The following is a 284537-nucleotide window of genomic DNA, read 5'->3' as shown; positions in this document are numbered from 1 at the left end:
ATTCTGAAATAATTATTTCCTCAAAGAATTAGAAGTGTATTTCAAAGAAATTCACAGAATCACAGAATCACAGAATTTCTAGGTTGGAAGAGACCTCAAGATCATCGAGTCCAACCTCTAACCTAACACTAACAGTCCCCACTAAACCATATCCCTAAGCTCTACATCTAAACGTCTTAATTGCAACATTTAAGAGTTAATTGTCATCACAGACTGGGAGCACTCTTTACCGGCTGGGATGAAATACATAGGTATCAACACCAATACTGTCCAAATTGGTTTCAGACTTTTGTTTCACAGTACTTCAGCTCAGAAAATGGTGGTGCCTTGAAGCCGGGAATTTGCAAGCTCATGCATCTTTCTGAGTAGCCTTAAAAAGCCATGTTGCACATGGTGACATTAGGCAAAATGAGCAAATACTCACAGGGCTGGTTCCACCAGTTGCTGCACCTCCACACTTTTCATTTTTCTCACCAATAATGCCACTTTTACATCTTTGTCATGACAGTCCCATACAGCCTCGTTCAGAACCATACTCTTGGCAGATGCCTGTTAGTCATGGAAGTCCTGCCTTGTTCTTTGAGAACTTCACATATAAGATAAAAAAGCCAAAACTTAACTCATGATGAAAGTTAAAACTTTGTTTCCATTAGTAAAAGAGCTAGCAGGAGGAGGAGGAGGAAGGACTCCTTGCCAACATATGTCTCCAGCCTGTATTACTCTTTTCCCTCTGTTCTCTTATATTCAGGACACGCAACATATAAGAGAATATATAGAATGCTGTGAGATTACAGAAGTGAAGATGTTACCTCACCAAAGTCATCCTCCAAAGCTATTTTTATATTAAATTAAGCCTTTAAGATGGATGCAGACTTGAAAACAGCTGGTCATCAATGCAGTGATACTCCATTTAACCACAACCAAAATGTCAAGTACAAACGTGCTAAAGCATTTTCACAGGTTGCCTGGCTCACTGCCAGCTCAGCTCTCATGGCCATTGCTGTGGGCAGCCTGTCCACATAGACTGCAGCAGAGCAAAAGACCGTGCTGCCTTTTTCAGACTCTCAATCTCCATGACAACCCTCTGAACAAAACCATACAGAGAACCAAGAGCCCTTGCACTATCCATACTTTGCCAGGAGTCAGATACGTGGCTACAAGTGGTACCCAAGGTCCTGGAACTGCTGCTTCAGAACAAGCCACAAGATGTGAGTGACTAACTAACTAAAGGCACCATAATTCTGTCAACTTTACTCTTACACAGCAAAATTAACAGCAGCAATTTTACTGGCTGAAAGAAAAAAAAAAAAAAAAAAAAAGGAAAATAAATAAAGTATCAATCAAAAATACTGCTGAGAATATACTAATATTTTGCAATCTAAAACCGAATGAAAAGCTAGAAAAATGCACAGAAATTATCATGAAACATAAATGTGATTTCTGAATAATTCTATTTATGATAATAAGACCTTAATTTTTTGTGGAGGCTTTATTTTTACATCTCCACAATGTAGGGTTGCACTTTTCCCAGCATTCCTTCTCCAGAGCTATCCCTTTAAACCTGGCAGAAGCTTTGCTTTTATAGAAGTTGGTTTTACAGTTCTCTGTTTTTTCTCATCTTGCTGGTAAGTACTCAAATTTTATTGTGTTTATTCTTTTGGATTTCCAGGGAAACAGCATATTTTCATCAGGTTTCATAACATAAGAGAGTTCTTATGTTTTCTGAAGCATCACTGGATGTTCTAATTAAAACTAGGTCCAAGATTAGCCATTAGTCTTCATTGCAGTGCAATAGGCAGTTCCCTCCAACGTAAGCCTTTGTATTTATCATAACTATTTATATAAATGCTGCAGTCAGCTCTGAATCCATGTAAACCTAACACTATTTAAATTAATTTCAGAACACTTTTGTGAGACACTGCTGAATAATTTAGTCAAATCCAAGTTGATTATAACCAGTTCTTCTTTACAATAACAAAGTTAGAAATCTCATACAAAAGGGTTTTTGTTGTTGTTTTCAGGAGGCAATTCAGTTTATCTTGTAAAAGATTGTGGGAAATATTTTATGCTGATACCTATAAAGCAGTTATATTTTAACCAGGGTAGGGATGTATTCCTTCCGAGTTTGACCCCCCCTATTATTGGGACTAATGGATTGAGTTAAAGGTAGCAAACTTAAATCCCTCTCCTCTCTCTTTAACTGTTTCTGCACTAAGCAGGCTTCTGGTACCACCTTGGCTTCTGTTGGGTTTCAGAAATAATTGTTGATGATACAGTAAATTTGTTTTCCCTCCCTTGTGTTTAAATCCCAGCCTTACAAACACTCATGCATTTTCTCAGTTTTATGCACGACTAAATCTCTAGCGTTAATGAGACTGCTCATGTGCATAAAGTTAAGCATATGTGCAAGTGTTGCATGATCAGGGTCTTAGGATGCCAATTTGCAGTAATAACAAATTTGCATAAACTCATGATCCCAGGCACTGGGCTCCCTGCTCATTATCAATAGTGATATTCGTTTATCTGTTTCTCATTCACAGATGTTATGAGCTTTTTTTGTGTTTTTTTTTGTGTGTGTGTGTGTGTGTTTGTTTTTTTTTTTTTAAGATGGTTAAACCAACTTAAAGTTAGATTTACTGCTACTGAGCCACTACTTATTTCATTCTTATTTTTCTTAATACATGTGGGAGGAGCTCTCCGTCATCACATTTATAAGCTCTTCCTGTGGGCTTGTAAATGCCCACCTTCCCCATGTTGTTATCAGCTCACTTATGCTAGTGATGAAATACCAGGTCATACTTCTTAAGCTGAAAATATGTTCTTTGTTGTATATGAGTGCTGCAGAAATACCATGTGCAAATACCCAGCTAGGACTCATCAGACTCCTGTGCACAAGTCATGGCTTCTGTCATTGAGGGGCTAGGCCCTAAATGAAATTAGTAGCAGCTGTAACCTATTGTGCCAGCTAAGGAAGGCAGCTTGTATAGCTTTTAAGCAAGTGTCTTACATGGAATCAGAGAAAAGCAAAGTATATCCTTAGTGAAATTATAGTGCATGTCCTACTGGATAGATAACCTTCCTTCTTATGTTCAGTTCTGGTTCATCTTTGTTATGATCAGCACTCAATTCTTATACTGTAACTCCAGAACATCTCAGTGTGCAACTCCTTTTTCTCAGAAGTAGTGGTGCCTACAGACTCTCTCTAAATGGTTGGGTCAGGTACCACAGAGAATCTACATACTTGTCCACAGCCCCTCAACTCCGCAGGGAGTCCAGGATGCACAATTCATGTGCAGTTGGTTTCCAGCCCCCAGCTGAACCTGAGCAGACTGGAGTACAACATTTGACTTTGCAGTGAGGAAGTAATCTCAGTGATGCTTAATAGAAAATAAACATTCCTTTGTTTTGTCACCTAACTCAAGTATGTAAATTTTCCAAGGTGTGGGGAAGAGTAATTCTGGAACAAAATAACTACCAGAGAGTAATCATCTAGAGGACTATACAATTCCCTGTCTGAACAACCAAACTTGATAAAAGGCAAATAGTAAGGGGGAAGAGAAGGCAGTGTCAATTTAAAGGAGGGAGAAAAATATGTGGATTATTGAGAAAATAAGAGAAGTATCACATGGTAACAGTTTGCAAGGATGTCTCCCCTGAAGCTAAACAAAATTCAAAAGTCATCAACTGAATCTTAGAGAAAACCTCAATGATATTCTATATACTACTTTTCTAATTAATGATTTGTATGCAACACTTCCAGGCTACAAATGTTACAGGCTAGTGAATCAGATGGCATTATCCTGCAGAAACCGCAGGAAAAAGTTCACAATAAGAGAGGAAGAGGAAGAGATCCAGTGGTTCTGCTCAGCTTCCATGAAACCAAGGAAGCCTATGGGATTTACTTATCCTATCACACGGCCTGAATGTGATATTCTTGTGATATCCTTCTCTTTTACAACTATTACTTTCTTCATACAGAAGTTGTGTGTGTGGAATACATATTCTGCAAGCCATAAATTAATAGCTTCCATCTGGATCTGACAACTTAAAGGTGCATCCATCTCAGCACACGCAGAGAATGTATCTATGTGCACTGAGAAGGATGATCAGAAATATACTTTGTGGTAATTCATAAATTCATAGTCTACAATAATAACATAAAACTTTTTTTAAGCCATCCTTTCAAGTGGTCAGTGTCATCCTAACTACTCAAATGACCAAAGAGTTATATCTCTCAGCTATGTACTGCCTGCTTCAAGCCCATTCAGAAATGATTACAAGCTGCATGGTTATTTTAGGCCTCCTTTCTCAGATCAAAGTTCAAGCAATACTAATGGAGGATGTAACAAGTGACAGTTGTACTGCATTTCATTCTGCACACAGGAGGTGCTGGTGAAGGGCTTCATTTCAATCACAGAATTTCTAGGTTGGAAGAGACCTCAAGATCATCGAGTCCAACCTCTAACCTAACACGAACAGTCCCCACTAAACCATATCCCTAAGCTCTACATCTAAACGTCTTTTGAAGACTTCCAGGGATGGTGACTCCACCACCTCCCTGGGCAGCCTGTTCCAATGCCTCACAACCCTTTCAGTAAAGAAGCTCTTCCTAACATCTAACCTAAAACTCCCCTGGCGCAACTTTAGCCCGTTCCCCCTCGTCCTGTCACCAGGCACGTGGGAGAACAGGCCAACCCCCACCTCACTACAGCCTCCTTTAAGGTATCTGTAGAGAGCGATAAGGTCGCCCCTGAGCCTCCTCTTCTCCAGGCTGAACAAGCCCAGCTCCCTCAGCCGCTCCTCGTAGGACTTGTTCTCCAGGCCCCTCACCAGCTTCGTCACCCTTCTTTGGACCCTCTCAAGCACCTCGATGTCCTTCTTGTAGCGAGGGGCCCAAAACTGAACACAGTACTCAAGGTGCGGCCTCACCAGAGCCAAGTACAGGGGGACGATCACCTCCCTAGCCCTGCTGGTCACACTGTTTCTGATACAAGCCAATTTAATGACAGTGAAGCAATAGTATCTTCTCCACAGCTCCTATAAGTGCCAACACAAGATGACCTTAGAGGCTTTACCTGTCTGGTGCTGCAGATGAGTGTTACTGGCTGGTTGCCAAAACAAACATCCTCTCCAGGACAGTGGCCAAATTTCAGAGCTCCTCTTTCTATAGCAGGAAGACTGGGAAGGAATTAGTAACGGAAGCACGCTCAGGCTGTGGTTCCCAAATGTGCTACATGGAGGTAATGAAAAAATCTGCCCACTGTAGTGACAAAAGCAATGGCTGGAGTTATTTCAGGTACTTGTTGAAGTAAACTTACTGAAACTGGCTGATAGCAGTACAGAATTAGTGTTTGGCTCCAGCTGTGCAAGGAAGTGAGCACCTCTGGAGGCAGGAGGCTGGTGCTGTGCTGGTGGAAGGTGTGCAGGGCTCGGCCCTGGCAGAGAACCCTGCAGGCTGGCTACCAGCATGCCCACCACAGCAAGCCAACAGCTGTGAGGACCTGGGGCTGCTGCTGTTGGAGAACAGCAAAAAGCAAAGCAGGAGGCTCTCAGGAAGACTGCACAGGAAGTCCGAGATAAAGTGGAGGGGGGAAAGAAAAGTGATGTTGTTGGTAATAAAGTCTCTTGTTCAGCACTACATGAAAACATGTTTTCTCTGATCTGTACCACTGGCGCATTTAAGAGTGCTTCTGCGGGTTCCTGGGATTTCACAATGCTTTACTTTAGTGAACCTAAATTTCAAATTATAACTCCCACATCTGTCACTAATGAGGGCAGCAAAACTTTAGAGATTTCTGAAAGCCATCTGGAGCCACAGAGAGCAAAATCTCTGGAGGCCAGCCAGAGGAAGGTATTAACCCTCTCAGTGTTGGTGCAAAAGCAGGAATGCCAGCTACTATTACTAGATAAATGAGTCTGTGCATACCTCGAGGTCTTACTGCAATTATTTTTAGTATAACACAGTTTCCTTACCAGCCCAGGGCCCTTCAAAGTATAATCATTAGGGATGCACACAAAGAGGCTGCATTGTCCCTTAGCATGCAGCAGAGACCCATCATGTCCTCCTTTTGAACAGCAGGGTCTCCTGTTTCTCTGACAGCTGTTCCCTGCATCTGGTTGTTGTAGCACCCATGCCCTGGCTTGACTCCTGCAAAGTAGGCGCTTGTGACAGAGGAGCCTGCTCTGTTACCACTTATTTGTTTAAATGGGTTCAAAAGTTCTCAGCTTCCTGACAACATTTTTCCCCCTTTTGCTTTATACCAATCAGTTAATTTGCTAACATCACCCTCCCTGTCTCCTGATCTTAGGCAAGCTGGGTTTACTGATGTCTTTATTGAGCATTCCAGCTATGAGGAATGCAGGTCAGAGGGAAACCAGGAGGGACAGCTTTTCTGAAACGGGGAGGAACAAGGTCAGGGCAGTGGGGCAGACAGAGAGGGTGGAAGTGCAGAGATGGGATGTACTTTAAAAACAAACTCATGCTGCACTAATCCCACTGCTGCTCAGCTTTATCTTGCTCCACTTATACATTATTAGAAATCTCTTTTTGTCTTCCTTTTTTTTTTTTTTTCCCTTTGTCTTGTTCTGCCTGTTATAAACTTCAGGACAGAACCCTATTATTCTTACATGCTTTATAAAGTGCTCTGTGTATTTCACGTGACATGGTTTCATTAACTTCCGATCAAGGAGTCTGTTTCAGAAGAAAATATTAGAACTGCCTGGAATTGGGAACATTTTTCAGAAAAGGTGATAGTTTTTTGGTTTGAGGCTGCTTTACTTTTTAGGCAGAATTTCTGTCCTGTCCTAACCAACTACAGAGCTTTTTGAGCTCTGTTCCAGTAGGTTTATAGTAAATCCAGATTTACAGAATTGTAATGAAAACTGAATGCAACTTCTGTCTTTATTACAAAAAGGACAGAGACTTCAAAGAGACGTCAATATTTATTGAGCAGGTCTATTAGAATTTGATGTTTTGTTTTGTTTTGTTTTTCCACTGCTCTGCATGTCCTAGGTGAGCAGGACAGGCCTGCTTTATCTCTTATAATGTTCTTCCAGATCATGGTTGAGCACAGAGGCATGACCATAAGGAAACTTACCTTTACTTCTGCCAGCCATATACCAGTCGATAAAGAGAAATCCATTTTCTTTCTTTCTATCAAGCACTGAAAAAAAGAAAAAAGGGGCTGTCGCATGTGTGTGTCAAAGCAAACAAAAGTTTAAAGTAAACTCTTTCAACTAACTGTTTTTCCTGGCAGAACTTTCTCTGCCTTCTGTTGGCTGAAGGGCATTGTAACTCACGCAATAAAAGGGGAAAAGATCTGCTGGTAGAGACTGTTTACTTCAAACTTCTGTATGTTTTGCCTCCACTCTAGGAGAGAATGCCGTATTTCTATGAAGCCCTGTAATTTTTTATTTTTTTTCTTTCCCTTTGACTGACTTGAGCACTGGCAAAAGCACCCGATTGACAAACAGGAAGCTGAAGGGCTTCCAGTCCCTGCAGGACAAGCAGCATGAACTGCTGCACTGCAAGCTGCTCTCAGATGATCCTCTCTGAGTGAACGGCTGGTACCTGCTAATAAGCCATGTACTTAGGCCAAAAATTTTCAAACCACAGACACCTAAGCTCAAACACTGGCAATGAAATGAATGCCCTGACATTCACGAGTTACTAAGCCACTTCAGCCACTAATTTTAGAAAAGAGTAAGGTATATAAATGCCAAGGTTTAGTCCACTGGTAACAACTCTTGAAAATACTGGAACTAAGCAGCTCCTACACTGAAGGGCTATGTTTTGGGTCCAGTTCGCATACCACTGGAGCCAAACTGACAGCCCAGGCAAGTGCTGTGACCAGCGCCCAGATCTGCACAAGTCAGGGCCCAGGGAGGCGACAGCCCTGTGGCTGCTGCAGGCCAGGAACATCAGTTTGTGGCACCTTGCTGATTTGCAGGCTGCTGCTCATGAACTGCCCACCCTAAAGCAGCTGGGAACTGAGTTTTCAATTGCTTCTTTGTCACCTGCTGTGGACTCTGTGTGTGTCTGAGTGTGTGTGTGTGTGCTTTTGCCCTTACTGAAGGAGAATGAAAATGAGAACTTGCAAAGGGTCATTTGGATGGAATGCTTGGTGCAGAGCAATGCTTTTCAGGGTGATGTGGTATCTGATGTTTTACACTCATTTCCCATATATAAGAGCAAGGTCAAAAAACAAGGATAGTCTGTCCTTTCAGCACAGAGGTGATTGCGAGGAAGGCAATTGCCATCATAATTCTGGATCCAGTGTTTCTAGGAGATGTGCCTCACGTCCATTTTTTTAATATCAGAGCAAGGGCTGTTTTTCCCTTTTGCTTATTTTTTGTTGTTGATTGGGTTCTGTTGTTGTTGTTTGCATTTATATTGTCCAGCCACTAGGGATGAGTAGGAAGAGTAAGAGAACAGAAATAACACTGAAATGAAAGATAAGAAGTTGGAAATCTTCCCTTCCCCTGTCCCAGCTGTACAGCTCTGCAGCCAGAGTCAAGTGCCTTGGCTTTCTTCTTTGCAACTCTTTTCTTCTCCCCTCTATCCCCCCCTAGCTACTTCAGGAGAGTAAGGTTAACACAATGGCATTTGAGGCAATCTGACCTGATGGCCATAGGTTTTTGCTGGCCTCCCTCTTTGCAGAGGCCTTGAGCATCACTTGGGCTCTGCATCCCTGCAGACCCTGACATAACGGCTGCACTCTGCACAGGGGCACCAGCAGAGCTCTGGGTCAGGCAGGGAGACAGATATCTAGTCTTGTGACAAAGATGTTGAGAAGGTTTTGGAGTCCAGATTTTTGTTGTGGGCATTTAAAGAGCTCTTTGTGCCTCAGGCTCCTGTAAGATCTGACCCTAAATACTGATCTGGAAAATGGTAGATTTACTTCAGCAATATAAGCTCCATTTCCCAGGATGTTCGGGAACATAGATCTTTGGAGCCAGAAGGGATTAAAAACTTTACCTACTGTGTAGTGAAAAACTAAGAACCATGTCCAAAAACATCTGTCTTGAGCTCCTAGCTAGTAATGAGATACAGAAAGTCTCTTAAAATTCCAGGGACAAGAGAACTCTTGTCCATTCAGTCCCTTTCCCTTTCTCATGTCTGCTGTAGCTCTTGAATAAAAACCTCCCAAAAATATATATGTAAATGTGGGGCATTTTACAACATGCTTGCAAGGCAGGCAAATGGGTTAGGCCTTTGAGAAAGCATGAATAGGTTAGGATTATAATTCATTGTAATTTCATGGAAAGCTGCAATTTCAAAGGCATAAGTCCTCCATTTTGTAGCCAATAAAAAATTTAAAGGGACAAAAAAAAAACAATTTGCTTTATAATCAATAAAACGTACAACTTTTTTATCTTATTAGAAGAAGTTGTCGGTTGCAGTCAACCATTGTCAACAGGCCGTTTGATCTATCAGTGAAACAAATCATTACCAAGAACACAGAGCTGCTGCTGTGGCTTTTGTGGTGTTTTTAATGAGGACTGGAAATACTTCTGTTCCATTACAGGACTCGAAAGTGAATTTGTTGGAGTCACACCCAGGCTCAGAGTAGGAGATAGAGATTTAAAATAATTAACTGCATGATTCCAAGGAACTCAATAGATTAAGGACTCATTCAGAATAAAACAGTTCACTGTCTCTGTGAATGGTATTTGAAGATAGGCTGGTGGTGCTGCTTCAGCCTAACCTTGGGAGTGCGCAGGATTAAGGGGCACACATGGCTGCTCTAAGGGTCTAGACAAGGAGAACGGAGAGCCTGAGCACTGGTATGAAAAGAGATAGAAAGGTAAAGAAAATGTGATGCTGTGGGAGGGGGTGAGGGGCTGTTTGGCATGTGTTTCCCACCATCACTGTGGCAGTCCCTGTACTCAGTGGCCGTGAAACTCTTGCTGCTGCATCAGTAGCACTGGTTCTCCACACCTTCTATGCTTTCATGTTCCTTAAGGTATAGCACATATAATAATGTGCTGAAGGTGACATAGGACAGACTGAGGCTAGAGATGTGGTTTCTTTGGGCATGTTTCCCCATTAGGAGCCCCCAGGCCTGAGGGCATCCCCCCTGCAGCACCATGACTGCTTGCCCTGTGGAGCTGCTGGCACCCAGGGGCAGGGCAGGGCTTGCCCTTCTCCCAGCCCCATGGCAATGGGGTGTCCTGAGATTGAATGTGAGCTGAGTGAGATGGGAAACCCAGGACAACAGCTTCTGTGAAAAGCATCATCCTAATTGAAAAGTGATGTTAATGGAAGACATACCTTTAGGTCACATAACTCCTGAAATAAACTACAAAGTAGCCTAGTAAGTCAAGGAGAACAGATTTGCAGCAGCTCCTCCACCTCAGACTTTGTCTTTGGCGCGTAGTTCATAACAAAAAAAAATCCCTTCCACTTGGCAAAATACAGGGGGCTGTGAACAGCAGCACCTCCCTGGAGCCTTCCCCCCCACCACACACACACATGCTGGCAGGGGGCTGCGTGGCAGAACACATAACACTGCCCTAGGAAATCGTTGTGCTGCCCTGGGAGGTGTGTGCAGGCAAGCAGCCCTGCCCCGGCTCCCCACGGTGCTGGCTTTGGGAGCCTGCTCTGTGGCCTTTGGAGCCGCTTCAGAAGCTGCTTGAAGCTGGATGGGACCCAGAATTGTCAACAATCTGAGTAGTCTCTTGCAGTCCTGCTGTGAACTGATTATCACATCTAACAAAATAATTTGCTGGAACAAATAACACTTCAGGCTCTGTTGTTTCAGGTGAAACTTAGTCCTAGTAAGTATAAATTTATAATACCAGCCACAGCATTATGAGTTTCCCAACAGTCAGGCTTAATTCAAATGTATATTTCAGGCCCTTACGGGGACACTCTTCTCTTTGTACACTGGGATCTGGGGATTTACACACATAATTCCCTTTAACACTAATAGGAGTTACAGTATGCACATATATTCCCCTCTTGTTGTAGAGATTCCCCCGTGAGGATAATAAAGACGTTTTAAATTCTGGTTCCATGACGGTTTGCTGTTATATTACATATGCTCAGCCATTGGCCCCGGTTCTTTCCGGGGGGGTGGGGATACGGACGGGCTGCACCTCGCAGCCCCCGCCGTCCCTGCTGCGCACCCGGCAGGAGTGATTTCGGGACAGTACGGCTGCGCTGACACCGGCTGTTGCCTGTGATTTAAGCACGAAAAGCCCCGTCCGCCTCTATCCCAGGGAAGGAATCTGTGCTTGCAAGCAAACGCCCGTCCTTTGCTTGCCAGCCCGGTGCCCCTCAGCCTGCGGGGGCCGGCGGCAGAGCCTGAGTGCCACCTGCCGGGGACGCGACTCCAGCCGTGGGCTCGCTGCCGAAGCGGCACTGTGGAGGGGGAACAGCTGGGCACAGCTGGACGCGGCAGCGGCTGGCTGGAGACCCGAGCCCGAGGTGCACGGGGAGGTGGGGTGGGCAGCGTGAGGCTGGAGCATGGTGCCGCCGTATAAATAAACGGTGGTGGTGGTGTGACACTGGGGGCTGCGCTGCTTGGTGGGGGAAGGAAATAAATATTTCCTTCTGAGTCCACATAGAATTCATCTAAGCATCTGAGAGGGAAAAAAAAAAAAAAAAAAAAAATGTGAGAGCAGTGTTTCTTAGGATGGTTAGCTGAAAAAGAGAAAGAAAATGAGAACTGACTTCGTTCTGTTTCCTGACATTTTTTTTGCAGCCATTAAGAGCACTGCTGAAAAACTTCTATAAGGCACTTCACTTAAACAGGATTTAACCTGATGTTTAAATGAGCTGCCCAATCAAGACCTGGAGGGTACTAGAATATCCTCACTGGAAGTGTACTCATTATACTCTGTTGCATTTGCAATGTTTTGCAAATGCCTGCTTGTCTAACAAGATATACTCACATAAAATGCATTTGTAGCATAACTGTAGTGGGAAAAAATGCCATCAGTTTTGTACCATGCCTAACCAAAACCTACTCATTGTGTCCAGTTCCTTTTTTTTGTGAGAGTGAAGTTGACCCTGTTGAAATTAATGGCTTGATACATAACAAAACATGTGACAGATGAAGAGATTATGTAGACTGAAAAAGCAGTTGCTTTTGAGATGGATTTGGGGGGTTGCTTGGTTGTTGTTTATTTTGTGGTTTTGTTTTTGTTTTTCATACAGGTATCTTTGATGATATGTGATGTACTGGTAGATGTGGTACTCTTCTGACAGACCCACTGTGTTAGACAGATTTGGAGCTGGCTTGTCCCCAGCTTGCATGGTATAGAAAAGCCAAGGCCAGAGTCTCTCTGACCAGGACAGCCCTGTGCTACATGTAAAGCTGAGCTGCTAAGGTACCCCCCAAACATCTCTGGCTGCTAAACTAGTCCTAGCCACACTTCTTCCACAACCTCAGAACTGCAATTTGGTCATGTGGATGGATTGCTAGTAAGAATTTGCCATCACACTCTATGTAAAAGGCAGGACCTAAACTTACTTACAGGCACCAGACTATGGAATGACCAATTCACTTTTTCTCGGAGTTGTGTTTCAGTCTAATCTGGACTGTAAAGCAACAACCACTTTGTCAGGCTTTTCAGCACCTCCCAAGATTTATCTTGAAAGAATGAAAGTGGTAATGGAAGCAGTGTCCTCATGCATGCTCACACACCAGAGGTTCATCTCCTCTCCGTACATTGGGCTTCAATGCTTCATGCAAGCTAAGAATTTGGCCTTCTGTGTATTTCTCTATCTGCAAACAGAAAATCTGTGTTAATAAATCTCTTCTATGTGCTGTGAGTTGTTGGAGGATCTGCCAGCTTATTGCAATTATGTGTATTTTAGATCAGAGAGGTGATGGCTTATACTTGGAGGCTCTGCACAGAGTGTTGCATGTTATGCTAGTGACACAGCTTTGGCTTCAAGCCCTGATCCAAAGCCAGTTGCAATCAAACAGTCAAAGGGCATGTCAGCACAGCATAAAGAAAGCGTAATTGTAGCTTGTCCTAGAATTACCCTTGTTAGTTTAATCCAGCTAGCATGAGAAATAATAACACAAGCAAATGTATAGTCAAGTGCTACCAGAACACAGGGTTCTCTAAAGTGGGTTGGTGATGCCTCCTGGAACCCCTCTCCATGCACAGGCAGAAACAGACCTTGTCCATGTCACTTCTGTGGCCAGCATTGGGCCACAAGTATGCCCTGACACCTCAGTTCATTCTTGGCAGTCCTAGCTGGGGGAGCAGCAGGACCTCTGGCCACCACCCCACCCCACAGAACACTGTGGCCACGGCTCCCACAGCAGTCCCCCATGAATGACACAAGACTGTGAGTGCCAGAACAAGCATCCCAGCTGCCCCTTGTCCCCAGAGCAGGATAAGGCAGATCACATACCAGCTAAAAAAGGCTGGCTGCTGGAAAGCAGGGATTTTAGCATGATGCCAGGTGCCATGAGAGGGGAGAAAAGCCTAATCTTCATAGCTGGGGGAGGAGGGAAAAGATTAAGAACATGAATGGAGTTTCAGAAAAAGAGGTCTGAGGTACTTGAGAAGAATAAGAATATATATATTATTCATTATATATATATAAACCTCTTTTATATAAATTAGTATGTATACATATCTGTATACGTGTGTGGTTAAAAACACATGTATAAATTAATATTTTTATACATATCTGTATACAGATATGCATAAAGATGTACATGCAATATATTTAGTAGTATATAAAAATATTTTGCAATATTTTCATGATTTTTTTTAAGCTACCCTCCCTGTTGTAGGGCTCTGGATTATTTCAAAGCATGGGTCTTGTTTCAAAAGCTGTGGAGCTCTCCATGAAATAATGAAATAATAAGAAGCATAAATTAATAGCTGGTGAACTGGGCTTCTCCCACTCAAGTGTCCAAACTTTCTGTCTTGGAGAAAGGTACTTAGTGCCATCGCTCTAAGTTACTGTTAAGAGCATATTTATGGTCTTATATATGTAATACATAACGACAATGGCCTTTTATATCATTATGCAATATCAGGAGGATCTTATGTTTAAAAAAAATACTGCAAAGATAATACATTTCTGCAATACCTGTCTTAGAAAGGAAATGGCTTTGCTATGAACAAATCCACTGATTATTTAGCTTAATATCTGCAAAAGCTGTTGGGTCACCCTGAAATCTGGGGGGAAACTAAAGGAAAGAAAACAAAGAGGAATAAAAGAAAAGAGAAAAAAGCTTTACATTGCTGACCTTTCTTGAAGGCAGACTTTGAGCAGATCACTTTGACCTGTCTCCTGTCTAACTGTCAAAATGATTATTTGTTCTTTCACAGTGCCTAGAACAATTGCAGGGCAAGGGTTTGTTTATTCTTTTTGCATCATATTGAAATCATTTACTTTTATAATTGTGGAAAGCTTGAAAAGGAGAGTTAATGAAAAAGGTAGAAGCAACAATGAAGAAAACAGTAAAGATGAAGGACTTTAAGACAGGGTGCCAACCAGTTTTAAGGCTTCAGATCACATAACAAGTACTTATTGAACACCAAAGTCTACCACATAATTCTGTTGCTGGAAAGTAAATTACTGTTTTAATTAAATGTCTGTTCCTCCCTAAAACAGTAATAACCATGAGCAGATATGTTAATCTTTTACCCACACTTGTGTCAAAATCAAAAGCTGGGAGGATGGAAATGGTTAATAACAACTGTTAGACAGGTTTATGTTTAGTAAACATCTGAATATGTCATTTAAAATGCTCTAGTCTCTGCTTCTAGTTGTTTCATCTGTTTGGTCCTATGTACACCATGGCAAAGCAAAACATAATGCTGATATTTAAAGTGAACAAGAGCTCTTTTGCAAAATCTCCTCTCCCTTTCCCAGGTTTTTCTTCAAGCCACTGTTTTGTCTTCTAAGTACACCACTGTTGTTTTTGATCTTGTTGCATTGTTTTTTTAGCAGAAGAATGTTTCAATAACACTAACAAAATCTTTAAGAATAATAACTCCTCTGCCTAATGTAGGCACTATGATTATTACTCACAAAGCCACATGTCCTTTCTGTGAATATAAATAATAGAGAATACCTAAGAATGAGCTTAAGAAAATAAGCAGCTTATATGATATTTTCTCATTGCTGCCACCAGAGGCATTGGGTCTTATGTGATTCAGGTGTGGTAGCTCTGTATTAGCCTTAATGGACATTTGTTTCAGAAACTTTCCAATTGCTTTTTGTTGTGATGTAAATTTTCAATAGCCACCCACACCCTGTGAAAAGGATCCCCAGAGCTTAATGACATGTTCAGTAAAGTGTCCTTTTCTTTTGAAACTGCTACTTACACCTTCATTTGATTTCCCCATTTTCTTATTAGAAGAGACAGCAAACAATTGTTTCTATAAATTGTTTCTATTTTTGATCTAATCTTTCCATAATTAAAAAGCAATCAGTTTGGTTTGTCATTGTTCTGTTTATAGGAAAAATAGAATTCCCCCATAATATAATTACAAGTATTTTGTTCAAAGATTTTTTTTTCACAAACTCCTATGCAAATATGGGTATAGCTGGGATACGCTTATGCTTGAACACCTGTCTTTAATGCTCTTTTAATTTAATCAGAAATGCATGTTCACTAGGAGTCCAGCATCAAAGCACAATATTAACATATGCCAAATGAATCTCTAAAGATTATTTTTTTTTAGCATTCATTTACTTTTTGATTGATTTTCAGATTGCTCTAACAATACACAGAAGGGAGGATTTTGCAGTTCATGCACATGCAATGCTGCTCGTCAGTAGCCCCCTCCTTCAAGCTCCTGACATTCCAATTTCTGGTCAGGCCCTTCAAAACGAATCACAAAAGTCTGCGCAAATATTTCATTTACCTTATTCACAGAGCAGGTATATGAGAACACTAAAGCTCTGTGCCCTTATTGATTGGGTTTTAGTGAAATCAGAGTAAAAATTCATGTACCAGATGATTTTTAGGCAGCTGCTACTACAGAACATTTCACTGATGGATGTCAAAAAGCAGGAGGTCACACCACAGCATATGCACTCGCTTGTGCTGTGGAGTGACTTCATTTGTATGCAGCAAGGATGGTGAAGCATGGGGCTGCCTCTGGAGGGAACAGTCAATCCTGCAAACATTTATGACACCGCAGACTAGTCTGGGGAAGTTTACCTTGCCCTTGTCCATGTAAAATGTTTTGTCAATCAAGGTTATCTGGTCAGAGCTTTCCTGGAGTCTCAGCACTACCAGTTTATGGAATAAAGGGGAAGAAGGACAGGGGAGAGAGTTTCATAGTGTCTTGTGGAATATTTGTCAGAAAAGCAACTGAACCTGGACTTGGGATTTCTGACCTCAGTTTCCAGGGATTGCTTTGGACAAATGAGAAACCTTTAGCCTTTCTATATCTTTGCTACAGCTTATAAACAGAATGCAGATCTCTCTCCTTCATGTGGAGCAAGGTCATCTCTTTAATGCTGTCTAGCATACATAAGACCCTGATCTCAGCTGGGATCTATAGACATTATTTTGTAACATGTTAAATAATGAACATGTAATCAAAATCTTGTTTAGTGTTTGTCTGAATAAATGACATAAGAATAAGAAAGGAGAGCTAAATTAATATCTGTGCTACAGCCTCAGTAGAGGTGAAATTGGTTTTCCAAATGTCAGGCTTTGGTCCTGCTCCATTTTGTGAAAGGCACCATAATTACTTGTTCTTCTTGTTCTTCAATTTTGTAAGTGACTTCCTAAGTCACTGTGAATAAGCCTTGTGTTTTCAAGTTCTTATTTTATTTTTCAAAGTCTCAGAGAATGCCTCAAATCAAAGTAAAAAACAGCTCATATAAAAATGAAATGTTTTTATTTAACCCTAAGCAATTTTTGTTTCAGTTTGGATAATTCTGAGAAAAAAAAAATAAAATAATAATAATAAATAAATAAAAGATCGGATTCAGGTGAATGTCAAATTACTTGGGGATTTTTAAGAAATGTCAGTGGTAAATCAGAAAAAAAATAAATCAATTATTTCCATGGGTCTTTTCTTAGCTCTTTATTCATATAAACTGCACGTCCGTCAGTCCTTTCTCTCCCGCTTTCATTTTTGTTCTTCACTTGTACCTTCTACTCTTCTCCCAAGATCATTTGTAAGAAGAGTCATCTCAGGTTTATATTTTCAGCTGTACTGCTTGTTATCTTACAGTCTGCAAACAAATAAGCATCTTTTATATCATCTCCTTTATCCCAAGGAGGTCAAATGCTTCAGAACTGAAGCCACAGCAGCTTCTCTTAAATATAGTTTCAATGGTTAGGGGGGAGGGAGAGGGGAAGAGATATTTGTTTGCTTCTTCATTTGCCGTTTTCATGAGAAAATAAAGTAACAGTTCATTGAGTTGTATTGGATATCAGACGCACAAAAAATTTTATTTCTAATGAAAGTCATTACGGTTTTTTTGGTTGTTGTTGTAAACCAGTGGGTTTTGGGAGGGGAAGGAGTGTTCTTGTTGCTGTACAGTGATATAATCAGCCATATCAAGTGGCATGATGAAACTGAACTAGAAAAATTGTGCAAAGAGTTAGCAGCGTATACAGGGAAATAGAACAGTCTGAACAAGTATAGGTAGTGTGCACGTTTGTGTTTCTCTTTTTTAAGACCTGCAGTAAATCACAGTTCTAGTACAAATCTGATACAAATGAGTGGAAAATCAGCCCCAAATCTTAGGAGTGACCTCTTGTGTGGTAACACTAGTAATGTTTTTCTGGGGTTACTGCTACATGATGCCTGCTCTAGCACAGCCTGGGGTGTGCAAACCAGCCAAGTTCCAGGGCAGAATCAGGACATGGGTGTGTGGGTATGGACTGAAACATACAGAGACTACAAACTTGGATGAAGAGAAGAAAAAGGCACATGTCCAGACATGTTTGTGTGGAGACTGAGCCAGAAAAGTTGGTAAAAGAGGAAAATGTGCCTGAGGACAGGTCACCTCAAAAAAGGAGGTGGCAGCAATGAGGAGAGGGACATGCTAAACATGAGATTTACCACCATTTTGATTAGTTTATCTCCACAACAGCTCTTACTTCACAAGGTGTGCTGGTTTGCAGGTGCAATCTTAATGTATTCTTAAACTGCTGGCTTTTTTTGCCTTTTCCAGTTCAGTTTTATAGTGTTCAGTGTTTTCTTGGTGTTGTGGTGTTGTTGTTTTGTTTTGTTTTAAGCAGTCCAAAATGTCCTTTAACTAAGATCTCCTTCATGCAGAATCTTTTCGAGCTTAACTGGACTCAACCAACATTTAACAATGGCAGGGAGAAAGGAAATGCAGAGATCAAAGGTGCAGAATGATCATTTGACCATTGGCATTTAGTTCTGAACCACAGAGTAAATATCTATATTCTTTGTTCTTTCTAGTAATGTAACTTTCCAATCATGTAAATCAACAATCATGTGTAAAGCACAGCATGCCAGGAGGAAAAAAAAAAAAAAAAAAAAAAAAAAACTTTATAACAGTTAATTCATTTTTGTGCAGTTCCCAACTGCCAGAAGTCAAGGGAGCAAACGAGAACATAGTGTAAGCCACAGTTCATATGGCTACTCTGCAGACCACAAAGACTGCTGATTGATGCAGTGTGAGTTTACCCTCCAAGACACAGCTGAGGTTATTGGTGGGACAAGGAACTGAAGACTGTGTTGCAGATATTGGCTTCATTCATGAATTGTTAATGTAGAAGAATAAAAGAATTCACTCAAGGCAATCAATTCCTCTTTAAAAATACAACAATTTACCCCCAAAAAAGTGAAAGAAGGCTTAAGTGATAAATTGCAGGAATATTGCTTTCACATTTGACACCCATTAGCCCTGTTTTATATTGGGAAAATAGTATCATTAAGCAAAGTAGACAGTGCTTTGCAACTATTAGCTTATGAAAAGATTCAGCTACTACATAAAGATAACTGTTATTAAATAAGAATGCTTTGCAAAGCATTTAAAGGATAAGAAGCAAGAAAAGTTGTCTTTGGTGGTACAGGTCTTTTTCTACATGCTTTCACAAAAAAAAAAAAAAAAAAAAAAAAAGTATCACAGATACTTAAGACAGAACAATCAGAGCTATTTGAGTTGAGAGGCACTTAATGGGAAGCTAGAGTCCCCTAGCAATAAATGCATATGTCTGTATCAACTGAAGGAAGTTGCTGTCCTCCTCCAAAAGCAGGGGGGTGCAGTGATTACTGTGTGCTGAATTCCCATGTTGAGATGGTAGCACCTATTGTTCTGTCCTGCACGGAGCCACCGAAGCAGGGTGGTCAGCATGCTCCAAGGTTAAGGGCAAGGCTAAATAGTGACTCCTTCATCCTTGCCAGCCTTTTCAGCCATAATCTGAAACTGCTTTCGCCAGCAACCTTCATCCCATAGTTTTTTTTCAGTACAGATCATAAACACTTACTCAGTCTTAAAATACACTATCTTGTAAGCTGTTAAACAAAAAGTATGTGACCAAGTTTCGAAACCTCTGCCAAACAAACCTTCCTAATGCCCAGAAACTGCTCTCTCTATCTCCATGTCTAATTACAGGCAGATAAAAACAACTTCTCACCATACTTTATCCATCTGTTACGTGTTCCCACCACATTACGCCCCAAAGTCACTTAGAGAAGGGAGAGAACAAGGCTGCTAGAGAGGGGTCAGTTCGTTCTGTAACCTATGCCCTCTCCATTCTGAACAAAAAGCATCTACATCTGTTGAAACCATTAGCCCCCATCCTGTGTGATAGATGACGCTGTAAAGAACAGCAGTGTTGCAGATGCAGGGATTTGTGAAAGGAAACGATGAGAAAGGTAGGACGGCGAGGGCTGCATGAAGCATCAAATACAGGCCACAAGAAGAGAACTCAGAGCAGGGATTAGTTTTAGCATGGAGTACTGGCTAGGAAAAAAAAAAAAAAAAATCTCATCTTTGCTGATTCTTATGCTTTGTACCCTGTTTATGAATTGTGGATATTTGTCTCCATAATATTTTTTCCCCTTAACCATTACACCCCATATTTGGTATATTTTTGAGGTGAAAACAACATGTTTCACCTGACAAAATTCTATTCTAGGTAGTGCTAGACTATGAGGTGGAAGTTGTTTGGGATAAGCACTGATTCTTACTGACAATAAGCAAAAAAGACCTGAAAAGTCTTTGTTCCTGGCTTGCAAATGCAGACAAGGAAATGCCTTTCAGACAGCACATGTGAATCACATGAGCCCCTGCCTCTATTATGCCAGCACTTTGTCTTCTGCTTCAGTAGAACTTTTCCAACTGTCACTTGCCCAAATATCTTCCCTTGTCTCACTGGAGATCTTCAGGAGCAACTGCTCTTCATCAGCAGAGCAGTAGAATATCTTCGCCAGCTCATTTGCTTCCATCAGTTTCTCCTTTTTCTTGTGTTTTCTTACCTCTCTGCTTCATTTTATTATTTTTTTTCCAGACTTTCTCTTCTTCAGCAAGCAAGAGTTGTCTGCCCCGAATCTCACAAAAAAAAAGTTATGTGCAGATCTGTGTTCCCAATTACATCTGAGTTAAGAACCAGCAACCAGGGGAGGTTGGGAAGTATTTGTTTTTGTTGTTGATCAATATTTCTAATATAGGAATACCTCAGCCTCTCAGTCAAAATAGATATTTCTTTGAAGTAGATTCTGAGTCTTCACCTAGTGAGAGATTTTCCCTGCCTTAAAACTTTTATAGTCCAATAGGCATGACATACTATCTACATTTTGTATTGAGTGATTTGCTCCAAGAACAACATGGAACCATAAACTGAAACCAGTTCTTCTCAGGGTATATCCATTGCCTCAACCACAGAACCAAGTTTTCTGACTCCTTCAAGCTATTTAGCAATTGGAACTCTGAAATATTTCAGTTTCTTCTTCTTAGTACCTATAAATCAGGTCTTACTGAAGCTGAAAGGTTTGTTCCATTCTTACATATTTGTAACTTTGTTGTGTTTTGTCATGTTTGAATTCAAGCTTACACACTTCTAAGCAGCTTTTCTGTTAAATAAGAATGCACTTTTTCCTCTATATCATCCCATTTAAAATGTTCAGAAATTCAAATCCAGAAGTCAGTTCACTCCTCCTTAAACTGTACTATACCAGGTAACTCCAAAACACATTGCTTGTCTCCTTTTCATATCTACATCAGAAAATTATGTTTCATATATTATGACTGCTAACAGACATTGTTCAAGCATGTCACTGTTTTGTATGAAGCTTTGTATTAGACCTTCTTAGTAATCAGGAAAGGTGCTACTTGGACTTTCAGATGCCTATCATATGCATATCTTAGTGAGTCAAATTGTATCTCTGTATGTTACAATTATGCTCCATATCACCATTCCACCCTAAATACTTCAGTCTGGACACTTATCAAGTGAATGAGCAGCACATTTTCCCCAGCCAAGCCTTCATACAGCTATACTGTAAAATCAACCTTTACCCATCTCATTTTCTCCTATAACTTTCCCAAGTGTTACTCATGTTATCCATAGATCTGTTCTTCCCAGATCAAGGGCATATATTATATTTGCTGTTTCCATTTGATTGGCAGCAGGGATACTATTAGGTGCTAAACAATCTGAAAAGTAGGTCACATACATTTGCAGAGTTTAGTTTGCTGAATAACTGCACAGATTTACATATAGCACGACGTATGAATCTCTTTGGAGCATCCTTTCACCACGTTGTGCTTTAGAACGATGCAGTGGATGGGAATGTTCTTCTAGCAAAACACCTTTCATACTTTCAAGAGGACTATCTTGATGCCCGATCTAAACCACCTTGAAATTTGAACATGAGCTCGGAAGTGAGCATAAATGGGAGAAAATTACTTCAATGCCATGAATATATATATATATATATATATGTGTGTATATGTATATATACACACACACACATATATATATATATATATATAAATCATGGAAATAAATATGTATCAGAGGTGTAGAGAGAAAGAAGTGATTTCAGATCTGGTGTTAAGGACTTCCATAGTCCTCACAGTGCATCAGTGTGAGCAACACACAAGACCAAATTAAGGTCTAGCCTTACACTGCTGATATAACTCCAATATCAGGTTTGATTGAAGCAACATTTTGCAATGATCTATAGCCTGTGTTACTGAGGCCCCTGGTTCAGAAACCATAATGGTCTCTTTTGGCCTGTGAACCTTTGAAACGATCATTCCGCTTTTTAAAGAAGACTCTTAAGCATCTTGAGGTCTTTGCATTGGGTTACAATTGCAGCTAAAAAATGACCAATAACAAACCAAACACATTTCTTTTCTCTTTTCTGAAACTTGCTTCTTATGTTGCAGACACTGCTTCTCTCACTCATTATAGTGAGATCCCTTATTGCCCAGTATTGTACTAACTCTGTCTGGTCTATTGTATTGTGATAACACTCCTTTGCCCATTGTATTAGGTTAGCACCTCCTTGGCTATAATAAGTATGAAAAAAAATTCAAGGTTTAACTTGTCAAATGGAACTTTTCAGTGACTTATTAAAAGAACCCCTGCGGTATTACAAAATGCAGGTTTTCTGTCATCTAACTAAAAGACCCCTTTAGAAACCTTCATTTTTTTATGTGTGTAAAGACAATTTCTTCTACTGAAACTCTTTGATTCTTCCCTGAATGAAATCAAGTGTTTTAAAACTTTTTGAGGTGCCCCAAAGGCTCACTTCTACACTATGGAATGTGAAAGACTATGAACCTCTCACATAATCGTCACATAGACACTTTGCAGTGTGCTCCTGGCAGCAATCATTCATTACATACTGCAGGCTTTCATAAGGGGAAAAAAAAAAAAAAATCAAGGAAGAGAAAACTGTGAACTGTGTCTTTCTTGATCATGAACATTTGGGGGAAGTGAAGCTGGAGAGAAAGCAGTTGTCAGAGACTGTTAATGAGGTTAAGGTAAACTGTTGCTGGAGAGTTCTTACCTAATGAAATAGAGAATGAAACAGAAATGTGGAGAGAGATAGCTTCCCTGTTAACCTCCTTCAAGCAGATAGACCTTAAGTGTTGCTGTCTCTTGTACTTCACAAACAAACGGAAACATTTATTTGTAAGACTGAAGCACTTGGAGCACAGAAGTCAGCATTCTTTCCTCTTCCTTTGCATCCCTGTTTGGAGCTCCTTCCTCCCAACACAGCACATGAATTACTGCCAGCAACATTGCTGCAAGGGAATCAGGTGCTTGGACTGCTGTCTCATGTGTTTGCGGTTTCTCCCTCTCTCTCAATCCCTTGTTTTGTAGTGATGAGGTGAAGCTAGGCTTTTTCCCTTTCAGAGTCCCTGTGGGACAATACAGCATATTTCTAGTGACGAACATTTACATTTTGCAATGGAGCCACTAACATACATGGTAATCAGCATACCATACACGCAAAGAAGGAATAGAATATTTTATACAAATGACTGAAATTTTTGTTGTGCTTTTTTTTCTTATTTGTTTGTTAGCAATGCCCACCATAAACACAATAACAGTTTTGGGAGAGGTTTGGGAGGATGGTGCCTCCCACACCTTTATGTATGTAAAGCAGGGGTGGGAAAGGACAAGGTTGCAGTCTGATTTTGTGACAGTGGTATAGTCAGGGCACCACAGGAGGATGCATCACACCTAAAGGATGTCTTAAACGCAGCTCCCTTTCCACTCTCTGGACTGCTAAGAGGAGTACTCAGTTTTATTCAGTCTTCTTCATTGTTAGTAGAGTCTAAGTCCCCATGAAGCAATGTAAATTACTGAGAGGTTTAGAGAACTACAGCATGGGCTGTTTGAGAGATCAAGGAACCATCTGAGGGGTATTGTTGTAGTGGGCTTCTCATTCAGCTTTGAGTTTGGGATACAGAGTAACTGTGTCTGTAAAGCAAGAGAGAGGCTGAAAACGGTAAGAGACATTAGAATAACTTTTCCAGATAAGAGAGAAAACCCAACTGGGAAAAGCAGAATATACGAAATTCAGGCGTCTTCCAGAAGTGCAAGATTAAGAAGAAGAAAATACCTGAAGCTCTCTTATATTGTTCTGAAGGACCCAGGGAAGGATCAAAGGGAGAAAAGTTTATTCTTGGTTTCTTTTTTTCTGCATTGTACACTTGCTCCTGGCTTCAGATAAGAGACTAGAGTAGACACCTTTTCCAGCCTGCTCATCTGAAGAATTTTAAATGGGTTTTTTAAATGGGTTTCAAAAGGGAAAAATAGCATTTTCTCTATATATCTATCTTTTCTTTTTATTGTGTAGCTTCAAATTATTCTCATTTGTTTCCAGAGTAGTGTATTTATTAAAATTGTCTAAAATATCTCCCTATTCTTTTGTTTACAAAGGTAAATTCAAAACATTTTTCCCCTAAGACAGAGAGCCAAAAATAAACTACTTAATATTGAAGTAATAAAACAGACAAAATAACACCTGTGTGTTTCATTTGAAATCCCCTTTTTCCTCATATTTTTTCCATCTGCCTATTCAGAACACCAAAGAGTCTCTCTAAAAACAATAGGTTTCCAATTAAGCATAATTAGTGGGACAGAAACACTTGTCTTGGGTCAAAGATCTTATAAAGCTCCAGGGCAAAATGAGTGTCAGTGTGTGCAAAGTGCTATGATGAGAAATCAAATGTATCCCTCCCTGGGAAGGCTGGCATCTATTCCCTCCCTCTGTCCAGATCAATCTGAAACTGTTGTCAGCTTCCTGTGTCTCCTGCTCTTCAGTGATGTGTGCTCCCATTATCTCCCAGGGTAGGGTAGGGGAGTACTCTTGGAAGAAAATGGCTGCTTCACAGAACTTGTCCTTTCATACCATTGCTGAATGTCTTCTCCTTGCCCCTTGTGCAACCATGCCATTGTAGGCAGCTCAGGCCAACTTCAGTGACTGTCCTTCCTACGCTGCCCTGATTTGCCTTTGGTGGTTGTCTTTGGCACCTTATTTCTCACAGCTAGATGTCCATGGGCTTAATCCAGGTGCATTTTGAAAATCTGTCCACAGGGTTCACCCTTCCTGCAAGGAAGAGGCAATTTCCTCATTAATTGACAAAAAAACTCCCATTTGCTGCAACTTCAGGATGAAAAGGCAGATTCTTTCAAACCCATCACTAAACTGCTCCTTGCAGTTGGAAAAATATCTCTAGAAAGACATTTAATATTCTTTTTATATACTTTGAGTCTGATGTTTCAGTAATTATCTTCTTTGATGTTAAGGTTGGCTTATGTACCTGTGGTAGTATGCCTACATTTAGCATAGACAGTTCTATAATTTTGGAGACTATTAGCCACTAACTTGCAAGTATGTGGTAGATTTATTTCGTGAATGTTTTGTGAGGCTTGAGACTACTTGCTTGTTTTCCCTTTTTTCTTGTTTCCCAGGTGACTGGTCTGGCTTTTCAACTGTACTCCAAGATCAGTTTCTATTCCATGCTTCATTAAGACAGAGCATTTGTTACTTTCTCTTCAGACATTGCCTAAGTCTTGGTACATGCACTGCTGTCACTCTCTTTTATCTTTTTCTATACATTTCCCAACATGTTGGGTGAGTGGAAATTTAAGGATGGAGCTGCTGATGTGCTTTCATGTAGAGCATATTTTCTTTTACAGATGTATATCTCATATTTTAATTTCCCTTTGTTGTTACTAGCAGTTACTTTTATGCCTGGAAGATGAGCTGTTCCCACACTCCTCCGTAGCTTCTCCTGGCAACATTTCTTTGTAGATTGCTTGGTGAGGAGAGCTGAAAGGTTAGGGCTGCTACCTTCCAGAAAGACACTGAATTATTTAGTATCAACACTTCTACCTAAAATGATAGCATCTTTTGACTCCAGGTTCAACAACGGCACCACTATCATAGTAGAACAATGGCTTGAGCACACTACTACTACAGAAAGCCCAGGAGCTGTCTGTAGAACTTAAACATGGCCAGATTTTTGTTTATTTATTTATTTATTGTTACTTATGAGTAATAGTTTCACTGAGAAAAAGATTTGAGCTTTTTAACATATGGAAAAGTCTGTGTTAATAGTCAGTTCTGCTTTACCTGAATGTGAGATGGGAGCCAGAGGCATTTGCACTGGTTGCCAGTGGTGGTCTGACAAAGACTGTAAGTGGTACAGGACATTTGTACAACTTGTTAGGAATTAAAATATGTATGTATTTTTAATGCATATATTTATTAGAAGTTTATACTCTATATGTATTTTTAGGTGCGCTAGTGGTAAATTAGTCCTTTACAAATGGTAAAGGACTAATTCACTTCAGAAAACCTGCAGAACTCTGAAACCAAATAGTTTTATTATCTCTAGAAAAGGTCTTAAATCAGTCTTTAAACAAAGAGGACACTTAGTTTCTGTTTGCTTTTAGTTCTTTCACTCCTTGTTATTAGTGTCAGTGTCCAAAAATTCTGGGGGAAAAAAAGCACAAATGTTATGAATGTTGGAAGCATGTATGAGGTAGCAACTACATTGCTCTATGTTTTTTAGCATGAGTACTCTGGAACAATTATGGGATACTACTAACTAATTTAAAGAAATTTAGTTGTTGTTCGAAACCTTCTAGAAAAATAAGAAGGTAGCATCAACCAACACATTTCTGCATTAAATAATTACAAATATTGAGTTGGATACTCAGCTGGGGTAAACTGATCCAATTCCATGTAATTTGACTGAGCTACATCAGTTTATCACAGAAGAAACTCAACCTGTGAATGAATGAATCACAAAATAAATTGTCAGAAGAGAAAGAAACACCGACAAGAAAAAAATTGTAGGAAACACCTATGGAATCTAGCTGTTTGTCTTAATTCTATTGCCTTCCCTGAAGAATTAAAGAATTGGATAATTATGTCCCATTTCAGTTTTCAGAGCAACATTGTTTGGTGATCCATACAGGAATTTCTTGAAAATTAAATTATAGAGAATATATAAATATATAGATAATTAAATTATAGAGAATATATATAAAATATATAGAGAATAATTATCTTCTCAGTGTTTTCTTTAAATGGTGACAGGATCAAAGGAAATGATTTTTGGTCTTACAGTAAATATACAAATAAATAAATACTTAATAAATTGATCGGTTTCTGTTATAAAGCCTTAAAGAACTATTCAAAAATGGTCTGAGAGGTGCATATGATAGAGCAGATTTTTCAAATCCTACTTGCGTTAAGAACTATTTAATTCCTTGAATGTTTGCACTAAAGTTGCAGAGATTGCTCAAAGAGCAAATTAGTGTCAGTATATAGTAGATATAGCTCCAGTTAAACTCAGTGAAAAACTTCATTGTGGGGTAGGGAGTGTAGTCAGCCAGAGTCTGCCTTTAACTTTTGCCTGTATTCAGACTAAAAAGCCTTGAAAATAGAATTTGAGCAGTTACTCATTAAGGCTGCACACACAGTGCTGGAGAACAGCATTCATGGCATTCTGACTGTGTTAAATGCTTCCTGCAGCAAAAGGCAGTCTTTATCATAAGAAGTTAAAATTGTGCTCAGCCAAATGGGTAAGAAATTTTCTGCAAGAAGGGTGAAAATGCAATTGTTTAAGAGCATAAGGCACCAGACAGCTATAAATTGCAGACCTGGATCTATATCCAGATCACATCTCTCCTGGATGTAGGAATTTGTCAACCTTCATTATTTATATTGGGGGTAAAGAAACTAATTCTTCATAGTCTTAGCCAAAGGTGTGTTCAAGTGTTAGTTTATCCTCTGATGTTCACAGGCAATGTGGAAACATTGCACTGTTGAGGGTCTACACTTGCTTAATAAGCAGATACAAACATCAGTGTTCCATTTAGTATTTTAAACTGTAACTGTCTTATACAGAAAATGGGATTATGATTAATACGTACTATACAGTGAACAATAATTTAGCAACTTTCCTTCAAAGTAATGAAACATACGGTGCTCAATTTATTCCTGAACTAACTTTCACATTAACTTAAAAACCAAACTCTGTTATTATTTTTATATGGTTAGACCCTTTAATCTTTGGAAGTCAAAGTAATTGATTAAATACTGGTACATGATTTTTTATTTTTTTTTGTGAGGGTAAAGTCAATGTCTGTTGTTTGAACTGGCAGACCATTATCTGCTTCTTCTTCGGGAATAATACACTGCTTATCTTATCTGACCCATGTGACCTAATGTCACAGTGACCCAGTGCTGTGAAGCTAGAGGTATCACACTCCTCGTATATTCTGTACTGAGAATAAGTTCATACTAAGCTTCCTCCTGATATCATAAACTTACTAGACAATCTAACACTAGAAAGTGATGATCTATATCTATCTATATCTATACTCTTGCCGTGGCTTTGTGGTATAAGGGAATATAATGCTAAGGTAAAGGTCTAAAAAACATTAAAAAATAATCATTATACCTGAGAATATTGGCTTCTGGGGAAAACAAATCCTTTATTTTTCATAAAGAATGATATGCATTTTGGATGGAACCACAAAATAAGTCCCATTTTTGAGGACTCATATATATTTGTACAACTCCACACTTTAAATATATATATATAATAAAAGCCCAGTTCTTTTCTTAGGAGAGTCTGAAGTTCTCTACCTCTAATATACTTGTCTTGGTCTAAAGAAACAGAATGTCTTGAGAATCGTGTTCTTCCTAAGGCTCTCCCACAAATGACTAAGGTCTTTTTCATCAGAGAACAGAAAAGGATCCTCACAAAGGATTACAGAGGATAGCAGGCTTTTTTCTGAGGTGGCAACAAGTTTGTAATTCATATACTCCCAGCACCTCCTGCAAAAGGGTTGCTGCTGAGTCCTTGCTGAACCAGGTTAAACTTCTTCCTGCAGTCCATCCTACAGCACACAGGATGGCCTGAGTCCTCCTCACCTCTCTGTGATGTTTTATACAGTCAAAGTACATTGGAATAAACTTTCTACAAGTTGTTTTTTTTTTCTGAATTAGCCATGGTAGCTCCAACCAAGTATGCAATAATAAGCAGTACCTCAGCCTATAAGCAAACAACGTATAACACAGAACACAGAGTTCTCCAGTGTCCAATTTATGCAGTCACCATTTCATCCCCAAATTGACTGAGGTGGAGACATGATAGGGCTAAATTTCAGGGCTACCTGATTTCCCGTCATGACCAATGCCACTGAATCTAATCACTGTGTGACCATGAAGTCTAAGTTAGGGTTAAGATAAACTTGGAAAAATTATCTTCTAGTGTAATAGAATTACATAGCAAACACCAGTCCTCAGATATGACGTGACTCAAATCTCAGATGATAAGTGGTCTGACATTTAACCTTACTAAATGACTTGGGAAATAGTATATACGGAAAGGGGGAGAAAAATCCTGAGGCTGCTTAATCAGTATGCCAGCTGATGAGCCAATGATGATAGCAATGAGAGTGGACCACTAGACTTCAAAATGTGTTTTTTGTATTTAAATGAAATTAAAACCCTTTGAACAACTTCGTAGATCTAAGTTATATAAAAACAATTGGTTTTCAGATTGAGACAGCCAGAGATTGATTCCACACTTCCTCTCTTTTTCTCACATTCATTCTTTCCTCTGGAAATGACAGGCTAGACATCAGGAACAATCGCACTGACAAGTTCATTGAAATGCACAAAAACATGTCTTTGGTCTAACAGCATGTATTAAAGTAAAACAAACTTATTTAAAAAAATAATTTACAACAATACTAGATCAGCAACATCTTTCAAACCATCCATACCCCAACAGCTATACAAAATATAAATAGCATTTCTACCTCTTTCATTTTGCAAACATCATATCTGATTCCCATAGCTATCACTCCATTGGTGATGTGCCAGCATCAAACTAGGGTAACATCAGGGAATTAGGCCTGTTGGTTTCTTTCCAGTTAAAGGAATGGAAGTGGGAGTGAAAAGAGAAAATAATAATAAAAAAGCACCTTTTAAAGCAAGCTAGTGTAACAGAATCCCTTTGTGAATGTACTAGAATCAGCATATGGCAATTTAGCCCAACCCAGAACACATTCTTATTCATTAGGCACTGTCCAGAGTCTCTGGAGAGAATATCAAACATTGTATTGGAGGCTGTGCTACAACAGCAAATGCTGAATATTTTTGAAAAAAAAAAAAAATCAATGAGTTAATGTTAAATATGAAACAAGTGGGATTTATATATATATATATATATATATATATATATATATATATATATATTTTAAGTAAGGCTTCTTCATCTTTAGAAAGGAGGAAAACTGAAAACTAAAAATCACTCAGCTTAGCCAACTGATTATGTCTATTTTAACCTGCTATGGTTGCTTGGGAGCTGTTTTGTTAATCCCTGCTTTGTTGGTAGGCTATATATTAGCAGGATGGAAATGGCATCACTGCACCATAATTCAGCAACATGAATACAGAACAAGGAGAGTGCAGAGCTATCGGCAGCAGTACAACAGCAGATAATAAGACTCTGTTACTGAAGCAGAATGTGTTATGTAAAGACAATTGCAGTGTAGCAGCAATAGCTCTAATCAGGTTAATTAGCCTGTATTCATGTTTCATTTATGGTGCAAGTGCCCTGTAAATTCAAAGCAGCCTACCTCATCTTACTGCAGCCCTTATACAGCCATCATGCATTCTCTAACACTCAATGCCATATGCTCTCTTCCCTCTAAAATTAAAAAATTACAAGATATTTCCCATCACTTTTTAAAAAATCCTTTTCTTCACTGCTTATATCTTTAAAAGAAAAAAGACATAGGTTGTATGTAAAGATCATGCCCATAATAAGGTTCCTTCCTCAGCAACTAAACACTTAGCATTTGCTTATGGAGGGCCTGATTAATTGTATTTTATTTATTTTCCTTCATTTTCTTGCTCACTATCATAATGTTTTGAATGTTTAAGAAAAAGCATACTGGCTTTAAAAAGTGTAGCTCTCACCTTTCCTCCTTTTATCCATTTTCTTAAAGTGACAGATAGCCTGTTTCTGCGGAGCTAGGTGGAAAGATGTGTCTCCTTTGGAGAAAGGATTAGAGGCCAGTGCTGTGACCCTCAGATACTAGCTATGTCCTCTCCACTTACTGAATTTATTAGGTTGCCCCTTTTAAGTAATAATGGATGCAACAATTTTGAAATCACTTTCTCCTAACCCCCAAGCAGAAAAAAGCTAGGTAGAGAGAGGTTATTCAAAATAGAGAAGACATGTTGCAGATGAAAACACAGCAGCCTGCACAATATTAATTATTTTATCTAACTATCTAGTAATCAGGTATCTACATGCTGATTACAAGCGTAGACTCCTACAGTCATTCCCATTAGGAAAGAAAAATGCAATATTTTCAGTATTTAGTTAGAATAAAACTATTCACATTGTATCTCAATTATGAAGCCTTTTATTAAAATTGAAAAATGTTATAACTCCATATTAAAATGTGTGTCCCTTAATCATTATTTCAACATGTTGCTAATAATATAGTTTAAATTACTGGTCTCACTTACGTAGTTTCTGTGCTCCATAACATGGAAACATGGCCAGCTGAGCATGCTAACCCAGTGCTGTGCAGAGGCCAGGTTGCAGCACGACGAGCAGTGCTGACAAGCAGGGTGACTGAAGCAAGGAGGTGAGCACACATTGAGCTGCTGTGGTGCATTTATTTCCATTCTGGCTGCAAGCAGCCCAGCTTTTTTATAAGGCATTTCTAACTATATTTGACAGTGCATATATGCCAGCCAAGGTGTGCTGCTGGATTTCACAGGGCCTGCAAGCACAGTGTGTCTCATCGTCTCTCACACACTGAGAAGCCAGGGCTGTTAGTTAGCACCCTGAAGGAAAACATGAGGGAAAAGCCATGTGCACTTAATTTTTCACCATCTAAACCCATGACGAAGGAACACACCAATTATTAATCTCTTGTAACAGTTCATACGTCTATCGTATATTTTTCAATATTTTATTAGACACACATTTCCTTTCATGGAAGATCTGATTACTCATCCAGATACGCATTTTCCCTTTGTGGAAGAAAGTTGCTATATAAAAACTCAGGATTTCTGGTGCTGTCAGCAGAGAAGGTCCCCAGGCAAGGCAGACCTCACTCCTCTTAGCTGCATGCTGCTAGTGGGGCTGCAGCAAGCAAGGGGCCTAGCATATGGCCATGTTACTTCCCACCACAGCCACAGCTCAGGTGCACTGGCACCACAATATTCACTTCTTTATTCCTCAGTCAGGTGGCATCACTCCAAGTAAATGAAGTAATCCAGTAAAGAGACTGTTAGATGGGAACTGCATTAAGCATTTTCTCAGGCTCTGGTGGTAAAGGCCTCAGGACCTGAACTCAGGTTTCACCCTTCTCCTCCCAGATGAATAGCAACAGCTGAGAAAACCTTGTTCTCCTTTTGGAGGATAGAGTTCCTGATGATGTGCATTACTTGCATGGATGTTATACCTTTCACAGCCTCGAGGAAATAGCAGATATACATTCCTGAGCTCTCCTGTCCCCTCAATAACCCTCGTACCCACGTGGGTTTTACATGATATTTAATTTACCATTTGATCAGAAGACAAGCTTAAATTCAAAGTAAATGTTAAACACTTTAATAAATGTGTATAACTTAGGTTAGGGAGGGAACTCACTCCTGAATTAGCTTTGCTAAGGATTGGTCTAAATGCTACGGCTACAAGTGGGAAATTTTGGATGCATTTTCCCTAGAGACTCAGCAGCCAAAGGCCACAGAGAAATCATGAGAACCTGAGGCTTCCACTTCTCTGAGCTGCTTCCAGAAATGTACCTCCTGTCTTATTGCATTCTTCTTATAAACAAAGAAATTGTCTTCCCTCTTGTTGTTATTTATAGTACAAATTTTGACCATTAGCTAGAACGTGAAGTTACACTGAAGATCTGTTTTCCCAGGTGTAAGCAGGAAGCAACACTTGCAAAAAGAGCTGTGGTAGATACTGCGGAAAGACTGTTTCTCATTTCATGACTATGAGCCTAGAGCTATCTCAATCCTAAATCTATAAAATCAATTACAAACTCTCCTCTAAAAGTAGATGTTCAATGTGACAGAGCAAGGTGTGTCTCCAAAAATGTGATCTTTAGCAAGTAAAAAATATCAGGACATCAAAGTTAAGACTGGAGAAAGTTATTATTAAGGAACTATTTTGATTTAATATTGTATTTTATTCATTCTTTTATTAACTATTAACTACATGACAAAAAAAAAAAAAAAAAAAAAAAAAAAAAGTAAGATATTCCAAAAACAAAATTGCTGTTTCACATAGAAAGTTAGTTGAAATAATGAGGTGATTTGAAGTTGTCAGCATTCTTGCCCTCAGAGATGTTTATTTTTTGATTGATCAATACACCTTCTAAAATACAGTTATTTGTCAAATCAACTTGCCAAAAGAGGCATGTGATAGCACATGCCTTTATAAAAGGGAACCCAGCATGTTCACCTTTACTTTATCCCCATCATGAGGGGCTTGATATTAACCCTGCTTTTAACCCTGGTGGGTAAGTAACTTACCTGCTTTGATGAACTTAATAATAGATTCAGGAAGAGGTTTCAGAATCTAAGTACAGTTCACTTACAAAAACGAGCTTTAAAAATTTTATTTGGAAAATGATTTTATGACAATTTTTTTGTTGTTTGATAAAAAGAAACTTTTGTGTATATGTTGAGTTAAAAGTAAAATTAATTGGAAAGTGTTATACCATATGAACAAGGTGAAGTATAGTCTTTCATGCTAAAATACATTAACATTTTGGGTTATTTTTGCTTTGTCATTTCATTACTCTTTTTCTTTTCCTTCTCTTTCAGGGAGCCAGCATCTTAATTACCGTAAGTAATTTTTCTATCAGCTACTATAATTATAATGAGTGAATTCAAAATAGAATCTGAAAAGTATATCAATGTTTAATACAATTTTACAACAGCTAATTTTCTTTAGGTGCAGTAAAAAAATGAACAAATTCATCTTTTTTGTTCCATACATTTTAATACAGTTACCTTCATATGTTCTATACAATCTCTATAACATTTTATGGGAAACATTTCTTTGCAGAACCCGATTTCAATGAAAACAAGGTTTATACATATAACCATGAAAGTATACTTCTCAGTGGACTTCCAGAGAAAGGACTCGCAAGAGCTGGAATAAGAATAAAAAGTAAAGTGGAAATTAGTGGTATTGGGCCAAAACTTTGTCTTATTAGGGTAAGAAAATGTATTCAATTTGAAAGGTAAAATTCTCTTCATACTTTTTTTTTTTTTTAAACTTTTGGGAAGCAATTAAGTTTCATCATATATTGTGCTTACTCAGGCAGAATGTAACTAACACTATTATTTTTTTATGCAATGCCTTAAATTCTATTTGCACTTTGCCAGGTAATTCTCAGCTCAAGCCAACCTTGGGTTTGAAGGATTTCTTCTGCTTTGTGGTCAGGGAGACAATGGAATGTAATTTGAAATGCACAATAATTTATTACTGGATCAATCCAATTGTTCCAAACTGTACAACCTAGGATTATTTAATCAACTGATTTCGTAACCAGCAAACGAAAGGCAATAAAACATGCCACAGTAGCTGGATGTGATTCAATATTTAGCATAATTAATGTCATCTGGTAGCTTCTTTTTCTGCAGGGTCCCAAATGACATCCTTTGTCATCCTCAATTGTATATTTTTACTGCATGCTGAGTAATTACTGAGTTCTGATTATGTGAGAAACACTTTTGCCTTTAACAGAAGCCTATACGAGTTTCTAATGAATGTATTGAAACACCCTCCTCAATTGCTTTACACAAATTCTACTTAGTCTTCAGTGTATGTGGAAGAAAAATGATCTTTTTAAAAGCTTTTATTGGGCAAATTGAAAAACTGCAGATTAAAAAGACTGGTGACTGTCTGATAAATGTTTGCAAATGTTGTAGCCTTTCAGACTGAATTACCCTTCTGGTACTAGGTATTTTTATAAGTTCAAATTATAGTAGAGCTAGACAGGAAACATTGTTTTTCCATGACCTTTGCAAATAGCTGGATTTTTTTTTTGTTTTGTTGTTGTTTTTTATTTTTTTTTAAAAAAAAAAAAAGGAAATAAGAGTCACATATCTGTACTGGTGAGTAGGAGACTTCCCTGGCACAGAGCAAGCAGAATTCTTATCCTTGCCCCATGGCCAGGACAAGAACACGTGTTGAAATGGCTCTTGGTATGATGGGGTGAGTCTTCACCAGAAATTGACTCCTGTTCCCTAATACCTTCCAACACTGTTTCACCTGCCCTAGAGCATTTGTGAAAAAGTTTCAGTTTCAAATATAAATACTTTCTAGTAAGAAAGGGAGAAAGAAAGAAAAAAAAGATTTTGGGGCAAGTCCTAAGTGAAAGGTAACAATACATTTATTCCCTTCTGTTCCTGGAGAAGTTTATTTTGCTGCTGTTATATTTAAATCAGACAGTTTGGAGGGATGGTTCAGGGAATTAATCTTTCATCTGTAGCCTACTAGTTCATATTCAGCCTAAGTAAAAAGCTGTGGTCCCTGGGCAGTTTCCAGCTGACAATTTTTTTCATCACAAACCCACAAGTAGGAATTGCCAGCTGTATTCAAAACTGAGCAGACAGCGTAAGTCCTGCCTGGACCCTGAGGGCTCAGGAAAACTACTGCCTGCTGACCCTGCAGAGCAGTCTCAAACCTGCCCAAATGCAATATGCCAGAAGCATGTCCAAGAGGCAGCATGAGGGATTTGCTCTGTAACAGCCTCCTCTGTAAACTTCAGTTACTGGGGTTGGCAGTGATCCCCACCAACAATAACAAAAATAAATATGAAAGTGCGGTCTCTGACGATTTGCTGTATGAGGATTTACTTTGTGTGGCTTTTTGAGAAATTAAATCGCATCTTGCATCATATTGCCAGCCTAAAGTGTCAGAGATGAGTCTCTTTAAATTGTCAAAATATATAGGAGGAAAGAGTCCTCTGAGAAACTAAGCTAAACATGCCTCATTCCCATGGGGTAGAAATCATTCAAGTTATGCACAGTTTAGCACAACTTTCCACTTGCTTGGATGTGCCCCATGTTGAAGCTAGAGCATGATGTGTGGAGCAGGGTTTGGGCCAGTGCCTGAGCCTTCGGCTCTTGTGCACCACTGCAAAACATGTAGAGAAAGACAATTTTTGTAATCTGCTATCCACTGCTCAAACTAATTATGACTATCTGGCTGGCCCAACAGCCATGTTGTTATTAGTTTCTGACTGCTGTCTGTGCTCTGTGACCCCAGCAAGAGAGACGACAGAGTTCACAACAGGAGTTAATGATGCTTTATGCAACATTAACTTTCTCCTGCAATTTCCTGCAGATCTTCCATACTACTTTTGGGTAGCAACCTGATTCATGCAGTTCTTTTCCGGCTCATTTCTTCATACAAGTCAACCTTTGGCAATATGGATTATCTCTGAAACAGAACAGAGTGCAGTGACTGTGGAAATGTCACAGTCATTTGCATTACTCTCTTTCCTTTTATATATAAAAAATATGTATATTTGTATGAACTGTGTTAAATGACAACTGCAAGTTTTCCCTTTGAAGAGAATTTATGTTATTTAAATGTGTATTTTTGAAGTGAGTAAAACTCTAGTTGCTTACATGTGTTGAAAAAAAATGAAAACGTTAAAGAGGAATTATATTGCCCCTTTTGTTCTAGATTCACTCGATCGAAGCAGCAGAGTACAATGGCATCTGGCCTACAAGTTCATTCTCTCGATCATTGAAACTGACTCAGGCACTAACTGGACAACTTAGTAATCCCATCAAGTTTGAGTATAGCAATGGCCACGTTGGAAACCTCATGGCTCCTGATTCTGTCTCAGATGACAGTCTGAATATCTACAGAGGGATTCTGAACATGCTGGAACTCAGTATGAAGAAGATGCAGCATTCATACAGTTTACAGGAGGTGAGCATTTTATCTTGGCCATTGTGGTTGCTATACAAATAAATAAGCCTTCTTTTCAGATTTTTCTACTATATTTTCTGAATTCATCCCTGATAAAAACTTCAATACCAAGAAACACCTAAGCTAGGGTAATAACCATTTGGTTATTCTTATGGAACAATATTTGATGGAGCTGTAGCTAAACAGGATGACAGAACAGTAGATTTTTAATCTGATTGATCAAAGTATTTCAGAAAATGCATTTGCAGTATTAGACCCTTACAAACTCTGGCTTGCAATTCTAAGAAAAGTAAATTCCTGTGAAAGCTGAAGCTTATGTAAAATTTGACTACTGCATTAAAACAGGCTTAAACTTTGCAACACAAGATTAAAGCGAAAATAACAGCAATTTGACTTTTTAACCAATCATATATACTTTAATATCTTCTAGCTCCTCTTTTAAAAGGAAAACAGTACATATGCTATGATATTACTGTAATAGATATGACAGCTGCAGTTGATGCTCTGTTGGAATTTCCACTGTTTTTCAGGTTTTAATATCTTAGTCAAGGTAAATCATATGATATTACTATTCGCCATAGAAATTACAATGTGTTTGGCTTTTCCAAAACCATATTTACATTGATTCGACTACATTTGATTCAGAGATCAGCAAAAACCTTGAAATTATTATACTTTCATGTTATTTTTATTGCAAATGCAGACCAGAATAACTAATTTTTTTTAAATATATTTTTATGTAAGTGAAGCTCTTTCTCAGAAAGGAACTGCATGATTTAATATCATGCTGCTTGTTGCACATAAAAACCCAGGTGGTGGTGTCGCATGTTCTGCAGCTCTATTTTCTCATATCTAGTTTTACATCTTCATTCTTTCTAATTCAGTTAGTAATATGTCCCATTCTCATAGCTGAGCTATATATGTAACTTTGCCTCCTAAAATTGTTTCCAAGTTTTCTTTGCTTTTCTCAGGCAGCAACTGATTAATGAGCATTGGCACACTTGCTTGACAATCTCAACTCTCTCTGTAAAGGAAGATAAGCATTATTTAGTCTCCAAATATGAGCTGCACACAGGTTTAAAGGACTAAGCTGAGCAAGTCTGCTTCACAGCCTACAGGGTGTAGGGCAAAGATATCTGAGCTAGATGTGAATTAAATAACCCTACAAGTCCAGTAATGCATAAGGCTAACTCATCCCACCAAGCCACATTCCCTTTTAAATTTAAATGTCTCTACCTCACCCTGGTCTGCAGAGGAGCCCCATACCTGTATCTGCAGAGTACAAGTCTTTTGGAAAGCCTGCATGTGGGTTCGTATTCCTAGCCCTTACCGGAGCCACTGTGTCTTCAGGAATGCTGTTAAATTAAAGATAGAGTGGATATGACTTGCCTTGCAACCATCACATGACCATTTTGCTGTTCTGACATAGCCCAGAGCTGCTCTCTGGAGTGGCTATGCTATCAATAACAATAAAAAAATCATGAAAATAACCCTTCCTCCTAAAATGCAATCAAATATTTTCCTCTCCAAAATCTCCTCACTGACTGAAGGAGATTTAAGAGCTCTTATAAATATATATGCTTGAAATATTATTGAAGATCTGAGCTAAAACTGCACGCTCAAGAAAACCCACAATCAAAACTCTGCTGTCCTGAAATTCTTTTTAATTCTTGCTGTTTGTATCATGACAGATCATCTGATATTCCAAGGTCTGTTCCATAGGCATTTTTAAGCTATCTATAAAAGCAAATTTTAAGGGCAGAATGTCGTCTCCAACCTTAAAATACTTTGCTGTTGAGATTTCATTCCGACTGATCACATTATTTTGGCACTTTTTATTAATATTCCTCAAATCATATTTCATAATCAACAGCTCTAACTGGAAGTCACTACCCATCTTTTCTCAGGCTTCAGATCTTGTCTCAGGGAAGCTCTCAAATGTTTTAGTTCTCTCAGGGAAAGTCTGGTTTGGCTTACTGGTAACCTGTTACAAGGAAATGAAAGGGAAAAAGGAAATGAAGGTACAGATCATCCCATTTTTCCTTCTAGACAGTACAGTGAATAAAAAAGCATGCACTCCCATCAGGAATTTTGAAAATACAGAATTAAAAAGCAGAGTCAATGTGAGGAATTGATGGAGCTTTGTGGAGGGGTAAACTTCTAAAATCACTATCTCTATTTTGCCAGGCTGGGATCGGAGGTATTTGTAACACAACATATGCAATTCAAGAAAACAAGAGAGCAAACCTAGTCTATGTGACAAAATCCAAGGACCTGAACAGCTGTGAAGAGAAAGTCCAAGTGGTCACAGGTTCAGCATACGCTCATCCATGCCAGACCTGCCAGCAGGTAAATTAGAGCAGTATCATGTTTACATATTTTATATTCATATGCAGAGAGCCATTTAGCATCCATATTATCTGATGTTTTGTAACACCCAAAGTGAGAGAAGAGTCAGTTCTGTTATATCTATTGACTTTTTTTTTCCTGTATGAAAATGAAATCCACAGAGCAGCGGAGGTCTATGGTGCAGACTGTTGTGTAATATGCATATACCTCAGCTGGCTGGCTTGGAAACCATTAATTATCAACATGAGTTGATAAATTAATTATCATGTCAAAAAAAAAAAAAAGCTAAATCCAGTTTCTGCTATTCAGGATAGATACTTCTGTGTCTTATTATAATCCTGTATTTGAAATAATAAATTGTGTGGCTTTTACTGCTGCTCTGCTCAGTAAGCGTCTCTCCTTCCCAAGGCAATAACCAATGACTTACACTTGGGAAAAAGAAAAAACAGTTAACACTTAGCAGTGTTACTAGTAGTAAAAGAAACGGAGCCAGACAGCGTGCCTGACCTCTCCCATGGAAGTGTACAGGCAGAATTCACATCAAGTGCTCATGTGGTCAATGAGTAAAACAGCCCTGGAAAATAAGTGGGTTGAAGTGGGTGATGTAATAGCTTCTAGGCACAGAATTTAGAAGTTAAATGACTTTCTATGTTCTTTGTTACTTTTTTTCATTATAAAGGGAAACAAGAATTCCCAGGCAACTGCTACTTACAATTACAAAATTAAATATGCACGTAATGAAGCTGTAATCACACAAGCTGATGTCGAGGAAATACACCAGTTTGCACCATTCAATGAGATAACAGGAGGAAATGTTATAGTGGAAGCAAGGTACTGTACATATGTCTTCAATTCAGCACCTAACTCAGCATCTCAGTAATCTGGTCAAACTCCATAACTGAAATAAATCCTTTACTTCCACGGTCTATTGTTTGCCAGTATTTAATTACATAAAACCCCAAACAGTTCATAAAAAACAACCTTCACTGTTAGTTGTAAATCTGAAACATGCACATCACTATCCAAATTTTGTTAGCTAAACTTGGCAGGGTTTGACTATGTTATTTCTCAAGGATATTTGATTTATGTCATAAAAGCCAAAACAAATGTAATTCCATCTGAAAAACTGTGAACTAATATATTTGCAATAAAATACTTTGAAAGACAGTTACTCACTGAAAGAGAGTTCCCTCGAAAATAATAATGCAGTAAGAGACCCTGGAGACTAGTTCACAAGAAAGCTAGATAGGACTTTGGATTCCGATATACTTCCTAAGTACTGTGGGCTGCTTGCAAATCTTGCACCAAAACTGTTCCTTGATAGGAAATTGTTTCTTATTGCAAAAAGATTGGGAACAATACATGTAAAAAATGTGTGATTTTTAAACAAGTTTGGGGCAAAATGAGAACATAGTTGTCTAAGAAATTAAGCCTCTGCTCAAGATCCCAGACATCCAGTGTTTTAATTATTTTGATTTGTCTGCATCAAAATAATCCATTGAAAGGTTTTGTTACCTGCTTTAGTAGAGAACTCTGATAGACAGGGTAGCCCAACTGAATATAATTTCATGAATGAATGTCACATAGAAGTTATACCTTAATCCCACTCTTGAACTGCTGTAATCTTGCATTGCTCCATTTTCTGTAAGAATCTACTGGTATAATATACATTTTTGGAAACCGCAACATCAGAAATTTCATGTCAATAAAACAACGATTAACTTAATTAATATGATAAATATTTTCAGTTTGGCTAACCAAAACAAAAAAGTACAGTAAAGATGAAAGCAACTTTATTCTCTCATGCAATCTAGGTAAAGATGTATACAGCTGTGGTACTTTTATGAAATTATAGGCTGCTGTGAGTGATCATTAGTCTGGAGCCAGTGCTGATTTAAGCTCACTCTCTGCAAGCCTACACAATCTGTCATCCTTACTATTCTTCTTCAGGTACAAAGCCCCCAGAAATAGTACCTCTATTCTTCCCCATTTTCTCTTGCATGATCTCTTGAATTGCCCAGAAGAAAGGGCCAGAGGTAGCTGGGAAGATACTGATGTGTCATACTAGTTTTCAGATGTTAATTTTGCAATACACTCTGTGTTAAATAAATAAATAAATAGAAAATCTAGCATCAAGGACTTGAAACATTTGGAGTTGATTTTTCAGACCTGTTCAACATAAGACTCTTACAGCACCTTTTAAAACCAAGAGAGGTTTTACTTTTGTTTCACCATTTAAATCCTATCTTTAGTATTCATTTGTTCTTCCTTCTGGAGTCTAACATTTTCCCATCTATTCCTTCCCAAAACAATGAAGATGATAACATAATAGATCCATCACATTTTCAAAAAGGGAGTTAAATCTGCCAAAGTGTACTTGACGTTATACTTTCTGATCCAAAGGCCTTTTTAACAATATTATATAAACTTTTAAGAGAGAAAAAAATCTCTTCTGATTCTGTAGTTATTTCTATTCAAATTCTAGTGGCTTGTCTGGAAATTAGTTATACGATATTTTCTGCAGCCAATCTGTAATACGTACAGAAGGAGTAGATAAAAAGTGATACAGGAGTTCATCACAGAGATTCCAAAATAAACGAGCCAATTTTCTACAGAGATTTTTGAGATACTGTGTAGTACAACAATATTGCTTTTGGAATGTTTTCAGTTGTTAAATACAAATGCCTAACTTTATTATAATGTCCTAAATGACCTATTATAAATGTAATTGGTGTCACAGGATGCATCTCTTTAGATGAATATTGAGCACAGACAGCAAATGTTTACAAAGACAGTCTCTCATATGAATTATTCCTAATAACAAAGGATAGAGGTTTGGTGTTCTTTGAAAAGTTTCCAAAAACTTTAGTACTTTTCCAAAGAGTAATCCTGAATTTGTGTCCCTCTTTGTTTGGGAAATCCAATTTGAAACTTCATGAGAACCTTTTATATTCTGCAGTCCCCAGGACATTCAGCTTGCTGGGCAAAATGGGGAGGAAATAGAAGTAGTGCAAATAAAAAACTGTAACATTTCTTATTGTATCTAACAATTTTCAGTTCCTTTTGAATCATCCAGGAGGCACAGACATGTGAAAGCTTTTATGAACATCTTAAAAGGTTTAAATTAAGTGATAATTTCTGAAAAAAAAAAAAACCTTTCCCACCAGTTATTTTTCCCTAATCCTTAATTTACTTCTTAAGACACAACACACAATTTCTGTGATTTTCTTCAGGCCACAGCTTCTCACCTCCCACTTCTTCCATGAATTCTCAAGCTGTGTTATTCCAGTTGAAGGAAAGACTGGCTCTGATCTGAGCCCTGTTGGGTAAATGAACACCTTTTCAGAGTACAGTTCTGAGCATCGTGTCCTAATGACATCTGTTTGTGAATATCTTTACCCCTCAATAACCAAAGCCTTTAATAAAATGCAGCTGCATGGCAACGCAGAGAGGTTTGTAGTTTGTACCCTGCATCTTGTGATGTTATCTCTCTGGTTTCCTCTATTCCAGGCAGAAACTTGCCTTGATTGATGTGCAAAAGCACATGGCAGAGGTCCCACCAAAAGAATTCCAAAAACGTGGGTCACTTCAGTACCAGTTTGGCAGTGAATTGCTTCAGCTTCCCATCCACTTATTCAAAATAAAAGATGTGGAAAGCCAGGTAAAATTAGCCTCTGACAGACTTTTGGCTGGAGATTAGAATTAGTGCATGTGGGAAACAGCATGTGAGCTTCATGCATTTTTATCTTCCTGCAGATAGAAGAAAGCCTGCAAGACCTAGTAGAGACCACATATGAACAGCTTTCCAGTGATGCACCAGCGAAAGCCCTCAAGCTTATGCACCTCTTCCGTGCTGCAAATGAGGAGAATTATGAATCAGTGTGGAAACGGTTCTCAAATCGGCCAGCGTACAGGTACAAGCAATACAAGTAGTGAATCTTCTAGTGATAAACTCTGTTGGAGGCCATCTGGAATTATTGTGTTCAAGTACAGATCTGGAAAATGGTCCTTGCCTTTCCCATTCCAGGCGCTACTTTTTGGATATACTTCCTGCAGTGGCCAGTCACCGTGCACTCAGGTTCTTGAGGCATAAAATGGAGAAACAGGAGCTCACCAACTGGGAAGTGGCTCAATCAGTGCTCGTGGCTCTGCACTCAAGCACACCAACTCGGGACGTGATGGAGGAAGCTACAGTAGGATTCTTTAAACACTCAAATCACTCTTTACTGATTTTAGCATCTGCTGTATTTATTACTTTGACAAGATTGCAAAGGCTTTGAAAATATAAAGGTTTATATCCTCTAGTGAAGCTGAAAGGAGTTTATTTCCTGAGTGTCTTGAGGGGAGGAGAATGCAAATCAAAAGGGCAAAAATGAATCCAGAATAAAACTGGAAAGAAAGAGTGAAATACCCCCCAGTGACAGAGGTTATTGTTGCAAACAGTGGTTTCTAGTCTTCCTTTGTCCAAATGTACTTTATAGTTACATCAGATTGGATCTCTAACAGAGTGTCTACAAAGACTGGGAGTAAGAAATACATATTTGTTATATCCATGTATTCGTCCTGATTGGCCTGGCAGGATGGTTATAAATCAGAGCAAATCTATTGAAATCAAGGGAATTATGCCAATGTAGAGCCCATGTAGGAGGTTTAATCATTTTTACAGTTTTTTTCCTATTCTGCACGGTCTAATTCTGCCCTCAAATGCAGATACTGATCTCTGCCTATCCTCAGAAAAGACCATGAATATCAGAATAGACAGTTTTGTCAGCTGTAAAAGACAAGACAGCCTGGCCATTGCTGTGTGGTAATGCTGTGCTTCCCACTCAAAGAAGTGTGTTGTTGCCTCCCATCATCTCCTACATTTATATGAATATTCCTGTCTGCCCAAAGTACTGAACTCCATTCACAACAGATCTCAATTTTTCATTTTGTATCTATAGCTGAAGCAATTATAAACCACCTAAATATGCTTTTTGAATAATGTGTACCCAATTAATAACCTATCCATTTCATAACTGGTTTATTTCCTCCTGTCAGATTATAGTCTATACCAATTTTAAATCCAAAATGCTATAAAAGCAACATATCTGCCTTCCAGATGTTACTTGGAATTACTTTATGATTGCATTGTCAAATACAGTAATATTTGCTGAATAACTATAAATCCATTAATACAAATAAAAATAAAAAATAAAAAAACTGGTATTGCCTTGTATTCAGCAGAAACACTGTTTCTAATACTGCTGTTCTTTTCAATAATGGTAGTAACAAATAACTTCTTTCTCCCCAGCTCATCGTGAAAAAGCATTGTCCACGCTCAAGTACTGTACTTGGAAAGGTTTGCCATCTCAGCTATGCATCACTGTGCTACAAACAGTGCTCCTCATCAGACTCCTGCTCTGAATGTCTTCAGGTAACCAAATTTTTACGTATCATTTAAAAGAAAAATTAAGCCTTGAGTTCTTTCCTCATTATTTGAAATCTCTATTTCACTTAAGTACATTGTTTCCTTTGGGGAAAGGAACCCCAGTTGGTTAAATACAACATTTTTATCTTCAGATTAACAGACAAGAGAGTGAGAAGAAGCCCTTTCTCTCTGAGTATCTCTGAGTGCTTTATTGCCAATTAATAATGAAGTCCCATGACCCTGTTCTGAAGTACTTCTAGATATAAGCACTTAACAGATATATAAACTGAATGACACAAAAAGCCCAGGGTTTTGCTCAAAGTTGTGTAGCTCAGACATTTTCCAGGCAGAAACAGAGCCCAATCATCCACATTGAGTATAAGGCATTGAGTAGCAGCATTAACATCCCTGTTCTGCAATGTTTTTACTCAGCATGCCTGAAAACAACTTAAACAGGCAGTAAATAACATTTTGCCATTCTAGGGGTGCATGTCATAGTTTACAGAGGTTGTCGAACTGGCAGTCATAGAGAGGGAGAAATAAGTTTTTTCAATCTAGAACACTGGTCAGTCCGTCACCCTCAGCAAAAACAGGGCTTTCCCAATACATTGTGTGCCTGCCATGATTTTTTCATGTGGTATGTAGGCATGGTTGATATTCCTACATGCATTTCCTGTGTTACAATTCCAACCAATGCTCTTGAGGTAATAAAATCTAAGAAACCCAGTACCAGGGAATGGAAGTTCTTTCCTAGAGCAAATGTCTATGTAGCCTCATTCAATGCATTTTAAAATACAGGAACTGTATTGAAATTATTCTATAACACCTGTGTTTACTTTGTAGAGCTTTATTTTTTTCTTTGTAAAAGTTTTCTGCTAGGATATTTTCTCATATTCAGAGTCTTCAGACAACTATTTTTAATCTTGCCACATAAATATGTGTGATCCAGTTGCTTACAAGGAAGGCTGTAAAGTGACCTGATGATCTCATTCCTGGCTATTAATCCACACTAAAAAGTTGCTGTCACAGTTATATTGAAGGACACCACCACTAGCCATACCTCTTCAGGAATCTTATTTGAGGGTCTGAAGGATTAAATTATATCTGCATTTTTGCACCTGTCTTCAAACAGTAGGCAAAGATATTCAAAGGACTTTATTTCTGGGTTTTCAACTCACCCTGAAAAACAGTGAGAACTAGAATCTATCCATTAATTTTGTCTTTTAAAATCTTACTAGATAAGTTTAAGACATAATGATGAAGAAGCTGTTCATAGCAGCTTTCTTGGCTATGCTTCCATGAATAAAATGTCCTATTCATGAACATAAAAAAGAATTTAAAAAATAAAATAAAATAAGTGAATTGAACAAACTGAAATTATCAAAGTCAAGCCTCAAACATAGGCTGTGGAATGGAGTATAGATAAGAGCTGGAATTGAACTCAACAGATTTGTTTTCTTTTTTCAGCTACTCCATGGCTTTGCAGGAGAGGCACTGAGCAAGTCTAACACAGAAGAAATTTCTCTGGCCTTGAAAGCCCTTGGAAATGTGGGACATCCAGCCAGCATCAAGCACATCAAGAAATTTTTGCCTGGATATGCAGCTGGTGCCTCAGATCTGCCACTCAAAGTCCATACGACTGCTGTGATGGCCCTGAAAAATATAGGCATGAGAGACCCAAAAATGGTAAGGAAACAAAACAGTCTCTTTTGTACTTACAATAAGTCAACACATTGCTGCTAATCAATGATGGGGGATAAGGGAGATAAGGGAGCAGGATTTTATTTTTTTTCCGAACATAGCTGTAATATCTTTGAGCTTTTTTTTTTTTTTTTTTTAATTCTTTCACCGGTACTAAGTTATCATGTTTTATTCCTTTTGACATTAACCTCTACTATTTCAGAAAGCAGCAAAAATCCCATTAAAAGGGTATATTCATTATCTTGTTGTTGAAGACAAATCAGTATTTCCACTGCAAACATTTATTTTCCAAGGACATTAGACAGAAAGCTAAATTATTGACCAAAATGTGTTTAGTGCTACTTCAACTTTGGTATGTGAGAGAACCACAAAACAAGGTTTTCAGAGAATTGACATTTAATACTGAGTGTCACATCTAATCGTAATTCAAGACCAGATCTTATTGTAAATAGATACTAGAGGTTTGCATCCTAATTACAAATTTACAGACATTGTGTGGGTTTAAGTCATAAACAGAACATTTACTAAATGTGACTTTTGTCCCTGAACGAGATAATGATTCGATATCACATACAATGGCTACACAGGCATAATCTCATCTACCATAGACATCACTTTACAATCATTTTCACCTTAAAGCAATCCACTTCTAAAAGGAAACCTTACATTTTCAAGCTTTTTCTCTTGATACTGAATTTTTCTGTTTGTTTTATATAAGACTATTCTTAACATAAAAAGTAAAATAAAAGGCTTTCATTAACTATTCTCCTACTAATCTGTATCATTTTTTCCATTCTACTATTATTTTTTTGCATATGACTCCCAGTTTGAGTACACATATTGATCCACAGACAATAGTGTGCCAGGGTTTGCTTTTAAGCAAAAGAATAAAGAAACCATTTACTAGATGTAGGAGCAGGAGCTAGACAGGGAAAATGGGGTGGGGGGATGGAGAGACTAGCAAGGGTAGGAATTAGGTTATTTGCAAGGGAAGGAAAAAGCTGATTTGGTGTTTGGAAACAATGCTGTATGTCTGCTTGCCCTTTGGCCCAGTTTTCCACAAGTGACCCAGACTGCTGTTTAGTACTATTTTATATGCATTTACTTTAGAGAAAATTGATCTGTAACAGGTTAATGACTATGACTGGATTTTGCATTGTTCAAAACCAGTTTAATCCCTTGTTTACAACCAGCTACACACCCATATTTGCATTAAACAGACTTAACACATGGCCTGTCATTTTTATTCTTTAATTTGAAAAAGTAGTAATTTGAAAAGTTAGTAACATTTAGAAGGAAGTTATTGCATCCTTTTCACACTTGGTATCTGATAATCAATATAGTCAAGTTAATGACGTCATTCAGGGTGTTTGCAAAGTTTGTTGAAGTTTTCTCAATCAGATATTTCAGAAGAGAGCATGTATATGCACTGTCCCAGTCAGAAAGGACTTCACACAGGGATGGTCAGATGGTGTTACACCATCTCCATCCTGTTTGGTGTTGAGGTCAAACACTTCAGTGCAGCTCGTGCAAGTGTATGGTTCCAGTACAAAATTAGTCTTGATACTAAATATAGTACACAATAAACACATCAGTCACGAGTAGTACTGTGAAAATTACATTTGTTGCATAAGCTTACAATTTTAAATTGCCTAAATGGCATAGAGATTATTGATAGTAAACTGTTTTTTATTCCGGTAGAAAGAGCCCCAGGAGAAATGGTTAGAAATAAAGTATACCTTTATGTGCAGGGATCAGTGATCACTGAAATCACATCTTAGATATGTGGTGGGTTCTTGAAGTCTCTTTTACTTACTTTTCATCTTGGTTATGCTGAAGATATAATTTGCTAGTGCTTAACAAGGGACAATAGATTTGATGTAATGCTTATCCAGTGAAGTTCTATGGCTTTGATTGTGTAGGAATCAGAATACATCACCATAATGCCCCTTCCTGCCCTCAAACTCTGAAACCAGGAATATTGTTACCATAATAATTACAAATTAAACAATACAAATTTTTACTGCACTACTGATGAAGAGTTGATTCATTGATGATGAATGGTTACTAGAAAACTCTTCAAATATAGAGTAAATCTGAAAGTATTAATTATTTTCAGGTCCAGGCTATCACCCTTGAGATTTTCCTGAATCACAGAATTCATCCTCGGGTTCGAATGTTAGCTGCAGTGGTTTTGCTTGAAACCAAGCCAGGTCTTCCAATCCTGATGACATTAGCTGATGCTGTGCTGAAGGAACCTAGCATGCAAGTGGCAAGTTTCATCTACTCTCACCTGAGGGCCCTGGGTAGAAGCACAGCTCCGGATCTTCAAGTGATGTAAGGAAAATCTGCCTCATTTCTCTAGATGAAGAACTTGTTTCAGACAAATTGAGGTGTTAATGTGCTCACTGATTTTTTTCAGGGCTTCTGCCTGCAGAATGGCTGTCAGAGTACTAAGTCCCAAATTTGACAGATCCGGATATCAGTTCAGCAAGGTTTTCCGCTTCAGTATGTTTAAAGGTAAGATATGTTACCCCCCCCCCACCCCCCCCCATCCCTGCCGCATAGTAATCATCCTGAAGATTTTTTAGGGAAATATATGCAGGTTGAAGTATAACAATAAAGTATGAGAGTTTAATTGCACTAGCCAGGTGGCTAGCTGCATATTGTTGCTCCATATTCTCCTACATTCAGTGGAAATAAATAAATAAATAAATCTCAGGCTCTCCATTTTGAGAGTATTTAGGTCCTTCTGTATTTTGCACTGCACACTGCCAGCATTAAATTACCAGAGAGCTTATGGGGCTCTAACCCTCTGTTTTCATTAGCCAGTGAGGCACATGTTTCTGTATCAAATGCCATAGTCTCAGTGGTGCTTAACAATTTCATACCATTGTTCAGCACCAAACAAACAGAAGGGACCTAAATTACTGCTGAAGTGGATTAATTTCTACTGGTGCTGAACATGTACAACTCTTTCTGAATTCAAATATGATGCTAAATTCCCTTCACCCCAATAGTAGTGCCCAGTGAAACAGCAAAAATGGGCAGATGTAACAAGTCATTGCACCTATGAGTAGCTAACTCAAGCATGTTGTCTAAAGATTTTTCTTGCACCCTCTTTCCAAGATTCTTTACTGGAATGAGCATGATCTGGAATCACACCAGTTACATCAATGGAAGTCACCTAGAAAAATCAAGAGCATTGGCAGTTAGGGGGGAGAGGACCAGATCAGAGGACATCTCTTTCTGGGCCAAATTGTACCTATTTCCATTTTCAATTTCTGTTACTCTTCCCAGTAGGGATTTTTTAAGCAACTCTCCTATGTAAATGACCATGACAGCCTCAGTGATTTGGCATATGTAGCTGGCAGACTGGAGAGATGATATCTACAGTCTCCTTACACATGCTGTTTATCTAAAGAAGGACTTAGATGTTTTTAGCACTTTTGTTATTCATTGGTATATATAAAGACTCTTTTCAAAGTCATCAATAGAAAAAGACTCAAACATCTAAAAACTTCAGTGCTAAGTGTGCAAGTACTTTTGCCTTCTTTTTGGGACGGGAGGGGGTTTTGGAAGACTTTTGTAGATCTTATTGTTTCCCTTCCCCTGTTTCATGGTTTTTATATGACCATTTAGTCCAGTCTATAATGAAACTGAGTATAATACATACCACAGCAACCACAATACCACATGCTTGCTTCCTCAGAGATGGAGGCAGAGAGTGCCCAAAGAAATACAGTAATAATATCTACAGTGTGTAGATAATACACGCTGTGTGAACTTTTGTACCATTTAAAATGCATTCATAGAGAGATACATTTTCCAGAAATAAACAGATATGTGTTTCAGTTTTTAGGTACTCATTTTCTCCTTACTTTTGCTTTAAAAATGAAGTTGCCTGTATTTTTGCACAGTGAAAAAGAAGGGTGCAGTACACAGGAGGGCAGTTGGCAGAGGGCTATGTGAAATGATTATTTTGTTCTGGCTGTAGCCTCAAATGCAGCAGATAGTGAATTGAATTGCTGTTAATTCTTGGTGAATGCCAGTGTCACAAATTTGTTTACAATGCAGATGTGAAATTTAAACTTCTTATCCTGAAGACTAAGGAACACGTATTCCTTTTCTCACTTATTTAATTCTTAGACTTGTATAATTCAGTCAGCTAAGTGAAGTCAATCCTCAATTGCACTGGTGTGGGAGGAGGCTCCATCCTCCAGTTTTCTGATTTGATTTGTCACCACTAGCCATGGGTGAAATGTTTCAGTGAGTTCCTTCTAGAAGAGTTACCATAGTGACAGCAGTAATGCAGTACCTATTTTCTTGCTAAAAACAAAAATGTGCCCTCAGCATCACAGTTCTTTGTGGTGCTAGGTGCTGAATTTTTAATGATGGGTACTAATGTCAGTTGAATATACCTCTAATCTGGAATCTGTCACACATGGCCACCACAAATAGTGCTTCATGTTCTGCACGCTGCCACTGAAATCAAATGAATGACCCAGGTACCGCTTAATATGGGAACTAACAGAATCTGACTCTCAGTATGTACAGGTTTTCTACATATTTATATAATGAAATATGCTTACTAATATCCATTAAATATCCAGGGATTAAAGATTGCGTTATTTGATTAGTGATTTTCCTTTCCCTCTTCCTTGAGGTAAAATATTTAGTCAGATATATGCAGGTGTCATCACACTCTCACAGGGAAGTGGCCATGGTGCATCATCTCACTGAGTTAGTAGGATTCTTCATTGGTAAATATTTTCTTAGAGCATTAGAGATACATAATGCCTAAGGTATGGAAAAAAAATACTATCTTTAAGTTGATGAATTTTGTTTAATCTTTTACTCATTTACGAGCAACATTTCTTATGAAGTATCAATAAGACTGCTCTGGCTAAAGTCATTCAGAGAAAATCTAGTCTTCTTATTTACAGATCTAAAGTCAGTTTATAGTAATGTCCCAGTGTGATACCATTTTGTTTTTTATTTTCTATTGGAAAATAAATGTGAGATAAATGTGAGGTGGTGAGGTGTTTTGTTTGTTTGTTTGTTTGTTTGTTTTTTTGGTGTTTTTTTTGGTCTTTCCCTGGCTGCCTGCTGAAGGTTCTCCAATGATTCCTCTGCCATGGGAAAATGCCTCTTATGGGATAGCATAAATGTTTTTATTTTGATCACAGGAGCTGTTACTGAACAGCATATTTTGTAGGCAGATAGTGCGAAGCACATTGGGTAACGCAGGAGCTTCATGCAGAAGGAGAGTGAAGGTGACCTAGTGAAAGGTCAGTTCATACAGATTTTGCAGGCTAAGTGGATTGTCTTTCCAACAGATTGTTTCTCAAGTACCTGGAAAGTTGGAAAATCTGTCCTGAGAAATTAGAAATCAAACTTAGTCTCTGTAATCTGTTACTAAACTTAGCGTAAGATACTAAACGTAGTGAGCTAGGGCCAAGGATCATTCAGGCCTCTGTCAGCATGCACAAATTCAAGAGAATGACAAGGTGTTAGCATACTAGTGAGATTTTGTCTGAAACACAGAGAATGGCACTAGAGAAATCACACAGGCCTGAATATTTGTAAACATCAACATTTGTGAGCCAAGCAGTAATCTAGTCTTGAAATTATGGCTAAATAATTTATGAGAATTTAATCACTCCTTTTCTAGAAAGAGGACAAAGTCTCACTCCTTTTCATTACAAATCCAGGATTTGGACTCAGTGATCCTTGTGGGTTCCTTCCAACTCAGGATACTCTATGATTCTAGAAAACACTTGAAAATATATTTCCTTAATACATCAGTAATTTCTGCACAGGTATTGAAATTATTGGTCTGCATTTTCTAGGGCTCTGCATTTATCCTGGATTTCCAATGCTGATTTCTGGTCTTGTTAGAATTCTAGGGTCTATTTAATCAGTATATGGTGCCTATGTCTAACACAAGGATAGCAGAAATTAAACATAGGGACTCATAAATATTTTCTTGTCCTCTATATAGTATTAGAAAAGGAAGGAGGGTTGGAAAAAAGGAAGCACAACAGGGATGCCTACATATTGTGCTACCCTAGTTCATTTTGAAACTTAAGGAAATTTAGAAAAGCCTTGGGATTAATTTAATTCAGAAAACAGGACTGAATAAAGCTGTGCCAAGATCAGGAAGAACATATAACTGTGTTCTGCACTGATTATCTGTACTTAAGAACATTGTAGATGATAAATCTAAAGATAAATAGACAAAAAATATGTTTGTTTGAAGTTTACCCAATAGTTAACAATTATTTAACAATTAGTTCATTTTATGTAAAGAGCTACAACATTTGGAACGAGGTGTGTTAAATTGCCTCTGAGTCATCTGGGAAACAAATCTACACCTCACCATCTGTCCTTACCGGCCATCTCTATCCCTTTTTCTTAAACTATTAGCAAAGGATGGGAAATCTGTTCTCATTTCTGATCCCCTTTGTCAAGTTGCCCTAAATGATGTCTTGTAAAAGCATTTCATAAGCTGGCATTATAGAATCTGACTGGATGTAAAGGATATAGCAGAAGCAATTGGAAAAATAACATATCCACCATGCAATGAGCAGGGGACTTGTAATTTTGCCCTTTAACAGTTCAAGAATGCAGAATATTCTGTTTGTGACTGTTTTATAACATCAGGTTTATAGCTGAGTTTTCTGGCCTTTCTCATACCATGCTGTATCACTAACTGGGCTGTGTTTTACTACCTATTTCTCTTCAGAGTTCCTTATGAGTGGACTGGCAGCTAAATATTTGGTACTGAATAATGCAGGCAGCTTAATTCCAACAACAGCAATATCCCACCTGCGGACACATTTCCTTGGGAGAGTTGCTGATCCCTTTGAGGTAATTGAGTCTACCAGCAGTTTGCACCTCATACCTTCACAGGACCATCATCCAATTGCCATTTACATTTTGCTTCATCCCACAGGTGGGAATAACAGTTGAAGGACTGCAGGAGGTGTTTGCTAAAGGTTACTCTCCTGACAGGGACTGGGAGACTGACTATGACTTCAGGGAAATCCTGAAAACGGTAAATTATCAGGAAAAAGGAAAATCTGTCAGGGACTGGTTTGCCAAATGTTACAAAGAGTCAGACTTTCTTCCTCTTCTCATGCAGCTCTCAGACTGGAAGGCACTCCCGAGTGACAAACCTTTTGCTTCAGGCTACTTGAAGATATTTGGCCAAGAGTTGTTTTTTGGTGGACTTGATAAAAACACCATCCAAAATGCATTGCAGGTATCATTTCAAAAACACCACCAGATAGATAAGCACCAAAAGCTTTAAAACACTATTTCTTCCACACATTTCCTTCTCCCCCCCCCCCCCCCCCCCCTTTTTTAAATTCTCAGTTCAAGAGATTTTTTTGTCTTTAGTGTTAAGGTAAATAAATTCAAACTTTGATCAGGATTAGCTATAATCGTTGCTGGCAGACCTTCCCCTGAGGCGCAGTTAATGACACAGATCATGATATTCAAGCTCAGCTTATTTAGACAAGTTGAACTCTGTAATTGCAGGCATGGTATGGACCTGATGAAAAAATCCCTTCAATAAAGAGATTAATCAGTAACCTTCAAAGTGGCATAGGGAGGCAGTGGACCAAGGCTTTACTGTCCTCTGAGATCCGTCATATCGTGCCTACCTGTGTTGGGTTCCCAATGGAGACCAGCTTCTATTACTCTTCTGTCACAAAGGTGGCGGGAAATGGTAAAGTATTTCAATACCTGAGCAACACAAACATGGTTATCAGGTTATGGAGGGATTTTAAACACTTTGTTTACTTTCTTTCTAACAGTTCAAGCACAGATTACACCTTCTCCAAGGTCTGATTTCAGATTGACTGAGTTACTGCAAGCCAACATTAGGCTGCGATCCAAAATGAGTCTAAGGTAAATATTTTTCATAAATTGAAAGAATCATATTTCCAAGTGACAGAGGCCACAAAAAAATTCAACAGCTGTTTGCTGTATGTACATAATTTTACCGTCTCGTTCTAACTTTTCAGCATGGCTAAGGATATGACCTTTGTAATTGGGATCAACACAAACATGATCCAGGCAGGGTTGGAAGCACACACCAAAATTAATGCTCATGTACCTGTGAATGTTATTGCCACTGTCCAGATGAAGGAAAAAAGTATCAAAGCTGAAATTCCTCCATGTAAAGAAGAGACTAACCTATTTACTGTAAGGTATGTCATAGCACTTATCTTTCTTTGTAGCCTTGTAGAGTGTTTCCAAATTAAATGGAACATTGGCTTAGGGATCTTGCCTTTGACTAACAGCTTGAATAACTGGAGTGATCAGTGTAGTTTATTGAATTTAAATGAAAGGACATGTAAAAAAGATTTGCTTGAAAATATGTTTTACTTTCTCTGGTCTTGACCTGAAAATTACCATTTCTCAGTTTTTGAGATTCATAAAATATTTGTAACTCAGAAGGCATAAAATTTCTATCCCAATATATATATTTGGGTTGAAGACACTAGGTAAAATATAAGCCACCTGGATTCTATCAGTTGTAACAGATAACCCATACATATTTGCATTTGGTGACTGGAAGTGCAGAGGACTTGGTGTTTCTTGTGTTTTTAACCCTTGTTACCCTGTAGCTGCCATTTGGTTTTCTTGCCTGTTAGGTCTACTTGATTTATTATCAGTGTATGCAATTACAATACACTATGGAAAACTGTTGTAGCCAGATGCCAAACAAATGAAAACAGATGGAAATACAAGTATGAAGAGAGGGATGAAACAGAACGAGTATGTCCAAGGAATCAAAGCAGTAGACCAAAGCTTAAAAAACCTTCATACACACACACAAAAAAAAACAGTGAGAAAGACAAGCTGAAAATTCATAACAAAGAAAAAAGCATCACTGACAACAGAAATCAGCTATTATACAAGCTGCAGAAATGTTAATAAGTTTCTGCTCTAAGAATACAGCCATAACAAAAGAGCTCAGTTGCTTGATCCATCTGCAATTAGCATTCATGGCTGCTGGCCCAGAGAAGCTCTGCAGGTCTCTTCAGTTTAGCCACCACAGAAGCTAATCATTATTCTCCCTTGCTCTTCAATGGTCACAGAACCGCCTATTAGGTATTTGACATCACATCCTCCTCCCTGCTATGATTCCTCAGCTCCGTCAATCATGATTGTAATCAGGTTCTCCACACAGAGGAGGGAGAGTTTCAGCAATTCACAGAGAGTCTGTTAGCTGTGTGTAAACTGCTGTGGCACCATGAGTGAATGTTTTGTTCAGTTTCTTGTGAATATCAGGACAGTATACTTCCAAGGTCACCAGGGACAGCGGGCACTTGATCTCACTAGTTCTCATCAGAAAGGACAAAGCGGATATTAATGAACTTAGTAAGGATGCTGAACTGGAACAAGAATATTGGACACTGTGATGGAGTTTAGAGCCTCAGGCAGAGAGCTACAAATTTAAGCAGAAAGATCCTTATGGCAAACCAAAATAAAAAATATTTTCCTCCTTTGACTTAAGGGGAAATCAAATCATCCACAAAAGGGTTAAATGTATTGCCAGAAAATATAAAACAAGTCACTAACAAACATAGGGGATCATAGACAAGGAGTCCACCAGTTCCAGCCCAAGCCCTCCTCTAGACCCTGCAGTATTCCCATTTATAAAGTGAAGTTGTCAGCTGGAAGTAGCTCCATAATGCCAAGTATATGAGAAAGCTAATACTCACTAGCTAACTTTTAGCACCATCAATTTTTCTCCTAAAAGCATTCCTGTTCACTGTTACAAAACAAATGGTTGGTGGAAATCACACAGAACAATGAAACTGCAATGAGTACAAGTGAAGGGAAAGCAATAACTAGAGAATGTAACGCTGAACCACATCACTGAGGAGGTCAAAGAACAAACAAAGTAAAATCTTAAAGGTATGAAGAGAAACAACCAGGAATGATATATAGAGAAGAAGGATGTATATACATTCTGTCCAAAGTCTTAGTTTAAGATGGACTTTCTCTTCCTTTTGCATAGCTCCACCAAAAAATAAGGAATTTAATTGAATTCAATATAAAATCAAATATTTCAACATAAAATATAAATAAATATAAAATATCGAATTCAATATTTTAGAAATTTTCTGACACTTCCCCATATTAACTTTAAATGCTCCTTTTAAAGAAATGGTTCTAGAAAACTATTGGTCTTTCAGCTGTTTGTAAGCTGTTTGAAATGTTTTAGTATTAGGCACTTGTCTTGATGGTCAGTGAGTTACTATCTATAGTAGTACCTTGAAGCTGGTCAGGATGCAAAATTATTCTAGTTTTCATCTCCCACACCCGAACACAGGATATAAACAGTCTTCAATAGTGTTTAGTTCAGTTACATCCTACATACTGTACAGGTTATAACCAGTCACAGTTGTGGGATCTATATAAATATCCAGGAGTGGAAAAGAAATTCAGGTGAACGATTAAAAAAAAATTAAAGCCCAAAAACTTTGGTGATAGAGAGATTGTATTCCCAAGACAAATAAGTACACTAAGGACTCAACTTTCTTTACAGCAAAAATCAGAGCACAATTAATCATACCATGAAGAGAATATATAGCATATGTTTCAATTCAATTCTGTCAAAGTTAAATTTAATTAAGAATAATAGTTATTTTTAAGGTTCTTTTAGCATAATTATTTGGTATATTACAGATGGCTGTTTAACCATACTTTTAAACAAAATTTACAGGAAGAAGTAAAAATCAAATAAATCTAAGGAAAAATTAGAGCCCTGTGATTAAAGTATAAATATGAAGAGCTGCCAGAGAATACACTTTGCAAATATATCACATATTCATAATGACAGGCTACTGAAGGATATACATAATCTTGAATAGAGCTCTTACCATGGGGCTTTTTTGCTTGTTTTAACTGTAGGATAAGCAGAAATTGCTTCATATTTATAAGATTGAATTACAAAATTACAACACTGTACACAACATGTATACAACATATAATGGAAAATGCAGAAGACCCAGTGTACGCAGTGCATGAGCTCACCATGCTGCATGTTTGGGGATAGAGGAGAGAAATGGCTTGCAGCCCAAGCCTCTGTTTTTGTAACACCTTTGCTCCAAGGTCAGAAGGATGATGTGCAGGAAAGACAAACATTTTCATTTCACCGCAGCAGAAAGAGAGTTAAAGATCTGGTTGGAAAATTGCCTCTTGCTTCTTATTTCTTTGGATATGATGTCATGCTGTGCTTTAAAACCTGGAGAAATAGTTTTTCAGTGATTTTTGTTGTTGTTTTTGTTTTAAACAGACATTGAGATCTTCTGTCCCCATGTTTAAGGCCACACTCCCTGAAATATCAGTGGCCTAACACAGCTGAATTGCTGTCTCTTACCCCTGCAGTGAATTTGGCTTATACTAAAGCACAGCTTCTTCTCTCATCCAAAAAAAAAAATACACTAATACATATTGGAAACTCTCCCTTTTATTTTTTTCTCCCTTGTGTTGGGATCAGAGAGAACAGATTCTTTCATACCATAGCTTTAGGCCTTCTTTGTGACTGTTTTTCTTGTTAAAGCACCAGAGCTGGCTCTTGTAGCCTATTTTTACTGTGCCGTGTGATTCTGCAGACATTGACATGTGTCACCTGTGATGCAGCTACATTTGTTGGCTCTCTGTGCTCAACAGGGAGGAATCGATCCTCTACTTTCATTAGGTGGCAGAAGTAGACTATTGGCATAAAAAATGCCTAAAAAAAAATAAAAATGGTAAAGAAACCCCAGGGCTTTCTGCTTGGAGACCCAGACTGCAGTTCAGTGGTCATTTGAATTATTGAATGGGATTAAAATAAAAGCCATTTCCCTTTTTGTCCCTTTACCCAGATGAGCCATCTGAAATGCAAGTTGATTTGTATTTTCTTTTATCCTCTCAGCTTGTTAGGGAGAATATTTTATTTCAGATTCCATTCTTCAAGGTTCTCCTCTCACCCAGCGTGGAGCGTTGCTGTCATGTCCTTATCTAAAAAAAGAGAGAGATGGAAAAGAAAACAAAGCCCACAGGTGACACACGTTTTATTGAGGTGTTCCACATGAAGTGCAATTGTGTGCTTTACAGTGCACGCAGCACAGTAGGAGCCTTCAAGAGGAAGAGAGCACTATCAAATGAATACAAATTCATCTTTCAAATAGGTTAGATTGGAATTGCTCAGGCTAGTACAGTGTGGACCATATTAAAATAGAGACCATTTTGCAGATCATCTTTCCATTTACTGTCACAAAGGCCACCGCCATTGATGGACCACAAAAGCCCCAGGGCAGGCAGATCAACTTCATATGTGAGAAACAGTATGTGGGGAATTCTGAGCTGGATGTTAGCTATGATAAATGGCTAATAAGGTAGAGCTAGCACAATTTTATTAGCTGAAGGAAATAGATTTTCACCTGTCAAAAATGTTTAGTATTCAAGATGTTTCTGTGACCCAAAACAAATCTCATGGTTGTCACAGCACTGTGAAGAATGTAGGTTATGGAACCAGGGCATCAGGATATCTAGCCATCACTTGTCTTGAATCCTTACTAATACTCTTAGACGCCACAACATTGTAATCAATGTATTGAACACATTTACCTAAGTACACTCTTCACCTTCCAACACATCCTCTCTGTGATGTCTTTCCAAGCCACAGGTCTGTACCAGTGCAGTTATATCAAGCTGGAGACACTTAATTTGACAAGTTGAGGTTAAAAATGTTAAACAGGAAATAATATTCAGTAGCTCCTCAGTCCCTCACGTTATTTTTTGAAGTTATGACAGTATTTTTCCAACTATAATATTAAAGGAAATGAGAAACAAGTTTAGCAGTGAATACACAGAAGTTTAAAATTTTAAAAGAAAAAAAAAACTCAAAATAGGAGTCTCAAAAATTTAATAGCATAGTCCACAGTCCAGCTTCTAAGTGGGTTGTTCTTTAAGCCATTAGGTATAGGGAGATCCCACCAAGTACAGTTTTTTTAAACTCAACACTTGATTGCAAAAGCCTAACTGTGAGATATCTGGCCCAAGATTGGTCCATGTCTTTATTCACTCTTAGCCATTCTAGAAAATACAACTAGCAGGAAAGATGCTCTAAATATCTGTAAAGCAATTTGCCAGGTAAGATACTTGTTGCTGAGTATGTGCTATAAGGCATTTTTCAGTATTTTTCTTCAGCAGTGCTTTATCAATACAGGTTCCCTTTAATGTTTATTCTGCAGGTCTAAGACATTTGCTGTTACACGAAATATTGAAGATTTGGCTGCTAGTAAGATGACTCCAGTTCTTCGACCTGAAGCAGTGCCTGACATAATGAAGATGTCCTTTGATTCAGATTCTGCATCAGGCGAGACTGATAACATCAGGGTAACTGTAGTTATATGTATATATAGCTATATATATGTGTGTAGTGTCTATTCTTCTTTTTTTTCTTTTTTTTTTTTTTTTTTTTGGCTTTTTATCAGTGGGAGACCATTTCTTTTCTCCATAGGAAAATGTATGACTCACCTCTGACCAAAGCTACTTTGCACAGAATAGGTCAGGTTCAATCTAATAACACACATAGCCCTATCATAGCCCTATGGAAGCATTATTTTAAAATCTGGAGTGTGATCACAACATACTTGTGACACAAAAGAACATTTGCTTTGGTAATTAACTTTACACTGCCATCTACAGGATAGGCCCACAATCTTTAAAATGCTTTACAACCATCATGCAATCATTACATTTCCTGGGACAGCCACAAATATTTTGTGAGATGCTCCAGTGATCAATTTGCAGAGCCAAATTTAACACCTATAGGCACCCTGATTCAAGGATGGATGGCAGTTTGTATGTCAAGCCAAAGGACTTCCTGAGCTGCAATTTTCCATAAAAGCCACTACAGGCTTTCTATGATGGGCAGCATCGTGAAGGCATCACCATGACAATTCATTCAACAAAATACTGACAGAGGTGAGGAATACATTGTCCTCTTCAGGTTTCATTGTCATCCTGCAACTCTGAAGGTTTTTCAGATAAGGACAAAAAGAGGGTGAGTACAGCACTTTCATATGGAAAAGTCAATAGGTAAATGTACCATCAGCTGGAGCAGTTTCCAATATCCTGGAACAAGCAAAGATCTTTGTGCCTATGTGCTCTTCCTAAAAATTTATCACTCTGTTGTTATTCTTGAATGAGCAACAACTGAAAAAATGACACTGGTTAGAGCATTCCCCAGTATCATTATCATTCCCTTTGGAAAGAAAGGATCAGTATTAAAATTCCATTTTTTTTTCTGTGTGGTTCATGCAAGTTTGGAATTTTGTGAGACATGATAAACCGAGTAAAAAAATAATTTCAAACTCTGCATTATGTATGAAAAAAAACCTCATGGTTACATGTTTTTTGCTATTTGCTTCACTGCTCCAGGAAATTATAGCTTTCATTTCATGGATTTGGTTCTAATTTTAATTAATTTTCATTCACTCTTCTGCAAACATCATTTATTACATGTAAATTACATATCTTTGAGTGGAAATTTCAAACATTTTATAGGCTTTGGCCATCTAGGAAATCTCTGTGATCTATTTAATATATTAATATATAATTTACATATAATATATGTCTGGTTAATATATTCTCACATTCATGTCAGATCTCAAGTGAGACAGAATTTGTGTGGACATGGATGAAGGTTTTGTAGTTTGACCCAATAATAAAGCAAAAGAAAGAACTCCAGTCAGCATGCTCAGATTGGTCAAGAATCTTTTTACACAGTTTAATACTCTGTGAAAACAAAATGAAGAAATTAGAATTATCTTGTGACATAATTTTCCACTCTTACAGCCTGAATCTCCTTTTACTCTAGATAGTCTAATCAAGGCATTCAGTTGATACCTTTGTCCAACTGAAAACCAAGTTGTTCTATACCACAGCCTACCAATCTCAAATAAATTGGATAATTCTTTCTGCATAATATACGCATCTTTTACTGAAACAGGACTTTTAGCATATAAGTATTTTTCGTAATGTTGTCCAGTTTAACTTGATGTGTGCATTATATAATAGGACAGACAGTCTGTAGAAGATGTTTCATCAGGAAATTCCTTCTCCTTTGGACAATCTTCTTCCCGGAAGGAGCGATTTGTTCAGTCTATATGCTCCAATGCAAGTACATTTGGACTTCAAGTGTGTATTGAGAGGAAGAGCGTACATGCAGCATTTATCAAAAATGTGCCTCTTTACTACTTAGTTGGAGAACATGCCCTTAGAATGAGCTTCAAGCCAGGTAAATACAATTGTGCACAAGAAGACAGTGGTGGGTGGGTGGATGGGTGGGGATGTGTGCATATATATATATATTTATTTATTTATTTTTGTGTATATATATATATATATATATATATATATATATATGTATATATATAGTATCTTATCTATATAGTGGCCTGGACAACCATTTCTCAGCTTTCCCAGCAAGTGGCCATGCGGCGCAATACCTCTCTGTATGGCCAGCATCAAGCAGAGCTGATCTGTACCTGCAGAGCGTGTCTGATGCATCCTGAATCATTAGATTTGGGATGTAAGCAAAGAGCAATTGGACATGGGCAGCAGATCTGATGCAGAGTCCTGTAGCTACATTTTAAAATCCCAGACTCTTAAAGGGAATTATGGATTAACCTTGTCAGGATCTAGTTCTTAATGTCTTAATCCATGATCATAAGAAGCAAAAGCACAGCAGGCCACTGAATCTAGGTCTCCTAAGTATCAGGCCTAACCATTGGGCCTTTCTTTGCAAATCAAAAGTAAACCTCAGTTCCTTTCTAGTGCCTGATTCACTCACCCATAGTGTTATCTGGTTAAGCAATCCAATTCACAATTCACTTGACTTAAATCTTAAAAAGATCATTCTGTTTATGGACGTGAAAAGAACCTATTATTATGCTAACATTGTAAAATTCGCTTGTTGCCAGTTATTTAGCTATTTAGCTATTACTGAAATATTTTTTAAAAGTTACTCAACACACACACACACACACACACACACACATATATATATATATATGGTGAAGAATGTCTGGATAAATCATAGCAAAATTTGGTTTATTTTATTATTCAGTTGCTACTACTAGCAGTGATACTAATTGTTGTGCAATTTCAGTTTACACAGAGGCACCTATTGAAAAAATACAAGTCTCAATTCAAGCTGGGCACCAAGCTCCTGCAAAAATGATACGTTTAGTAACATTTGACGATCCAGAGACACAAGCATCTTCCAGCAAAGAGGCAGTCAAAAGAGTGAAGAAAATCCTTGATGAAACTGTTGATGACCAGGTACTGCTGTAAAATCCACTTCTAGATTTAGGGGAAGCAATACACAAAGCTTGGTTATTTATACTTACTTTGCCTATTTATATTTACTTTAACCACATTAATTTAGATGGTAAACACAAGTTGGAAAATAAAGACAGGCTTTTGGGTACACAATTCTTTCTGCAGATCTTTTGATTAAATTAATATCTTTTGGCATAGATGCGGTGAAGGGTTGGTTTTGTAATTTTCTCTGAAGATCTCTTGCATGGTTATGTAAGACCCCAAATAGACATTGTGTGCCCAGAAGGTAGTCTGTACCACCCAGCTACTGCAACGTAGCGAAGAGGTGTGACACTGACCTATACAACTTGTTCTGAGATAGTAATGATAGTGCTATAGCTATGACTAACATAGAGTTACAAGTAATTATATGACCAAGTTTCTACACGTTTATTATTACACAAGGGTAATGTTCTATCTATGTGTGTTTTTAACACGTCATTATGTATTAGCCTCATTGTGGTGTATTGCAAGAATCCTATCTGAGGTACACATCTTGTCTTCTAAGGCAGCAGAGAGGTTCATAGCCCTCTATATCTGATTTTACTTAAAGCCTTCTGTAGGGACACAGAAACAAAATAAATATATATGTATACTTTTTTTTTTTGTTCTATTGGTGTAATTGACTAGGGAATAAGAAAATCCAGAAGCTCCTCATCCAGTGCCAGCAGCACCAGCGGAAGTGCTGAAAGTACAAAGAGCAGCCCATCCAGCAGCAACTCTGACAACAGAGCATCACAAGGAGGGACCCAGACAAATCTGAAAGCAAGACAATATAAAGCCAAAGAAAAGAAATTCTACCCCTTTGGGGACAGCAGCAGCAGTAGCAGCAGCAGCAGCAGCAGTAGCAGCAGCAGCAGCAGCAGCAGCAGCAGCAGCAGAAGCAGCAGCAGCAGCAGAAGCAGCAGCAGTAGCAAAGGCAGCAGTAGCAAGAGCAGTAGTAGCAACAGCAGCAAGGGGAGCAGCAGCAGTAGTAGCAAAGCATCTGGTATAAGGCATCAGGCTAAGAAGCAGGCCAAGACCACATCGTTTCCACATGCCAGTGCTGCTGAAGGAGAAAGAAGTGTCCGTGAGCAGAAACAGAAAATGCAGAGTAGCAGCAGCAGCAGCAGAAGCTCCAGCACTGGTACCACCAGCAGCAGTGAAAGCACTGGTGTTTCCTATCATCACAGCAAATACGACAGACAAGGTGAAACGAAACATGTCAAGTCCCAATTTAACAGTCACAGTAGTTACGACTTATCTACCGAATGGGTAAAATTTTCTATTACTTTGACTTCTACTAGGAGGTGATCCTCACTGAGCTATAGGTAATAATTTATTTTGGAATTTTCCAGGAAAGTCACCTGCCAAAAGTATACCGGCTCCGCTTCAGGTCTGCTCACACCCATTGGGTAGGTACCTTATTCAATCGCACATTCCCATGGTGGCCATAATTGATACGATCAAGCATCGTACTGAAGCACTTTATTTGGTTCATTTTACTTGTTCATTCCATATTGTCCAATAATATCATTGACAAAATAAGTAGGTTTATTAACCAAATACCAACTATTGCCCTACATCCTTCTATTGCAGCACTAACAGCCCTCAGTTTTTCAGTCAGGATACCTTTGAGCTAGATTCATTACAGTACAGCCAAGACAGCTAACAGAAACCATGGGATAATTATAAAGTGGTAGGACCTTGCAATAGGAATGACTGTTTCCACAGTTTTTAAGCAATCACAGCAGAAAGGCAAAATCATTGTGTATGTGGATGGAATCAGAAAGCAGGTTCAGTATGTATTATGGCACAGAGGTATTTTAAGTCTGTGTTAGAAGGATGATAACGTGGCTTTTGTAAGTGTTACCTGCTTATGAAAAAGAAAATGATTTACTTTTTTTTAATTAAATGGTAATCTCTTTTTATTTCTTTAAAAAAAAAAAAACACACACACACACACACACGTTTGAACACTTGTTAAGTGTCAGTTTTATTTTGCCTGACATTAGATCTAGATGTGATGTTGCAATTTGCAATCAGTGTCTACATGGCCTTCCTATGAGCTGAAAGGTACAGGTACCTCAGATCCACATCCCTACCCAACTAACTTCATGTTTGCTTTATAATAATAAAAGTCACACGCTAGCTATGTCTGAATTGTCTTTACAGGGAGGCTGAGAGCTCTGATTTTGATGTCTGAAATATAAAACTAGAAACCAAACCATACCTTATTAACCTACTTTTGCTTCATAGCATCCAGAACAGAAGAGATCCAGCAGCTCATCATCAGCCTCCTCGGAGTCAGGAAGCAGCCACAGCAACAGCAGCAGCAGCAGTGACAGCAGCAACAGGAGAAGTCACACAGGTGGCACCAGCAGCAGCAGCAGCAGCCACCACCACGGGGTAACAGCTGGGCACAGCTCAAGAAGAAGCCACATGAGCAGAGGAGTCAGCATTCACCACAACCATGATTCCAGCCTGACTCACGAGGTAGTATCTTTACTGTACAGTCAAGCTTTGCTAACTGCTGATCAGAAGCTATAGACGTGGTTGCACTCTAATGAGCTGAAGTAGGCAGGACCAGGAAGTAGTCAAGTTTGTAAATTGAAAGTGCACTGAGATTTCTTTTCCTTTGTAAACATTTTTTCCAAATTCCTTTCGTCTTGGGGTTTTGATTACATTTTCTTTAATTTCTAAAGCCATTAGCTCTATGTGAAAACCTGGATTTGGAAATGATAAAAAAAATAAAGGGAGTGAGATTATAAAGGGGAAATATATTTTTTCTACCTAAACAAAAATGCAAATTAGGAGGAAGTAAATAAGTATAACTTAAAGCTTCTGTTTTAAACCTCCTAATTATTAGCCTCCTAATTATTTTCAGATGTAGACTAGAGGGCATGAGTGCATGCTGAGAATAACTAAAATCAGAATACCCATGATCATTACTGATAGAGAAATATAAAGTCCTATTAAGCACTGTTCATCTTTATTTTTAGTATACAGTCAGTATTCTGTAATTGTATTAAGGAAATGTATCTACTTACCATAACAGCACAAGTAGCCTTGCAAATGCTGGCAATGTATCTGGGAACTCTGCTACTACAAAGGATTTCAGAATAATCAACTTGTTTGAAGGAACTGTTGTATAGTAAAATAGATTGTGAATGTGTATAACACTATGAAGATACCTAGCATACAGTAGGCAGCTATTTAGAGTATTGCAATAATGTGCAAAATCTTAAGTATAAAAAGATAGTTTGGAAGATCTTGGATTCTTTATCAAAGCAAACACTTCTTTGTAAATTCCTGGTGTTAGTGAAATCATTAAGACTGAAACCAAAATTATTCTTAAGTATTGAGGATATTGACAGACGCACCATAAACTAAATGAATGATGAGGAATGCTTTCTGCTACCAGCATACATAAATTGGACTGCAGGCTCTCTAGTGAATACAGTGAAATACTTAAGCACAGATGGTTGGGGGTTGTTTTTCAGCGCAACTTCCTGGGAGACGTAATTCCACCTGGCATTACGATTGTGGCACAGGCAGTAAGGAGTGACAACAGAAATCAAGGTTATCAAGCTACAGCATATGTTCGTTCTGATGCTGCCAAAGTTGATGTGCAACTAGTTGTGGTTCAGCTGGCTGAAACCAATTGGAAAGCATGTGCTGATGCTGTAATACTACCTCTGAAAGCACAGGTAAGTACACAGGCAGCTTTGCCAAATGAAACATTTGAAAAGCCCACACTTTTTTAAATAAGCCCAGAGCACTTGCTGATTAGGAGGTCCAAGGAGGGAAAACATACATATTTTGAAATATATTTCACTTTTGTGAAATTTCAGAGATTATCCATTCCTTTCACCATCCTTTTGAATTAAAAAAAAAAAAAAGTTTCAAAATCTGTCAAAAAATGTTGATTTTCAAGATACATCAAAATATTACCTGTAGTATTTTAGAAAATAGTTTAAAAGTTTGAAAAAATTACTGCTTCATTACTATCTATTTATTTGTTCCAATACAAGTTTGCCTGTCTGGGAATGGCTGGCTCCATAATTCACTTCAGAAGATTCATCACTCAAAGGCATTCTATTTTTTAGGATTTATGTGAAATAATAGGAAAAAATAAGGTTAAATAATGGGTTGATGCCTGAGAGAGTATAGGTTAAACTGGTTAAACTACACGTCTTTCCATTTTTTTCCTTTTTTTTTTTTCCCTACCCCTCCTTGTGCTGTGCTTCCCAAGCCCCTTTCTAGGAAACAGGTCTTTGGATAACAGTTTATAAACCTTTGCTTTTTGCAGCAGCAATTAACTAATTCAACCTGATATTTCAGCATTGAATAAGTAGGGTGACGTTCAAAACAAGAAGTATTGGGGAAGGCTAATAGAAATTTTAGTGCAGACTTCTACCAGAAAAAAAAAAAAAATTGATTATTAAATTACCAAATTTAAGGAAATCTTTTGAAATTATGGCAAATCTGAGCCTATTTAGAGTGAAAACAAGACTTAGGAACATAAAGAATCAATGCAAAATTTCATAAAAGAAGAAAAACTTGTATTTTGAAAAGAGCAAACATGCTTCCATGATTCTTTTCTGAAATTTTGGTGTCTGTTTTCCTGTTTGTAAAGGCTAGACTGAGATGGGGCAAGGAATGCCGGGACTACAGGATAGCAGCCATGGCTACCACAGGCCAACTGGCAAGGAAGCCAGCCATGCAGCTGAAGGTGCAGTGGGGAAATCTTCCATCCTGGATAAAAAAGACATGCACAACGTATGTAATTTGTTCTTTCCTAAGTTGTTGTGTTGCTTTTTCTACACTAGTTCGTTTTATAAAAGCACTGATTGAAACAGTTCAATGGTACAAAAGTATTTTGTGAATGTGTTCTAGTTCCTTCTCATGTTTCATGTTAACAGATATCCCTCAAATACTTTAAAACTTGACATGCTTAATTTCATTTTCCTTATTAAATGATTTGATATTCAATTCAAAATGGCTTATGGCTTTGAAATGTCCAATTCAGTCTCAAAAATTAAAAATAATAATAATTTTAACAAAGGTGTAAATTATCAAAATAAAAACAACGTCTTTCTTCTGGATAGAATCAACCATTTAATTTGATCCAAAGTATGGTTTCTGTGACTTCTCAATTGTCCCATTGTTTCCCTGATTTTACAGAAATGCCAATAATCTTCATCCTTCATTGTCTGTTTTCGCTCTTGGAGCTGAGTTTGTCACATCTTATTTATCTCTAGATTCATGCAATACGTTCCTGGTGCAGCACTCATGTTGGGCTTCTCAGAGGCACATCAGAGAAATCCATCTCATGAATTTATAGCAAGGGCAGCTGCAACTTCTCCACGAACAATTGATACAGTAATTAAAGTTCCTGGGGTATGTGTCAATTTTATTTTTTTTCCTTACCTTGAATGGATTTTCAACTAATAACATTTTGATGCTTATATAAAGGAGGAGAAAAAAAAAAAAAAAAGAGAGAGAGAGAAAAGGTGACCCCTACCCTTTCAGAAAAGCTGCTACATACCTAACTACATTGGTCTTGAAATACACGTTCCTTGATTTTGTACTGCTTTGGTGCAATGTAGCAACAAGCAGAAGTTGAAAATCAAACTCTGTAGTGAAATACTTTATTTCCATGCTGAGAGTAGTGGTTAGACCCAAATTGCCTCAAATATGACTGCTTTGCACTCACAGCTTTATTCATTTTACGCAGCATGACTAGTTCTGTGGGATGTATAGGGGCCTCAGAGCAGATAACGGAGGCCTTGAGAACATCTTGCACTCTGCTGCAACAATGTGCAGCATCTAATTATGTTTGTGCTTGAGTTCCCACAGCTGCAGTGACCACACTTGATGAGACAGGTCTGAGCAAGTTACAGCAGCCACAAATTCAACTCTGCTTAAACTAAACTGAAACATTTAGTTAAACTCTCAGAGCAGCTTGCACAGGCTGGATCTGCAGAATCCCACTGATCAATTGGTCCTTGTTCACAAAATCTCTGTGCACCGCTTTGACAGATTTCCCCTATCTGCAGTAAATTAATAACAGTTAGCTATTCATAAACAGAGAAATTACTATGCCTTTAACCTTCTGTGGTGCTTTAGTATTGCAAGATCTTTATTATGCAATAATGAAGAAGTAGGCACATTAGGCATCAAGTTGATTGTCCTGGTAAATGTATTTTGTATCTACAGTAGGGAATCTTACCACTATGGCACATCGTGCCACTTTTCAACCTATAATGGATGCTGTTTACTTTTCCAGACTAATCCATCAAACTATTACTTAAAATGCTAACTTTTTTAAGAATGTGCTTTATTATCACTTAAACTTCATCTGTATTTCGTACTTTCCAATGTTCTTAACAATTTCTCATAAAAGTGAGGAAGTGAGACAGGAAGAGGAGACAATGGTTCCTCAGAAAAAGCCTGAAGTTTGGATGAATCCTATAGAGACTAACACAACAGCAACTGCATAAGTACATCTTCAAGATATTTTTTTTTCATGAGAAGTTTTTTTTTGTTTATTTGTTTGCAGTGATGTCATGAGTAGTATGGTTCAATTTATCTTAATGTTATTTCGTTTCTACTTTTTCAGGTAACGCTCTACTATCAGGGACTCCGAATGCCATTCACTTTGCCCTTAGGGCCATCTTCATCTTATAACACTCAAGATATCACTGCCTGGAATGTCTTTCCTGAAATAGCTTCACAGATAGCACAAGAAGATCAATGTAAATATTGCAGATATGCTTGTCTTGTGAATAAGCAACGTTTGTAGATCCATCCTCTGCTATGATTTGGACTTGTCTTTCTTTGTAGTGGTCTTCTAGGGAAGCTTAGTGTCTCTAACCCTACTTTCTCAACAGCTCATTCCATCACTTAGAATCACGTTTATTGGCAGGTGAATGAAGAGACTTCACATTGAAGTAAATCTTCAGAGTTCAGGAATCATTCCTGTCTGCAAGCTGTAGAGATTGTCTTTGGCACCTTCTTAGAAGGTGCCATCTCTTCATCAAGAGGCATCAGTTTATGGGTACAAGACAGATCATGAATTTTCTGCCCTGTTTGTTTTCTTCAAAAAGGATTCATATGAGCTTTAAACGATTGGTATCTACTAACACTTCTGCAGGAAACATGAACTATTTTTTGTCATCATTACTATGTCTAATTTCTCAAGAATTTGGTATGTTTTAATCACTGCTAGCCTGAGGATTTTTTTTTAGCATGTCATTAAAATCAATACTAATATAGCCTACATCTGTTAGCTATTTGTTGGTGTTACAGACTCTGGAAACATTGAAAGCTTCTGCCAAGGAGATGTTCAAGTTTCTTTTTTTTTTTGCTAGGTAGTGCCAATCAGAGGCAGCCTTCAGTACTTTTCAGCATTATGCATGCCATTGTCATATCTGTCATTTCTTTACTGGTTTTGTTTTGTAGCTACATGTGAAATCAGCGGGGGAAATTTCAAAACGTTTGATCATATGAGCCATACATATTCTTTCAATAAAAGCTGCAACCTGATAGTGGCCCAAGACTGTACTGAACACCCAAGATTCATCATTACTACAAGAAAGGTTGATCCCCAATCTTTCTCAAGAGAGGTTCACATAAATACAAGCTCAGCGTAAGTGTGATTTATCCTGAAGTTGCAAGAATTAAATACAAAACTTCAGGAAGTTAGTCTGGAGATGGGAAATGTCTCACTCTCAGGTGAAACTAGTTTCCACAAGGATATCTGGGGAAAGATGGGATTTCCAGGAGGAATCCTGATCTGAGACTCTGTTTTAGTTGCCCTTTTCTTTGGTTACACAGTCACCATCTGATAACCTGCTCCATAAAACCCCATGCTGTCTTTTCTTTAAAGGTTGAATCTCAACACCCAAAGTCCCAATCAATTTTGCATTTAGAAATGAAAGCAGCTCAGTCATTCTTTCAAAATCCAGGTGTTCATATGGGTTCTTTGCTAGCTGTGGTTACGGATATCTCTATTTTTCACATTTTAAATTAACCATTAGCTTTTTTTTTTTTTTTTCCCTCAAGCAACATCACAATCTGTCCTGCAGCAAATTCATCTCTCCTTGTGGCATGCAATGAAGAATCAGTACTATTACACAGTGGAGATTCTGAATATGAAAAAGGTAAACTGTGATACTCACCTTTCTTGGTCTGATTTAGAAACTAAATATCTTCAAGACTGTGCTTTTACAGATTTCACAGAAGCAGCACAATCTTTACAAGTGGGATTAATTCAAAGAAAAACTAGAGACTTTATTAATATTTCTATTCATTTATAATCCTGGGTTTTCCATAGAAGATGCAGCCTTACTTTTCCTCAGTATAACTGAAGGGTAAATAACCCCCTTTCTTAAATATATAGTATGTCCAGGCTTGTACTTGTTTTCTCTCTCACAGAATAAAACAAAACAGACATTCCAACTGCAGCAGAACAATGACCTGCTGATGTGTCAATGATTGTGAAGGAAAAGACATTCTAACTTATTTTGTGCTACTCGGTTCCTCCATTAATTTAAAATTCAACACATCACCTTATGATGATTAACTATCTTTTTACAGGTAATATTAAAATTTATAAAAATGGAGCAACAGTTATTGTGGAAGCTCCAACACATGGACTGAAGAATGTAACTTTTGATGGAATGATCCTTAAGGTATGGGGCTTTTTTTCCAAGGTTACTGCTTTCTTTCCATGTAGTGCCTTGGCAATGTAACAGACAAGCACTTCAGTATCCACTACAAAGGTGTGTTATTTTATAGGTTACTGTTGCTGCATGGATGAGAGGAAAGACCTGTGGAGTTTGTGGAAATAATGACAGAGAAAAGCACAATGAACTCCTAATGCCAAATCATAAGCTGGCACACAGCTCTTCTGCTTTTGTTCATTCATGGGTATTACTAGAAGAAACCTGTTCTGGTGGTGAGTAGATCTAAAAATAATTTATACTTGGGGAGAATACAATTTCAGTTTTCTTCTGCCAATAACTGGAAAGGATTAAAAAAAAAAAAAAAAAAAAAAGGCAGTATATATCTTTTACTTTAAAAAAGACAATCGCAATATTATTGTAACTTCATTAACAACTGTTTAAAACAGTACCTATGAGCACAGCAAATATACAATATAGCAAAAGCATTTGTATCATGTGCAGTTCGATGTTAAATAATTGATTCTACTATAGTTTCTTACACTGAGTAGCTTTTTTCTTGGAGAGGCAAAATCAGACCTAATCTTGCCTCAGCTGAAATCAGTGTGATTTTCATCTGAAACAAGGCAGTTTCGTCTGTTATCTGTAAACTTTATTTAATAAAACATGTTACATACTATGAATGCTGTAGGTCAAATTTTAAGATTATGTAAATTTTCAGAGTGCTCAAAATTTCATTTTTGTTCTGCATCATCCAAGGGTGCAATTTCAGGGAAATATTTAGAAATACTCCTAAAGTAAGAATTTCCTCTCACATGGAGCTGGAAGAATAATGATGGTCTCCCATAACATCAATACAGTTTTGTTCCACAGGTCTCCACTTACCTTCGACCTGAAACAACTTTATTGAAGTTAATGGTTGTTTTCTCCTTGACTTCGTTGGCAGTAGAATTGTACTTATCTGTATGTCAGAAAACAGAGTCATAGCTTGGATTCTGTTAAGTTACATTATACCTTTCTAGTGAGATAATTGCAGCATTATAAAAATCATCCAATACAAAAATTATCCTTGATGTTATTATATAAATGCTGCCATTTTTTTTTATCCATTCACAACAGTTGACATTTTTCCTAATGCAATGAAGTAGCCATTGTGCTTGTAGTATCTATTCTTAATAGCTTTCAGACATGAGAGGTTATTTTCTGTGTATTATGTAGTTCTAAAAAACTGGATATACATGATTCCATTTGGGTTATATTGTGCAATTACATTTTAAAAATAGCTCCCCTTTCAGAATCTTTCTTCTATCCCCCAACTTATTATCATCCTATCTTGATAACCTCGCTACTGTGAAAATGGTTTGTCAGGGACCTGTGTTTTAATAAAAGCTGAAGAGAAAATATGGACCTTTATTATTGCAAGGATCGATTGGGATTTATTTCTACAATTTTAACTAACTTTCCTTTTCCTCTTAGGGTGCAAACTGCAGCGCAGTTATGTGAAGCTGAATCGAAATCCTACTATTGACGGAGAGGAGTCTACATGCTATTCTGTTGACCCAGTACTGAAATGTATGAAAGACTGTACTCCAATAGAAAAAACTTCGGTTAAGGTTGGCTTCCACTGTTTCCCAAAAGGTATGATATTTTTCTTTTTCTGTGTCACATACTGTAGGAGCTCTGACAGAGTACTCAAAAGAAAAAAAAAAAAAAAAAAAAAAAAAAACACAACACAGCCACGCACAAACCTGTATTGCTCCAGCTCCCCTCTGAGCTGCTGTTTTTAATCCCATTAGTATTTGCTATAACCACTGACAGCACTGGCTAGCTAAAAGCTAGTTTAGGTGATGGCAGGTAGCATCATCTGAGAAAAACATTTGAGGTGGTAAAAAGGGCAGCAGAGATCAATATTTTTTTTTTTCCACATTTTCAGGATCTCCATAAAGTTGTGATAAGCAACAGTAAGTCTTTTTATGCACATTACAGCCTGCAATTTTGTGTAGACCAGGGCAAGCAAGGCAATTGAAAGTCAGTCAAGTAGTGTGACATGACTGCTGTGATTAGGCTGCCAGGCTATGCCACTGTGCAATACATCAGCAAAAAACACATTGCTGAAATGTTCTCTAGATTGTTCCAAAAAATGGTTTGTTTTTGAAGGTATTTTATACAGACATACTTGTGCCCCAAATTTTTTAAAATATTGAGCCTTTTCCTTCTTTCACTTATACGAATTTGTCATGGATGCAACGCATCATCTAACACAGATTTGCAGTACAGTTATACAAGTTTGAGAGGAGAATCCAGCCTTGAATGTATACATATTTCTGGTGCATTCTTTCCTAAATCTTTTAATTAATTAATAGATCACATAGTGTATAGGTACTGTACGCTAATATTTTCTAATAGCTCCATGAGAAGAGAATAGATGCCAGGTGCATCCTTTTATGAAAAGAAAGACACCTCAAAAAAAAAAAAAAAAAAAAAAAACTTCCAAAATCTTGTCATATCCATGTTTCACAGATTTCTTTTGTGTGTCCAAGTCTTTATCTCTCAAATGTCATCACCCCAGGCCACTCACTGCCTCAGAATATTAGGTTGTAATAAAGCTGTCTCATTCTCTCACAAAAATGTGTTAGAAAAGAGGAAAATCAGAGAAGGAAAAAAAACGTTAGTTGTCTCAGCCACTGCTGTTTTTACAGCAACTGCAGGCTTCTCTGGTTCATTTACTGAACCAGAGGCTGGGAAGTGTGCTAGCAGCACTCCTAATCAAGGACTTTTTTATTTATTTATCTGGAAGAGGAGGAGGAAGGGAAAAGATGCCATTTGAGTTTTTTTTAGCAAGATGATTGCTTTTCCTCAGGCTAGGGCTCAATAGGAATACAAGGCCAGCCCTTAAAACTGGCCTTTTTCTTTCTTTGACATGGAGAAGCAACAGAAAGAAAATCCCCATCTTTCCCAAGATGTGAATATGTATTTGCATACGCAGGACAAAAACCTTTTCTCAGCTCTTTATATGAGAATTCAGACTTGATAGCCTGCTGTCTCAAAAGACAGGGACTCTTTCACTGTCACAATTGACAGAAGGATAAAATGAAGTTCAAGGGTGCAAAATTGCCTGTTGTCCTCGAATCAGTGAGCCTATAGTCTTAGGATCCTGACTGAGGCTGATTTCATTCCATGTCTAAACCTGTATACCAGTTTACATTTCAAACATGCCACACGTCCTACCCATACGGACGATAGTTACTCAGCCATGATCCAGTTAGCCCAGGGAACTGTTTCTTACATAGATATGAACATAGACAGACTCACAGAGTACCCTCAGGCATAACAAGAATCAAAGTATGTAAAAAACAGACCTTAGACTTTCATAGCAGATCTCATTTCATAGCTTGAAAATATTATGCATTTTTTAAAAAGCATCTCAAGCACGTTTCTGGGAAATATTAAATTTCAAAGTAGTTATGGAAAAGAAAAAAAAAAAACTTCCATGCTTCAGGTTGGACAGTAATTCACCCAAGGAAGGTATGAGCATTTCAGGAGATCAGTAAGTGACCAGGAGATCAAAAAGTGACCCAAACCCAGCAGTATCCAATTTCCCTGTGATAAGAGATGGCATGTTAAAAATATATTGATCAACTGAGGGATAAAACAAATAGAAGTAAAATTATGAAAGCTTTACCCATTCTGATTATGCAAACTTAATCTAAATGGATGTTCTAATATTCTTCCAGCTGCAATGATAAACCTCCAACTATCTAAGAATATTTATTGGGAGGATGAATATTATCATTCCATTTAGATTATTTCAGCATTAAAGGATATGGCTTATTCAAGCTGCTGTTGATAAAGCAGTGTGGTAAGGTTAATACTGCAACTGACAATGCTCTGTCAGATTTCACAATATATGGGAAACTTTAATTAGAAGTTTATGAACCTCTGAAAATTCTCCAAAGAGCTTATCCTTCAAGATGAACTTCGACAAATAATCAGCTGAAATATGCAGTGATATGCAGAAATAACATAAAAAGAGATTGCTGATGTATATTGGTATGAGGTGGTCTTACTATGAAAGTGGCTACCTCCTCCAGCACTTTTACTGGCTTCTGCCTGTTGTCATTGTGCTTCTTGAAACGTTATTCATTTTGTTTTTAGGGAAGTATTATAGTAATTATATCATGGATGAAAATCCTGCTCCAAGTCAATGAGTCTGTTAGATGTCAGTTGTGGGGGCAGGCTTTCATTCTTTACTTGATGAGGGAGTTGGCAGCCATCAAAACAGTATTTCCATGAAATGTGTTAATTTGCTTGATGTTCGTTAACAATGGCTTTGCTCTTCTGACAGATACTGCTGTAAACCTGCTGGAATGGCAGAGAAGCAGTGATAAGAAATCTGCATCTGAGGATGTTGTAGAGTCTGTGGATGCTGACATTGATTGTACCTGCACTGGCGACTGTAGTTAAGCTAAATTCCTTAGTGTTGTGCTATAGACATATTACAGAAATAATTGAATACCTGGTCAGGTAAGAAGGAATGTAATAGTTGTAGTAAAATATTAAGAAATGTGCTTGAAGAAAGTAAGCTTACTGCATTGCATCCGAAGTCAAATGCATTATGTACAGTCTGCACTGCTTAATAAATATGTTGTTCATTAAATAAGTATTCATGTGTACTCTGTCTTTATTTTTCCCTATCAACAAAACAATCAGACCAACTATAATATTATCCAGAAATTCTGCTTCTTTTTATATGAAATATAATTACAGCAGTCCTCTCTTAAAATTATGTTCACTAGGTGATGAAATGAAAACATGATTACGGCTACTGCTAACATTCCATTGTGTAGAGAATTTCATATTTAGCATACTAAAGACACAGTAAGCATTTGTTTTCTTTTATGTTTTATGGTAAAAAGCAAAGTCTGTTCTTGGAACCATTCTGCAAAAAATACATTTTACTCCCAGCAAGACCATTAGCCTTAGTACATTCTACAAAGGAATGAATTGGACTGCTAGACTCCCACTGTAGCTTTCCAGAGAGCTATAGTGTGTGACACAGTCCCCATTTTGATTTAAATTTCAATGGATGTGCTGTTACCTCATGAGCTAAAAGTATGAATAGGATTTTTTTTTCTTTTTTTTTGGTTTACCATTTCCTATTGTGTATCTATGAAAATGATGCTTTCAAAAACTTCAGGGAACAATAATACATAAGTTAGTATTCCAAATACCCCCCAAAATAATATATATATTTTAAAAAATGTAAGATCAATAGCATCATAAAGCTAAAATAAAGCAAAGAGGGACAGTCAGACCGTGTTTAACTAGTGGAGTGTCAGTCTGCTAGCTCTCACTAGGCCTATGCAGAAAGGCAATTCCCTCCCACCCAGGGGAGCAAGATTAGGTGGCACCTTCACACCCCCTGTGACGACACAATATCCCCTTGAACACAAATCAGCTGTGCAGTGAGCTGTGGCATGCTCCATAACAGGCAGTAGCTGCTAGCACACTCTTCCAAGAGAAGCCTTAGCATGGGCAAGGTAGCGCTGAACCCAAATGCTGCCAGGAAGCTGTCATTAAAGAAAATACTTTCCCTAACTAAAAACCTGAGCTATCAGAAAGAGGAGGACTGAAGACTAAATAGATGAACAATTACAGAACATTTTTCAGTGCTTTTCGTTCAAGAGCAGAAACATGAGTAAAGTAGTACTCCTCTTGCTATCTCTCACTGCAACTTGAAACTAGCTTGAAATTAAGCAAGATGCAGTTTTTCCTCAGCATACTGAGTACTCTCCCAGCCTCCTGAGGATAAGCAGCAGTTCAGGGATAGAGAGGGCACAAGAGAGCTACCTGGCCCTTCCCCTTCACTCAGGCTTTACTTAAACTACACATTGTGTTTGAGAGCCTTCACACATACTGGGCCTTTATTCAGATAGCTAGTTCTCTCTATTCAACAGATTTTTTTGTTGTCAAGCATGTTCAAACTCACTCATACCAATAGCATGAGCTCTTGCACTGTGCTTTTATTTGTAATGAAGCTGTCACAAATTCCCTGTACAAAAGCTTTGTTTTGCTAACTCATCAGAATTACTATACTGGGAAAAAAAAAAAAAAAAAAAAAGTAGCTGCAAACAAGAAGAGCGATAGAGAATACTACATTCCACTTTTCTTTAAAATCACACTAATATTACACCTTGAGAGGCCTTTTCTTTCTGGTATTGTTTTCACTGTGACTTATGGGAGATTTTGCCATTGACTTTCATAGGATCAGACTGGAGTCTGCCGCCTTTAATCCAACACCTTTCCTTTTAATCCACTTGTTTACAAAAGAGAAACTTTTGCCAGTCAACCACTTCAGATAAGACAAAGGCAGTGAAGAAATGTAGTGAGGGAAGAAAAATTAACTTTCATGCTCAACTACTAGAATAGGAATTTAGCAGCAGCAAAGAGGCCATTAGTAAGTGAAGTAATTCTGCTTGCAATAAAACACAGAAGCATGACACTAATTAACAATGATCAAGCTGGGATATACAGTACCAAAAATACAAGCAACTCATAAAGGCAAATGCCTTCTCCTGGAAACAATTTACAAACTGTTGAACTCACTGGAAAAAAAAAAAATTCAAGGCCTGATCAATGGCCTTAAATTAACCTCTTTTACAATGATGATATATAATACATCCTGTACAGTTTTAAAAACCACTGAGCATGCTAGGTAAGGTCTGTCCCTGGCAAAGCACCACTTTGGCTCCTGCACTGACAAGAAGGCATCTCCAGTGTCTCAGCAGTTAAAGGGAGCCACCAGAGTGGCTTCACATCTCTTCCTGCTGATGGCAGAAAAACATGCTAAAACCACACACATGTGCCTCTCCCCCAGCAGAAGCTGCTCAGTTAGCACTTCCACTGGCTGTGCTATTAATAGACAACAAAGCCCCCACCAGCAGGATGCTGCCTGCTGTGGCTTGAGTCCATCAATCCTAAGGAAACACCTGTTCATACGCTCTCCCAGACACAAAGAAGGAAAGACAAAAATGTCCCCTATGGCAGACCTTGGCCAAGGAATCTGTGCCTCATCACCCTACCAGTAACACAGCCAGGTTTGGGTGCAGGGTCAGACAGAGGGGAAGCATTCACTAGCAAAACCTAGGCACACACCTGGGCTGTCCAGGGCATGGGGTAGATGCAGCTCCTCCTGTTTCCATCTCGAAGGGGCAGCGTTCATCTCTGTCTGGTTCCTGTTCATTGGCGCCCTCTTGCCGAGGCAGCTGAATACCTGTGACTGACTCCATTGATGTTCCAGCTGTAAAATTCCAAATATAATGGAAGTTAGTAAAGCCAGAGGTTGGCACCAGGCACAGCAAAGCAAAACATTGACAATCACCCCATTGTGCCAACAGAATTAAGAACATTAACAGTACAAGTGTGAAAAAGCTATTCTGGAGTTTCTTATGCACCACATAGACATTTCCAACTCATCTGGGAGGATATGCAGAGTCCATATTTAAACCTCACTTAGAAATCATGATTGTCCTATCTTATAATGCAGTTACGTAGCCAACCAAGTATTAAAATGTATATTTCACAGGCTGAGCTTTTATACACTCTACTTTTCATTCCTAGTACTTCTAAATGATACGCATTAATGAACTTTGAACTTTACCATAGTAAACAAGGAAAACAAGCATGGAAATATATATGCACTCTGGTGTTGCTTAAAAAAAAAAAGAGTGCCGTAAAAAAAGATACAGGTCTAAACATAGACAAGGCTTGAGTCCTAATTCTGCCTATACAGCTCTGTAATGTGATTTTGGATGAGGCTGGGGATTTCCGTGCCTCATTTTCTGCATCAGAAGGATATGACTACTTACCTACCTGATGGAGTCAGAAATGCATATGAATTTATAGTCCCATATGCCTTTTGCAAGTTCTTCAGTGATTCTACAGATGAAAAGTAAATTTTTCCACTAGATCTCATAACCACATGAGTATATTTTATTACTAGGTTATTTTATTGCTAGGTTGAAGGTTTTCATTTTCAGATTCATCCAATTGTAAAATACCTATACATTCACACACACACAAAAAAAAAAAAAAAAAAAAAATATGTATATATATATATATATATACACACACACACACATATATATATATATATATACACTTAATTTGTTCATGGTCAGCTTTGGTTAAACCTTAGTGGATTATTCATAAAAGCCTAGAATCGGATCCTACTATTATGGTAAGATAGGCAAAAAACTGTTGGAGACACAGTCTTTTGTATCCTAGACAAAGGCAACAAACCTTTTGTCCATCAGACCAGGCTCTTTTGATTCACTAATTTTAAATGACACAGTGACTCTCAGGAAAGCTGTCGTTGTGCCCTGGAGAAAGGATCTGCAGTATGAGAGGAAAAGATAAAACTGTTAATATCAGACTCCTCCTGGAAATGAAATGCCTGCTCCCCAGTATGACCAACAAAAAAGAAAAAATAACTTGTACAATTCCAACCCCACTGAAGTCAATGGTTAAACTCAACAGATCCAGGCTTTTACTCAGCACGTTTAAATGAGTTATTAAATGAACTTTAGTTGTCCCTAAAAATAAATGTACTGTGTGGATCTAAGTGTAGCTGATGAATAAGAAACCTCGGGAATCCAGCATATAGGATAGTTAGAGCTAAAACCAGAGACAGCACAGAAGGTTGCAGGAGAGTAGCTATTAGCGGTTGGTTTGTATGTTGAATCTCAAGGTCTCTCATGCCATCTACAGGCTTATTTGTTTACTAGCAGCAGTTTAAATCTCTCTTCAGGTTTATTTATAGGTCTGATACATTCCAGGCAGTTTTATATAAATTCTAATCAAGGTTTGAGGTAGTGTTTTTTTTCCCACTAACCTCCACAGTTGATTACTATGTGTTTTTGTTTTTGTTTTTTTTTTTGCTGTGAGTACATTACAATTCTGTACCTTTCTGAGCATCATTTCACATTGTCTCTGGAGGAAAAAGACATTGCCTAAGACATTCTCATTTCTGTTACTGCTGGATAGGCAGTAATTATATTGCAAGCAGGGCTGGAAGAACAGTTTACTAGAAAATCCAAAGATGTTCAAAAAGAGTACTTATGGTCCTTCTTCAACCAGTCTGAAAGGCTGTTATTTTGATACCTCAAAATGTTTTAATGCACAAAAAAAAAAACCCTGTTTTTTCTGCTTTTTCCCTTGTGGTTCACTTAGCTGTAATTCACATTGAGCACTTATACGTCCTAATATTATTAAGTTTATTTTCAGATGAATTTGGGGAAGGAATTATGTACACATATAGATAGATCTGATCACAGCACTTCCCTTCATTATCCGTAGCCTGTTTCTTCCACCACCTGAGTTTTCTTTCCCCATTTATCACTGCACACTGGCCTGTTCAGCTTCTCTAAGGAGGACAAATGTGGGCATCACAGCATCCCTTCATCAAACCTGCAGAAACAACTCCTGAGCCAGGGCGAAGAAGGCAGCTCTGTATATGTGCACCCAGACTGGAAGCTATTCAGGCAGCTTTAAAATTCAGATTGTACCCTATGTTAAAACATCCGCTTGTGGAAGCCTTCAGAGTTCTACAGACTTTCTCTCTCTTTTCTCACTGTTTTCCTTCTCTGTTACCTTTCACTCATCTATGACTTCAAACCAGGCCAGGGACATGTGTGACACAGTCATTGTAAAGTGAGGTTTTAATGTTAGGGAAAGGATGGAGTTCAGAGCCCATAAGGAGCCTGAACATCCAAAATCTCTGTAGATTACCCTGAACTACTCCAATCGCCATCTGCCTAATTGAGGCTAAATGAAACCAAAACTCTTCACAGTAGCAGCTAACTGAGACTCATCAGGATGCACGTAAGTCAGCTTCAGTCCTGTTATTAGACAGCCACGTTCTCTGTTGTAGTTGGCTTTGCCTTAATGCAGATTGTGATATTTTGAAGAAAGAATAATCAGACACCATGAAGACCTGAGTCCTGCATGAACTCTGCAAGGGTTACCATAACAAACAATGCTAAATTAGGGTGCTGAAATAATGACCCATGGTCTTTTGCCACATCCTTGTTTTATCTCACTGGGGAAATGGATCACAGGCTCTTTTAGTTCTGAAGCTTCAGAGCACTTTCATGACTCCTAAAATCTTCTTGGTAATGAAATGAATTTCAAAATACAGTAAGTGGTGAGAAATGCATGAAATGTTGTGACTAGCACCTCTCAAACTGATCTCCATTTTTTTTTGTTTGCACATTATTTTGTCCATATATCATCTTAATCTTTGCAAGTTGAAGTAACCCAGTGTTATTTACAGACATTACATAAAGCAATGTTTAAGTGCCTTGTTTAGCAACAGTCATATCTGTTTCTTGTGTGGTTGAAAATTTACTCTAGCAAGAGATGCTTTGATGCTTTGTTTTCTCATCAGCTGATAAAAAGATAATTACATCAAAAGAAACACAACGAAGAAATTGAGCTGAATAAGCTAACACTAGAATTCAACAGATTCCTGCTTACATGATCCAAACAAAACTATTAATGTTCAAAATATGTTCATGACCATGAGACTTTGCAGATGGTATACATACTAGACTCACTATGAGCATAAGAGATTGATGCAAACTCAGGCTAGGGCTGGAACAAGCAATAAAATGCTTACCTTACCAAGACACTAACCTCTTTATATTACTTCAGAGTCACTGCAGATATCTTGATATCTCTGAATGCTGTTTCACCATTAAACTCTGTAATGCAGCTGTACCACTTCCATTTGATCCCAATCTGGACATCCTTATAGTATGCTTCATAGTGCTCTAATTGTCTCTTATGATTACCTGTATCACATGATCTAACTTTCATTTGTCTGAACCCAGTGTTCAATCTACGTCTCACATCTCAGGTGACTGTTCAACCCATTCAATCCTTGTAAGAAAATAAGTGGAAACCACTGTTGTATCACATACTGAGTGTAATCACAGATACTGTTTTTTGTAGGTCTCACTAACACAGATTAAAGGTGCTGAGGGAAGACATCTAGTGTGAGGCTCCTCATCTGCCCTTCGTGAGACAGGGCTAAGCCCTGTATCTATTCCAACACTTCTGAGCAGATACAAGAATGCTCTTTAGGGTGCTGGAAAGCTGCACAAGTTGTGAAAATTAGACACTTATAGGCCTTGCTACTTACAGGTACAGGAGAAAGCATTTAGGATTTCAGTCTAACCACCCACACTACATCCAGGTGGTTTTTTTTTATTTTCCTTTGTGAAGCTGGGCATCAGTCAATCCTAGTGCTTCACACTGGAAAATTCTGATGTGACCAAACTGAAAGGCTCTGGAGGCATTAATTGGTGACCTTGCCTGACAGACCAAAATAAATCTGGCAGGCAGGTTGCCCCCTTTGCCAAGTCCTTAGATCCCCAGCTGCAACTGTACGGATTACATAGCTCCCAGGGCCAGGTAAGGATGCCAGCTCCCATCCAGCTAAGAGCCAGCTCCTGCACGTTGCCTCCTGCCTTCGGCTTGGCTCTGCAAGCTCCTAAGCATGCCCAGGGCCAGCTGGTTAGCACCAGGCAGACAGGGAACCTGGCACTCTCAACACCTTTTGGCCAGCTGGTGGATTGACAAAATGGATTGCTCCACTCATGAGAAATGCTGGGATGCTGATGTCCCCCTCCTGCGCAGAAGGAGAGGCAGCATGACGAGCCCAAACCCCTGGGACAGAATTCCCTTGTGCAGAGAGCAGGAGTCGCTCTCTGTCTCAGCCTCTTCACTTGTGCTGGGGACCAAGAGTGAAATGTTATGGGGCTGCTTCATCTATATTTGTGAAGGGATCTGAAGCCCAAAGTACTATTTCTTATATAATTCTGCATGACATCACATTATCTCATTACATGTAGGCACTGACTAGATGAGTTTAGCCACCAGTGGAGGCAAAGCTCATTGTTTTGTGGGATATTCAGTCCTCCTAAACCTGCACCTCTACATGAATAAACACCTAGAAAGAAAATCCTGGCCTAGCCAGTACTGATTTATATGGTTTCTCATCTCTTTTAAAAATTCTACCACCAATTCTAAGGCTAAATCTTTTATGGTGCAAAGGTTTAAATGTCACCTTCACTCACCCATGCTGCACATTTTCAGCACTCCAGTGGAGTGGTTGAAATGTGCACATTTTTGTTCCTCTTGAATTCCCTGCCTTACTGTAAGTATCTTTATGGACAACATTCAGAGAAAGTCCTTGCTTAAAAGCCACATTTTAAGATTTTGTTTGTTATTAATATATAAATGCAACTGATCCATTTTGATATCATTTGACCAGGACAGTATGACTGAACTGCCACATCTATATTGGCAATATAAATATTTTTTTTGTAATTGTGTCCACCCCCCTGCCACCATTCCAGTCATCAAGTTCTCCTTTAACTGCAGCTCTGCTTCAAGCACTACTAGCTGCAAACATAGCTGTATTTAGCCAAGGTACCAAAACTCATATTTCAGCCCTGGAAAACCTTCATCCAGTAAGGCTGTCATTCTACAAGCACTTTATCCTAAGGCAATTGAGATGGTTAAAAAAAAAAAAAAAAAAAAAAAAAAAGGAAAGGGAGGAAAGGGAAAAGGGAACAGGGAACACTACTTTTTTAAAAACTAACTGCTACAAGTCATTGGGTGTCTTTGGTGTGTTTGAAATACAGATGAAGTGGGATCACCACCAGTCAGCCCCCTCAGGAAGATACCTGATAATTTCCCCATTACGTCATTCTTGAATTTCATTCTTTTCCTCAATATTTGCATTAACACCACTGAACTCATTGCACTTCACCATTTTCCTCTATATCAGCATGTGCTCTATGGAAAAAAAAAAAATGTAAAAAATAATGTTTCTTCTGCTGCAGAAATGTTGGTAGATCATTTAAAACAGTGTATCCGAAACAAAATATGTGGCATAGTTTGCCATATTAATCCATTGACTCAAGTCTGAAAACTGCAATAATTTCTCTGAATGACAGACTGAGAGGTTGCTTACTTGGTTATCACATAGCAATTTCACAGCTACTGGGTTTCATTACCCCCTTCCCTTCCCAAAAGATTTTCTTCATATGAAAAGACCTTTCAATTTTAGTCCTGCTTTAAGGTCTTCTGTTTGCCTGAATTCTTGAACATTCTATTTGTAGGACTTCTTTTTCTTGTTAACCAGAAAACAGGTTCATAATGAAAGGGCTACATAATCAAGTGTGTTTCAACTAGCTGAATGTATTCCTACAGAAAAACCCCAGGAAACTGAGTTGCAACCCCCCTCCTCCCCCCAACTCTTACCAACTGCCGTTGGCCTTATCTTCCATATAAGAGACTTGGTGGTCTCCTCTCTCCTCTTCCTCGGTGCAGCAAGGAAAATAGGCATATTCACACTTCGCTCTAACCTCTAGGTGAGAAAAAGTCTTCCCTGTACATGGGAAGCTCACAGTAAAGGCTGATAAATAATCTGAACCATGAATTAAACAAGAGTAAAATGAAATCCATTACCTATACTCTCTGCAGAGCGCCCTTCTTGCATGGGCTCCTGGGGGTCCAGAGTTAGCAAACTCTGTACCACTAGAGGGCAAACTTGACCAAGACATTTTAAAAAAGAAATTTCTGTACATTAATTTACAATCGATTTCAATTATGGCTTATTGTATGAGAAGATGTTTTGTCTGCCTGTACCTTTAGAGAAGATATAGTAATGGTCACAAACCTTGTATCTGACACACTGAAAGTATTCACAGTTGCACCTGTGCCAAAACACATTGCCACTTCATTACGTGTGGCCCTAAATATTTTATAAATATGCAAGTTAAACCTTCTTCTCAGATAGTAAAGTAAGATCTGATATACATCTTGATAAGAGTCAAACCACATAAAAACAAACTAGATATGTAATGATTTTGAAATATATATTCATAGTAACCCATCAAAATATTTCCAGAAAATTGTTGGGGATCTCCTATTAAAGAAGTGATAAAATGAAAAATCTACACCGTTTTTATAAGTCACTAGCCTGGTTTTCATCTCATTCTGAGTGAGAATGTTGGCAGGTCGAGCCTGGTTACAATGGTTTCAGAGTCTGTTTCTGGAGCTAGTTGTTATCACATAATATGGGCAGTTAGCTATTCAACATTAGGATACAGGAGGTAGGTTTTAGTGCAGTAGAATGAAAGAAAGGAAGTAAAAAACATAAAAAATGGATAGGGATAACTAAAGATGTAATTCACACTACTAAGAGGATGTGTTTTGTTGTTTTTTTTTTTAATTTCTTGAAAGGTTTGTGCAGGTGATTCTCTTAATGGAAAGAAATTACAGTTTTGGAAAGATCCTGCTGCCTTTTAAACTGCAGAATTGGTATCAAAGCTCAGAAGTGGGCGAGTCTGTTCTCCCATAATGTGTAAGCAAGGCAATATTTTTCATCAAAGGGAGGTCCAGCATCACAACTGTAATGAGATGCAATTCCACGGATGTCTCTGGAGTTTCATCTGCTTGTGGTGGCAGTAAATGTGACCCCCCAGTGTCAGGATTTTATAAAGATTATGCCAGCAAACACATAAAATACCAAGAGCTACAGGAAATTTTCAGCATTTTCCTTCAGCTCCTCAGAAGGGAAGTTGTCAAAGTAGCTGTCTGCTAAGCATATCATCTGCCTTACTAGAGAAAGAAGGATGTCAACACTGCATGTCAAATCCAACCCTGAGATGTATTTTTTAATGGGCAGGATCTGACTTAGACAGATCCCAAATCTCTCTGCAATTACCTGCATCTGTAGGAAAGGCACAAAAGGATTTATCTTAAAGAGCTCTCAAACTATTTTCCAGTCTGCTTTTTGTGACAGAAGCAAAGTAAAAATCTTAGGAAAATATTTTCAGAGACATTGTTTAAGGACATCACAAGTTTTAGTTGCTCCCATACCTTCACACCTGCAATAGTGCCACTCAGGGGCAAGAGGGGTGAAGACTTCAGCCAAAGATAGTTTACCCTCACCCACCACCTCTCCTGGAGGTCTGGCCACCTTTCTCCTGTGAGCTCTAGCCCTCTGTCAGTGCTCACATGCCATGACACAAGATGGTTTTCCAGAAAGAGACTATTCAGTAGAATAACCACCAGAACTATTCCTCTATTACTATAGCCTTTGCAAAAAGTGTTTGGGATGATACAATGTGAACTGAAATGAATGTTTATCCTTAAGCCAGGGCCCCTTCAAACATATGCTGGGAAGGAGGCAGGGGGAGCTGCACAGAAATACAAGTACGTTAATACATAAAGCTGGACATTTTCAAGGAATTTAATTTGCACTAGAGTAACCTGTCAAACATGTAGCACATCCCCCAACATGTACAGCAAGGGATCTGGGAACAGAAGTTATGGAAGCCAATGCTCACATTTACAAAAGTGTCAACTAAATTAATTCATTTCAGCATGGACTATCACCTTTCCCTGTTGGTCTTCCTACTCAAAAAATATTCCAAACACAAGCAATAACGTGACCTAAAACCTAAACTCTGAGATAAGAAGTGCTCTAGCTTCCAGGCATCCTCCCTGCAAGCAAAGGGAAGTCACACCAGCCAGGTGTGATAGTCATCATGTTACATAGCCGATTTCTCAGGTTCATTTTTCACATCCCACTGCAGATGGTCACTTCAGAGCTGTGTGCAGCCCATATAGCTAATTAATTACAGTGTATTAGCCCAAGAGCAGGTCTACACATGAAAATCAATAATGATGGCAGCTTAGAATTATGACATCTGATCCTTCACAGCCTTTCTTTTAGTCTCATTTTTTACACCTGAACAACAAGATACATGCAGAGCCCTGTATGTAATGTGGCTATTTACAAAAACATTGTGAATGCTTATTGGGAAAAAATAAATAAATAAATAAAAGGAGAACCAAGTCTTTATGGCTAAAGGATATTTTAACATTTTTAACTGATCTGTATTCTCTCTTAAATCAGGTTCACTGACTATATAATAAATGGGCTTAGGAGGTCCAGGGAAGTAAAACTCACAATAGGTTTTGCAAGTGTCTATGAATTCTTAGAAGACAACCACTAAGTAACTGTTCACATTAAAACCAGCAGTGTGCAAGTGGGAAGGGATGGGATGGCACATCAGTTGCTTAGCCAGCACACGCTGTTCCTTCCTGTCTTCTCCCCTCCCTTCTTAGACACTGGAATCATTAAGAGATGTATATAATTTCAGCATGTTTTCAAATTTTAGAAGGGGGAAAAAAGACTTTGAATTGTCATGTTAATTACATTTTCAGATTATGCTGAAAGGGGTCACAAGTATGGCAGCAATAGAGTACCACTGCATCCCAGCTGATATGCTCATGTATGTGACCTGAGCACCTTCCTAAAAAGGATTTTTCCTTCATTCTAGAGGAAAGGATACTCTGGTGCCAAACAAATGGGCAGCTTTCTAGGAACAGTTCCCCAGACCACCTCCCTGCAATTGCTTCTGATTGAAGACAGCACAAGAATTCTGTTTTGCACAAAGGCATTAGGCAGAAAAGCTTTAATTATTAAAAGTGTGAATTAAGCAGATACTGCGCTGCACCTACAGAGTCTTGGTGAGAAGGCGATCTGTAAACAGAATTATTATTTCATCAGCACAGTAGACTCCTCACTTAATGGCTCACTAACTGGGCCAGAGATGAGATTCGATGCGAAGAAATCAATGACTCAAAGCAAGAGATTCAGCAAATATGAAACACCTAGTGCTTAGCTCTTAGGATTGCATATTGTCTCCTATGGAAGTGACTCATATCATGCAGGGAGAAAATAACACTCCTGCTGCTGCGTCCAACTGTAGCCATAGGAGATAACACTGAACTGGTGCTTGCTAGCACTAGACTTCCATACTTTAGGGGTATTTTATTTGATTTTTGGTGTTCTCCTTCTGTGCTGTAGCTGCTAAATAAATAAGCATTTCTACTTCATTTTTCTAAAGTGGTCTTAGTGCCTTGGCTTTTTTTTTCTCCTTCCTCTTCCAGGGAAGGGGTGAAGGGGGAGGGAGTAGTAGTAATTCATGACATTAAAGTCAGTATTTCTTACTAGTGGTAGCCTTACTTTGGTGTCCACCGTATGCATGCATACATCAGACAAGATGCTGTTTCTGTACTGCAGAACAGAAGCCCCAAAAAGCATCCTGCAAAATTAAAGGGTGAGGATAATGCAGTCCTTCACAATTCCTCTCTGTTCTAACCATTATAACAACTTGAGAGAGCAGAAAAGACATTCCAACATGTGGCTATAGGTGCATTATTCTTCTTCAGCCAGCTGGCCAGAGGGTAAATGGCAAGAGAAATAGGTGTCTATCTTTCCTCCCCAGGAGTGAGCATGATTCATGGAGAAAGAATATTCTCCTACTCACCAGCATGCTGGGGCTTTACTGTGAAATTACTTTAGTTTTCCTCTTCCCTTCACTGTTAATTCAGGGATATAAAACTCAATGCTCTGGATCACTTTTCACTGAAGCGATTTCAGTGTCTCTTCCAGATTTTCAGGGAAAATCCTCAGCATTACATTCATCAAATCCTCATGCAAAACAGTGAACCTGATTCTTCAGAGAAACATTATTGATGTGGTCAGGAGTATCTGCACAAAGAGGTAGGTGGGTTAAACTGCAGAGGAAATCCTTCATCAATAGCGTCAAAGGACTGTACTAAACAAAATCTCTGAAGGGAGGATGGATTAATAATCCATTTACAGGGAGAAAGTTGAGATAACAGAGCAAACACCCAATAAAATTAGCGATCAGGATCACCACAGCTTCAGTTCTGTATTCATCTCTACTACTGGAGAGCCACATTTGACCAGAATCTCTTCCCTTCCTGTGGTACTTTATATATTTTTAGCTACAAGAAGAACAACCTAACAGAATTTCTATCAGTCAGTCAGGTTGTTCAGAAAACGTTGCTTCTAGTTTGTTTGTTTGTTTTTTTTTCCTATCAACACACATCTTTACCAAATAGGGCAACTAAGAGTTAATGTGATAGAAAACAAATATCAAATGGCACAGAACAGTGTTGAAAACAGACTGTCACCTATCATAAGTTTTTTTAGAATAACCTGTCTTTCTGACACATCTTTATGGCTGCTTTCTGTTTGGGGGGAATAATGCAATGCAGAAATACACTGCTGGAAAATGGCAGATTCCAAAGCCTTTCTCAAAAAGCAACAACATTTTTCCACAAATAATTGCACCAAATTCGACAAGAGCATATGATGGACAGGAATACAAAAAGAACCACAACATTTCTATATGAAACAGATGTTCCATGACCTGGCCATGATGGTTTTTGACTATATGACTGCATCTGTAGTTTGGAAACAATTAGCCAGAAGCAATTATTTATTTTATCAGCTCTTTAGGGGATTCTCATGTAATCATAGAACTTGCAGAGCTGAAAAATCAGGATTTTCCTGCTTCAGCTGGACCAAGAAATAAAATGCAAGTCAATGACAGCGAGTTTAAATAAAATTTGTATGATCTGGTTCCATCCATCATTTTCTTTCTTTCTTGTTAAGATAAAAATATTACATGTTTTCCACCACTCAGGAGATCTCAAAATATATTTAGTAGTCACACCAGTATATTGGAATCAGAAGAACGCAAATAAATCCCATCCTTCATTGCCTCATGCTTTCCACTCCTCTAATTTGCAGTGGTAAATTTGAAATCTGAATAGTCTCATTTTTCAGAAAGCAGTGAGCACTCCCCAGTGTCTTCTGCAGCCACTGGGACATGCAGCTGTGACATTCAACACCTATGTAAATCTGGGTTGAGTTATCTGTAGTGAGACAACTAATGCAGCTGAGAAAAAGAGTCGCTTTGCCCTCTCACAAGGGAATAAAATCTCTGTAGTGGTCTTCTGGTGCTGTTAGAGGTAACTGAACAACATTACAATAATGTAAGCAGCCTTCGGAATAGGCTAAAAGTCATTAGGAGGTTGGTTTTCAGAGTATATCAGTTGATGATATATGGCACCATCATGTATTCAGGAAATCACATTCAGGCTTTATAAACCACAAATGCAAATAAGGCCTGGCAAACTTTATACTGTGAACACATGAACAGATTTAGCATATGTAAGCCATTGTGTAGCTCAACTGGAGAATTAATGTTGTCCAGGAGAAGAGATGCCAACATAGTAAGAAGTTTTGGAGCAAAGCGGTGTGAGTACAGCCTGGGACATTAATGTCAAGCTTTCTAATCTTGGACATCTGAAACAAGAACCAAGAAACATCTTATAGGAATGTCTCACCCATGCTGTTGAAAATAGACATAATTTTGCAGGACATCCATAGCTACACAAAAGAACCTGCTGTTGCTTGTTATTAAGTTTTCTGGCTTCTTAGATATGGGCTACAGTCCCTGGATGGTTGCTTTGAGCACATCCGGTTTGGAAACAATAAGCATCACCTTTCAGGAAACTAGCCAGGTTCAAACATTAACTGCTCAAGTATGCCTTAAAAGAATATTTTTTTTCAGAGTTGAATTCAAACCACCCATTTGTGCTCATGCAACTTTTTTAAATAATCACCTTTTTTCTCCTATTCTTTCATAAGCAGCTTTGGAGCACACAAGCAGACTGGGGATCTGGTCGCACTCTCCCCATCGAAACAGTCACCAGACATCTGTGCTGAATCCCAATTCACCAGGTACTGCATGCTGCCAGACTTGTGCCCTCAAACCACTCCAGCATGGCTTCTGCTTTCACTCCTCTCTCGTTTCCTGGCACAAAACCTTTTACAGGAATGGGGCTCTGGGGCCCAGGTATTACAGGTACACAGGACAGGCAAATAGCTGAAATACACTTCATCCTAAATGCCAGGCACGAATGCGCTGCCTCACAGCTCAGAGGGTAATGAAAACTGAAGACACAAAGGGATTTTGCACTAGATTTCTGAAAAATCCAAGCTGAGCTGACAAGCTAAGCACTTCTCTGTCAACAAAGGCTGTTCGGGATTTACAAACTAGCTGTCCCTCCTGAAGAGTCTGATTTATTTGGTGTGCTTTGAGCAACTTTAATGCAAGCCAAGTTTTTATTCACAGCCATGGGATTTTGCATATTACCCAAGTAGTGAATTTGCTTAGAAAGTTGTAGACCTGGATTCCAGGTTTTTCCCTGATGAGAAGGGCTCAAACCACAGCTCTCACCTCCCATGGGAGAATGCAGGAAGGATAGGGCCAGGCAGAGGCTACAAGAAGCACAACCCTGGATCTAAGTGGAAGAGACATGGGATGCAGTTTCTGCTCCTTGAGGAGTTCAAACACCTAACATTAGATCACATATGTATTTAATATATATGAGAAAGCCAGAAATAATCAGGGACAGAGACTGGGGCCAACTATACATTGCTCTTGGCCAAGCTCCATAACCACTAGCTTAGACAATGATGCCAGCCCTCTTGGCAGACCTTATTTGCGACGTGCTGATACAATTACATTTCAGTGCTCCAGCAGTTTGAATGCCACTAGGTACGTGTGTCTGTACCACCTCTCCACAACACTGCTCAGGCACTTTTCTATTGAAGCCACTCTGTACAAACTACCTTACAGCTCCCTGGGTCAGAGATAATATTACTGGTTGCTACAAATAACTTAAGTAACTATTGCTTCACTATTATTATGCATTTCTAAACTGGAACTATATATATCCTTGATATCCACAGCACTATCCCCACCTGTAGCAGGAATCCTTCCCTTTTAATTTCAAGAATGTTCCATGATTACAGGAAGCATCCATTTAATAGGAAAACCACCCCTTTGTTTCAAGTAATTACACTGTAGAAAAAGAAAAATAAAACTAAAAAACCCCAACGCAGGAATGAATACCCCATTGCCATAGGGATTTCTGAGCAAAGATGATTTCACAAGGAATAGTAAAATGTTATGACTTATCTGCCCATGTCTTTATTAACATACCTCACCCTCCTTATGATGTGGTGAGATTGGCTGGACAGCTGGATTTCCAGGTCAGCACCCTAAGAGCAGGGAGTATGCAAGAGGCAGCAAGTCATTGCCTCATCCCTTTAGGCTGGATGGGAACTTCGGAGCACAAAGCCCTCCAACCACAGCACAGGCCTAAGGACCCACATGGCTTGTTGAAGTGACTCTGAGCATAGTAGCTTTTATGAATCCCATCCTTGAACTTTTGGAAACAATTCAGGAAACATGAGGTATTGATTCTATGGGATATCAGGGCACACAAGAGTTAGATACCTGAACAACAAACTAAACATCTTACATCTCATTAGGGGCTTAGCCCTCAGTTTTTCTTTGCACAGTCTCCTATCTTACTGAATCACTTTGAGCATAGGTGCATTTAAATCATCAAGGCACTTGGATTTTATAGGGATGAAGAAGCACCTAAAACTCAAGTATCAAAGACAACTAGACGATCTCCTAGGAGAACATAAATCTGTTTTACCTAGTTCTCAAGATAAGAAACTTCCACAACAATAGTCACGAGTTGTTATTTCAAGGGTTAACCACCACGCAATTTGTACTAGTGGAAATTTCAGACACTTACAAACAGAAAGGAGATAGAGTAGTGCAACACTAAACGTAGGTAACCACACAGTTTCCACAATAAATACATCCCTTTTTTTTTTTTTTAACATTATTCTGTCTTTGATTCACAGTCCACAAAATTCAGATCATTTCCAAACAAGTCTGCTATATTGAATGTGCAGTTTCTAAAAACTGCTGTTATGGCTACATTACTATTGTGCAGCAAGTGTTGTTTGCACACCAAATTAGAGATCCATTTCCAAAATCAGGGTCAAATTTACAAACTCACATACAAAGCACTGTATCTTATTGTAACAGGATTTTTTTCTTCCCACTCTCCTGTTTAAAGTAAAGTGAAAATCCATTTTATCTTTAGTAAAGCTGAAATACAATTTTAACTAATAAAACCTCCATAAATACAGCCACTTTCATTATGTATGACTGCAACTGTCATACCTAGATAATAACACTTGGCATGACTGGCAGTAGCAAGGTAACCATGGACACTGTTCTAATAAAGAAGAGATAAATTACTTCCCAGTAATTTGGAGATGTTTCCTCTCAAAAAGGAAGGAAAGTTTTATTTATATATATATATATATATATATACATATATATATATATATATTCATATATATATATTCATATATATATATTCATATATTTGTATATATTTACAGATACATTCCCTTGTCCAGTGTTATAGTAGTAATATTGTTGTTATAGTTTAACAGTGGTGCTTGGGAACACCAGTTTGACGTCAGGGCTGCTGAGGTCAGAAAGCTACCTGAACAGAAATGGTGGTTCTTGTCATCATAGCCCAGATTTGCAACAACAACAAGTCAAACAATGGTTTTAACCTATTTTTCAGATAAAGGAAGAAAAGCACAAGATGGCAAATCTTTAACTAGGATAAATCAGTATAGTCTCATGGACTTTCTGTCTCTGGCATGACTCTTTATGTATATCTACTAAGCACAGTAAGGGTCATCAAAAAGCATTGGACAAGTCAGCCCTGCACAAGCTTAAGTACATTCATGTCCTTACTAATCCTTTGCATTAGATATAAGTTTGGAATACATATTACAAATAAGAGTTTCTATAAAGAGTGATCATGGAGCAGAATATTTTACTGACATTTTGATTGTCTATAAAAACCTTATAACCAGTCCTGGAATTCCAGCAAATTGCATCCCTTACAGAATAAATCAGCTTTATCTGTACATTTTCCTAGCCAGATTGCTCTCTGCTCCCTTTGCATGGGTGTCATAAACTGGTATTTGAGTTGACCCAACTCAAACCAGCTGTTCGTTTCCTTGTTTAAATTATTTTTCTTTCATGCCTTGCTTATGCCCTTTGCGTTTCTCCATACTGACAGCTTTGCCAGAATAAATCTTTGCTGTTCAGCCAAATGTGAAAGGAGCCTGGAAAAAAAAAAAAAAAAAAAAAAAAAGAAGGTTAGCGTCATTTTCTGGTTAGGCATGCCTAGCCTAGACTAGCAGAGCTCTGACTAGTGTCAGACTGTTTTCACATCTCTAATTCTTTGTTACCAAAAGGTATCTTGGAATTATTAGGTAATACACTTGAAATAACACTTATACGTGTGTGTATATATACATATACATGTATATATATACAGACATACAGACACTGATGCTACAAAACAAACCCGTATGTGGCACTATATATATGCTTTTCCTTAAATGTGTACAGCATCATCTCATCTCAGGCCCAGAAAATTTAAAGGAATCTTTCCAAGATTTTCTGGCTTACCCACATCTGGACAGATTAAAAATGATACAAAAGTTCCAAAAGTCAATAAATCCGTGGCTCGCTGTGGTCCACAGAGCACTTCCTAGCACTTATTTTGAAGTGGTATCTGTTGTAGTGGTGAGAGGTGAGAGTTACAATTCGTGCTTACGCCTGGAAACAAAGACCTGTGGAAGAGTTATGATCTCTGCTGCCAACAGAATGTTTTAATTTCTGGCATTACAGTCTCTTGAAAGTTCCTAACCTAGCCTGAAGATGGAGAGAGAGGGCTATGGTTAATGCACACTTGCTGGTGTTCCCCAGAGTGCCTGAACTTCATGCAAAATTCAGCACTACGGTTTTCACAGAGAAAGCAGGATGTGGACTGATAGCATTGTCTGGCATATGCATAACTGAACAAATATGCCTAAAGACACATTTGTCTTAGACATACAGCTGTAACTTAGGAAAACGCTTTTGAACCTCTATGTATGTTGACTGGGATGATGCTAGACAAGGAACTTCTTAAAGAATGTGAACTTCTAAGTCTTGATGCCATTGAATGAAGAAATTCAGAAAACAAAGCTATATTCTTCTGCCAAGTGACTGATGTCACCCTTTTATAGCCCTGAAAGTCTGCTCAGTATTTCTGACGCCTCTGTCATTTCTAAAGCCAGAGTCAGGTGGCTGAGACACACATACTAAAATAAGAACCTAAATTTATTTCCCCTTTTCTGATCACTTATAGTTTTGATCACGAATATTGATCCAACAAAACAATCATCAGAAGAAAGGAAGGTTTTTAACAAACCATTGTAAAGGATTTATATACTAAATCTTCAAATGTTGTGCTTTTTGTTTTTTTCAAAAGAACTAAGTGATTAAACACATATTTATGTTGAGAGAGATAAGCTATCAGTATCAGTATAAGTATTTCTATCAAAAAAATAGTATATATATAAAGAATGATTACGCTGTAGGAAAGAGGAAAAAAAAAAATTGAACTCAATGTATTTACAGGAAAAGCCCATAGATAAGTAAAAAGCCCTGTTTGTTGAACTTTTTTTTGTTATACTCAGAGGAAAAAAAAAAAAATACTGGAAAGCACTGCTCTAAACGGAGAACTTAAGGCTTCCCTGAAGTTAACAGAAGTTCTGCTGGTATCAGAAGTTCATCTTGCAAACACCAAGATGACTGCATCTTCAGTCAGTCCAGTATTTTGTTACCATTTCATTATATGTTAGGCTTCACAAACACAAGAGGATGACTATGCTTATGTGCTTCTTCTACTGTCACACTTATTGCATAGCTCTAGCTCGGTAAAGATGAATGTTATTTGTCCAGACATTTCGTAATAAAGCATGTGCCATAATAAAACATCTCAGATTATATAAGAAAACATTAAATTACATCATAAAGAACATCTGATAAGAAGAAACATCTGGTTTCTTCTTACTAATATTTCTCAGTATACACAGAATGCAGATACCTTTATGTTTTAAGTAATACCTCACTACAAGTACCTGTGTAAACATACATATAGGTAAGCATAACACCTCAGAAGTCAAGAGGCCCTCAGGAGGATGGAGAGAGAAACCCCTTCCATTCAGACCCCATCTCCCTTGCCAAATAAGATGGTACCTGGACACTAACTTTTTTGATAAGGGCAAAGCAGCAAATGGATGAATTAAACACCCATGTGACATTGAAGTCTGCTCTGAGTTCTTGATGTTTTGCTACCTTTATGTGCTCATTAGCAAGTGCATCCTTGTCCTTGTCCTCTGCCAGAGCTTTATTCCCATAAAAAAAAAACAACTCCTGCTGTAACAGGGCTCAGGAATCAGAGATCACACTCCTTTGTCTTCGAAAACTAATGTTCAAAGAGAAAAATAACAGGAAAGCCAGAAGCAGCAAAAAGAAAAACAACACTTCATGCAAATGCAGTCTGTGGAATTCACTGCCACAGGACATCAATAACTGAAATATTGCTGATAGTTTCGCTGCTTGCACAATGTGCAAGCAAAAGCTAATCAGAATTCATGCCATGCGATGTAAGATCTCAGAAAATGAACTTTCTGTATTTTCCATATTGTGATGATACGTGCACCACTCTGTGTGAGACAGCTGCTTACCCTGAAGTGCTCTGCAGCAGTTATCTTCTAAAGATGTCACCAGGTTACTGCTTTGAATTAGTAGCAATTGTTCCTGCTGCTCTGATCCACTGTTCTCCAAAGACACACCATCAATATAGGTTGTAAATTTCAAATGTTTGTTCCTAAATTTTTGCTTTAATTTCCACTAATATGTTTATGCTCCATCCCAGAACTCACCAGCACTTTGTACTGCACAACTTTAATGCTTTGAAATGTATTTCCAAAAACCCAATGTATACGAAAGTAACATTGTCAACAATATGTTATGAACCATTAAAGAAATTATCAGTTTAAGAATCAGAAAAAAAAAAAAAAAAATTTGTTTGTTTGTTGTAAGTTTCACTAATCCACTTATATGTACCATTAGAAAGAATAACATCACTTCCAGCATCTTTTAACAAAATGACTTACAAGTTCATTCTTTTAGTTCTCACTAATTAAAAGGGGGGAAGAGGGCTGAAAATGAGGAAAATTATGGTTTACATTTCCTTTATTGTCTTCAAATGACTTTTGTTTAAGTACTTTTATTCTCTTAAACTGAACTTTAAGATGTGATTTTCTCTCTCTGCTCCCATATTTTTTTCACTGGTTCAGATCATATATTTCTTCCTTCTAATTCAAGTGTGCTTTTTCCTAGGTACAGCTTTGTTCAGCAGCAAGTAGGCAGTCATTCTTGTTTCTTTACTCCCCTTACACCACCACCACCCCCCTACTCAATTATATTAGTATTTAGTATAAAGGAAGCACCTTGGGTGAGTTGAGACACTATTCATAAGATCCTTCAGCCCACCCCCACCCCAATAACAATAATCGGAGACAAGGTGTCCTTGTTCTTTCCTTGCTACCAGAACATTCAGGATTGACAACTCGATATGGAATTGCTCAGTTAATCACACATGTTCTGGTGGAAATTATTACCTTTATTACAAAGCCGTGTATAGATAGAACTAAATGCTCATCTTTGCAATAAAGAATGTGCTCTTGTGTAAAATAATTACTCCATTATCAGATGTACTTTAAGTATTGTGAAGTTGCTAGTCATTTTTTCCTATTCAGTGAAGATTATAAAAAAGAACTTGAATTTCCAAAGTACAGGATTTAAGACTATCAATTATTTCCTTCATGGATCCCTCCCCTTCCGAAAGCAAGTAATCTCTTCTGAAGAAGGTGTCATTCTTATGACAACAGAGGGAGTGCAATATCACACGTTCAGTGAGAACATTAGACCTGATTCAAAGTCCAAAAAATTCGAAGTACGTGAAAAATATCCTATTAACATCAGTGAGCTGTTCATCAGATCCTCTGAATAAAAGCTTCCCCTCACTTAATGTCCTGCTGATAGCTGTCAGGCCCTCAAAAGTTTAGACATTCTGCTTCTAGTTACATCAGCTCTCACTTTTCTGCTCATCTTTACTAGTTAAGTCTATTCAAGTCCTTCCTTCCTTCAGAAGCATGGTTAGTAAAGCTTAATTTTTGGCCATTTACTATAGTTTGTTAAAATGATAAGCATCATAGGGACTATGCCTACAGTAATACCAAAACAAAGTCTTATCCCTTTTAAGATTAGATTTTTGAAACCAAAGAGTTTTCCCCCATGCCTTGCAATCCATGTGATACTAAAACTTGAAAGAAATGACTGTTTTGTAATTATCGTTTCCTGCAAAAGACAACCACTAAAATAACTTACAACTCTGAATATTATATGTAGCTGAACTCATTTACGCCTTCAGAAACATCAGGAAGTTCTTTGATTCAATAAACACTTTTGAGAACTGATGGGCTAAACAAGACTTTCCTGCCAGGTGTCCTCTTTTATGAAATGAAGCATTGCAGGAACAAGTCAAGAAAAAAAAAAGACACTTATGAGCACCAGGTGTACACAGAAGAGAAATGAATATCACAGGCAAGTACACAAAACAGGAAATCCAGGCAGGAAAATGATAGTTAATAACAGACTTTTCAAGTACAGCAGATAAAGGAAAGAAAAAAGGGAATAACATATGTGAGATATCAGGCACAATGTCTTACATTCACTCTCCCCAGTCCAACTAGTTACACTTTTTTGCGTCCAGAACCATCAGAGTAAAGGTTATTGATTTAGAAATGGAAGCTATACCAGAATCACAGCTGAAAAAGGAGTGGCACTGGACAATACCTCAGTTCCACTGAGTACTGAATATTTATCCCCTATAATAAAAAAAAAAAAATTAAAAAAAAAATAAAAAAAAAAGGCCCTATTCAAGACTAGCCCCAAACCCACAAACTTTCCATCCTCTTTCCTAAAAGACAACAAACATCAATAATTCAACCTGCACAACCCTAATTTGAACTGCAATAATTCAACCTGCATAACCCAAATTTGAAATATTTTCTCTGCCTTTGCCCTAGACGAATTAGAGTAAGAGATGCACAGTGTTTTCCATTAGGGATTGATTTTTGATTTACTACTATCACACATTTCTCAGTAATACTGCTGCAAGCTTCTCCCACAACCCTCACACTCACAGCAGAACCACAGAAATGCCATCAAAGTTAGGGAAAAGTAGGTAATAGCAGCTAAACCCAGTAAAGCTAAGCTGTAAAAGCAGCAAAAGCTATAGCATTTATTCCCTCATCTCCACTCCTAAAAGAGGTTGTTGACCTTGCCAGTGTGCTGGATTAGTCCATGCTATCAAGGCTGGACTGCCCTGTTCTTGGTTTCCTGGTGCTGCACAGAGGCGCAATGCAATATTTTGGCATGGCGCTGCAGTCAGCAGGAAACACTTCTGTGTTTTGGAGCTGGAGTTCTTTCTTTTCTGGCCACATCGGCTATAGCATTTTCTGGATGGTCACCATTACTTTGAAGGACAGAACAATATTTTCATCCCAGAAGAATGCATTCTGCTCCTCCAGCTCATTAATTAATGCCAATCTCTTCTACAATAAATAAACTCAGTAGCTGGTTTTCACTGGCCTCTCCTGGATGATTTATGTCATCAGCTTGCAATAAGTCATGCTGAAGTTTCCCTGCCCTAGATTCACTCCAACACTGTAACTAGTTTGGTGACTTCTTTCCAGTCTTTCAAATCCATTATTCAGCAACCTGGTGCTGATAGTGCACTTTTAGCCAGGTTGCTTTCATCTTACATTTTATTAAATGCAAATTGGATTTGAAAATGAAGGCGGACACTGCTGTAATCATACTGGCACATAACAGTGTTATTCAGCTGTCAACAGAATTCAGCCTAAATAGATCATGGCACAAGAAAGAAATTGTATCAATGACTACTTTGCTTGTATTTAAATATTACATCAAACCTATACTGTCACAGGGGACAAAACGTGAGCGCAAGTTGCAAACATAGCATTCTTATTTTACATCCTCTCTCTTTTACTTTTCTACTACTCCTTAACAAATCCAAGGGGAGTTCTTAAAGAGATAACATTGTGCATTGATTGCCGAAAAGGTAGCGGGATGATAAAATACCATACAGCACCAGTGCCACAAGGTCCCCCTTTATATTACTGGTTTAGATAAACTAACTAAAATATGAAGAGCATGCTTTACACATAAATAGCCTTAAAAATATATCAATAGAAAATACAACACACAGGTACTTGCCATTGATATTGATTTACCAGTAAATATGTTATTTATATAATAAATAATATGATCTGTTTTTATCAAAGTAACTATTAATTATTAATCCATTATATTAACCATTTCTGAACTGTATGTGATCATATCCTTAACATAAAATACAAGCCAGCTGTAGCATAAATTTCATTCACACTCTGTTGATGGAAGCCTTCTCTGTCAGATATATCACAGGGCATCAGAATGTGCTTGTGTTTGCCCCTGACTTCATTCCTTGAATGAGTCACCTCACTTCTCTGTATGTACTCCTTTCCCACTCTAAGAATACCAAAAAATCATTAAGTTGCAAATGTACCTATTATCAAGTGTTTTTCTAAAATTCAATTCCTAGAATTGTGTGATCATGTGAAAGATATAATTTAACAAGCAGGCACTATGTGTTTTACTCACTTGTTTAACTCTATTTTTGATTTTTAAAAATGCTAGGTTATAATAGAATTCCTTCTAGTTTACAGGAGCATAGGGGGAAATATTTCTTTCTACCCATTGATATTTTAAACTTTAAAATATCAGTGAGTGCTAACCAAATTTTTAAAAATTACTTCAATAAGTCCTGTTTTCTGAATTGGTTGGTGTTATTTTTTCCTATCTTGCTAACATTTTAATATTAAGGAACATGTCAATGGTCACTATTTTTTTTATTAATATGTAAATATGCTAATGTAAATTTACTTACACAGGGCAGTAGATAGGTGGTTAACTGTATTTTATTTTGCAAAGGAGTGATTATTTCCTACAGGGAGCAGGTAGTACAGCTGCAATCCCTCCAAAGAACAAACTCAGCTCTCTGAAATGTCTTGGCACAAGACATAACGTTTAGCACAGTCATAGATGGGGAGGAAAATAAATAAATAAATAAATAAATAAAACTTGTATTTTTCTATAAGTGATCTCATTTTAATAACAAGTGACAATGCAGTAAATAAAACCTCTGCAGACATAAAACTCTGAGGTTACTCTGTCCATCTGTTCCCTTTGCTTTAGCTCCAGAAGCCAAATCTGCTTTTGCTAAACTCAGACATCCTAAGTGGTTCTCTCAGCTGGGTAGTGCTGTCTCCAGCTAAGTCCCCATGTCTGTGTATTTTAGCCATTTTTCTTATTGAGAGTTTAAATGGAAAAGTCAGATTGGGAAAGTGGTAGAACCAGAGCCCTGTACCTAACATCACTGTGTGATGGGAGGGTTGAGCATCTGGCCTGAGGTCTGGCAAGATGCACCCAATGCTTTGGGTAGGGAGTCAGAATCATTCCTGACAAGACTCATTTATTCTGTACTACTGCACAAGCACCAAGTCTGTTGTCAAGCATTTAAATGTCTAATTTCAATTGCAGCAAGCAGCTTTCTCACCCACTGAAGAGCTCTAATTTTGTGCACTCACCACTTACTGCAAATGCTGTCAGAAATGGAAATGAGCAAGTGGGAGAAATACTTAAATCCTGCCACTCTTTTAGTGAATTAAAAAAGCAGAAAGGAGTAAATAATCCTGTTGATGCAATCAACTTTTTTCTTGCGTCTATCCTAGCCAAGACAGAAAACTCAGCTGTGTAGCCCAATGCCAGTCCCTCGTACCCAAAGGGTTTCAGAGGTGGTCACTCCCCTGTGCCAGGCCACTGATTCCTCTGCACTAATTCCCTGAGATAACTGAAATCAGGTTTCCTCCATCTGCAGGAGAAAAGTCCAGTGAGATGATAGAAATATTCAGCATGAAGCCAAGTCCTGCAAATTGCCCTTGGACTCCAGTTACTTTAAACCTCCAGGAGATGAAGAACTTAATCAAAATGCCCACACAAGTTCTCACACCCACCCACACTGACAGTACTGGGGAGTTGAACTCTAGTGTTTAGCAGTTCAAGGATCTTCTGTGTTTCAGGTGGCAAGTGAGGAAGCAGTAGTGCTTTGTATATGTGTATGCATATATTTATATATATTCAAGAGTGCTTTCATTTGAGGGGGGAAAAAAAAAAAGTCTTATTTATTTGAACCAAGTCTAACTTGAAATTCTTCAGGATTTCTGTGTGCTGTATTCACTAATTATATATATATATAGTATGCTTTCTGCCAGACTCTATATTCCACATCACAGAGAGCCTCATAGAGTTTCAGCATCACAAGAAAAACTTATGAATATCTCTAATAAGGATTCTAATACTTGTATACTCTGGCAGATGGAGGTAAGACATCTTTCCCTTTCAAAAGAATTCTTATATACACTTTAATGCCACAATTCACTCAAGTCACAATCCCTTAACTGTGCCAAGGATTTCTTCACTCATACTGCAATGTTTGGAGCTGATCTAATGAGAAATACCTACTTTCCCACCTTATTTACATCAGACAGAGCTCTGCTGTGATTTAAATCATGAGTCCGCAGCAGGGGGCACTATGAAAGCACCATATGCCACAGTCCTGCACAGAAATAGATGGAAAGGGTGAGAAGACATCCCATCCAGTGGACATGGGTTACTTATTTCCCCTCCTGAAATGTGACAGTAGGAAAGGTGGTTCCTCCTCTGAGTAGTCATCCAGGAGGGACACTGCTTTATCACACCACATTCCTAACAACTACTGAGTCTTTACTGCACAGCTGCTGTTGATGAGACCTTGTTCCAAGTGAGATGCCTCATGAGCTGGTTAACAATTAGCAAAGGGAGGCCATCTCTCTGGACATTGCAGCTGGCAGTACTGCTGAGAAGATGAACAGAAAGCAATGAAACTGGGAGCTGGGAACCAAAGCACATGCTACTAGCAAATGACACATGCCTATACCACAAGTGATCAACCCATGGATAGACTTGGTCCATTGGGACTTTGCTGGCTTAACTTTCAAAAAGTCCCAGGGAGAGACAAGACTGTTAAAATATGGGTTTTGTAATCATGATTTTCATTTAGAAGCTGAAGGCATATCTCCCCTACTTTATTTTTCTGCAGTATCAGATATTCCTGAACACCCTACAAAGAGGCCAGGCCTACAGTGCTGAGATATTAACAGCAGTGTTCTTCAGCCAGCCTCTGAATCTATTAATAGCTCCTTGCAGGAGGAACAAACCCTGTCTCTCTCCCTCTGCGTAAGTACTTTACTTTTAAAGAACAATTTTAGAACACAAGTGAACCATTAAAAGAATTAAGTTATCCATAAGTAGCATTAAAATGGCGCAATAAGAAACACTCGTTATTATTAGAAAAGTCAGTTATGTGTGGACAGAGGCTGGCTGACAAATGAGAAAAGCGTTTGTTGGAGTGGATCTACCACTGTTCTACAGTCAATTGTACCAGATGGTGGGGCTGTTTTTTGTTTTGTTTTGTTTTGTTTTTGTAAATACACCTCTTCCAGAATTGAAAAAGCCCAGTTAATTGCCCATGGATCATGGTCCTATCAGCTAAGACAAGCTGTGTCTGGACAGTGTTGTTGGCTGATGGTTTGCAGTAAGGAAGCACTGAAAGAAAGTTCCTGGGTTCTTCAGGAAGCATCTAAAGTCATGGGGAAGCATTACCCCCACAATGGTTTTGCTCTTTCTTCCAGAACAACAGCATAAAGAGATAAATAGCTACATAACACAGAAAACTACCTTGCAGAGAGTAGGTTCGTTGGATAATAACCATGAAAAGGATGTTGATTCTTGGTTTGAAGTACTATTTAACAATAGCTAATAGTGTTCTTAACTCTAGTATCATGATGGTATTTAATCCATGGATTTCAAAGAGCTTTTCTACAATATAGAGGATGAAAGAACTTTCCAAAACAAATAGGCATTAAATATTCATCCAGGGAAAACTCTGACTGAAGTTATTAGTCTGCAAAAACCCTCCCAACCCACAGAACTCATCATGATCCTCATACCACTCTCATGGCATAACAGCTAATCCTGCTGTCTGTCACACAAGGATTAATGACCCAGTTAATGACCAGCAGCAGAGCAGCTCCATTCTGAACAACAGACCAGAACAAACTTCCAACAACAGCAATCTAGGTGACAGTATCTTCAGATACAGAAAAAATTTCTGGGAATATCTTTTTCCTGCACACACACAGAATAAACTTTCTCTGACCACAAGATGGCCCTCATAGTATGTTTTTCTGTGCTACAGCATAACAACGGTGTTGTTATTTTATTATTCATATCTTGTAATGTTCTGGCTTCTTGTGTTTTTGTTTGTTTGTTTTAAGTAACGTTTATTTTAGCATAGGTACCTTTTGTTAGCAGAAGGCAAAATGAGAAGCCTGAGTCTGTCAGATTAATTCACAGCCCCTGGGTGAGTGACATTGCCCCAGGCTGAGTTTGTGCCTATGCTGTCCCAGGACATGGGACCTCATGCTCTGGGCCCAGCACTGCCCCAGGTGCACGTTATCATTACCCACTGCAACCTCCACACAGCCACACATTCTACAGTGTCACCCTTGCACACTTACGGCCAGTGTGAGAGTCAGCTGTGTGTGTTTGGAGAAATGTCTTCCCAGCCCTCCAAGATGTTTTGCTGTTCCTGATTGTTGCTGTGTGCACAAGAATCATTAGTATGCCTTCTGGAGGCACATTCTACCTGCATTCTGGCATTGCTTCAGTTGATTTTTCCTCTCAACAAAAATCACATGTACACACACACACACGCACACACTGCAAATTTCAGTCAAAAACATTTAGAACAGTTGATTGTTTCTAATTTCACACTGTGGGGGTATATTTTAGGATTCCTCAGTTTCCCACTGCCAGAAAACAACCTGAAGGTCATTCCTTCTTTTCTAGATGTCTAATGTTTAACAGGGGTCTGCACACTGGGAGCTGAGGATGCCAAACTTTTTGCACAATAATTCACTGTAAAGTATTTCTAGAGGAATTTATGCTACTGCACTGCCTCTGCTGCTTGGTTGCATGGGCAGGTGTGTCAAAGATAAAGCTTTGGCTTTATCTGCTCTTCATTATTTCCCAGCCATCTGTTAAGAGGCAAAATAAATGGGCTTAGTCTCTGGATGCAAAACTAAGCAATAAGGGTGGGAAGAAAATTTTATGTAAAACTATTAACCAAGATGAATACCAGTGTGAGTCTATTTGATTATCTTTGTGAATTACACTGCCCAAACCAAACAATAAAGTAAAAAAGGAAATAGAAAAGAGTGTTACATTGGGAGGAATTAAAAAAAAAAAAAAAAAAAAAAAAAAGTTGCCAAATAATTTTTAAATAGCTTTAGAAAGAAAAGATGCAACTAAATAATGCAGACTGTCCTGAGACAAGTATCCATAAAAATAGCAGTATCAAGAAACAAATACATGTTCTTTAAAATGTTGGGTTTTTTTTGTTTGTTTTTTTGTTTTTTCCCCTTAGTGGAAAAAAATTCAAACTTAAAAAAAAATTTGAAAAATTTCAAAAAAAAAAAAAATCAAACTTCAGTTTTTATACGATGGAATTCAGTTTTCATTTTAAAATTGGGATGACCTGAAAGAGCAACTTGCTCAGGGAACCTATTACTAGCTCTGCATAAGGCATGATTTTCATCCATTGGTTGAATTCTGATGTTTTTATCACAGGTCTTCTACTGACATGGAAGCTATAACGACAGAGAACCACAGGAGAGAATCAGAGAAGGAGGAGTCTGGTGAATGTATTCAGAGTTGCTGGTCTGGGGTCCTTGGCTATCTCATATCACCAACGAAAAAGCCTGCATGAACTGTGAAGTTATGGCATGTGAAGAGTAAACATTAAAACCTTGAAGATATCTGCATCTCTCTATGAAAAAAAAAATAACTTTTTCAATATTTCAGCAGCATCTACACTAATCAGTTATTTCTCTACTCTATGCCTTAAAACTGCAGCCATATAACTTCACTGTAGCCCTAAAACCATTTTCTATTTCACTGAGTATTGGACTTCGGTTGTTTTGTTGTAACTTCTGTTATTTTATAGTACTGTCAGTCTTCCTGTCTAGTGGCACACACACGTTTTGCTCTTGCTTTGGAGTTACCAGACCATCAGAATGGATTATGCACTTTTCTGGGAGCATAATTTGACCACTTATTACTGGTAATGAAACAGAAATAAAGAGCAATATTTGGCTTCCAGGGAAAAAATAAAAATAAAAATAAAAATAAAAAAACATTGCTAGCAGTTACAGGAAAAACAGCGTTCTTTTTCCATTTATACACTGAAGATGCTTGCCTTTAGTTCCTGGCATACAATTTCAATAGACCCCTGGAACACATTTGAGATGGAAATTAGCCCTTAATGCAGATCAACCATGGGGAGCAGGGAACACTTTGGTTTCAGTATTTCAAAGATATGTTTCCTAAGTTTCAGTAAATGTCCTTGCTCCCTTTCCAGACTAACCCTCAGGGTTCTCACATTAACGTGTTTAGCCTCCCCTCAGACAGCGATTGGATAAAACAAATCTTTTTTCTTTGTTCTTGGTGAATATTTGATTCAACAGGCTTCTTGGACAATTTCCTTTGCCATGCACTTCAGGCAAAACCCTGTGGAGCTCAGGGTGCAAGGATTCGTTCAACTGTCTATTATCTAGAACAAGAAAATCTCGACCTATTTAAACACAAAGGCCTGAAGTCTTTAATCAAAAACATGTGACATACACGTTTACCCAGATCAGCATTAAATACCAGAGCAATCCAGCTGGTATCTTGCTTCCAGTGCCAACATTGTTCTTACCATCTGGCACTGAAATTATGCAAGAGGTAACAACCTGTTTTGCAGAAGACACCTGTTTTCTGGGAGCACTGATAATTCAACAGCTTAATTCATAGCAGTCCATAAAAAAATTAAATGAAACTCAGCAAAAGGCTTTGTCTAAATCTGGATGGATGGTTGTAGTTTTACCACTTCTTGCATTATTTCTACATAAAACACTAAACTGAAACTTGTGGTGGGGGCTGCTTGCTCTTGCCCTAAGCCCTCACATAAGCTGTCTTTTCAAAAAGCATTCAAGTAGAGCAGCAAGTCCCCGCTTTTATGGGGTGTTTTAGGCACTAGTTTCCCTTTGTGCATGCGTTCCTAACCAATAAGCGTGTGTTACAATGTCAGTCCCAGCAGGCTGGTTTTCCTCCACCTGAAGCATTCCTTTCTTTTACCTTTTTGTGGTAAACTCCCTGATGTTGACCAATGTGTCACATGCTGGAAATCAGCCCTCCTCCCTGCTCAGTATACATTAGCACTCTATTCAATTCTACTAGTTTCTTGCTTGGAGATAATACAAAAAAAGAGTCCATTCACCCCTGCTCCCCAAGTTGCAGAGGGGAAGCACTTGATAAGAACATCTCAACCCCAAACATTTCAAGGTGACAGGCGAGTTTATTGCTTCTTTTTTTCTTTTTTCTCTTTTAAACATTTTAAGGAGGGCTATAGGTCAGATTCTTATTAAGGTCTTTTTCTTTAGAAATGTTCTGATTCTTACAGGAAGCACAACGCTCCATACAGCTTAATTTTACCTCAAAAACTAACAAGTAAATGATCACAGAATACCTGAATAGCTTTTCAGTGATCAAACTGAGCCTTTTACAAGACAGGGTCTAACTTACGCAGCTTTCTTTTGTGTATGAAAAACTCCTTTTTCCTTTGTTGATTTAACTAGGAAAGTCACCAGTTCCAGGTTGTTACTGAGGCTGTTATTATGTGCTTTAGATTTAGAGCAGTGCTTTTAATCCCGTGAAGTTAACCTACCTCAAAAAGCTTTCCCATTTTCCTAGGAAGCACCAAACAAAGTATGGGGACAAAGAAAAGCAAATGTACAGCAGGCCAGAGATGGGAATATCATGGATCTTAACTTTTTAACTTTCATTGATGTCAAATCTTTTTTAAGAAAAAAAAATGAGAGGCTTATACAATCCAGGTGGCAATATATTCAGATAGAGTGGAAGAGACCCACAGTTAAAGTCCTGCTCTGCTCACTTTAGTACTGGAATGTCATTCTTTCCTAAGCTGTATAGCTGCTTAGATATATTGGAGGAACTTTGGCCTCTCACTCTGTTCTCTGAAAATTGTGGACTATTCCTAAGATTTTCCATGGAAAATATTCTCAAAATTGATGTGTGTACACATTAAATGAAGCTATATGAGTGCAAAAAGTATTCCAAAAAACTAATAATAAGAAAAAGGGGGCAGATATTTGGCTTGCTGAATGCTTTTAATTGAGAATTTGGCAAAAACAAGAACAACAAAAAAAGTACAGTTCCAGATGATTCTGTTCTTCCTAAATCTTGTCTGGGAGTGAGCCAACATGAAAAGGAAATTAGAAAAGCAATGTGACTACATATTTCCCACAATACAGGTCACAATAAAAATGAATGAATTTCCTGACATTAGATGTTCAGTCCCATTCCTTGCTGCACCCTGATTATGTAAATTCCTCCCAGGATAGAGGAGGGGATAAAGAAGATTCCACAAAGCCTTACCCACTGCCAAAAAAGAGCATATAAAAACAAAGAACTCCAAATCAGATATGAGAAAATAAAATATGTTTGATTTTTAAATGCATCTTGTTGGTGTTTGTTTGTTGTTGTTGTTTTGGTTTTGTTTTTGTTTTGCTCAACTGTATCCCTTTTGAAGAACAGAGATATCAGCAAAAATTATATATTATTAATAAATTTAAGAATTAATTTCTGTATCTCGAGTTGTTCTGCCATCTTTTCCTCTATGGCAATGAAGAAGGGGTAGATCAACATGATCAACATTTCTAAGGTGTAGTCATTTGCTAGTTTTTCTACAAGAGGCATGTGACTATATCTTTCTTAGTTAACATTAGGAGAACTGTATGCATTAAAGTAAATCTACAGTATCTTAATAGAAATAAACATATTTATTGCAAATATACTGCATGCAGCTCCCATACATACTGGTATTTATATACTTACAACGTGTTTTAAAATATTTTTAGCTCTGGATAGACTATTTAGCTGGGCTTTACTCCTTTTTTAGGAAGCTACAAGAATTTAAAAAAAAAAAAAAAAAAAAGGAATATAAAATATCTAGAGCTAAATCCTGCAGTTTCAGACCTTCATTGCTAAACATTTTCAAGAAGTTAAATCTTAGCTCTAGTGTAGACATCATGAAAACAGGTGTTGGACTACAGATTCTTATTTTGCCATCCCCTATATAAGTTTTTATTGATAAGTACTTAAAAACTGAGTTGTCGCAATTATCTGGTATTAGAAGAACACACAGTAGCAATACTGAACTATTTACCACCAGTGAACTTAATCATTGCTGATCATTCCTTCACATGAAAATGTCCTTGATTAAAATGTCCTTGATTTGTGTCCTAATTACTATTTTCTCATCATGCTATTTGAATCTATACAGCTATGAAAATCCAGCACATTTCTGAGACTACCCCAACACAGTCTCATCACAGAAATGCCAACTTTGGTAACCATCTGAATGTTGAATATTCATTTGATTAAGCTAACATATATTAGGCCCACATCACAAATATCAAACTGATTTTTACAAGTGACATTAAAATTTTCATCCTGGAAGAAAACCAGAATTTGGCTATGCAAGTCCCTGTGCAATCTAATGTAACACCAATGTTAGTCCTGCTTAAACTGAGGGTTTGAGCCAAATGATCTCCAAGATTCTTTCCTACTTAAATTATACTGTGAACCCCCAGGGAAAATAAATAAATCAGTAAGTCAGTAGGTAAAATGAAAAACTTTCATGATAAGTACAGGATTGTTGAATAATATTATTAGAAATGATATTGTATAGTACAGAGAGAGAAATAACAGCTGAAAAAAAACATGTTGTTGAATAGTAATTCACTTCAAAACTGTCAACATTTTAAGGCACAAGATAGCACAGGCTGCAGAGACATAAATCCCCCAACTTCCCTAAGATTTTAAAAACAGCTTGAATGTTCTACTTCAATTCTGTTCTTTCCACAGATATGAGAGAAAGGACCGTGTAGATTATGGGAATGGCTTTAAGTTCAAAAATAATAATAATTCAACATTCTTATCCCTTTGAACTCAGGTGATATTAAAAGCACCAGGACACATGAAGCACCTCTTACTCTTAGTTGGACATTTGATGTTGAAAAACTCAAGGGCTGAGCTGAACAATTCAGAGTTACTATGAAAGTGTAAGGAAAGAGCATGGACATTTCTGTTTCAAATACGTCAGACTTCGCAATTTCAATGACAATAAACATTAATACCATAAAACAATTTTTTTCCATCGAACAACATCTGAAAGCCTCAAAACAGCAAACATTAAAACATTTCCCAGCCTAAAATATTGAGCTCCAAAGCACAGAGTTAAGGTTAACTTAACCTGTCAGTATAAATACAGCTTTTTTTTTCAGGAATTGCCAACGATACTTTTCACTTCCAAGAAAAAAATGGAAATAATAATCTATTGAATTCCTAAGTAATTTCATGCAAAAAGAGATAAACAGAATTTGTAATCACAATCTTTGGCCTCACTTATGGACGTATCTGTATTTATAGACTGCTGCTCTGAATGGAATAGAGACAAGAGTCAGTTCACTGAAAAATACCATTAGCTGTTGGGGCCAGCAACTGAATACAAGATGTAAAAGTCACCAAGACTTCTCAAGAGAGAAGTAATCTGTACCCATCCACAGCGTGTGATTTATAATTCAGATTATTTTAACACTGTAATTCCTAAAAAATACCCATGCATTCAAATGTATTTATAAACAGCAGAGTCCCCCTCAAGTTTATGTGGGAAAAGTTATGCACCTTATTAAACTGTGGGGAGGAAAATAAAAATAAAATAAAATAATAAAAAACAGTAATACCTTTGAAAATTAATATTATTTTTTCTGGAGAACTGTCACATCAGAGCAGGGGACAGCTCTGCCTGTGTCCCACAGCAGCTCACACTGACTTCAGAGGAAAAATTGAGAGATGCTACACTACACAGATTGTTCTCTAAGAATGTGGGTTTTTTTTTCAGGTCCTGTGTTTACTGTTACACCAGCTACAACCAGAAATGAAGGTTTAGACCTCTCCTCCATGCTTGTGTGAAAATCCTGCCATGTTGCTCACTGAGAGTAACATGCATCAAAGTTTATCAAAGCGTGCATAGTTGGGTTGGGGAAAGGAGGAGGAAGAAGGGTGAGAAGAGGGAGAGAAAGAACTTTGTGGGAATTCCTGACTCTATTGTGTTATTTTTTGATGTCTTGTGTATAGTTCCACTTATCTGCATTTAAGAAATATTAAGAAAAACAAAAATTATGAGATTAACTCTGAGAGGTTTGACAAGAGATTTAACAGCTGCTGAAGATGCATGGACTGTGGGGGATATTGGATTCTTTGTTTCCTCCAAGATCTTCCCAAGGCTCTGCACAGATGCCCGGAAACTCTTTTCACTCTATCTTTATATAAATAAAAGTTTAGCAGAGAACTGGGGAATGTTCTGTCATCCTCCTTCCTGAGGATGCACATCAAACAAGATAGCTTTCCTGTTCAAAATCTATTTCTCAATTTTTAGAATTAAAGACATCTGGGTTTCCCATGTCAACTCATAACATTTTGAAACTATTCTGAAATAAATGAAAGATCATTTGCTGATACTGAATGTTCAGACCAAGGCTAAAGAGTATTTTCATAGTCATCAGAAACAAAATATTATTGATCTGGGAGGGAGGAGAAGGATTTAAAATAGAATTTTTTTAATAAGCTAAAATGGTTTTCAGCAGTAATACATTACTATATTTAGTTTAAGTAGTGCTTCCAGAAGAGGTCAGATCTCTACATAATTGGACTATTTCTGCCCAGAAAACAGAATCAGGCCTTGGTATAACAGGGTCTTATTTATTATTTACTATTACTGACCTTCAGCATATCAGTCTGTCCATGTAGACCACGGATGCCAGTTTAGAAAGGCTTTGTGATAAGCAGGTGAAAAGGATTTTATCACATCTTAGCCTAATCCTTACTAATTAATGACAAAATAATTGTTTCAGTCTTATTGCTCATTAGATTTTGACAGGTTAAATTGGTTTATCTTCATGGCTTTATTGAATAGGCCACTCCTATGAGATTAACAACCATTCAATAGATAATACAAATAAGTGTTTTTCTTACAGAAATTTAAAGCATGTGTCCATGGCTTTGTAACACAGACTTCACAAATATTAGGCAGAAAGCCTAATTTAATCTGCATTCAGCTGGTTCTTTCAGAGATGAGCATGTGGACCTCATTATCTTGGTTCTTTGACAGAGTGTGTCTCCAGCCATAATAAATCCTACCTCCCATTTTGCAAGCCAGTAATAAAGCACAGAACTTGGTAAATGAGCCCAGCTTCTTTAGTGCAAGTCCTTTGAATCCACAGTGAAATTCTACTGGTTCAAGTTTTTCTTCCTGTATAAATCATCTAAATCTAGTGTTATGCAAAGATATATGAATTTGCTTCTCAATATGAAATAAGAAAAAAAAAAACTGTCAGCTACAGAATCTCTTATTTTACTAATAATGTACTTTGAATGTTTTTTGTTGTTGTTGTTTTTTGTTTGTTTGTTTGTTTTAACTTCTAAAAGTTTTCTAAATGGATACCTGATATGAATTGTAGCGTTAAGATAAAGTTTGTCAGAGATGTTAAAGAATATGAGGTATCAATTACACTTCTAGAGAAATGTAATTTCTAGAGAAATGTAATCTCTCTACTGAGATCTGGATTATATGCATAGGAATTTGTTTATGAGAAATAGTTTGCTCTTTATAAGTAAGCAAGAAATGTTGAAATGATAAAGTGGCAAATAGGGTTAGGAGAGTCCTCTTTCAGTTCGTTCCATATGAATGTTGTGTTTCTTTCTACTTCTTTTACTTTGGAGCATAGCAAGTTACATTACATTTCATTTGAGCCTTTCAGACCAAAGCAGACAAGGGGTAAGTTTACAGGCATATTTCCCTAGTCAAATTTAAGGCCAAAACCAACCAACCAACAACAAAAAAAACCACCACCACACACAAAAAAAAAATAATTTGCTCAACTCATCTACACATACTACCTGCTTCCCCAAAGCAACTCAGAATAAATGATACCCAGCAAACTGTCACTAGACCCTAGGACACCACCAGACAGCTCCACATCCATGTGTGAGCCAACACTCAACCCCTGCCTTCCCACCACAACCTTGTCATTGCTTGCTTCTCATCTCTAGTCCTTCTCCTGCCTCAGGACGTAATTAGCGAGGACAGGAGAATCAGCTGGCAAGACAAAAGTACACAGTTACATTTACACTGGGTCCTTCAGAATCCTCTAATTTCCAGCAATTATTAGAGCTCTTCTCATATTTTATTCTCTTTTTTGTTACTACAGTAGTTAGACACTAGAGTACTATTTTTTTATGTTTTCTTCCTACTTACTTTACTGGCAGTTTAGATAGATTGATAGCACTCCTAGAAGCTTTCTCTAGACATTTTTTGTGCCTATATAATCCTGATTTTTTTTTTCCAATGCTTTTTAATTTATAACAAATAAAAAAGATGACTCCAAATTCTTGAAGATGTTTTGAAGCAATTTTTACTAGTTTTAGAAGTACTTACTATAACATACTGAATCACTGCCAAGACAAAGCATTGCAAGTGAAGACTTAAAAAAAAAAAAAAAAAGACAAAAAAAAAACTCATTTTTTTTCAAAATCTGTAATGAAATGCAGAAATATATTCAGATGATTAACAAGAATCAGACACAATGTTTCTTAAAGACTCAAGCAGATTTGGAGGTTATTGGATTATCTATGGACATCAGATATCTGAAGTTTTGGATACCTAGTCTCTGTAAGAGCTGAAGAACACTGAAGCTTTCAGCCAAGAATATATACCGCAATGCTGTGAGACAGACAAGATACCACTGAAGGTTCAAAATTATTATGCATAGTCTGGAGTAAGGCATAATTTAAGAAAGAAGAAACTAAATGGACATAATACAGCATAACTGAGTGAGTTAGCTTTGATGTTCTATGATGCCAAGGCCTGCAGCTCCTAACATAAGCACAACCAGTAGTCATAAGGTCTGTGTGGACCATTCATGAACCAAGGGAAAAAAAAATCAACCAGAACAAACAGACAATAATCGCTGTATATGATAGAACAGCACTGCAATGGAAGTAAAGATACTTGGAAGGAGGTGTGTGTGTGTAGTTGTAGGCCGTTATTTCAGCATGGCACCAGATTTATAACAAATACTGTATTATAACAAATTATAACAAAAGCATTATAACAAATACTGTAACTATCCATCATGTCAGCTAGAAATAATGAACACACAGTAACTAGTTAATTATAATCAATACATTATTAATTATAAGTGCACAAGTTCTGCCCAATTAGCATGAAGAAATGAAAGCCACATACCACTAAAGAAAATAAGTAATCTGTTGTGTTCACACTAAGACCCAGAGTGCACACTAATACCCATCTTATGAACTTGGATCACAGCGGAACGGAAGCAAGAACTGACCATCGAACTTCCACCTTTACAACAAAGAAGGTAGTGTCTGAGCACTGAGAGGGTGTATGAACACAAACATGCTTGCTCAAACTGCTGAAAGGCCACCATATCTACTCTGTGTAATGTATATATGTTTACATAAATACATATTTGGTTAAAAGTTATAGCATATTTTTCCTCTTTCTTCAGTGGCGTCTTTGGTCCTGAAGGACCTCCTACTGTAACACCTAAGAAGGAGAACTGAAAATGAAACAGGGAAGAGGTGAGAGAGCACAGAGTGTGAAAGAGGAAATAAGAAAGTGAAATGCAGAGTAAAGGAAAAAAAATATGCTTATTTTGATGTTTTTATCATCAACTCACCATTAATCACTACAGTTTCATTTCACTCTGGTATCTAGCATAAATGATGAAGATGCTAGCTATGCAGAGGACAAGGGAGGATAGTTCATAGCTGATTAGAAGAAGCATTAGCCAGTTTAAATTTACGAAGAGGAAGAAATGTACTAACAACCTGCAGCACCAAGCACTACTGAGAAAAGGCATACAATGGAACTATTGGCACAGAGAAGCTCTCAAGAGAAATCTATGAAAATACTTGCACAAACTAGAAATCCTATTACCCTAACAAGGCAAACAAAAGGCAATTGTTCCATGCACCTGCGTTCCACTCATCAGTTCACTGATCACACCCTTGTGATTCAATTTTGTTAGAAACCTGACGATCTCCATGGCAGCCCTTCAGTATTATGCAGACATTTCCTGGTAAATCCTCCTCAGCCAAGTTTGTTAAAATGTTGCATTCATGCATTAGAAAGCATATGGTACAAATTTGTAATTTGAGTTTTGTGACTTTGCCATTGCAATTGGAGGCCACCTTTCTGCCTCAGAAGGAAACGAGAAGTAAATACAGACTCTGATTTCCTGTTGGGTTTGCCTTGTTATGGTTTTACTCATTCATTTTGTCATGTAAACACATTCACAGATGTGTCTGACAACCTGCTGTATGGCAGAAGGTCCATTATATGCTTTCCCTCATCAGTAGATTATTTGTACTGAGGACAGCTTGCTTGGGGTGAATGCTTGCTCCTCTTCACCTGGAACACTTACAAACATTGAGGTTGGTATAAATTTGTAGATGAAAGGCCAAGTTCCCTACCATCTATCAACCCATGTCACCGCATCTCCTCTGCATGCTAGACAAATCAGAAAATAAAACAGAATAGAGCAACAGAAGACTGGGACAGCAATAATAAAATCCTAAGTAAATTGTTCATGGTGCACCAGAAGTTCAATGAAGTTAGAGGGAAAGTGTAAATTGTAGACACAATTGTCTTAATTATTAAGACAACTAAGAATGTGCAATCATTCAGCAAATAATGTTTTTAATTGTACATATTACAGTGTGATGACCCTGGACATCAAGGCCTTTGTCTGTTAGGAGTACATTTGTGACTCTCAGTAAAGAATTTTGTGAATGGCATAAGCATGCATGGAAAATTGACTTTTGCACCAGTGTAGCACAGGGACTTTGCACCATGGCAGTGCCAACATATTTCAGTTTCTCATAGTGGCTGCACTTAGCACCGGAACAGACTCAGGGAGCGTATTAGTTGGGCCTCTGGGAGAGCAGATTTTAGAAAGAGAATAAAAATAAAAACTTGCTGCAACAGAGCAGCTGGGAGAGAGGAATGAGAAAATGTGGGAAGGATGACATCCTGTGGGAAGGACCCCCTACACTGGAAGAGTGACCATGAAGGAATGGCAGAGACAAAGATTTATGGACTGACCACAAACTGACTACAGCCCCCATTGCCTGTGCCACTTGGTAATAGCAGGTGGGGGAGAAGACATGGATGGGGGAAGAAGGTGTTTCTTTTTTTGTTTGTTTGTTTGTTTGTTGCCTCTCTAGGCTGTTAGCAATACACAATTAATTATATTAATCTCACTATGCTGAACCTGTTTCATCCCTGATGGTAATTGGTGAGTCCTTATCTTAGTCCTTGAGCACTTTTTCATTCTATTTTCTCCCTCTCTTCCTTTAAGGATTCAGAAGGACCAGAAAGCAGGAATTACATGTTGGCAAGCAAAAGTTAGTCTAGTCTGAAGACTAAATGGTATCCTGACACCAAAAGCAAGAAAAATATTCAAAATAATGAGAGAGATAAAGACAGAAATGTGAACTTCAAACTTCAAGTCTTTAAACCAAAACATAAGGGTAAAATATCACTAAACAAATCCCAGTATTTGGGGGATGTAAGAACTTCAAAGGATTCTATTGCTTTGCAAGAATTTGGGTATATCAACAGAGTATTCACAGCATAAACAGAAAGGATAACAGGACTACCAGTAGCTCCAAGGAATTTTTCAGTGAGATGAAGAATAATATTAAAGCAGAAGAAGAAAACATCTCAAAGTCAGTACAAAATTTCAGTTTAAATGCATATGTTCTTGGCTTGACATTATAGAGGAATCAAATGCTCACATCAAAGGAACAGTCCAAAGTGCCAGAAAGTTTCCATATCATGGCTGAGCTGTGCACATTTCTGCCACCTCTGGTTATCTGAAATTCATAGCATTGTTGCAGTACAATAGATATAAACAAGTTGTCCACTGATGCTGTCTAACAGAACGTTTTTTAAACCTCTTTAAAGTCTCAGTTAAAAACAGATTCAAACCTGGAAATGGATAGCTTAAGCTTAACTAATCATGAGAAAATTAAAAATAAAATAAAACGGGGGGGGGGGGGGGGGGGAAGAAGAGGAAAAATGGGAATGTTAACTCTGAAGAAGAAGTTGCCTAAGATGACAAGTTTAAATAAAGATTGAATACTATTTTACTATTTCTGTAGAAATCTATCATCTTTTGAAAATGAATAGTGTCACAGTTAAGAGCTCTAAGGAAAACACAAAAGTATATCTTCTTTACTACAAGATTACAAACCACTTTTAAGCCCCAACTGTATAGCCCCCTCCCCACCACCCCCAAGTCTAGGCCCACAAGAGATGACAGCCCCAGGCTTTCTCCCAGGGAGGTGAACAGAGGGCAGCAGAGCTCTGTGTAGGTTGTGCATCGCTTTCTGCGCTGTCTTAGAAGGGCATTGCTGTCCATTGCTGAGTATGGTACCATATTTAAAACCTGAACATTCAGGAAGCTGAATCTCCAGTCTTTTATGCCAATAAAAGTTTTCTTTCCCAGGTTCTGGCCTTACAGTATTTGATTTTAGAATTATCATCCTGGTCCCTTGAATGTTTTACAGACAAGAAAATAGGAGGTCTTTTAGAAAAGGATAAAATATCTAAGAAAAGAGCCAGAGATGGCCTCCATGAGGTGGAGGAAGAAGTTCATGATAGACGTATAGTTTAAAATTACAGGCCAAGCTAAGAGCACCTGTTTTTTGGTGGTTTTTTTTTGACCTCACCCTCTCCTTCACCCCATCCTTAACTGCAGCCAGATTTATATAGTACAGAAGAAGAAAATAAAAGAGAGAGAGGAAAAAAAAAAAGGAAAAAAAAAAAAAAGAAAAAAAAAGGTCATTTGTCCTATAATATTTTCCATTAATCTGAAAGAAACAAATCAAAAGATGCTACAACTATGTATTTGCCAGATCTGATAGCACACCATCATGCATTGGCATGACATTAAGCAGTTTTCAGCAAAGTAGGTTTTGAGAAACATATTACTCCATGTTACTTCTGACAGAATTAATCTGTCAGAATAATTAATTCATCTTTGTGATTCAATTATGATTCACACAGCATTACTGGCCTGCAAAAACTACACAACCTTGTCCTAAAGCAAATAATATCATTGGCTAAAGCCTTATTTAACTGAAATCTTAAAACAGGAATGTGCTGTTTGAGAAAGCTGGTCACGTTACTCAGAAAATGCAAATAAAAAGGAAGAGAAATGTAAAAATAAAGTCCAAATGATGGGCATCTGTACTCTAAACTAATGATACTGTATTGGATATACAATAGTACATGCTGTTGTTGTAGATGGTAACATAAGTTGTCATTCCAGATAGACACAGAGTTAGCTATATCCCTAGAACTGAGAAAGAATGAAGAAATGGGTGCCAATTTGGAGGTGGTGATTTCAAATGAGAACAAACATATAGCATACTTAGCTGAGCAGAACAGCTAGCAAATTTATTTTCTTCTGACAGCTCTGAGGCTGTTTTAGGAACACCACAGTTCCTCCCATGAGACAAGGCATTGTAGATAGTAACAGTTCATTAACTGGCAATTTAGGTAATGGAGTGCTTGTAAGAATTGGGAATGATGCCGTTAACTGTTGCTAGTGTTATACATAACTAGAAAACAGAGATGTGAGGAACCAATCCTTTAAAGAACTGCTGGTGGGGAACTGTGGGGCTGGCTATGGTGTCAGAATATGCACACTAACAAAAGTGCTAAGTACGCTTACTGTTTTTGAGTTACTACTGAACACTATCACCATGCATCAGCATTACTCATTAGAGGTGCAAGAGAAGAAAACAAACAAACAAAAAAATTAAACATTTACTTTTATAAAGAATTTTTACTCATAACATGCAAGGAATTTAAGTACCACATTAATAAGAAACAGAAGTCAAAAGTATTCATTTGAATGACATGGAACTTCTTTAAACTCAGAAATGGTTTAGAAGGGTAAAACTACACTCAGGATTTCCAAGTGAAGTATTTTGGCATATATTTCATAATCTTCAAACTAGCAAAGATGTCAATTTTTTTTCTGGTAAACTATTGGCTTTACAAACACATACCACACATCTTTTCTACTTATAGATCTGATTATCCTTAAAAGAGGAATAAGTACTGAGAATCAGTAGAACTATATCATGATTTTAAATTCCTATTGCCAATATGGAGAAATTCTGGGCCCTGTATGACATGAATTATACAGGAATCCACAGAGATTGAAATTCTTTGTCTCACTTTTGCTTTTCATTCTGATTCTTTGTTGTCCTTAAGTGAATTAAAGGTACTATATGTAAAATTTAGTCATTACAAAGCATTGGATTTAATGTAGAAATGAATGTTAATCACAGTTTTTATTGTGATTTCTTTGTTAATATAAAATTCAAGCATCTCCCACTTATCCTCCATTATCATCCATAATGTTTGAAATCCATGATAAAACTTTGTTTTTCAAGACTGATGAGCAATTAAAGTTGCTAATTTATAGATACTTAAGTCAGGAAAGTAAAAGCTTTTTATATAACAGCATATATACACTGCCAGCTCAGTGTAATGGGCTACATTGGCCCAGTATTTTCTAATAGACCCCTACTAATACTTTCCTTGACTTTCAAAGCCATGCTCAGGCATGTAAACTACCCAGTTTGTGAACAAAATTAAACAGGTATCTCCCAGCTGATAAGATTTCCATGTGCATGTGCATATTAAGGGATACCTTAATATGCCTCAAAGAGACATCTTTTGATTTTAGTTCACTAATTATTAGAGAGGTTACACTGAAATTCAACTGAAGAGCATTTCCAAATGCATAGCTTTTGGACCAACACACTTGTACTTCACATACCACAAAAGGAACATACAAGTTCAAGAAAACAGACAAAAATAAGAAAAGGTATATGACGTTTCCCAGTGAGATTTGCTCGGTAATATTTGTGACTGTACCCTCCAAAACACCAAACTTGGGCAGGTCAGTAAAATTTTACTTGGTCAGTAAAATTTTAGGTATTAAATGACTACCCACACCCTACTTATTTTGCATGTCAGGAATATTATTATATAGATACAGTACAAAGAGAGCATTGTATTGGATGCATAGTTTCCAGACTACGCAAAAGTCCCAACCTAAAGTTAGGCCAAATAAATTTCATGTTGGATTTTCCCATTCCCCTTCAAAATGAAGAAGAAAGTATTTCCTTGCAGCTGTCCTGCTACAGCTCTGTTTACACAGTGCACTAAATTTCCAAACCTCCCTTCATTTAATTTGTTGACACAATGGCCAGTAAAATATTCTGGATCATTAACCAGGCCTAAATATTTTTTCTGTCTTATTTTACATAAACATGTGGTTGGATGGTTTTATTTAATTCAGAACTATACAGTCATTCTAAAAATGATATGCTGTGTTTAAGGCACGATTGAGGATAGTTGCATGAGGAGGGATTTTCCTGTTTTACATGTTAAACCTGTGGATCAGATGAAAAGTATGACCAGCAGCTTGTTTGCTTGTTCTGTTCTGGACCCTTTCAGCGCTTTTGAAAAAGAGGCTGATTTTCTCTTTTAAAATATCTGAGGATATTTAAATCTCCAGCTGTTACTGGAGATCCCAGTAACATCATCACCCAGGAAGACTTTGGCCACTCTTCTGCACATGAGACATTTTACCACTGAAGCAAAATAAAAAAGATGAACTGATGACCCCACAAGAGCCCATCAGCCCACAATCACAATGTTTTGTGATTCCATCTTCCTTCATGGGTAACAATTTTGCAGCCCCTCTCTACAGTTATCCATCACATGCTGGTTTCATAAACCCCTGCGTCTCTCTTGCACATAGTTGGGCTTTAAGCATCCTGTCATAATTTCAAAATTTAATAGATGTAGTGATTAGTTTGTGCTGACTCCATCTGTTCAGCTGTGAACTTCTTCCTGCTGGGCTTGTAAATGCAGATGGACAAGAAAATTACACTCAATTGTTTTTTGTTTTTTTTATCGTTTTGTTGTTGTTGTTTTTTCATCTGTGCAAATTCCTGATGTCTGAAAAACTAGACAAAAACAAAAAAGACAAACAGTTAAATCCTTGCCAGCTAAGTCAAACACATCTAAGAAACTATCACTTATCTACTTATGATAGTCTTGGGATGTACAATTTGAAAGGGAAAAATAGTGTTAGCCATTAGTATATGAATACTATAAAAAATATATAGTAAGTAAAGTAGATAAACCAAAAAGATGTCATCTCTCATAAACATAAGTGCTAAGTAATGTTTTCTATGTGCTTCATCATGTCTTCAGACAAAATCCTTTACATTTCATAAACAAATTTTTGACATTGATGAAAGAAAATTATTTATTGGTATGACAAGCCCACTAATAAAGACAGTTCAGTTAATATCCAGCTCACGGGAATTCCTCCCCCACTTTCTAACTCAGCCAGATGAATTTTAAAATGTGTTAATAACTCTGACTAAAGCCCTTAAATAACTTATAATTTAGAAATGTTAATAAAAGTACAATTGTAAATCATTAATACTGCTTCCACCCATATTAGGAGTTTAAACCAATCTGAGTAACATAATGTATATGTCCAGAATGTGCTTTGTAATACATGTAAGAATAGCAATAATGAAACTTACATAGCCCATCATGAAACATCCCTTTTGGTGATCTTAATCACACAGCAAGCCCAAAGAGCCCCAGGTATGTGCAAAGGGAATGGAGAATGACAGCTTCAGTTTAAAGCTCTCCCCCATGGATGGGGGAGTTTGGGATCAATGATCATTTTATTGGAGAAGGACAGGAAGGAAATCGAGGAAGGAAGCCCAGCACATAGGGTTTCTGCAAGGTACTTGCATCATTTTGAGAAGCATTTTACTCTGCCCTCTGGACCAAGACTGAATACTGGCTTGTGTGTCATCAGTATGGCCCATGGTGCAGGTACAAAAGTTCATGGTGCAGGTACAAAACAGACTAGTATTTTCCAGTAGTTTATACACCTTAGCTTTCTGTTTCTTGGCAAGGTGTAATCCTAGCAAAGAATTCTGTCTGTCTGCTTTAGGAAGTTGTATCTGCCCTTATGGAAACCTTCTCCTGAAAAACTGCATTGAGATCCAAAAAACAGATTTCAGTCATACAAATGCAATGTTGCAGTCCTGAAAAAGTCTTCACTTCACAAGCACCTCATTACTACAAGGACATCCAGCCGCCTCCCATCTTTGGCAGAACGATCTCTTTGGCATCCAGCTGATGGTTAATTCTAATCAAGTTTCAAGGTTCAGTCATTTTTCTACCCATATCCCTTGCTGATCCCCTATGCAGATTTATAACATGCTTAATACAGAGCTACTGGAACAAACACCACATCTGTGGCTTCTACAACTTTTTTGATGCAACTTGAGGGAAGACTTTCTTCCTCATTTAACCCATCTTCCATTATACAACCACCTCCACATTATAACCTTCACCTAAGGCAAGGGAAGTGATTCTTGTGAGAAATATTCCCCAGCATACAAAAATGGTCAATATTTGAATCGTAATTAAAATCAAAACCAACAGGGACTTGAGCTCTCATATTGCCAATAAGCTGCCCAGCCACTAAAGGCATGCATCACTTTGTGCCACTGGAGACTTTCTTCATTGAATAATGAAAACCTTGTTAAATAAACTGTTTCCTTCTCTTCTTACCTGAATAACTCAAAAATTTCCAGGTGAGATCACGATCCCTCCAAAAATCAAAAATAACACATAGTTAAACACAGCTCCTAATGCATTTTATATGTACACGGTCTTATCTGTAAATTAACTTTTAACTGAATGACCACACAAAGCTGGAGGCAATGATTCAAAAGGAATCAAAGTTCTAATAAGGCAATGGCTTGATGTTTCCAGCTGTAGCATTTTAAGTTTTTTTGTTTTGTTTCGTTTTCTGATAGGAAACAGCAAAATGGAAAACAAAGAATTTCATTTAGAAATAGTACTTACAATAGTAAAAAGCAGAGTGCAAGGAAGAATAAGCATATCTTGTTTTTCTTTGTCTTTTAAGTGAATTAGAATACTTCAATGCTTTGCAACACTATGGACAATGATTTTAGTGTGGTAGGAAGAAGTGTAAAGTATCACATTTTCCCATGTAGTTTCCTAACTAGAGCTGAGAAATATGATGGCCAATAAAAGAACCTATTTGTTATTTATATTGAAGAATTGTATTTTATTTACACAGAATATTTTCCTATAATTGATTGTCACACAAGGAACTGATCCTTGTCAATATTTTAATAGCTATAAAGGGAAGTACAAGGCTTGGAGCTTTCTTCAATTCTTATAAATTAAAACATGTATTCCTGTTTATATATATATGTGTGCATGGGCAACTGTTCATGTACAGACACTCCTAGATAAAAAATAAATAAATAAATAATTTGAATTACTTCAATATTGCTATTATTCTTTCATATTGCATTATTCTTTATTTTAGTATACAATCACAAGAAATCATATATTTCTGTGATAAAAATATGAACATCTAAAAATAGCTATATAGATAGGATTTTACTGCTAGCAGTTATGAGATTAGTAGTACCTTATGTGTAGGCAGATAAAGATGATTCTTTTATTTGAAACAATAATGTTGTCTCTAAAATGATAATTTTTTATATATTATTGCATTTTTCTATGTAAATAATAGAAACTTAATTCCACAAGAAAAATAGGAAAGGGAGAAATGTGTAACTGCTTTATTTTTATGAGTTAATTATTCTCTCCTACAAAAAAAAAAAAAATAAAAAAATAAAAAGTTTTATGAAGTTTTCTCTGCCTTTTTTGCTTCAAAGTAAATTTTATTTCCTCCCAAAAATTGCACCTTTAAGGTGTTAAAAATAAAAATAAAATAAAATAAAAATAATTAAAAAAAAAAAAAACAGCTTAAACCTTTTCATCATATTGCTTCAATAAATCAATGGAGTGATGGATGCTCACTTGTTGCTGCTATTATTTTTCAGTGTTGAGAGAGGAAAAAAAAAAAAAAAGGAAAAAAGGTGTTTTACTCCACAGCTCAAACTCCAAAGGGATGCTCAAACCTCTAGCAAGTAGCGCTCCAAGGACTCGGATCTGTGCGCAGCTGTTTAACCTGTGTTCTACACTGCCTCATTTCACAGCAACCAGATTATCCTACACAATGCCTTTGTGCTTTCTCCTACAGCCTGTCACTTTCACAGGAACTTCATATGCTGTTCCCTTCATCAAAGGCAAAAAGGTATTGCCATTCCAGGGAAATTCAACATGGATACAGCCCAAAGAAAGAATATCTACATTCTGGCTGATGAACATCTTTTCAATTTATTTCTGCTGGGATTTCATATGAAGTTTTTATGAGGGCAAGAAAAAAAAATGTTTTTTGTTTTGTTTTTTAATGAGAGCAAGCTCCTCTATCCCCTCTACAACTAATAAAAAAAAAATCTTCATTAAAGATATGAGAGTTGTAAAATTAAGCTACCAGAAATTAAGAAATGACTACATTAACACTTTCTTTGCAGCCATAGTTGATATTGTGTGTATGTATGCACCACAAAACAATCTTTAGCTATTTTTCCCACCGGCTGTGAGCCAGATAATATATCATTCCCCAGTCCCATCTCCACAGTCAGCTGAGATGCTTCAGTTGAATTTTTCCCTATTTGACTCCCTTCCAAAAGCCATCCAACATGACTTTTTTCAAGCAAAAGGTTAATGTTTCAAACTTCAGTGAATGCAACTGGTTATACTTTGAGTTCTCATAGCTCTCTCAGATGGTCCCACAGGAAAGGCTCCTACCTCTTTCCAAGCATGTATATAGAAAATCAGCATTTTTGGTGAGGTGTCGAGGATGCCGGATTGATTAGGAGAAGAGAAAAAGGTCCTACCATTGATAAATCACCTATCCTCCTTTCCCACACAGGGATGAAACAGAAATGGAATGGGATAGAATAATATGGACTCTTGGGCCATATTACATTATTTCAGTTCTAAATGAGACCACGTGGTATGACTCTGATCCATGCAGCTGCTCATCATTCCCAGTTGAACCAATGTTACCCTATCTGATCATTTTGAGATTTGCCTCAGATGCTATGAACTCCCATTCTGTTGTGCTGACCTGACCCATGATGTCCTATTTTCTCTTTGATCTCAAGACAGAATACATTTACCTGTCCAGCAGATCTGACTACTGACAATTTCTAATCTGTATTTCTGCTCGCTCTTTCCTTCCAGGTTGGGCATTCAACATTATACTACTGTTTCGTGCTCATAGAAAATTAAAAGTCAGAGACAGACAGGTGTCTTCAGCTATTTGACCCAGAAACATGATCTAAATTCCTTTGCCCCATAATACAGTCTTACAAGAGGTCTGCGTCAGGTGACATGAAAATAATTAGCAAGCAAATATTATGTCTCTTGCAATTATTAAATTTACTACTAATTAATGTGATTGCAATATCATTTATACGATACAACTGTGATGCATGATTACATAAAACTACATAAAATTACATTAAAAAAGTATTTTAATTCCACTAACTGGCCAGTTTCAGCGTATACTTATTCCTACCATGCTCATTTGAACCATGTGTATTTACTGTGAGTCTATTTCTTGAATTGAAGGCTATCTATGGAATCCCATTACACCATTTCTGCCTGCCTTACAAAGCTCCACACCGCAGGTATGCTGTTTCCGTTACTCCTTTGATGTTATCTGAAGCTAGATGAGGTTTCACTACACTGCACACCACAACATGAAATGTTGGAATATACTTAAATTGTTTTGGTTTGTTTTTTGGTTTTGCTTTTTCCCTCCATTAAGTGCTTTTTATATTCATCCTGTGAAAACAGAATCAAACTCAAGAATCTTTCTGTAGATTTAATAATGCTTCCCTTGTTTTAATTACAATTTAAAAGCATAGTAATACCTATCTATATACTTATCTTTATTGTGCTAGCTCAAATGAACTAATTTCTTGCTTTCAACATATTATCACAAAGCAGACAAAAAAGCACAAACCATTCCTTTGGCAAGCACAACTGTAGCTGAGGTGCATGAATGCTGCTGGCAACAGTCAGGCAGCGTTTTGCTAATGACTTCCAGATAAGGGATCCTCTTCCAGCTCCTTATGGATTTTATGATTTGGACTCTGAACTTTTATAAACTGCTGTAACACAAACCATCCTCTCCCTTCCAAGAAACCACAAATTAAATAATTAAGATACAGGTCTGAAATGTAAATATATATATATTATATATGTTATATATGTATATATAAAACATCAGTTTTATGTTCCAGGAATGAAAAATAAATAATATTCTAGTCACCAAACAAACACTGAGTAGCACACAATTTGCTTGAAAAGGCAGCAAAGAGGCTAGCTGGCTTTGATGGAAGTTGGATGAATCTTGGATCTGGCCTTTAGAGCCCAGTCATTCTTAGGTTCTTTGAGTTTCCACACCAACTTATAAGTTGAAAAATATAATAAAGTATATTTCAGCAGTCATTGACTTCTGAATTATAACGGAAAGTTGAACTCCACATAAACATGTCACATCTTTAAGGTTATTTCAGGCAACCTTTTCTGTTAAATATAATACAAATAAATGAGAACTAGGTGTTCCTAAAATAAAATAGCTCAAAAGAATTCTCATTGTGCCTTCTAAACTGTGTCTCATTTTACATCTATTGTAATTCCCATCATTCCACAAAAATCAAAGCTGTAGATAGATAGCAAACATCTTGTGTTTGGCATTTTGTCCTGAGGACTACCGTGATGGTTATACGACCTATAAAAAAAGTACTAAATGAAGAATTTTTCAACTTCAACTGAACACAGAAACTTATGCCACCTAATTATGACTGAATAGCTATTTATACCTGTTAGTAATATTTACAGAGAGAGACAGAGAGACTTTTGTTTTCAATAAAAATTAACATTTTAATTCTTTTTCAGGTTCTCTTACTTAACGCTTATTCTCTTGCTTTTCCTAACCACTTCACAGTACCAACATTTACATTCTGCTTAGACTGCCATAACACTTTTAATGGGGAAGATAAAAGCTAATTACATTCATCAAGCCAAAAGGTTTGAGTAAATTAGAAAGATATGCAGTCCAGAGAAACAAGGTTTGCATAATAAAAATGTCTTGTTTTGATGCTGAAGAAGGCATTTGTTTATTTTTTGGGTGAAAGACAATAAAGACTCCTGATGAGCTGTTTTATAGCTTTGGGAAGTTTTTAAAGAACTAAGTAACTATTTTTATGCTTTGTCACTTTGTCTCAAGAAGACATTTATCAAGATAGACCTTTAATGAATCAGAGATTTTGGTTACATTGCATAAAGTTATTACTGCAAAGATTTTGATAAATATTTATCATGTATTTCTAGCCATAGGGAATTTTGAAATAAAAAATGATGCTAAATATACAGTTCTATCCACTTAAACAAAATAAATGTGCCTAGATGCATATGGAACTGAGTAATTAAAAAAGAAAAAAAAGAAAAAAGAAAAAAAAAAAGCTCTGCTCAGGCTGAGCTTTGAACAGCAAGTGTTCGTTTTTAATGGCACACAAAGAAAGAGCCAGAAAAGTGTAGAGCCTGTGCAGTCTTTGAAAACATTTATTCCTGCAACTCCCACATAGCCCATATTGTTCTGGTAAATAGCTTGTTAAACCGAGGCACATTGCCTCACACATGGTGCAGTTAGTTAACAGTGAACAAGTTTTGCAAAATTTCAGGGGGTGGGAAGACTACTTATTTGTGTTCCCCAGATAAGCAACAACTTCCCTCATAACTATAATGGGAATCGAGTCACAACTAGTAAGGATGACCTTCTTTCATCCAGGGTGAAGAATTCATGATCTCCTTTCCCCTTGATGGCAGAAGTTTACTATAATGTCTTCAGCACCACTGATGTTACTGAGCACCATTGTTTTAACCTTATTCACATGTCTACTGTTCTCTTAGGTAGGTCATGTGGATGTAGACTCATGTTTACTGAGGAATTAGAGTGGGACTAGCAGACATTTATAATAGTCACATTGCACTAATGCAAAACTGCAACATAAATCATCACCACTTAGTACCAGAAGAATCATTTCCCACAGCAGCACAATTAGTATAACTCATCCAAGCATGCAGGCTGATAGAAGAGCAACTGTGAATTTGTTGTGCTAAAGATATAGTCTATTGCATATAATGCCATTGCACCCTCTCTGACACATGCATTTATGTGGCAGCAGCCACACAAACGAAATGATAATGTTTCTTGTTTAGCCAAACTTTTTACTATTGTCCTCGTCTTTCTCTGTAACTACTCACATGAGGTGAACCACTCAATGGAATTACACTCAACTCCTTGACATTCTGGATCTCATAAAAATTCCACAATCACTTTTTGATAAACATCCTGATCCACTGAAAGCTCTTAATTATTTCTATTATGTTACTTCACAACAAGACACATTGTGTAGCCCTCACTTCACAGAAAGTCCTTCCATTTTTACAAAAAAATTTATGCTGGAAAGGCATGATCTTTTTATTTGTGTGGGTTTTATGTTGTAATGTGTATTTTTTGCTATGTTATTGTTGCAAAATCATCTAATTCATTTATTGATAGTCTCTAAAATTCTCTTTGTAACCAGAACTTTTGTCAAGTTCCTCATTAAGTATGAGTTTGCTGCTCAACACTAGCTCACAATCTTGTTTTATATATACTGCTGTCAACTTCATTTACAGATTCTTAGTCAAGTCATTTACTTAAGCTTCTTTAGACACCTCTTGGGTTGCCTTTCATCAGCAAATAACAAAGGTCTGAAGGGAAATTATCAAGGAAAGTGTCTGTTGCTCTATACAAAACTGCTGACCAAACCGCAGCATGACTTTACTGAAGTAATCCAGAGCAGGAAATCCAAGCATCGCAAGTGAAGGAGGAATTCCTGATCTGCTCCTCAGAGCTGTACCTACCTTCCACAGAAGCTTGTTTCAAAGATTTGCTTGCTCTGACTACTCAGATTCAATAAGACCTGACTTAAGTGGGAAAATTTATAAGTAGTTATTGCTCTCAGGTGATCTCAATGTCCCTTAGGAATAAGGGTCCAAAGAAGAATACCTTACTGGAGCTGCCCTCTGGGTAGCATATTCACACAGAGCTGTGCTTCAGATGAAAAGTTTTATTCTTAAAATAAATAAATAAATAAATAAATACACTACTGTACTGTTTGTTGTTCTTGTTGTTGTTTGTTTGTTCATTTGTTTGTTTGTCCTGTTTTGCAATGAAAAGAATCCATGTACTACTCACTATCACAGCTTCAGAGCCACCTTTCTCACACCAGCCATCCAGAGAGTAAACAAGAGATTTCACCTACCTCAGACATTGCATGATGAATCTGCTGATGATGGAGGCTGTCAGGGCTTGTGTCTTCTCCATCCTGCCCAGTAGCTTCTCTTTCTCTGTGGAAGCAGCATGTCATGCACTGTGTGACAGCTGGCCTTAACGATGTCCTCCTCCGTAGAGCTCACCAGCACTGCTGAAGTATCACATCCCAGCCACGGCCGTGTCACCCAGAAAAAAGGCAGGGCACATTGACAAGCAAGATTTATCTCTCCAGAGAAATCTGCAGCATAAAGTCAGGGAAGCATTGCCACATTGTCCTCTCTACTGGAGAGAACACAATTATGAATGGTGACTCTTCTGGCTGGGATTCTGCAGACATGTGTATGACAATGATTTAACCCACTTTATACACTTTTTCATATCTCCAGCCAATTTTTCTCCTCGTTTGGAGAAAGATATGGATTAAGATATGGAGATATGGACTAGGCTCATCCATCCAGGCCATGATACAGGCCTCTACTAAAAGCTATTCTGACATCCAAGAAAACCACATCTGCATCTTTCCCCCTCTGTTCTTTGCATAATTCCACTGGAAATAAATATGCTAGACAACATCACACTCAAGATTTTTACCTTTTATGAAGTTTTACTGGCTCATTTTTGTCACCCAGGATTTTTCCAAATGTTTCATGACCTCACTTTTTATTAACATATCCAGGATCCAAGCCTAGCACTAACACTGAGATCACTCAGAGACATAATTACAACAGTCTAATATAATTTGTGATTTTATTTTATTTACATCTTCCAAGCTTTTCCTATGGAAGAAGATAAAATAATTATTATTTTAAATAAAAAAAAAAAAGCATGCAAATCATAATTTTGAATATCATCAGCTGCTCCTATTAATTTCACTGAAATGACTGCTTCATTATTTATTCACTGCTCAACATTTGCAGTCACATGGCTGTAATTCTGTATTTGTATGAAAAACACGTGGTGCACAAACACATATGCACTAGTGTGAGTCCCGTTACTGACTCCACAATTCTGAAATTAAATCACATTTCTAATTTACACAGATGAGAAAGTGAAACGAAGTAAGCCAACTGTGGCAGTACAATTAGTGCACTGACAGGAGCCACTGGCACTTCCATCACAGTGCAATTACCTTTATGCATTTCTCTGGAGAACAAACAAACCACATACACAAACACACACACACACATACACACAAGAAAAAAAGTTCTAGTGGACAAAAGGCCCCCAGCACAAGAAAGATGTGGGTCCGTTAGAACAGGTCCAGAGGAGAGCTACAAAGGTGATCAGAGGACTGGAGCACCTCTCCTGTGAAGAAAGGATGAGGGAGATGGGGCTGTTCAACCTGAAGAAGACAAGGCTCAGGGATGACCTTACTGCAGCTTTTCAGTACTTAAAGAGGGCTTGTAAAAAAAGACGGAGAGCAATTTTTTGCTCAGTCAGGTAATTACAGGACAAGGATGAACAGTTTTAAACTGAAAGAGGGAAGACTTAGATTAGGTTAGGAGGAAGTTCTTTACTGAGAGGGTAGTAAGGCACTGGAACTGGTTGCCCAGAGGTTGTGGATGCCCGGTCCCTGGAGGTGTTCCAGGCCAAGCTAGATGGGGCCCTGGGCAACCTGATGCAGTAGGTGGCATCTCTGCCTATGGCAGGGGGTTGGAACTAGATGATCTTTAGGGTCCCTTCCAACCCAAGCTATTCTATGATTCCGTGATAACTTACACTCATGTATAACTTCAAAAAAGACTTTTGACTCAGACTGTTATTTGTCTACAAGTTCACACACTAAAATAAGTCCATTCTGATAAATTACTGACTTTATAACACTAGCAGAACTATTTACAGCACAAACTACTAACCAAAACCAAGCACATAGTATGCTGATGTGGTAAGTGATTTTCCATCATTGGGATGTTGGTATTTCCATACGTCATGTAGGGCTTTTTTTTTTCTCTTCCTTTTTCAAAACATCACCCTCCTAAATTGGTTACAGTGAGAAGAATAATTCTTAATAAAGAAGTATGCAAGCTAGAAGAATCATTCCTTCCTAATTACAGCAAAAAAAAAAAACGGTTCATGCTTGATGAACTGGAAGGTTTTAGAAAGGAAAGCAACCATTTTTTATATATGAATGATGCTAACTTTCACTTGACAATTACCTTTCCTTTGTTGGAAAATAGAAATTATTGGAATTAAGATTAAGGGTTCATATGAGAAACCTGTTTCTCCCACATACGTACTGGCAAATCATCAACTGCATTAATTTCATATCAGTGAAAGCATATAAACAATTTCTTGAGAAATAAGCTATTTCCCAAGAAGACATTCATGTGAGCAGAAATACATCAGCCAAATATGGTGAAATGTGAACATTTATTTGGAAGTGAAATGAAGTAGTGAGCGATATTTAGTGAGATTATCTTGTGTCAAGTTGCAAGCTATTTGGTGGAAATCATTTAAAAATATATTAGTATTTCTTCAAACACAGAATGATTTACTGTAGCTCTGTTGAACTTTCTAGAACTGAAAACTGTTCCATCAAATTCAGTGTGAACTTTGCCAATAAATTCAAGAACAGGCCTACAGTAAGCATACCAAATAAAATGTAATATTAAACATTATAAACACTTTAAAATCACTTTACTGGTCCTGTTGAACTGAACCAATAAAACACCAAAATGTAAGAATGATAGTCTTTCACTCAAGTGGTTTAATGGTTTCTTGGAAGAGGAGATTACTGAAAGGATGTGTACAAAGAATTATATTTTTGTATAAAAATATAAATACTTGTATAAAAGACATGCATGAGAATAGTTTATTCAGGTTTGAAGGCTAAATCATCCAAAACACTATCCTTCCTTCTGGTCATTAGCTCCTACTTATGCACAATAGAAAGCATACCCACAAACAGGTGCAGAGAAAATGTTGATATGACACACAAAACATATCCCTGAGATGCAATTATAATGTTTTGATTTAGCAAACAGACAGCAGTAGATAATGAAAAGTAGTCATTCCTCTTAAATAGATTGTTTTATAATTTAAATTTAAACTTAAATAATTTTACTTTAAAATTGACTGCATATTTTTTCATGGATTTTCTGTATTTTGCAAGACACCTTCCCATTTGTACAATATGAGGCCTTGCATGTTTCTGTAAAAGCAGGAGACGGAAGATCACTGAAATAGTAAGATGTTATTTATATCTTGTCAGATTCATACACTTCAGACCTTTTAAATGAGATGCCAAAGGACTATTTAATGGCTATTTTCTAAAGCTCTCAGTGAGAAGAAAACATCTCTTTATTACAGTTTTTCCCACCAAGCTTTCACCATTACCTTTCCAAGTGCTATTAGTCTGCCAGCTTCTAATTCTACTGATGATAGCACAGCAGGAGAAATTATCTCCTGATTAAATGTATTTGCATACAACATGTGGACACATTTGGGGAAGATAAATCTGTATTTTATTTTACAGCATATAAAATTTTATATTGCCTCCACATTCTCTTAAAAATCACCCCTTCTCTTCTGGGAGAGAATGCAAAACTATAAATAAACAATTTTAATGGCCTCTGTTAAGTTTTAAAAGCTTAAATGTGCAATCAAGAAAGATATTGGGTTTGGACCACTTTAAACTGAAATTAAAAGAGATAACTGTTCATCTCCCACAGTAGCAGACATCATAGGCTGAAATAATGGATAACTACAAAGAACTTCAGACATCAGAAGTTATGGAGAATACCAAAGATTTTATTAGAATGAACAAATTTGTTGTCAGAGTAAGCCCAGCAACCAGAAATTCAGTTTCATCAGACATATATATAGATGAGAGAATAAGCTGTACTGATGATGAGCCTGGCTTGGGACACGTGGCTGAGAAGTTGTGCAACATGAAATAATTTAGGTTGGAAGTGATCCTGGAGGTCATTGTGCCCAACCTTCTATTCAGAGCAAGCCACGCTTTGAAAATTAGTATCACCTCGTGCTTTTGAAACATGTTTTTTGATACAGCATCCTGGAGTTTAACACCATGGCAATAGAAATCTTGCCCACCACTGAGGGGCTGGTAACAGCCAACAAAGAACAGCCAAGGGCATGAGATATTCTGTCTCCACTGCAATGGAAAAATACCAGAGAAAAAAAGGAGCAAATAACAACAGAGGTCACATCACTCACATACCAGGTGAATGTACCAAGTTCAAGGTCTCATATTCACCAATGGGCTTTGTTGTCGTGAATTAAGCAATAAATAGACCCCAGGGCTCAGCATGATTTTCTGTTGAGGAATGAGCACTCTGGCCACACATTGCAGAATCATGTTCCTGCCCTGCTGTGGGCTCAGTCACACTGGTTTGTGTAAACTAGAGTATCTTCACAGATGTTGGGTGTCAATTTACCATTTTAGGAAGTGGGTGATGAATTGCTTCAGGCAATTGTGCATTAAAGTTCTGCCTTCTTCATCTTTCCCTCATGATTGTTTTGTAGACCAGGAGCAGCAGATAGAACATGGTATTTCAGGCATCTGGGGAACTCAGTGGATAAAAACTAAGGCACACTAGAAATTACAGTTTTCTGCCTTTTTTTTTTTTCCTGATATGATATTTAGACTTTACCACTTGTCCGACTAATGATACAAAATTTTCACTCTAGGCTGCTTTGGCATAGACTCTCCTGTTGGAGTCCTTGCTTCTACACAGGTGTTTTCAGTGTGTTTGAAGCAAAAATACAACTGAAATATGTAATTCAAAGAAGAAAATTTTTCAGATTACAAGTATCTGAATTTATGACTGATGATAATAGAACTTAAAACATTTTTCCTATGCTGGATTCAGAAGAAAGTAAAGATACACAGAAACTTTTGCTGGGAATTGTAGACATAGTAGTAAAGTTTTTCTGATAACAAATTTTAGCTGCAAGTATTTTAACTTGTCAAACTACTACTGGCAGTAGATTAGAAAACAGAAAGAAAGAAAAGAAGAAAGAAAAGAAATGGAATTATCTTTGCAAACTTCTGTAGCTAGTATTTATTTTGCAACCATGGTGCTGAAATTAAACAGTTAGACAGATACATGTTTATGTTCCTGTGACCTCACACTTTTTTGTTGTTGTTTAAGAAAAAAAAAAAAGAAAAAAAAACTCCATTGCAGTGTTACTAAGAAACAAAGCCTTAATGTATCTATGCTGTCTCTTTAACTTATCATAATTATAAATTTTTTGTTTAATTGCATCTGAAATGACACTTTTCATATTTAACCATTATTGAATCACTTCAGACATCATGTTGTTTGCAGTAAACAGAAGAAAAAAAAGCAGAAGTGAGGTTCAACATCCAGTGTGTTCAACATCCAGTCTCAATATCTGGAGTTGCTGAAATGTTTACTGGCAGCCATTTTCCCCTCAGAAGGAGGATCAGTTCTATTATTACAAACTGCTTGCAAAACAATTGTGATTAACTAGTTACTTGGTATTTCGGTGTTACAAATGTTTTTGGTTTATTTCTTCTTATGAATAAATTGTACTGAGTGAGAACTAATGTTTCAGGTTTTGCAAAATATTCAGGCTCTCTGATCAGAGCCCTGGGTTTCCATCAACAGATCATTTCTCAGTTGCGTTGCCTACCTCTTCTAAATAGAAATCATCTCTAAAAAGTCATCAGACTTCTACACTTCTCCAGAGCTGAATGCAGTTCTTCTCCTATGGTATTTCTCTACAGATAAATAAATAGACAGAAAAATGTTGATGTTGTTTTGTAACGGAAAGAGCATGGAGAACAGAGGAAAGGGAAATATTCATGTCTATGTTCTGCTGTCCTGCTAAGATCACATCCTTTCTGCACACCTGTCAGTTAAATAGCTCAGATCTCTTAAAGGGAAGCCTGCTAGTAATGGTGTGTACTCATCCATAGCATTTAAGTTACTTGAATAAGGAACTGTGGGCCATGAACACATGTTGTATCTATCTGCATAAAAGCAGAGCACCAGCTGCACTACAGGCCAGACCACAAACTGTTTTGACTCACCAGACACTATTAAAAAGAAAAAGTGAGGAAAAGTATGGACTACTTACTAGGAAGGTGTATTGTCTTCACATCAGTAGGTAGCGCAGCATCAACATGCTGCTCTCTCACACACGCTCCTCAACAGGACAGGGAAAACAAAATGATGAAAAAAAGCTCATGGGTTGAGATAAGGACAAAGAGATCATTCACCAGTTACAGTCACAGGCAAAACAGACACAGCATAAGAGAGATTAATGTAATTTATTGCCTAGTGCTAACAGACTAGAACAGTGTGAATTAAAAGCAAACTAAAAACACCTTCCTCCCCCATCCACCCACTTCTACATCCTCCCCCCAAGGGGAATGAGGAATGGTGGCTGTGGTCAGTCCATAACACTTCATCTCTGTCATTCTTTCATGGTCCCTCTCTGCCCCTGCTCCAAGCGGGTTCCCTCCCATTGGATGCCGTCCTTCCTGAACTGATCCTGTAGGGGCTGCCCACAGGCAGCAGCTCTTCAAGAACTGCTCCAACATGAGTTAGTACCATGGGGTCCATCCGTCAGGAGCAAACTGTTCCAGCACAGGTCCTCCACGGGCAGCATCTCCCCCCAGACTCCCTGCTCCTGCGTGGGCTCCTCTCCACGGGCTGCAGCTCTGGCCGGGGGCCTGCTCCTGCAGGGGCTCTCTATGGGCTGCAGTCTCCACTGGTTGCAGCGATGCAACCAGTGTCACTCACTGGCTCAGTGATAGTGAGCAGTGGGTCCCTTTTAGAGCTCTGACACGGGGCATCTGCTGGGCTCTGCTCACAGAGGCCACCTCTGCAGTCCCCCAAAAATCTTGCCACATAAGCCCAAGACAAAGGACAAATAAAATGAATGGGGAAAGTCTGCAACAGTAATTGCCTTTTTTGGCCTCCACAAGAAGAAAGTAATCATCACCTAATTAGTGTAAATAAGCTTGGAAAAGCCTGAAGAAAGAATGAGTTAATGAACGTGTGAAGAATTTAAGAATTTTGCAATGATAAGTAAACATAGGACCTGCTCACCAGCCTGATCTCCTCCCACCAAAGGCATGGGTTCACAAAACAGGGAACATCTGCCCTGTGGGGGAAATCTCATAGCCCTTTCCTGTGCTGCTGGCTTCCCCCTACACACCCTTCACCTCTCCCTTGCACTATTTCTAGTAGTGCAGAGCAATTCACTGTAGAATTCAATTGTAGAGCAAATCACTATGCCTGTAAACAGCTACTCCTTTTTTTTTTTTTTTTTTTTTTTTTTTGTCATTTTTGCAAGTTCAGTCACCACACAGTGCAGTCAAAGTCAGTGCAAAGGAAGCAGTGGCAGCACATGGCCACATCTCATCTTCCCAGCCATAGCTCAGCCAGCTTACTCCAAAAGTGCCCCAGGAGCCCAAGAAACTGACAGAATGGCAGCCTGGCAAATATCTTGGGGCAGAGGCAATCTCTTACTTGACAGTCTGAATTGTTGTATTTATAACAGAAAAGACCTCCCTCTGAAGCATCCATCTGGAGGTACAAGCGATCACATAAGACTGTGTTGTGGTGGTGGTTGCTCCATGTACCAAATTGAATATGACATTTTCCCCATTGTTTACCCAGCTCCAGTGTCTAAGCCTAGAAGTCATAAGACACAAAACCTGTCAACAACAGTTCCCACATTGCTGTATCCACTGATAAGCAGCAACCCACCACTGAAAATTCATTTATTTGAGAACAATGGGCATGTTATTACTGAACCACTCAAAACAGTATTAACATGCAGTAGTTTCCACCTGAGGTACACACTCATATCGTCATTTGGACAATGGGTTTGGAACTCATAAATTTTTTTCTTTGCTGTTATTCCAAATCACAAAGTAGTAAATTCACTGTTATCTTAAGAAAAAGAATGCAACTACTCATATTGAATAGCCCATCTTCATTTTTGTAATAGCACTACACTGGCAGTATTTAAGAGATCTTACCAAGTATTAAAATTAACTCACATTCAGCAGGAAAACATAGTCTGTCTAAGGAATAAACAGTTCCTTCAATATAATGCAACCAGATTGAATTGGAAGTCATAATTTACCACAATCAGAGAAATTTTGTCATTTTCAATGCTGGCAGATCATAGAAGTTGAAAACAAAAACAAAACAAAACAAAAAAGCACCTGAAGTATTTAGGAAGCAAAATACATCATCACAGGTGTTGTAAATTCCTTTGGGTGCTTTCCTAAGTATCCAAGTGTTGAGAATTAAATATCATGCTAATATGCTAACATTTACAGTTGATCAGAGGTGTGCTGTGTTACCAGTACAACCCTGGAGAAGCATACCAGCAGGTGAGGCATATCTCAAAGGTCCTAACACTTTGCCTTAAAGGATCCCCACAGCTACAGAATCAGTACCTATTGTTTATTAGTGATCCTGAAATAATTCCTAACATTTCAGACTAAGGTAACAATCAAACAAAAATACCTACATACAAATATCTGGGGGGAAAAAAAAAAAAAAAGGCAAGATATAGAAAGGTGGACATTTTGCCTCAAGAATCAGATTTTAAGAAGACCTTAAACCTTGCTCTCTGTCTACGTACACCACAAACAAGCTACAGGTGTTTGTCTAATCTCAGTGATGAGCAACCTGTTACTGATGCCTTCTTTGCCTCAGCAGGCTGATTCAGCCTAGGCTGAGACGTTGTTTCGGTATAATGTACTGCCTTATATAGCCTACCCTTTCTTAAGCTCCCTATTAGATTAAAATATTCTCCCACCCTGAGGATTTCCTCAGTCATTAGCCAGAAATAAGATTCACTTTCAACCCAGCAGACTGCCCCTGCCTGCTCTGGAGGCACTAATTACTGCCCAGCAGTGAACAGGCAGCCAGCAACTGCTCACGTCGGCAGCCAGCCACTGCAGAGATCATTGGCACATTGCGAGGCAGCCTGCCCTTTTCTTCCTGCCTGGGCAATACTCAAACCCTACTGTGAAGCTGTCCTGTTTTTTGTTGTTGTGGTGTGGGGTTTTTGTTTGTTTCTTGTGTTGTTTGTTGTTTATATATAATATATAAACATTTATAATATATAAACATATATATATATATATTTATATATAAATAAATTTGAGACAAAACACTAGCAGCAAAACTAACTTTTTTTTTTTTTCAGGATTCATAGTGTACGTGAGACTAATCACAATCCATGTAACATGTTAGCAGCAATTTGAATACAAACACTTCTATTTGCATTTTCTAAGTATGGATCATCAGAACTTGACCTTGTCTACCTCAGACCACTGATTGCACTGGGCTACTTACATGAAAATGAAGTGTATGAACATTCAGGCCTCCTATTTATATCCTCACTGTCCTCCATTCTACTTTCACAGTTTTTCTGCTGTCAAAGTTGTGAACAGTACTGGTCAGCTTGAATCCACTGTAGGTGGGGGTTGTAGTAAAGCTTATGTTTAGCAACATAGGTTCTCTTTTTGTCATATTAAAAAAATCATAACTCTCAAGATACAGTTTGATAACTTTAATGAGGCTCTGCAATTTACATTCAGTATGTTATAGTACACAAAATATAATAAATCACATATACATATAAACTTTTTGTTTGTTTGTTTTACAAGTTAACCATTACAGACTACACAAGCTACATTTATTCACATAACAAAATGGAACACTGATGAGCTTCATTCACTGATCAAACACCTCAACAATTTACGAGCCAACATTTTTCTGCAGCTGCTAAAACAACTATCTTCCTTAAAGAACAAATAATTTATGTCAATAGATACACTGGCATCACATTCTAAGAAATCAAAAGGCCAAATTGAGCACTGACTGAATACTCCCAGATTTCAGCAGAACACACAAGAAGCAACAGTGCTGAGTTTATACCAGCATCAAATGTGTACACATTTTATGAACTATGTGATTGACAAAATAAATCACAGACAAATTCTTTAGGGTAAATAAAGCCATTTCATTTCATTACACATTTATTTAACCCATTTTTTTTTAACCTTTTTAAAATAAAAAGGAAATAACTTTTAAAACAAAAAATGAATTATTTAAATCATTTATTATTATTATTTTCTGACTCAAACTATTCTCATAAACAACATGAATTTGTAGTTAGTGAATAGTTTTGGTCTCTCAAACTGTCTTCTTGGTGAATCAATTTTTAACTACTTAGTCCAGATATATCAACAATTTGCAAATGTTGTTACTTGAAGTTAAGTAGGTAAAAATAACATTAGACATTTCTATATGAAAATAATCCTTCTGCTACAAAGTCTCTGATACTGATAATTTTGCTTCTAAAGAAAGTACAGTCACAAAATCCAACACTTCTTTTAGCAGCATTAGAGGTGCAGGGTATAGTCCTGTGTAAAATCCTTGTAATTTTCTGACACCTTCAAATATACTAAATGTACAGAGCACTTCAGACACATACCCTGCAAACACTGAGTATGCAGTTTGCTTTCATAAACAGAAACCACAATCACAGCGCAGTTCCCTGTAGAGCTGCTCATTTGTTCACACAATTATTTCACATGAGACACACGACCTTTTACAAATGGAGCCTTACAAAGGTACCCCTTATGAGCATTTCAATATACATATTAGGAAAACCCTTCAAGAAATTTTCTTCAATTTAGGAAAAAAAAAAAAAAAAAGCCCTACTCTTTATACAAAAAAGCCCTACTCTTTATACAGGCTAACCACAGCTTTATTCTGTTAATTTCAACAAAATGTATTGAAAAGGCTTAAAACTCACCGATAAAACAAAAAATGTAACTGCAAGCAAGCTGAGTTGATCTGCTTCTAACTGTGTTCCCACAGGGAACCTAAAATTTTATCAGTGATTGGAAAGGAACACTTACACTGATGATGTTTGCAGCTCTCCCAAATATTCACGCAAGGGTAAATAATTAGGAGATCAAGTCAAGGAACCAAGCAAACTAGATCATTTAGTACACTGGCCAGAAGCAAAACATCTTTCTACATTCAACTGGAAAATTCCTTGCTTATAAGCAAAGAATACCCTTAGGTAAAAGGATGATACACTTTACCCTAGGAAGCAGTGACTTTGCAAAGGATTTGGGGGTATTACTGGTAGGTAAAGCTACCCCCTTTAAAAAAACACCTTGGAGATCATTTTCTCACTTTTATATTTTCTTAAGAATCCTGCTAAGGTAGAGGACTCGGTAGGGGTCACTATAAGGAACCCTGTTCACTTTAGTACCTGGAAGTGAAAAATCCAGGATGATCTATCATTCTACAACCAGTTTTGGAAGGGATGTATGCTAAAGTGAATTAAAACATTCAAGCATATCTGTTGGAGTAACAATGTCAAACTGGTAAGCAACAAGAGCAAACCACTTACAATTTAAAACAAATGCCAAACCACTGAGCCTTAGAATTCATTGTAAGGTATTGCCCGTGTATGAGCACTAATTCCATCATCTCTTCTTACACCATAGTTAACTTTATTGCCCTGTAGAACTGAGTGGCTGTAGATTTATTTGTTTGGAACTTACTGGTGACTCAGATATTGCTGCAACCTTTAAAGAATTCTTGATGGAGCTGAGCTCCCACATGTGTAAGTTTATGATGTGCATGCCACAACATCCACTCGTGATCTTGTACAGGTTTTTAAGTACAGCTTTCCGGAGAAGAATGTACACCCAGGGATCTAAAATCTGATTCCATGTTGCCATTCGGAGAGCAAAAAGTATTGTTTCACAGGTCTCCTTTGAATGACTTGCATTTATCCCAATTCTGGCCATTGTCACCTGAAAATGAAACATTTTAAAATTATATAAAAAAATAAAATAAAATAAAATAAAATAAATACATCAAGTGAGCATGCAAATAAGTGAAATAATTTCAACATTATCTCTAATATTCATGCCTTAATAAGACTGATCCAGGGCTGGGTTTTTTCAAGGATAGAGGCCACTGTTAGATCAGGACGTTTTTACAAATGGTATTTACTTTTTCATATTTTCCAAGCCTGCATAAATAATGCAGCACCTTGATTTTATCAAGAAGATTCATACCTTTTAAGCTGCAACATAACAAATTTTATTTACACCAGAGAAATAAGAGGTTCAGAGGTTTCTAGGAAAATTTAAGCCATGGTGACAAAGACTACCAATAACCTTCTTCCTCCAATGGAGCTACTGAGGGTCTCATTCACCTGTAGAGGCAAAGAAAATGCTGCAACACATGGACAGACATCCACCACCCCTTTAGTTTCCCAGTCCAGCTCAGCAGGATTACTTGTGGCAGAGGATACCCAACAGCTACACCAGCCAAGTACAGGTCTGTAAGCCATGTCTGGCACCCACCTTTGCAGGGCTGAAGCCTGATCTTTGAAACACAAGCCCTACACACAGTACTGGGGCTCCTGCCCCACAGAGACCTCTTTTGTAGACTTGCCACCACTGAGGTTTTGTAACCTGAGTTCATGCATGAAGAAAGCCTGACTGTGCAATGCCAGGAATCTGCCAGCCGATGGTAAATTATCTCTCTCTATTATTAATGTTAAAAGCACAAGAAGACTTTTTTGGTAGAAAGATGAAACGTTGTAAGGCTTTCAGTTCCAAAGCATTTAAAGTGATACAGTTAAGTAACTAAGAAATTAGATATTTTACAACTGATGTTACGAGTATACTGATTTATTGTGTGACAAGAGGTAGGGCCAGTCTGTACAAGTGCAGAATACTATTTTCCCAAAGAAACACCAGAGGGGAAAAGAATGAATGAAGAGATAAAGAGAAAAAACTATTGCTTAAGTTTTTTTTGCTAAGCAAACCTATTTTTACTTCTTTAAAATGATTCTCTAGGCCCTGTTTGTAGCTTGCAAGTTACCACATCTAGGTATAAACTTCCATAAGGGAGTAGAGTGAATGCATAAAAGACTGAACCTAGTTAAGGATTTGGTTAAGCATTTCTATATGGACATCTGTCAGGGCAGAGAAGAGAGTCCACAGAATATTTCTAGGGAAGCTGGTAAGACTGGCAGAGGCACAGCTGGGAACCGGTGCGAGGAGGAGGAGGAATGTCTGAGCACCATGCCAACACAAACAGCTACAAGTCAGTTCCCTGAATCTGCTTTTCACCCCTCAACCATTGGGTGCATTCCTCTCTGACATCAGCAGACCACCCAAACTTGGACAACTCCTTTGGCTTCTGCACAGGATGCTTTCTCAGGACAGTCCTGCATTTTATTTATTAGAGGTCCAACACCACAAACCAAACTCAGACGGAGTACTCCTTTCTCATGAAAGTAGGACTGGGCAGCAAATAACAGCACAACAGGGTTCAGACCAACATCCTCATCTGATATATTGGATGCTTGGTTTAATACAGATATCTAGCTTCCTAATCTGCTGCTTGATGTTTCTGTGGGTACTTCAAAATTCCATTTGTTCTTCTTCTCTTGCATTCTGCAAACTTAATAAATGCCAAATCCAAATGAATTAGAATTCATTTGGAATTAATTTCAGTGCCTGGAAGAGGAAGCAGCAGAAGTGGCCATTTAAGAGTAGCTCCATCTGCAATTTGAAAAACTATCGTCATCTTACATGTTTTCTAGGAAACTTGAGAGATTGCTTTCTATTTAGTATTTGTCACCTCTAAATGAATCTATTCATTTTCTGTTCAACTTGCTGGCTAAACATAAAGTCCCTCTGTTTTGATTATGTATTACCTTAAAGTGCTATCTAATGATAAGAAAATTTGATACATAGTTTTATGGATTCTGATAAGTGGGTAAGCTTCATCCAGGACATTTAAGTCACTTCTTGTGAATACTGGATGTGCACAAAACAATGTATTTGAGTACATGTAGAAAATAGAAACTACAGCTTATTTACATAGCTAATGATTAAGCAAGTCAGCTGTGAATCCCAGTACTGGAAGTATCGAGATAAAATGTTAACAAAAATTTTGTTTCATACAGTAATTTTTTTCTAAAATATTTGGGAGTGTAATTCAGAAAGTAGAAACTGTTTCCTTTTTTATTTCTATCACTAAAATCAATAGAAAATATTATCCCAACTTTTTAAGTTCTGTGAGGCTGACATTTCTATATAGGCCTGGAATAAGACAGAGAATCTCAGTCAAGCTCCAACCATGGGTGATTCCTAAGTATTTTTATCCTAAAACACTTGTGCCAGAGCAGCAGCTGTGACAGAGATGTCACCATCTCATCATCTCTGGGTATGAAGTGAAATAGCTTTTCTGTTCCTTCAAGCAACTTGCACTGTCCTGGGAGCTCCTCCACATCTGAGATAACACATAAGACTCCAGTCAAATAAAGCCGCCTGCACACAAAGAGAGGAGAAAGAGGGGAACATGTCTTGCTACAGCAGCTTTTCTAAAAAAACATCTGATGATTTGTAGAACAAACCCTAAACTCTAGCTGAAGAGGGTTAGAATGGAGCAAGGTCAATATAAATTATTTATATCACACTTTCATATTCATCCTTATTTAATTTCACTTTCAAGTCATTTTAAAACTATGAATGATAAAAAGGCTTAATACACTACCATCTCTTTAAAGTGTTTCACTGAATCAAAACATTCAGACAGTCTGTATTTGCTCCCTGGGTGCGAGAAAGTTGTTACTGAACTGGCACAAGTCACCAGCTCAGGAATGGGGACCAGAGCTTGCTGCAATGCTAAACCAATTTATGAGAGCAGGACCTCCTCTGAAGGCACAGAAATGTATTATTTCTTCTTATTTGACTAATGCCACTCAATAATTAGTTCAAAGTGGAGAAACCAATTCAAATAATGATGTGCTTTTCTCCTTTCCTGCAGGTCCATCAGGTTAGTATGATTAAGGAATTGTGTTGTTTGTAGACAGCAGTACGCAAGTGGGAAGAAGGAAGAGGCACAACAGGATAGCATCACATCTGGTTGCCTTTGATCTCTACAGCTGACTGTAATATCCATGCAGATCCAGCAGCATGACTCAAAAAGTTAATCCTGGGATGGTAAATAATAAATGTAACTCATGACATTTTCTAACATATTTAGAACTGTAAAAATCCAAATAGCATTTTGCTGAGTTATACAATGTTTATATGAATACAGCTGTAATACTTCTCCCTGGCTTATGGAAAAAAAAAAAAAAAAAAGTATCACATGATATAACCAATACAATTATACAATTCAAAAACTTTCTTCAGGAAAGTAACGATGAAAGCATCAGTGAAACACATTGACTTTTTAAACCAAGGCCCGCTTGTAAAACATAAAGTTACTCTGACTCATGTTGGTCTTTGCTAGTTTAAGGTAAGACCTGAGAATTCCCTATCCCTATAAATAAATATAAAGAAGTCCAAATTTGTGTCAGGCAAGGACTTGACATTAAACTTCTCCATTCTTTTTTTTTTTTTTTAACCTCTTAGGTTTCACTAAAACTAAAGCTTACTTTGCAGGTTCCAAAAAGTCAGATGGAAAAGTTTTAAAAACATTTTAAAATCATTGACTTCTACAACTGCATCTAGCATCAGAGAACTGTCACTTCCCTTAGAGACAGAGCTCAGTGCAACAAACTTAAAAAAAAAAAAATAATAACTCCAGAGTTTCACACCACTCTCCAAATATAAACAGCATGTCTTTAATTTCCCTTCCAATTGGATTTCAATTAGATGAGAACAACTAACAAACTAAATGGCAGTGTTGCTTAGTCACATTCCTGTTAGTACTCAAGGACAGCCAGTCAAAACAAGAAGCAGACTTTAAAGCTAGTTAGGAAATAAGGCAAATTGTAGAACTACTTTGATGCACTTCAGCTCATAAGCTCTAAATCCATGTTCTATCCTTCACTTCAGGAAATTGGATAAAAAACAGTCACCAAGAGATTGATACGGAAAGCAGAGCAGACAGGCAATTCTTGTTATTTGCAAACAAATATCAGAAATTCTCTTCCCCTGTAGGTCAACCTCTAGTCTCCATTTCTCTGTGGAAACCTTGCAGACCCTCCTAAACCTCTTCCTCTTTCTTTGGATTCCAGTTAAAGCATTTCTGAGAATTTCCATCAATGTAGGGAAGTCCATTTTTTTTTCACAGTATTTGCAGAGTACTTTTATCACTGCCATCAATGCCGATGTTGAACCCAGAGGTGCACATCCCCTTCTCCTAAACCACACAGGTGGTATTCTGACTGTGTTCCTCTCCATGGATACAAAAGCATATTTAATTATAACAAAATAAAAATAGTAAATAATAATAATAATAATTTTGAACTTCCAGAAGTTTTTGGAACTTCCATTATTCATACAGGCACACAGGACACTGTGGATGTTTGCTATCCAGAAGCTCAGCTCCATCTGACTTTGCTCTATAATCACTCCTTGCTGAAGACATTCAGTTCTTCTGGGCTTTCCACTCTCCTCAATCAGGCTCAGGTCTGCAGACTTACAAGTTTATCACATTCTATTACTGTGCCATTAGAGTCAGTGGGATAATTTCTCCATCTGTGTTTTTACAGTTTCATGCAAAATGTTTATGTATGACAATATAATTTCTGAGTAAACATTTGGAAACATCATTTGAAATGAGATTTTTATGTATGCAAGACTTTATCAAAATTACTGAACAAAATATAAAGTGCCATGACATTATACTCACTCTTTACATTTTATTAACTGCCTTTGGCATGATCATGTCCTATATAAGGCAAAAATGCAATTATGAAGTAAGCCTCATAAAAAGAAGGATTTTTGGTGTGCACAAGCTAGAAAGCATTAACTGAAATTTGAGCTTTTATTTTCTGACAACTTTTCCTTTGGAGGCTGCATCTGTTTTACAGTAATATATATTCAGCTTGGGCTCGAACAAAAGATTCCAGGCCACTTCTTCATTTCTCCAAAAGAATCCAGATAATTTCAATCTGGGATTGATGGTTCTTTTTCCTTCTCTCCTTTCCTCCTCCTCAAAATTACAAATATTTTGTTTCAACTAGCTGACAATGTAATTACTCTAGCAGCTTAATTGATTAACTTATCTGAACAGAGAGAACAATGAATATGGATAGGGAAAAGTTTATCACTGAAAAGAGTAAATGAAATAATGAAAATTATTAAAATATTATTATTATTATAATAAATAAATAATAATTTTAATAATAATTTCGTTATTATTAAAATAATGAAAAATTAAATTTCACTTCATAATGAAAAGACATAGTATCCATATCAAAGTCAAATAAACAAGCTGTTTCTTGAGCTGCATATTTTAAAGCTACAAAAAAGCCTGCCTCCATAGGGCAAAGAAAGTATTGCTGCCTAACAAGACATATAACAAAAATCTCTTGCACAGAAAATACATTTTACAGATAAAATGAAAATATTCTTTACTCAGTAACACTGGAACTTTACAGGACAACTGCTATGTCTTCTGGGACCAGAAAACAATAGAGTATTTCTAATAAAGACCATCCTGAGGGGAAAAAAAATCTAACAAAATAAGTATTTAGAGTAAAGACTATATGTATTCAAAATCCAGCCATTATTCCATTAGGGTCAATTGGGAAAAGCTACAAAGCCAGGAACTAGCATATCACTTCTTTTGTACTCTCTGCTTTTTCAGGTTTTCACATGCATTTGGAAAATAATCACATTTTTATTGGTTAAATAAACATTCTGTTTTGGAAGGAAGGAAGGAAGAATGACAACACAATATTGTGGAGGAGGGAGACAGTTGTGTAAATACAGAAATATGAGACAGTATACAACCTATAGGAGTAAAAAAGAGCTGCAGAGGTTCACAATTATAGAATGAATTCAGCATTTAACTACTGTAATGCACAGGATCAAATCCGTGGCTTAGAAGCGGACTGACGTTTCAAACATTACTGCACTGTTACTTTTGTCTAACAATCCAAGAATTAGGATAAATTCTCCAAGGATTCCTTGGACTCATCACTCCATGGTTTCAGAGGAATGGCATATACACACAGGCTTTCAAGGCAAATACCACTAAAACAAAAGATACCCATACATACTAGAAGCACGATAAGAAGGGATTACACAGTGAGTCAGTCACACCACACAGTGGCCTCTTCACCTCTTCTAGAGCTCAGACATGCAGTGGCATTGAAGTGTCATTATGCCTGCAATACCTCAAGTAATGACAAATCTAAGAAAGAAATGAACTTGTCTACCAGTTAAGTTAGACCTTCAGGTTAATAGTCTGAGAAACCATGGTGCTGATTACACAGGTGTTGTGGAAAAGAAAAAAAAATGTTAACTTGTAATTATATTTTATGCGTGTTTATGTTTACAATATATACAGCATATCCAGTGGAGAAAAAATAGATCTTTTTAAATACGGACTGGAGTACTAGTTGTTTAATGACTTGTACTATCTGATTTGCAATATTTGCAGATCTGGCTGGAGGCAACAGAAGATGTGATATGTTCCCTTATTCCTATAAAAAAATATGTAACTTTACTAAAGCAACTTATTCTATACACATGTATCTCTCTGTAGAAGTGCACTGACAAGCTATGAACTGAAATATCAGTGCTAATGAATTAGTATTACATTTACCAAGTTGGAAAGTTTAATTTTGAATATTTTTATTTTTAATTTTGGCAAATAAATTATAAGGGATTTCTGTGCAGTTGGATGACCTTTAAGGTGGAGATAGAAGAAAAAAATCAATTCTCCATTTAAGAGTAATTTATTTCTCACTACTTCTGCAAACCCACGCTCCTGGTAAACATACATGACTATTAAGTACATTCATTTATATTTCTAACACACTAATATATTGCAAACCCTAAAACAAATTGCTATCACTTATATGGACCCTTACCTACTTCCTGCTTCATCTCCTTGTTTTAACACCATTCTCCACACTGAGGAAGATGGGAATGCAGCTGTCCACATCTCCACTGGAACAACAGTCTTCCTCCCCACATCCTCACATCTTAATGTTGGTCATAACTTGGGTGCTGAGGTTGGTCACAGGCAGACTCGCTACATCCTTTACATCCTCACTCCCGTAACTTCGGGTTGGCCATGCCGCACAGGCACAGTGAGCTAGCATGCGGTTCAAGCCACCTGAGACAGCTGGCAGCACACAGGTCTGGGATGGCAAGCAGCTGGAGATTAGTCATTAACTTCTGGTTCTCCGGTGACAAATTCTTAGTGTCTGGGAATCTACTAGTGAGGCCCTATTTTCTTTAAAAACTGTTTTGGACATATTTCACAGCATCTGAAGCTTCAGCTTCTTGCAGGCAATCATGTAGAAACAGCTCCAGAGCTGTTGAAATCTGTGCTTTGGCACACACAGCTCTTCATGGGGTTCATAAAAAAGAAGCACTAAGAAAGAGCTTAGAGCTGCTCTCCATTCCTTTCCTGCTCTGTTTGCAAAAGATAAATAGGAATCCTTCAGCAAGAGGCAGTGCTTTACCTCCAAGACAGCTCAGGTTCATTCACCTCATCAGCAGTTTCACCTCATTCAATAGGAGAATAAATCCAAAAGAATGAACTGCAATTCCTCAAACTTCACTGTAACTACTGGTGTAAATGATTTTGGCAGTGTTCTGCTACCTGACCATTATGATATGTAAGATTCACAGATCCCAACATGGTATTGTGCTCCTCTTCTGTGAACTGTAGGCACTATACATGCATACACCTTCCTTCCTCAGGGAGTTTATAACCTAAGTAACCAGCTGTAATTTAGCTATTTCTGAATATTTAAATGTAAAATTTAAGTCTTAAGAGCAGGTGAAAAAAAAATGAAAAGACCTGAATTAGAATTGCTCTATTTTCAAGCTAAACAGCCTATTTCCCAGAAGTGGATCTGAACAATGCATTCTCTGACATCAACAGGTTCTGTATCGCTACTGAGTTTGCAGAAGTAGTGAGTGGGTTTGCAGACATAGTGAGAAATAAATCACTCTTAAATGGAGATTTGATGTTTTTTTCTTCCATCTCCACCTTAAAGGTCATCCAGCTGCACAGAAATCCCTTATATCCCAATATTATATCCCAATAACTTATGCTAGAAAGCATATATAATCACCATGAAGAACTTTAGATCTTGAATTAACACCATAATAGCACAACAAATATCTCACAAATACAAGAATGTGTATTGGACACTGAAGTCTGTCCTGTTAAACCTGGTGAGTACAGAAGAGTTTCTGGAGTTTTTCCATGTGAGTATACATGTCCCAGAGACTTTTCAGCAACAAGTTTACCATTTAAAGGCTTCTGATAGTCAGGAGAAAGACCTTTCCTAAAATAACAATCCAAAAATGGTTATGCAGTGTATGATATTTTCCAAAAACGGTTATGCAGTGCACGATATTTTCAAGCAAGAAAGGCCTGAATAAGTGTCATACCTAAGAAACAGAAAGAATCCACTCATATCAAACAAAACTGGAAAGTATCTCAGATTGACTTATTTTTCAGTATCAATCACAGCATCTGAAAACTTTAGTAACTGAATAAAGAAGGGGAGGTTAGGAATAGTAATTTGGCTGAGGTTTTCAGAATTTGATTTTTTGAGATGGCAACTTGCAAATTAAAAAAAATAAAAATCTGTGATAGTCACTGACATCTATCTGGAATTAAATGTTTCCATTTTAAACTTCATGGTTTAATACTGTATACATAATATGAACTTAAAAATCAAGCCGCAAGCAATTTTGAACGCAAAACAGTACCCCGTTATTTTGAAAATGCAATGTTTTCACACAGTTGGAATCCTGCCTTCTGTATTTTATCTCTCTAAAGCAAACCAACCTCATTGCATTCTGATAGCATTGCATTTTCAGAAGAAGGCTTTACATAAGTTTTTCTAAATAGCACAAGTAAACATAAATAACAAAAACTATAATTATGCTTCTCCAAAAGTCTCTAGTAAAGGACAATCTGTCAGCCTCAGCTCTTCTTCCTTTCCTCATTCCCATCCCTACCACAGGACAATATGCTGTGTACTTTCCTTTTCTTCTCCAGAACTTCTTTATTGTTGAGAGAATATTTCAGCAGCTTAACTCCCTGACTTCTGCGAGAAGGAGGTAAACATTTATATTTGCATTACAAACATAGCCACATTTAATACATTTTCTAAGTGTCTATGATAAACTAAGCCTCGGCCCACAGTTAAAAACATTTTTAAAAAATGAATCATAATTCTCAGAAAGGCAAAGACCTTAACAGCTCTACAAACTGTAAAAGGTGAACACAGGCACAGACCAACTCTGAACACTGAAATAGTAACTTTCAAATCCAGTATCATTTATGTGGGCATACTCTTCAGTATGACGACTCTTCAGTGTTCCTTTTCCCACAATCTTATTAATCTCTAAATCAGCAATTTATTCCAGAATATATTTTGGGCCAGAAAGTTTGGAATGGCACAGTAACATTTCAGCGACACAACCCTGAGTATCAGAAAGTCATTCAGAAAAACTCAAGCAAGAATAGTAATTGAACTTGCACAGTGTTAAGACATACTGAAAAATTTGGCAAGCAACTAAAACTTCACAATATCAAGGAGAGTGAGAGCCCTTATCCTAGCATGTGGTATGTTTTTTCCCTGAGATTGTAACTTTTACAATGGCATTCAAAGCTACAAAATTAGCTGAAAGTCTTTTAGAGTATCTCCTTCAGTCTTCAGAAACAGATGACTGAAAATTGAAAGCCTAATTTATTCTTCCAAAGATGACTCTCTTTGTTCACAGTGCCTGTGCAGACACAGCAAGCTCATAGTGGCTGCAGCTTTGACCAGCAACTTATATTGCCAGTGGCTGTGTAAGACAGAGTGCCCGCACAGCAGCCACCCAGGAGATCCAGCAAGCTGTCCCATGCACAGCCAATAGGCAGGGCACGGACCTGCATCTTGGGACTTGTGTGTGCTGCTGCTTGGCCGCATTTCCCAATTATGAAAATCACCAGCCAGAGAGCACAAGAGAACTTTTATGTAAATATTTTGCTGTGGAGACGATACAATTAGAAATAACTGAAGGCAAACACACAGCATTAATAAAGCAACAAGCCTCTATAAATGATCTCCATTATGTATATAATTACATGTAAGTATAAAGGAAATTCAAACTGACAATTTATAAGAGAATAAGGGACACTTCAAGGGTAACATAGGTATAAGCTCCTACAGTAGTGTCACTGTGCATGTATAGATATGGCTACACATACAAAAATATTAAGATGAGATGCACAGAGGATTGCCATGTACAGCAAAGTGTTTTACACTATATGTAACTATGTGGCCTAGAATTCAGTTAGTATAAAACCTGCAACCCATCAGCCTCCTTTATCATGTATCAACCCTGAGCTTGTCTCAGCACCTGAAATACCTGGTGGAGCGACTGGGGCTGTGAGGTCAGGGTAAGGATATTGCACCAAGAGCTAATTAGCACAGCACTGCCCTTCTTGCCTCCTCCAGCAGCATGACCGCTAAGGCTGGACACCTAGGTTGGACTGATTCAAAAAAACAGAAACTAAATGAAGCCCTACATGCACAACCACCAAGCCTCATTGCATATGACAATCTGAAGACAAGAACTCAGAACAAGTTTAGAGAAAAGCAACTAGAATAAAAAATTGGAAAGGTAAGAGATGACATGAGAAATGATGGCTAGAAATTAATCTAGGCAGTAAAAAAAAAAAAAAACAAAAGCAACTGACTAAGAGCTGATATAATCATATGAAATAAACAGCTGAAATCTTTAAAAAAAAAAAAAAAAACAGGAGCAGCTATTTTTTGAGTTAGAGGGGAGGTAAAACTAGAAAGAAATGATTTAGGTAGTTGCATAGAAAAAAAGATCTTAACAAAAATAATTTAAATTTAAAGGTAATACTAATTTTCTCAGGCTATGTTCCAAACATGAAAAAGAATTTTCTCCATATCATAATTTATTCCTGTAGACAAATTCACTCTTAAATAAACCCCTCCTGTCTGTAATTACAGCAAATTCACTTTGCTTCCCCAGAAACAAAACTTAAAATGTGTTTATCCCTTGAGCCCCACAGAACTTGATGTACGAAAGTCAGAATCTGCTGATGTGAACGTAGCTCCAAAACCAAGCTGTTTCATGACAGGCCAGACATCAAAACACTGCCAAAGAATCGGATTTATAAAACAATCTGTTTCATCAGCAATGCTTGTCACAAAACACTCCAGTGCAGCTATTCGCTTTGGGAATCCAAGCCCTAGGAACTACATCTATCCAACAAAATTCATGTATCCTTAGCAAAGGACTAAGACTAGCAAGGATGAAAAAACGATTGCTTACTACACAGAGAGGTTGATGTCACTATCTTCAGAACATATTTTCCTGGAATTACCCATCACAAAGCTAAATGATCTGGACTGTTAGAATAAATGTGCCTCTATGAACCACTGACCACACGGACTATCAGAAAACTCATGAATTTCACTAGCTGTTCTGTGTCAGTTTCCTGCCCCTTTCAACTCCTCAAAAGGAGATAAATGTTTCCCTGTAAAGGAAGAAACAGGTTGGTAACTCCCAGCCAGCAGATCCCTCACTGTCTGCATTTAAGAATTATGGAGGAAATTAAGGAGTAACGTTGACTCTGTGGACATTCCTCTTCTCACCTTGGTATTCCATTAAGGAAAGATTCCCACTCAATGGAAGAAAACTTGAGAAAGCTGTCTGTTTTGAGATGCAAACAACACAAGAGAAAGCTTCAGAAAATAAATCAGAAGGAAATCCCTGTCCAACAGGCCCAGCCAGAGATCTGCATGATCCAGACAATGGGCTCCATTTCTGAAAAATACTCCAGATCTCCAGGAGTCTTAAAACAGAGGTGGTGATAGATTATAATATATTTTTACATATAATATTAAATTATATTTAAATATGAAAGTACTTAAATACCAAAACATCAAAACAAGTTCATCACCACTGAACAGGGGCAGAAGTCAAGCTCAGTTTCACACCAGACACCATAAAGGACGATTCGGGGTCTAATGTTATTTAAAGGTGATTTTAGCACAGGGCAGTGATTGAATACATAGCTCCACTTGAAAAAAATACATATAAAATAAAATGTAACAATAAAGAAAATAGGCACTGGATTACAATATTGGATAGAATTTTGGTAGCCGTGCACATATGAAAATCGACAACACCAGACTAGATTAAAAACAGAAGGAAAATAAACAACCCAACCCCCCGTCAGATGGCGAATCACACCAAATAAATCTAAACTTTTGTATCTGCAAACCACATGTGGCATAAACTGTATTGCCTTCCTCTGCTTTCTCTTCCAAATGTTTGTTTGATTTCTAATAGCTTTGGTTAGATTGAGGCAGTTTACTCTCAAATAAGGTTTTATTGTACATAAACAATATATGTATATAAACGTATTTTATTATAGATGACTCCATTTGTGGAGAGCATGGGTAGAATTCTCAAAGATTGACACTGACTTCTAGATTTCACGTTGAGAAAAAAATCATATAAGCAAATGGATGTAAAATTAACATGTATTTAGATACTTTGAAAAATAATTGCAACTATGGATGCCTGATCATATTTCTTTCAAGAAATACTTATATAGGGATATGCTGAATAAATTATGGAATCTAAACCATTCATTTCACAAATCAAAACCCTGAGAGATTTCATACAAATAGAATGTGTAGATCTGGATCAGCAACCCATCATAAACTATATGCCTTAACAAATTCTAGATCTCTGCTGTAGTAGGTTCTTGGCAAAACTTTTTTCCACTGAATCTGCATGCTCCGCTCCTGTCCAGTAAAGCTTGCTCTGATGGCACAGTGCTTACAATTCTCTTTCTATTCAGTGATCAGAATGTTATCAAAACCAAGTAAAATTTGTAATTCAGAGACTTAGCTATGATGCATACTCTACGATCCTAATAGCTAAGAAAGGTAACACCACAAAGGACTTGCTCACTGTTGTTGTATTTCCCAGACTTTCCAACTCTATGACTAACACTTTGTTTGCTTCCTTCAAACTTTGTTTCAAGATCTAAATCCAACGTTATACTGACTTTTTAACTTCTCATTTCTAACATATTTTTCCATACTGCCAGGATAATTTTAGTGATTTTTGGCTCATCTCATTTAAAGAAATCTAGAAGCAAAACACTGAGAGCCTGCAATGCACAGAGTGCCAGAAATTTGCACCCTGAATTTATACAACACCTGATGAATAGACCAGAGTTGCTAGTATATCACCTTCATCTGCAATCCATTCTCAAAAATTACCAAGTACAAAATTAAGCAAGAAGACATTCACAGGTGTATATCAATAGCTGATTAGAACATCAAACTCTGAAACAGCTCTGAAAAAAAAAGATGTGCTGGTATAATAATTCATTGTCGACTACAACCTAGATGAAGACCAATACTTGTAACATGTTGCACTGTGATTTTATTAAAGATCGTCAAGATTTAAAATATATGGTTTTATAATTAATAAAAATTGAAAGGTATAAAAAAATTACCAAAACCAAACTGTGTAGCTGCAATTCCGTGTTCCTTCAAATGTTGAACAAAATAACTCTTTTGAATGAAAAACAGCCATAGCTCTTTTGACAAACAAAGTGCAACCTTTAAGGATAATTATTTTATAGGAAAATAAATGTCAGTGGAGGATAAAATACTGTTTTGCCATGAAAAGTAAAGCCACCCCTTGAGTAACTTTTTTTGATAACCTAACCATTCTGTGGCTTGCCACAGACGAATTTCAGAGTATTGGAAGTTACTGGAAGAAAGCTCATTACGTAAGTTTTCTGCACTGCTCAGATGACTTTGTTTATCCTGTGTATTCAACAGTCAGGACACTGACAAACGCTAACATGAATTTAAACTATGTTGTAGAGCAAGTCTAGAAAAATCAGCAGAGAAGCAGGGGCAATTCTGTTGCTGTTCAACACGAGTGACAGAGGTTTTGTGCATTTCAGAGAGGCAGACATATCCCAACACTCACCTTCATGTCCTTGGTACTGGGTTAATTGGCTACTACCTGCCAGATATACCCAATTGCTTCAGCTAAGCCATTATCAGTAGCTAATTTAGAACCAGTTCAGGTACCTCCACACTATACTATAGCCAGTCAGTAGATGAGATACAGCTGGAGCTGATTTTGATCTCAAATTTAAATTTCTATTTTTGTAAATCTGTAACTAAATTTGCTCCTCGTTCACATCAGAGGAAAACTATGGGACACTGTTTCTAGGAAACAAAATTAAGATTTAATATTACTTGTGACTTAGCCTCTCTTACTCTAGCAAAAAAAAAAAAATCAAACTGCTTCAGTCACGTTTACTAGAGTAAACAGTCATTTTTCCATACCGCCTTCATAATGCCATCATACCACAGAAGCCGTCAAATTCTTTCCCGTATCATAATCCCATTTCCTTTAACACTACTCACTGACAGAGCACACAGTATCCCGAGCAACACTTACCACTTTGGAAGAGTCACAGCATTTACCAGCAAGCAGTCCTAAGTTACAACCAGGACAGCTGAGAAAGAGCTCTAAGTGCACAGAGAAGTTTTGCCCATGATCTATCCAGATTATAAACCCAGCTTGATTAGGTCTAAACCAAATTTTTACATTAACCCACTGCCAACCCTGTATTTTTTAACATAACTCTTAAACAAAGTTCTTAATATCCCGCTAACAGAGGGAGGATTTTTATGTTCTGAACTGTTATCTTCTGTAACACATTTCGCAAGTAGCAGTAAACTGTAATAATAACAATGAATAGACTACCATAAATAAGAAAAATGATAGGAAGACTAAACAGAATGACCACTCCAAGATTTCACTGAATTTTTGGCCAACCTCAATATTTGCTTTAAGTTATTCTACCACCACTCTGCTACCACTGTCTGCTTCACAGCACTGGAAACACAGCCTTCAGAGTCCCTGCACATTTTGTTTGTTCAATCTATTCTACTCTTGATCAAAAGTGAGGAATAATTATTATTTTTGTTATAGATGCATAGGTACATATGTCACGGGCAATATGCTGTAAAATTAATACATTAAAATGTGAATGGATCTGTTATCGCAGCTAAAGCACCTTTAAAACTGGAGATAAAAAGTATAAGTTTTAGACAGTGATGTGCATTAAAAATTGGCAAACACATTAGGCTCTTACCAGGAATGGACTCCAGCAAATGCAAGAAACACACATTATAGCCAAGAGCTGAATGATCATTTCAAAATGATGAGATCTGCCTTGTCTTTGTTGACTTTTAAATTTGACCCTTAAGAGGGTAATTCCTGTGACAGCATTGCACAAGAATGAAATAGCAAGGGCCAGTAACCCAAGGCAAGAAAAAAGTAAGAGATAAAATCTGTCTTCCCAGTCCTCAACATGTTCTGTTTTATAGAAGCACCAGGTCCTCGATGCTTGAATTTGATAGTCTCTAAACCTAAGAATAGGCAGCAAAGCTATAAGAACAGCAAAAAGACATACCATAGTCAACATCATTTTCACATGTTTAGAAGTCATTTTTGTAGAATGAAATATTGGCTTAGTGACTCCAATGCAACGTTCAACAGCCATCACGCTGCCCAGGAAGAGCGGGCACAAACCAAAGAAAACCATGCAGATGCCAAAAACGCTACAAAGAATGTTGGACTGGTTAAATCGAATCCAGTCTTTGTCCGACGCATACACAAACACTGCAATGGCTCCGTTGATGAGGTGGCCAAAGAGATCTGTGATGACCAAGCCACTAGCAAGAAGCAAAAAGGATGCTTTTGATTTCTGTCTAAATCTCTGGTATGCTTTCATGAGAATTGCTATTGCAAGACTGTTGGACAAAATTCCCACTGTCATGAAGATTATTGAAAAGAAAACCGAAATCTTCTTCTCCGTGTGGCAGGTTGTGTTTTTTAAGATTCCAAATCCAGCCAGCCCAGGTGATTTTGAACTGTTCATGGTTAGGAGAGGAGAGGTAGTGCTCAAAACATTTCAGCAGTCTTGCAATCAAAAGGCATCTGTAATATTAAAAAAAAAAAAAAAATACACACAGAGTGTAAGAGGCATGCCACTGTTCCAATGACATTTGAAACAGAAAATCCATAATGTTAGTCTGTGGTACGAATCTAATTTTCCTGTTTTCTGAGCGATATGATATATCATCATATTTTAGTGCAGCAGCCACAGGATAAAACAATTATCTGCACACATGATACAATATAAGTGTAGTTTACAGTATTTTCTGCAAGCCTATTATGCAGATAATGTATGCCATATATATAATGCACATGTACATGTAATCCGAGAAATCATCAATACATTACTGTGGTTAAACTACGTATATAAAGAAATGTTTTTGTAACATACTCCTAGAATGAAAACATTTATCAACCCAAGCACAGTCAAAAGTGAAATACTCCAACTAGAGTGTTATGAGATGCTAATCACACTCTGTTTTTCTTCCCTCACTGTTAAGCATTTATTTTCAAAACAATGTCCCAACATCTTCCAAGTAATTCTCCTCTCACAACTCAACATTTTAAAGCTTTAACATAACCGGTCCTGAGGTCCCCAGCTTGCTCGCCGAATTACCAGTGTGCACCGCAGCCGACCTCTGATACCGAAGCCAATTCTGCGAGCTACTTTACGCCTTATCTCCCATCTCTACTCTCAGGACATTCCTGATGGCAAAAACTTCCCACGCAGAAAGGAAAAAAAAAAAAAAAAGCAGGCGTTAGTAAGGCAGCGAAGTATCTCAGTTACTGAGCCAGTCCGACGAAGCCGGCTAAGCCCACGCCACCCGCGTCTCCGGCGTTAAAGGCTGCTCAAGGGGGGTGCAGCCGGCAACCCCCCAGCCCAGCGCCTTCCTCGCCTACCTCCCCGCAGCGCCCTGCCAGCGTGGCGACAGCGCTGACAGAGGTGACAGAGTGACAGCAATGACAGCGGTAACAGCGAGCCTCCCGAGCACGTGGAAGGGCTGCTCCCACCGCAGCGCCCCTTCGCCCCCAGCAGCGCCTTAAGTGCGCGGCGCCCCCGGGCGGGGCGAGCCCACCACGCCGGGCACCAGCGCCACAGGCAGCCCCGGACACCGACACCGCCTCCCCGCCGTCCCCGACACCGACTGCTGCGCACCGCTCCTACACGATCCCGGTGCCGATCCCGGTCCCGGTCCCAGTCTCGGTGCCGGTGCTGCCGCCCCTCACCTCCGTTCCTTGGTGCCGGCAGAGGCTCGGCGGAGCAGCGCGGTGCCCCCCGGCCCGCCGCCGCCGCCGCCGCCCGCCCGGCGCCGCCCGCCTCCCGCCCTCCCTCCGCCTCCCCTCCCGGCCTCCTTTCCCTCCTTCCCTTCCTCCCAGCAGCTCAGGGTTGCAGTTTCCCAGCCCCTCTGGGCTGCTCTGGCAGCCCCTGCTCTCGTCCGGGCACCGGGAGCCCCTCGGCTCAGGCCTCACCCCTGTGAGGCTGCGACCGGCCCCCAGGTCGGAGCAGGGCAGATGGAGGAGAGCGGCCCTCCTGCGCCAGCCAGCACGGAGCAGGTGCTGCCTCGCAGTGCCCCGCTGCAGAGAGGGCTCCGGTGACGGGGACCGGGCTGCCTTGTTATGTCACAGCACCAGGGGACGAGGCCACGCGGCAAGATCACCACAGGAGGTGTTGCCAGCAGTGCTGCAGCCACAGCAGCAACAGCTCATGGGGCAACCGACTTCTGTTACCAGCGAGGTGTCCCTTCACTTTCCACACAGTTCTTCCCAACCATCCCTTTAACCGGTGCACAGGGAGCTCAGGAGGGGGCAGCCCCCGGGAAGCCGGCCATGGGATGCAGGTGTGCACATCACAAAACACACGGCCCTCACACCCACCAGATCACGCAGAGCTGACAGTGTTCCTGGGGGCATTTCTCCACTGGTGCAATATGACATCAACATGGCCAGATGAGGAGTTAGTGACGAACAAGATCCAAGGGTTCTTCGTTTCACATCACATACTCAGCTTGAAGTTACAGATGACTTCTAAGTTCTCCTTCATCTATCCATGTCCAGAATTACCAAGCAGGCCTGAATGGGAATCTTTATTGAAAACTCTTACTACAGAAATAAACCAAAATATAAAATTAAAGTCAAAATATAAAATCGAATTGTAATATATTACAGAATATTTCATGAGTAAGAATGATGGAAAATGTGTATCTGCTTACATTAAGACAGAGCCTTGATTTGTACTACTGCTAGCTCCACAAAGCAATTGTTTAAAAATGACAAGTCACAAACATGTTAAAGTTTTGCTTTCCTTCATGCCTTGAATACTATGGATACAGTTTGCCTCTGCCTAATTCACCACTGAGGTAATACAGGCCAACTAAAAACATTCTTTCAAATTGTACCTTAAGTCACATACAAAAATAGTTAAAAGCACTATGCAGTGACCTTCTCCCTGAATATGCCTGTACATTTTGGCATCTTATCATGCAACAAGCAAAAAGAAAAAAAAAAGAAAAAAAAATTGTTCTGTTTGAGACCTATAAATTCCCAGAAGCTCTTTTTTTTTTTTTTTTTTTAAGATCACAATAAAATATAAAAACATCTCAAAGCAATTTATTGACATTACATTTCAGAGGAAAATAGTTTATTTTATGTTTCCTCCTCCAGACAGAAATAGAGATGGAGATTTCATACTACAAACAGTTTGCACCATGCCTTTCTTTCCTAGCCAGATTTCTTCACTCATCTCCTAAAATGTGGGGCAACTCCATTTGAAGGGAAGCAATGAAGCTGGTACTTCAAGACTTTGGGAGCCAGAAATTAAAACACCATTATCAAGCCAAAGAAAAGAGCAGAAAAACCTCAAGACAGATGTTTCAGCATGCTGCTAAAATTGTGGTTAGAGTAAGGGGGGGGGGGGAAAAAAAAAAAAAAAAAAAAAAAGACTTGGGTAGTTCATCCCCCAAAAAGCTCTGGTCTGCCAAAAGGAGGCAGAGTGAAATTTCAGTTGCTGCAGAGATGGTGAAGGAGGATAAGAATCAGTGTTGGGAAAGCAAGTATATAAACTACCCATTTTTTTTTTATTATTATTTTTCAGACAACAGGCACTGGAGATTGCTCCAGCTTCTGTACAGCCTGAAGAGGAGAAATGGCCACAGGCATTATTAAGCATCTGTAACAGTTAGGTGATAACATTACATTGACCAGAGCAGGACATTAATGCAGGACATGTGCCCCCCATAAACATTTCTGAGCTTCTGGCATGAGAATAAGTGAAATAATGGCTTCTGTGATAATTAGGTGCCTTGTGGGGTTATGGATTGGTAGGGTGTTGACTTTGGAGAGTGCTGGAAGACTGAGAACTAATAATGACACCAGCAGAACTAAGCTTTTCATACTGACTGAGGATCAGCTTTCTCCATTTCCTACTACTAGAATTTTGCTCTGTTCGAAAGTTATTAATAAGCAGACATTATAAATGTGGGAGTGAAAATTGCAGTCCTACAAGTCTGAGTCATTTCTTAAACAAAAGTGTTACTAGTTCTTGTTGTACTTTTAGTAGTAATATTTAGTATTCTTAGTATTAGAAAATGAGCAATAATCTACATGTCTGTTTGAGGGGAGTGTTAACTAGGTCTGACAGCAGATTTTCAAAGGCATTGATTTTAAGTCACATACAAGTGAAGAAAAATTCACAGTACTATTCCATGAAACACTTACAATCAATGAACACTGATTTTGCATTAGAAGTTAATTATAAATTATGCCTTGAAAATAGAGGCAGAAAATGAGGTCAGATATATTGAAAGTAATAATGTACATAGTAAAATGGCAACAAGTGCACAATAAAGGGTATATATATATATATATATATATATGTATAAATTTAACAAATAAAGCTTTCTAAAAATCACTGTGTAACTGTTCCATACCTGTTCAAAATTAGGCATAATTTCTGATTAATGTCCTGGCTTTATAATGTTAAGACAAAATTGCAGAATTTCTACCCAAGGTAGAAAATATATATTTTGTAACAACATATTTCACATACACTATCATATTAGTGTGTAGTTAGACTATATAGCTACATGAAGTACATAATGGAAGTTGTAATATTTCTCTTTAAAAATGTGGTCTTGGGATGCTAGGTCTGCTTGATTTTTTTAGAAAAGCGGATAAAATGCATACTCCCAGAATTGTGGCATATTCAAAATACTCATTTTAAAATATGTTAAAACATTTCTATTTTTTAAAAGTACGGTTTATCAGAATGTGCTGAAAAGATCAGCCATGGCTTTGCCGTTCAGATAAATGCCATCCTGACCTTTATGCTTCACCATCAAGTAGTTCATAAAGTAGTCACAAATTATGGCCAAAGTATTGCCTGAATTGGTGTACTGTCCAATGCGGTTAAAGGAGGAAATTCTCAGGTAGTTAAATATAAATTAACAGTGTTTTGTAACAAGCCCTAAATCATTCAAGGAGGTTAAGAACACCAACATGCCAGCAGGCATTCAGTATCGGAATGGAGTAAAAACAAGAAACGTCATCAGGAATCATAACAACAAATATGCATCCTTCTGCTGAGATTTCCACCTGCTGATATCTAAAATGGGACTGTTTGCTCTTACTGGAAGTACAACTTTGGATACTATTGTTTTCTAAACATCCTTATCATCAAGGAAGTTCAATTCTTTTCTTCTTGATAATGAGACATGTCCCTTGGCAAATGAGGTAAAAGTTGCTGTAGACAGAACAAAGAGGAAATATCAGTTCCCTAGTGAAGTTTGATGAGAGTGGGGCAGGGGAGAGACGTTTGGTAGTTTGGGACCATATTTGCATTGTGGTTCTTTTTGTTAGGAAAAGCAAAGACAGATTTTCTCTCTTAATGTAGATCTTGATCCTGTCACAAGAAGTAGCCAAGAAGTCCATTCAGAGCCACTCCCTTAGCCAAAGAGCTTGGCAATCAAATGACAGAAGGGTCTATTGATACCAAATAAACAGATTGTTACTGAGATACCAAAAGACCTGCAAAGCAATTGGTTGATGAGTAGACCAAAAACACGAGCTAAGTTTCTGAAAGAGATGAATTTGACCATGTCATCACAGCCAAACCACGTTAACACAGGAGGACAGAGCTCAAGCATCCATCATCCAGGAGACAAAAGCATCCAACATCCAGACAAAACTTCAAGTGGAAAAAAAAAATAACTGAACCCAGAAGTTTCCAGCCTAAGACAGGATAGTTGTGATATGCCAGAATATGCAATACAAAAAAATAATACTATTAATAATAACTGATTCTATACTTTCTTACATTTGTTCTTAGTAATGTTTATATAAACACATAAATGAAGATGCTAGTTATTGGTCAAATGATTCACCAACAAGATCATGCTAGTCAATACTAAATAATGTAATTGTCTGCTAAAACCTTTCATTACATCACTTTATTGATTTACTTTTTTTCCCAGTTAGAGACAGACTTTCATCTTAATCACATATTGTCACTCTAAAATTATTTGATTACTACAGACAGTACCTAACTTGGTTAGAACTGGAAGAACTGGAGAACGATAATTCCTCTTTTTTCTTCTTCTTTTGCAAACGTTTTGTATCTAGTACTTTCTTGACACTTTTTTTCTTCTATTATATCAGAACAAAGCATGCACAGGAGATGGTGCAAATCTTTGTGGGCATAGTTCAGTTCTTTCTTCCATATATTTTTATGCTTTTTTTTATACTTTGTAGAAGCCTTCCCCTTAGAAATGAGGCAAGAGGAGTAGAATAACAGGAGGGGGATTATTTAGTAGGTGTGTCACTGAAACATTTTTTAACTACTTTCCAAAAATGGACTACAGAATAATCTGAGAGTGTTCTTCCTATAAATCAGTGATTTCAGAAGCATTCCCTTCAAGAAATTCTGGGAAGGTAGTATGCATTTGGCTGGCTTTCATCAATACTAGATTTACCAATAAAAAAAGGTATTTTTTAAAGTCTAATATGATGTTTCAGAGTTCATAATCAAAGGATGTCTCCTGTCTCCTTTATGATTATATGGAGTATCTATTTTTTGTTCTACCACAGACCCAGATCCTTACATGGCCAGAGGACAGACACATCACCACTGCTGACATGAATCTTGCCTGTTCAGGCTGGGGCTTAATCAAGACTCGAAGTACTGTTCTACTCATAACAACAACAGCATAATATTCTTTTGTTCATTTTGAATATGTGGGACAAAATGTTCTCTCTTATGAGTCACCTCTTTAATATTCTGACACATAAGAACAAACAATCTACAAAATGATACTAAATACTGAGCCATATTAACTCCTTTTCTCCTCTTCCTTTTTCCAGAATGGAGACAATACAAAACCAAGTCAGAAGAAATCTTTCATCAACTATTCTTTTCAATCATTCTGCTCAGGTCAAATGAAATAAAGAAATCATTTCCTTCAAATTGTCCTAACCTATTGTATTTACGCCACGTGACATAATGGTCAAAATAAGTCCATTACATGAAAAAATCTCATTAGGGGTATGCCTGTTTTATGCCTTCCAGTTTTGTGGTTCTATTTATTTGATTTTTTTTGCTTGCACACATGTTCAAGGATGTAATAGGTGAAGTTTTGACGGCTTAAACACTTTTAAAGAATATTTTTAAACTAACTCATTACGCTATGAGTTGTGAACAGAATTTCCATAGTGACTTCAAAGAATTAAATTACTTAAAATAAATGATGCACAGTTCATTGAGTTCTTGAAGAGGTCTAGTAGTCGTGTTATATTACCTACCATATACATGTAGTCTTTGGTCTAGGCAACAGATAGAGAACTATCTCTTCAGACTTTATCAGTTTCAGAAGAAAGAGTTTGAAAAGATCACATTCTCTCAAAATTTCAATAGTTGCAGATTTAAAACACCACACACTAAATGCATAGTTATGATCAGCTGCTTTACAGAAACTTTAACCTCTTTCTACATGTGATTCTAAATACCTTTGTTTGGGAGATGTGGTCTACATAGTAATTTTAATTGTGGCTCAGATGAAAGGTGAAATTCTTTTTAAATGGAACAAGTTTTCATCTCAGGCATATGGTAAAGGGTGATATCATCGATAAAAGTAATTCAAGAAATCAGTTACTAATCCAGCAAACTTCTAATTTAAAAGTTAGTTAAGGAGAGAAGCAAATCACGTTTGAGATACTATTTCACTACTTCATTTTATTTTTTAAAAGGGGGAATTGTAAATCATTTTTCTTTGAAAAATTTTCTCCACTGACTAACTATAATGGATACCTACCCAACATACCACAGAAATTAAAATTTCATTACCTGGAGGGCTGGATTCATTTTTCTGCTTCTCCAAGAGCCAATTCTATCCCTAACAGGGGTGATTTACTCATCGTTTACTGATGAGAACTTATGAAAAAAACACTTGAGTGTGTTTGTTTGTTTGTTTTGTTTTGTTTTTCCTTCAAAAGAGCTAATTAGGTTCATGCTATTGGTGAAATATCTCCCCAATCCACCACAGAGAAGGACTCATATCCTATTTTTCTTACTATTTATCAGAAGAGTGGACCATTAACTCTGGCAGAAGGGTGGAAGAAGAATCTCAACACCTACTGCTAGGCAGGTTCAGTAGCCTGCAGCAATTTGGCAGAGATTTTAGCAGCCTCAGCCCTGCAAACAGTACAGCTGAAGGTCATAATAGGATTCCTAATCCTGCTCCACGCCAACTTACCCATGAAGTAGTTTGTATATTGCAGCCTACGTAATAATCCATGTAAAGTTTGTTACTCATTGCTAGTTTAGGAAAAGCTGAAGGGTATGGCGAAGAATATATGAGAGGGATGCAGATAACAGGAGAAAGATTGTCAGCTTTACAATAATCTTATTTCACAGCCAGTTTACTCTGAGGACAGTAATAATAGTAACAGAACTGGCCTTGCTCCTGATGAGTTTACAATCTACATAAATAAACAGATAGAAGAGGCTGAAGTGATCTTCTTCCCAGAAACATAAAAGCAGCCCTTGCACTTGACTCACTGTCGAGTGTCATCATCCAATATGCCATGCCGGCCCTGGACAAGTGTAACTCTCGGGCAATTAGGATGAAATACAATGCTCTCATTTTCAGATGTATCTATTGTAATTCATACAAGAATAAAAAGATATTTGAAACTAATAACTCATGGAGAAATGAAGAATGCGATCTCTTGTTTATTCTGAGCAGATATTGACAGGGCAATCAAAGCCATGACTGAGTGAAATTCTTCCTTTCCGTTTAATAACCCATAATTAATGCTGCTGTTTGCAAAACGTGCATGCTTTTCCAGATTCTGGTTCTGTTACAAAACCATGGTCAGATTATTATCAGTAGCTCTCCATTATCAAAAGTCTCAGGAAACAGAACACAGCTGCCTTTAATAACAAAAACAAAAGCATCTTTTCTTTTGTTGCATACAACTTCCTTGCATTTGCAGATGTGAAAGGTGACAAACCGAATGAGTTCTATGGGTTAATAATTTAAATTACTTTTTCTAATCATATATTTCCTAGATTATTAAGATTTTCTAACTTCTACATCTTTGTGATCCTGGAATCTTGTATCCACTGTTTTCACCTTTGTATTTGTGCTCTACCATAAGTTACCATTTCTTCCACATCAAAAAACAGAGAAGTCAAACTTTTGGCAGAAATAGCATTTAACACACCATATATAGAAAAGAGTTAAAGAATTATTGTAATCATTTATCCATGAATTAATGGTTTTTCATTTCTGAAATGGGAAATGCTAATATTTGCAAATCTAATACTGCCAATTTTCTATTATTTTATTTTTTAACTGTTTAGGCAGTAATATAATTGGTTAAAATAAATCAGTATGAAACAAGCATTTCTGAAAATGGTCATCCACTTCTAAAGTTACTTTCCAGATAGAGAAAATAAAATTGAGATCATAACAGGAAAATTTCTATAAAAGGTGGTAAAAATAATGGAAGTTACTTGAAATCAATCACTATTGTAACCTTTACATTTTTATACCATTAGATATTTTTTTTATCCTCTTTCTTCCAAAATTCAAATGTATAAATGTTCTGAGTGGTAGAGAAGTTATTTATATTTTAATAACAGGAAAAAAAAGAATCTATAAAAGTAATTATTACCCATCTGCTTTACAGTGCACAGCACTGAGCTTCCTGGCAGCACAAGCCTGGCAATACTCTGTAGTTTCTGCAAGCTTTAGTCAAAGAAACTTAGACAACATTGCTTTCCTTAAGAAAACAGAATGATGTTAAGAACCCCAAAAATATGGTCTTGTACCTAATGTACGTACTCACCAAGACAATTCTCGTTGAATTATGCAGCAGTATTTTTGTGCCTTTTTATTAAAGATATTACCAAGTGCTTTCAGTTATAAAATCAACTCAGTAAAGTCTGGATGCTGTTATTTAACATACACCATGTAGTGGAATATTCATAATCCTGTTGCTCTATTGCAACGTGTTGTAAATTGTGCACTTCCTACAAATGGAAAAATATTTCAAAGGAGCTCTTAATTATGGATGAAATTTCCCTAAACCAGAATATATACTAGCAAGTAGGCAACTTCATTTTGATTTTCTATACCAGATTCTCCTCTTACCATTTTTCATATTTTTAAGTAAAAATACTTCAGTGTTATTTTTAAGTATATCATCAAATACAAATTCAAATTCCATTAAAAAGCAATTGGATGGATTCCATTAACTTCAGAGGGGCTTTGTATTACAAGCAATATAAATGCAACCTGATTAGCACAAAAATCAGTCTTAGAATGGCCAAATATTACGTCACAGAGATACAGTTCCTTCCCTGAGCTGTACCAACACAGCTAGAGATCAACAGAGATGCAGGAGCTTGTGATTGCTATGGACAAATGATAAAAAGTTATCCCTGTATTTTATTATCTAAAAGTGAGGAGAAATAAATTTTGGTTCATATATACCAAAGTAAACAAAATGAAATTAAAGTAAAGCAATAAGGAAAAGGTAAGGAAAATTAATTTCAGAAAGGGCTTTGTATTTCCGCAATGTTTTCCCTAGAATTGCTAGTATCTTAAACCAAAGAGTGTTTTTTAAAATTTAGACTCAACAACAAACCACAACTGTAAGCAGGAACTCAGCCTCAAGGTTTCCAACTAAATGAAAGTGGTTAGACTTCCTGGCAGAAAATAATTTTTGATGGAGAAATAGATTCATCTTAACGAAAATGAAAAGCACTCAGTTATGATGTGAAGAGGTCTCTCTGTGGAGATATTTAATTAAGAGTGATCTAATTTTATTATAAGTAATTCTCACAGTGTTGGCTTACTTCAAGTAAGCCTGTGCTAAAGAAAGGTGTCAAACAAGTTTATATCCTTAGTTAGAAGAAATTTCATTTTCATCGTGATGGACAGCCATGTGGCCATACAGCTCTTACTAAATTAATAGAATCTGTATAAATATAGACATAAGCCAAGCAGAAAATTTACCTCTGAAATCTCAATAAGCCAGTCAATTTTGAAAACAGCAGGGTTTGATAAACAGTGAGCTAATGAAAGATAATGATATTTCCAGTAATAGCATTTATAGAGTTTCAGAGAAGAGACGAGAGAAGGAAAAAATGGTGTTTGGAGAGGGAGCAGACCATCAAGATTTGAGAGTGTATTATGAAGGACGGGAGCAAAGAAGAATTACATATACTGTATGTCTGTACACTGATTTTCTGTGGCTTTGTGTGTTGAAAAGTAGAGGGCTGGATTTGTTAGAGAAACAAAGAAAGCATTCAACTTTGGTAACAGACTTCTGCATGACTTGATTGACCAAACAAATCTCAGATGCAAGGATTTAATAACCAGATGGGTGCATGTGTATCTTAAGACACAGTAGTAGAGACAAAACATCTGTCAATTAGTTTTGCAACCACACTCTCCACATATTTGTGCTTACGCAGGAAGTTTAGCATTGCATATTCAAAGAAGAAACGTGCAGAAGTCATAAAGGATCTTGGAGGCTAGCCACATGTATATGAGGCCCAGTATATATATGAGCACAAGCACAAAAAGACCTAGTCTGACTTCCGGTGTTTAAAGACAAAACAATTTTGTGTTTTCTCTTGCAGCTTGTGACTCCATTAGTAACACTGCAGGTTGTAAAAAAAAAAAAAAAAAGAAAATCAGCCTCACCTTGTGACTGCTTAAGATTGAATTTGATCAGCTTTTACTCAGGATAGAGTAATTCAGAAACTAATCTGTACATGCAAGGAACAGCAACTGACTTTAAAATGGGCTGAATTAGATTCACATACAGGAGAAAACACCTGGCATACAGCTAGTGAAAGAAAAGTTGAATGTGCTTAGAAATGTAAAATGCACACAAATTAAAACATACTAAATTTTGGAGGGTTTTAATTTTTGCATTAATTAGTAACAAAGCAATTAGTAGCATTTTAACATTCTGATTGCCTGAGGTCATAAATAGTTAATGGTAAACCCAGAAATTATGATTGAGATCTCTGCTTTCTAGCCTGGGAAACTGCAGTAGACATAAAGCTGTTTACCCAGTAGAAGTAAAACAGATGAGAAATGTAGGAAATGGAAAAACAGGTACAAAATGAATACTAGCACTATGCAGCACAGCAGCAAAAACAAGACAGCCTTTGCATAGCCTGATTCAAGTTTGAAAACTGCTGAACATGGACAAGTCTATACAGTTACTCTAGAACTTTGACTAACTCTGATCTAATATCAGAACATCTATGAGAGAACATTTCATCTCATCCAGTGTAATGGCTTTAATTCTTTTATTTTCATTTTGAACATTAAGTAATTGGCGAGTCTGATGTCAGATGTATTCCCTTCTGAGAAGTACTTAGCCCTTAGGATGAAGGCCAAACATCTAGCTCTTGACACATCAGGTCTTAGTGCACTTGAGCTGTACTTAAGGAATAAAAGCTGCCAGTGCATTTCCATGTTTCCATTTTGAATAGTTCAGAGTTCTTTGATTTCTTTTTCAAAAGGGTCTGTCTTAGCAGCTATCTTTTGTTAGCTTTCATAGTTAATTATCCACACATTTCTGAAATCCTCTGAAGATCATCCATGATATCTAATAAAAGCTGACTGGTAGAGGAATTATCTAGGAAAATATGCTACTGTTTCCTCACCAATGACACTGTGGCTAGAAAAATGTATATTGCTGTACCTTGCTACCGTAAAGATGACCAATAGTGTGGAATTAATTAAACAGATGAAATGATTAAAGGTTTGGAATGAGTAACGTAGTTTTGAGGAAATACTATAATCAACATGGTTTGGCCAAGAAAATTTCAGTAGGACATGTGATTATCTTCTACACAAGCATAAGCACCAAAAAAAAAAAGAGGAAAAAAAACTGTTTAGGGTGAATCCCAAGGAAACATAGCCAGTGCTATCTGGACTAAATTGAACAATGGAAAATATCAGAAGAATGCGCTAAAGGTGAGAGGTGACTGCTTGTGAAGTGTTCTGGTAAGGGCACTGATGCAACCTTGAACAGGATCGCCAAGTCTGATAGCCTGGGTCAACCACAAAGATTATTTAGTAGAATTTTTCTTTACCAAGTTTTAAGAGTTTGTTTTTATTTGCTTTGTTTTCTCCATTATATTGTTTTCATATTAAAGGCCAGATCTCCAGCTCATATTTATCGTATTCAGCAAGGTCTAGAACAAAATCTAGGCTTTGACCATTTGATATACAATAGATTTATTCATAATCAACAAAATAGTATTGAATCTCCAAAACTTCTTGTGGTTAAAGGAAAAAAAAATAGTGAGTCGTTGCAGGCAAGGTTTGAAAGCATAGGTTTTTCTTCATAAGAGAATGTCTAGGTAACATTTATAGAAAAACAGCATGATTTGTGACAGTAACTCATGCCACTGCATTTTATGGAAAAATTCTAGCAAGCTATGAAAGACAAGACAAGAATTTTCAGTGCTTCAAAAAAGGATGAGTGTCTTAGATTTTTACTTAACATTGCTATTTTTCTAATGCTAAACTATTAATTTTTTAAGGATCTACATATTAAACAATAACGACTACATCCTAAATGTAAAATACACAGTGCAAAAGTGTAAACAGAGTTCAGTTTGAAATATAGAAGTCACCAACAACAATAGAACTCTGTTAGACTGATTACCAGACTGGTACATTTTTCTGAGAGAGTATCAAAATAAATAGTAAATAACCAATTTTATAAACTATAGTGCATGTAATATTTTTCCTTAGCAGCTATACTTTTCAAATGTATTGATTGAATTAAGCTATGGTTTTTTTGTGTACTATTAAGTCCCAAATTAATATGGGACAGCATATCCCATACTGATAACATCATACTTTATACAGACCTATGTTCAATAATTACTTTTAAAAATTCCATACCTGAATTTAAAAAATTAAAACAAAGAACTACGGCTGTGTTAAATCACTCTGTGTTTCATGACACCTTCAGAGTGAAAGGTCCAGGAAAAGTTGCAGTATTCCAATCTCATATTTCCATGTTTCATTTTGAAAGTATTTCTTTTAATAGTGTGAATGTGAAAACAGCATATCCCAGCAACCCTAGTAACTGAAGTAAATGTCACAGTACATATCATAAGCAATATACAATATTAGGAAAGAATAGGTCAAAGTGTCTCGGAGTTTGGTAAGAGCAGTGAGCACAGTATCCTTTCTTACCAGTATCCTTTGATGAAATTCAGGGTGATCTGATATTTTTCATTGCCTGTGTACAATGAGTGGTATTTAAAGTTTTGCTCAAGTTCTCTGTCCTTTTTTTGCTGAGGTATACTGCCAATAGAATAACTAACTGGAGGTAAATCACTGAGGCCTTATTTTGCTGTATATATAGTAATAGTTATTTAACTAATTTAACTAATATAGTTAACTAATATAGTTAACTAATATAGTTAACTAATATAGTTAACTAAAATATAGTAATTTAATTATACTCACATTTATTTGTGAATGCAATGCATCTGAATCTGTGAGCTATTATTATCTCTGTAAGACATCTGTTATCTTTCTTGAGAATACCCAAATTGTAATGGAATCCTAAAAGAGAGGGAAGTTTTTCTAATTGGTTATAGGACAACCCTCATGCAAAAGAATTCAGACAGAAAGAAAAAAAAAAGTTTTTAAAAAAAAAGTTAAGAAAAAACTAATGATCACAAAGCATACTGTCCATGTTCTTGCTTCATCATATTTTGCAAACAGCAAATTAGTCTGCACTTTCTAATAAACTATGCCCACAACAGAACACAGCATTCATCCAAGTAGTAACAAGCTTGTTTTGTGGACGGCACAGCCCTCTTGTTAACAAACCATCACACTATTACACAGCTGACTCACGTTTTCAGGTTAATTGCTGCATTTTTAACAATGAAAATAGGAAAGAAAGAAAAAAAAAAAAGGAGAAATATTAAAAATATGACGATCTGTTAAAGAATCAATTTCCTCAGAATTAGTGCCTCTCTGATTCAGAGAAAAACAAGAGATTGGAACATAGAATATTCCAATGCAACAGTATAACAATTGATTTAAGCACTTATTTAAGTTTTGTAAACCAAGCCACTAAGTTATTTGTTGTTGCACAATTCTTCCCTCCCTGAAACAGAGGAAAATCACTGTTCATTTCATGTGGTGATGAAGTGTACTCAAGTGTTTTGCTGGTGCAGAAGGTAAAAGAGAGAATCAGTACTTTCTTCGTTGAAACATTTGCAAGGAGTTCAGCCTTGCTAAGCCTTTCAAGTGTGATGTAGACAATGAAGTGATGCTTGCAGAAATAATTGAGTTTCACAATACAGGATATCAACTACCATTTTATAACACCATTCCTTTAGGTAAAGCAGTAAATCAACAAAGAAAAATAAAGTTTATGGGCTGTATAAAATTCATCTATCTGTCCAAATTTTCTCATTTAAATGTTTCATTCCACTTTATTTATTTATTTATTTATTTTTAAGGGCAAGAAATGCTTGGCATATTGAATTGCTTGGAATTTAATTGTCTATCCTCTAGAAAATCCTACTCATAACTAGGTTTGTCCTGTCTAATTACAATGATTCAGTAATGCAGCAAATACTTTGTCACAGTTTTTCACACTTTCACACATAACACAATGAGGTGTCTATGATTGCAGTGCCCTGATAAATTACAGGATTGCAGCAGGATTTTATTGGCTAGATTTTGGACCAGGGTTTCCCCAAAGACAGTGTTCCAGCCCTGCAGTTCAAATGACCCTTTCCTTGGCTTTATCCCAGGCTTCAGCCAACACTTCTCCCAGCATCAGATAGGTTTCACTCTGCCACCAGTTCCAAAAACAGTTCTGACCCTCCTTTATTAATGAGAACATTTGTTAAATATGTTCTTTTATGACTAGAAAAAGAAAACTCCTCTACTTGCTTTGCAGTATAAGAATACTTAGAAATATTTCTTAAGGCAGAAGACTGCAGGAAGAGAAAATCAGGAATAATATAAGCAAGGGAACCACGTGTTCCTGTTTGATTTGACTGCTCACAGTGAAACACAATTCTGTGCAGGCTCTGTACCTACAACACCTCTATTGCATTTAGCTATAAAATGGCCCACATCTGTTTCCATAGATCCTAAATTCATGCAAGCTGAAATACTACTTATGTAGTAGTTCACATTCTCCTGGGTGACCAAATTAAAGTAGAACTGCAAGCTACCAAGCCTATTATAACACTGAGAAACAATTTCTTAGCAAAGTGAGAGAGTTCAAGTGTGAAGCTCAGAAGAAAAAGAAAAATTTTTAAATCACATATAAGAAGCTGCATACCAAAAATCCTTCCTGGTCAGAAAATCTATCTAAAAATAGTTGGGGAAATTGTAAACAATGTTACCTGCTTTAGTAAACTATAAATGGCAAGTCTTCATGAAAGATTATACCTAAATGAGATCATACTATTTGCAATTATTCTGAAATGTAATTAACTCAAGCTCAGATTCATGCTACTACATATTTTTCCCATGTGCTTAATGTTGACAGGAGCATATCTGCATCAGAAATTGAATTTCTGTGTGATTTTTGTTGTTGTTGTTGTTTTTGATTTCCAGTGGTCCTGAATTTGAATGAGTAATTCACTCAGAAATGAAGGAATTAAAGTTCTAACACAGTCTTAATATTGCTGCAACCAGTCACTGCTACGAATTTATATTTCATGCTCATTTTTTTTCCTTTATGCAAATTTTTCTCATGTTTTCAGATGAGACTTAGCCCAGAGACTGCAAAGAACCTAAACACTTGAATCAAATTCAATGTATCATGAACCAGGTGCTCATCAGAGAACCATTACTGAATTTGAAAAAGTGTATTTCCAAGAGCTTTGAGCAGCAATAGTGTACATCTCATCCTATTACACTAAATTTTGATTAAATGTTAAAAAGTGCATGGTCTTTGGTGTTCTCTACTGATAATAAAATTAACCTCCATGGGAGTTCACAGTGTAGCAGGCTATAACTTCTGCAGCCAGAACCAATTCAGCATAGCCTGCCAGACATTATTTTTGTTAAAACCAAAGGACTTCCATGTGAGTAACTGGTATTCTTGCACCACTGTGTAATAAACATTTGATTACCAAAGTATGTGGCAGTCTTAGGTCTCCTTCACAAAAAGCTAAATGCAAACATATCTCTGTTGTGCTCAGGCCCACAGTTTTAATCAAGTGTAGTCAAAGTTTAAATTTATCCCAAAAATATGAGAGGTGGTTACCATAAGTTGAGAAGTTAAAGATGTTTAATGTGCTTGCCTTTGCTCTTCTTCAAAACTTGAGTTTCTGTAAACATAAAAATGGTGCTTATGTGTTACTTTTAAACCTTCTATCAATGGAACTAGAGGTCCTCTGGATTAAATACAGTTGTCTGGTTCTGTCCCTTCTGCAGGGAAAGAAGTTACATCCATTGCTTTGCCTTGGCTGCAGACTAACAAATTGCAGTTTCCATTGGTCATCTGGCCCATGTTCATTTGTTTCTGGGTTTAAATATCTATATTGCCTCCTTGCAATCCAATTTCAGTGATATTGAGACAGCTTCTGAATTAATGGGAGTGCTTCCCATTTACAGAATTGTTACAGTCTAGTAACAGGTACCAGGCAACTGTATTCATCTCTACCCAATTAGATTTTTTTCTTTAGAAATTTCTCCCCTCCATAGTATTAAGAATGAAATGGTGACACATGAAACAATTCCTCAAATATTATTTCAAGAGATATTAAATGGTTCTCATCACCACCTGCCTACAGAAGTGCTCACCATCATCACTGGATCTAGCATGGCTCCTTGAATCCTATGGAAGTTAAATTATTGCTTTAAAATAATGTATACCTCTTAGAGATTTCCCCAACAAGCCTCAAAATAGTCTTGCTTTTAACAAAACCTTTTTTAATAAAAAATGTGTTTTCTTGGATGATCAGAGAAACAGCAGTAAGAGCTACTGTTGTTTTTCTTCCTTGTTTATCTCATTCTACCATTAATTTTCTGTGTACACAAGTGAGAACCTAATTCTACTAAGAGTTAATGAGAAGTGTATCTCCTGTGAAATTATTTCTGATAGGGAAAAGTTCCTTAACAAAAAGGGATTAGAGAAGAAAATCTTTAATGATAGCCTCAGTAGAGCCTCTTTTCCCTAGAAGTTTCTTTAAAGTCCAAAATATAAAACGCATCTACTGAGACCTCATCTTCAAACTGCTTGTGTGGCAGTATGGCTTTCTAGTGAGATTCTCTGGAAATCATTGCTAGACTCCTGATGTATTAAACTGGTTCTTCTAGGAGGAGATAATCCAAAGTGACTATTCACCACTTAGCCGAAACCTGTGCACTAGGACATCCTGAAAGATTAGCCATGATCTCAGTCTAACTTTGATTACACCTGAGCAGAATCTCCACTTATCCATCAACATCACAGCACCAAAGAAAAGATACAAAATCTCCATACCAGTCTTAGCAGAAAAGAGCAGGCTAATTTTCAAAAGTGCTTGAGTAGACGAAGGACCTGACTTTCATCATAACTAATATCAATGAAGCAGTGAAATCATTTAAATACTTGAAAAATCCTACTATTTTTCCAGCCCCACTCCAGGAAGCTTAATCATACCTTTCTATCAAGTGAAGTTTGCAGTATGTGCCCACATCCACTCTGTCCCTAATTCTGAGAAGCCAAATTACAATACACTGCATGGGAGTTCACAGAGCTAAAGAGCACAAGACAGATTATCAGTGGAAGATAGTTTGCTTTCCAACCAAAAATGCAGGTATTCAGTTCCTGCCCAACCTGTTTGCAGCCAGTGTTGTTTTACAGCTTTTCCTGCTGTACAGAAGAACCCTTGTATGAGATGACATTTCCTAACACAACTAAAAAAAGTGCTACTACATCAGCATCTTAGTTGATAATTAATCATTGCAATGAGCACCTCTTTTGCCCTGAACAATCTACAGAAAGATCTGATATAAGAAGGAGGGTCAAGACTGGATATATTTTTGCTTTTCCTTTTTTACCCCACTGACAAAGAAACAACATTCCCACTCAGATAATAAAATTATCACCTTTAAACACAGCAGAAGACTACTATTGACAGACACAGCAGCTCTATAAACTGTTGGAAAGATTGATATAAAACAAGATGATGTATATAACTCAGAAAACTCAAAAATTACATTTGAGTATTGGAGCCTATTTTATTCTTGAAGATTGATGACACAAGGCTAGAATTCATATTCTTTGTTAAAGTGCTGAGAGAGAAAAATTGTGCAAATACCAAAATTGTAGATAAGGAAACAAGGAAAAACAGCTGACCTAGAATAACTACCACTTACCTGATAGAAGATAAAACAGTATATATGTTGGCCTGATGCATCATCCTGTCTTTCCCAAAGGATTTGTGAGAAAAGCTTTCAGATACTATTCCCCTGTGACATGCCCTTTGGGGACACATGAAAAATAACTTATAATTAAGTATTAAACATAATTTAATATTTAATATTATTAAATTTAATTAATAAATTATTATTAAATTTAATATTATTAAATGAAAATATTAAATTTACAGTTTATGATTAATTACTTATTAATAAAATTTGTCAATTATTAAAAGAAGCAGAATTGCATATGGAACGAAAAGCCTGGCAAAGACAAGAAAATCATTGCCAGGTAAAACAGATGAGGAAGTAAAGAGTAGAGCTAGTGGTTGCACTAATAGGATAGAAGGTATCCTATTGCCTTTTATTGAATTGAAGAGTAACACGGACCAGGAAGAAAGCAGAAATATTTTGGAACATAGAGGCAGTAAACAAACAGCACACTCCATATACCATGTGCTATGGGTGAAAGGTTAAAGAAAAGGAGATTGCTTCTTCAGGAAACCTAAGTATCAGCACTTGGTACCACTAAATAAAAATGGTTAGAAACTGTTGGGCTTAGGGGGAGAAGACAATAGAATTTACACGTATTTTTACACAAATAAATTTTTATGAGTTACTGAGCTTCTGAAAGCAAAATAGTGAGAGAGCTTCAATCAAACTGAAAATACAGCTGCTAGGAAGCTGATTGCAGTCCAGTTAGGTCAGGGATGAACCAGTTTCATTTGGGGGGGAGATGAAAGAGCCTATTCTGGGGGCTCACCACAGCTACACTCTTTGCCTGCTCAAGCTCATTATTCCCAAGATGATTAAAAATACTGTGCCTTCCCTTCCTAATATAGATTCAAAATGGCACACCATTTTGCTGTGTTGGATAGAAAGGAACATGTAAATGAAGTTTTATGTCTGTATTTTCCTGATAGACCTTAGCAAACACTTAATGTTCTTTTGAGCAGCAAGAGAAACTCAGACTTTTATTTTATAAAATTCACATGTTGTCATGACTACATAAAAGTGCAATACAGTACTGAGATGAAGTATATTCACCCATTTCTCTATCCTTTGTGCTGCTGAATATTAAACCTGTGATAAAAAAAAAAAAAAAAAAAGAAAAAAAAAAGCTTTATTTAAAATGAGGAAAAAGGTAGAAAACATTTTTAAAGGGTGCAGAGATATGATGATAACCAGATTATATAAGTACCTAGCAAAAAAAGAAGATAGCTTGGTAGCTATGCAGCTACCATGTGTAAATCATAACCTAGCTTATGTCTCAGGACTAGAAACAGACACATAAACACAGAGTTATTTGTCCCAAAGCTGAAGTGCAGAATGCACTGTCTCTCTGAAAACAAAGATCAGTGCTTGGAAACAGTTAAACAATATTTATAATCTAGTACGGATCCATAACACTCAGCAAAAAGGTTTTTTTCTTTGTTTTTAAAGCACAGGTCTTTTCCACTAGTGACTTGAGCAACATCCTTTTCAGAGGATACATTTAAGAAAGAACTGGGAAATGAGGGAAATGAGTAAAATTTTTAACACTGGCAGATTGTTTTCTTTTATGTAAAAAGCCCCAGAGATTTGATGAGACAAGAGTATTCAAACAAAAAAATCGATTTCATAATAAATAAACTTTTAAATTATTCTGGTATATTCAATCAAACAAAGATGTTTTTCCCAGTTCAGAAAAACTTCTTATAGTTTTATTAATTCTTTTTTTCTTGCAACATAAAATAACCTAACTTATCTCTTCAGATAACTCTTATTTGTCTTTTTCCTGAATCTTGTGACCTCGTTTTCATTTGCATCACCAGCCAATCCTGTCATTAGGATTTAGAGATTTATTAAACATTTCATGGTAATCTTGGTAATGTATTTGTGATGTATTGAATTTGGTCTTAATGAACCTTTGTTTTAAAGAAACATAAACAAAGGGGACTTCTGCTCATCCACTGCAATTTGGCAGTAGAAACACACAGAGGGGAAATGAGTTGTCCCATAGTTAGCATATTGGTCTGGAACTCAGAAATTTCTGGTCTAGTTCCCTGTTCTGCTGTAGACTTCCCAGGTGACCTTAAATAAATCTCTCTCTGCCTCTGATCCCCATATATAAAATGAAGTAATACCTGTTCTCTGGTTAGCAGATGGAGGAAAATGAAGTACAGCTGTAAGGAGCTCAATATTTGTCAGCTCAGTTGACTCAATCTTATTTGGATTCTGTATTTGCTCATGCAGTCACCTCATCTTCAGCTTCCCTCTATGAACTGATCTTTAACCATTTAGCAAATGCCTTTCCTGCCTTATTTCTCCCAGTAGCCTTTTCATGTCTTCCTCTATTCACTATACATCTTTGACTGCCTCATCCCTGCCCATTGCATGTGTCTTCTCTGAAACACCACCTGTCACTGACGACTGTTTTCAGGTACAAAAGCAGGTGATTTTATAGTCAAATCAACACAAATGATTCACTGTGTTTGTCTTCACAAGCTTCTGGGAATTATGATATACACATGTCTTTTAAACTGCTCTCATAAATTCAACTTAACACACATTTCATTTTGGATGTTAGGACCCAGACATTCTTTCAAAGACAGCCCTAAGCACAGATATCTGCACCTTACAACATGCTTCCTCACCACTTGGCTATAGGCGGAACTGCAGTTTGCCTGGTGACTTCTGTCTTAGAAAAGTAATGAAGTAGTTTTGTAAAAGAAATGGGAGAATTCGGGTATTTTAAACATCAGCATTTTCTTTCCATTTAAAACTCAAATTTATTTTGAGTTTAATGATAATTTAAAGTTCAGACAACATTACAAACTGTTACATAGGAGAAAAAACATAGTTTTAAAAAATAAATATGTAACACTTTACATTGAGCGCATTTACAAAAGGCAAAAATCATTCATAATAGATGGTTAGAATATGCAACAAGCAGTTGTAAGCCATCATAAAATGTAAACCACAGAACTGCTGCACTTTGCTGCACTCTACAGTGAATCCTTTTAAATACTACTAACCTTATATATGCTACTAATAAATATATTTCATAATATAATATAAAGGGAATTCATATGAAGTGTCCCCACAGTGACAAAATTGAACAGATGCCCAGAGCAATTAGCATTTTTAAAAGTATTTTTTAAGAAAAATGAAATAAGATTTGATAATTCAAACTATTAAAAAACAGACTGGTGATTTTAAGAAAAAGTAATTTTTATATTGTAACCAAATATGAAGCTATTCTTCATAAACTCAACTAGTTTTCATTCTGAGTTGACAAGGGAAACAAAACAGATTCTTCAACACCTTTTTGTAAAAGCCAAATAGAAATCCAGTCTCAAAAGAGGCATATTTGTTCCATTGTAGACTTTGATCTATGTCCATGTATGACTAGGTTTTCGGGTGTTTTTTCACATTCCTAATCCCAGCTTCAAAGCTGTTCTATCTGTTAGATCTGTTAGCCAAGTATTCAAAGGCTGTATGTATGGTTAATGCCAATGGAGTTCAGAATTATTGTGGAAAGTGATGATTCAGACGAATGGTTAACTTTTCAAGCAATCCTGCCACATTAGATTAACACATTCGGACTCTGCCTCAGGATGGTCAGATTATTTTTTCAATATATTTTTTATAAGAAAAATCCAGGAAAGTTTAAGGATATCACCTTCCAGAATTTCAACAGTTACATTTTGAGGTGTGAACATAAATAAATATAGTTTACTAAAAAGTCTGCTAGAGTATTACCATTCTCATTTGCTTGCAATGTGTGCAAGGTCACACTGAGTTTTCATGTAACATTTACCACAAGAGATGCATATGTAATACTGCATTTCCATTTTCAAGGCATAGGTACTAACCAACTGTATATCACTCATCTTTTTTTGAGCTTCCTTATCCGGAGCAATTAAACACCCACACAAACAAAAGCAACAACAACAACAAAATCTAATTATTCCCTCTGCAAAAATATGTTGGTTCTATTCTTAATCTCCCATTTTTCTGACCAAAATCCCACTGTCCATATTTTGCAGGACTCACTTTAGTAGGCAGGAGGGTTATATTTGGTTCCGCGTGATTTCACTCAAAGCAAAATTTATATTCAGTTTATACTTTAATGCAGGATTAAAAGTTTGCTGCAAGAGGCAAAGATTTTAGAAAAAAAAAAAAAAGTGTCCAAAGTCAATTAAAAGTATTAGGCGATTATTTATACCGATTGTCCTCCAAGATACTACCAGTCTCATATTAGAGAAACTATGAAGCTAGAAAGTTACTCTGTTCTCTGTTCACTAAGAATAAAATCCACTTACAAGATGGACAAGTTATGCTTGAATTGTCAAATTATTATTACTTTTTTGGGTGTGTGTGAAAAAATAACACCAGAGCACTTAAAGATATTGCAAGTGTTGAAAAAAAAAAAAAATATCCCATACATTTATTTATGACTCCTAGTCATAAACTTACTTTTGTTTAACAACAAAAATAGGAAATAAAGCAGAGTGGTAGTCTTCATCTGAATGAGCAGCACAACTGTAAGGAAAAAAAAAAAAGAGAGAGAGAGAGAGGGAAACTAATCTTGTAATTTGAGGGCAGCAAACTTTGGGAATTAGTACTGAGCAAATCATAACCAAGTAAAAGCTGATGAGTTGGTATAACCACATTACCCTGAAAGTGTATTCTAATCCTGATCTGACCACCTGCACAGGTTGCTGGTGGTCCACTTCTACAACTCCAATCATTGTTATGTTTTGCAGAAATAATAATAAGGATGCTAGGTACAACTAATACTAGTGAAGAATAGTGGCAACTGAAACCAGAGTACAACAATCAAATGGAAGTCATTATGTTGTGCTCATATCCCAATTGTTATTGGCATTACCATTATAAACTCAGTTTAACTATTCACAGGAGAAGAAAAACACATCTTCACAGATACTCAACACAGCTTTTTCCCAGAGATTTATTTTCTTTGATTCTCTTTACATGGTGATGATACATGTACCAAAACTCAGAGAAAATAATCTATACAGTACATGCAGAGTGAAGTACGTGAGTTGGTGACTTAGCTTTTTTTTTTTTTTTTTTTTTAATAAAACCATTTACATGCAGGAAGCTAATAGATGAGTTTGGGTAACAGAGAAAAACTACCACTGGAACTCTTAATACAATCTTTCTCCTGTAAATTAGCTTGTAAATAGCCTGTAATAAAGCGTAAGAGGGGATCAGCTAACAGCTATTTTCAGAGGAGCAAGAGAAATCGCAGTCCCCAGGCCTCTAGTTGCAGCACCTCTGTGCAACAAAATTATGGGAATGGGAAGGCAAATGGAAAGTGGATAATGCAGTTCCAGAACCTCACATCTGAGAGACTATGAAGCCTATACAACGTTGGAATTAATGATGTGAAACCAACTCTTGCAAAAGATTTGCATCTCTGTGTCAAAACCATCAATGAAGCCAGTGAAGGGCATGAGGCCATGATCCAGCACTGAGAGGAAATATTTGCACTAGAAGTACGTTCAAACATTTCAATATGTTCAACATCACAAAGACCCAATTATATTGTAGAGAAATGAAATTTCTCCAAATAAGATCTTGTTAGCTGACTAATCTCTCCTTTTTACTTTTTTTTTAATAAAAGGTTTCCCAGAAAGTGTGGGTATTGACTCACTTGTTTTCCACAGAACTTGCGCATAAGGTTTTGTTTTCTTTAAGAGACATCCCAATACCTCCTTGCTATTGAGAAAACCTGAGTGTGATCTGACTTTCTGCCATATTATGGGCTTGGGGACAGCCATAAACTGATCTCATGGGAAGGCTGCTAATTTTTCAATACAGGCTTTTCTAAGATGTGCAGCATCCAATTATGAAATCTGTAATTCCTGTATACTAAATAAATAAATAAATAAATAAATAAATAAAATCTATAAAAATAATAATACTGTTGATTTATCAGAAGCAGCCACTGTACTACGTCTGATGACTTAACATAAAGAAGATATATCCAGCCCACGTGAAACATCACCTGTTATCTTTATTTCATATTCTTCACTCTTTTCTTCATATAAGCCAAGTTTGTTTTGGCAGATGAACTCCACGTAAACTAAACTGAATTTAGCAGTTAAACTTTTTAACACTGTTCTTAAGATTGTAAGGGAAAATAATGTATTTGTACACATTTATGTGGATGGTCAACATATCAAGTAACAGCTTGTGATAGTGGTGGGCTTGAAGAAGAGGAGAAAGAAGGAAGCACACATCCATAGCTAGCACCTAAGCAATATATTTCCATCTCTTTACTACAGCAGCAGACAAGCAAATTGCAATTACTTAATCTATACTTGGACAAAGGAGAATGGATTTTTATTTTTTTTTTGATCTGAGAATCAACCATGTCAGAAGAAAATGCACCATAAGGGGCACAAGAAACCACATCTTCCTCTTGGCTCTACAGGAAAGGCAACATTGGTTCTTTCCATCATGTGCCTGACTCCTTTCTGCAACAAAATACAGCCAAAGTTCTCAGTTCTCATCCAACTCCCTAAATCATATTTGTGTTGGATAGTTTCTAACAGTGCCACTTCCATTCCTATTCTGTGCTACAGTATCGTAAGACAAGCATGAAAAATTGTTTGTCATTCCTTCAGCCTGTCTCCTCCTCCACCTTATATCTTACCTTCCCTCACAACTATAGCTGTGCCTGTTCTGGAAATCGCAGCTGAAGTTACCAAAGCTTGCACGGGATGGAAGTTGTAAGTCTGATTCTGACTTAAAATGTGAAGCCCAAATCCAAAAAGCTATGCTGACAAATCAGAAGTTTAAAAATTTGCCACAAAATTTGGATCTAAACCTACTGCTGACATTATTTAATAAGTACTGTCCAGAGCTAGAATAGGTGCATCACCTAAAAAGACTAGTTTCATTATTGAGAACTGATGTAGTTTTATTTCTATACAAGACAAAAGGAAACCCTAAGTCCCAAATAATACTGACTTTTAAGAGACTCTGATATTAATTCAAATTGAATTTGGGTGTATCAGAAAGAAAGAAATAAAACTAAAAGAGTAAACTATCTTCACTTCTCTATCCTAGGAGCTTCTCTGAGCTTGCTTTTGTTTTGATCCATAGCTTCACATTTCAGATTGGTTTTTCAATTCAAACAAACACAGAATCTTACCAATCTTATCCTCTGCAGCTAATGTTAAAAATGAAATCATTTGAATAATTGATTTTTTTGGTTCAGTAGCCAACAGGAAAAAAAAAAAAAAGTTATTGTTTTGGATTCATCCCAAGCTGAAATGTTTCCACATACTCAGCCAATTAAAACAGATCATTTGAGATTGAACAAAACATTTAATTCAAACAGAAACAAATCAGACATACTTAATAATGTCAGCAGGCCAGAGTCAAAAAGCAAACAAGAAAAAAATATATATTTCATGTCCTTGACCCCATGTACTAAAGGTGGTAATCCTGTTGTGCTTGGATCAGAACTGACTTGCAGGCAATCCAAGGACTGCTCCCATGCCAGCCCTGGGTACGTGAGGGAGCAGAGCTGGCTTTTGTAGGAACAGTGCTGGACCCTTCACAAGGAGAAGAAAGGAGCCAGCTGTGGCCAACATTTCTTGCCTGGATCAGTGACAAGTGACATGTTCAGCCTCAGGGAACTGTTGTCAGATCCTTCCTGTGAACTTCTTTCAGAGTTTCCTCTCCTCAGCTTTTGAGTTACAGTGCTTGTCCTTGATTATGTGAAATATGGAACGTAGCTCACAACAAAAGCAAGTTTCACCACTCTATATGTTGGGAAAACCATCCAAAATACAGGTGACTTGAGTGTTAACACTGCCCTGTTCACCCCATGAAGCTTAGGTCTTCATCTCACAAGTAGACCAGGACATTGTGAGACCAAATTCTGTTCAGCAGACTTTAGTTTTATCAAAGGCATACAAATCACTTTGTTAATCAAGTTTAGAAAACAAATGTTTCTCTTTGGATATATCATAATATTTACCCAGGACATATTTTTTCCTCATCCTATATTGCCTTAAATAGTACATTTTGAAAAGTAATATGTTCTCAAAAAAAAAAAAAAAAAAAAAGTAAAGTCAAAGCTATTAAAAACAAAATAAAAAATCACACTAATGTTTAATTTTGCTCAGATTTGGTGTAAACAAATGTGATAGTCTAGGTTTGCAGAAATACTTTTCAGAAGATATTTAAATTTACATATAATCCATAATATTTTAGGTGTTTGTTTTTGTTGTTTTTTTTAAGGCTTATGGTCTTGCTGAAACTCCCGAGAAAAAATAAACAAGCACTCTTTAAAACAATCTTCTAGTTTAAATATAAATACAAAATTGATCCTCTTTTTTGCTCATCCTATACAACTTTTCCTTGAGAAGAAAAGTCTCAAATTGTAATAAGTGAATTAACACCCACAGAGACAAAAAGTAAACACAGTGAGACCAGAAATGGAACCACCATCTGCAAGAGGCATACAAGTGCAAGCCACAATAAATAAATAAATCAAGTAAAATACAGGAAAGGGTTAGTGCATCTGTTTTCTCAATACAATAAAAGGCACCACTCTTTATTGGTCACTCCTTTTAGAAATACTTTTGGCGGCCAAGTTTTCTCAACTGTTGAATTTAATAAAACTGGGGGAAAATGGCATTTTCAAAGTTCGCTTATTTCTCAAAGAGAAATGCAGATGTTCAACTTACCACAAACATCAACATTTTGTTTATTTTACAAAGAGCTGAGGAATTCACATCTCCCTTCTGGAGTCACGTTGTACGCTCCTTTATGAGACGACTCCCACTGATGTCAAACTCTCCTGGCTTGTAAATTTGGCGTACCACTAACTGCACTACACTAACTCTGAGAAGGATTGTGAGGTTGTGGGACTACGAATAAGACAAAACATGCCTTCACATTCACACACAGCACTTGCCTAAGAAATAACAGCAGGCAGATGAAAGAAAGAACTAGAAGCTTTGCAGGAGGTTAAAACTTCTTTTGCTGCTACAAAGCAAAAATTCTTTTTTCTGCTTCCAAAATAAAATTCTGTAGCAATTCCGAGTTATATAAGTAGAATTATCCAATATCAAAGTAAGTCAAAAGACGCAAAAAAAGGTGAGATCTGTAAAAAGGCAGACAAATTTGCCGTGATATTTCCCCTATTGGAATCTTTGTGACTCTTTTCTCCTGTAGCTTTTCCTTTTAAAGTCTTACTGCAAATCATTGTAGGAAAAAGCAGGTCCTAGCTACTCTGCTTCCTTTGCAATAATTGCTTCTGTTCTGAGGCCAGAAATATATGAATAGTGCATTGAACTTGTTTCTTTATTTGTTTCTTCAGCTGGGAACCTTGAGCCACAAAAAATAAATATTAAGTCAAATGAAAATGTGAAATGGATTTTCATCATTTAAAATAAATTAATAAATTCGTCCATGATTGGGAAAGCCTTCAACTCTCCTCAGTATTTCTGCACTGGTTGAATATTAAGCATTATTCCTGCTGACACATACAAATGAGGTTATCAAGGTGATAACAGCACCTCACAGCTGTGAAGATCAGTTTCCTGGATTACGTTCCTAATTCGTGTTCACCTTACAAAGGATCTGAGGATAGACCTTAGTCTTAGTGGACACACTGTTTCAGGCAGCAAGTGAAAGCACACTGGAACACCATGAGCTTTTGGTTTTGCTTTGCACATAATGGAAATATTGCTTAAGAGTTGTTGAGCAATCTCCTGTAAGAAAATTCCCGATTATGAGAAAACTTTTCCTAAGAGATTTTCTGTGTTTTGGAAGATGTCGTGATGTTTGTGAGGTGTTTGAACTTAATGCTTGGAGGTGGGATTTAAGACTACTTTGAGTGCTTCATTGTTTTGTTTTTGTTTTTTGGGAATCTTTCTGCACTGTAAGCCCAATAAAGTTATTTCCCCATTTTTTTCCCCCAAAGAGAGGTAGCTCCTGTTTTCTTATTTCCTCCTTGGCTGCACTGATAATCCAAAATCCAGCATAAGGTTTGTATTTATGCATTGCACAATTTCAGGCACTTTTGGGATGCCACCATATTGTGGCTGATTCAGAAGTAAATGAAGTCACTGGGAACCTTTTCCCTGGCCCTCAGGGGGGTTTGGGAAGGCCTGTAAAGATTATTTTATTAATCTAGTAAACTCCCCTGTGAAAGTCATCAGGAAAATGCAAGCATACAGGTATTAAGATTGCACATTTCATTTCATAAGGATACCAGAAATAATGACAGGTTCACTGTTAAAACAGCTAACAAACTGAAGGGTAAGGAAGAACACCTCAACCAGCCTTTCTTGTCCTCTTTCCAGTTCACCTACTTTCTGGAAACTAATTTTATTTATATATATATATATATATATACATACACATATATTTATATATATATATATATATATATATATATTGGGGGGAGTGTATTATAAAGCAAATCTATTTCTGGGAATCATCCAGCATGAAAGTGTTTAAAAGAACACACTTTCATTTGGTCTGACAAGTGTCTCTTCTCAGTGTGGTTTATTCTCTGCTTACCACATATTAGAGTGTCTAATTAATGGCAATTTAATAATGACAGTAAGTTGGCAACTATTTTTATACAAAAACTGTGAAACACTTTTGACTTCTCAAATTGTTTCCATCACCTCTGTTCCTATAGCATCTTTCCTTTCCAAATAAAAGTGTAACTGATAAAACAGTAAATAAAACTCTTGCCTACTTAGGAGAAAAAAAAAAATGCAGTTCTGCAATCTTTTGGTTACACTCTACCATAATCACTATCAATTAGAGGTTGCTTTCTAAAGTGAAGACAGGAGAAAAGTATTCTCTAGATATTCGTGACTTTATTGCTATAAAAGGCAATATTAAATATATATAAATACAAATCCATGTACATTTTCTGTGTAGTCACTGAATTTCAGAAGCAACTTTAATGTATTTGTATAAGGATATATGGAAAGGAATGCTCTAGGCAACAGAATCATAGGGCCCTTGCAAATATATAGTGGATTATTTTTTTTAATTACAGACTCGCCACTAGATAATTTTTGATCCTTGGTTTTGCATTTAATTCTTCACCATATAAAAATATTTTATATTTTACCATTCCCATAAAGAGTTTTATTTTCTGAAGTCTTTAACAGTCTATCCTTAAGCTGTTTGGGATTTAACATGTGCTCACAGACCTATACTACTAAAAGCCTTGAATGGTGAGTTCTCTGATCCATGCAAGTTAAATGCAACTCATGGGTAGAGTTAAAGATGAGAGGGAGAGGGAATAAGCACATGCTCCACATTGGCTTTACCTTTAAATCAGCTGATGAGCAACTACTAAAACTGCAAGCTTCTGCCACTGCTCCAGCTTTCTCAGAGTGTAAATACATCCACAGCTGTTCCAGTTGGGAAACCATAACACAATTTATGCAAAGAGCACAGTTTACAAACAATTTAGTGGCTGAATGAGCATATCTCCAAAACTATCATGCCAGCTGGAATGTTTCAGAAAGTGATCAGGAAGACGTACAGAAAACTAGTTCTTAATTTTGGTGAGAAACCAAGATTAGAGCATTCTATTTCTTGCCAGCCTCTTGATAAGCAGCAGAAGAGATTAAAAAAAAAAAAAAATATTACAACGAAGCTGAAGTCACATGGGATTCTGTGATCATTGTTCTAGTTCATGCTATCTACAGGTAGAATTTCACAATATAGAGAAATATCCTTTCATGCTCAAGGTGCAGAATACTTTCCACTTAGCCCTTACCAATACGGAGTCCACAACGTACCCATCAGGTAGCCCTGATTCACCTAGAGAAGACATGTATAGTACATACATCCTGGTTAGCTAGATAGGAAACATTCAGTGCATAAAACCATTTAAATCATTTCAGGGCCATTCAAAAGAACTGACCAATGCCAAAAGACAGAATCACAGAATCATCTAGGTTGGAAGAGACCTCCAAGATCATTTAGTCCAATCTCTGACCTAACACTAACAAGTCCTCCACTAAACCATATTACTAAGCTCTACATCTAAACGTCTTTTTAAAGACCTCCAGGGATGGTGACTCCACAACTTCCCTGGGCAGCCCATTCCAATGCCTAACAACCCTTTCAGTAAAGAAATTCTTCCTAATATCCAACCTAAATCTCCCCTGGCACAACTTGAGCCCATTCCTCCTCGTCCTGTCACCAGGCACGTGGGAGAATAGACCAACCCCCACCTCGATACAGCCTCCTTTAAGGTACCTGTAGAGTGCAATAAGGTCACTTCTGAGCCTCCTCTTCTTCAGGCTGAACAAGCCCAGCTCTCCCAGCCACTCCTCATAAGACTTGTTCTCCAGGCCCCTCACCAGCTTCATTGCCCTTCTCTGGACTTGCTCGAGCACCTCGATGTCCTTCTTGTAGCGAGGGGCCCAAAACTGAACACAGTACTCGAGGTGAGGCCTCACCAGAACTGAGTACAGGGGGACTTCCTGTACTTCCTGTACTGTCACTTCCCTAGACCTGCTGGCCACACTGCTTCTTATACAAGCCAGGATGCTGTTGGCCTTCTTGGCCACCTGAGCACGCTGCTGGCTCATATTCAGCCGACTATCAACCAATACTCCCAGGTATTTCTCTGCCTGGCAGCTTTCCAACCACTCATCTCCCAGCCTGTAGCTCTGCTTGGGGTTGTTGCGCCCCAGGCGCAGGACCCGGCACTTGGCCTTGGTGAACTTCATACAGTTGGCCTCAGCCCATCGATCCAGCCTATCCAGGTCATCCTGCAGAGCCTTCCTACCCTCAAGCAGATCAACACACACACCTAACTTGGTGTCATCTGTGAACTTACTGAGGGTGCATTCGATCCCCTCATCCAGATCATCAATATTAAAGAGAATTGGCCCTGGTACTGAGCCCTGGGGTACTCCACTAGTGACCAGCCTCCAACTGGATTTAACTCCATTCACCATGACTCTTTGGGCCTGGCTACCCAGCCAGTTTCTAACCCAATGAAGTGTAATCAGTAGTGGAGATCTTTTTGTTGGATGGTGCATAAACACAATTACCTGCCAGGCTTATAATCCTTTTGATCAGGACATTTTTATTTCCATCACAAAATTATAGAATGCAATATATTAACTAAACATTTTTGTCACTGATGAGGAAGCTGTGACACAAAGGTCAGAAGAACTTTTGTTGTCATAATGATATAATAATAATGGTATTATTCAGACAGCACTGACATTTGCTTTAGTATACGAGTGTGTGTGAATTCACTAGATTATGCTGCAGATTTCCTCAAAATGCCATTCTGCACACCAATGAGGCGCATGCTGGTTACCACTGATGCAATGGACTGTACCTTCAAACTTCTAACTGCTCAAGCAAACTGTACTTCCAAGTGCTCAAGCATTGCCTACAGTCTCTCTCCACAGGTCTATAATATATCATCACTGAAAAAAAAAAAAAAAATATATTGGCTTTGGAGTTTGTGGCACATCCCAGACTACGTCAGGTTTAACCACTGTGTCTCAGGTAACCACAGCTGACATTGCTGAACTGTCATAAACACGGAGTAAAAGCTTCCCAGGTACACAGCTCCAGGAAACGCTAAACACAGCTTTGGATAAAATGGGGAAAACAAAAGACCCATTGACCCATTTGCAGCTGTCAAACCTTTAAAGCAGTCTACAGCCCAGTTCGAATCCTCTCCCTTAACCACAGCCCCAAAACATGGTCTAGGCAAATTACTTTTGCTATTATTGTGTTTACTACCTGTTACCCCAGCTAAGAGGGCCTATCAACCCTCCAGCCATCACTGATACAAAAGGACTGACTGGGGCTTCCAAGCTTATCCCAGGACTTTATTCAAACAAACAAGCAAACAAACAAAAGCAAAGCAAAATATACAAATATACCTCATTGTGCTTCTCAAGATCTCCCCTATTTGTGATCTGTCTTACATCAGCTTGACCAAAAGTAAAGGTTTCGATAACACATACACTGATGCATGTAGACAGTTTTTGGACAAATATTACTCATGGTTTTCCTGTCAATTACTGGTTTAATATAATCTGTACAGCTGGCACATAAGCATTAGTTCATCTCCTTCACCATATACTTCCCTCCCTTTACATCTATGATTCAGGTGCCTAGAAGATTTTGGCTCATTTGCTTGCATTTGTAGCAGAACAAAGACAGCATCCTCTTCTGTACACCAGTTACATGTATTTCATACAAGAATTGTATGTACAAAGGGCATTTGAACCTGTAAAATTTGTGTTCCAAGTGGAAACTCTCTTCTTAAATAAAGTAAGAACAAGATTTGACTGTTCATAGACTAGGGCACTTGAAATTGTTGCTTTTAGTTTCACTCTTTTCCCCCTGACCTGAGACAGGGAAGAGATAGCTTCAGAATCTCAGCTAAACCGTAAATTTGTACTACTGAAGAGCAAAACTGCTCATGTTGGTTGGTGTCTGAGAATTAAAAGAAAATAAACATTGCTCCACCTATGCCCCTCAGAGAATATTGGTTTTGTGGAAACCTCTTCCTACATAGACACCTTCTTCTGAAGATTTGCTGAGAGTAAACCAGAAACATGAACACAGAGTTTTTTGCTATGAATTCACAATGATATACAATTATCTAAGAACAAAAACTGTCCAGAAAGAAAGAAATAAAACAAAAAATATTTTATAAATAAATAATTAAATAAGCTTGGGAGGACTACAAGCTGTTATTTAGTCCTTTACCCTGTGCACTAGCTCCATGATGCCTCAAAGTGCTTTGTCTCATCTCGCAACACTTTCCTAGCATCTCCTGGAACTGCTTTTGTAAGGTATCCCAGTCGTGAACAAATTAGTTCTGACCTTATTTATTTTAAGATATTTTAAACTGAAGTGTTCTGCTTTCAAAAACAGAATTGCAGCCATGAGCTGAATTATACCTACCACCTTTTATTTCTCCATCTTTTAAAAGATGATGAGGGCCTGCCAACTTCTAGAAACCAGTTGTGTCAGGAGAAAAAAAAAAAAAAAAAAAAAGGAAATGAAGCTCTGAGTGTGTTAGTCAGAACAGCACGTAGTCCTTCCACAAAGACAGGGTTGTTTCTTGTGTCAGCTTTAGTGAACAGGATTTTTTTTTTACATAAACCTATAAACAAACTATTCTGACAATTTCAAAATCACAGTGAATTCTACTGCATCAAAAGGATGGCATTAATATGGGACTATGAGGGAAAGGGAAAAGAAATAAAATGAAGAACCAGAAACGAAACTGCAAAGTAAACAGGGGAGTAAGGAAGAAAATTACGGTCAGAAGATGAAGTATTTTGTATATCATGTTTGTTCCCACTTTTTCTGAGCAAAGCAAGGTCTTTTCTACTTCTTGGCAGCAGTGCCTGCAGAACTGCAGTGCCTCTGTCAGAGCCAGACTCCTTGGTGCTGTTCAGTATTTTGGGTGGGAACACGATGCAACAGCAGGAGAAGGGAGGGTAATGGCAGCTGACCGAGCATCCTGCACTATGACAATCCAATGCCTGTGAGCAACCCCAGGCTGCCTTAGATTAGACTGCTCCCTGGCCTTAATCTAACTCAGAGGCAGCAGCCTCTGGAGCAGAGTATTGACGGTCATAAACACAATGATTTTACTATTACAACACAGGATTATCCCATATCTTCCAAAAGCACATTTGGGGCTACTGCTCCCTCGTGTGCACTCTCTGTCAGCATTGTGCAGCAGGCTTCACTGGTAATGCACTGGGAGTGCTCCTAATGCAGAACATTGCACAACATTCCACTTCTGTGGTACTGATCAGATGCCAATTATGTATCATTAACTATTGTGTTTGGATAGTAAATCGGGCAGACTTAGCTAAAATAACACAGCTTGTTTTACTAAGTTTTTATGTAAATAAAGCTATTGTACTGTTCTGATTCCATACTCATTGCTTCTCCCTATAGGCCAGATTCTGCTTTTGCTCTACTCAGTAAAAGCCAATTTCACAAGTTTTTCATTAGTTTCACAATGTACATTTCACAATATACAATATTCACAAATTTGACCTTTCTCCAGCCATTTTCTGCAAAACTCCTCTCATTCTCTATGAGATACAGCCATTTCTTCATCACTTTCCCTGAAGGCAGAATAAAAAAGACACAGATCATATGTCATCCACTCCTGGATATAAAAATCGTTTTCCTATTTCCTAAATTCAATGTTGTGACACATCAAGGACCCAGAAAGACGGTTCATGTTGTTGTAGGCTATCAAACGGCAGAGTTACAAATCAGCCAAGCTGTGGATACATGGCACACCAAGAAACTTTGTAGTTGAGCAAATGGAGATCAATGAGAAATGAAATACAAATAAATTTAAATTAGGAAGTCACTCAACTAGGAACTATTACCAAACCAAGAATGTTCTCATACATTTCCAAAAAACAACTGGCATGGATATCTAGTTCTGTACTGGCCCCTTTCTCCAAATCTCAGCTGAAAAAGCTGAAAAGCAAGCATAACTATTTTTTGGAGGGGCTGCCTATATTTACAGAAGTCAGTGGGCTGGATCAAGTCAAAGGGTACAGACTATGTCTTTTGACCAGAGGACCTTCCTGTCCAGATTTCAGTAAGTACTGCCAACAACTAGTTAAGAAAGCGTGCAATAGTTTGTAGACTTAGGAATGTATTCAAGAAACACGGCATAAAGAAATATAATATCAACTGACTGTAAACACTGTGACTTTGAATCACATAGTTTGCACATCTAATAACTGTGAAGAACTTCCAAGTCAAAAGAAGTATTTCAAAAATATTTGATAGAGACATCGGAGAAACAAACATGAGAAAAAGAGTTTGCGTTTGTCTTATGCTATACAGAAGATTACTGAATGTGTAGCTACCTAACAACTTTGATAACTGTCCATTTGTGTATACTCTTGTGGCAATAGGTCTTTAGCTTCTCACTCTATAGGCACAGCTTTCCAAACTGAAATTCTGCTTTTAAGAGCTTGATGATGGAAATGCAAAAGACAGATCACAAAACACACAGCAAAATTCTTCATTGCAAAAGTAAACTCAAAATTGCAAATGAAGTGACCATTCTAGGAAATGAGCAGGACTTGGCAAGAGTGATATTTATAACTGTGAAGTAAAATAAGACCTCAGGCAGACTCTGCTTTATATCAAGAATCATTTGTCCACTGACAAAAATTGAACATAAGCATTGCATTAGTCTCACTCAATCTACTCATAAATCTCATGACCTAAAACTGAAGCATGTTGAGTCAAAATATATGCCATTTGAAGGGGCTGTTGGGATGTCTCCAACAGACACTTGGATGTATTCTTCAAGCAGAAGCATGGGTAGACATCCTGTGTAAATATCATTAGCTAACAGTGGTGGAAGTACCCCCCAAAATCATCAAAATATGGTTAGTAAGTCTCACTGTAAATGCATGCAGGAAATCATTAATGACAAAAATAAATGTCCATGTTTTAACATACCCATTCCCAGATCATCACACATCAATTCAGAATGACCATTACCCATATGAAATATAAAATTACTTTAATGTTTATTCATAGAATAGAATCATAGAATATCCTGAGTTGGAAGGGACCCTTAAGGATCATCAAGTCCAACTCTTGACACCGCACAGGTCTACCCAAAAGTTCCTTTCTATTCAAACCCAAAAATTCCTTTCTATTCAAACACTTTCTCCTTTTCTGACTACCAGATCTCCAGTAATTTCACTTTTAAGCTTTTTTTTATAATTCATTTTCCATATAATTCATTTTTTTACTTCTACTCACCATTGATAAGCTTTTGATTTCCTCTTTCTGTGCTCCTCCTGTGTTTTGTCTTGCATCACATAAAAACATGTTACACAATGCCACTTACAAAACAGTAAATGCCTCATCCAAACACAACTTGAGAGGGAATAAAAAATTTTCAACACCTTTTAGAATTAACCTTTCTGACAGAACAATCTTTCCTATGAATGTTTTTTATTATGAGCTAAGTCTTTAGATAACTCAGATAACTCAGATGTGTGACTCCCTTTGAGTCAAATTTATATCAAGAGATGATCTTGCATTTTACCTGGGTGCACTTTGCTACATTTCTTGTATAGACAGCATTTTGACAGAGGAAGTGTGATGATTCTCAATTTTACTTATGGTGTGTCAGGTACAGAATCTTCTGGATACCCATGCACAGTCCTACAGCAATGCCAGCATGTCATGCTGAGCAATGTATGAAGTATTGCAAACTTACTTAGTACTATTTAGCAGTTAGGAAATATGGAGTCATATATTTCCAGGTCATTCTGGGAATTTCAGATAGACCCTTTTAATTCTGGTTTGCAGATAGAAATTTTAACGTATCTCATGCTCAGATGTAGTATTTTTAGCAGATCTGATAAAAACATTCCCCTTTAAATATGATATTTTTGAGTTTGGGATATTACATGGCAATCTGAGCCACATTAAAGTAGAATATATGGCTGGCATGTTTGTCTTGAGAAGAATAAATACTCAAATATCTTCTGGAATTTCTTCAGGAACAATGGAGAAAATAGTTATTCCAAATCACAGGATGAAAAAGGAGACAAAAACAAGAGAAAGTTCAAATTTAAATTAATCTAATCCAAAATAAAAGTTAACACGATTTATGGCTTCTGGATGTAAGTGGCAAAGACAGAAATGCACACAATATGTTGTTAAAAGCTAGTGAATATTTTTTCTCTGAAAACACCCACCTGTATGCAGCAGGAATTACCTACGTTTCCTAACTCGGCAACCTGAGCATCCTGAGTAGGCAACAAATAGTTTCTGCTTAGTCAAAAGTTTAGTCAAAAGCATGCTACATACTACCAAGTACTAAATGTCTGGAAACACCTGCTGTCTCCACACTGTATCACTTGTTTTACTCCAGAATCCTACAGAGCACAGAAGTCACCTGAGAGCTGAGACAGCGTTTCCTGCAGGCAGTTGCTGTATTTCCATGGACCTCAGTTACACCATGTCTGCTTGCAAAGCAGCCAGCTACAGCTGACTACATTGCTTAGAAACCTGGTGGCCGAGGCAGCAGGAAGTAGGAGGGAAGGGTGAACAAATAATGTTGGTAGCTTTACCTATATGCTGGAGGTGATGGTACACACTGAGACTCCCTATGAAGAATCTTGAGATGTTTTGGCTGATAGTGATAAAGCAGTTGAACTGGAAGGAAGTAAAAAAGTATTAAGCATTATTATATTGCCCAACTTTGAGATATTTACAGAGCTTCTGAACTGACATTGGTTAAAATCTCTTATTGTAGACTTAGGCAAAGAACCCCATTAGTGTTTGGAAAAAATATCTGTCCCTTAAATATGTTTTCATTTTGTTTGACAAATGTAATCCTCCCGTGCTGTTTTGTTGCAATGCACAAATGAAACTAGTGAAGCAGAAGGAGGCCCTTTTAATTAGGAAACTTGGAAAAAAATTCAGCTGAAAAAAAAGTAGTCATTCAGACAGCATAGTCAAAACTCCTTTTCAAAGTCTAAATAAAACTGAGAAACAGAAAAGGTTAGAATGAAATTAAAACCTAACAAGAAAATATAGCATCCCTACCTTTATAGTATCTATTAAATATATATAATATTAAAATGCATTAATTTTATGAATGTTTTTTACTAATTGACTGTATGTGGATTTTTTTAATTTATTTTTTAGAGTGGAAGCATTTGTAAACAAAATCTCAGACTCAGCAGAAACATCCGTCTGGATGCCACACTGCACAAGGCTGAAGCTGGATGTTCATGCTTGTGTAGGTTTGTGCAAAACAGAAGACAGTGCCAGACAGCAATTGTATTCCTGAATTGGCTTTCTCAAACCAGACATTTGCTTCTAATCACAATTGTCAAGCTGTAATAAAAGGAGAAAAATAAGAGATTTTAAACAATGCAACATGTCTGTATGAAAACTTTCTTTTCCATCATAGAACCTTACCCTCAAATCCTCCCAGACAGAAGAAATCAGAACACCTCAAGTTTTCAGCTGCTGGTCAGAATAACCAGTTGTGTAAGTTTGCTACCAGGTGAGTCATTTTTCAGTCTGCGCCTCTAGTAAATGAACTGTAACTTTCTCAAATAAATTTTGAAACAGAACTGAAGGTGGTTGCTAGCTTTATACTCTTGTGTGCTGAAAAGTTTAGAGCTAAACTTGAACACAGAAAAGGATTGAAAGCAACAAGTACTCAACAACAAGAGCATGTAGCAGTAAATGGACGTCTATGATCCATTCAAAATACATGGCCATGAAGAAGTACAGACGAATGGAAATGATAACTTCAAACCGTTACACTTTTTCTTTGCATTTCTCTTACAACAAAATGAGCTAGTGAACTAGGCTTAGGACTTTTCCATTCTGATATCTGCTAGAAAAGAAAAAAGTAAAAGGGGGGTGGACGAGAGGGAGTGGACACAACATTATGTAAAAGTAATTCAAATATCAGGCGCAAAACTTAGAAAGAGCATGTTGATGTTTCTTCAGAAAGGCACCTGTAGCAGAGGAGAAGCCAGATCACAGTTCATTTGCTTCACCTTTTGCTGCTCACTTCCATGCCTTGTAGTGGTAGAAGAATTCATTCCACCAAGCAAACATTATAGTATATACAGCTTCTCACAATATCCTCACTGCAAGCACCTGGGAAATAAGTAATTCACTTGAACATGGAACAATTGTAAATTAACATAGAGTAGCCAAGCACAGAGCTAACATGCTAATAACTGTTTCCCTGTCCCAGTTACTGAATTCCTGAGGGCAAATAGAATAGCTTACAAGTGATGAAGTCTGAAGGCCACATATGAATCATTCCCTGTCTCTTGAGTATCCTGAGTCATCTTCATTGTGAACAAAACAATGTTATTTATTTATTGCTCATCACTGTTAGCATCTGGGTGCCATGCAGAGTTTAAAATCAATATGCTGGCAGGCAGAGCAGTACAGCACAGGCTTCTAGACTATGTCAGATGGTTATTAGATGTCCTTGTTGTTAACACCCACTTTTTGCTTTGCTTTGTCTTCTGCTGCTGCTGTCACTCTGGCAGTTGCAGTAAGTTGCTGAATTTGCCCTTGCTCTCCCATTGTTTGAGATTCTGTGTAAAATCTGTGACTATGCAGAGCTGAGAGCTCAGCCTTGGAGATAAGCAGAAAGCAGCAACTGGGAGAAAATGTTACAGGATTTGTTGGTAACATAGCTCCAAGTTCTGCTGTTGTGATCAGCTACCATTTTCATACAGTCAAAGCCAGTTGCCACTCTCTATCATTTCCATATGTATCATTCACATGTATTTTAAAGCGAATTGAGTTATTGGTCAGTGATTTCCAATCCATTTACCTTTCACTAGATAATCCCATTTACACATTTAGTCATTCACATGATTATGTGAGGAGTAGAGAGCTGTTTTTTTCTCTAAACAAGACCTACATTTCCTTTGGCAATGCTCCTCTCCTATGTAAAAAATGAAAACCACGTAGAGTATATTTTATTTGCTAAAAAGGGCTACACTCCATACCAAGAAACTATTTCATGAGATTTTTCAAATTTGATATCTTATTAACCTTTATTTTTTGGATTTAAGCTTCTTAGCCTTCAGATTTCAAGTCAATTAAGATACACAGCTCAAAAGTATGGATGTCTTTAAAAGATATGATAAGTATTTGCAAAAAGCACACAGCAAAGAACAATAGGGTGGTAACCACAGTATTTCTGATACTTCTTGCTTCTAGCAAATCTGAAACATAATAATCTCACCAGCACTCAGTAGCACACATACTTGGGGTATCTGAATTTTGGAATGTTCTACATGAATATTTTATGGTTTGTTACCAGAACTGCTCAATCCTGATGAGTTTAATGGAAATCTGTGAGTAAGTATTATATTCAAGCACATCAACAAATTTCCCAGTTAATCACACATGGGCATAGACAAAAAAAAAAAAAAAAAAAATCACTCAAAGCACACTCGAGACTGGAGGACAGTCAAAAAAAAATTGGACCTTAAGTCATTGAGTCCTCAGTAGAGACACTGACAACCCACAAATATGAGGCCATTAGAAATGCTGTATATGCAAATAATGATTCCTCATTAAAAAACATGAGAAATCTTCCTAACAATTCTGATTTTCAAGCCTTGACATCAAATAACTATTTGGCAAAACCAATATTTCAACAAAAGAAAGAATCCTGTGAGATTCACAACAGGATATTTTTTTTTGCCTTTTTTTAAATTTTATTTTTTGTTTACTTTGTCTCTAAACTATGTGTCCCCCTCTTATATTTTATTACATATAACTAAAATCTGAAGGATTACCTAAATTAAGAGCCTTGAAAGAGCATACAGAAAACTCATATCTGGAGGAGCCCTGCCCTGAGATTCCCGTGGAGAAATGACAGCAATTTGGAATGGGACTGCATTGGCAGATAGCCCCCGTCACATCTCTAATTTCTATTCCCTCATGGATACATCATTGTTTAACTTCCCTCACAGAGAGGAACACAGGGCTCTAGTTGCAGGATTTATTTGTTTTTAAAAACTGCTTCTGTCTGTATTTAATTATATTAACACACAAGTTGTGCAGTCACCTGGAGCAACTGTCACCCTATCTATTGGTCCTAAAGGCAACAAAGGGATAACTGGTTGGAAACAATATTTTCTATAACAAGCTATTAGGCAAGAACATGAGAAAAAGAGACTTCTCAAGAATGCACTTATATAATATGGTCTCTTCCATCCCTTTATCAATGTGAATAAAACACAAGCACATCAAATGAAGAGCCTCCTGATATAGCCAGTTGCTTCATGCAGCGAGTTCTCACTCTCCAGCAGGCATCAAAGTAAGGGATACTATTGTGACCCAGTGCTAGATGAGGAATGTCAGAAAGAAATGCTTTGTCAGTATGTCAAATAATTAAGCCATTCAAACTTCCACCCAGAAACATAGGGGAAAATATTATATGACCTTATTATTATTATTATGTATTATTATATATTATTATATTATTATATATTGTTATTATTATTTATTTAAGACATAGCTACTCGATGTTGCTGCACTCCAAACTTCACCCAAGAACTGGGGAAAATGGAGTGTTAGAATGGTAACAGAATATGTATGTAAATAAAGTATAGGGTAAATTTTTCCCAACAACTCCGCTAACTTTGTTAGCAACCCCTTTCTATACACAAGCAAGATAGCCAGTGGCAGAGAACTGTTCCTCTACATATCTCCATTCACCAGCTCCCCCATTTCTTTCCAGGCACTTGCAGCTTGGATCAGCAGCAAACAACATAACTTAAGGGTTTCTCTGCAGTTGTGGATCCAGAGAGCTGCATGCTTTGGTGCTACCACCTTGCCTAGTTTCTTAGTTCATTAAGGAACTAGGCAGAGGCAAATTTTAGAATAGTCTCTTTTCTGCAGCTGCTTCATCCATTATCATTTGGGATTAGTAGGTCTAATACACTCACACAGTACTAAAATAATAACAATAAATTAAAAGATAATAATAAAAAGGGAAAAAACAATCTGACTTCTTCAAAACAAGCATTTTGTCATCTCCTTCAAACTCTGTAATGCTTAAGGGGAATATCATCCCCAAAATCCAAGACAGCATATAAACATATTCGTACATAGTTATGAAACTACAGTTTTAGAACTACATCACATTCTGTCATAAACACATAGTAGCAGACAAAAATTGGACACTGATTGCCAACAACCACCTGAAAAGAAGAGGGGAAAAAAAAAAAAAAAAAAAAAAAAAAAGATAAGTTACTTGGACCAACAATTCAAAATTTATTTTCCATTCAGTTTCAAGTTCAGGCTAAGAAAACCTCTCATTAGAGACATCACAAAGTAAATTTTATTCTTTCTTTAAAAAGAATTTCCTGTGCATGACAAAATATGCCAGACCTTTAGTTACTCACGTATCCTTTTCCAGCAGTTTGGGGAAATTTTCCCTTACTGTCATTTAAAATTCTGATTATATTCAAAGGAACAACACTGTGACAATTTTAATTCACTGGTTTCCAGAAAATATGTTATATGGCGTACTAAAAAGGAGGAGAAAAAATAAAAAATACCAGATAAACACATAGTAAAGGGAAAGAATTACTGCTACAGGTATAAGTGAACTGAACCAAAGGCACAGACAGGAAAATTAAGACATAATAAGACATTGTTAAAAAAAGCCAGATGATCCCCCGAAGCTGATCTGGCAGACCTTTCTGATCTGAGGTGAATTTTCAAGTGAAGATTTATTTTGAAGGTTCTCAGTGAAAATTTTCCCAGGGAAGAGAAGATAAAGTATTTTTGCTAATTTATGATAATACTAATGCTTGACCAGAAGAGTAAATTTCCAGTCATGTGAAACATTTGAAGTATCTATCCTAAGACAACACTAGTAGGCCAAACAATTGTATTATTTTATGGAAAAATATTTTAATGTTTTAGATTGATCTAAGTTTCCACTTTATTTTGAACTATACTTTGTAAAATACTCTATTCTCCTTAACTGACAAAAACAAATATAGAATTTCCATTTCAAAAATGTTAAAAAGGCAAGCAACTGGCAAGAAGCAGACTCATTTCAAATTGACTGGCACTGCATTTTTAATTGCATGTAAATAAGTACAAAAATGCCTCATTTCTAGCATCTCTGCATAGAGCATGCAGTTTCTGGGATGGCATATATATGGCAACTGCACAAGGAAATGATCGAAGAGCTAAACAGATCTACAGTAGGGTGCTCAATTACACACTGAAAAAGTGTGATGTAAATTGGGCTGCATGAGCCACATGTACTGAGAGCTTGGCTCAGACTGCATCTCCTGTTCAGGCACTGTTTGTACTGAAACGTAATTAGTTTGTTATATCACTAGTCTTCTAAACACTGTGTCCATTACTGAGTTATGCCCTCTATACTCAATGTTCTTTTATCTTTTGTGCTCTTTTTCTTTATTATGAAGTCCTGAGCACTGCATTCCATCTGTGGACATCAAATATTATTTCTGTTGTGTAAACCATAAGAGCAGGTTCAGTCCTTTCTGCATTTACCTCATGATCTATGGATCCACTCACATATAAATTACTACTGAATAGTTTAGTGCTTTGTGCTATCCTGCCTTTCAAAGTGGATATCTGAATGTTTATCTAATATGTAATTTGCAAACTTATGCATTATGGTAGGTTACATAAATAAGGAAGAAAAAAATGAATTTAAAGGAAAGTTAATCTAATCTAAAACATAAATTAATATAAATAGACATTTTAGCCATCAGTGGACAAATCAAAAACCTTAAGCATATAATACTGGAAGTATTTTATACGTGGAATTCGAGTACTTTATGTAAAATATTATCATATTATTTGAGTACTTTATGTAAAATATTATCATATTATATATCATTATAGAATGCTACTTTAAATTGCTTAGAAAGTTTAAAGCCTTTTATAACTAACTAAATAGTTATAAACTATTAACTATTAAACTATAAAAACTGAATTACTAGTTATCACTGGGTAATTCAAAATTATTGTCCTTTGTCTTGATTTCATATGAAAATGACAAAAATGACATACTAACACATGAAAAGTTTGATGGAGGCCTTAGTAATGTGAAGGAAAGAATGCTTAGGAGTTTGTAATTCCTCTCTGTCTTTAACAGTACAGATCTGAAGGTGCTACAGATCACCTAAAACAAAACCTTAGCAAACAAAATAGACTAGTAGGTGTAGGAAGAAAAAGTAGCACAGGGTCACATTTCCCATTGATGCATTCAGTCCATATTTAGTCACTTGACTTAAATTAACAACAGTAGGCAGTTAATAGCACAGAAATTAAGTTGATTAGCATTGGCAGTATTTGATTGTGAAATTAAGTCATGAAATAGTGTTAGCCTAAGAATGATGGAAAACCAGTTAGATCAGCAACAGTACAAATGCCACCAGTCAGAACCCTGACAAAAATGTCAACAGTGTATCATCAGCCATGAGGACCCTGCTACCTGAGAAGAGCTGCTAAGAGTATCAGAAGAAAACAGTAAGTAAAGGTATTGTATATGTATATGTATATATTGTATATGTATATGTATGTATATATACATACATATATGTATATGTATATATATGACTGTTCTGCAGCATTTGTTTAGACATCTGCTAATAAAAGGCAAATAGTCATGAAAAATTACTGCAAGGATATTTATGAAGTTTGCCTGGAGCTCGTTCCTCAGAAATTGAGGTGACAAAGGCAACTGAGAAAGCAATGAAAAAGGCAATGAATGCATTTATAAAGTGTAATAAAATTAAAATGGTTAATTAAAATCCTGAGGCTTCTCTGTACATTTCCTAATTCAGTCAGAAGAATTTATAATGAAGTGCAATCTTCTGTATTATTATTTCCTTCAGCAAAAAGGTTGTAAATAACACTGTGATACTGTTGTCTGCCCTCTGTTTTGTTCTTCATTCTTATTTCAGTTTAAAAACCCAAGTGATTGCTATGTGCAGTAATAATAAAAAGATGTCTGTAAGCTGTAAGTTAAACTTCCCTTTAAAAGAAAAATTCTCTCTCCAGCTCTTATCAAACCACACTAAGGCCAGCTGTCCTGCACCACCCTCTCCAGCCACTCAGCACATCTTGACCTTACTTATACTGGGTCATTATTGATGAACCCATTTTCTTCTGATGAAATGACTGCTCAGCAGGCATCATCCCAAACATGCTTCCATCAGGGGAAAGGGACTGAAATCTGCTTTTTATGCTAATCTTCTTCCATTGCAGTGTCAGTGTCCAAGGTGCTCAAAGATCAGCATGCACCTGTTCTCCCACTGCTGGAGGCTGCTACATCTCACCACCAAATCCTTCCCCAGGACCGGTTCCCCAAATTCTAGCACTACCTTGGCACAAGTGAGACTGATTTGACAAGCCAAATCCAACTCAATCCAAGTTTCCCAGATTTTTGACCCATTTCTCTGTCTGAATCAAGGCTCAGAAAAGAACTCAAGCTAGTGAAACATTTGTCTTGTTATTGCCTATCTGGTTTAAGCAGCAATAACGAAAGTACTAATGACTATCAGAGCAGCCGTTCTGTAGAAGTACAGCACCTGCATGTGGTACAGCACGCCAGTGCTGACTGTTACCATGGCCAGATAATTAGACACAGCTGAGATGAATATACCCAATATACCATGCCCAAGCTGCGTGGACAAAATAACAACTCTACAGCTAAGGATCCAGAGGAGGATCCATGTGAATGGTACTTTGTGATTCCCAGTACAGGGAACCAGTACTGTATATCTGACATGAGGATGCCTACAACATTATATTGCTCTTCCAGCCACTCTCAACCTGTGAAGACTTCTTCATGACTAGCAACTCACAGCCAAACATTTCAATTTGGACAGACCTTTGAAAGGAATTAAACCTAGAGACTATGCAGGATGAACAATTACAGATTTTTTGGATATCACATTATTACACATCCAGAAATTCTTTGCAGGAATAGATTATTTCAAACAGTGTTTTCATAAATAACACTGAAGAAAACAAGGAAAACAAAACAAAGTCACAAGTTAGATAGAAATTCTTTGCTAGCTTCAAAATGCACGTGTCCCAGATTGACTGGTTAAAGATTCTTTTTATAGCTTCTTATGTATTTTTAAATGGCAAGGGCTCGTTCTTCTGCTGTAAGCAGAACTGTCAGTAGAAGAAAGCAATCTCTGTTTCACTCTTTTCAATTAATTTTGAGCAGAGTACATTTCTGTAGCATGTTCTAACATCTTTGAATACAGCTGAGTAAATGCCAAGATGCTTGCTAACGAAAATTAATTTCATGTTGTGTTCTGTACATATAGTATCATTTTACTTGGAGAAAACATTTTCAATCAAGATATCAACTTCTACAGAATCTTTTCAATTTCACCAAATGTGCTTCAACAGTCTGTTATAGGTTTGAGCTTTCCTTTCTTGACTTGAGGAGATATGATCCCTCCCAGCTTTCAGTGTTGGACCATGGAGCCTGCAATATTTCCCAAGAGTTCTCAGACCGTTTTTTTTCCAGAAACATATAGCTTCACACCAAATTAAAAAGGAGATTCACTGAGAGACTAGACTAAGTAAACCTTGGACATAAATTTCTCCACTGGCACCAACTCATACAGCTCTTAATCATGCCAGAAGAGAAAAGCAGTGTAAATGCAAAGAGCTGAGCAGCATAATTGGGGCTACACCAAATCATTGTAGCATCAGCCTTAGTGAGGGAGGTGGACTTATACCTTCTTTCAGATCCAGCTGGCTCTATATGAGAGAGAACTAGCCCAGCTGCTCAACACCACCTTCCTTTTTTTGAGCACTGGGTTCTGCAGTGGGGCAGAATCTTGACTCCAGGTACTTCATAGTTAGTTTCAAGAAAAATATTAGTGGCTAGAGTTACCGTGGCAAGTTTACTTAATAAGATGAGAAAGCAATCACGTTACCTGCTCCACTTGCCAGTGGAAGTCGAAGCAAGAATGAAGGGTTATGGGCCAGAGAGTTCTTTTCCTGGCATAGCTGGACCAAGAAAAGATTGTCTTCTGTAGGAGCAGAGATGCCCTTGATCCCTTTAGCATTTTTTCCCTTTGAGTTAGATCATAAATTTCATTTAACTTGACATTAACTTTTCCACTATTCAAACTGAAGTTTGAAATTGGATGCCTGAATTCAAGTAGGTTGTACATGTACCATGAGGAACTAGGATTCAACAAGCTGGTGAGGCAGTGTTAGCTCTGGAGACAGCACTGGCTCCACCTGTGACAAACATGTTATTAGTGATGTAACACTATCAACACAAAAGTAAATACAAATATTTATGTTTGCAGATATTAATTTGATAACATATTCTTTGATCATAAAGGCCTTTTAAAAATGCCTTTTGTCCAATTTTTAAATACTATTGTGTAGTAAATAACTCATAATTTCTTTTATTCAGCCATACTTACTTTATTTTTTATAAATAGCTTTCTGATATATTAGTAAGCAACTATTCAATTGGTAGTCAGAAAACATCATGTTCTGAAGTCCTGTCCCACAGAGTAAAATGAACTTAATATACGAACAGAAGTTAAAAATAGTGAATGTTAGCCAAGGAATACATTACTGTTATGGAAAGAAATACAGACTTAGCATTTCAGTTTTTTAATCCTTTTTCTCAAACTTAAAATAAATTGGAAAAGGGAATGTTCTAATCTAATCAAGAAATTACGAAGCAAGTGCAAATCAATGAAGCAATTCTTTTTTATTTCCAGTTGAGAGTGAGTATGAGACAACACAGGATGTGGAAAGAAATTCAGGAGGGACATACATAAATTACATGTTACATAAATGTTGCACCTAGAACAATATATAATGCTATAGCTTAATTTTGTAAAAATACAAAATTTTTGTAAAATACAGGAAAATAATTGATGAAAATTACAGGCATCTTCTCTGGCAAGAAAAGATTATAAAATGACATGACTTCCACACATGCTGTTCTTCTTGGCTAATACAGCAATAACATTCTATTCTTTTAAATGAAAGTGTCTTGGACTTTGCCATTTTATTTATATTGCTTTAAAATCTACTTCTTAATACCAAAGCATCAGAATATAGCAACTAGCTATAGTACTTATGACTGGAGATTTGTTGAAGACCACAATCCAGTGAACCAAATCCTCTGCGCAAAATTTGACTCAGACCATTTCAGTAGGAATTCAGTAAAACTGAACACAAAAGGCAATTCTAAAAACCCCATGGAAGATCAATACATATATAGTGTGTGAAAGACATACATATGTATTTCAAAATAAATACTGCAGATGCTGGAGGGTTCAGGAAATTGCAATAAAATGCAGAACCGTGGGGATCAAGGCATATTCAAGTCAGTACTCATTATCACATGAACTTTAGAAAATGCTTGGTCATATAAGTACTTCACTTTGTACACAAATGTTCCCGCTGGAAAACTACCATCAATGGCAGTACAGTCTGAGGAGAGAGAGAAGCATCAAAAATGAATTATCTATCAGTCACTAAGCAAAAGATAGATATTGTGTGGGAAAAGTGACAGTGTTCTAAAGGCTTCTGTACCATGACTAGCAGCATTAATGAAAAAATAGAAATAATTTTTAAAAAATGCCCAAGTCTGTGGTTGCAAAGCAAGCTTCCAAAGCACAAATAATGTGGACCTGAAACAACAACTCAAGACCAGTTTGTTATATCAGTCTCAGCACAGAAATTGTTTCTTTCTTACTGCATAAGGCATACATAAAAGGAGATGAATGATCCCTTGTGTCTGTCTGTCCTCCTTCCTGTGGCCAGGATCCCATGATGGTGTCAATAGATGGAGCTCTCTTGTTTCAAGCAGGAGAGTCAAGTTAGTTTTATAATTTCAAACTTTATCCATGGTCAGAGCAGGAGAAAATTGTATTGTACCTGTCTTCAACATGTTTATAGTGAATCTAGGACTACAGATGTGGTTTTTAGAGAGGTGGTTTTTATCCTAATTCCTTTCAGATATACCAAGATCACAAAAATATAACCTTTTTAATTTACTTACTGACTGATAACTCATCAAGGCAAATCAATGCCTTTCTTTGCTTAAAACTTTAATTAACCTAATCTTAAACATATTTCAAAATCCCAGAAACAAGATGGAATACTATGATGATTATGAAAAAAAGCCTCTTCAATTACACATATAGCAAAAATGGGCATCACACAGTCATTCCAAAATACTAGTATAAAACCCACACAGCAATGAAATATAATTCAAGCCATGTGAAATCATAGGAACAAACCACAATAATTCATACACCATATAAAAAATTCCAACCATTACATTGGTTTCATCTCTACACAGAAAAACGTAGCTGGCCTTCTTAGAATTGCTTAATCCAACTACCACATTGCTGAAGATACAGACGCAAAGAAACATCGACGTGCTAGTAGCTCTTAGACAATATAAACTCTTGGAGAGTACTGAATACATGACCTTGGTACTGACACATGACAAAGCATGGGTTACCACATCTCTGCTCTTATTTTGTAAGCTGTATTAATTAGCTGAAACTACTTTGTGTACACAATGCCTTTTTACCTCACACCATTGTTTTACTGGGTACACAACCCCTCAGACTGATTACTTGTGGTTACACTGTCTGAAACAGTCACAAAGTCTGATAGTCCTTGCTTTTTGCATGTAGCATGTCAGAGGTATACTCCCAGTGTCATTAATATTGCCCCTGCTAACAAGCACATGCAGGAAAGCATTTGCAGGATGAGTAAGGGTAGCACAAAGTGACAACGCTGTTTACTGTTGTATCTCAGCAAGGACTTGTTGGCTCTACTTTGGCTCAATTCTCAAAAAGAGAATTGCCTGATCCAATTATGAGATGTCACTATCATATTTTATCCACAGGCTGTGGATGCTAGCACATCAAAGTTAGCAGACCCGAACTGTAATCAATACCTGATCAGTACAGCTAAGTCCCTCTGTACCACTTACTTCACACTTGGGAAAAAAAAAAAATTAAAATAAAATAAAATAAAATAAAATAAAATAAAATATAAAATAAAATAAAATAAAATAAAATAAAATAAAATAAAATAAAATAAAATAAAATAAAATAAAATAAAATAAAATAAAATAAAATAAAATAAAATAAAATAAAATAAAATAAAATAAAATAAAATAAAAAGGAGACAATAAAAGGTAAAGACATCCCATTCCCATTTTGGTTCTATTAACAAGTCTTTTTAGTAGTAAATTCACCTTCCACCTGGAAATGATATTCTGGAAAAGGAACAGGTGTAGCTTTACCTCTTTATAATGGATTTGGGAGAAGGATGATAACAGAGACACTTGCTTTGTACAGATGCCTCCTTCTGTAACAGAAGGAAAATGATAACATTGTAATCACTAGACTAATACATATTCCATGAAGTCTATTAACAGATAAACAGATACAAGTATAGGCATCTTTAGGAGCACTGCACTGGTTTCTGGAATGGGCCCTTACATCAACATCTAGTTTTACTAGCAATAATGGAGCTACATATAAACTGTGGAGTGAATTCAGCAGTGGAGAACACTGTCCACAAAGCTACATACAATGTTATAATTCAGCTTTCCTAGCAATATCATCCAGCACTTCTTATTCTTTCCTCACCTTTCCAGTTGATTATTTTAATCTCTGGACAAATTGCCTGTCTAGGTATAAATCAGGTTACGTCTCACTTACACACTAGGTTCATGTTCCCTGTCAGAAGGGGAGTATGGGAGTATTCACCCTTAAAATGTTCTCAGGAGTTTCTGTTTTGAACACACAAATATTTCTTTCAGTATTTTTAGAGAAACATCTCCTTTTGATGCCCGAAAATTCATGTCATACATTTATAACCAAGTGCCCAACTTTACCCCCAAAAGTTGAGTTCAGAAAAGAAACCTTGTAAAACCAACACCAAGAGAACACCAAATAATATTAACTTCTGCAACTATTAGATCAGCGAGTTGCAGAAAAATAATGCTCACATAAGGTCAAGAACTTCAGCATGATCCCAGTAACCAGCCGAGGAGGTACTGTGACTCAGAGATCTGCCTGACTCATAGCACCTCCTTGGCTTCCTTGAATTCTGGCATGTGGCAACTTACTTTTAGCCCATCACAATCACCCTGCATTTTCTCCACTTTTGGGGAAGTGAATTGAAAGACGGGGGGCAAAACTCAGAATACTCTGATTTACCACATGATCAGCTGTAAGACTGCGCCTGTGGCTGTATAGCATGCATGCTGTATAAGAATAAAATGTCTTACTCCTAAAAGCATGTGAACGGCTGTTAGACAATTGTGCCCAAAATCTTGTTTCTGACACAGTATCTAACAGAATAAATTGTTCCTTTGATCATCACACCTACTTTTGGACATATAAAGTATCAATTACTTTAACCCTATAGCACTGACCTCTATAGTTTAGTATCCTCACCTATGCATTTTATCCATACCATTCAGGTTTGTATAACCTCTATCATATCTGCTGGGTAGATGCGTTATATGAGTCACAGTCTGGCCCTTTACAAGAAAACATGTTTTTTAATTAATGCCAGCCCTGTACACTCAGCTGACATCCTTGAAAGGTGGCTGTGCTCTTTAGCCCATGCATCATCAACTTATTAAAGTTTTAATAGTATAAATATTAAGGTTTATTACTGAATTTAATGAGACTGTAGCTATTGGTTTAGAGGGATTTGGGTACAACTGAGACCTGTGGAACAAAGGAGTACACTAACTCAGTGCTATATGTGGGAGAATGTGAAGCCAGTGCAATTACAGTGGCAACCAGAAATCAATAAACAAGCCTTTTCAGGATGGAGCAATGCTATGGCAGCTGTTCTATCACCTGCAGGGCTGAGAGAGCTTAAACACACTAAAACCTCACCTGCTCATTAAATGATCAAATTATAAGTTGTCACACAGCTTTAGTGAGTTGTAAACAATTTAGATCCATGCACAGCAAATCTATAAGTAACGTGGAACTGGGTCCAAATTTATTTCCATGTTTTATAAGTTTATTAGGTCTTTTAATATTTTTGATCTAACTTTTAAGTTCATTTAAAAAAAAAATAGTAAACCATTCATCTTCCTGTTTCATTAAAAGCATTTTGATACAGCTGTTCATCCTAAAACAGAAATAGTATTCTCCTGACGTATTAGACACTGAAGACAGCTTTAAAGTCTCCAACCAAAATCTTGTGTTTCCAACAGATTAAACTACCTCATGTTGCAAAGTCTTTGTAAAGAAATTGTACTGAATAATTCTACAATTCACCAGCCATCAGCATTTCATATAAGTTGTTTGCCTCTTCTGAAAATCCCTCAGTATAGACCATATCTTGTAGCTTGTAAAAAAAAAAAAAAAAAAAAAATGGTTTAAAATGGTTTACAGAGCTGGATTATGACAGCCCAAGAACAGAAGCAATGAGGACTCTGTGGAAAGTTTTCAACCAGCTGCTTTCCTTCTTAGACCAAGGAAGTTCCAAATTTCAATTTCCTGTTGTCAGTGGATCATTCCTGCCATTATTTCAATGAACACATCCTACATGACTATTGGAAACACTGTATGCCAGGTTTCCTAAGCAATTCCTTAAGACCCATTCTCATTTCTTCCTCAATCCCTCCCTTTTCTTCACAGAGTTTAGCCTTTTTTGGGGTTGTGATTCATATTTAAATTATTGCATATTGCAGTAACTTATCTCTTATATTGTTTAATGGCTTCTTGAAGCCATAGTCAAAATATACTCCAACATTTGTCTCAAGCATTCCCCACAAAAGCTATGTGGTCTTTCATAGCTTCCTACTACTTCATTTTGCTATCAAGTTCATTAATGTCAGTAATGATTTCTGTGGCATTCCTTGCATTGTGTCCTCTCCCTTCTTTTCTTCTTCAAAATGTCTCATTAATGTCTCATTATTTATGGAAATTTTAAAACTCTGTATTTCCCCCTCCCTGACACCTTTGATGCTTCTGCCACTGGAAGAAAAAAAAAAAAAAAAAAAAAAAAAGCTTTTATGGAAGGTTTATCATCATTTCTTATTGTAGCTTTGTCGTCTCCTGTTTCTGTTCCTTCTTTTGTTCCATCAATTCCTCTTTACATAGTTCTTTCTTATGTAAAATCTTTTTCATTTGAGATTTTGGCAAATCGTGCAAACTCCAAGATGGAATCTTTTCTTTTTCACCACATGCACAACCACATTCTGACCACAATTCTGTGCTAACAGCAGAATAAAGCAACTAGGTAAGGAACTAATGTTAAGAATATAATGAAAAGCCATTACAAGATTTCAGTTGGCTTTCTTCCTGGATTTTAAGAGTAAATCATTACACTTTAATTATGAAAATAATATATTGACATTTTACAAGAAAAATGATTTACTAAAATACAACCATAGCCACAAGGGTCTTAACACACTAATTTGACTATGCACAACATATTTGTTATTCACAGAAACTGTCATACAATGATAAAGGCAGTAATCTAATAATCCAATAAATAGTAATAATTTAGTTACATGGGTTTATTAGCAATGGAGAGTGTCAGAAAGAAATTGAAACAGAAAAAAGTGGTGAAAGGCTTAGAAGCAGGAAGTAACCTGTGCTCAGATCTCCCTGTTAGGTGGTACCTCAAACTCTAGACTATAGCTTATGCTTCTTTGATCCAAAAATCTCAAATCATATTCCAGAAAGTAGCACATCTTTATGGAAAGCCTAAATTTCTTAGATCTTTCTCCTGGGAAGCTCTTGGCCTAATTCCATTTAATCAAGAGAAACAACTAAATCTAGTTTTTCTAAAGTTTTTGTTAGCTTTTAGGTGCTGTACTTAAGCAGTTTTTCAGCATCATCATCAGCAGGATGCACTATGCAGACTCAGAAAAAGCAAGTCAGTAACTCAAGCAAAATTTCCATACTCATTTAGTTGTAATTCTGCATAATCTTTTTATTCAGGGAAGCATTTTTAAAGGAAAACAGATATTAAAAAGCCTGAGTGATTATGCTTGCTTTTCTCTGTTGAGAACGTCACCAATATGGCTAGTTTATCTTGCATGATGTAATAATATTCTTAAATTAAGTCAGAAGCGGGTTGAAGTGAAATATCAAACTGTATGTGGAAAATTGACAAAATATATTTATTACCAGAGACTGAAAGTTTAGACAGCAGTAAAGACAGATTAAAATAGCACCTCTCTTAAAGAATAAAAATAACAATGTCATAAAACTTATGCGAGCAAGGAACAAGAGTCTTTGAGCAAGCAGGCAGCAATGAATTTCACAGGAAAAGCACAAAAGAAAGAGATTTCAAACCACTACAATCACTAAAAGTAATGATATAAAGAATTGCAACTATATTTTCCTCTGAAGCAAAATTGCCACTTAAATCAGTGGAAACTGTCTCTAGGGAAAAATCTGAAGTGTTGGAACAAATTGAAAACATATTTTTGAAAAGCTCATCAAGGAAGCAAGAAGAAATGATTTGGTGTATTCTAGGTACTGACAATAAACGGTTGTTTTGAAAGCTTGAAATTACTTTTTTTTTTTATTCTTCCATCTTCACTTAATTAGTCATTATGGCCTTGATTTTGCGAGGTATTTATGCAGACTGTGAATAGAGAAAAAAACAGGCCTCAGAAAACTCTTATTCCCCATGCTAAATAGTATTTTAAAATAAGGACTCAGATCTGAATTCAAGTGTTGTTAAGGTGAAGTGAGAGACAATGGCATTCCTTTGAAGCAAAAGCTTAATATAAATTTGGTCCTGAAATAGTTGCCAACGTAAATTGATTATTTTTGTGGTATTGAGATCACAGGAATGGGAGTCATTACTAGGTGGAAGCAAAACAAAAATTTCCATCCATATTCTGAAGAAAGTGGCCGTTATTTAGCCATGTCAGAAAGGAATTAACTATAGGGACTTACATATTCATCCCCCAGTTTTACCTGCTCCCCCGCTAGGCCATCGCACCTCCAGACTAACCAGCTGTGCTTCTCTCAGTCTCCATGCTGGAAATTACCATTTCTTAAGATGCACAGACCATAAAAAATTGCCATACATGGCTTCACGAGACTAAGGAAAGTGGGACTAACCTCAATCCTTTTAACCTTATTTTCTTGATCTATGTACTATGCCAGTGATGACTAAATCTGTTACTTAGATTCTATCCTCAAGAGTACTATTATTTACACTGCTTTTTATCTGCTCACTCCAACAACGGCCATGGTAGAATTCCTATTATATTGCCCTTTATCTGCTCACTCCAAGAATAACCATGATAGATTTCCTACTTCATGACTAACAGATAATTTTGTCTCTTTTTCTTTTACGGCTTAACCTTCAAGAAAATCACTAAGGTCTTAAGACTACAAAAGGACAGAGCAGTACAATAATTTGTTGCTGTGACAGCAGGTTCCAAACTCCTGTTCTTCAGAAAAATTAACAAAATGAACTGTAGATGCTTGACATTAATTTTCTATTGAATACGCAATAAATCTAACAAAGAAAAAAATAATTCTCTGATATGTTGCTCAACACTCCATATGTCTTCTCCAAGACTGAAACACTGCCATAAACTTGGGCAAATCCATAACTAAGTGACTGCAATGAACAGTAAATTCAGCCAATGAAAGAGGACCATCTCTTCTCGATCTAGCACAGCTATTAAAATTGCGGATTCATGTTTACATATTTGATAATGGGAAAGCAAAAGAGAAAATCCTGCAAGAGTAAAATGAGGCTGATAGAATATGTAATGCAGACAATCCATCTCTGACTTTCTGCTACCCGTAAACTAATCTCAAAATTATCTCTAACCTCTATTCTACATATCAATTATCTTGCGTACGTAACCACTGCAAGGCATTGTAAATATAGAGATAAGGCACACCGATACTTTAGTAAGGTACATGAAATGAAAGTTTCAACAACAGCCACTGTCAATGAGAATAAAAAGTTGTCAAAGTCATTGCTAAGTCTTCAAGGCATACCTTGAACAAAGTTTCCAGAGTGCAGCACTTTACTGGGATCTGTCAGAGACAAGATCATCAGACAGGCAGACTATTAACTGAGCTGGATATGTAGTGCCTGTGCTAGCTCGGTTCCACATCGTCTATAATTTCATGCTGTTTTATAGAACTCACCCACCAAAGATATTAAAAAAAAATGGTAACAAGGTGAAGTAATACAAAGATGAAGTAATGCATTTCAATTCTATAAGTGGGTGTCTTTCTGATAAAACAAGGTTCTTAATTAAAATTGGAACTATAATGGTCAACACATTTTCCAGTAGCATTCAAGCTGTGTCATTTACTGACAGGTACGTGACTATCTTGCAGCAGCTCAGTGTGATGAAACAAGGATTTTTCATCTGCTTTAGTAAATCTTTTTTGTTGCTGTTTTTTTAACTGAAAACTTTCCTATTTTTCCATTAAGATCCCCATGGGGGGGGGGGGGGGGGGGGAGGGAACACTAAAATGTTTACAAACTCGCTCATCTTCAAAGCAATAAAATCAGCTCCCCGTATGCCTGAGGTAAAACAAGTATAAAATATTTGAAAGATTAGGTATTTGGGGAAGCACAAGATAACTAAAACAATAGTTTTAGCACTTAGTAAAAAACGAGCTATTAGCAACAGGTTGAAGAACAGCATTCTAAATAGTGGCTTGCTGTTTTGAAATAAAAGGTGATAATTCCCACAATCATTTTATGAGGCAAAGATCTGATTTTTGAGAGTATGGTCTTGACATTCTAAATCTGCATCATAAAACCTCACTGCAAAGGCTGAGAATTTGCTTTCATTTTTTTTCTATTTCCACTTTTTTTTTTTTTTTGAAAAGAGAAGGTTCTAATTTTATCAAAATGTCTATGATTTAAAAGCAACCAAAAAAAATGTTTAGACCACATTACAAACAAGTTGGTTTTGATACTTTTAACTTTTCCATAAAGCTGCAGTTTGATGGATAAAGAATTTTTTTCCTGACATTTTCAGAAATACCAGTGGAAAGAAATACAGAATTCTTCAAGGATTTAATAAATACTATGTGAATTCCATTTTTAAATGGGGACCTATCCAGACTATCCACTCCAGCTGAGACAAATGGCATCTTCTCAGTCTAGTTATTAACAAATGGTTGTAAAGCTGTATTATCCCCTAAGTCCATAAATGAATAAAAGGTATTTCACAGAATTACAGAATTGTCTAGGTTGGAAGAGACCTCAAGATCATCCGAAGTCACTACAGCCTCCTTTAATGTACTTATAAAGAGTGATAAGGTCACCCCTGGACCTCCTCTTCTCCAGGCTGAACAAACCCAGCTCCGTCAGCTGCTCCTCATAGGACTTGTTCTCCAGACCCCTCACCAGCTTTGTCGCCCTTCTCTGGACTCTTTCAAGCACCTCCATGTCCTTCTTGTAGCGAGGGGCCCAAAACTGAACACAGTACTCGAGGTGCGGCCTCACCAGAGCTGAGTACAGGGGGACAATCACTTCCCTAGACCTGCTGGCCACACTGCTTCTTATACAAGCCAGGATGCTGTTGGCCTTCTTGGCCACCTGAGCACACTGCTGGCTCATATTCAGCCGACTATCAACCAATTTGTACCAATTACAATAAAATAAAATAAAATCTGATAGCTTTGTCTAGACACATGAATTATGCAAGTATATCTATAATTAAAATATACCACTATAGTCAATGCTAAAAAAAGCATCAGTCAAATATCTGTTTATAGAGACAGATAAAACAGCTGCGGATATTGCCCCAATCTAGTCTCCCACCTAGCACCTCCTGACCCGCAATAGCATGTTGGGCAAGTATTCTTCATCGGCTTCCCTTTGAAGAAACCACAGCTTAAACAAATTTTCCATTGTAACTGATCCAAGGTCACACATCTGAGCTGTGCTAAAAAGACTTAAATCCCAGATGAACCCCAAGACTGAGGGTGAAGGAGCTACAAACCAGATCCACAAACCTGTCTAGGAGGAAGCCTAAAATTTAATACACATCTCTGAAATATTTATGTTACGTTTGTTTGTAATACCATATGGAGGTTTATCAGAGATGAAGAGATATGAAGAGCGAGGAACAAGCTAAGAAAACAAGTAAAATTTAGTACATTTTTTGATATTGATAACAACTGCAGGCTCAACAGCTTATAGCAATCAGTTGTATAGCAGCAAAAGTAGAATACAATCAAAAAACAGGCAACATAAATTTCTTTACAAAACAGCTTTGTTTTGGGAAAGAAGCCCAAAATGTTTCAGAAAGGTGTTTCCTCTCAATGAAGGAGTCTGAGTTCAGGCTTCCAGAATACACAGACCACAGCTGCAGGCCTGATCCAGCCAGAAGTATACAATTAATTGTCTCAGTAATAAGTATATCACTCAATTTCTTTTCTCCACACAATTTTTATGACTAACAAGAGTGCTGCTGCCCTTTACAAATGTGATATCACCTTTAGAGTATCTATTAAGTTCCAGAAACTGGAGTCTGATAATATTTTAAATAATGCTAATAATATTGCTTCTTCTTCGCTTGCATAAACCATAGGCTTGATGTTTTTTTTCCTTACTCAGCCATACAGCCAAGGTCTATGTTTTCCAGTCTCTCAATTATTTCACAAACAAAAAATAACATTCACTGATACCAGCTGTACCTACTCCAAAATCTTGTTGCTTGTCCCAGTATTGTGGCTCTCTTGTCATTTTGCAGTCAGCCCCTTTGATACCTGGGCTGCCTTTCTGTGGCTACACAGGTCTAGGAAGGCAGGGGACAGCTCAATGAGCACACAGAATGTCTCTCAGCATGAGAGCAGAGGCACAAAAATGGCACCCACCCAAGCCCAGAAAACAAATAAACACAGGAGATAGGGAACAAAGCCTAGTCTAATCAAGTTAATATGTGCTTTCATGGGCCTTTATCCATCGAAGAATCAAATATGTACTCGCTTTAAGACACAGTTAAAATTAATTGTGTGCTTATACACTTTGCACATAAAACAAGACTGGTCCCCTGAATTAGGTGTTAAAGCTCCTTAAGCAATCATGGAAAGAATGAGGCTCATCAGGGTGGATTCAAAACAACAAAATGCAGAAGCAAGCATCTTGTGTAGCCAGGAGTTCCAGGAAGAGCAAACTCAAAGAAAGTGCCTCCAGAAAGCCTCCCCACACGTGGGCTGGGTAATAAAATCCATTCAGAGGAGAGGAATTCCTAGGAATGGATGTTAACAGGGGCTCAAAGACTTAGACCTTTTCAAAACAAAGCAATGCAGACAGATCCTTCTCCTTTCAGAATGCCTCTCTCTTTCCTGCCACTTGGTAGCTGAGAACAAGGCACAACCGTCATGACTGTACCAGGGCTCCATGCAGGCAGTGACCATGAAAAGAGTAATCTTGTTAAGAGACCAGAAACTGTCACACACTGAAGATGACAAGAAGAACAGATGTTCAGGCAAAGGCAGAGGAGGCTGCTGATTGACGGAGAACAGCACACAAGATGCATGTTCCTTTTACACAGACACAGTTTTCTGTCAGACATCAGCTTTGGTAAATTCTCCCAGAAGCTGCCCTAAATCAAATTCCAGGACACATCAGTAATGTCCTGCACTTGATGCAGCCAAGGTCCCTTGGAACCATGCCCTGAAGTTACTCCACATGTTATCTACTGAGTTTCATATCCTGGAGAAGAAACAGTGCTGCTTTATCTGTGGCTAATCAATCAAACTAGACCCAGAAATTATGGTCTCCAGAAATATATCTAGCACAAAGTGATTGATGCCTCCTGTCTGATCATTAAACCTGTGAAAGGATGAAATTAGAAGGTGCAGATGTAAACATCTACAGGGTTCTGAAGTAGGTACCTAGATTGTACCTCAGTCCCATTATAGCATGAAAAAATTCTTTCAGGACTCAGCCATACTCCCTAAGAGATTATAAAATTTGTATGATATTCCCCAGCACCAGCTGACTCTGTAGGTGAGTTCAGTTAAACTTCTCCCAGACAAAAAACAGCCATCTCCATTTGGCAGCATAAAAACTCTGCAGGCATCTGTGCACAAAGTCTTCTCTCCAAATCAGTACTCTAAGGACTCAGGTGGCATATAAGCCTTGTCCAGATGTGTAAAAATATTAGCTATTTGACACTAGATCATAATTTCTGATTTGTAAACCATGATTTATAAAAAGCATATTTTTTTTTATCAGTAGAGCTTAGATATGAGTTGCACTGCAGAAGGACAACATGCTTTCTAGCTTGGGACTGGTTTCCAGTAGGCTATTGTTAGGTCTTGTTCTCAATCAAAATACCACAAACACTATCATTCTTCTCAAAGTGGAATCATGATCTTAAAACGCTATTTTAAACTAAAAGGCTCTAGAGGAAAATTTTCCAGGGATTCTTTACTGCACCTTAAAGCTTTCATGTGTAAACCTACACAGTGCTTGTAACACAGACCAAGAGTTACAGCTGGAAGCTAACCCTGGCCTCACTTGGTCACCCAACCATAGCAGCTCTGCCCCTCTGACAGTAACTCTTGGACTAGAATTCCAGCAATGCTGAGCTTCTCAAATTACAACATGGTGGCTAAGAAAATGCATCACCTCACCTTATTCCAGGAAGCCAGGGGTTGCCCCATTTAATTACTCAACAATTTGGCTAAGCTGCTCTTCCCCAGACAACATTAATCTTTCCCTACTGCTCAGATGAACTATTTATTTATCACCGTAGATAACATCTAAATTTTACAGCAGGAAACTTTTGACATTGCTGAGGTCATAAAAGATAGAAACCCATTTGCTCATTGAAGTTTTCCATGCTAACTTTAAACTGAGTATTGGAATGCATTTTAATTATTTTAAATAATTTAATAAATACAGAAGCTGTTCTGAAAAAGCCACATCTCAAGAATAACTTGTCTACCTTTATTTGAGTTCAAGAAGTCTTTGGACAATGCTCAGACACACAGTCTGATTTTTTGGGTGGTCCTTTGGGGACCCAGGAGTTGGACTTAATGATCCCTGTGGGTCTCTTCCAACTCAGGATATTCTATGATTCTATGATTTAACAATGTATTTTCTTTCCAAGGCAGACCTCAAGATTAAGGAAGCAAAGCCACAATGGAGAGGCTGAGAGAACTGGGGTTGTTTTGTCTGTGGAAAAGGAGGCTCAGAGCCTCAGAGCTCTCATCACTCTACAATTACCTGAAAGGAGGTTGTAGAGAATTGGGTGTTGGTCTCTTTTCTCAGGTGACAAAGGAAATGGCCTCAAGTTGCACCTGGAGAGATTTAGACTGAATATCGAGAAGAATTTATGCACAGAAAGAGAGGTTAGGTGTTGGAACAAGCTTCCAAGGGAGGTGGTGGAATCACCATCCCTGGAAGTATTTAAGAGCCATGTGGACATGAAGCCTATGGCCATGGCTTACTGCTGGACTAGCAGTGCTAGGTTCATGGTTGGACTTAATGATCTTAAGGGTCTTTTCCAATCTGAATGAGTCTATTATTCTAAAATCCAATTTGGGGGCAGCTGGCCTTACACCATGCTAAGATCTGAATAAAATAATAATAATAAAAAAACTTTATAATTTTTTTTCACAGCAATTTAAATAATTTACCTTGCTTAAAGGTATTGGCTGAGGCTGGCCACCTCTTTGGCAACTTCTTAGTTGTGCAAAGCTTACTTGAGCTTACTTCTACAGTTTAGCAACTGTTCTGGTAATGCAGCAACTGAGAACCACTGCTAATACTCTTTCATTTTACTGGTTGTTAAGCTTTGAATTTTATAATGTTCTCCATTTGCTGATGTCTTTAGTAGCGCAGCTGAACTCATTTTACACTCACTTGTCAGATTATTATGACTCATATATCTGCAAATTGTCCTTGTGCTTTGTGAGAATTCTGCAGCATGGCCATTCTGACATTTTCAATACATAATTATGTTTTGGTCTAAGCATTTAACATGAGCTTACTTTTCATATTTTATTAGGACTTTTACAGAGCAATTAGCATGCTCACCTAATCACAGGTTGATCTCTAAGCAGTTGAGTCAGTTCTTTGTATAAAAGATTTTTAACTATAAAAAATTATGATGACTTGTAAAAATGAGATAAACTGCCTTAGAGAAGCACTTTGTATTAAGACATAAAAAGACCCTCTTAAGCTAACATTACAACAAATAAAACATGTTTTTTCCCCATTGGGATGGTCTAATGAGACTTATTAATAAGGACTGCAGCTGACAAGGCTCAGCCCAAACTGAACAGCAGAGCAGTGTTACTCTAAGTGACAGAGTTAAATAAGGTTGAACATTGAAATAACTTTTTTGTAGCACCAGTCATGGCTCCACAGGTTAACGAGTGAAGAAGTTTTGAATTTTAAACACCGGAGTTCACCAAAGAACATTTTTTGCAAAATTCTGAATCAAGTTGCAAGAAAATAGCATACAGCTGCTATATATGAGCATATGAATTTGTACATTCTTGTTGGATACGTATGAGGTAGCTAAAGGTAAGCATATGGACATGTTTTTGGAAGTATAACTTGCATTTTGGCATACAAAGTATTAGTTTCGCTTTGGTAATTGCATGGATGTCCGTATTTAACCAATGAAGATGAAGGATTGGCACTGTTATTCTTCAGAAATATCACTGGATCTTTAATTATCTCTGTTGTCCAAGGATTTGTTGTTCTACATCTGAGTCAAAACAAGAGGACCACAAGCAGTCTTGTACTTCCTAATGTCCTTCTGCAATTCCATTTCTGCTAGAAACAGAACAGTACAAAATAAAGCAAAGCTACTACAGGAAACATCACTTCCTGAAAGACTATTCTACAAAGTTCTTAAAGAATTCAATTTCACCTCATGACCATGTGATCTGTAAGCTTTGACATAATCACAGCTCAGGGCAAAAGGAAAAAAGATAAATGTTAATATATATATATATATATAATGTAAAAGTCTTTAATCCTGGAAGATTAAATGATGTTCTGTTCATAGTCAGCTAATTAAGTAAAAATAGTTTTACATGAACACCAGAAGAAGAAAAGTCCTTTAAATTATACTGTTCTTTCTGTACTAACTGAGGAAAAAAGCACCCCAACACGTTTAACAGCATCACTCCAATGAAATTAAAGCTGCTCAACTGCAGAGACAGGCACACTTAAAATCAGATGGAAATCCAAATACCTGTTTTGAGAAGCAGCTTTGTAGAACTAACCCCTAATGCTTGAATGAGTCTTGTTTTCTTCTCCCTCTGAAATGCAAATATTCTTTTAGCTTTAAAAAATAAATTAATAAATAAATAACAAGTTACTTTTCCATGACTATTGAAAGAGAAGAGCTGTATCTATCTTCCAATGCTCACTGAACAGATAGAAAATCTCTGTCCTACAGAGACACTGAAGAGGAATAATCCACCCATGAAGCTGCAGCACTGACTTTACCATAGCTCTCAGCTCTGCTGAGGACTTTCCCAACTCCTGCTGACTGATCCACAGTCCCCCAGAACAGGGAGGAAATTTCCTCAGCACAGGACACTGGCACACCCAGAAACAAGTATCAGAAAGCCTTTATCTCTCCTCTCTCCTGCCCCTCTCTGCCTTGTGAGGGACTTGGTTCTAGAGGCACTAGAGACTAGAGGCAGAGCAGGACCCTAAGGATAAGAAGAAAGGCTTTCCCTTATGGTTACGCTTTCCACAAATTGTAATCTAGTTGAATAATCTGAAGCAGAAAACCCACCCCTTTCTTCCTTCCCACATCCCATACACAGCTTAATTAAATTATCAACAACCTAATGTGTTTCACATTTCTGGTATGCTTTTTCTTAAAAGAAAGTAAAAGGCACATACTGTGGCTTTCAGCTGTCAGTAATAACCAAGCACAGTATTGTATCCAAGGATTAGCCTATTTGAGGCTTTATCAGGAAACTACACAATAATTAATTGGCCATAACACTGAGTTTTTAAACAGAGCTCAGGTCATGTTACAAGAAGGAAAACAGAGTTAGTGACTGCTCCAGAGACCACTTAAGTCAGTAGGAGACTTTAGATCCTTATTCCTTTAACATAAAACTGATTTCCCACAAGTTGTATATGAAGACTGTTATATGAAATTAGTACTCAGACAGTATTTATATATCACACTGATATTTTCCAGATGTAAATTTCGATACTCCAAAGGAGGAAAAAAAAACTCAGCTAATTCAGTGAATCCTCAAAGTAAACCTCAGTGCTGTTTATTTTCTAACACATTCCCTTTGGCAATGCTAACTTCAACTCATAAACAACAGGGTTGTATCCCAGAGAATGCAGTGTGCCCTCAGCCACAACTGAAATCAATAGGAGCAGAGCACCTGGCAGAAAAATGTCCATAATCAACACCATTTGGAAAGCCATAATATGAGATTACTAACTCTTGGCACTTAAGAAAGAGTATGAGGTGGTCCAGAATGGAAAATTTGCCCAAATCAAATACATGTGTTGGCATATACCATTACCCTGCTGATTAAAAAAGAAAAAAAAAAAAAAAGTAAAAGTTTATTCTTAAAACCTTCCTAGAATTGTCCTGTGTTTTAGGAATAATTTGTGTTTACTCTTTAGCACAGATTCTGTGCAAACTATTTATATTCAGTTGTGCAGATCAGAACCATGGTATAAATTCATAACTGCATCTCATTCTAAAAAAGCCATACTTAATTTGACATGACTGCCCTTTGGAAGTTAGTGGGACTGTTCATGCACTTAAGCAAATAAGAGCAAAAAATACAGAATCATTTGCAGAGTCATTCCTTGCATAAATTGAATGACTTTCTTGTTAGAAAGAGGAAAATAATTTGAAAGGAAGAAACATTCTGAGGTAAAACAATCAGAAAATGGCTAGAATTCTTCTTTTAATCAGTTTTTAACTGAAAACTGCAAACATGATGTACTTTTACTCTGAAGAAACTTTCTTCTCTCTAGTACATGGTATAATTCAGTGAAAGAAAATACACTTGACAGTCTCAGACTCTCTCTTCTAACCACCTCATTTTTGATTGTATTTTATTCAGATTGAGTAATCACCTTCATCCTTTTGCTGAGATCATTCCTCTCTCCTTTTAGTCAGAATTCAGCTCACCTCACAAATACAGCACACCTCAGCACAGGAAATATATGCTAGCATTTCTTATTCTAGTTGAAGCGTCCAGTGTCCTAGACAGGAAATTGCTAAATATCATTCAACTTACTAACATATGCATTTTGTTTGAGAAGTTATTGTTTCTTCAAGGCTATGAAGACTTACACGTTTTCATTCTAAAATCATGGAATACAAATAAAACACACCAGGATTACCTGCTGCTGCTAAAAGGTTGGCCTGCAATACCTGTAACTGATAACATCTCTTGTTGACATGGGGGAAGGGGCAGTTGTAAAACAATAGATGCACATAACTTTACAGATTACATTTCCTGAGAGGAAAGAGAGAACAAAACTAAATGACTCTATTTGTAATTTTGTCTCCCTCATTACAAGCCTTCATTACAACATTTCTGTTGTGTCAGCTTACTGATTTCTACTGATGACCACCATCCTGTGATCCTGTGTACACTAAAATAACATCGTATGCCAATTACATGAAGTAATGTGGTAACTTCTTCAATATGCTGCTTACTTTGACTAAAATACTGCTTTAGAGCCAGTTTTTCTGTAGGCTACATGGCGACCTGTTTTGTTTTGTGCAACAGTTAAATGATTCACTGGGTCTTTCATCCTGTAGTAGTCTAATTTAATTTAAAAAATAATAATAATTAAATAAAAAAAAAGTTAACTTGCTTTTATACAGCCATAAAATAGGTTTTTTTCTATGCCAAATAGAATGTTTCATATTAACAACTTAAGATTATAAAGCTAGCAAAGAGCATTGGCCAGCTTGTCTAGATGCAGTCAAATCTTCCTGTTTAGAAATGTTCTCTTTCAACTTTAAATGCTGCAATGAAGTCCAACTCAACCTCACGCCTAAGCTTTTATCAACTCTTCTCAATGATGTTGTCCAGCATCTATTTTATTGCTAACACCATGAAAAGAAAGTGTAAATGCATTCAGTATCTTCCTTTAAAATGATAATGCAAGTACACCACATCTCCCACCAGTCATCCTCTGTTTGTGAAGAGAAGGTATAGCGGGGCATCTCCCCTGGTAGGCTCACTAACCAGCTGCGCCAGGAAGCTATCTTCCACACTCTCCAGAAACCTCCTAGACTGCTTTCTCTGGGCTGTGTTGTGCTTCCAGGATATATCTGGGAAGTTGAAGTCCCCCACAAGAACAAGCGCTGACAATTTCACAACTTTTGTCAGCCACCTGTAGAACCCATCATCAGTCTCCTTAACCTGGGTTGGCAGTCTATAACAGAACCCCACCAGGATGCTTCCCTTGTTGGCCTTCCCGCTGATCCTAACCCATAGGGACTCAACCTTATCATTCCCAGCCTCAAGTTCCACAACATCAAAACTCTCTCTGATAGAGAGAGCCACACCACCACCCCTTCCATGCTGCCTGTCCCTTCTGAAGAGCCTATAGCCAGACATTGCAGCACTCCAGTCATGAGAGTGGTCCCACCACATTTCCGTGATGGCAACCAAGTCATAGCCTGCCTGCTGCACGATGGCTTCCAGCTCTTCCTGTTTGTTACCCATGCTGTGTGCATTAGTGTAGATGCACTTCAGTTGGGCCATTGCCTTCTCTCCCAGCCTTGCCATTGTTACCCCTGGCACAGCTCTAACAAGCCTTGTTTCAGCCCTGTCCCCCTTCTCACCTAGTTTAAAGCCCTCTCAATACGCCCTGCCAGCTCCTGTCCCAGGATCCATTTTCCCCTTAGACACAGGGACCTGTCTGTGGCCATCAGGCCAGGTGCCAAGTAAAGCGCCCCATGGTCAAAAAAAAAAAAAAAAAAAAATTTCTGTGTTGGCACCAGCCTCTCAGCCACGTGTTTATCAGGTGGGCTTTCCGTGTCCTCTCTGTACCCCTCCCTGCCACCGTAGGGATGAACGAAAACACCACCTGTACTCCACTCCATCCACTAACCGTCCCAGTCCCCTAAAGTCCCATTTGATGGTCTTCAGGCTTCTCTCTTCAATGTCATCACTGCCAGCCTGTACTATTAAAAGAGGATAATAGTCAGAGGGGCCAACCAGGTTGGGAAGCTTCTGGCAATGTCCCTGACCCTGGCCCCAGGGAGGCAGCAGACTTCCCTACGGGTAGGGTCAGGCCAACAAATAGGGCCCTACCTGCTCACACCTCATGCACACAGTCTCTCTTGCCCCCCACAGGTGGTAGCAACCGGCTCAGGCACTCCCTGCACCCAGAGACCTGAACTGCCGCAGTTTTGAGCGGGCAGTCAGTCTGGGTGTGTTCATGGAGAGCACACTGTGCCTGGTGTACACCATTGCAGCTGAGCTAGCGGTAGACAGCCATTAGAGGAGGTGTTGGTATGGGCGGGGGGGGGAGCGCTCTGCCCTTCCTGCTCGCCCTGCCTGCACGAAGTATCGCGCCACTCCCTTCTGACGCACCACACCCTGTTTGCCCATCCTGTTCACACAGGCAGGGCGCTCACGCTCGCGCTCCCTAGGGGCAGTTTATGAACGGTCTGGGGTGGGGGCGCTGCTGGCTCCGCCTATGCCTCGTTCTCGCCTCGTTCACCTCCCTCGAGAGGGCTACTGTGTCCTGGAGGCTCCCTCGAGTGGGCTCGGTGCTGGAAAAATTAGCCCTGCCTGTCCGATCCCGCTCTCCGCTGCAGAACGCGTCTGCCCCAGAGCCGATCACCTTGGCAAGTGAGCTTTCTAAAAAAGCTCACTAAAAGGTGACCTTACTATAGATGAAGGGACATGCTATGCTATATCCACATGATTTCTTCCACAGGGAGTGTATGTAGGAAACAAACAAACAACAAAAAAAAAGGCATAAGAATTCTTCACTCTTGAAATAAGGAAAAAAAAAAAAAAAAGTAGATAGTGGAATAGCTGAGAACAGTAGATAATTTTTGCATATTTCAGCGATGAAGCTGGACAACCATGACTCATCCAGGATCCTCCAGCCTATTTACTGAGAAAATCATTAAGTGCTGTTTAATTTGCATCTTGCAAAACCATTATTTTCCTATATAACACAGGGAGGAAGTTGTACTTAGCACTGGATAGATTTAGCCTTCCCTACCTCACTGGTTCCATCAGTGTTTAATTATATGACCCATGTTATCCTGACATTATCGTCATGGTAGAGCTCTATCAACCCCACACAAGGATCTCCCCAGATTGTTTCCACACTTAGAGTCATAGTAATCTGCTCTCAGTCATTGCAACAGTGCCCTTTCCAGTACAAGAAGAGAGAATTATCGCACCATGAGATCATGGTAAGGCAGCCACAAAATCATGCCAGTACTGCTCCGCTGTTTTGACATCCTAGGTTCAGATGGATGTTTCAGATTTCAGAACCATGGGTACTCAATTCAACTTGCCAGATGTTTCACGGTTCCTTTTGGATAAACTCCCAGTTGAAACTTATGCAGCCTGAAAGAAAAAACTATTTTCCTTTTCTTGTCTTTTTATTTTTATTTTTTAAGTGGAATGTCCATTACTACTGTATCCATTTGCATAATTGGCTTCTAATTATAAAGGCATTTGATTGCAGTGCATATAAACAGTAGTTTAAAACATCCCAACAATTGTAACCAAGTTGAACTTGATGAGAAATGTTCACAAAGTTGGCTTATATTTTTTTCACAAGGTAGTTATTGATCAGCTTTGTGCAGCAGAACATGTCCTGGTAAAAATTGAAATGCTTGGAGCTCTAGGAAGAATGAAAAGTTGTCTCTGATGAGCACAACAGCATTGTCATAAATGTAAACAACTCAGAAAACCACAAGGAACTTGGGAGTTTCTGAGGATATGAAATCAAAAACATCAGAAAATTCAGTGTCAAAATAAACTCCTTGAGCCTGTTTTTGCCAAATGCAATGGCAACACTCTAAAACACAACTAAAGGAGTCATAAGAGAAAATACTTCAGATAGTGCAGGATGTGTTTTTCTCTCAGCAGAAGTGAAATGCAACACTCTGGCACCTCTAGGTAGATGTAGATCACACAGTTCTGTCATCTAACACAAATAGCAAGCACAAGCGAAGCAAACACCTCTAGTGTTTTGCCCAAAAAGTAGCAGGAGTGCACCTTGAATTTTCTACTTCATTTGAATGTGGTTTTGTGTTTGTTTTGTTGTTGTTGTTTGTTTGTTTGTTTTTAGGTTAGAAGAAAACACATAGATATTTACTATTGCAGTAGTATACTGTTATGGTAAATAAACTGCTATTACATGAAAACAAAAGGAGGAAAGATTCAAAGAGCAAGTTAGAATTAAATTAGCAAAAATCATCATCCTCAAACTTTTTTTCACTTTTTCTTGATTCCACAAATAACTTTTTTCACTTCATTACAAATAGACAAAGCCATTATAGAGGTAGAAAATGGGCTGATGAATCTTGTAGCATATTTATAATACTTTGAAAACCACAAGCTTTGAACTGAGGAAAGAAAACAGAAATCTTTTTGAGGCCTCAGAGTACAAGGCATTGTTGTCATTAAATGTTTAAATCAGCCCAAATACAGGATAGCATTGAGCAAAACAGCCATTTTCCCCTGCCTATCAAAAGAATTATGATCTGCTCTGCACTAGTTTTCTCCTTCAATCCTTCACCTCTTCATCATCTGGAGGATTTGTCCTTTCTCAGTTTTTCTCATATCTGTAGTAGTGAATAGTGTTGATGACATTTTCCTCTTGAAATGAGGAGCAAAAGAAGGAGCCTTCTGGGAATAATCTAGTCCTTATCTGCATGCATAGTAGCTGTGCCCTCAGTTTTAATATGAAAACGATTTTATCTGAAAAGTAGGTCATCTACCACAGGTGCAGTTGCCATTCTTGCCTTCATCTAGAGCAGAAATATTTCTTCTGAAAATATTAGAAACACCTCATGAAATAACTTAGAACCTTTCATGTTAATGGAAGATTTTTCACCAATTATATGAGAATCTCTGCTTACAATCTCTGCTTATTGTGTCCAGAGTGAGCCTTCCAAAGACAAATAGAAGTTTTTGTGAAAGATAAACAAAATGGCCTTTAAAATCATATTTGGAAAACAAGACAGTCTTTTAAACAAATTCAGTCTATTTTTACTATCATTTATTTGGCTGCATGTTATAACCTTGCAACGTTGCACTGTATCCACTAGGATTATCTGTACCTCTTCAGATATAGTTGATAGGACTTTTCATTCACATTGTTGATAAATGTCCACTTTGCAGCAGATTTGTGGTAATGTCTTATTAACATGAATTAGGTCTTTTTTTCTTTTTTTTTTAAACAAAGTTTTCAAATTCCAGTCTACATTTCTATAAATGTAGCTGGGGGGGGGGGGGGGGGGGGGGGGGGAGATAAATAAATAAAATAAATAAAACAACTTCTCTTATATAGCAAAACTCAGGCTCTCTTAAGTATCATGAGTGTGGTCATCTTCCACAATCCATTTGGCCTCAATCCCTTGCTCTCACTGTGTCCCAGAAATACACTGGACAGCCTACCAACTGTCTGTTGAAAAACCTCACCAAAGCTCACTTTGCTCACAAAACATTATACCAGTTCTTTTTTCCTCCAGTCTAAGGTACAAAACCTAAAACCTTGGGAGGAAGCATAACAGCAAACACTCCACAAGGGCAGAATGTAAGAATTTGCATTTTAGTATTTGTTTTTCACAGGGGTTTTCTTCTGACAAGGTGGAGATGGCACTTTGTGAGTCAAGAGAGCAGGTGAAGAAGGGAGAGAGCTCAGAGGAGTGATTTTTTTTCCTTAAATGACAGATGCTAGAAAAATCCTCAGGCCATTTCTTTCTGCTACCTATGAAGTAAACTGGAGGTGCTGTGTGAAAAAACATGTCTCTCCAGGTGTCACTAAGCTATAAAGCATACAGTACTCAAACACCTTTACCAGCAGCAAAGCATAGCAAATTACGTGAACAGACAATTCACCTCCATCACTACTAATAGTGTGGTGTTTCGTTGCTATGGTTTTAATGCCTTAATAATGATACATCCACAGCTTCTCTAGTAGCAGATTTGCCATTACATATAGTACAGCACATTTAGTTATGAGTACAAACTAACTGATTCCTTCACCGTGCAGACGTGATTTCCATATAACAGAGCTGATGTCTGACCTGAGTTGCAACTGTTAGCTGGCATGCTCTGCAAAGCAAAACTTTATCTCTAGGCTTTCAATAGCCACATCAACCCTCTCAAACTCACTGCATTAAGCTCCCCAAAGTTTTTGACCTGGACAATATTGTCTATCAAACTTCCATATATATGAACAGCAGAAATACAACCTAATGATCATAGAATCATAGAATGGCCTGGGTTGGAAGGGACCTCAAAGATCATCTAGTTCCAACCCCCTTGCCATAGGCAGCGATGCCACCCTCTACATCAGGTTCCTTAGTAAAATGTCAGTAAAATTTCCATTGCTTTTAGAGAGCAAGAGACTGTGACCATGAGATACAATAAACATGTTTGCAATAAACTGTTAAAACACAGGGTGTATTTCAGAATGAGATTAAAAACACAGATTAGTCAATAAACTGCAAATATATGACAGACAGAAGAAATCCCCCCTTTTCTCCCAAATTGGTATTAATAATAATTGCCATACCTATTTTTATAGGAATTTGCTTGAGATATAAAAGCATTTTAAAATGAGAATTAAATTACTCTCATTTTATGTTGTTATTCCTAATTGTCACAGAAATAAGCATGGTATAGATTATCGAACAGAATATAATTGGCAGAACTAGAAATGTCATCCTGTTCCTCAAACACAAACTCATTGGAAATCATTCTTGTAAAAATCTCTTTCCATAACCCAAAACACATTTTACTTCTAATTCATCATAGTGAAGTTATGTCTGTACTGTTTTTTGCATTCTGTTCAACCCAGACAACAGAGACTCTATAGCACCTAATGTAAACAGGTAAAATTTACACATAATTATAACACAGCATAATGCTATTCATAAGTTTAAACCCTGTCTTCACCTCAGTTGAAGTCTGGTTGTTGATTATTTGCTTTTCCCCATCCCTGCACACAGGAGGTTTCAGCTAACCGTTCCTGCCCAAACTTTTTATTTTGTTTCAGCTGGTCTCCCATCCTGGAGCAGAAACTGTTCTGAAACTTGCTATTTAAAAAACTTGAAGTCTTTTAGTATAACTCACCAAATATTCTCTTTTCCTGTAATCCAGTCCCGGTTTGAATAAATCTTGCTTAAGCAATAATTCTAAAAGCTGCAGATATGATGATGGGTGATGTCTTAACTGACATGTACAGCAACTTGCATATTTCCTTGCCTTCAACAGTAATATCACCCTTAATATTTCCAAGAAAGACTATTGCTTTTTCATGGCTGTACTACATTCTCGGTTGAGTCATTTTGTGAGTGAGGAATAGTAAAGTTTTCCTTTTTCTCTGGTGTGAGTACATCTAGCTATTCCTACTTTATACAGAACAACAAAGTATACAAACTTTTGCTTTACTCTGTTGGATTTCTTCTTGTCTTTATTAACCCTATGCTAAAGGTCATCCAGTTCTTTCATAATATTCTAATACTCTCTGATACTACTAAGACCTCACGATTTTGTATCAGCAATAAATTTCACTTACTTATTTCGTCTTTTTAAGGTTGTTAACAAAAACACTGGATAAGACTAGTCTCCCTTCATTTGGCTTCAGATTCTTGTAAATAATCACTACATCCTCTTTCTTCAACTAATCATATCATTTTGGTATCATGATTTACTGAAATATGTGTCAGACCTAACACATTTTCTTTTATACCAAGAAAGAACATCTTATAAAAGAAATAAAGCAGCTTGCTGTGGTCTAGCCCACCTTTTCCTAAGTTACATTTTAGCCCATTTTTCTCATCTCTCCATGACTTACCTTGGCTTTCAAAAACAATTTTGAAATATGCATTAAAGTAACAGGAATGTGTCAGTAGTTATTACAGGTACTTTCTATCCATCTAGACAATAGGTCATATCTTAGCTATATTTCAGCTCTAGTTTTAGAAATTTCTTTGAGAACCAGCAAATGTTCAGGTTTCTTTGTGTGTGTGTGTGTGTGTGTGTGTGTTGAGGAAGAGACCTGGGAAAGAGCTGAAGTCACTATGACTTGCCTATGAATGAGCTCAAGGCCAGGGTTAGCAGCAAAAGGGTTAGAAAGTATGTGGGTTAGAAAGTACCACTTAAAGCAAACTAAGGGATGATGCTAGTATTTCCTCTAGTCTCTCTGAGTAGTCTCTCAGCACAGTGTGGTCCCTGACCTAGAGATCAGCCTGGAGTTAAGTTCAGGCTGAGATAAAATCACAGTCCAGAGCTACATTTGTAATTGGAGATGGAAATGGGCTGCAAAATGAAACTGAGATCTACAAAAGGAATTCTGTGAAAAGAGACTGCCTGTTCCCTTTGAATGCATTAGCTCTGTATATTAAATTTATACCTTGCTTCCAGCTGCAGTAGCATCTGTACTCTTATTTTTGCCTCTCTCAACTGAATTCACTCTTTTCGCAGGACTAACATAACTATCCCATCTTTGTGAATTATGACCATGCCTAAGTATTAAGTCCCTTAGTCATAACCTAAGTGGATTAAAACAATGCAATTTACTCAGGCATAAAGTGATCACTGTTAGCAAACCTTAGCTAGGACAGGGCACTGCAGCTGGTCTCCTCAATAACTCAAGCAATAGCAACCTAGCCCTCACATTCCACACTCATTTGTCATAGGAAACAGAGAAAAGTTTTAGATCTCAGCTCTTGTACTCCAGGAACTTAGTTTCCTAAGACAGTGGAACTAAGAGATTACTGAACATCTTTGGAAAGATGTTTGAAAAAGTTACTCCAGCTCCCCATTTTAAGATATTCCTTAGAGAAATGGCCCTTTCTGAAGGCCAATCCATAACTGTAACAGAAAGTTGTCACAAATATAATCATTTCTTGCTCCAGTGCAAAGTGCCCATCTCTGCAAAGTGCCCATCTCCAGTCCACATCCTCTAAAAATACTCAGCAAATGTTACATTTATATATATATATATATATATATATATATATATAAATCCCCAAGAGGATGACAGGAGAAAAAGAAAAAAAAAAATAAAGCTATACAGTTTAGCAATTTAATTTAGCACACTACTAGAAGTATTCAGTTACAGCGGTAGACACCTAATTAGTTACACAGCTAAAATGAGTCATTGTTCTTCCTCAAAAGGATGTAGCCAAATTTCAGTGCGTATGCACAAAATTAGCTTCATCGTTTGTACTACAGTAATACAGTCCAAATCCTTAAAGCAAATGGAAAGACTCCCACTCATTTTAGTCAATTTAACTTGTCCCTGGACTTCCCTTCCACGGTTTGTGAGGGAGTGGAAAAGAAAAAGAGGTAGATAAAAATCACATTGTGGTACTAAGTTGACTTTCAAGTCAAAATAAAAAAGCTGTCTGTAATTAATGAAAAACAACAGATAAAATGGAACTTTTCAGAATCGGAAGTTTCCAAAATAGTGGGACAAGTATGTCTGGGGCATTAGAGAAAGAACAGCCTAAAGAGACATGGGGAAACTGATTTTTCTGGACCAAGAATGCTATAGAGGGTTTATAAATCTTTCCAAGTCATTTTCTCATAAGATTACCATTGCAGACTAGGAGTTTTGGTTCAGGTTGTTTGTTTTTTTTTTAACTGTAGGTAGTTCAAAAAAAGTCTTTCTCGTGGTGTATTTTAATGAAGAAGAATCAAACAATTCTTACTAACACACCACCTTATGGTATTTCAGAAACAAGAGTAATGAAATATGAATGATTTTGTACATAAAGTAAGAAATCATCATTTGTTACAGAAGAGTATAGTAACATAACTGTGAAGAAATTATGGGGTACAGTCTTAATGAGGCCACTTTCAGAAACAACTCAAAGTGGTGTGTTGAATATATTTTGCCTCTGGAAACAATCCTGCATGACACAGATTAAACCCATTCCTTGCCTTAACCCACTTCCCCTTCTCATATTTCCAAGTATGACATTACTAACTCAGCTACCAAACAATTCAGGCAAGGCAGAAGCTGAGCATTTTGTTCAAAACTAGGCCACAATAGGGCCTGAAGTTTAAGATACCATGCAGGTTGTCTATGGATATTCATACAGGCCTGAGCTTAAAAACAGACCCATTATAATTTATCCAACTAAGAATTCAGACTTAATTTGCATTTAAACTTCAAAACAAGTTTGTTAAGAGAAACATCAAGACAGAAACTAGCAAAGAGCATCGGAAGGAAGACAGCAAACACAACGGAAGTATAGATGTGGAAGAGGACAATATAGACACAAGCACTCTATGACATGTTTTTGTAACTTAGTTCTTCATTAATCCATTTAGGTTTATTGAAAATTACCCTAAGCTTCATTTAAGATAAGCGTTTGTGGTACCACAATTGTCTTCCAAGTTCAGTGACAACAGTAGATGAGTTACACAAGGAGAAAAAACATTACTGAGGTTACAAAACCAAACTCTCAAAAGTTAAGAAATTCCAGATTTAGGATTGCCTAATATAGCTTTTGATACAAGCTTTAACCATGCAATAGCATTTTTTCTCAGACCTCAAGCACAGTACAGGATGGATAATTCTCCTGTCAGAAGTTCCTCAATATTGTGTATTATACATGTTTTTTCCAAAATATTAACTCATGACTTTACTCTAATATAAGGCTTTCAAACATTTCATGAAATAATCTTTATTGTACTTCAAGAAGAAATATGTCATTTTACAACAGGAACATTAGCAAAAGAAAGCAGAAAGATTAAACAGCAAGCGATAGACCTACAAATTTCACTCATTTAAATAAGAAGGAATTTAGACAAGTAAAGTAGGCAACTCAAAATTAAATTTTAAATTACAAACAAAAATGGATGTGTTTGCTGCATTCATTAATGAATCAAAATCTGCATACTTGAAACATGAAAGCTGAAATCTGCTGGACTATACTCTTATTTACGATGACTTAATTCCAGCATGTTTCTGGAAGAGATACCATGCGGGTGTCTCGAAGAGATAGCATAAAATGTTTAAGTGCTGTGTTCCCAACAGGATTCAGTGCACAGAAACATTATCATTAGTTTCATCTTTGGCATCCTTTCTGAGGACTACTTCCCTTCTTTTTTGTCAGAGGCATGACAGGTCTGGAGTACCAGGCAAGTTTAAGTACTCTTTGGCAGACTAAATGGCCCTGTGTTCAAACAGAAGCCACTCTCCTTTGTTAAGGTTTTGAATTTCCTTCCCTTCTTTTTCAAGTGGTCAAGTGTAGTTGTGCCTTGAACAATGCTTTGTGCCTCCAACATTTCAACCTGTGTAGCTTTTAAAGTCAAAGCCAGGTGAAGCAAAAAGGGAGTCAATATCAGTCATTTGTTGGCTTAGTGCTTCTAGCTGAGAACAGCTAAGCTGACCAAAGACAGCTGCAGAAAGCTGAGCCAGAGTGAGGATGGAGCAGCAACACTTGAAAAAAAGCACATTAGACCCTGTCTCCATCCATCACTTTGAGATCCGTTTTGCTTTTCACTTTTAAAAGCTTAGCGGAAGCAATTAAATACTATTATGTTAACTATTTACAGTGAAAAAAATAAACCTTGAGAATGTTCCGCCACCTGCAAAGTTTTTATTTTTTCACTGATTATGCAAGGGGAAGCTAGGAAAGAAGTTGGTGTTCTAGGGAAGGTAAATGGTTACTTTGCTCTTCTCAGTAAAGGCTCCCAGGTACCCAGATATGAATTTTTGCTTTCAGTTCTAAAAACTTTATATCATATCAATAAATCTAGGGAATAGAAGAAAAGAAAATATAATTGGGAAAAAAAATATATAACTCAGAAGCATATCAAATAATAATTTGTGAGTATGCTCTGCTCTTGCAGGAATAAAATCAGAGGTGGTTCTACCATTGCAGTACTGATGGGGGAGAGACACGACAAAAACAACAACAAAAATAATTTAAAACGTAAGTAATGAACAAAAATTTCCAAGCCTCAGCTGAAAAATAAGAAACCCACTGACAAAAGTTCCATTGAATAGAGGAGAAGAGGGCCTTATATACCTATAAAATAAAATATTATATCCCTCCATTTATACCACTCCATTTGTAAATGCTCTTCCTGCTAACTGTAGCGAGTCAGCCCGTCCACATCTCTGTGTCACATTAATTATCTATATTATAAATAATTATTTTATTTGCTTTTCTTATGTTACTCAGTGAAATTATATTTGTACACCTGACTACAAAGGAAGATCTGATTTATTTACTTGGTTGTTACGTGAATATGTAGTACCATTGGAAGAGGAAACTAAGAAAGTTAAGAACAAGAAAAGAAAAGAGATGTAGTAAGACCAAAGTTTCAGAGATATAGGCAAGGCTATTTTCTTTATAGTAGCAAATTTTGTGCTGTACTTAAAGTATATGACACTGTGGTTCAATATAACTGCCAAATTGAAATGATGTGTGAATCACCCATTTCAAAATAACTCCTACTTACCTTGAAATGGAAATACCAAAAAATCTAAACAAATAAGGGAATGTGGTTTTACAGTATTTTTCCTTAACATGCAATGCATTGCCAAACACATGATAAAGCACAGAACTCAATGCCACCTAGGGTAACCAAAGTTCAAATGGGCTTAACACAAGACCTCAGCATCCCCAGTACAGTGGGACAATGACAAACTGTAAGAAAATTGTTTAGCTCTGCGAGGGCATGGAGCGTTTTCCAGAGACAGGGAGAAGGCTGTTCTATGTGGTACTTAGAAGAGATGAACTAACAGCTGGTAGAGGACTATTTTAAGACAAGACTGCTGTAGATGTTGTAAGAATTGTGGAACTCACCCTGAGACTTTCTTCTGCTTTTGCTCAGCAGAGCCCTTGCATAAAATGTTGCTTGGCCTGTTGTCAAACAGCAGCAGTAGTTGGTTCATCATACCTTTCCTCTGTCTCTGAGTGATTTTATTATTATTATTTTATCTACAGGATATCTAATTCTAAATTTATAAATAGTCCTAGGAGATAAGTTTATTTAACTCTTAGTTTTCTCTTGTCAACATCCCTGTCGTCAGTAAGCTAGACTCTCCACTTGCTTCTTTAAAAGTTGAGACAATAATTAATTCAATAATTTGTTCTTCATAAAACCAAATTCACCTTATAAGAGAAAAAAATATATATATTCAGGAAAAAGAATCCAGTCAAAGATACATTGAGAGTAACTTTGAAAGACTCTACTTCATTTTTGGAGACTAACTTCTGCATCTCCTTGAGGCAGGACAAGGTGTTTCTCTCTTTTTTTTTTTTTTTTTTTTTTTTTTTTTGCCACAGGATAAACATGACTCAACTCCATTTTCATGATTCCACTTAAAAAGGCATGAAAAAAGTTCCTATTACATCCACTTGAAAATTCATTTTCAGTGCTTTCATGTGATTGAAAAAGCCTTTAAAAAAAACAAAAAATAAAAAAAAAAAAATGAGAACAGTAAGAAACCTGTGTCTGATGCCAGAGGGGAAATCTACTCAAAATGGTTACCACACCAAAATAAAACATTAGGCAAAAATTATTTATGTTAAAATCTAAGCACAGCTGAATACCAGGGCAACGCAAAGACAAATGAAACACAGTATGTCTCTACATGCTGGGTATACCCAGAAACAATCTACAGAAATACTGATTAAACCCATTGATTATCTTTATATCTAGCTGATAGAAAATGTAATGGAGATGGGAAAAAAAAAATGGAGATGGGAGGGAAAAGAAAAAGGAAAAAGGAAAAAGGAGAAAGAAAGGAAAAAGGAAAAAAAAAACTCAAGGGAAGACCATTAAAGAATTTCAAGCATATGTAGGCTGCTGTTCCACTCCCCGCACCACCACCACCACCCCAAAAGAAAAAAAAAAGTCACACAAAGTCTAAAAAGGATCAGTATGCCAGCACACTTAAATATTGCCACTTTCTAGCCTCTTCCATCTAGGAAAAAAAGCAAGCCTCAAGTTGCTCAAATTAAATCTCCACTCCAATTAAGAAAATGTTATAATCCGTAATAAACAAATGAAATCCAACATTCCTTGACAATGTATGAGCAAATCACTGCGAACAATTTTACTAAACTCTTTTATCTTCCCATATTTTCTTTTGTTTTTAATGTCTAGTCTAATAGCTTTTATTTAATTCACCTCATTAAGTGCTGTGATTTTCATGATGGCAATTGTTTTCATTTGAAGCTAGCTTAAATAAAATCAGCAAATATTAAGTATTTTCTAACCAAACCATATATATGATAATAATTTTTGCTAAGCAAAGGTCCAAATTGCAGATTCTACATTGTTGCAATTAAGGAATGACTCAGTGTACAGACTCAGTGTATTTCCAGAACATTTTGCCATCTAAAATTAATTATGTTCAATCCATGTTTCACATTACCTCAACTCACTCAGTAGGTATACAACCAATTTTATTGAGTATAAAACTTGCTAAAATAAGTCAGGAATTACTTTTAAGCTCTTATTGCCACATAACTGCCTTCAGATGTATGTGCAACATTAAAAAGCATTATTTTCCTTTGGATTTATTAACTAATTCACATGAACCACAATAAAAATAAATTGGATATATTTCTAGAAATCTAAAGTTAGGATTCCTGGTGCTTTTTAGTATGAAAACTGGAGTCACAGGTTGAAGAAGATTCAAAGGATCCATATTTGTGCCAGGGGAAATTTAGATTGGATATCAGAAAGAATTTCTTCACAGAAAGGTTGGTTAGGCACTAGAACATGCTGCCCAGGGTGATGGTGAAGTTGTTATCCCTGAAGGTATTTGAGACATGTGGATGTGGCACTTAGGGACATGATTTATCAGTGGGCTTGTAGTGTTAGGCGGATGGTTGAACTTTTAAAACCTAAATGATTCTATGATAGCAATATATTAAAATTAACGTGCCTGCTAAGTAAACTACGTTGTAAGAATTGCTAGAACTCAGCTGCAAAGTAACTGTGGATTATAAAGGGAAAAGATGTTTCTAAATGTTTGGTGGCTTTTTGTTGTTGTTGTTTTAATGTTATAAATAGCTAATTAACCTCAAAATTGCCAAGATATATTTTTCTTTGGATCTGAATTTACTGGAAAAACTTCATCCTTCCATCATCAAAACTTCTTTTTATGTTTTATCAAAAACAGTTTATAAAATCTCTGATTTCTGTGTGACTGAATTAAGAGGTCTTCACTTCCTCTTTGATATGCTCCATAGGAGCATAAAAGGAACTCTTGAGCTTTTTATACAGTGTAACGAAAGACACACTCTTCTCAGATATTTGTCAGTCTAACTTCTTGAGAAAAGTAAACATGTAGTCCATGAGTAATTTAATATTTCTTTTAAGTTTTTCTTTGCCAGCACTTGCAAATATTGCAAACCTACAGCATGTGCATGCATTTGGTCTCATGCCTGTGAATTTCTGGTAACATGAACCATTAGATCAAAATAGGAAATACTAAATTAAATTCCCGAAAAAAGAAAGAAAAAAAAAAAAAAACTCTTCAGGCACTTCATTAGTCAGAGGTTTATAGGCAACAAGTAGAACAGTGATCTAAGAAATCTGTACTTTTCATATGAGATAAAATGGAGAAAACTGGATTGATATCATATTTTGTGTAATTCCAGTATATACAGGAATTGCTTATGGTGCTTAATCAGGACAGACAAAAAAAAAAAAAGTGGCAGGTGGCTACTCCATCCTTAATAAAGGATATTCAGAGGAATTAGGAAATTTCAGTATTAGACTGGACCTGAGTTCAACAAACATAGGACTTACAGGACTGAATGCAGTTCAAGAAAATAAAACAGAGACATAGGATGAAAATTTAATGAAACACTACATTGACCAAGTCTTATTCCAGGTATGTCAGCATCCAGGGTTAGAAGCCTACATTTTCATTGAAGTAGTACAGGGTCTGAGCTTTGATATCAAAATCAAATATGTAAAGAAGCAGGCATAGAATAGCTGGACTGTTATCGATTCACATCTGAGATTATTCTTATAGTCTTTACAAGATGTTTATATTAGGTCTAAATAAATGTTACAAAAGAAATGTTGCAGGTAAGGGATGTACCTAGCCAAGATAAAGATTGCAGTTGGGAATAAAGAAAATTGAGTATCTAGTTGCGATAAACCAAAAAGCAGCAATGCTTCCAGCAGCTGAAAAAATATATATAAATAAATAAAAATAATTAACCTTTACCTGAAGAAATTCAAGGAGGCAGGGCAGGCCACGGTCTTCTATTACTACAACTGCAAAACTGTGGGTAAGAAGGAAACAGTTTCTTGGGGGACTAATGAGGAGAATTCCCTCTAGTTGTGAAATGTCTGAGAACAGCATCTTCTGCATGCTGAAACATGTCTAATTCAGAAAGCCTAGAAATATACAAGTGAATGAGTCATTAAGATTAAACACCAGTTCTTAAGACACTATGCAATGCTTGGATATCAAATGGAAGATATTTCAAGCAACTATGTTATGTGTACTTTTAACCATGAATTAACCTGTCCAAAATGTCATTTCTTCAATTAAATTGCTTTCAACATGTGTTTCGCATAGCTGTCTCTCTTCCAAAATTTGCCATGGCTTTCAGTTTTGAGCAAGTTTCTCTAAATACAGTCATCATCTTCATTTGCACTCTTTGATTGCATGGCTTTTTTTCGAACAGTGATCTTCGTTTTATATTCCAATAGAGCAGAGAAACTAATAGGAGAGAAGCAGCAATGCATTAATGAAGGGTGAACTCCTGTTATTTGTGTTCTGCTAGATAAACAAGCACAGCAACCCATGCTTTCCCTATTACTTAGCAGTGCCTGAAGGTCACTTGCCACAAGAAGAGCACGAAGAACGGTGGTGACTATTACTCACAGATCAACTGTCTGAAGCCATGTTCATACTGCCTCCAGTCAAAAACGCAATAATAGCAGTGATGTGGATTTTAAAAATTGCAACATTAATCTAGTAATTGTCTTTTCATTATTGCCTCATATAGGCTTAAGATGTATGAACAACATTAAATACATTACTAGCACTTAGTTGTATTAACTGATTCAATGAAATAAAACCAAAAGAGTTAGGGCCACCATTCCTTTCTAGTACAAAAGCCAGAATCACAAAAGAGGACTTGAGAGCTCTCTATTAAATTGATATATCTGGGGTTCGATAAAGAAATAATCCTTGTACATGGCAAAAGTCCACAGACCAACCACCTAGCAGTTTTTGCACACAGGGGGACGGAAGGGATTGTTACAATCTTACAGTCTGACCTCCTGAATAAATTAGGCCATAAGATTTTATGTATTCATTTTGTTTGAATTGAAGCATTTCCTTCAGAAAAGCATTCCATTCAGATTTTAAAATGTCCAATAAGAGGAAATTTATTACAATCTTTAATAAATCATTCCACCAGAAAATCACCTACACTGTTTAAGACCTGCCTGCTTGGAATCTAAATTGCCTAGCTTGAATTTCACTGCATGGTTCTCATTATACCTCTGGCAGCCAGACAGGGGAGCTGCTGTTATCAAATCTCTGCTTCACATATGGTCAAGCTGCTCCTTTATCTTCTCCTTAACAAACTTTTTTGGATCCCAGTACAAAGCAAGGTTTCCAAATCTCAGAGCTCCTCTCTTAGACTTCCCTCATTAATAAACTCCCAGACCTGCATGTGATATTCCAGTAACTGCTGTACTGCAGGTAACTATAGGTTGAACAATTTCCTATTCCTCTGTTCGGACAGAAAAAATAAAATTAAAATTAAAAAATCACCTTTATAATGTTGCACTGGGAGCTCCCTTCTCCCCTAAGGCCTTTCCTGAGCCATTGATTCCCAAGACAGTCTTCCTTCATAAAGAAACGTTTCCCTGGTTTGTTTCCAGAAGCAAAATTTTAGGCTTAACCATATTAAAACGCATACTGTTTGGCTATACACAGAGCAAGATGCGATCATTATGTGGCTGTGGGTAAAAATAGTCCTGGCTGTTTAGTCAGTCATGCACACATTTCCCCGTATCTGCAAGCACACAGCAGATCATGCTACGGGGAAGTATCTCAGCAGAGAGTACACGAGCTTTGTCACCAAACAGCCCACATCACCCAAATATCTCCCTCTTCAGCCCTCACTATAGTTCCAGTCTTTGTGTAACTTCTATTCATTATTTGTAATGATTTCTTCCTAAATTTTACTGAAAGAATTAGAACTGAGGACTATGAAGCAACTTCTTTGGAATCCCATGGATACTGTGACAAACAGGCATATAATGAGAGCAACCAGCCAGCTTTTTATGTCCTAATTTGTGCTGTGCCTATTTCCTGTTTTGCTCCTGCAGAAGGCTGGCTGCATTATATCACTTTGTTTACCCTTGATCAGATTTAGAGATGCACATCTATGGAGCAAGGAAAGCAAGGAAAACACCAAAAATGAATCAAAAAGCATGTCTTCTGTCCATTTGCCAGTCCCACTCCAGATCAGACATATAATTTCATAACTCTGCATCAGCAGCAGGCGAAGAGGGGATGCTCCTGATGAGCAGGGCAGGGGGCAGGGAAAATAGTCGCACAGCTGTGGAAAACACCCTTGTCCTAGTCCTTTCCCAAGCACCTTCATTTAACCCCTGGCAGAAGGGAAAGTTCAGAGGTTTGGAAATCTCTCTGATGAGTATAACAAGTAAGATGAGTAGAATTCATTACTGGAAACAAGAAAAGCACTTCCTTGTATCTTACACAATGCTTCCTAAGCAGAAGTTATTGTCCTGACAATGTTATACCAATACAAGATGATTTAGAAACATCTGCAAGCATTTACTACAGATAAAGCCAAAACAAATAATTAACTAAAACATGAGCTCATCAACTGTTGTCTTCAAAATTACAATCTTTAAAATTGTAGTCAACTGAAAAAACATTTCTGCAAATATGGGAAAATTTCCATGGGAGGGCAAAAGGAAGAATTTGTAAGGAAACTGAAGTATCTGTGGTACACACAGTCTGTCTTTTTAAAAAATATTTACTAGTTCTCAACTTAATTTACTTACTTTACTTTGAAATGTATTCCAATTTATAAGCTAGCACAAAGACCAAATCTCGATGTACTCGTGAAATAGTTCAATACTTATTATTTTCATTTAAGTAATGGACAGTATAATTTACTATTAAATGTAAATCTGCACTGCATATTAATATATTTATGTGAAGCTTTCCTTATTAATACATCTTCTAAAAAGTTTTAAAAAGTTTAAAAAAAATACAAGATTTATGTTTAAACATAAAGAAAGGATATATAAATTGATCTTAAGAATGAAATGGAGATTTAAGAGATTTTATAGTAGATAAAAATGCCTGGAACATGAAGAATCTCTCTTGCTACTCCCCTCCTCCCCCTCACCTTTTAAATTAGGTTTTACATGTGTTCAATACGTTAGAGATATCCATAACATATTTTAAGGCCTGTCAAATAGTAATACATAAAATACTTCATAGGTAATGGAAATCATTCAGTGGGACAGAAATGCAGCTGTAGTAATACTTTAAATGTTATTTAAATTATTAAACTATTCATTCTGAGAGAAATATTTAACTGAGAAAATCTTCAGTCTTTCAAATAATTTACATGCATAGTCTTGGGAAAAAATAACAAGGTTATGCATATATTTGAATATTTCTTGTGAGCATGGGGTGGGAGGGGTCTTGAATACCCATGTCCGAAGTAAATAGAAGAGCTTTGGCCTTGAAATGATCACACAAAAACGTGTCATCATTTCTGGCTGCTCTTGGCTTGGACTGGCGCACACTTCGTTGGGTTAGAAACTGGCTGGATAGCCGGGCCCAAAGAGTTGTGGTAAATGGAGCCAAGTCCAGTTGGAGGCCAGTCACTAGTGGCGTCCCCCAGGGCTCGGTGCTGGGGCCGGTCCTCTTTAACATATTTATCAATGATCTGGATGACGGCATTGAGTGCACCCTCAGTAAGTTTGCAGATGACACCAAGCTAGGTGCGTGTGTCGATCTGCTCGAGGGTAGGAAGGCTCCGCAGGAGGATCTGGATAGGCTGCACCGATGGGCTGAGGTCAACTGTATGAAGTTCAACAAGGCCAAGTGCCGGGTCCTGCACCTGGGACGCAATAACCCCAAGCAGAACTACAGGCTGGGAGAGGAATGGTTGGAGAGCTGCCAGGCAGAGAAGGACCTGGGAGTGATGGTGGACAGTCGGCTGAATATGAGCCAGCAGTGTGCTCAGGTGGCCAAGAAGGCCAACGGCATCCTGGCTTGTATCAGAAACACTGTGACCAGCAGGGCTAGGGAGGTGATCGTCCCCCTGTACTCGGCTCTGGTGAGGCCGCACCTCGAGTACTGTGTTCAGTTTTGGGCCCCTCGCTACAAGAAGGACATCGAGGTGCTTGAGCGGGTCCAAAGAAGGGCGACGAAGCTGGTGAGGGGCCTGGAGAGCAAGTCCTATGAGGAGCGGCTGAAGGAGCTGGGCTTGTTCAGCCTAGAGAAGAGGAGGCTCAGGGGTGACCTTATTGCTCTGTATAAGTACATTAAAGGAGGCTGTAGCGAGGTGGGGGTTGGCCTGTTCTCCCATGTGCCTGGTGACAGGACGAGGGGGAATGGGCTAAAGTTACGCCAGGGGAGTTTTAGGTTAGATGTTAGGAAGAATTTCTTTACTGAAAGGGTTGTTAGGCACTGGAACGGGCTGCCCAGGGAGGTGGTGGAGTCACCATCCCTGGAAGTCTTCAAAAGACGTTTAGATGTAGAGCTTAGGGATATGGTTTAGTGGGGACTGTTAGCGTTAGGTCAGAGGTTGGACTCGATGATCTTAAGGTCTCTTCCAACCTAGAAATTCTGTGATCTGTGATCTGTGATCTGTGTATCAGGACACATCCTCCAGCAAAACCATCTGCAGATAGCAAGGAGGCCATGCAGCAGTGAAGCAACCCTGACTCTCATTGTATTCATCCCCTGGATGCAGGGCATCAATTTGGCCTCCTGTTGGCCTCTGTGCCAGGGGAAGAGGCTTATTTTGTTCCCAAATACAACATTCCAGCCTGCACAAAAGAGAAGATCCATTCACTTCCACTCTTCAGAGATATAAAAACCATCTTTCCAACCAAATGTGTTGACTAATTACTGTAAACAAAGAGAATCCAGACATATTCAAGATCAACAGCTGCTTAGCAGCCACAATTGAATCAAAAGCTTACTTTAAGAATCACTTTGCGTTTTCCTTCTGATTTTTTAATTTAGTTTTGGATTTTATGTTTTCATTTATTTATTTTGAGTAGTACATCTTGCCTTATTTAACTAAGACCAAGAACAAAGGCATCACAGATGTAGTTAGAAATATTCAGTTTACTTTTTCTGGTGAAAGCAGCTGCTGTTATTCTTCTGGTATACAGGAACTGATATAGATAAGTGTAAGAAACTCAGATAGAATCACTATTACCTTTAAATAAGACTCACATCAGCATGCATACATAGAAAGATCCAATTGGGGAATGCATTTCTTGTAATAGAAAAAGACTAAGGAAGCTTATGGCTAGTAGCTGCATTTTAAACAGTCAAGAAATTACACTTTTCTTTTTTTTTTTTTTAAATGATGAAGAGAATTAACCCTTTGAACTGCCTTACCTAGCAACATAGCAGATCCTTCATCTCTTGAAGCCCTTTAAATCACTATTCATACACTTCTAATTATCTATAGTATTATTATACCCATTCAAATTATTCAGTTGCTGAGGAAATTACCACATCAGTACTAAGGTGCTATGCAAAAATTGCCCAACCTTTAAAAGTGGTCAAAAGTCATTTTATTGCTCTGTCTGGACCCTCGATAGTATTTCTGCGGGGTTGGCACATTTAGCAAACCAACTCAGAAAAATGAAGCATTTTTTTTTCCATTTCTTTTTCTTTAAATTTTAACTCTCCTGCTATAATAAAAAACATACTTAGGGAAAAAAAAAAAAAAAAGAAAAAAAAAAAAAAAGAAAGAAAAAGAAATTCTCTCTCTTATAGGCTAATACAAATTACTCTGCTGGACAGTTTTCAGCTTATCCAGCCCTGTTATTAAATCTGGTTCACTTTCACACATTTGGCAGATTATCCTTTTTCCAGAGCACATTTTTCTGATCATCCTTTGTGTTTTTGATGCTTCATATCTTTCTAATCTTTCTCTTTTTTCCCTTTCCCATTATCAATGGTTTCAGTCCCAGCCTCTGGCTGCAGAATGTTCCCAAACCTGTTTCTCGGAAGACATCTTGATATGTCCAAATACAGAAAGAATATCCAAATTTTAATAGCAGTTCTACTCTAAATCAAAACAAGCCCAAGATCTTGTTAGGGAGACAATCACACGTTCTCCACCAAAATAAACTTACATTTGCCAGCAGTGTGACCATCCTGCTTCAAGATACTTTTTTCCGTGATTATGATTAGGGAACTGAAGCTCACTGAGTGCACATCTGAGGTCATTAGGCCATCTAGGTAGATTGAGCTATTCTGCTTTTCAGAAGTAACGGAATAGTTATTTCTGCAGCTTGACTCTGCTCCTTGCAATGAAGTGAGGAGTTGTCATCTGGCTGAAGGAGTGCATGACTCCTTTACAACCAGAATATCTTCAGCTAGCAAACAATGCAAAAGTTCCAGGAAAAGTTTCAGTTTTGACAAATCAGATTGTTCTGTTTAAAGAAAAGTCTGCCAGAACACACTGATTAAAATGAATTAATCTAGCTTAGCCATAGCTATCTCAACCCTTATAATTTCAGATGGGGAAGCACATTTAAGATACCTTTCTAAACAGGTACTGCCACTTCTGAAAGTGGAAATTTCACACATACTACACACTAGCTACCCACATGCATTTTAGATAGCCTGCTGCATTCACATGAACACTTACAATACATACGTAACTAATTTTCCCATTTTTAGCAATATATCAATCATTTGGAAGTAAAAATTTGTGTTTTACCTGCAGAGAGTACAAGTAACTTTGCCACTGATCACCTTAGTGAGATTGTTAGCAGGCTAATTTACTCCATCACTCTCTCAGCCGCACAATGTGTAGAATGGTGATAGCAGTAAGATTTACTATAGCAAAGGACTTTGAGATATAGCAGAGAAAAACCTTTCCGATGGCAAATTGTATGCAATATGAATTTATATAACCTAGTGTTAAACCATGCATTTATATACAGCATGTAAAATACTTAATTGATACTGCATTCACTCAGGGGTGGGCCTTTTCACAGCAAATACTGCATTGGCTGCCTGTACACTCCATGCACAGCTCCTCGGTGCTGCCTAATCATAACCCAACAAGAGCCTCCCCTGTACTGAGCACCCGGCCCTGAGTTCCTGCCCAGCTGGCTTTTTGTTCCCAGATGCAATGGCCTCACTGCATCAACGGGGCCTTGGCTGCACGCTCTTTTGTGCAAATGTCCCTTTTCTTGTACACTCTGCACAGGGTGTTATAATGTTACCTCATGCTCTTCAGGCCATGCAAGAGCTGGAACCGCTTCATTCTGGGGTTTCCATGTGAAAGAAAAAAGTACTCCAGAAGATCTCCATTGTGCAGATAAGCCTGGTATAGAAGATCCACGATTGCTTGTGCTTTTTTCTCCTTTTGAAAAAATACTTAGCTTAAATATTAGCATATTTAAAATAGATTCAGGCAAAGAGGTGAAAAAATTTGTACTTTTGCGAGCATGAATTCTTCAAAGAAAAAAAAAATCAATCCACAGAGAAACTAAAAGCAGGACTGATCTCTAGTAAAGGCGATAAAACTCCAAATAGGACAGTGTGGATGACACCGATGACTCTTGCACTGAAACTAAAGCTCAGAGGAAACATTCATACAGTGTTGTGCCTTATTTTAGCCATTTTTATACTTTGTCCTACACAATTGTCAAAAAAAAAAAAAAAAAAAGCCTACTTTTTTACTTTTGATCTGCTTTTAATAATGCTGCTTGACTCCTTTGCTCTGCGTGGAAGCAAGTCCAGTCCACTGGGGTAAAAAGCACATATAATAAATAAATAAATAATAAAGAAAGAAACAAATAAATAAACAAGGACAAATATATATATGAAGATATTAGGCAAGTGATAACTGCGGTAACTCTAGTGAACTGAGATTATATTTCTTTTCTGCCGGGTATGAGTTACTCCATGAGTCAAAGGAACATTTTTAAGTGACAAATAAAGTGTCACACAGGAATTAATTGTTGCATTGGTAACTGCTGATTAGTCATACATATCACAATATGTGGCTGAGTGATATCATCTTTCAAACTCCCATCCCACACAAACATAATAAGGAGGTAATTACTAGAAGCTGGCTGGAAGTCATCTGAGGCAAGAGACACGAAGCAGAAACTGCTGAAAAGGTCATTTTATTCTTGACCAAGAGAGAAGTGGCATTCCGGATTTTCAAGGAGAAATTACCTTACTTGCATCTCCATGAACTCTGACGATGCAGAGCTCTTTTGTTTGTGAGCAAATACAGCATTTTTTTCCTTGTAAATCATACTGACTAATGACAGTTGATCACCATTGCTAGGAGAAAAGCCACCAGAAGCGAGTGCAGATCAGAGCAGCTCGCTGTCCAATATGTGTTGTGAGACAGGCAAAATATTGAAAATCCTCATTCCCTGAAGCATTTGGGAAAAAAATGTCGTAATCCCTAGCTTTCAGTTTCCCTAATCAAGTTGCATTATGCTTTTTTCCACATATAGTTTGTCTTGGTTTAGTTTATACACTGTTCAGAACAGATTCTTGGGCAGATTTATACACACCCTCAGTGGAATCCTGATAAGAAAATCTAGGTTTCCTATACTACAAACAATAAAGGAAACATCTTTTGCCAGATAAACTAAACGCATTCCTGTTCCATAAACCAGAACATTCAAATAAAAGTATTTTTTCTGCTTACTTAATCCTATCAGTAATTACCTATCAGTAATTCCCCTTATAAATAATTCAGGGTGATGGGCTATAAAAAATAAACGTCTAAAATTCATAAAATCTTGATTCACTGTCTACTTAGATGTATCACAGAATCTGTTTTCTATCTGCACAGTGACCATAGCAGTTATAAAAAATTTCAGGGAGTAGCACTGGAGAAAAACAAAAAAAAAAAAAGTTGCAATCTTGCTATCGAGTTCACAGTCCAAACAGTAGAAGTTTATGTATTATTTTATTCATTCATTTATTCAAGTGTTTTCAGTAACAGAAGATTCAATTTTTTCTGCAGTAAAACGATTCACCAGAAAGACTTTATTACAAAGAGTAAAATGGTTGAATTATAGGCATAGCACTGTCCATCTCATACAAATCCTAGCTGGCTTTTTTGCTATTGTGCCTCATTATTTACTCTGAATATGGGAGTGAAAAATTAATAAAACCCAAGCTCCTACTTGTCTTAGAGCTGAAGCAATGGTAATGCAATGGTATTTTTTATTTTAATTTTTAAATCATCCAGCTTCCATGCTCTGAAATAGAGATTACTTTTGCAGTCGAGTTTGTTATAGTGGAAATATTAATAGATGTTATGCAGTCCAGCATTCACCTACAAGAAACACCAGACTCATAAAAATAGCGTGACAAGGCTGTTCTTCCAGCCTCACTGGCAGAAACAGTAAAGACCCAGTTAAAAGACAGAGTGAAGAAAGGAAAGTGAGCTGCAGCGCAATTCCTGACAAAATCTAAGTTGGGTGGACAGAGTGACTCCCTTATTGTTCAGTGTTGCTTGGCAAGCTTAGACACACAAAGGAAAAGAAAGAAAGCTGTAAGCAAAAGAAACTAAGGCATGGTTCTAACATGGAGCAAAGATGAAGAAAATAAAGCACATTGGAGAAAGCAGTTTGGAAATAAAATAAATAAATAAATAAATAAAACACCTCCTACCCTCAAGCCATCAAAGTAAACCAGGAATTTAAAACCTTAACATTATCAATATTTCTCTTAAAAATAAAGAATCGAAGCTGTTAAGATGCATTCTCTCCCTTCTGTGGAGGTTAATGGCCTCCTTACTGAAACCGTCACTGTCTCCAGGCTTGTTCATCAAGCTTATAAAGCCATATTGTTATGTAATGAAAATTTTTGTCATCTAGAAATATGGCAAAGTGGTCAGGCTGATTATCACACATTCCACCTGCAAGCAATAAAGCAGCATGCTTGCAAATCCACTCTCACATTTCCAATTGTCATATAAATAAGACATAATGATTCGCAACAAATCTTGAAAAATATTCTCTTCCATATAAATACTACTGAGACAGGCTATTTTCTTGCATATGCATTAATGCATTTAATTGAAAACCCAAGGCAGCTGTTAAATTGGTATTCATTTTATTATGGTCATAAAAATAACGGATGTTGAACACAGAGTTGAATACAGATTGCAGCCAAAGCTATTTACAAATTCCTTTTCCCCCGATCATTCAGGACTCTAAGCACAAATTTTGAAAGGCCAGAAATACAAGGGAAAATAATACTGTGGCGAGTTTAGCAAGATATTGTCAGCCATTTTGTATTTACTACAGACTAGCAATCTAAAGAACAGAGAAAATGGAGGCCCAAGCAACAGGCCGCAGCACAACCAATGGCCACCATGTGGTCTGCACCCTTTCTTCATTCAACTACAGCTAGAAACTAAGCAGAATTTAGTGCTACCTCTCATATGGCCTGAGCAATTCAACATCTACACCTGAATATTGCTGAAGACCAGTACTAAAAAACAACTGTTCCTGGGGATAGGACTGTGGTACACCAAATCCATATAAAAATCAGGATCCTGCTGCTAGCAACTGAAGGACAGGTCAATAGGAGGAGGAGTTAGTGAATGTGATGCATCCCAAGCCCCAGTAGAAGTAACAAGTTCAACTCTCCAGAGATATCTCCTTCCCTTCTCCAACACTGCTCCCTTTCTTTTGACATATAGTAGGAAGCCTTGTCCTTGGCTTAACCATGTTACTTTGGAGAAGTAAAATTTCAAATCACCTATGCTGCTGAGAAAGCTTAAAGTGGAATTTGGCATCCTACTTCAGACAAAAAGGTCCCTTCCTTCACTTGTCTTTTGATAAAATTTTTAGCACAATATTTTTTACCATTAGCACAAGTCAGGTGTTGTTTTCTTTCAGGCGATACTTCAGCCGCCTTGGGCTTTATGGACTAAAACATCAGTTTGAGCTAAGTTTCATGCATCTTTCCTCAAAGGCAATTCACTGCAGTCAAGAACCTTGTCCAGAAAGTTACATGCTCTGTAGATAATACACAGTGCACTGTATTTGTACAATGAAAGTTATATTCATTTATGTGATATTGAAAGATGACTATTACTTTGTTCTTTACCAAACCAGAAAGCATGTTTATTAGAACCTTGTTTACCTAGAGCAGAGCTTCACCATGGTTCTTTGTGCTTCTACTCCTGGAAAGAGGTCATACTTGTACCTTTTTAACATTTGTTTTTATTATAGTTAGACCCTTTCTTTCTTGTTTCACTTTATAGGTAACAAAAGCATACCAAATTTAAAACAACATACTCTTGCATTTGTGAACATAAAACCAACAAGGTCCACTTCTTTTGTAGCCTTACAAATAGAAATTGTTCACTACCAAGTTTGGTCATGCTAATGGCAAACATGCATTGGACATTTCAGGTATTCTTACCAATGGAGCTGAAAATTATGTCATTCTTTTAATCAGTTTCTGTATCTGGTAGTCAGAAGTTTAGCTTACCTCAAGATAATTCAGAAAGGGTTTACTGGTTTCAAAGCTTAACCTCATAATTAAAATTACCTGTAAAAATATCTACTGTAAACAAAATCCTCATTTTGAAAATAACGATGTTTGAAAAGATTGCGTGAAGGGTTTTGGTAGAGGTTTCAATGCCATTAGTTGAATGTATGAAGAATATGACTTGCAATGGATTTTACCACACTTTCTTTTCTGTTTCAAGCCAGAGTTCATATCTATGAAAAATAAATCTGTGCCTTTACTAGGGGGAAAAAATCACTGCTAGATCATCTGTGTTCCAAGCAAAACATGTAATCACAAGTTTATCAATAAAAGCTTTTTCCACTAAAAGTTTAATTCCCTGGCTATTCACCATTCTGCAAGTTTATTTCCATATTAAAACAAGCAAAAGATTTGGGAATAAAACAACCTTTTTATTAAACACAAACTTCTATTCTTAAATACTGCCCAAGTATTGTGGTGCAATATGTTTCTCCAATTAGAGTTCATCTGGAATTCAAATACCTTCTTTCTTTTAAGTAATTAATGCAGTTCATGCTCCAAAAGGAGATAGTATTAATATTTAACCAGTTAATCCCAAAGGAAGAGAGCAAAAAACAAGTTGATAGAAAGCATACTTAGTAATCAAAAATTAGAGTATTATAATGAATCTTGCTTTTATTCTCTCTGCCTCCATGAAAAGTTCACTCAGACACACAATGGCTTGAGAAACAAAACAATATATTTGGGGACTGTTGTTTACAACCTTCAGGTTCAGGCAAACCTATGCCTGTCTAACAAGAAACAAAATTGCAGTTAACTTCCAAGATTAAACACCCAGGCTTACAACAATTAATTAGGCATTAGTTTATATGCTAGATTCATGAGCCCACATGCCTAGTAAACATTAACAGGACAGGATAGTGGGCACATCTTGGCAATTAGTCATGGAATCACAGAAGCACATCTGCTGAGCAGAACCACTGCTGCTGAAGATCCAACATCCATACCAATCCTTCATCAACACGTACTTTGATCTGGCTCTAGTCTGACCAATAGCCTCAGCCCCTCTTTAGCAGCTGGAAAGGTTAGAAATTAAAATATCCAGCAAGTGCTCCCCCATCATTATTCATTTATACCCAGCCTTATTACCCAGAATATCTGGTAACTGGGGAGGAAGATAGTATCAGTACCAGCAAATGAGTATCCTCGTAAGTGCAATGGCACAGCATGTTGTCCTTTGTGGTGAAGCTCACTTTCTTTATGTACTACCCTGCCTGCACTGCTGAAAACTCCTGTGCTTAGCATGTAGTTTATGTATCAATTTCCAGAGACCACATTTGGGATACCAGATGAGGACATCAAGATTAAAAAAAATGAGACAAAGATTTGGGAAGAAAGGTTGTGACTTCACAGAATTTCTAGGTTGGAAGAGACCTCAAGATCATCGAGTCCAACCTCTGACCTAACACTAACAGTCCCCGCTAAACCATATCCCTAAGCTCTACATCTAAACGTCTTTTGAAGACTTCCAGGGATGGTGACTCCACCACCTCCCTGGGCAGCCTGTTCCAGTGCCTAACAACCCTTTCAGTAAAGAAGTTCTTCCTAACATCTAACCTAAAACTCCCCTGGCGCAACTTTAGCCCATTCCCCCTTGTCCTGTCACCAGGCACGTGGGAGAACAGGCCAACCCCCACCTCACTACAGCCTCCTTTAAGGTATCTGTAGAGAGCGATAAGGTCGCCCCTGAGCCTCCTCTTCTCCAGGCTGAACAAGCCCAGCTCCTTCAGCCGCTCCTCGTAGGACTTGTTCTCCAGGCCCCTCACCAGCTTCGTCGCCCTTCTTTGGACCCTCTCAAGCACCTCGATGTCCTTCTTGTAGCGAGGGGCCCAAAACTGAACACAGTACTCGAGGTGCGGCCTCACCAGAGCCGAGTACAGGGGGACGATCACCTCCCTAGCCCTGCTAGTCACACTGTTTCTGATACAAGCCAGGATGCCGTTGGCCTTCTCGGCCACCTGAGCACACTGCTGGCTCATATTCAGCCGACTGTCCACCATCACTCCCAGGTCCTTCTCTGCCTGGCAGCTCTCCAACCACTCATCTCCCAGCCTGTAGCTCTGCTTGGGGTTATTGCGCCCCAGGTGCAGGACCCAGCACTTGGCCTTGTTAAACTTCATGCAGTTGACCTCAGCCCATCGGTGCAGCCTATCCAGATCCTCCTGCGGAGCCTTCCTACCCTCGAGCAGATCGACACACGCACCTAGCTTGGTGTCATCTGCAAAATTACTGAGGGTGCACTCAATGCCCTCGTCCAGATCATTGATAAATATGTTAAAGAGGACCGGCCCCAGCACCAAGCCCTGGGGGATGCCACTAGTGACTGGCCTCCAACTGGACTTGACTCCATTTACCACAACTCTTTGGGCCCGGCTATCCAGCCAGTTTCTAACCCAACGAAGCGTGCGCCAGTCCAAGCCACGAGCAGACAGTTTCTTGAGGAGAATGCTGTGGGAGATGGTGTCAAAAGCCTTGCTGAAGTCAAGGTAGACCACATCCACAGCCTTTCCCTCGTCCACCCAGCGCGTCACTTTGTCATAGACAAAGTCATTTGACTTGTTGCTGTGGTCAGTCTTGTTCTTTATCCGAGCTCCCAGAAAACACCTAACTTGAGCCATAAGCTAGGACTACCTGTTGAGCTTTTGACTAGCAGTTACTCTTTTTTTCACACTGACAATTTCCAAATACTTTACAGGGTAATCTTTCTGATTCGTTTTAGACAAAGACATTACCAGATATAATCACGTTCATTAATCTTCAGTGTCCTACATATAGGTCACTAGAGCAGAAATGACTAAAAAGTGGTACTGGTAGATAGCCTCCAATTTCAAACAATAAACATTTATTTCTCCATGATTTTTCCTCTTTCAAATACTATATGGTAAAATTAATTTTATGACAACTATGCAACAATATGCACCCAAGATTCAGCTACAAAGCCAACAGCTACAAAAACAACATGTATATTTTCCTGAAAGAGCTCTGCCAGCAATAGAGATTTAGACTGCCATTATTTAAAGAAAACTGGAAAAGCTGTTCACAATCTCTCTCTTATTATAAGCAACAAGAGAGATGGATCAGCCTAAATACACCAGGAGATTGCTTCTTTTCACTGTACAGACCTCGTGCTGTTCAGTTTAAAGCTAGTTTGTGTTTCAATAAAAAACTTTTTTTTTTTACACATTTATGCTGCCTCAATCTTTTTCTTCTTTTTAATTGTCATCCCTTGAAATTCATACATGTGAATATATCTTTTCTGAGGAGTATGTCTGTACTGCAGACTGTGCCTTTTTTAAGGAAAGACTCTTATTATTTGCAAATACCTTCAAGAAACCAATAGGTGATGATTTCATCTACTTTTGACTTTCAATTGTGTAAATTTGTTCATATTTTCATAAACAAAATCACAGATCTTTCAGAGCGTAGTGAAATTTAAAGGCAAAATGTCTTAGAAACACGGGGAGTCAAACCAGTAAAAGGAAAAAATACTTAATATAAATAACAGATTAAATTCAGATTAAACTCTTATTGCTAAAGTTAGGTTTTGAAGTTCACAGTAAACATTCAGTTGATTTCAAAGGGGCAAACAGTTGACACCCTGATACCAAATAAAAATTCTCAGAGCTATTTTCATGAAAAAACAACATGCAATATGAAAAGTAGCAGAAGTTCACATAAAAAGAGGAAAAGAAATCTACAGTTTGCTTTTTTGTCTACAACATATAGCACTTTAAAAATTATTCACCCTGCACTACATCTTGCCTGATAGCTTTTTCTTAATAAAGCTTTATAAACTAGCTGGACTTGAAGATCAATATTTCATTATCAAACATTAAGTACAAAATTTTCAGTTTCATGACATTTCAAAAAAAAAAAATCTAGAAGTTCTGTAGAAAGTTACATACAGAAAAAAAAATTACATTATTCAAATCAGAACGCAGATTTGAAGACAAGATTTTCCTAAATACATGGATTATACTAATAGCTATCTGAATAGCAACTGCACTGTGAATAGGGTTACATAAAATCAATTCTGTAGCTGAAGTTATGTCTGGCATACTAAAGGTGACACAGAAGATGTATCAATAATTTGCAAAATTAGCTTCTTTAGAAGAGTGAAATACCCATCGCTGACTGTATTTTTAAGTTTATAAGCTCCAAACTTTATGAACACCAAATTTCATTAAATCCCCCTGATGCATCTAAAAACTATTGCTTATGGAGAATAATAGAGGTATACTTTCCATCTTCCTGGATACAGCAATGAGTCTGGAATTAAAGGCACAAACAATTGCATGTATCTGCCATCTCCCTGCAAACTGTGCACCAAATTATAAGAATACAGTTAACTTTCAAATAGCATTCAGGCTGAGTTACTACCTTGCCTCACTGAACCTCAGGTTTTGAGAGGAAAATATGAAGACAGAAAGGACTATTTAGCAACATCCAGTTCCACCTGCAACGTGTATGGCTGGACTTGATGATCTTGAAGGTCTTTTCCAACATAGATGATTCTATAATTCTATATACTAAGAACTAGAACTAGTACTTCAAATTAATTTGAGAGATATTTATTGTGACATTTTCACCCTATAAAGCCTACAAGCACTTTATTGTTGCTTTTGACTAGGCTTTAGAGGGATCTACAGGCTGTATATAATTAGTAAAAACAACATTTTCCACATAAACTGTTACAAAGAGTAAAAGTATTTATGATAGTTTATGAGGTAATGTTATTTTCATGTGACTACTTATTCGTGCATAACTGTAACATGCAAACAAGAAATCAGTGCAGAATGACAGCTTCAGGGACTTCTGGCTATTTCATGGATGTAATGAGACAAATTATGCCTTGAGTAAATTGCTTGAGCTGCATTAATTTCTCAATATAAAATGAACAGCCAAAATGCATGAGGAGTTTATTATTAGTTTGTAATTTAACTCCTTCAATGTACAGTTTATTGCTTTTTTTTTTTAGAAGGAATTATTTGTTTTTATAATCAATGGCATGTTGATTAATAACATTAGCATATATAAACATTTTCCAACACTTTCACAAAATTTGACATTTGGGATTTCTATATAACCATTCAAAGCGGACATGGAAACAACACCAACTCTCAGCACTTCATTGTTGACATTTCACTTTTTCTTTTCAATGAAAATGAGTTTAAAGAATAAATTACATTCACTTCATATACTATATTATATACATATTTACTTTTATTATTATACTTTATTAAATTATATATATGATATATTATATTATACTTTATACTTTTTACTATTTATTATATATTATATTTTAGCCCTTTATTACCAAGAGTAGCTTAGTTAGACTGCATGGCAGAAGATGTGCTCAACTGCAGCAGAAGATTGTGAGCTCAGATTCACAATTACTAAATACAGAGAAAAGTTATCCAACTTATACTCTCCTCCCTAAAATTATGCTTCTCAAAATAATATTCTCATAGCCTCATTTGATCGATAGGATTTATAACATTTAACCATCTGCTTACAAAGCTTAATTATGATTTATCTTTACTAACTCAAATTTTCTGTGTTTACAAGACTTCATAGTCAGGCCCCATATTTTTGTTCAATTTCATTTTCAAGGATACTCATTATGTGTTATTTGGCTAAAATATAAATTTCATATGTATATATATATGTATCTAATCAGGATCACTAACTGCAATAATTCTTGAAAACAGTGTTTTCCAAATAAATGAGCAATTATCAGTCTTGCTTAGAATCCAGCACAGGAAAAACTGAAAAAGAATATAGTTCTGAGTAAAAACAAAACATTGTTCTTGATTAAACACAGAGTGAACAGGAAGGTAAATGCAGACATAGTAGATACGTTAAAAGAGACAGTTCATTTTTAATAATCTGAGATTTATTAGTAAAACACCATCAGTTAAAATAAATATTTATGTACAGTATAATTTGAAATCCTAACATCTAAAATGAATTTAGTTTATTGATTAGGTTTTAGGCACACATTTTCATCCAAACTGTGACTTTACAATAGTATCTGCTGATTTCGAACACCTTAAATATATCTATGTTGCCATGTTGAAAAAAAAAATAAAATAAAAGACAAGACAAAGGGGGAACTTCACAGGATCTCAGCAAGGCATTTAGCATATGCAAAGATTACTAAAGCACTTAGTCACATACTACAGCCTCCAGTGTGAGATTACATATTACTCAAATATCTGAATAGTAACCAAAATTAACATTTGTTTCTTCTTATGCAGCTGCTATTGTGATAACATGGCATCTGAATAAAGCAGCAGATTCCTGTTTTAGGCATTTCTACTATACTTAATCATTTCAGAAATACCTAGGCAGTATGTATTTTGACCAAAAATTAAAGTCTTTTTCATTTTAAGGTCATAGTTCTAATGTCCCAGAGGAATATTTTTTTCTTGAATGCAGGTAAGTAGGGTGGCTTATTCCCAGCTTTGTCTACAGAAAAAAATAAATACAGCCAAACAGTATAAATGCCTAAGGCTTCAGGTTTTCCACAGCTCTCAGTGTGGTTGAACACATAAGAACAAGAAAAGACCATGGAACTGCAGTGTCTTGCTGAGTAGTTTTCCATCAAGTATATAAACCTTTCTTAAAGAAAAAGAGATAAAATAGACCTTTTTTGTTGTTGCATGTCTAGCACTTCAAAATATTGATATCTAAGCACATTAATTTTCATAAAATGTGTGTATACATCTCCTTGACACAATCTTCTCATTGATTTCTACATGTAGTTTGTTTTAAGTGTGCAGTTGTCAAAATCTTGGGTTTATCTTCATATTTGTTAAAAACCTTCTTTTGCAATAGAATTTTTCTGATACGAATACTTATACAGAGCACCCTAGATTTATAACAATAAAAGTATTAGTATTCTGATGTATTTGAAAGTCATTTTGTACTTTTGAATAGGGATTGATACACAATTCTCATTCCAGTCGTCCTTGCTTAGCATCTCCTATTGCTCCCCATACATCAAAGACAAACTCATCTGGAAATGCAAAGTCTCCGAGAGTTTCATCCAATGCCACTGCAAATTCATCTGGGTTTTGCTTGTCTCTTCCAGCTTCCACCATTGTTGCAGCTAAAAACAAACAAACAAACATTAAAATTATCATGGAAGTGACAGCTAACATTCAGCCAAGATAATTTTCAAATGTTTATTTTCAAAACCCAGTAAAGATAAGGGGATTTAAAGCTTATCTTCCAAATTTAGGATTCCATAGGATATATGTACTTAAATCCGCCTGCAGTAGCTACATTCTGTCCCACTAAATGGCAGAGCTTCCTTGGAGTGTACATTATATATTCTTCCATTTGCTTGGGGGGTGTTTAATTTGTAGTTCAACCAACCTTCATTGTTAACTTGCTAAATTACTTTCAGCCTTCTTTACTGAAGGCACACAAAGCATGAGCCTAGAAGAGTGTGTTACCAACTTCTGTGAGTCTGATTCGAGCTTACTGATCAAAAGGCATACCTGAATGTTGTGTTTTTGTTTTTGTTTTTTTCTTTTCTTGGTTCAACTGTGTGTTGTTTTGGTTTGTTGGTTTGTTTGTTTTTGTTTTTCCATGGTTCAAACTCTACAAAAGCATGGGAAAAGCCTTGCTGCTGTATCTCTGCTCTACAGTCTCTGTTCATATTCACAAGAAAAGATAGTATTGTACAATAGATGAAACCCTCAAAGTCTGCTTCATTTTGTTATCTTATACACCTGCCTTAAAGTGCAAGATGTTTAAAACTTGAAAGATTTGATTGCTTCTAGCCTTTTTTTAGAGGAATATCTGAGTGAAAAACATGTATTACAGTGCCTGAGAAAGGAAAATCCTGAAGCCACAGAAGGCCATCTTCATTAGGACAATCTAGTCTACTATGTACCGCATACATTGTGTGGTATTGAAATGGCAAAATCTCACTAATAAATACAAAATTAACTTTCCCTGCTCTGAAGTATTATTAAGTGTATTTAACATTTTGTTAACCTGAAACTCAGCTCAAGTTTATTGACAGTTACAAACCTCTGGCAAATAGTGTTCACTATTCTGCAAACTTGTAAAAAGCTGTGAGCAAACCTGAGACATATTCCACATTGTAGATGTCAGCAACAGCAATTCTGAAGAAATTTGATGTTTCAGCTTTAACTACATTCAGATGTGAGATGTGAGATTCTGCGAACAGAATCTGTATGCCAGTATACACAAAGCGGCCCAGAGAAAATTCACATAAATTTTGACAAACAAACCAGCATGCAACTGAAGTGTAACCCAGCCTCCTGGGCACCATTAGAGGTTCTCAAGGACTCTCAGGACCTATTTTCATGAAAGAAGTAACCATGAAGTTCCTGTTACACTGACTCACAGCAGTCTAGATGGGAAATTGGCATTAATCATAGGACTCCGAACCTCATAAGTGAAAGACAAATATTTGTCCTATCAATGCCACTCTCTGTCTCTCAATCCAAAGCCATAATAAGGTACTTACAAAGGAGACAACCCTGGAGGAAATGAGGTGAAAGGCTTAATTTAAACTTCACAGACTTCCTGGTGTGAACCAGGATACAAAGTTATTTCACACGACACTGGAAGAAGGTTGGAGGGAGAATAGCTGTGCAAGGTGAAAGACAATGTAGACATAAGAGAAAACATGTCGAGATACAGTTCCTCAACATCATAAAAAGAGACAGGAGTGAGGATCAAAGGAGTGAGGATCTAGACCACTGTTGCAGTAGAACCAGTGGTAGCAAGGAATTCAGCCAGTTTTGATATAAATTGATTAAGATAAACGAAAGAGCCATATGACAGTCTAAGAGCAGTGATAAAACAACAACACATAATTATAGTACAGTCCAACTGCTCTAGTTGAATCACAGAATCAGTAGGTTGGAACTTCAGACTTGCACAGGAAACCTTAACCCAGAATGTTGCTTCAAACACAATTGTCTTCAAACATTGAGACATGTTCTTCAAACATTGAGACATGTTGAGACATGCTTCCCAAATTATGAAATGGAACCTTAAAAACCGTTTTAGAGATTTAACAAACCTGAAACCAAAAACTACCAAACTTACACAAGACAAATTTCAATCCTGACAAGGAATCAGAATTCCACTGCCATTTGAAAGCAGCAGCCTCAAATAAAATTAAACAAATGTAACCAGCACATCCAGAGCATGCTCAATGTACGATATTTATTAATGCACATCGCCCTTCCAGATTCACCTGATACGATGAAATCTGCTTCTGCAAAAGTGCAGGATCTTTACTGCTCGTGTGAACCTTTTCAATAGCTTGGTGCTGACCTCTAGTGTCAGCAGAATTATATTACCGTTCAGCAAACGGTAATGCAAGTTGCAATCAATCCTTCCTGATAACTGGCACACAAATTTTACCACTGATGTATACCAAGGTGCAAAGCTGAACCCTGTCTCACTAGTTTCATACATACAGAAACACTAAAGCAGACTAGCCTTCTCAATCACACAGTGTACATACTCTTATTTCTCCAGGCACTTAGCACACATACAGGCATGGGGTAGCATCCCCTCGGAGGCACAGCTGGAAATTTTGTGCAGAATACGCATGTTTACACAGTGACATTTTCAATGTGTAATTCCCAAGGCAAATCAAAAAGTATTGATTGCCAAAGCATTTAGCAGACACTTTCCAGCATGAAGAAAACTTTACTGGTTCTCAGAGGGTGATAGCTCCATGCCAAATCTCCTCCACTGCCCTCCCTTTCCCCCCCCACTGCTTCTTGTAACAGCTGCACAATAAGTGATTACAGGAATTTTATTCTAATACGGAGAATATTTTTCCACACAATCCAGAGAGTCCCATTGTTTTCAGATATTTGTTTTAAAATCCCACTACCAGCAATGCTCATACCTGAGAAAATTTTGCATAGAATGTGAATTTCAGTAAATTCAAACATAACAAAAGGAATTAAAAGTCTTCTCAACTTTAACCAAGAAACTCATTCTCAGGCTTCCCAGAATACGAACAAGAAATATGTTGACATTTTAGACCTAATCCCTTGAAAATAACTTCAAAGATCATTGTTCACAAAATTCTCATTGTCAACTTTTGACAGATGCATGGGCACGAGCCCTGAGAGCTGTGATCTACCTGCCACTGATGCTGCTTGCTGTGGTTTAACCAGGCCGGCAGCTCAGCACCACACAGCTGTTGGTTCTCTCCCCTGCAGTGGGATGGGGGAGAGAACTGGCAAAAACGTAAAACTCGTGGGCTGAGATAAAGACAGTTTAACAGGACAGAAAAGGAAGGGAAAATAATAAAGATGATAAAGAAATATACAAACAAGTGATGCACAATGCAATTGCTCACCACCCGCCAAACAATGCCCAGCCTGTCCCTGGGCAGCACCCACCCCCTTGCCAGCCCCCAGTTGTGTTGTTCCGCATGATGCCCTGTTTTATCGGACATCCCTCTGATCAGCCTGGGCCAGCTATCCTCACTGGCAGACAGCACAAGCAGCAGAAAAGTCCTTGTGAGCATTGCTCTGCAACAACTAAAACATCAGTGTGTTATCAGCATTATTCTCATCTTAAATCCAAAACAGCACCACTCCAGCTACTGGGAAGAAAATTAACTCTGTCCCAGCCAAAACCAGGACACTGATAACCACCTTACATAAGGGTTTTGCTACCTATATCCTATCCTGTAACTTTCAAAAAACTTTCAGAAGCCTTAGCAGAAATTTCAATATTTATTTAAATGTAATGCTATCAGAAGCTTTGCCTTTATCAAATTATTCTGGCCTGACACTTTAGAAGAGCTAGAAGTCTCATCCACCTTCCTTAACAATATCGCAGAAAAAGAAGCATACCATTAAAGTTTTCACCATTCAACTTCCCTTGGTTTTAGCTTCATGTTGAACATTGTCAGATTTGGCATTCAAGGAAACATTAAAAACATCCTTTCTTCTTCTCATTTCTTTGTACTAAGTGCTAATTCTTCTTGGAGTGGAAAAACAAAACAAAACAAGTTTCTTGTTTAACCAGCATTGCTACCTTTTCCTTTTTCACTGAACTCAGAATTCTCAAAGTAAATGAAGAGTTAGAAACAATATACCCTAGAGTGTATTTACATTGTTTTTGATTGTTCCTATATAAAATATATATATATGTTCAGTGTTTCAAATTAATCAACCTGAAAATTACGAACCAAAAACTGAAGAAACTACAAACAACTGTAATCCTTTGGAGAAGGAAGTTTGGCAACAGGAAGAGCAGAAAACAATGGATTCAAGGAGAATATCACTTTAGTCCAATCATTTCAAAATAAAAATATCTATCCAATATTGCTGGGATCCAAGAAAAGAAACTTAGGTGAGGAAAATTTAAATGTCAGGATGTTTTGACTAGATGAAAAGTAGGAAAAATAAAATCAGGAGTGGAAAACATTTGAATTCTTCTAAATGTAGTTGGAGAATATAAAAAGGTGTGTAATACCTGACAATATTAAACAAACGAGCAAAAAGGAAATAATCATACAAAAGCATAAAAGTAGATTAAAATATCAGTAGATATCAGAAGATGCTGAAAGGAGAGGAAAAAAAAAAAATTAAAGTTGGACAGGAAGCCCTTTTGTCATAGTTTATCCATTGGTAGCACTCTGTGGTTGAAAGCCAAAGATCCAAGCTTACTCCCACCCCATGATCTTTGATATCAAATACAGCCTCTCAATTCAAGCATCACTGATTTAAAAAAGAAATGCAACCAGCATTCCTTACTAACACTGTTTCCTGCATCCCTCTGATTAATCAACTGTTCACTTTCCTCTTCCAGAAAACACTGACAAGATGTAAAATAATCTACAGCAGCCCTCAATGGTGCATTTCTTTTTCAAAGAAAGCTTAAGTCTTGGCCCAATTTCTCATGTGTCCATAAAATAAGTGGCTGGGAGCCAAGTATCATTTCCAGAGCCAAGTGTCTCTTCCACAGATTAAGTTCCTTTTTCAGTAAAATAAAGAGTTAAAAAGGTAGAAATGCGTTCAAAAGACAGATACATATATCTCAAAAGCATTTAGATCCCTGAAAATAAAAACCTGTGCCCTATATAAAGTATATGCATTTCTGAGCATTTTCATCCAACTCAGGGATTTGTGTGTGGATTTAGTCAGCCATCCTTGAAACTGTCAAGATACTTAACAATGCAAAAATTAAGGGCTTTATCTCATCTTTAATTCTGTCTGTAATTTTACATTATTTTTCTTTCCTTTCTTTCTAACTTCTGGCTCAAAATTGGGGCACTGTTTCAGAATTCAGTCACACTATGGAAGTGTCATTTTAATGGAGATGAAAGAGCAATATTAACTGACAACCAGAGCTTCTGACAAACAGAACTGCATGGGAGTGAGCAATGATTGAGATCTTAATCACTTGTCGGCTGTCGCATTGTGATGACTTGCATTTACAACTAATCTGGCTTGAGTAATGAGCGAAATTTCTAGCTGAGTGGTGATTGGCATTCTCTGAATGAGTCCTTTCCTCATATTTCATTTTCATGGGTGACTGATCACATCCAGTATATAAAAAACTGACATATGTTAATTGAACAGATTTGTGACAGGTGATTAGCTCTCCTTTCCTAAAGAGTCCTAGAGCTGTTTAATTATTTAAAAGTGATAAAACTTTTTTCTTTTTTTTTTTCCCCCATCACCATCGGCCCTCGATTAAGATTTGAACTTTAGGAAATAGCATGAAAGGTGTAAACTAGAGTTACGTGAGCCCTGTAGTCTTTGATTCATGACAATTTCTTTGTTTAACTGCCTTCGTGGGAGGAAGAGAAGGAAGAGGTGAAAGACAAACCAACAACCCAGTTAGGAAGCAGAAAGTGGCTTAGAGGACAAAGACTTCTTCATTCTTTGAGCATTCTTTAAAGACATTCTTTGAAATTTTCCAAGCTACTCACTGAAAGATGCAAGGCTATCAGATTTAAAATATATATATATATAAAAATATATATAAATATATATAAATATGTATGTATATATAAATGTCATGGAATTCATAGAAGAACTCTACCAGGTACCTGGCAATCAGCTGAGCCAACTCTTTTCTAGAGTTGAGCTCCTCGGTACTGTACAAGAGCCATCTTGTTATCGTACTGTCAGCCAAAAAAAAACAACAAAAAAAAAAAAAAAAAAAAAAAAAAAAAAAAAAAAAAAAAAAAAAAAAAACAGAGTAGAAACCACAGGAACTCACTTCCCTGTCCCACAGCAGAGCCCAGCGCACCTTGAAATGACAAGAAACCAACCTAGGATCTCAGGATCCTGGGCTACAGAAACCAAAACCAGGACCTCTGGAGCTGCTTGCTCCTGTAGGGCCAGGAGTCTAGGGATCTTGGAAGTAACCAGCAAGGACCTTCAGAAGCCTGCAGCAGACAGGCTCAAACTGGGCCTTGCAACAGTTGCAGGACAAAAACAGCTCCTGGAGGGGTGGCTGGCACCAGGCTTGTGAATTTTGAAGCCTGAGCCAGAGACTGATGGCAAAAAAAATAAATAAAACTAAGCAGCGGGTCAGCACCACCCAGGGCTCTTGACAGCATATTACATGCCAGAGGCATCACACATGAAAATTGTTGGGAACAGAATTTTGAGAACTTAGGTTTCTGAGAATGGGGAGATTATCATCTGCAAAGCAGCATTATGAAGTTTGGGGCACCTCTGCTCTGTCTTCCATGCCAGAAAGCCCGCCTTTACCTTTAGGTTGGGAGACAAATAACACTTACCTACAATTTTTCCTGTGAGGAAAATAGTAGAAGCTGCTGATCAGATGCTTGCCAGTAGGAGCAGCCAGAAAAGGTCTTTGGGCTATTCAGATAATTTTCTATTGTTCTCATTCCTCTGCTAACTGCTGCCTGTCCACCCCCCCTTGCTCTGCCCTTAGCTACATGCCAGACCTATTATCTTTGCTTTGCCTCTGCCACTTCTCTCTCAAGGCTTGCTTTTCAGTATCACTTTCCATTTAGTTCATCCTTTCCTAATTCTTGGCTGATTTTTAAATATTTCTATAACAATAAATAACTTCACCCTTTGTCTCAGCATTAACAGTTCCATGAAATTGTACGAGGACTACACCCAGCTCTCACTGAGGCAATTTTTATTCAGCTAGACTGAAAAACATGAGCAACCTCTTCCCTTACAAACAGAAGTTCATATTTAGTTATTGTGAGATTAACAGAGAGGCAAACAGCTGCAGAGACAAGTTCGGTGTAGTTTTAAGGAACTTATCGTACTAAATAGTTGAAATAGCTTCTCTTAGTTTGAATAGTTTCTGTTACTATAAATTACTTTAATGTTAGTAAATAGATAATGTCCCATGTTTCTTCAGAATACAGGCTTTAAATAATTTGATACATTATGTACATTATGCAGTTACTTTATCAGTTCATTGCTAAATAATTACCCTTTCACTGAAAAAAAGGTCTCAGATTCTAAATGTAGTGAGTGATCTCTTTAATGTGTCTAAGACAAGAGGGAAAAGAGAGGGGGAAAAAAAGGCAAATAGACATGCTTGTCCATGACAGTCTTCAAATGCCACACACAAGCTCCACCAGAAAGAATAGTGATTGCAGATAATGGCAAATAACTAAACAAATTATGCAATGGAGTATAGCTAATATGTAGGAAGACTAGAAGATTTATTAATTACATCATAAGGCTTTTAGCAAGAGATTCTTCATTTTTATCAGAGAGATGCATTTGGAGAAATACAGGCAAGTTTGAGGGACTGCATCCTGGACAGGTTTTACTTTGCTTGCGTTCAGAGACTAAAACAACCTATAAATTTTATACAGAATTACAGAATCACAGAATTTCTAGGTTGGAAGAGACCTCAAGATCATCGAGTCCAACCTCTGACCTAACACTAACAGTCCTCCACTAAACCATATCCCTAAGCTCTACATCTAAACATCTTTTAAAGACTTCCAGGGATGGTGACTCCACCACTTCCCTGGGCAGCCCGTTCCAATACCTAACAACCCTTTCGGTAAAGAAGTTTTTCCTAACATCCAACCTAAAATTCCCCTGGAGCAACTTTAGCCCATTCCCCCTCGTCCTGTCACCAGGCACGTGGGAGAATAGACCAAACTCCACCTCACTACAGCCTCCTTTAAGGTATATATAGAGAGCGATAAGGTCACCCCTGGACCTCCTCTTCTCCAGGCTGAACAAGCCCAGCTCCCTCAGCTGCTCCTTGTAAGGCTTGTTCTCCAGGCCCCTCACCAGCTTCGTCGCCCTTCTCTGATCTCGCTCGAGCACCTCCATGTCCTTCTTGTAGCGAGGGGCCCAAAACTGAACACAGTACTTGAGGTACGGCCTCACCAGAGCCGAGTACAGGGGGACGATCACCTCCCTAGACCTGCTGGCCACACTGCTTCTTATGCAAGCCAGGATGCCGTTGGCCTTCTTGGCCACCTGAGCACACTGCTGGCTCATATTCAGCCGACTGTCCACCATCACTCCCAGGTCCTTCTCTGCCTGGCAGCTTTCCAACCACTCATCTCCCAGCCTGTAGCTCTGCTTGGGGTTATTGCGCCCCAGGTGCAGGACCCGGCACTTGGCCTTGTTGAACTTCATACAGTTGAAATATTATTTATACTATATAAAATGAGAAATGATTGCATCGTGTAGTAAAGTATCTGTTAAAACTCACCTAATTCAATATCTCTTATTCCCATATATGTTTCAAGAAGCTCATCCACTTTTTTTATTGCTTTTTCTTCAACTTCAGATGGCTTTGTTGAAATAAAGGGAGAGAAAGCAAGTGTATGATTAGTATCTATGCAGAATTAAAAATAACTAACTGGATACTGATTATCTTCACTCTTATAAGTGCCTAGACTTACAAAACCTAGAAGTAAAACATGTTATTCTTCTCTCTTCCCCTCTTCTCAGAAACTCAAGTATTCCTACAAACTTCAAACCACATAGCTCTCATATTCACCAAACTAAACACAGGCCTTCCAACTCCTGACAGTACAGAACTTTACCAAATCCTCATCAGCTTTAGAGGGATCCAAAATAAATAACATTTCTTCTTCCAGACCCTAATCATGGCTTTACACACATTCAAATCAATATAAGTTATTAGCCTCTCCTAACAACCATGCTTACATTATCCCAGTACACTTAGCAGTGTCACATATAGAACCACCCTTTCAACTGTTGCTCTTATTTTCACCTTCCCTCTTTTCAACACTCCTTGGTCTAATCCATCTTAACTTTATCCATGTAACATATGGGATCCCCTAGATGGAGTATAGGCTCTCCATTTCCAGATTCTTCAGCCTCATTCTATCATTCCTAGTCTTCAAATCTGTGTAAACATTTCTCCTTGGAGAAAGCAGACTTTGTCATAAGTCCCACAAGCTTTGTAACACCCAGAGTTTTCCTTCCTGCTTTATCTTATAAACCTCAATGATGAATAAATCAGGTGCTAGAAGATTAAACTATTGAAAGGTCTTGAAATAATCATACCATTTCCTCCACAGTGGCAGGGCCTTTAGTTCTCAGCCGAAGTGTTTCTCTCCCTCTGGAGATTTTAGCCGCTGTCAGAGTTCCACCTGTGGACCTTGGTTCTATCTCTTCTAGAGAGAAAGAAAAAAAAGAAAAAAGAAAAAAGAATGGCAAACAAATTTAAGTATGTGTTATATCAGAATATAATGCATCTGCTTCAGCTGTTACATTAATTTAAGTTTTTATTCTAATCAATATTTAAGATGATTTTAATTATAAATTAGCAACATTTTAGCAACATTTTAGCTTTGCTGACAATTTTTTTGTCTTCTAATTTTGATATCCACTTGACTTCTACAGACCGATATATACATTGAAGCCTGTCGCACATCATATCTTCATTTAATTTTACCTCATTCTATAGTAAAATACAAAGACTTAATATTAGATAATGTCTGAAGTCATCAGCCAAATACAGACTGTCCTGGTTTCAGTTAGCACAGAATTAATTTTCTTCCTAGTAGCTGGTGGAATGCTGTGTTTTGGCTTAGGATGAGAAGAGTGCTGATAACACCCCGATGCTTTAATTGTTGCAGAGCAGTGCTTATACTAAGCCAAGGACATCTCAGCCTTTTGCTCTGTCCTGCCAACGGGCAGGCTGGGGGTGCAGTAAGAGCTGGGAGGGGACAGACCCAGGACAGGTGACCCAAACTAGCCAAAGGGGTATTCCATACCATCTGACGTCATGCTAAACAATATATAGGGGTGGCTAGCCGGGGGGAGGGGGCCGGACTGCTCGGGGTTAGGCTGGGCATCGGTCAGCGGGTGGTGAGCAATTGCATTGTGCATCACTTGTTTGTACATACTATTATTACTTTCCTATTATCACCATTGTATTATTATTGTTATTATTTTATTATTATTTTGTTATTATTGTTTTCCTGTCTTATTAAACTGTCTTTATCTCAACTCACGGGCTTCACTTTCCATTTCTCTCCCCCGTCCCAGAGAGGGAGGGGGGAGGATGAGCGAACGGCTGCGTGGTGTTTAGCTGCCGGCCGGGTTAAACCACGACACAGACTTACCCTGCTCCTTACAGGCAGACTAAATTGCAACATTTCCATCCTTGACTGAAGATATGATACAAACAGGATTGCAAAATGTGTCATGATGAGCCACATGTCTGAGGCATGTCTGTTTGCTTCATGCTAAACTGTTTGATTACTATCAGTCACATAGGTGAAACATATGCATAAGTAGGTCTGTAGGAGTTTTTCCACTGGTTTCAACAAGGTCAGGATTTCATAGCTAGTAAGTCTCCAAAGATAGTATCTGGATAAACCAACAGCTTTATTTATCTGAATTCAACTTTCCTTGTTTATTCTTGGGCAAGAGCACCCCAGTCAGAAAATGAAGTATTAAATCATTTAAGATTTGGCTCATCTCAGCCTTCCTGTTATAAGAAATAATTTTACATTCAGGACTGGAAAGGATGTATTTTACTTATTGACACAGGAGTTACATAGCTAATCTGGAAAGTACTAAAAAGACTTGTGGAACTTTTTTAGTGTGCTAGTTTCTCCACCAGGGTATTCCTTTTCTTAAAGGGTGGCCTTAAGCTGTTTTCACTTTGCCCAGGTAGGTTTTATCTCATTGTTTTTGCATTGGTGGGCAAAATACAGATTATTCTGCTAAACAAGCGTTGCAATATGAATTTTAATTATTTTTATTTTAACATATATACTTCACAGTCTATTAAATACAAGACTTAAGATCAACACCTTTTTTTTAACACTTTCATGGCTTCAAGGACAGTTTAAAACATCTTTAAAACTTCCATAATTTCTGTTAGATTTATTTCAAAAAGCCATTCCTGGTGCAACATACATCTTTTTCTAGCTGTCACCACTAGCACCTTAAAACTCGTGACATGACATGAGCTTTATTTGTAATACCTTACACCAAAGCCAAGACAGAAACTATTTTTCATAATCATACAATTTAAATTTATACTTTGTTATCCTGCTTTTGCTTTGTTTCTGTTGATTCTTCACCAATTCACAGAGGGCTAGCTTATGACTGGTAAGGACAAATCTTATTCAGAGAAGACTAATTCTGTACTTTAAATATTGCCTAGAGTGCAGTGACAGCATGCATGCACATGGTAGGAAGACACACAACCAGTAAATTATACTTACTCCACATTCCACTGACGGGAAGAAAAATAAAAGCTAGTAATTTGACACAGACTTGCCTCTCATTCCTATACCCATACAAACTTGAAGAAACCAGATTTTGTGGCAACTATCAGGCATCCTACACCTACGTGTCCAGAAGGATCTGAATCTTGTTTGTCATCTTCTCAGGGGCTATTCTCAGCAGGCTACAGCATAAACCCTAGATAAAAATTTGTGCCTAAAGTTCAGCTGCACCTAAAGCAAGAGCCAGAATATTCTTAACCTGTCACACTGGATACTGTAACTTCTAAGCTCATTTCTGTAGAGTAAAAAATAACATGTAGCTTTCAAAAATCTGTTCAAAAAGCTCAATTCAATGTCTTAATTCAATGTCTTGTAAAGTGTATTGCCACAGAATTAGCAGGTTTCCTTTTCTGTGTATGTACATAGAAAATGTATATGCATGTACTTTATGCTAAATTAGTATTACAACATATATTTACTTAACAGGAGTATCAACTTATACCCAAAGGTATTAGAGATTAACACATAACTCTTATTTCATGCAGAAGCACCAAAAGTAAAAACTCTTCCAACTTCTCTCATTTTCAATTTCTGCTGTTATTCTGACACCAAGTGTCAAGACTGGTGTATGACAGCAGTTGTAAACTAACAGAAAAAAAAAAAAAAACACAACTTTTGCCACTGTGATGAAGATGATGATTTTGAACTTGCTGATAGTGCACATTAAGTCACACGTACTTAAAACGTAGCAATGTTTTTAACTTTCTTATTAGAGGAAACTACTGTGTGGATAATCGATAAAAATATTAAAAATTGAGAGCATTAAAATTAACACTCAGTCTCTACTTTGACTCCCTAAGCTAAATATGAAGTTTTATTTATTTATATTACACTGATAAAATTAATGTACATAAGGACTAGCAGTAGGTATACATCTCTCCTATGTAATATTACTTTCACGGAGCTTGCAGGTGGTAGGTAGAGATAGAGCTTGTCATAATGCTTTCCTTGAGTTCTAAGTATACTTCCTGTATATAAAATATATATATGTATAAAAAATACATAACTTTAAATATATAAATCTAATACACAGATGAACAGGAATTGTATGTAAGAGATGTAGCAGAAAAAGATGAGGAGGTTTGAGGATCAGTAAAGTGATCCATGCTTTAAAACCGTGCCTGTGAAACAATTCCTGTACTTGTTTTGCACCACCATGTGGTGGCAAAGGAATCAAACAACTGAGTATCGGGGCTGAGTCAGACCGCACCAAGATGACTGCTGAAGAAAGCAAGATGGAAGAAAATCCATGCCTAAATTTCCCACTTCAAAGGAAAAAAAAAAGGGGGGGGGGGAGGAGGGGGGGGGAGGAGGGGAAGGTTTGTAGCACTTACATGTAGTTGACACCTGGCTGCAACCTGAAAACAAACTTACAATGCAACACGATGCTGGATTCAATGAACAAGGTGAACAGACAACCCACACTCACCAAATGCTTTCCTGGGTTCTATTAACTGCAGTTTAAACATCTGACCTTTCTCCAGATCTTTTAGCATTTTGGCAACTTCATAATGCCGACAATCTGACACATCTTTTCCATTTATAGACTCTATGTGATCACCCACGCAGATAATTTTGATTTGGTCCATAAGGCTACCTTCTTTGATTCGCTATAATTAAAAAATAATTAAAAAAAATTAGTAACATTTCTTAAATAGTAATTTTAAAGAGATGAAACTGGGTTTCAAGAATGTCAGTTAACATTAATAGCATTGAGCTTGTTATGCTAGCAGTGTGTTTTGTCTGTATAACATCAGCAATAGGAAAAAAAAAATACAACCAAACTTCAGAATTTAAGGTTTCGAATAAGATCATATTTTTGTGCTTTAAAGCTGAACCCAAATGTGCTGATAATGTGATTGTTTATTTGATTTTTTACTTTGATTTAAAAGCCTGACAGGCATGGGTGCAGCAGTTTTCTCTTTTCAAGTATAGTCCAGGGATATAAAAAAAAAAAAAAAAAAAAAAAGTGTACTAAAAACATGGTGTTAATGATGTAAATGATTATAAAGGATAAGGCTTATCTATAGTGAAAAAAAAAAACTACCATTTTCCTCACTGAGCTATACAGTTGCATATTAATGTATTTCCTCTGAAATAACAATAAAGGATAAGAAATGCTTCCAAATGACATCTCAGGGAATATAAATAGCCTAAAGGTCATATAATGTAAGAGAAGCAAGCATTTATAGTTTTTGTGAAGTGGTATTTAAAGAGAAGAACAAAACAATCATTAAAAATCTTTATGATTTATCAAGTCAATTAAAGGACACTTCAGATTTCACTGATTCTGCTTATTGCTTTTAAATGTAGTCATATTTATCATGCTTAAGTCATGAAACCCATTATCCTATTTAATAGAATAAATATGACACGGTAGAATGTTGAATATATTTTGTAGAGATACAAGTTTCATTCCAAAATCTTCCTGAATAATGTACTTTTTAATAAAGGCTGATGCTTTCTTCAGGCTAACTTTGAGTTTACAGTGAGGTAAGGAAGATAAACATATTACCACCTACTACTATAACACCTAGCCTAGCTGCATAACAATCTTAAAAACCTGCTTCTAGCTTATGTGTGCATGTCTGAGCCCACATATGAGAGAGTCAGTGGGAAGTGTGATAATGTGCACCATCCTATAAGATACTGCAAAAATTTTTAGCTTCAGGCAGAGTTTAACTCTTTCCAGTGCTTTTTGTTAATGTTGTTTAACCTAGATTAAAAAACAAAAAGCAGCGTTACGGTGAATGAAGAAGGGGGTATCATACACAAACAAGAAACCAGGTCTCAAATGATTTTTGTTACCAGGCGCCAGGATTCAAAATCATGCCCATCATACTTCAGTTCCTGCTTAGTCTAAGTGTTGGTTTAATTCCCATTACCTTTTTTTCTTCACTTTGATCTATATACCAACACTGTTTAAGTAATATTGCCTATGTTACACGTGTAACATTCAAACAATTTTTTTAATATGACTTAGCATTCCAAGTTAACTGACCAGAGACCATCAAGCTACATTGTCGCAGTAATTGTGATGCAACTGATACGCCTGTATCAAGTGCTCTACAGTCCATTTAGGAGCTAGTATCTATTTTTCCTATGCAATGCTCGAAATTATTTATACAAACCCATTTTATAATGTCTCCTTACACACCATGGTGTAATAGCACAATCTTAAGCACCTACAAAATGCTCCAAGTTCTATTGTTATTCTTTGAGTGGCTAATTTGATTCCATTATACATCTTTACATCTAGCTATGTACCCAGAAAGTAAATTTGCGAAAGTAGCACAACACCTGGTTCTATTACTAATAAGGCACAACAACAACATCAAATTTCATAGCAAAAGAGTCTGCAGTTCAGAGCATCAGGTTTAAAATCTGGCCGGGTAACATACCAATCCTGGAAACTGCTGTGTTACACAAAGCACAACAAAATTACTGCAGCCCATACTAGCATCAACCCACAATTAGGTAAATTTAGTATTAATCATTAATTAATAATGGAACACACTAACAAAATTTCAAGGAAAGGAAATATACAAGCAAGTAATTCCATCAAACTATTTGTAAGTAGAGACAGTTTCTGCTTAGTGATTTAGCTGGACAACCAAACATAAAAAAATATGTAGCCTTTAAATTGCATATTTATTTTCTACTCATTTAAAATGAGCCATTAGCTAAATACACCACAGTAACAAAGTAAGCTCCTAGAAAATCTTCTAAACTGATGCAGAAGTGCATTCCCATGAAGACTGCACTATGTTCATTATACCTATTACTGGACCAGTGCAATGACAATGACATATTTATTCAGACAATTTTTTAAAACAATTCATTCACACAATTTTTTAATACTGGAAATTTCAGCTTGCTGGTTTTGTGAGTGTTTTCCAGTCTGCTCAAATTATGCAGTATGTGATGGCTGCTTCTCTCACCCCCTATTACCAAACAAGCACAGACAGAGTCATGCTCTGTACAATGCTGCACACGTGAACTTTAATCACTGAAGCACTGTTTTCAATGCCTTCTTTTAAAATGCCACATAAGCAGCAGCGTGACTGAATGTTATGAGCTATGCTGATGCTACCACTAGAAATTCAGAGTTCTGTATCTACGAGCATAAAAATGAGGCTACAATTTTGCCAGACTACTTGCTGAAACCTCCACTGCATCTCAGTTTTGTCAAGTGTTATCTCTATTGCATTTTTCAACAACAAAGACAAGCAAACCTATCTCTAGACCATGTCCTGTTTTATATCCATGGTAGCTAAGGAATGAATAGAGTATACAACCTCCACATACAAGAAGCTCTGTTTGTAACAGTAATAATAATAGTAATTGGGACAACAGTAATCAAAGATAATTTCCAGTGCTTCACTAATAACAGTTAGTTGAAGTAGATTAAAGCAAACCATCTAAAAAAGGGGAGAAAATGAATATGACTGTCTGGAGGTCATATACAAGACGATGAGGAGAGCAATTATGATTAGTATGTTGAATGTGTTGCTGCCTATACTTTCTATGCAAGTTAATTGGGGGTGAATTCTGTCAATCCAAATCCTTACAACATTTTAACTCATCCTACCTATCAATATTGGAAATACCACTATTGGAAAGTTGAAAATGCACTATACTTGCACCTATTCTTATAGAGCATGAAGGCTTCTGCCCTGTGAACAGTCATAAAGACTGAAAGAACATGTTCTCATTATCATGAGTGACAGATGTTCTACAAGCAACTATTCACCAACATCAGAAAAAATCAATAAAAAAAAAAAAGAGGGGGCAGATACAAGTAGTATTTAACACCTAGCATCTCAGAATAGGTCAGAAATATAATAGTCACATTATAAAGCTGATATACATTATAGAAGCAACAAACGAATGACCTAATTTTGAAATGACACGCAACACAGAAATAGCTGAGCTAATTTCAAAAGATGAATCTAAATAAAGCAATTTTTTTTGTACTTGCCATATGCTAAAAGATTTGATAGTTTGAAAGCAATTATTAACCCATTAGAGTTACAGAAGCATCTATATAAAGAAGCATTTAATTGGTAAATAAATTTACCTTTATAAATGCACAGCCAGCTCCATTGTCTGTAACGGTAAGTCCAAGCATATCATCAGATTTAAGAACTTCGACTTCTTTTCGTTTTCCTTTTATGTGGGCAAATATGAAATCTTCAAGGCCAATCTGAGCACCTAACAGCTTGTCCATATCAACTTTATGAGTGTTCAAAGTGCAAAACATGATCTGTGCAGGAAGGAAACAAACACACTACCTTAAAATTTAACAGTTTATTTAGGCTTGGTGAGCTTGACAGGCTGATAGAAAGATAAAAATAGAGCATAATTCTGGCCACATTGACAGATCCGTAACTGACATTATAACAATTCTCCTTCTGCAGCTGCCCCAGGAGAGGTGATAGCCTCCATCCCACGCACATGACAAGAGGCATCAGTAGCTCAGACAGCAGATAAGAGCTGGCAGGGAGCAAAGGAAAGGGACATATCTCACGACCTGTCACACAGCACCAACCTTGACACAAGCAGCTTGAGCTTAAGCAGAACAGCTTGTTCCAGAGGCCTGAGTGAGCAACCCCCAAGAACCACCACCATGTTGTTTATCATGATTCACCCACCTCAAACAAGGGGTACTGCTCGGGGTCAGGCTTCACTTCTGCCCACCACAAGAATGGGGCCAGCCCAGGCAGGCTCTGGACTTTCTAACACAGCCTGTACTCAAAGGGCAAATAGCCTAGCCAAAAAATAAGAAACAAATCCACAGTTTCTCCTCACAGGGTAACTTCACCTGATGGCTTCTCTCCAAGCTGAGGCTGGACAGAAGCAGTGGCTGAGGGAGGCCCACACAGCCTCCTCCTGGGCAGCACCAGAGCACGGGGCTACAGCCAAGAGAAAGTCATGCCCCCAGAGAAGCTTGGATAATGCCTAAAATTGATTTATCTGATGCAAGCTGTTCCCTCAAGACCATCTTTCAAGTGCAACGGAAAGCAAGGGAGGAGGAGGAGGCTTGTCACCCCATGTGGCCCAGGTAGAGTAGCCACAGCTGGAAGCCACTAGCCAAAGGCCATCATCTTGTTACCTCTGCACTGCTGCAGGCAGGATGCATGGGGCTCTGGCAGGACAAGAGAGAGCAGATACAGACAGAGGTTACAGAAGTATCTGCTGGACACAATTTTCCATCAGAACACACCTTGGACCCCCCTTGCTGCCTGACAGGTCCAAATTTGGAAGCAGGAAAAGAGGTGCCAGGGCCACACATGAAAGGAAGTACACATGGGGTAGCCAGCCTAGCATCCAAGAAAAACAGTGCAATGTCAGCTGCTGCTCTAGTGGCTGACCTATGACCCCCCAGTGCTCTGCTGGAAACGTAGGCTTTCCTTCTGCTGCCCCTCACCACACCTACGAAAGTTATGGGGATTTCACCCCCTGAATGCTTCAAATGCCTTTTCCTTCATTCCGGTATCAGTGGATGACAGCATGAAAACTACAATGAAAGCCACTAAGCTGTTCAGGTCTATTCCAGGCCAGATGAGGGGGAAATATTTTTCCTAATGCATTTCACAGAGAGCTTTCACTTTCTGAAGTTTTATAGATCTTGGACTCTATATAAATACTTGTTTGTTTGTTTGCTTTTGCTTAAAAAAAAAGTTTAGTAGTGAGATGGTGATTTTGGATTGGTTGGGTCTTTAGTTGTTTTTGTTTTTAAATAAAACTACTTAAAAGTCTAATTGCTTATCTGATAATCCATTGAAATACTCCAGCCTAATGCTTTAATAATGACAGCCACAACAGCACACACTTAACAGACATCAGTTTTATTCTCAGGTAATGCTAAAGTTTTCCAGTTAACCAATACTCAAACAACAGTATCAGCTAGTTTTAAGAATAAAATTAAATTTTATTTTATAAATAATAATCATGTTTAATCATCGACATTGTTTTAAACTAAGACAGTTCAATTCAAACAGATTATATAAAATGCATATATATGTTCAGCTTTCTCTCAAGCTACATAACTTGGCCAGTTTACAACTGCAACTCAGTTCTTGTTCTTACAATGAACAGCAAGCACTATGGCTTTACATTTTAGGTATTAATACCCTTCATCTGACCTTGTCAAATACACAATCATCTAGTAACTACTGTCACACCTTTGAATAGATCAACTGGCAACAGAGCAGAAATGTGATATTTAGAAACTCGATCCAGAGTTTCTCTTTTTAGACATTCATCTGGATGGCATTCTCCCTACAGCCTATAAGTCTCCAGAATTCTCTATGAGTCAGTTCTATACTAACCACAAGGCTGAGAGAGCATCAACCAGTCAAAAATAAAACTTAAATCATTCTTTATCCTCTTCAGTGAACAACTGCTTTTTCTCAGAACAGATAACTTCAAAGAGTAATGTACTAAAGATGTATCCACCCGCGATAATATACAGTTACACCATCAGTTACAGCACAGGTTTATTTGTACATGACTAAGGACTGACAATGGAAAAAATTATATTTTTTCATAAGTGTTGTGTAAGCTTAATATAGGTACCTTATAACTGCTTATATACTTAAATAATTAAACAACAGCTACTATAGTACACCTTGCCGTTCACTCAAATCTTTATATAATTTTATGTAGTAATTTTCTTACCCAGAAAAGAAACAAGAAAAATTCAATGTGTAATTTTCATTGTAAAGTCTCTCTCTCTCTTCTCACCCTCACCCTTCACATGCATTTGATCTTCAACTCAGCATACCAGTGCTGTGATATTTCGTGCCAGTTTTAGCAAGGTTCTATAAATCATAACTGTTACATCAGCCATGAAGTATCTAGGATACCTCCTTCACAAAGTTATCTTGCACAGCAGACAGAACAAGGAAATTCCATTTGCCTGGCAAAGACTGAGGGCTTGTATATAACCTTATAAAATAGATCCATCAGGTAAGATTGATAACAAATTATTCCTTGCATCCCAATTTTCAATAGTAGGAGACATTGGTCAAAAAAAAACATTGTTACAGTGCATTACATAAAGTAAGAAACTATATTAACTAAGAAAGAGGGTTACGATATGTGTTATATGAAGTATATAGGCAGCACCATACTACATATCCTATATATTAATGGCATTCTCAGCTTCCATTAAGCCTAAACCTTAAGAACTCAAAAATAAGTTGACTGACTGATAACATGCTCAGAAGCTATTAAAAGCACTTTTCAAATCAGTAGATCTCATAACTTTATAAAGGGCTTTATAATCACTTTAAGAAGCTCAGAAATGGGATTTCTACTATTGAGCAAAATATAACACCCACTTCCCTCTATGTGTAGGTGTCATCTATATCAAGAAACCACCAACACATTTTCTAGCTACCTTGCTCACTTCATCCTCCCTGAGAAAAATGTGGGATCCTTGGCTAGTTGCAGTGGTAGGAGGAGTAACCAAGTCCTCTTAGATACAGTGTGCCACTCTATCAAATAGGCAACTTTACCTTCCCAGACACAATCAAAGCATTGTAAAGTAAGCATTCAGTATTTTGTTGCCTTTTTTTTGTTGTTGTTGTTGTTGTTGTTTAATTTCAGAACACACAAGAATTAGTGTAAGTTTTTCCATACAGCTAAAAGGTATCTGAAATGCAGATCATTAGCACAGCAAGCATCACATGTAATGCAGTATCAAATTTAAGCACCACTTCAGGGAACAGCAAGCAAACAATTGTTGCCATAGGGTTGGGGGTGGCTCATTCATTTAAAGTCTTCAATCTGCAGGAGAGATTGTGAGCAATTTGTTTCAACACATAAACAGATACTCCAAATATTTTACCGATGAGGATTTCACAAGCTGACCCTTTTCTCTAACCTCTTAAAACATGCTTTGGATTTTTTATTTTCTTGTAAAAAGGTTACTTATTGATAAACCTAAACTTCAACATGGTGACTTATTTTCCAGTATTTTTATAAAAGTTGAAATTGAATGTGTTTAAATCAAACACTTCTATGAAAGTTTAATGTGGCACAGCCCCACAGCACACTTAACTGTTTAGCATCAGGAGGCAAGCTCCACTGAACAACAGCCAGGGCACAAGCTCAGCAGCTGAACACTTCTCACTGGAAGAAACAGGGAGCTGCATTTCTGCTCCTGGTGCTACTAGGAAGGCTTCCCTGATCCTCTATTCTCCTTATGAAGCAGAAGGCCTTCCACCCTGAAAGAAATCCTAGCCTTCATGCGCTCTTGATAGACACACCCATTAAGCACTCAATTCACCTCACCATACTTCACCTTATAAAGCAAAAAGAATAATCAAAAGTACAAGTTATGAGTACACTAACTGGAAGCTCATATGCCTTGTTATTTGCCATTTGCTTCCCAACTGACCAAGAAATAGCCCTGCCACATTTAGATTTTAATATTCACATTTCTAACACCTGATTAGCTACTTAGAATAATATTATAATAATAAACAGGAGCACACCACCACAGATGCTTTAACAGATCCACATTGTCCTTTGGTCAGTGCTCGTTTATTTATCATATGGGCTGCACTTCTCCCTGTGGGAAGAACACTAAGTTTGGACCAGGAAATAAAAAAAAAGGGAGGGGGGGAGGCATGGTAAAACTCAGAGAGGTGGGCAGAAATGCATGCTGAAAGGTTCAAAAGGGCTGAGATGCTATTCACCTCAGAAGACAGATGAAGAATAAAATACCTAGACAAGAAGAGATGAGTACAGGGAAAGCCTCAGAAAGCCACTGTTGTGGATTCACTCCTCTGATGTTTGCTAGGTGTCTGCGAAGGAGTGTCCCCCTCTGAAGGCACACCTCTGTTGTTCCAACTCCATCCTACCCTACTTATGACAAAGGTATGCACAGAAGTTTTTGTCACTCTGCACTGATTCTTCAGTGTCTGTCCAACAAATACCATGTTTTACACAAGCTTCTCTATGTCACTGTTGGCAGTCAATTACAGTCTGGAAAGGATTCTCCAGCAGAAGCTAAGCTCAGCTGGTCCTGTGGGACGTGATATGAAGAGCAAATGAGGTGCTATAACCATGCTGAGTCAAAAGAAATGACAGATTACAAGTATAGCTCATCCTGTACCGTACTGAAACACTGAAGCAGAAACTTATCCAAGAATCCACACCCTTGCCTACGTCGCAGTAAACTCACACGTCACATTAAATGTATTTATTTTTGCATCGGTTTGCCAACTGCTCTCTCTCCATGGAGCTTCTCCTCTCACACCCCTTCCCCCAGCTATTTTCCACCTCGGTCACTGCAGGGCAGAGATCTCTGTGATAGTACCTGTTTCCAGAGGCATTCAGGTATCACTGCCCACAGGCTTCAGGAGAGCTAGGTCACAGAAACTTTCCTAGACAGATAACACCTATAGGTGGCATTTGAGTACCTCAATGTCTTTCTTTCAGTTTGCAGAGGTTCAGGCATTATTCTTTATGCCTAACTGTACAAAAGCAGCTTTAATTATTAGACAATACCATTCATGTTCTCTAGTCTCCTCTTATTTCCAACAAGCTCAACTGTTGTCAGCAAATTCATGTTTCGTGGCATCCCTTGCTATTCACTCACCTATTTTCTTCTGTTAGTTTTGTCACAAGACTCAGGTCCAGATTCCTCAGCTTAATCACCTTTACATCAGAAAGTCATTTTGATCACTATTTTCATTTTGTATAATATAGTTTCTTAAAGCCTACTGAATTTTTTGAGTTAAAAAATAAAAAATAAAATAAAATAAGCTCAGTGCCTCCAGCACTAATTTCCCATCCTTTTCCAGCTACAAACCATATTTTAAAAAATAAAACCCAAACAGGAATGGGACAGTAAAGAGAAAAAGGTTTTTCTAGTTTAGGCACAAGACTGGCAGTACCTTGATGCCCATGAAATACATGGTGCTTCCTCTAAAAAGAAAAGGAAGAAGAAAAAGAAGAGAGAAGAGAGAGAGGAGACAGAAAAAAAAAAAAAGAAAAAAAGAAAAAAGAAAAAACACTTTACTGTCAGATTCTCCATCTAGCAGGAGAAATAGGAAGTGCACCATTCATCTTAAACTGAATTTCCAGAAGAACATTACTCTTTCAAGTAAGCGGAGCCACAAGATCAGTAACAAAAATTCATTGGTGAAAGAAAACATAATTTAAAAAAATAATATATATATATATATATAAAACGTGCTATATATATATATATAATTAATATATATATATATATAATAAATATATAAACATAATAAAAAAAATAAAACATAACCTGGGAATTATGAGAACTTGAGAGCTGAAGAAGTAACTGGAGGTTGAACAGAGAACAAAAGGGGAACAGTATCTCACAGAAAGAAAACAGAAAACCAGACAGAAAGCAGCTGGGAAGATATTGCTTAATTACTTAACGCACCAGTGACTGGTTAAACTGTATGCGCTGTTACCAACACTTTTATAGTTTACCATTAGAAACGCTGCTCAGTCAGGTGGCAGCAGCAGCTTTTACAGAATAAAGTTTGTCATAGTAGCCTGTGGAACTTCAGAAGAGCCAGCTACAAATAAGAAAACAAGTCAAAGTGCCGCTTGCGGACCTAATGAAATGTTAACACTTTCTTTCATTTTGCCACTCAGAGGTTAAGGTTCACAGAACCACGTAGGAAGAACTTGATACGGCCACTGCCTTTCAACTAAGGGAAAACAATGCATTTACAAATGAATCATAATCCAAACAAATGCTTAAAGCTCAGCTCAGACAAACAAAAAATAAAAGATCAAAAAGCCAGAAGAATAAAAAAAAGAAATAAACCATGAATAAAATAATCCTTTTCTGGGTTTAAATAACCCCGATTAAACAGATGTCTTTCAAATCTAACTGTCTGGCGCAGCCTCCTCCACCACCCCGCTCAGGGGAGACCCGACGAAGGGGCCAGGTTTAACGCCGGGGCACCCGTTCACCCTCCCGGCTCCGTCGCTTTGCTCCGAAGCCGGCCAGCACCCCCGCGGCCAGAGCCAACCCGACAGCCGAACGCCGGCCCCAGCGCCGGGCTGAGCGCCAGGGGGCCGAAGGCGGTGAGGGCGCGGCCCCGCCCCGACCCCCCCCCCGGGCCGTACCTCTGCGGGGGCGATGCCGAAAGCCTCGGCCACCTTGGCGTAGAGCTCGCGGGCATTGCCGAAGCCCTCCACGCGGCCCGTGGGGCTGCCGTGCGCCAGCTGCGCGTGGAACTGCAGCCGCGACGCGCTCCCCGTCCCGGCCGGGGCTACCCCTGCTGCCGGTGGGGCGGCTGCGGGGGCCCCCGCCTCGCTGTCCACCAGCTTGGAAGTGTCCTTGGCCTTGCCCTTCTTCTTGTTTCCCAGCCCCAGGGGCATCTTCCCCGCCTGCCGCACGCTCCTGCCGCCGGCTTCCCGCGACGGACTCTGCCCCCGGCGCCGCCCCAGCCCGGTCCGGCCATGCCGCCGCCAGGTGAGGCCCGGGGCCCGCGGCCGCCCCGCCCCGACCTCTCCCAGGGCGCTCAGGCGGCCCGGCCGGGGCAGGGGGCGAGCGGAGGGACCCCCCGCCCCCAACGTAAGGAACCAGAGCCGAGCAAAAGGGCAGGGAGGAGAGCAGCAGCCCCCAGCCTGCCGCGGCCCCTATTCCTGTAAGTAAACAACGCTTCCTGGGCGTTGATGGTGAAGGGTTCTTTAATGGAAGGCAAGGGCACGGTCAAGTAGCCCACAGAGATACGAAGGAGTTTGCCAAAGGCAGGTATGTTTTGTCTTCTGGCCTGTTCAAAAACATCTACTTCTGTTTTGGGGGGTGTGGTTCTTTTGAAGATAGTATGAAGTAAATAAAAAGTTATACTATAGGCACTTTTAAAGTACATAAAGCCAGAATGGATGAAGTTTACCATCTTTCCACTGACCAGGTTTAGGGATTTCTACTGAGAATAAAAGTGTTAAATATTGATCAGAATGGGTTTATAATAAGGACAAAAAAGTATACAAGGACTTCTGCCAACTCTTGCTGTTTTACCACAATTGTACTTAGTGTACCCACCAAATATCAAAGGATCAATAAAGCAATAGCCATGTAAGCAAAGTTTAAAGGGCTATTGTACTGTACAAAAGCTTTGAAGTACTGAGATTTAATTAACACCTATATTAGAAATATATATTTTTCTAACATGTAGTGGACTTAATATGTTTCCATCTCCATTGTGGAACAGAAATATTTCCTATAATGACTTAGATGCTTATATACCACAGAAAACCTCTTCTGTCCTCCTCCAATGAAACTACATTCACCTGGGTGGAATTACTCCATTTTCACTGGTGTACTCAATCATGAAAAAGCATGTCATAAGTGGAAGTGTCACAAAACATTCAGCGCTTCTAGAGGAGTCTGCTGCAAAGCTGCAGAGAGAAGCAGTATTGCTTTCAATCTTCTGAGTTTCAGGAGAGGAAAAGAAAGCATAGGGAATAAGCAAGTAGGATTCTCATATATGTAATCAGACCAGGTAGGCACAATAAAGATGATTAGGAGGCAGCCTGGAGTTAATAGTTGACTTACCAGCCCAGTTTGAAAACAGAATACTTAAGTGGAAGATTTCTGTGAATTTGGAGAAATGTTTTCCCCCGAAATACTAGGATAAAATTAAGGGAACATATTGCAATCTCATTCAATTTATGCCAGTGAGATGCCATTAAATGACAGTACCAAAGTGTTCATGTCCAAACATTCTAATATTAGTTTTTTCACTGTTTTACAGTTTTAAGTGAGCAATTTATTTTAAAACATGCCTTTTACCACCTACCAAAATGTCAGTGTCACCAATTCTTTGTATTATGTCTTATCTCTACCAATCTTGATGTCTACCAACTCATTTATCTTGTGAAAAGATAACAGTTGATGGGTTTTAAACATCGATTCAGTTGTTTGTTTCCATTTAACATCAGTAATGAAGTAAAGACATCCAAGTTCCTGTATGTAACAGAGGGTGAGTAGATTTATTTCACAAATTTATGGACATTGACATAGCCGTAATTTAGGTATGTTGCAAAATTTCCTTTAACTGAAGTGTTAATGCTTCCATGCTTTGTATGGAGATAGATGGAAGTAGCTGAAGTTGTATCAGAACTGTGCTGATCCCATTACAGCTTGGAGGAACAGCATCAGTTTTTAAGCACAGAAAGAAAAAGTGATGGGAAACCAGCACAGCTGACCAAGTAGACTGAAGATCATGTTGTAC

At 37.5% G+C, this 284537-nt stretch overlaps 3 protein-coding genes and 3 long non-coding RNA genes across 31 annotated transcripts; 1 reads left to right on the top strand and 5 right to left on the bottom strand.

The window, feature by feature from the left end:
* Positions 1 to 7097: 7097 nt before the first annotated feature.
* LOC137860420 (uncharacterized) lies at positions 7098 to 31562 on the bottom strand. The gene is made up of 2 exons (XR_011098900.1): positions 31462 to 31562; positions 7098 to 7163 (listed from the first exon to the last, which is right to left on the bottom strand). It is a non-coding gene; the product is annotated as an uncharacterized lncRNA (long non-coding RNA).
* A 1776-nt stretch (positions 31563 to 33338) lies between these two features.
* On the top strand, positions 33339 to 76103 carry LOC137860369 (vitellogenin-1-like). 2 transcript variants are annotated; one of them, XM_068690551.1, is made up of 35 exons: positions 33339 to 33476; positions 33784 to 33804; positions 34028 to 34179; positions 36662 to 36913; positions 39101 to 39262; positions 39942 to 40093; positions 42773 to 42923; positions 43019 to 43176; positions 43290 to 43455; positions 44556 to 44678; positions 46140 to 46358; positions 48493 to 48710; positions 48796 to 48893; positions 53122 to 53246; positions 53332 to 53433; positions 53521 to 53640; positions 53919 to 54108; positions 54197 to 54290; positions 54407 to 54592; positions 59636 to 59780; positions 61467 to 61686; positions 62560 to 62732; positions 63402 to 64025; positions 64109 to 64165; positions 65010 to 65246; positions 66254 to 66460; positions 67390 to 67532; positions 68015 to 68153; positions 69376 to 69511; positions 70218 to 70404; positions 70821 to 70918; positions 71355 to 71449; positions 71556 to 71715; positions 72917 to 73078; positions 75786 to 76103. In XM_068690551.1, exons 1-35 carry the CDS (start codon positions 33437 to 33439, stop codon positions 75902 to 75904), a joined length of 5631 nt encoding a protein of 1876 aa, XP_068546652.1. In that variant the 5' UTR covers positions 33339 to 33436; the 3' UTR covers positions 75905 to 76103. The 2 variants fall into 2 exon arrangements, with proteins under 2 accessions (XP_068546652.1, XP_068546653.1); XM_068690552.1 differs by lacking the exons at positions 33339 to 33476; positions 33784 to 33804; positions 34028 to 34179 and adding an exon at positions 34189 to 34205.
* LOC137860370 (uncharacterized) lies at positions 75830 to 84998 on the bottom strand. Its single transcript, XR_011098863.1, has 4 exons — positions 84773 to 84998; positions 84193 to 84304; positions 79742 to 79834; positions 75830 to 78740 (listed from the first exon to the last, which is right to left on the bottom strand). It is a non-coding gene; the product is annotated as an uncharacterized lncRNA (long non-coding RNA).
* Positions 84999 to 139565: 54567 nt separating this feature from the next.
* PTGFR (prostaglandin F receptor) lies at positions 139566 to 240106 on the bottom strand. 23 transcript variants are annotated; one of them, XM_068690377.1, is made up of 7 exons: positions 239937 to 240060; positions 196100 to 196184; positions 193020 to 193099; positions 159904 to 160128; positions 158645 to 158746; positions 157223 to 158070; positions 139566 to 141849 (listed from the first exon to the last, which is right to left on the bottom strand). In XM_068690377.1, exons 6-7 carry the CDS (start codon positions 158009 to 158011, stop codon positions 141544 to 141546), a joined length of 1095 nt encoding a protein of 364 aa, XP_068546478.1. In that variant the 5' UTR covers positions 158012 to 158070; positions 158645 to 158746; positions 159904 to 160128; positions 193020 to 193099; positions 196100 to 196184; positions 239937 to 240060; the 3' UTR covers positions 139566 to 141543. The 23 variants fall into 23 exon arrangements, with proteins under 23 accessions (XP_068546478.1, XP_068546477.1, XP_068546483.1 ...); XM_068690376.1 differs by lacking the exons at positions 196100 to 196184; positions 239937 to 240060 and adding exons at positions 172038 to 172136; positions 194778 to 194899; XM_068690382.1 differs by lacking the exons at positions 193020 to 193099; positions 196100 to 196184; positions 239937 to 240060 and adding exons at positions 172038 to 172136; positions 176916 to 177020; positions 179084 to 179222.
* LOC137860410 (uncharacterized) lies at positions 220361 to 222301 on the bottom strand. 2 transcript variants are annotated; one of them, XR_011098890.1, is made up of 3 exons: positions 222009 to 222301; positions 221752 to 221818; positions 220361 to 221327 (listed from the first exon to the last, which is right to left on the bottom strand). It is a non-coding gene; the product is annotated as an uncharacterized lncRNA (long non-coding RNA). The 2 variants fall into 2 exon arrangements; XR_011098891.1 differs by having other exon boundaries at positions 220361 to 221324; positions 222009 to 222300.
* Positions 240107 to 257396: 17290 nt separating the features above from the next.
* GIPC2 (GIPC PDZ domain containing family member 2) lies at positions 257397 to 282825 on the bottom strand. Of its 2 annotated transcripts, none has more exons than XM_068691077.1 (6): positions 282424 to 282825; positions 275375 to 275560; positions 271724 to 271904; positions 268055 to 268164; positions 267231 to 267312; positions 257397 to 258636 (listed from the first exon to the last, which is right to left on the bottom strand). In XM_068691077.1, exons 1-6 carry the CDS (start codon positions 282676 to 282678, stop codon positions 258482 to 258484), a joined length of 969 nt encoding a protein of 322 aa, XP_068547178.1. In that variant the 5' UTR covers positions 282679 to 282825; the 3' UTR covers positions 257397 to 258481. The 2 variants fall into 2 exon arrangements, with proteins under 2 accessions (XP_068547178.1, XP_068547179.1); XM_068691078.1 differs by having other exon boundaries at positions 268055 to 268161.
* Between the last annotated feature and the right edge of the window lie 1712 nt (positions 282826 to 284537).

Source organism: Anas acuta, chromosome 8 (genome assembly GCF_963932015.1).
Source record: "Anas acuta chromosome 8, bAnaAcu1.1, whole genome shotgun sequence".
NCBI classification, from domain to species: Eukaryota; Metazoa; Chordata; class Aves; order Anseriformes; family Anatidae; genus Anas; species Anas acuta.
Note: the sequence above shows the minus strand (reverse complement) of the source record. Positions and strands in the feature narration are given on the sequence as shown.

Excerpts from the sequence above, each read along its gene's own strand:
- PTGFR (XM_068690379.1), bottom strand. The coding sequence starts at position 158,011 with ATGAACAGTTCAAAATCACCTGGGCTGGCTGGATTTGGAATCTTAAAA. Across the intron at positions 141,850-157,222 it reads TTTGCTGGAGTCCATTCCTG|GTGACAATGGCCAGAATTGG; the intron begins GTAAGAGCCTAA and ends TTTCATTTTCAG.
- LOC137860369 (XM_068690551.1), top strand. The coding sequence starts at position 33,437 with ATGAGGGGCTTGATATTAACCCTGCTTTTAACCCTGGTGG. Across the intron at positions 43,456-44,555 it reads ACGTGATGGAGGAAGCTACA|CTCATCGTGAAAAAGCATTG; the intron begins GTAGGATTCTTT and ends CTTTCTCCCCAG. Across the intron at positions 68,154-69,375 it reads CAGTAATTAAAGTTCCTGGG|GTAACGCTCTACTATCAGGG; the intron begins GTATGTGTCAAT and ends CTACTTTTTCAG.
- GIPC2 (XM_068691077.1), bottom strand. The coding sequence starts at position 282,678 with ATGCCCCTGGGGCTGGGAAACAAGAAGAAGGGCAAGGCCAAGGACACT. Across the intron at positions 268,165-271,723 it reads AGAACCCAGGAAAGCATTTG|AAGAGATAGAACCAAGGTCC; the intron begins GTGAGTGTGGGT and ends CTTTCTCTCTAG. Across the intron at positions 258,637-267,230 it reads AATAAGAGATATTGAATTAG|CTGCAACAATGGTGGAAGCT; the intron begins GTGAGTTTTAAC and ends GTTTGTTTTTAG.